This window comes from Lepidochelys olivacea (genome assembly GCF_965140295.1).
Source record: "Lepidochelys olivacea isolate rLepOli2 genome assembly, chromosome: 3".
In the NCBI taxonomy this organism is placed as follows: domain Eukaryota; kingdom Metazoa; phylum Chordata; order Testudines; family Cheloniidae; genus Lepidochelys; species Lepidochelys olivacea.
Genome location: NC_140413.1, coordinates 148,587,683 through 148,846,608, shown reverse-complemented (window position 1 = coordinate 148,846,608; position 258,926 = coordinate 148,587,683). Strand labels below are relative to the sequence as shown.

Genomic DNA, 258,926 nt, shown 5'->3' with positions numbered 1-258,926 from the left:
CTGGCCTGGGCAGGTTCTCAGGCAAGGGCAGGAGTCCAAGATCCCAAAGGATGGCAAGGGGCTGGGGAGCACTCAGAGAGCCTGAGGGGATCAATGTGTATTTGGGTAGCTATCTCAAGGGCTCCTAAGCACTGGCTATACTAGCACCCTCTTGTCTTGTGTGGGGTGAATCCTTGATTCCACTGGCAGGACTAGAATTCCCTCTGCAGCCTCAGCACCCTCTCCCCCCCCCCCCCCCCCATTAACAGACAGGGAGTGAATGCTACCAGGAGATCCAGTGAGAGGAGAAATCCAGGCACCTGTAATCACCTGTAATCAGGGCAGTTTTAAGAGGCAGTCCTGTGCTTCTCCTGTAGCTCCACCTTGTGATGGAGGAGAGAGCAAGGATTGTAAGAGAGTTTGGAGATGGCAGCCTGGCCAAACAGACCCCTGTGTGCTGTTCCTGTGTAAAGTGGAGCACTCCCTGAGCAATTGGGGACAAGCAGTCTCTTAAGAAGGTGGTTGGAGTAGGTTGTGCTGCATGGATACACGTCAGATCTCCTCAGGAGGCCGTACACCCTCAAGGTAAGTCTGTGAACCTGCAAGATAGCTAACTGTTGTATGTCTCTTGTTTGGCGTGCCATCCTGCTTCCTCCCCATTTCCAAAAAAAAACCCCATAAATCCCACCCCCCTCTGGTATCATTTCTACTGATGTTATTGTTGTTTATCTAGTGTATTATGGCAACATTTGAAGGCAGCAATCAGAATTGGGTCCCCATTGTGTTGGGCACTCTGCAGACAGAGGAAACAGTTCTTGCCCCATAGTGCTTACATTGTAGTTTTAAGGCAAGATGCAGAGAATGAAAGATGAGGGCAAAGGTAATCAGATCCAGTGGTTCTGATTGATGAGTCCACAGCTGTAATGTCCACAGCTTGACAGCTCTAAGTCACTTCAAGATTTTTTAATTATATATAAAAATTCCTTATCAAATCTAACTTCCTGGGTTCTTTGCACATTTTCCCCTCACACTCACATCTGGGGAAAAAAGTGATCCAGGGATTGTGCCTATAACTTTTATGTTTGGTTGGTCTCCCCCTTCTATATAAATAAACTATTCGCAGTTGTCCCTCTACCAAGCATTATTAAATTTAGTGTTAGCTCTGGGATACGCTTTCTGAGAGGCACAGCACAGAATCTGGTCTATTATTTTTAGTTAATTCTGGTGAAAGGAGTCAGATTGCTAACCCTGGAGACAGCCTCTATTTAACCTCAGATCATCACAGACACTAGCAACTCAAGTTTTCCACATACATTGTCGCCTACCTCATTGTACCTCATTCCGATCAGGAGAGATTACCTGTAGGTGTAAGAGGGGAGTTCAGTCTCCATAGTCCATTTAGTCTTTGGTTTCTATGCTGAGACTGCCAGCTACACCCATTGTTATAGTGATTTTTATGATATGGACACCTGTCCACTAGGAACTGGACTGAGACCTCCAACTCAGTTCACCTAGGTCAGCCAGCCACCCTAATGTGGTAATGACTTTCTATCACTATCATCCACAGTTGGATTCAAACCAGATGCCAACAGCTGAAAGGCTCTTTATCCCATTACTGATCCCCTAAGCCACCCAGTCTCCAGTCTCTGCCTGTCTTGACTGAAGATTATCGAAAAGGAAATCTATAGCTTAAGGAAATTCTTCCAGGTTCAATAAAGCCTGGTGGGTAACTGTACTCTGCCTTGCTTTGTCCTGACCCCAATTACTAAACACTGATAAGGATCGGGAAGTAAGTGGCTGTATTATTTAACAAATGAAAGGTCAAAAGCACTGCCATTCAGCAAGGTCAAAGGTTACCATCACTGTTATTAAACAATTTGAAAGCAACCTCTCCCATCAGTGGCTGTTCCAGGATAAAGCAGCAAGCCCATGAGGAGCCAGGCAGGCTGGGGAAAACAAAGCACCGACGCCAGATATAGTTCAGTCCAACACTTGGTTGTGGGCTTCATTTCTAATACCTTCTTCAAAAAGGGAAAGTCAAGTGTTCCAGGAACACACACGGACCTGTTGTCAGTGCAGCTAGCTCTCTTGCCCCTACCCCAAAGAGATTTCAGATCCTACCACAAGTTAATAGGATGGCTGTCCTGTTAGAGTTACCATTCATTGGGTGAGATATTAAACTGAGGTCCCTTCCACCCATCTCTGGTGGGACATTGAATATCCTATGGCTGTTTTCAAAAAGAGTTCAAGGAAAACTTCAGTATCAGGGTCAAACATTTCCTCTTTGATTAGACCAGTTCTAATGCTGGAGGCTGTGTGCAGGCTACTGCTGGATGCAGAATAGCCACTGCAAGCTTTACACTATTAGTACTACTTGACTTCGTAAAGTGCTTTGAGATACCTTGGATGTTAAAGGTGTTGTAGAAAAACAGTTTCTCTTCCATGGTGTTTACTTAGGGCTTCACAACTCAAGAGGAAAGAACAGATGTTGATCCATTAACTACCTCATGGGAACCAGTAGGAGATATCATATTAATAGTGGCCTGGTCAATGTCTCCTTACCTCCTGGAATAGATGTGACAGAGTCTCAGGCCTTCTCTGCCCTTTGCTAAGGGGACAGATACACACTCCCCAGCCAAGGAAAATCTACTCAGATCCGGTGACCAACAAGACAGCCCTCCAGAGATCTAGAAGGGCCAAGAGGAAATATTGGCAAATCAGGAAACAGCAGGCCAGTTAAGAAAGGCAGAGCTGGGTGAGACTGGAACAGACAGGGCTGGCTCTACCTTTTTTGCCGCCCCAAGCAGCGAAGAAGAAGGAAAAAAAAGCGGCTGCCAAAGAAGAAAAAATGAAAAAGCTGCCACCGAAGGACTGCCGAGGAAGGAGTGCCGCCCCAAGAACAGCCGAAGTGCCGCCCCCTTCTGATTTGCCACCCCAGGCACCAGCTTCCTTAGCTGGTGCCTAGAGCTGGCCCTGGGAACAGACCAAATCAGTGGTTCCCAAACTTTAACAGCCCGTGAACCCCTTTCACTAAATTGTGAAATCTCATGAACCCCCTCCTAAAAATGAATATTTCCAGGGATTTAAGTTTAAATTTCCTCCGCACGCTGCACTCCGCGGGGCTTCTGCTGCTGGACCCCGTTGACCGCCCCGGTCAACTGAGCTCCACTGAGCTCAGGCTGCAGGTCCCGCTGACCACCAGGGCTCAGGCTGCCAGCCCCAACTGCCCGGCCCTGCTCTCCCTGGGGCTCGGGCTGCCAGCCCCCTGCTGAGTGCTGGGGTTCGGGCAGCCGGCTCCCCCACTGACGGGGGCAGGGCTTGGGCTGCCAGCCCCAACTGACCGGCCCTGCTCTCCCTGGGGCTCGGGTTGTCTGTCCTGCAACCGGATCCCACCTGCTGCCTCCAATGCCCGGGGTCCTCTGGCCGCCATTAGTGACATTTTCCAGTGAACCCCGTGTACCCCCACAAACCCCAGTTTGGGAACCACTGGACTAGATAGATGTTCCTCAGGGAGAACACAAAACACAGGCCCTGGCACTTGCCCTAAGCACTGCAACTAAGTGTTTATATTTTGAAAAGGTTTTTTCTCTTTGTTTAAAGGTACATACAGCGAAATCCTGTGTTGCTATTTTGTTACATGACTGATAAGGGACTGATGCCATGCTTTTGGCACAGACTTATGGCACACACAGGGGGGCAAACTTTACAGACTCAGGCAGGGAGTTGTTGGAATGCCATGTATGGCCTGGAAGGGGACACTGCAGAGCAGCCAGGGCTACCACAGTAGCCCATGAAAGCCTGCTCTGAAGTAGTTGCCATGGGATAAATTCAGCACAGTTCAGTGTTTCCAGCAGTCCATCACTACTCTCAGATTATACTATTAACAGAGGCGGGATCAGTATCATTGGCATGCCCTGGGTTATTTCCTGGTGCTGTGAGACAAGACAGAAACTGGGCTTGGTGGAGAGAGATGCAGGCAGAGGTTACTCATTCCTACAGTGTAAGGCCAGACCTTTCTCATGGCTGTCTCAGGAATCCAGCACTGTCATGGTTTTAAAAAACATCCATGACTTTGAGGGATTTTTGTGCATAAGTGAGCACTGGAGAGGGTGGATGGGGCTGTGAATGTTAGTAAGCAGGACAGAAGGGTGCATAGTTTAACAGGGGTGTTGGATGAATAAGGGGGTTCATGATGGGATAACGTGGGAGGAGTTTGTAGATGATAAACAATTGCACAAACTTCATCAAGAGCTTCAAAGCAAAATCCTGAGCTCCACTGAAGGTGAACAGGGAACTGGAGCTCAGTGACAGCACTGTAGTGACAGAAAGGACCAGAGATGTCCCTTCTTCTCACAGCACAGGTGCTCTGCTCTGGCCTGGGGTTTGCACTAAACACAAGTTACTTTGAGTGCAGAGTATTGCCAGAGACTGGCAGTTTCTTTTGACTCTTTCCATGACTGTTGCCGTTTTCACTGTTTCTGTGAAAATTTCAGGAACCTTCCATCCATTTAAGTTTCCTCATAGATGAGACCCAAGGCAGTTCAGTAATCTGTTTCTAAAGTTGAAAAGATCTGGTGGAAAGGAAGGGGTGAGAAATTCAAAGTGCTCCAGAGTCTGGGATTCATCCCACATGTTTCACATCTGGAATCCCCCTAGTAGCATTTTCTGTAACAAGATAGGAAGAAACCAGGCCAGTAGGTCACGATGGGAACAGCTGTGCTGAGATAGAGCAAATCTGTGGGATAACTGTGGCCAGCTTTCCCTGGAGACTCTCTTTGGCATGATCTTGAGTAAAAAATGTGCCCGGACAGCATGGTTATCCTGCCCTAGTCAGGGAGAAGACAGGCACCAGGCCCAAAGAGCTGTCTTCATTATATCAGTTAGTTACATACAGTTTTCTGTCTTTTGGCTGCATTCCACATTTTTCAGCACTTCTGCAGTAGTGTTCTTCTTCCTGCCTCCTGGAAGAAGGAAGAAGAAATTAGGTGAAAAGAGGAAAGGTGCAGAATTTATCAAAGTGCCAGTGTGTTGTTTATATCGTCCTGCAGTGAGCATCACATGAACAGGGCAGCAGCCATTCTCCTGCCAACAGATTCTGTACAGACCCCTTCCTTTGTGCTCTCCATGCACCCAGATCAGTAAGATGTAGGCTTCTGTGGGACTCAGTACCCACCACACTGCCAATCAAGCTGCCCACCGTATGATAGAAAGTGTGTTGTTAAAGTGCTTCAAGAGGGGTAAATATCACAAAGAGTCCCTTTTATGGAATGACACTCACAACTCCGTAGTTAAGGTGGTGGGAGGCTTCAATGTCTGTATTTATTTCTTTATTTATTTATCTGACACATTTCTAAGGAGCCCATCGCCCTAGTATCTTGGCACCTTTAATAGATATAATTTGAGAAAATACATTTTTTCTTAAATTAGGGAATAATTTCTCTGTTTTTCCCTCATGACATCCAACACTACTGCCTGAAAGGATATTAGAATCAAAAGAGAAGCAGCCAGAGGGAATCCATAGTAAAGAGATGCATCTTCCATCATGCCCTAACAGTGGCAAGATATGAGCTTTGATAGATTTCTGTGGGGAGCGAATTCCTGATTGAACAGCCTGCTGCCAATAATGTCTGACCCCCACAAATTCAACCCTGGGGACTGAACAACATCCAGATCATCTGTGTGGGCTGCAACTGCTGCAGTGGGATGCAGAAGTGGTCTATAAGATTGCCAGAGTCCTGGTCCATTTAGGGCTTTAAAGGTCTTGACCAAGGCCATGAATTGCATCCAGAAGAGAATTGACAGCCAATGGAAAGCATAGCACTGGTCCTACATGGTCTCATCAGCCTGTCCTAGAGAAAGCAGGCCAACACATTCTATAGCTTCCAGTTGGCACCAGGTAGAACACATTGTAATAGTTTAGCATGGAAGTGACAAAAGTCTGGATGAGCATTGCTAGACTCACAGCTAAAAGGAGTACTCCTCATTCTTTTAGCTAAAAGGAAAGCACACACTTGTTTGGCCAGCTGAAGATGACAAGGGCATTTCTGGCCTGCTATTGGAGAATCCAGAGCAGAAATGAGTCCACAAAGATGCTGGGATCACAGGGCAAATTCCATTAACTCAAAGTGAAGTGACACTTCCTCACAACCTATCCTGAAGGACGATCCCTCACTCTCACAGATCTTGGGAGACAGGCCAGTCCTCGCTTACAGACAGCTCCACAACCTGAAGCAAATACTCACCAGCAACCACACACTACACAACAAAAACACTAACCCAGGAACTTATCCTTGCAACAAAGCCCATTGCCAACTCTGTCCACATATCTGTTCAAGGGACACCATCATAGGACCTAATCACATCAGCCACACCATCAGGGGCTCGTCCACCTGTACATCTACCAATGTGATATATGCCACCATGTGCCAGCAATGCCCCTCTGCCATGTACATTGGCCAAGTTGCTACACAAAAGAATAAATGGACACAAATCAGATGTCAAGAATTATAACATTCAAAAACCAGTCGGAGAACACTTCACCCTCCCTGGACACTCAATTACAGACCTAAAAGTCGCAATTCTTCAACAAAAAAACTTCAAAAACAGATTCAAACAAGAAACTGCAGAACTGGAATTAATTTGCAAATTGGACACCATTAAATTAGGCTTGAATAAAGACTGGGAGTGGATGAGTCATGACACAAACTAAAAACTATTTCCCCATGCTAATTTTTCCCTCACTGTTGCTCGCACCGTCTTGTCAACTGTTTAAAATGGGCCATCCTGATTATCACTACAAAAGTTTTTTTTTCTCCTCCTGATAATAGCCCACCTTAATTGATTAGTCTAGTTAGAGTTGGTATGGCAACCCCCATTTTTTCATATTCTCTGTATGTGTGTGTATATATTCATGCATCTGATGAAGTGGGTTTTAGCCCACAAAAGCTTATGCACAAATAAATTTGTTAGTCTCTAAGGTGCCACAAGTACTCCTCGTTCTTTTTCCTCAGAATACTTCTTCTAGCTAGCTTTGCTTCTTATCTAGAACGAACCTTATCCATCTAGTTATAGCCACGTTACTACCTCAGCCAGAGGAGGCACAAGAAAAGGAGAAAAATGGCATTGTCTGGGTTTATTTTCTACTCTAAATCCTGATTTGACACCCTTCATCTTTCTCAGGAAAACTCTTTCTAACCTGAAACTTCTGCTCAGTCTCAGATACCAGATTATAAAAGTTTAGTAGGCACTGGAACTAAGAGTCAAAGGGGGATCTGAGCCATCAGTCTGCACTGCCCTCCTGGTTAAGTGTTTGTGTCTCACTGTGGGAGCATTGACCGTCTGGCAATATGTCTCACCCCATGTTGTGGTCATTCACCCTTAGTAACCATTCTGGGTTTCTGTGGTTCCCCTGTTGTCACCAAATGCCTCATAACAACATGTTCAAACAACCCAGCTGTCTCATGCTGTGTGGCTTCTTCTGTCCCTGTTCCAATGGTACAGTCAATTCAGGTTGTTTACAGGAAGAAAGGGATGGATATTCATTGCTTTCTGTACCACATCTGCTGATGAGCCCATTCCCCCTCATTTCCCTTATACATATATACACACAGACACTGCATAGGCCTTCCTCCATGTAGCTTTAAATTTGCATTAACAGAAGGGGTATCCTTGTTGTTGCAGTGGAAGGGGGGGAAATGCTTTCTCTGGTTCTAGAGAAAGTTTTGCCCTTCTGAAATCCCCAGTGTCTCCTCTGCTCAGAGCTGGGCTGTGACTGAAGAAACCTGAGATGGGCCAGGAGAGAGAACAGCAGTCTGCCTAAACTGTTTGAAGAGTTAATACTCTTTCCAAATGCTGGCACCTGGGAATCCCTTAATGACTTAGACGGTGCTTTGGGCAGACTGAATATCTCCTTTCAGCAACAAAGGCCCTCAAAATATTATTTATTTATCTGACTTAAATTCTTAAACTATTCCATTGCTGTGTCCCACCTCCTGCCTTTCTACTGGACATAATGAGACCAAATTCTGCTCTCAGTGATGCTGGTTTTATACCTGTGTAATTTATGTCCATTGATTTTAATGGAGATAGATTTACATCTGGTTTTCTGAGAGCAGAATTTATCCCAGGCTGTATCCTATATAATGAAAGCCTAAACCATCACGCTCCCCACTCAGGAGGGTATTGTATATGAAATATTTAAAACATTTAATGGATTTATGCCCCCTGCATAGCTATTGAAAATATAAGTAAGCACTTGTAGCTGGGAGAGGGATGTCATTTAGAGGAATGATGGACCACCCTGCTGTGTTTTATATCGTGTGTTGAGAAATTGTGTTAATCAAGTGAGCTTTTATTGGCAGCACTCTGTTTAGTTGCATTTTTGTTTCTCTTTAGTTTAGAGACTCCCACTGGTACCAGAGTGGGACATAGGCCGAGGTTTCATGGGTATAAACGAAGCCTCACTCCATCTTTTTAATACCCAGTTCTAGACTTTATAATCCTCTGAAAATTATTTCCTGCCTCTCTCCTTCCCTCCTCGACTTGTCTGTCCTTGTCTGAATACCTCTCAAGTCCACGTTAACCCCATAAAGCACTGATCTGTAGGAACTCCCCAAGCCCCCCTTTCCTGGTTTGATACATTTTCCTATTCCACAGTCTCTAAAAGATTGAAAAAAGTTACAGCAAAAAAATAGGCAAGCAAATGCTGCCCCTTCAGAGATCTCCTCAGCCCTGGGGAACCTGGCTTACAGCTGTCTCTCATCATGTGAGACGTCTCTCACTGTGTGTTTGTACAGCACCTAGCACAATGGGATCCCAATCTCAGTGGGAGCCTCTGGACACTGCTGGAATACAAGTAATACATTATATATAATAATTAATGACTGAATACAGCTTTGCTTCTGGAGACTCCTCTCTGGTGCACCTCACTTCTTCCCCTCTACCTGCTCCACCCTCAAAGTGCAGTGACTCTACTAGTATCCAAGAAGTCACTCCAGATTTCAGTTGTGAACGTTTTCTGGTGACAGTAACAGACTCCCCTCCCACAAACCCCCAAATTCAGATTGGCCCTGCAGCGGCACAACATGCTGCCACTAAACAACTGGCTTGGCCCTATATGCTGCATTCTTATAGCTTTGCACAGCAACTCTAGGGCTGTTAAATTTGTCATATAATTTTTGGGACATATGCCCCTCCTGATAGACTGCAAGCAAATAGTGCAATAGATTTACCCTATGATGGGCTGTGGCATCTATGACAAGTAACTCATGTTACCAGCATATAAAGACCTGAAGCATGAGGACTAAGTCAGGAACAATGCTCCTGCATTGAGGTACCGCTCTCACAGTCACCACTGTCTTTCAGAGTCATGGGTTTGACATTTCTTTGGTGTGGGCCTTACTTCTGGCTGCATGGGAGCCTGTCTCAGCACAGAACTCCAGTAAGGTCTCTGGAGCTGCTGCGCTGATTGATTTGGAGTTTCCATGTCTCCATGTTTGCAAAAACCAGCCGATTTGATTTCAAAATGTGGAACCACTTAGTGTTTCCTTTTCATTTGACCCTGGCTTTACATCCACTCCAGTTAACCCAGTATCACATTTTGCAGCATGAGACCATTTATCTTTGGAGTAATAGGATGCACATGGGGTGAAACCCTGATCCTATTGAAATCAGTGGCAATACCTCCCGCCGCAATTGACTTCAGTGGAGCCAGAATTTCACCCATAGTGTGGAAACATGGGTCCTCAGGGTGATGGAACAAAATCAGCAAAATGGGCTGTAAGGCAGTTACGATAAGGCAGATACCTTGTGTCTCATGGAGAGACAGGAGAACAAGCCCATAGATAGGTGGAAGAGCTCATGGATAGTGTGAGAAAGTTACAGTGGCCATGTGATATGAAAAAGAGCTGGCAGGTGGATTCACCTCAGGATGGCAAGGGCATAAAATGTGGCTGTGGTAACTATGAGTACCATCCTTGCAGAGAGACCTTGATGCCTTTCATCATTACTGATCCACACAGACATGAAGGGGGGGCCTGTCTGCCAGGTTACTTCCTGTGAGAACACAGCATGGTGCAGGGCACTTGTGGTTACAATTGAATAACAATTCCATAGTCCATTGAGCTGATTGCTCAAGCCAGTGGTAACCTTGGCTGACGACTAGATACCTCTGTATGCCCTATAATTCCTGACTGGTAAACATTCCTAGATTTCCTACCCTGCTGAGCAGCTGCCTCATCTATGTAAGAATGCCAAACCGGTAATTCCTGCCAAACATTAGAAATCTGGTTTTGGACGGGGTGGTTTGCAAGAGATCTTAGCTTTTGGTATAATGCAGTATTAAAAAGCACCCTCTTGGGTGCTATAAACAAATAATAATGTTGTCATCCCCCCTCCCCCCCCTTGGTTTTAGACTGAGTGATTCAATCCAGTAAAACCCTAAGGAAGGAGGGGCAGTTACTATTTCACATTTGAAGAATGTTTGATTTTTTTTTATCTATCTTTTCTTGAAAGCTCATTATATTTTTGCAGGGTTTTTGACCCTCTAGAATACATCTGGGCTAGATAGAGAGCTCGCTCGCTCGCGCTCTCTTTCTCTCAGTCTCTGGGGAGGGTGAACAGCTGTATACTATGTATGAGGGACAATTTATGTGGACTGAATGTTTCATTGTTATGGAGGTTGGATCATAATTAAAGGGACTAGAGGAGGTGGTGGAGGCAAAAGTCCTGTGAACCAGGAGAGCAGGGAATTTCTGAGTATGGAAGATTTGAGCTATCTCAGATCGGGAAAGCTTGGTAGACACTGCCCTCTTTGTACCACAAACAAGACTGCAGCTTCTGTACCTTCATTGCTAATCTTGCTTGACAGAGACGCTGAGGAGATGCCAGCAGTACAGCCTTGCCTCTTCAAGCTAATCTTGGTGAATTTGGAAATCATGTGCAAGTCAGGGGTCCTAACAGCCACAAGACAGAGCACAGCAAACATTTATTCAGGGGTCTTTGTGCTCATTCTGGGAACTCTTGCAAACATGAGCACAGGAGGAGCCCTTGTGCCTCTGCAAACATCGGTGTAAGGTGCTCTCACCTTCCACAAGATCATTAGAATTACACCCACTTTAAGCTCTATTTCCTTTGAGGTAGGTAGCCTCGGGAATTGGGAGCCCCTCTGGTTATACAAGCCTATGGAATGCCCTGAACATGTAGATTTAGTGAGCCCCTCATTCAGTGACCCTTTCCCTTCAGAAACATTTCTGTGCACACATGAACTTCGTCACTGGAATCACTATCACAAGACTTCCTCCTCCTCCTCCTCAAAGAACCACTCTTGTAGCTGCATTGGAGCCCCCTCTGCCTTCCCTCTGAGTCATAGAGAAGGGGGCAAGAAGGGCACAGTTGGCTTTCAGTACATTTCTTGCAGTGTCACCTCAGTAACAGGAATCACCAAGGGAACAGAGAACAGAGATGTCGGATGCTGACAGGAGAGTTTTCATATGTTGGAGAAGAAGCTGCGATGGGTTCTATGCTTGGAAATTAACATAGGTTATGCCTGCCCTGGCTGGAGCAGAGCTTGATGAGACACCTGTTTTCATGGAGGAGTCTGGAGACAAGTATGGGCTGACTGAGCACATTCAACAATGAGGAATCATGCAGCTGCTCTGCCTGGCTTATGCACATAGGTGCCTCAAAGGTCCAGAGACCCTCTTGGTTCCAGGAACTAGTTGAAGAGGCAGCCAGGAGGAGCAATGAAAATACAAACTAAATAATCAGGAAAAGAAACAAACTGTGCTGAGTGGCAGCTGGTCTTCAACGGGTGAGCTGTGTAAATACCACAGGGGTCTTGTGAATAGGCCCTGGGAATCCAGTCCCTGGAGAGGTACTCAGTTGGGTCAGAACATTGTTCCTCACAGGAGGTATGTTTACTGTTGCACAGCGCCGGGTGTCTGCTGTAAAAACATTCCACTGCTGATCTCCAATATACACTGACCGTTCAGCCAAAAGATGTTTCCTCCCTGTGTCTGTGCACATCTGTCTGTCTGCGCACATCTGTCTGTGCCAGAGAAAAGAAAGTGTTCCAAATGGATCCTGCACTGGAAATACTCTGCTCAGACCCCAGACAGGGGTGCACTCCAGCCCCACTCTGGTCATGGAAAGGCCCAGGACAAAATAATGAGATTTTCCATTTTGTCACGATTTCACATGCTTGGTACTTGTATGGTGCTGCCCTTGTACCCACATGCTGTTACACTGGAAGTTATTTGGGGCAAAAACCTGTTACTTGGCACATTTCTCCTATGGTGCAGCACCAGGTACACTGAAAATGCGATACAGATAATATCAGATCCCAGAATCCTCTGAGGAAGCAAGATATAAGGACCTGCCAGTGTGGGTTGCCTCCAGAAGAGGCAAGGAGCTTGCCAGCTCCATGAGGTCTAAGTTCCTAGTGATATCACTGCTCCTGAATGATGGTGTACGAACAGTCATTCAGTGAGTAACCAACCAAAGGTATCACCAGTCAGCACCTCTGATTAATGTTCCTCCTTTCTGTCCATTCTGCTTTCTATCTATATCCTTTGTCTTCCTCTTTTTCTTCTTCCCTTGTCTCTCTCTGATCCCTCCCGCCTTTCAGTTCTGTGGTAATGTGCCTCATTATGCTTACTCCCTATAACCCTTTTCTGCTGGCAGATTTGCCATAGCAGGAAGCCCACAGCCACTTTGGCACTGGCTTCTATACAGGATCCAATAACCATAGCAGAAGAGTTGGTCTCAGCCTGGAACCAAAGGCACTGGAGGTTTCTATACAGGGTCCTGGAGAGATGCCACGGTGCAGAGAGAACAGAGGGAGAGTAACAACTGAGACCTTTTAGCATGAATCAGGTTTCCTTGTAGAAACCAGATTTGTGTCAGAAAACTGATATTTTAACAAGTGGCACTTTGGTGGCTTCCAATTCTGCTCCTTATGTCTTGTAGCTGCAGTGGCATTGTGACATTTGAACACACACTGGCTACGCCATTGTGCCCCACCCCACTTGTAGTGGCTCCATATATGCCCTCCTGTCCCCAAACTGTAGATCTGCCATCATCCACAGTTTGCAAAATATGGGCCATGGCAGTGGAAGGATGGGGGACTTTCAGTCATCATTTTAAAAAATGCCACCCCAGAAATTAAGAATAGGTCACTGCAGTGTGCAAGGGTAGCAGAACTGGGGGGGGGGGGCAGGGGGAGCTAGCACCCCAGCAATGGAAGCATCATGGGAACTGATGTATGTTTCTCCCCCCATATGTCACAGGCCACTGAGATTGGTTGTGGCCCTGTGGCTGCTGAGGGCAGAGGTAAGAGTGGGACCCAAAGGGGCTGGAGCAGCCACCACAGCGTCCAGAGCAGGAGGTGATCAGGACAGGAGCAGCTACCCCTGGTGAGAGGCTCCACACCATGAGTGGGGGTAGGACATTGGGAAGGGGCAATGCCACTGCTATTGCTGTTATACTGCCATAAGTGTGCATGGTGCTATAGGAGAGGTCACTGCCCCCGGGAACTGATAGTCTAAATTAGAATGATAACTGTAAAAAAAGGACAACCGAGCACAGGGAGGAAAGGGGACCACATGCCCCAAGGGTAGAGAGCTGCTCTCTGCAAAGTGCTCACAACAGCATGTTTGTTTCACAGGTGGGGTGGGGGACAGGTAGTTTTGTCTTTATCCAGAGGGAGGGAGGGAGCTTGGCAGTAGCCAGACAGCAGGGTGGAAAGCAGTTTGGAAGAAGAAATTTGAGGAGAACATTAAAGAAGGAAAGGGAGGCTGCCTTGTCACATGGGGCCTCTGAGCCACCCCAGAGCAGGTAGCTCTGTTTCTTGCCCTTTCATCTGAGATTACTTTAGTATCTGATCCATTCTCTTACCATTCTTCATTGTTTGTGGTAGTGCCTGGGGGCCAACAAAGATCAGATTATTATTTATTATTTGTGTTTCCATAATGCCTAGGAGTCCCAGTCATGGACCAGGACCCCACTGTGCTGGCTGTTGCACGACATAGAACAAAAAGACAGTCCCTCCCCCAGGGAGCTTATAATCTAAGTAGGCAAAACAGACAAAGAGCAGTAGAGAGGAAGTATTATTGTCCCTGTTTTATAAATGGAGAACTGGGGCACCAAGAGATCCAGTAACTTACCCACATCTCCTGAGTCCTGATCCAGTGCCTAAATCACAATTCCATCTGTTCCTCAGTGGGGGAGTCTGTGCAGTCTTTGCAGAGAAGTGGGGTTCCTTATCCAACAGGAAATAGTATATAAAACCCTCCCGCTCTTGGTCCTAAACCAATCTCTATTTGCCAGGGGTTAGGAAGAAATTTCCCCTACGAGCATGTTATTCCATAATTGTTCACATTAGAATTTCTGAAGTAACTGATATTGGCCACTGACAGAGACAGGATACCGAACAAGATGGACCACGGGGCTTATCCAGTCTGACCATTCATATGGTCCTATACTCTTCCAGTGGTAACCTTGCTGATCATGACTGGGACAGGGAACTTGGAAGACAGGCTTGCTGGAGACAGAGGGTGAGACACAAAGCTGTGCAGGGCATTTGTTAGGGTGATTGTACTACACACTCTCTTCACACAAGGCCTGCCCTTAGCTCTGTCAGTGGTTGAAAGTAGCTGCGTGATGGACTCGGCTGGGAGAGACAGAAACACAGCTTGTTTTTCCAGAGACTGAAGTGGTTGTAGCCATTTCTTGTGCTGCAGGTGGGCAGTGGGCACCCAGCTGGTGACTCATCTGAACCCATCAATTTGCTGTTGTCATCGCAGCTGCTGGAAACCCATTCCTCCATCCACTCTGTAAACAGAGGCTCACCACAAAGCAAGAAGCTTCCCTGGTCGCCCATCAACGCAAGGAGCCAGAGAGCTTCTTGTTGAAAGCTACCTTCTCTTTGCTTTCAGACTTGTCAATATTTACCAAGTGAGACTCCACCTTTGCCCAGCTGGAGCATGACGGCTTTGCCACTCTTGCACTCAATGCCTGGACAGTGCAGCATTAACATTAGGAGGTGATGAGTGACTGGGCTGACATGACAAATGAGAATAGATCTGCAAACAGAGAACAGCAAACACTTCATGGGGGGGCTCAGGACACCTGCTGGGAAAGATGTTCCTTTTGCATGAGTCAGGTGGCATATGAGGCTGTATTAAAACTCCAAGAACCTGCAGTCCTGGAACTCCCTGATGGGGAAGGTACAGACCCAGGTGGAGGTAGACACTGAGGTGGTAAGGTGGCACTGAGGGGAAAGGTGTGGTCCTGGGGCTGAGCTAAGAGGGAGGTTGCAGTACAATCCTATGGATGTGCTGTCATGGAAGATACTTTGGCGTGACCCCCAGGGATTTCACTGCTATTTGGAGGCTACAGTGATGCTACAGTAAAGCTAGATGGACTGGATTAGACAGAACTTGGCCCAAATTCTCTGACCCATGAGAACCCATTTATATTCATAGATTCCAGTGGCTGACTGAGTGGGTGAGGGAAAAGGTGCTGGGGGAGGATATCTGAGAAGAGAATAAGTTGTTCAGTTTGGGCTTGGTTTTGTTGGTTCGCTTTTCACTGCCTCCAATCATTTCTGTTTCTTTCAGTGGGAGGTTCTGGCTGCAAGGTGGGGTTTTCAAAAGTGACTGAGAAGCACAAGTCCTTTGAAAGCCACTTCAGCACTTTTGAAAAGCCCACCTGAAATGTGTAAGTGGGAGGTAGCATTTTCATGAGGAATTAGAGTGAAGAGAATTTCAGGGACAGGCATTTAAGGAGAGGGGGTTTGTCTGTTGTACAAGTGAGGAGCAGCATGGAGCAGGCACGAATCTGAGGGTGGGAGAAGGGTATAGAGGGAAAATGAAGAGGGGAGGCCTGAGTGAAACAGAAGAGGGAGAAGTAAGAATAGGCAGAAAGCATGCGGAAGATGAGAGGAAGTCAGGACAGGGATTTGAGTAAGGGAATGACATGGCCTGGGCAATGAGTGAGGAGACCGATTTTGGCAATTGAACTCTGCATAGCATGCAATGAGGTGAGACTTGGGGAAACCAGACAGGAGGAGGTTGCAGCAGGGTCAAGAGGAAACACAAGCAAGGCTTGGACAAGGGTTTATGCAGTCAGCATGCAGAGGGGAAGGCTGGTTTTAGAGAGGTGATAAAGGAAGATGTTGCAGTTCAGCTGGCTGTTGGGCTATTTCACTTTGCGCCAAAAACTAGGCTCTGGAACCCCATAGAAAAACTTACTTCATTTCACTGAAATCCAAATATCTAATACAGGAGAGTCGAGGCATTAAGAAGAGTAAAGTATAAAGGCTGCTGGTCCACTTTCTCTAGAGTTCTTGTGTGCCTGGGCTTGTGGTGGGGGAAGACTCTAACGTGTCCCTCATTTCCCTTTGGAGATAGTGCCAAGATCCCTTCCTTCTCTTGCCGCCTCCTGCGATGAGGAAATGTTCCCTCTCCTGGTTGGGAAGGTTTCTTATGTGGAGTAAGTGGCCGATCTAAATTCAAGGTCATTATCAGATTATTATCGACCAAAAATACCTGCGGCTAATAAAACCAGTGACCAGCTAACCCAAACACCCAGACTGCCTGCAGGATGATCAGTGCTGGTAATCAGCAGGAACTAAGTCTACTGATTGACAGGTTGGAGACAGAGGCCTACACAGGCCACCAAAGGGCTTTCTGATGGCAACAGATTTCAGTCACGGTTGGCCTAGGCTGGATTGGAGCCAGTGACCTGGTGGTGCAAGCTCCTCTCCCGTTATGGATCAGAAGGTTTCTCATCAGTGGAGTCTATGTCCCAGTTTGCAGAGTGTCAGCAGGAGACCAGGATTCTACAGTAAATATCTTATGTTTGGGGATTATTTAAAGTGAATTTTGATAAAAAGACTCCCCAAAAAACAAGCTACCAAGGCAGGAAAGTACTTAACCAAGGGCCCTAATCAGCAGTGGTCTCTGGAAGAACAGACTGTCTGAAAGGGTCCTACCCCAGCTGGCCCAAGCTGACAGAGCCCCAGGCGGACAGCAGCTGCAAAGGGGCTGCCTCCCAGGAGCAGGGTGGGCAGACTCAGCCAACATCTGTTCCCCTTTAATCTCTTGTTCCTCTCTGTTTTGATTTGGAGCTCTTCTACATAATGAATTACACTCCCTGGCTCATCCACAGCCACTACCCTGAACTGCAGCTTGCTGGGACAGAAGAGCTCTTGCAGCACTCACAGCCATACCTGGGATGCTTTCAGAGACTGCAGGTGTACTTCTGCTGGTTGTACCTCTTCCTATCCTACCAGAATCCAGCAGTGTTCCCAGACCACTTCATAAGAGCTCAGCTGCAAGAAACTGGAGTGTTGTTTTATTTCACTTCTCTGACCTCACTGTTTCCAGTTGTTCTACTTACAAAAGACTCATGTCAGGACAACCTCCTGGGCTTCCTTTTATTCACACCCTCTTACACAGTCAATGTCTGCTACTCCCACATCTGCAAGGCCTCTGCCTTCAGGACGCTGGAGCTTTTAACCTCTTGCGTACGCTGTTTAGTACACACCATTACAATATCAGACCAGGGATCAGAATATTGAGTATACTGAATCCTAAAGATCTTCAACAAAGGCCGTGTGCTTGGTCAGCTTCTGCTTCTGCCCCTGTGGGAGCTCAGTGAGGCACTGGGAGAGGAGCCAAGGATGTCCTACTGAGAGGAAACAGCTAATATGTCACATATAGCCCTTCCCCATTCAACCCCCCGCCAAGGTGGCTCACAAAGGAGCCTTCAGGGATAGGGTTTGAAAAATGAATGTCTCCCAGTAATGCTGAGAGTGTCTATAGAACCTACAGGGGGTCTGGGAGAGGGAAGTGGTCTCCTCCCCAGACAATGTGAGAAACCTCAGCTAATGCTATCATTTCCTGCCTGGCACTTCATGCTGTCCATTCTGATCCTCTGGGATCAGGAAGCACAGAAGGATAAAATAGCCGTGCCCTCCACTTCCAATCCTTCCCCAGAGTGATGTGCCAGGATCATTGCTAACCTTCAGCATCCTGGCAGTCCCCAGGGAGCTGAAATATGCAGGGACATTGAACTCTGAGCTGATGCGGTGAAGCACCTTCCTCATACACAGCGCCATGCTGCAGTCAGAAGCAGTAACACCTGGCAATACCCTGGATGGGGAAACCATTGCAGAGGGAAAAGGAATGTCAGCAATACACAGTGGGATGGATTTCAGAGGCCAGTGAACCCAGAGCAGCTCCAAAGAATTGTGAAATTACCTCTCCGTGTCCAGCTGTACAACAAAGCTGGCAGGCGCCAGAGTCCCAAGTCCCAGAGCAGGGGAGGAGGAGCAAAACATGGGGCCCTATGCAGAGCAGGGGTGCCAATCTCTAGATGCACCACACGAACACCATCTCATGCGGACCTAGCTCTCCGCTTTGGTGAATGTACTCCCCTCCTCCCTAAGTCAAGAAGAGAAGGGATGGGACAATGGCAGCTTGCAGCATGATAGGGATGGGGAGAGATCTCACGGAAAGCTAAGCTTTTGTCCTGAGAGGCAGAGATTTCCTTCTGGTACAATGGCAGCATTTCTTCAACCAGGACTGGATAGGGGTCTTCCGTTAAGAACTAGCACAGAGATGGGCAAACTACGGCCCACGGGCCACATCCAGCCCGCAAGACCATCCTGCCCGGCCCCTGAGCTCCTGGCTGGGGAGACTAGCCCTTGGCCCCATCCCTGCTGTCCCCCCGTCCCGTGCAGCCTCAGCGCGATGCAACGCCAGCGCTCTGGTTCACCATTCCTGCCAGGCAGCGCAGCGGCGGCATGGCTGGCTCTGGCCAGGCGGAGGGGCTTTGCTGCTCTGAGCAGCATGGTAAGGGGGGGTTGGATAAGAGGCAGGGAGTTCCGGGGAGCACTCAGGGGACAGGGAACAGGGGGCGTGGGATAGGTGTGGGAGTCCCAGGGGAGCCTGTCTGGGGGCGGGGGTGTGGATAGGGGTCGGGGCAGTCAGGGGACAGGGAGCAGGGGGGGTTGGATAGGCATGGGAGTCCCGGGGCTGCCTGTCTGGGCCTGGAGTGTGGATGGGGGTCAGGGAAGTCAGGGGACAGGGAGAAGGGGGGGTTGGATAGGGGATGGAGTCCCAGGGGCCGGTTAAGGGCCAGGGTCCCAGGAGGGGGTGGTCAGGGGACAAAGAGCGTTGGATGGGTCAGGGGCTCTGAGGGGGGCGGGAAGTGGGCGGAGGCCAGGCTGTTTGGGGAGGCACAGTCTTTCCTACCCAGCCCTCCATACAGTTTCACAACTCCGACGGCCAAAAAGTTTGCCCACCCCTGAACTAGCAGATACTTTGACAGCTTTCTCTGCCATGGCCTCTGTGCTAACCAGAGGACACTGCTTCATCAAGGCTCTTTGTTACCCAGGAGAAGCTGCTCCCTCAGAGCCTCTGAAACCCAGAGTTGACTGGTTCTGCTGTAGAGCAAATGTGTGTGAAGCTGTCCCTTTTTCTCTCACACTCTCAATAGCTTCAGTTTAAAGAGGCCGGTAAAAACAGGATATGATGAGTTCAAGTGAAAATCTTTAACTGCTTCTCCCAGGAAAACAGCCTGTGGGCAGGGACCCTGCACAGCCAGGGAGGAACCGCCAGGAAAAATAAACAGGCACCCAGCTGCGGCTTCCCCTTCTGCATCTGTCACCTCTCCAGTTTCAGAACAAGCTGTGCATCCCGCTTTGTGCTCCTGTGATCTCCACCCAGGTCGGGTACATGAGTGCATTGTGGGACACCCACTAGGCATAGCTCTGCAACAGTGGAATATGGGGGAGGGAGGTGTTCGGGAGCCTATGCAAAACTGTGAAGAACCTCTTCTTCAGCCTGGTTCCCTTCAGTCCCCCCCATATGCTTGTCTCTGCACTGCCTGCTGCTGAGGAGCCTGGAACTAATGGAAATAGAGAAGTTAGTAAAGAACAGCCAGAGTCATTCCAGGAACATTAGAAAGGCAGAGGCTTATGGGAGGGGTTATGTCACACCTGCTTGTGTGTAACAGTTCCCTCTCTCTGGGCTGGTGGAGCTGCGGCTTTAGCTTGGATGGTAGAGGCCCGTATTGTGAGCCTAAGGGCCCAGCCTGGGTTCCATCTATGGTACTGTGGAGGGCAGAAGGCCTTGAGGCTCAGACCAGTCACACAAACCATCCAGAAGCTGAAAGGAGAAAGGGGTTTGTTCCCTTTGCTTAGAGCAGGGGTGGCCAACCTGAGCCTGAGAAGGAGCCAGAATTTACCAATGTACATTGCCAAAGAGCCACAGTAATATGTCAGCAGCCCCCCAGCAGCTCCCCAGCCCCCCCCGCCTGCCGTCAGCCCCCCACCAATCAGCGCCGACTCCCCCCCACCCCTCCGCCACCGCAGTCAGCTGTTTCACATGCACAGGAAGCTATGGGGGGGAGGCGGGAGGAGCGAGGGCATGGCAGACTCAGGTGAAGGGGCAGGGGCCTTGGGGGAAGGGGTGGAGGGGGGGCAGGGCTTGAGGCAGAGCAGGGGGTTGAGCAGTGAACACCCCCAGCACATTGGAAAGTTAGCATCTATAGGTCCAGCCCTGGAATCAGTGCCTAGGTAAGGAGCCACATGTTAACCTCTGAAGAGCTACAGGCGGCTCAGGAGCCACAGGTTGGCCACCCCTGGCTTAGCAGCACCTGCTTGTTTTGTTCTTGCCCAAACATGCGTCCAGGCTAGAATCGGTGACAGAGTCTAAAACAAAGCTATCTGAATTTTAATGATTAACCTACCAAGAACCTGATAGTGCTGGGCTATGGATCTTGGTGGTAGTGCTCTTGAGGTGTGGATCCTGTTACATCCAGAGACTGGGATGGGTTAGTACCCTGGGGGTGCGGATCTCACTGTCCTCAATATGAAGAAATGTGGCAGCAAATTGAGTGAGGGGATGTAGCTAAACCCATCTGCAGATAAATGTTGTTTCCCTAGAGGACATGCTATCACTGGTACAGGACAGTACTTTAACTGGAGCATTAAAAGAAGCAGCTTCTTGTTCCCTCAAATGGAGAATTGAGGGAGAGAAAAAAAGATCCTTATCCTCCTCTGTTGCTCTACTGCTGCCCCTGTGAAGTCAATGTAATTAAATCAGTGTAACTTGCCTTACGGATTCCCAGCATCTGCCGCAGAGTCTCAATCTCCCGCTATTCAGTCTCATTATACACATAGCAATTGACACAGACAAACACACACACACACACACATATAAAAGTAAGAATCAGGAGCTGGTCGGGAATGGTATTTTATTTCCTGTGAAACATTTGTGAAGACTAAACTATTTCATTTTTGCTCAAAACAAACCAAACCAAAAATATTGTGGAAATTTTTTAGGTTTTCCTTGAAAAAACAAAACAGTTTTCAGATTTTTCAAATACCCCCCCCCACACACACACACACAGAAATTTCCCTTTGGAGGATTTTACATCACAGCAGCCATCTGTGAGCTGCATCCCCCTCAGCCTGTGAGAATGTTAAATATACAGGCCCCTGTCTGGATCCAAGGTTCTGCTCTAACGGGGGCACTTTAGAAATGGGAGGGGGTCATACTTGTTCTTTTCCCAGGGCTCTGCAGTGGCCTCAGAACACCCTTTGTATTTGACTGTGCAGTGTTTTAATAAAATGAATCCCAAATCCTGTGCCACTGGGAGGCAGCTCTGTGGCTGTAATCATTTTCCTGAGGGATTAGCTAAGCCTGTTTTTCTTCCAGCCAAGCATTTGTTAAGGGTCAGGCCACCCCTTCACAGTTGCAAGGGGGCTCTGAGAACTCTGCACCAAAAGGAGGAACCTCGCATTGACACCTTCCAAGAGCCACTGTGGCTCCTGTCGGGTCAACTACACATCACTGAAGAGAGGTATATGGACATAAGAAAAGGAAGAGCAATGGGCAGACAAACATAGAGACCATGGGAAATGGCCATTCAAGAATGAAGAACTATTGGCTGTGGGGGTAGCTCTCAGGTACTCCAGTCCCTGCTTCACGCAGCAGGAGGCACTGAAGGGAATAGGGCAGGAGTGCTGGCTGTGGCGGGAGATGCCAGCTACTTCAGTCCCTGCAGAAATCATCCCAGTTACAGACATGGAAAAGAGACAACTAAGGGGGGATGTGATAGAGGTCTATAGAATTGTGACGGGTGTGGAGGAAGTGAATACAGAAGTGTTATTTACCCCTTCACCGAACACAAGGACCAGGGGTCACCCAATGAAATGAACAGGCAGCAGGTTTAAAACAAACAAAAGGACGTACTTTCTCACACAAGGCACAGTCAACCTGGGACTCTCATTGCCTGGGGATGTTGTGAAGCACCATACTATAATGGGGTTCAAAAAAGAACTAAAGAAGTTCATGGAGGATAGGTCCATCAATGGCCATTAGCCAAGATGGCTGGGGATGCGACCCCGTGCTCTGGGAGTCCCTAGCCTCTGACTGCCTCTGGACAATGAGATGGATCAGTCAGCTGAGTGCTTGTTCTGTTCTTATTAGACAAAAAGGAATTGTAGATTGTAGAAATGTAGACTGTGCTTACGCACACAGAAAGGAGCTGGATTCCCTTCACAGCATCGTGTTTAACGCTGCCATGGCCTGGGGCGGCTACTCCATCAAGCACCAATCACCCAGACATGTTGGCAGCCACCAACTGTGAAATGGGAGACAACTGCACAGAACTGGCCCTGCCAACATTTCACTACCTGCTTCAGGCACTTGGAGACAGTGCAGGCTTTGTTTTAGCTCTCACGGAGACATGCTGAGTATATTTCCCTTTCCTTTCTTCCCTACGCTGGTTTCACTGGCCCATGGGAACATTCAGCACTTTCCAAGCCTGACTGTCCATGGAAACATACTCTGACCCAAAGGGCATGCTGAATCCAGCTGCCCCCCGTGGCCAGTGCCTATAAACTTGCACAAGGCTGAGTTGAACCAGATTCTCCTATGTGCTCTGAGGAAGGGAGGAAAATCACCTTGCCAGTACTGGGGGGATTCCACTCTGGAGGGAGGAAAGATCCTAACTGGGTGAAAGTGTCACGGCTTTAGCCCTGCAGCTTAGCTCAGCCTTCAGCACTGACAAGGTGTGATCCTGCCAACTATGTGAGTTCCTAGGCTACTGAATCTACTCTTTGTCTTGAGGAATCCACTTTGGGGCTAAGGCTTAGCCAGGGCTAATATTCAGAGCTTCTGAGACACTGCCATGCTAGCCTGCCCCCACACAGAACATCAGCCTCTGAGCCTCCCCATCCTATCTCATCCCCCCAGCTCCCATCATGCAGAACTTCTACTTCTCTTCCATAGATAAAAGCAGCGCATCCTCATGGGCTCTGGGGCTCAAGGTGAATGCCAGAGAGGGGGGAAGATCATGAGGACAGGTGTTGTTCAGAATTAGCCTAGAAGTTTAAGAGTTAAACATGGCAGCAAAACTACACAGTGTAACACAGCAGGAGTTGGGGCCTCTAGGTGTAAAAATGGAGTTTTAACATGATGCTAGACATCAAGTTTAGGGGAAGAATGAGAAGCAACACAAGAGCTTACTATGATCAACAGGTGTGTAGGTCCTGGTGCATTCAGAGGCTGGGAGTGTGAATTCTGGTGCTAGTCTCCTGAGCTATGGATCCCACCATATTTAGGGGGTGGGAGGATGAATCCTGGTGCTAGTTCCCTGGGCTGTGGACCCCGCTACACAGGGGCTATTGCTTATGTGCTCAGGGGCTGGAGGATCTAGCACTTGTATCACACAAGTTAGGGTGGAAGAATCCTATTATGTCATGTAGACCAATGCTGAAAGAAATTTTCTGTTGCTTTGTCCAATCTAGTTTGAAATGTCCCAGGTGATGGGGCTTCAATCACATTCCTTGGGCAGGTGACTGACTTCTGCTTTTCTCTAAACTGTTCATTTTATCATTCCCTCATCCTTCCCACCCACTCCCACCGCCCATTTGTCTGTTTCATCCACATATTGCATCCTGTCTGTCATGGAGATTGTAAACTCTCTAGGGCAGGGCTACGTTTCACTGGTCTGTACCATGCTTCCCACACTGGAACCTTGTTCTTTGACTGGGGTTCCTCGATAAATAATAATAAAATTGTACAGCCTGATATCTTACCATTAGGGAAAACTCAACGTGAAGATGAGGAACATTTTCCTGTCTTATTTCCTCTAGTTACTCATAGTTATACCTCCTTTTATTATGCTAAATAATCTTCCTCCATCAGGGCTATTTACACATTACAGCTATCTGGAAACTCTTATTGTGTCATTCCCAGGCAAACTAGACAGATTTTGCTACCTTTAATGTTTTCATCATCAGTTCCTCCAGCCCTATGATCATTTTTGTTGCTGTTCTTTGAACTCGTTCCTATTTGCCAATACTTTTCTGGTAGAGTGGTGCCTGGAACTGAACGCAATATTCCAGGCATATGGGCTTTGTGTGTATGAGCAGGTATGTGAAATTGCCATCAGGTGGCTAGCAAAAGGAGGATGTGATTTAGGTAAGAATTATAATACATCTGCGGCATATAGATGTATTACTGCACCAGAGCTGTGGAGAGGATGATGACGATGATTATTTATTATTTGTATTACCATAGTGCCTAAGCACTCCAGTCATGGACCAGGAGCCCACTGTGGTATGTGCTGTACAAACACCCAAAAAAGGCAGCTCCTACCTCTCTGCCTTTGTGTATGGAATCCAGGATCACATTGGCCACTTCTTGCTGCCTACTCTGACCCCTAAGTCTCTGCATTGCAGCTTTGCAAGTTTCTTCTTCCAGTTGAACAGTTTGTGGATCCTGCTGTACTTAGAGGGTAGGAATGTGAATCTTGTTTCTAGTGCCCTGGTGTGTGTTACTGAATCCTGGGACTAGGAACATAGGAATTACCAGACTGGAACAGATCAATAATGACTCATCTATTCTGGGAGATTGTCTCCAACAGTGTCATAAAACTGCCAAAATATAGCTAACTGTGCAGTATTATACAATGGTAGGGACACGTCTTCCTTACCATAGCCAGTGATCAGTGTATGTCTTGAGCCATGAGGATTACCCCAGTAATTTTGCCCTAGTCACTTCAAATGCTGAGGAAGGTGTTTGTTTGTTTGTTTGTTTGTTTGTTTTTGGGGGGGTGTTTGTTTTCATATACTTATCTAAATACTAATTTTTTATTCTGAGCTATTTGCCTTTGGTCACATTCTGCAGCAAAGAGTCCCACAGGTTAGGTATATGCCACATAAAATGTATTTCCTTTAATCCCTTTGTGATGAGATGTATACCCCTATGCCAGTTCTGAATGCAATTGGTTGCTCCTGACAGGTGAGCCAGGGACAATTAAAATTGAAGCCCAGGTGTGGAGGAGCTGGGTAGAGCTATAAAGGCAGGAAATTGGAGTAGATAGGGTTGGGGTAGGAATTGTCTAGTTACTTGTTTAGCCCTAAGGCATGGAGAGACCCGTGGGAAATAGGAAGGCTCTTGCAGGCTAGGAGGGAGCGCGTGAAAGGGAATGTACTGTGAAGACACAGGATTTAAGCAAACTTCTGTGGCTGATCCTGACACAAGGGTAGAAACCAGACCTCTGGGCAGAAGCCCTGGGAGGTGTGGCTCATTACAAAGAGTCCCGGGGGGAAAGGCCTGAGGAAAGGCTAATAGTAAGGAGCCCAGAAAGGAGTGCCTATGTGTCTGACTGAGCAGACCTTGGCTGCTCACCATAAGGTCCCTGGATGGGAACCTGGTGTAGAGGGTGGACCTTGAGTTCCTTTACCAACCAACGGGGAAAGTGGTTTGAAGCCCCCCTGACATGAGGAGATAAGAGTGATTTTAAAGACCTGAGAAAAGGATGTAAGGATCCCTGGCCCCAGAGTCAGAGACTGGAAATCTGATACAAAGCCTTGAAATTATTTACTGGACTTTCTGGCACCCTGGAAAGGGTGGGATTAAAAAGTGACCTGGTTGGAGAGCTGAGTGATGAGAAGAGGGAGACTCCTAGAGCAACCGTTGGCAGGGAGCACTAGACAGGAAGGAGCTGCTACAGCAAGCCCAGCCACCTGCAGTGAGTCAACCCTTCTACACAGTTTTAAATGTTTCCTTGTTATTAACCAAGTGCCTTCTAGTTCCTGCATTATAGTTATAACAGATGGTGCAGGACTTGGCCCCATGGCAGCGTTGATGAGCAGCAGTGCTAGCTGCCCCATAGCATGCTCAGGTTTTGCCCCATGTCCCTTCTGTCATGATAGGACCAAAACTGAGTGAGCAGGGTTGCAATCTGTTGCTTGGGGGTTGCAGTGCAGCTGAGGTTTGGCCCTGTGGGGCCTCCTAGTCATGACAAGGGCTGTGGGGCCAAATGTGACACCACCCATGTGCCACTCACTCAGTTTTGGCCCTGTGCCCCTCCGGTCATGATGGGAGGGCCACAGAGCCAAACTCAAATGGGCAGTGATCTGGCCAGCACTACTGCTCCTCGCTGCTGCCATTAGGAGGGCCCAGTGCTGATGACTTGGTACCTCCCTGCCAATGGTATGCACAGTGCATAACAGGCACACAACTGTGTGTACAACTGCTTTCAACATGCCTAAAATTGCATTGTTCCACATAGAATTTCATCTGCTATGATGTTCCCCGAACACCTAGCTCTGCGCTCTGTCCTGCTCCAGTTGCAGACCATGCTAAAATACCCATTGACTTCAGTAGGAGCAGGAGCAAAAGCCTTTATTAGGGCCTTTGGAAATTCTTCACGACCCTCCCTCATCTTGAGTAACTTAAATGTTCTGCCATAATCAAATCAGGCCCCCTCACTAATCACTCTTCTTCTGGATCATTCATAGAAAGCCAAATCTTGGTCCCACTGAAGTCCTAGAGAACTATGCCACTGAATTCAAAGGGGCTGTATTTGACTTATCTTGGCCATCATCAGTCTTGGTGGTGATTCATGGGGGTATCACACAATTAACCTCTTCCTACTGTTGGGAATGGATCATTTATTCCTACTCTTTCCCTCCTCTCTCTTCCCCCAGCAAGATGGCTGTTGCACTAGTGCAATATACCACATTCTTATATCTGGCCCATCACTGTAGTACCTGAAGGCAAGACCAGGAGTTTCCTTGAGTGAGGACTAAGTGGAAGGAGCTTTGGATCTGGCCCATGTTAACTTGTGGTTATTAATTATTATTTATTTTATTAGAGGTTTAACCACACAGACTGAGGATGCTGTGCAGGGAGGGTTCCTTTGCTCTGGTCATTGTTACTGAGCATGATGGGGGAAATTTCCTCCCATTTCTCTTTGGCTCTGTTAGCCTCATTCATGCTTGATTGCTGGTTGGGAGTTGCGGGGGGGCGGGGTTGGTGGTTTGGCCTGAATGCACTCTTGGGCTTGCCCCTTAGCCATATTAATTTATCCTGACTTCTGTTCTTTCCTCGGCCTCTTCTACTGCAACACCCTCAAGAAGTGAGTCTTCTGAGGCACTCTATTCCAAGAGACATTTATTTATTTATATCTATGTAATCTTGCAAATAAAAAACCACCTTCTTCCATGCTGTGCCCCGCCCTTCGGTCAACTGTGTCAACTTAGCGTTGGGATCCCCTCCCATCTCTACCCCACTATTGTGTTGCTTCTCCTGGGTCATGTGAAATTATATTGTAAGTGCTTTGGGGCAGGGACCATGTCAGGTCACAGTACACTTTAGGTGTGGCAAAACAATAAACACAGTAAGTGAGAAGGTTTCTGCAGCAGCCTCTTGTTGACTTTGAGTTTAATTCCCTGCAGGATATTCTAAAAAACATGGTTACCTACCTTTACATAACTGTTGTCCTTCAAGATGTGTTGTTTACATCCACTACAATTAGGTGTGCACGCACCGCGTGCATGGAGGTCAGAAACTTTTTCCCTTAGCAGCTCCCATCGGGACGAAAGGGGAGCCCCCTAGAGTGGCGCTCTCATAGCGGTATATATATTACCATGCTGGCCCAACCCCCCCTCGGTTCCTTCTTGACGTTGATTCAGACAGAGGGGAAGGGGGGTGGGTATTGTAATGGACGTGAACAACACATCTCGAAGAACAACAGTAACAAAAAGGTAGGTAACCGTCTTTTCTTTTTCAAGTGATTGTTCACGTCCATTCCAATTAGGTGACTTCCAAGCTTACCATAGGAGGCAGGTAGGCATCATGGAACGATTGATTGGAGAACAGCTCTGCCGACTGCCGCATCATCTCTGGCCTGTTGGTTAATAGCATAGTGGGCTGTAAACGTGTGTACTGAAGACCACGTGGCAGCTTTGCAAATCTCGTGGATAGGGACCTGAGCCAGAAAGGCTGTTGAAAATGCCTGTGCTCTGGTTGAATGGGCCGTGATTGCTGGGGCTGGAACCTTGGCCAACTCATAGCATGTGCGAATGCAGTCTGCAATCCAGGACGATATGCGTTGCACAGAAACCGGAAGACTCTTCATTCTGTCGGCTATGGCAACAAACAATTGGGTCAACTTGCAGAAAGGTTTTGTTCATGCTACGTAGAATGCCAGGGCTCTCCAGACATCCAGGGTGTGCAGGCTGCGGTGTCTCAGGCTCATGTGGGGTTTAGGAAAGAACATCGGTAAGCAAATGTCCTGACCTATGTGGAATTGGGAGACCACCTTGGGGAGAAATTTAGGGTGCAGTCTAAGCTGCACCTTGTCCTTATGAAACACTGTGTAAGGTGGTTCAGAGGTGAGGGCCCTCACCTCGGACACCCTCCTTGCTGATGTAATGGCCACCAGGAACGCCACCTTCCAAGAAAGGTAGAGGAGGGAGCAAGGGGCCAGGGGCTCAAATGGTGGGCTTATGAGTTTGGAGAGGACCAAGTTCAATTCCAGGTTGGGACAGGTGGGCGAGAATATGGGAACACCCTTTCCAGACCTTTGAGGAATCACCCCACTATGGGATTAGAAAACACCGAGCACCCAGAGTACCCTGGATGGAAAGCTGAAATGGCTGCCAGGTGTACTCTGATGGAGGAAAGGGCTAGACCTTGATCTTAAGGTATAGGAGGTATTCTAGAATAACTGGGATGGTAGCCTGGAGCAGTTGAAGACGCTTGGGTTCACACCAACAGGAAAACCTTTTCCATTTCGCCAGGTAGGCCGCCCTAGTGGAAGGTTTCCTACTGCCGAGGAGAATCTGCCTCACCGACTGAGAGCACTGTCTTTCCGTGGAACTTAGCCGTGGAGTTTCCACACCATGAGGTGCAGGGATTGCAGGTTCGGGTGAAGGAGGCGCCCGTGGTCCTGCATGATCAGGTCTCAGTGGAGGGACAGTGCAATAGGGGCATCCACAGACAACTCTATAAGGGTTGTAAACCAATGCTGATGGGGCCAAGACGAGGCGATCATGATTACCGTCACCCTGTCTCTGCGAATTTTGAGGAGGACCTGGTGGACAAGCAGAATAGGAGGGAAGGCATATTTCAGACCCCCGCCCCATGATATTAAGAACGCATTGGCGACTGAAATCGGACGGTGGTTTTGGAAAGAGCAGAACTGAGGGCACTGACAGTTGCTCTTGGCGGCGAAGAGGTCTAGTTGGGGATAACCCCACTTCTGAAAGACTGACTGTATGATGTCCAACCTGATTGACCACTCGTGCGTGTGATAAGACCTACTGAGGCGATCTGCAAGCTTGTTCCGCACTCCTTGGAAGTAGGATGCTTCAAGCTGAATGGAGCGGGCTACACAGAAGTCCCAGAGAAGGAGAGACTCGCGGCAGAGAGTTGAGGAGTGGGATCCGCCTTGTTTCTTTATATAGAACATGGCGGTGGTATTGTCTGTCAGGACTGTCATGCTGTGACCTTGTAATATGGCATGAAAGGTTTGGCAGGCCAGACGAACCGCTCTGAGCCCCTTCAGGTTGATATGGAGAGGTATCTCGTCCCTCGACCACAAGCCTTGCGTCCTCAGGTCCCCTAAGTGTGTACCCCAGAACTGATGTGTCCGTTACTAGCATCAGAGAAGGTTGGGGCTTGGCGAAGGGGACCTCTGCACAGACCACCGGTCGGTCCAGCCACCAGCGCAGGGTTTCTAGCACCTGAACGGGGATTGTCACCACAAGGTCCCGGGGGTCTCTGTACTGATGGTAAGACAGTGCGAGCCACGCTTGTAAGGGTCTGAGTTAGGCATGCTTGACCACGTACGTGCATGATGCCATATGTCCTATTAGCTGTAGGCAACATCTGACTGTAATAGTGGGATACCGCAGCATTGAATTTACGATCTGCTCTATGGCCTGGAATCTGGGCTCTGGAAGGCTCGCTCTTGCCTGTATTGGGTCCAGGGTCCCTATAAACTCTAACCTTTGGGTGGGTATGAGAGATGATTTGGGCACATTGAGGAGGAGCCCCAGCCTGTGAAACGTCTCTATGGCCATCGTCACGTGGGACTGAACTTCTTCCATGGAACGACCTGTGAGAAGCCAGTCATCGACGTACGGGTACACTTGAATGTGCCTTTTCCGCAGGAAGGCTGCCACCACCGACATGCATTTTGTGAACACTCGGGAGGCTGAGGAGAGGCTGAACGGGAGAACCATGAAGTGGTAGTGATGCTGGTTCATGACGAATTGGAGGAAGCGTCGGTGCGCCGGATGAATAGTGATATGAAAGTATGCGTCCTTCATGTCGAGGGCAGTGTACCAATCCCCCAGATCCAAAGACAGAATAATAGTGCTCAGGGAGACCATGCGGAACTGGAGCTTGACCAAAAATGTGTTGAGTCCACGAAGGTCTAAAATGGGTCAAAGACCCCCCCTTTGCCTTGGGGATTAGAAAGTAACGGGAATAAAACTCCTTTCCCCTTAGCTCCTGTGGAACCTCCTCCACCACACCTATCGCGAGGAGCGAACGAACCTCCTGCATAAGGAGTTGCTCATGAGAGCGGTCCCTGAAGAGGGACAGGGAAGGTGGGTGGGAGGGTGGGGAAGAGGAAAACTGGAGAGCGTATCCCACCTGTACCATACATAGGACCCATCAGTCCGATGTTATATGGGACCATGCACAGTGAAAGTGGGATAATTGGTTTGAAAACCTTGGGAATGGATCTGGGAACTGGGTTAGTAGGCTGTCCTCGGGTGCACCTTCAAAACCCTTACTTGTTACCGGGTTGAGGCTTATTCTGGCCCTGGTTAGGAGCGTTGTTCTGTCTGCGCCTGTTATTTCTGCCCCGCCTGTGATACGGTTCCTGCCTAGGTCAGGGATGGTACTGCCTCTGCTGCGGCAGCTGAGGCTTAAAGGGTTTTCTCTGGGTTGCCGCCGTATGCCTTCCTAGCGATTTCAGCGTCACCCTGGAGTCCTTGAGGCCATGTAGCCTGGTGTCTGTTTGCTCCAAGAAGAGGCCCGAACCTTCAAAGGGGAGGTTTTGGAGGGTATTCTGGACCTCTGGAGGAAGGCCCGACACCTGCAGCCACACTGAGCATCACATGACTACTCCTGAAGCGATGGTTCTGGCCGCAGCATCCGCCGAGTCAAGGGAGGCTTGCAAGGAAGTCTTAGCTACCGTCTTCCCTTCCTCAACTAAAGCTGCAAACTCAGGGTGTGCGTCCTGGGGCAGGCAATCCTTAAACTTGGACACTGCTGTCCAAGAATTAAAGTTGTGTCTATTGAGGATCGCCTGTTGATTGGCTATGCATAGCTGGAGGCCCCCAGAGGAGTAGACCTTTCTACCAAGAAGGTCCAAGCGCTTAGCTTCCTTGGCCTTGTCGTTCCCTTTCGCTGACCACTGAAACGACTAGGGAACAAGGAGTCGGGTGGCAGAACAGGAATTCGTAGTCTTTGGGGGGGGCGAAGTATTTCCTCTCTATCCCCCTAGCTGTCAGGGTGATGGAGGCCGGGGTCTGCCAAATAGTGTTGTAATTTGACTGTATAGTCTTTATGAGGGGGAGTGTGATTCTGGAGGGACCCTCGGAGGTCAGAATGTCCACCATCGGATCCTCGTGCTCGACTGTTTCCTCTGCTTGAAGGCCCATGTTGAGGCCATATTATTCTTTTACGTAGAGACTGTCCAGTTTGACCAATGTACGTGGCAGAGGGGCATTGCGCTACGTAAAAGAATAAATGGACACAAATCAGATGTCAAGAATTATAACATTCATAAACCAGTCGGAGAACACTTCAATCTCTCTGGTCACGCGATTACAGACATGAAAGTTGCTATATTACAACAAAAAAACTTCAAAACCAGACTCCAGCGAGAAACTGTTGAATTGGAGTTCATTTGCAAATTGGATACAATTAACTTAGGCTTGAATAGAGACTGGCAGTGGCTAAGTCATTATGCAAGGTAACCTATTTCCCCTTGTTTTTTCCTACCCCCTCCCCCCGCCCCAGACGTTCTTGTTAAACCCTGGATTTGTGCTGGAAATGGCCCACCTTGATTATCAAACACATTGTAAGGAGAGTGGTCACTTTAGATAAGCTATTACCAGCAGGAGAGTGGGGTGGGAGGAGGTATTTTTTCATGCTTTGTGTGTATAAAAAGATCTTCTATACTTTCCACAGTATGCATCCGATGAAGTGAGCTGTAGCTCACGAAAGCTTATGCTCAAATAAATTGGTTAGTCTCTAGGTGCCACAAGTCCTCCTTTTCTTTTTGCAAATACAGACTAACACGGCTGTTACTCTGAGCCCAGATTTGTGTTGCCACCCCCAAGCACTGCAGGATCCATACCCTAAGGCACTAACACAGCCTCTTGAGCTCAACAGGATCCATACCCTGAGGGCAATAGTTCCAGGACTTTCACACCCAGACTCTGAGTATGATATCCCAACCATTACCACCCCTGGGTAGCAGTGACCTAAATAAACAGTCTTGGATCTGAATGTTGTTTTTGTTTTCTTTATGTTGCTGAGTCTCTGAAACCAGCACATGTAACAACAAATCATCTGGTTCTATGAGGCTGTTGTGTAACTCCTCCTCCCCCTTCCACAATCCCACTGTCTACCATTCATGTAATGGTCTCAGTTTCATTGCAAAGTGCCCTAAGGACCCTCTTAGCTTCCTAATTAGCAACAGAAGGGGCTAATCCTTGCTGGAGGTAGCAGTGAAACATTTGTGAGCTCTCCTGAGAATGAAAGAGGCAGAGAAGGGACCATCTCCAGCTGGGAAAACACAAATGTTTATTCCCATACTTACTATAGTAGACCATGGGAAGGAGATCTGTATGGGCAGTGATGGGGAGGGTGCTGTGCAGAAGGGGTCTGGAGATCTGAAGACGGGATGTTGGGACAGTAGGTATGGAGAGAGGAAGATCCTTTGTGACTCCTCCAGGCTGCTAGCAACTACCTGAACCTAAGTTTTATGTAAGATGTTTTGAGGCATCAGCCATCGTGGAGACCTCGTGGACAGACTTCCCATGGGAGGAGGGAGGTGATGCCTTGAGCCGCTCTCAGATGTAATAATTTATTTGCTGTTAATAAGATTCAGGAATTAATGGCTCAGAAGCGCTTAGGAGTTCAGCATTTCTTACCGAGATATAATAATCAAGGCTGAGTACAGAGGCCGCCATTCATGAATGGGGCAGATTTCGGCGCAAAACAAATCTCCTCTAGACCAGCTGAATCCCTTGAGGCCACTGTTTCCTTTGAGAAGGGGTCATCTTTTCCTGCCCATTGTTTGTGGGTATTGGTGGATAGAGCCACAATAGAGTGGATAGAGCTCTTCCTTGGGCCCCACAACCCAGCCAGAGGCCACAGGCTCTCTGCTCAGCCACATGTTCCGTGCAAGAGGGATGAGAGTTCTTGGTTTGATTTAAGCAATAACAAATGAGTTGTGGGGCATTTTCTTGGGATTTGTATCCCCCTGGAAAGAAATGATGACCCAAGACAGAGCCACCAGGTCCCTAGGAAATGCACTGTGCAGAGGCCCTTAGTACTATTAAAAGGTGAACATGTGATATGTGGATTTTTCCTGTGTGAAGCCGTTTCTGGGCAGTGGTTATACAGGGCATATCTAGAAGATGAACTTCCTGTCAGACCCTCATCCATTCCCTTTATAATTATCTCTAGGCTTGGACGGATTTGGTCCTTCAAATCAACTGGGAGATGACCAGCAGATTCAGCCCTAGAGGGTGAGGAAATGCTTCTCAGCCCTCTCTGGTAATCAGCTCTGGATAGTTCACAGGACTTTTGAAGTTAGTGGAGATTGGGGGTGGGGAGATGTTATGGTTCTTATGATAAAGTGCATATAGAAACCCAGAAAAGGAAGCTCCCAGGAAGCTCCCAGAACATGCAGGACAGCACCCAACGCAGCACAAGTATATTCTAGCCAGCAACTATGAGGTGGCCACATGAAGAGGTGACAGCCTGGTCGCCCAAGCATGTCAATGAGTAAGGAGGGCTCCTTGCAATATTGTTACACACTGAGATATTTGTTCCCTTAGTGAGATTCTCTGAGATGCTGAAGCTGACTTAGTTCCTCTGAAAAAGGGACTATTAACCAAGGCCGGTGTGACCAGGGATGCACTTCCTCTACAAACATAAGAACATCTAGCCCAGTATCCCGTCTTCCAACAGTGGCCAATGCCAGGTGCTTCAGAGAGAATGAATAGAACAGGTAATCATCAAGTGATCCATCCCATCTCCCATTCCCAGCTTCTGGCAAACAGAGGCTAGGGACACTATCCCTGCCCATCCTGGCTAATAGCCATTGATGGACCTATCCTCCATGAATTTTTCTGGTTCTTTTTTGAACCCTGTTATAGTCTTGGCCTAAGGAGAAGGGCCAAGCATTACAGTCACCTCCACAAACTCAAGTCAGAGGCTCACAGTGACTCTGAAGATCACAATGGTTGTTTTAGATTTTACAAGTTACCATCTTACCCCAAGATACAAAAGCACAAGACTGAGAGTCAGGACTCTTGGGCTCTAGCCTCAGCTCTGTCACTGACTCACTGGGTAACCATGAATAAGTCACCAGTTTCCCTCTCACTGTCTCAGTTTTCTTTCCTCTGTAAAACAGGGATAAGGCATAAAGATACTAACTTGTGAGGCTTAAGTCATTGACATGTGTAAAGGCCTTTGAGATCCTTTGATGAATGTGCTAGAACAGGGGAAAGCACTGTTATCAGTGACGCCATGAACTCCTTATGTCCACCAGAGGGAACCCAATCCACACAAAATTATTGCAGTTTCTCTAGCTACCTTTTGGCCCATAGCATAGGAGTTAGTTTTATAGAGAGATCCAGTGCTTAATTTGTGCCAGGGCTGAGCCCCGGCATCTCTGGGCTTGTCAGTTCATAGCCCTGGCACCTCTGGGTTTGCTGCATCAGTTATGAATGTAAAAAATTGCTTGAGCCCCGGCACCTCTTTCATTACAAATTGAGCACTAGAGAGATCCTTTCAAACTCAAGGTATGTCCAGGTGCCTTTTCAAGCAGCAGTGCTCAGACGCTGATTTGTGGAGCCCTTACTGATAGTGTGTAGTGAGCTGGCTGGTTACGCTGTGACGGCTTCTCCTGCTTGTTTTCAGGTGCTAAACTGGAGCTAAAATACACTCAAATGCTTACTATTACTTTGCCATGAGAGCATTTGCTATAGTCATTATAGGGGTGATATGCAAGGATCGGTAGGAGCAAAGTGCAATGGCAAAGGGGAGGGGAGATGTCTAAGAAACTCTTTCTCTAAGAAACTCTTTCTCTATTAAGGTTCATGTCCTTAAAAGGTTTGTGATCCCTTATAATAGATGCTGGCTGTGCAGCGGCCTTGGAGTCATATCTGCTAGACTGAAGTGCATTAAGGCAAATTTCTTTGCCACCCTTTTTTTCTGAACGATATAAAAGCAGCTGGGCCAGGAGAAGCTCAGAAAAGTCACAGAGCCATAGGTCCTGCTCTTCACTTTGCTGCACGCCGGATAGGCACAATTAACAGACATCTTAAAAAAGAAAGCACTGTTAGTGGAAGCCTACTTGCTATGAAGATAATGAATCCCATAGCTAAAGTAGTCAGAGCTGCTTGGGGAATGTCAGCAGGGTGAGTGGGGAATTCTTATTCTTGTTAATGAGCACTGGGTGAGTTAATTCCCTGTCCACCGCCCTACATATTCCATCCGATCAGATATGGCTTTAATAACACTTTTGTGGTTTTGATCTCCTTAGAGACCAGACTGGGAAGGGATTAGGAGCTCCAGGGCTTCTCTTGAGTTCCTCTTGCAGCTCCTGGGTGGAATATTATCCTGAGAATGTACGTCCCTGTGTGTATGCCCGAGGTAGAATGGAGACTGAATTCCCTTCTCTTTGCTCCAGGACAAATACTGTGCCTTGGAATCAAACTTAAGGGCAACAGAATGGGACAAATTCTACACCTCTCATTAATGAAAAGCAGCGACATTAACGGGAAACTGCAAAGCCATGCTGTTAATAGCCACCCATCCTGTCCTTCCTTATGTCACTAATGACTGCTGAAAGGACTGAAGTAATCGTAAAGATAAACATGACTTTTCCCTATTGATCCTGCTTGTTTGCATTCTGCCTTTCACTCAGTTTGGGCAATGAAACTGGAGAGGCGTCAGTTTTGCTTTAGAGTCTTGTCAATTTCCTGTTCATTCCTGGTTCTCAGGCCCTGCTGCAACCATGGCCAGGGAAGGTTTCCCATTTGTAAGCAGGGGAAGAAAATAATCCTTTATCCCTTTTCTTGGCATGTTCTTAGGATGGATGAGTTAATGTTCGCAAAGTGTATTTAAGATGACAAGTGTGATGCTGCTTAATTTAATTCTGTTCTTAATTGAGGCAAATTGTCTTGTTAAATGTTCATCATTCAAACTCTGGGGTGCTTTCCCTCTTACAATTAGAGTATTCTACAGTAACCTAAGCAAGCACTACACCTGACAGTGTTTGAACCCACAACTGTTCAGAGCAGTAGCATTGTCAATTTTAGAAGGGCAGGTCAGCAGTAAAGCTCTAGGGTAAAAGTGCAGAGAGAGCTGCCAACAGCTGAATTAATTTGCAGCATGTCAGGAGAAAGTCAGTATATTCCATGTGGTCAACCTCTGCTCATTTCAGATGTATCGAGAAAAAGGGGAATAAAGTAGATAGTAAAGAGTTTTGTAGTTCAAACCAGATATCTCCCTGAGAAAATGCGTGGACTTAGGATGCACATTAAAATTATATGAAAGTCTTGTTGAATTCAGCTATAGCTACTCCTGCCAAATGTTCTGCATTTTGGCCACTAGAGGTAGCAGTTTAACAGAAAATTATTCTTGTTTACTGGGTAGATACTGCTGCAGTCCAAGAGTAGACGATTTCCCAGGATTCGCTTGCACTCTTTTTCCCTCCAGGGCTTCCTCAGTTCCGCACAGACAAAACTTCAGTGCTTTAGAGCCCTATTGAAAATGCAGTTTTAGTCTCAACCATACCAGGATCCAGAGTGTTAGCCATGTTAGTCTGTATCAGCAAAAACAATGAGGAGTCCCCTATCTCCCCTTGCCTCCTTTTTATTAATAGCCCAAAACTGTCTCCCCTTATATCTTAGCTAAAATCCATCTGATTCCCCTTAGCCCTTTAACAGCAGTAACTCATTCAGCCCTTATCTTTCTCTTTGGAGCCTTAACTATCTATGTTGGTTCCTTTCCCGCAATCCTCATACTGAGGATTTTACCTTGAGATCTTTGAGCCACTTCTTCATCTAACTGCACAGGCCACTTCACTTGTATTTACTGCTAAGAAATAAATAATAAGGATTTCCCAGTATAAGGTGTCCCTTGGACTCTCCTTCATTGCAAAGAGATCACAGTCTGTTGCACTTTAATTAGCATTCTTACAGGATTTCCCAGCTGCCTTCCACACGGTTGGGTTCTAATTCTTCGTTCTGTGCTCCTCATTCACTTGATTTCTTAATACAGTCTCTGCTTATGAATCCAAATGCCAGGCTCCGAAAGACCCAGGGAACCCACTTTCCTCCCGCTGCCAGAGGTGCAGGCTGCCCTGAAAATGCAAAGAGACTCTCAGCAAATGGGTCTTCAGCACCAAGGATCTCAAAGATTGTTGTTTTTCTAAAAAAAAACATGCTCTAGTTCAAACAGGAATTATTTCAGGGAAGGTCTTTGGCCTGTTACACAGCAGGTCAGACTAGATGATCACAATGGTTTCTTCTGGCCTTGAAATCTATAAATTATTCCATTTCACCTGGAACACCGCATAGACAGAGGAAGTTTCTTCCCCCATCACTGAAATACCAGCATCTCATGGGTGAAATACAGCAGCCATTCTGCACTAATGGTACTACAAGGCAGTTTAGGACAGGAAGTGAAGGAGAATCCTTTATCCAAATGAGACTGCAATGGAATGTTAGGGAGGCAAAATATGATTCCCTAGGCTAGAATGCAGCTAGAACACCCTGATGCTTAGGACAGGGCCTCACTTTTTTGTCTCATCCAAAACTATAGGTGAATTGGAGAGGTGCCCAGGTGATTGGGCCATTTGCAATTCCACATGAAGGCAGCAGGTGGCACTAGCCAACTATATATAGGTAGTTTGCATCCTCACTGAGAAAGCAGAGAAGGCGGTAGCTACGGTTGGGGCGTGAGACTTTCTAAGTCCAGCACTAGAGTTGGGCAGAGCTGAACTGCAAGTCACAGGCACTTGTACAGACATGTGGCAGCAAATCCTTCAGAGTGTCCGGTGAGTGCAGCAGGAGCAGGAGAGCCCTTTGGGGGCGAGTGCTATGGGGTTGTGCTGTTTGTCATCCAGAATCATGGCAGAGGGGTGAAGTCCAACAGGGCCCTTGGTCCAAGCTCCAGCACTAATCTAATGCTGGGAACAGAACACTACCTAGGTAGCCATTCCATTCGGAAGCGTCACCTAGGAGTGGCTGCCTATGCACCCCCTGGACTGAGAACGCTTTGCTAGTGAACACTGCCTTGGGGCAGTCAAGGGGCTGCTGATCTGAGCCACTTGATGCGGATTAGCAGGGTTAAAGCTGCTCAGCCCTAAATTGGTGCCATAACCTGCCATGATACTCTGTGTTTCAGGCCTCCAGGCAGTTAAACCTCTGGGATTTAAGTGCACGGGGATTCGATTACCTGTTGCGTAAACTGCTCAGCGCCCGGAAAGCACCATGAAGGGGGCAGCTTAGGCTTTTTGTTCTCAGGAGCCCTGCTCCCTCTTGGCAGGCAGAACTGGCAGGAGCCTCCTGCTCAGCAGCTTGACTGGGGCTGTTTCAGAGAATGCTGCCCCGTTTCAGTCGCGGGGTCTCCAGTAACTAAGGGTGCCATCCATCTTGGTTTTCCCAGGATCATCCCTTTTTTGAGGTAGCTGTCTGGGGAAATCTGTCAGGGTGCTCAGGACACACTGCCAGCTGGCCAGTTTTATTGGCTCAGGATCAGCAAGATTTCCCATTTTTTTTGCACCTCAGAGGTGGCAACCCAAGCCCTGCAGGAGCTGCTTCTGTTCCAGATCATGTGGGTGGAGTGGGAGCAAATGCTGCTGTCTCCCCCTTTTTCACTGCCCTGGCTAGACACAGGGCAGCCCCTCACACTCTTTGTGTCCCCACAAATCTCCTTTCCTGACCCTCCTAACTTCCTCCATGCCAGGTCTAGACAGAGTCACTATTTCCACAACTGGCAGAAGAGCTGGAGCAAGGCTTGGAGACTATATAGCTGAGGGATGATTGAATGGCTTTAAATGATACCTCATATTTGCTAGTGCCTGCCCTGATTACGTGACACTTTCCTAGATAGCCTGAGTTTACAGCACCATCTTGCAACATGATATAGGGCCAGTGTCATGGTGAGTATGGGCCCTAGAGAGTGACAGCCCTGGGAAGGAATGGGGGCACCAGACAGAGATGGCCCTTGTCACGCTGTCTGGAGTGGCCAACCTCAGGGCAGACTGTCAAAACCAGGTAGACACCCCAAACTGGTGGTATGTTCTGTAATTAGATTTCACCAACCGAGTAACCAATGTGAACTCCTAGATCACTATACCAGTCTTACTATGGAGTCATAGACAATGCCCTTGGGCTCGCCAGTCTATCTTGCCACCCAGGCAAGCTAGACTTAGTGATAAATGGTCAGTTACATCAAAAATCACAAAATATTAAGGTTGTTTCCAGAGCCCAAAGACCAGTCACTTACCCCAGATCGATCTGTACCTTAGAACTCTCACCAAAGACAACTCCTGTAGCAAATCCTGTAATAAACTAACTAAAGGTTTATTCACTGGGAAAAAGAAATGAGTTATTTACAGGCTAAAGCAAGCAAGCATATATACACCGATGAATTTCAATCTGTGATTCAAAAGGTGACAGATATAATCTATCAGCATTGAATCTCTTTTTAGGGGTTAACCCAGGTTGACCCTGGGAATCTCTGCTTTTTGTTTCTTAGCTCCAGCCCTGTGAAAATCCAAATAGCAAAGAGATGAAAATTCTTCATGTTAGCTAATTTTATTTCCCTCTTCCAGCATCTAAACCGATAGGACGAGGCCTTCTGTACATACTTGCCCATGGGTGGATGGGGTAATCAACAAAGCTTTTGTCTTACAATAGCTCCCTTAATTTTGATAGTCCTCCTGGATGGGCAGGGGGAGCCACTTTACTGTCTAGTTCACAAGTTCAGAGCAGGCATTTTTGCAATTATAAAACAAACTTATATTTTACCTTATAGTATGGCATACAGACATTACAAGTGAGATTAATGCATGCAGCAACTTACAAGCATTTAATAGAGTCCAAATACTAAATGCCTTCTTATAAGACTAATACATATTCTGAACAAAACTAACATAAAGGTGAACTGGTTTGGTTTCCAGCTATGAGTTTGTCAGTTCTTAGCTAATGCCTACAACCTTGGCAAGAGCTGCCACTTGGTCTACCAGCGTCAACAGCCCTGCAGATCTTTGCTTCTGTGGAGAAACCAAGGCCTCAGGTCCAGTGGTGACCTAGAGGATGTTCAAACCTGTGATGAAACCATGTGGAAGGCCCTGCAGAGTGGAGTTGGGGGAAATTATCTCAATGCTCCTGTGCTGACGGTTCCTTCCAGAGGTTGACGGCCATTGTCTTCCCTTGCCCCAGAGTCCACTCTTGCTGTGCATTGGGAAGCTCCACCCCCCTCCCCCATCACTATTCGGCGCTGGTGAGGCCACACCTGGAGTACTGTGTTCAGTTTTGGTCCCCACACTACGGAAGGGATGTGGACAAATTGGAGAGAGTCCAGCGGAGGGCAACGAAAATGATTAGGGGGCTGGGGCACCTGACTTATGAGGAAAGGCTGTGGGAACTGAGGTTATTTAGTCTGGAGAAGAGTGAGGGGGGATTTGATAGCAGCATTCAACTACCTGAAGGGGGGTTCCGAAGAGGATGGAGCTTGGCTGTTCTCAGTGGTGGCGGATGACAGAACAAGGAGCAATGGTCTCAAGTTGCAGTGTGGGATGTCTAGTTTGGATATTAGGAAACACTATTTCACTAGGAGGGTGGTGAAGCTCTGGAATGGGTTACCTAGGGAGGTGGTGAAATCTCCATCCTTAGAGGTTTTTAAGACCTGGCTTGACAAAGCCTTGGCTGAGATGATTTAGTTGGTGTTGGTCCTGCTTTGAGCAGGAGATTGGACTAGATGACCTCCTGAGGTCTCTTCCAACCCTAATCTTCTATGATTCTATGATCACACTCCCATGCATGACAGTGACACAAATCTAGCTCTTTATTGGATGAGCTGACTCGGCTACCTTGAGATATACATGTGTGTTCCCCTCCCCCACTGCAGTGCTAAAGTATATCTGAACATTAGGCCTCCCAGTGTCCCCCGTGGCCAGTTCCCCAATCTGTGCATATATTTTTTCTGCTGTTAAGAATATGGGATTGCTGTTCACCACAAGGAGAGGGCCTGGGTAGCTTTGTGACCAGTGTCCAGGCAGGTGGTGATCCAGGTTCCTCAACCCATGTTTCATTAGTTGCAGGTGTGGTATCTTGATGGCCTGTTGGAAAGCTGGTGGGGGAGCTCTGTGGAAGCCTAGAACCTTCTCTCCAGCTGGTGCAGTTCTGTTCAGCTCTTGTTGAAATTGTTGTTCTGTTTCTAACCTGCTTCCAGGCACTTAGGCCGACATCTTCAGAGCTGGTCACTCATTCTGGGTGTCCCCAACTTGGGAGGGCCTGATCTCCTGAGGTGAGGGAACTCATAGCTCCTGTTGACTTCATAGGAGTTGTGGGTGCTTATCCTCTCCCAAACTCACCATGTATGTATACGGGTCTTGGTGCAGTCTCAGTGTCTTGAAGCTTTTGTTCCTGAATGCGAGCATCTTGTGTCTTCCTAGGTCCTTTAAATATCCCTGGAGGAGTGTAATTCTGGCCCCTGCTGCTCTGGGAGCTGGAGGGCTCCTCGTTTATTGGCTCCTGTCTAGACGGAAGATCAAGACTCTAGAAATGGGAGATGGATGGTGGGGCTCAGGCAAGAGGCCACCAAGAGAGAAAGAAGATGAGAGAATACGATCCTTCCAAATTGAAACCTCTGACAGGGAAATTCAGGTATCACTGACTGAGAATAGGGAACTGGGAGAAGTATCCAGGGAGGGGAAGCTGGTGGGGAATAGAAAGCAGAGTGAGAGGTAGAGTTAGCCAGTCAGATCCATCTAACTGCTTCAAGGTGATGTCCTAGTGACCTTAGCGTTGTACTTGAATACACCAGCACAGCTGTCTGGCACTGTGGGACAATGTACTGGCTATCCATCCCTCCACACGTGAGTTCTAGTCCAAATTAGATCACAAAATAACCGAGTTTTCTGAGCCCCAGTCTAAGGGAAGTTTATCAAAATCTCCACAGAGGTCAAGACAGTTTCTGCTGAGAGGCCTACGTCTGGAACAGCAGAAGCTGCTGGTGGAGACTGAGATGCACTGAATGGTAGAGCTGTCTGTATTGGTTTAGGAATAGCAAGGGGCTGCAGGTCAGGATTGAGGGCATCAGTTGAGCTGTGTGTGGGGAATCCAGGGCTGGAATAGCAGGAGGGCTGCAGGTCAGGGGTGAAGGGCGCTGGCAGAGCAGTGTGTGGGGAGCCCAGGGCTGGAAATAGCAGGGAGGCTGCAGGTCAGAGTGCGGGGCACTGGCAGAACTATTATGGGAAAGTGCAGACTATGCCTACCACTAAGATTCTAATTTACTAGCAGTGGGCAGGGCAGGTAACTAGGATTGAGCAATAGAGACTTTCACCTTTAGGTCGCCAGTTCCATTCCAGTCCCTGTCAGTAGTGACTGAAAGCTGCTGTTATTTGATTTGATTGAGGAGCTGCTCATGTTGGGTGGCCAGATCACAAAACCACCCTGCCTCTGGCACCAGTTATCTCTGTTGTTTGGTGTCTCTGCTCAGGCTTCAAGGCCTGAATAGCACTGTCTCTCCAGGGCAGGGGTGAGGCACACTTGCTGGGGCAGTATGGGGTTCCATGCCAGATCCATATTACGAATAAAAAGATGCCTTCAGCTCCCAGGGCTCATAATCCAGCACCATGGTAAAAAGATAGGGTTAAACCCAGGTGTTGGCAAAACAGCTCCTTTCACCAAGCAGGATGCTTTAGGCTCTCTAGGAGAATGCTGATAGACTAGAACCTGGCACTTCCATGCAGCAGGCCCTTCTACCCACCTTTCCTCCAAGGAGCTCAAAGCCCTTTGCAGTCATTAACAGCCTCCCAGTCCCTAATCTGCATTATGTCAGTAGGATTACCTCACTGTATAGACAGGGAAACTGAGACAGAGAAGGGAAGTGATTTCACCAAGGTCACATAGCAAGTCAGAGGCAGAGCCAGGAGTAGAACCAAGGAGTTCTGTCCCTAGTTCCTGGTTGTAACCAATAACATACAAAACATATTTTCACCATGTACCTGATCCAGGAGGCCCGGTGTGGCATGTGGCTGCCTGAACGGTGCCCTTTGGGTCCCAGATAATGATATAGAAAGCAGAGCTGCCTCCTTAAGGCCCTGGGCAGGTAGGAGACTTTATCCTTGGCTCCCCTGTTAGAACAATTCCTCCAGCGGGTAATGGGCACTGAGAGCAGCCCCTGTGAGCCTGGCCTGGGATGGAGCAGTGTGGGAACTCTCCCTCTGCAGGAACTGCACCAGCGCCTGGACCAGGCTCGCTACACACCGCCACTGGAGGGAGTTGCCTTCCAGTATGGTTTCAACTCCACCTACCTGCAGAGAGTTGTTGCTTATTGGAGGAACCAGTTCAACTGGCAGAAGCAGCTGGAAATTGTGAACCAATATCCACATTTTAAAACAACCATTGAAGGTGGGTCTCAGCTGCCCCTGAATGCTCCCTTTGCCTCCTCCAGAGGTCCTGGTGCCTCTTCCTCCATGGAGCACCCACCTATTGCTCCCCTAGCGGCCCTGGTGCTCCTAACAAGTTCCCTCTATTTTCTTTGTCTAGCTGCCCCATTGTCCTGTCCCCTCACTCATGAATCACCCCTCCATTTCTTTCCCATCCCTAGCACTCCATCCTTGGAGCTCCCACAATTCTCTGAGATCCCCCACTTCACTTAGAATCATAGAATATCAAGGTTGGAAGGGACCTCAGGAGGTCATCTAGTCCAACCCCTGCTCAAAGCAGGACCAATCCCCAATTTTTGCCCCAGATCCCTAAATGGCCCCCTCAAGGATTGAACTCACAACCCTGGGTTTAGCAGGCCAATGCTCAAACCACTGAGCTATCCCTCCCCCCATCTTCCTCTCATCTGCCCTCCTATGCAGGTTTCTCTGGAACTCGAGACTAGGCTGCTTGTTCCATGCAGAGCTCAGCATTGCAGTGAGATATAGTAAAGCAGGCAGAGGTATCCAAGGCATCCATTGTCTGCTAGGGTCACCACCTCACAGGAATCAGCTTCAGGAGGACAAATTTAGGACTCCTTTCCCAAGAGACGTAGTTGCTGGGGTCTGGGCCTCTCTCACTGTGGCGTTATTCCTCATCCACAAAGGAGCAAACATAAATCCAAAGGGGTAGAGGGCACCCAGCTCCAGCTGAGCACCTTCCTCTCTCTGCTGTGGTTTTCTGTGTGGCCCTGCCGTGAACACTGGCTAGGAATTTCCGTCTCTCCTTTAGGGTCTAGGCCAGGCGCTGAGAAGCAATTGGAGCCTTAACTTTTTTCTCTTGGGTTTGTGGCAGGGATTGAAGTCCATTTTGTCCATGTGAAGCCCCCTGGCATCCCCAAGGGTCAGGCAGCCAGGCCTTTGTTGATGGTGCATGGCTGGCCTGGCTCCTTCTATGAGTTCTATAAGATCATCCCACTGCTCACTGACCCAGCTGGGCACGGCCTGAATGAAGATGTGGTGTTTGAGGTCATCTGCCCATCCATCCCAGGCTATGGCTTCTCCGAGGCACCTCACCAACGAGGTGAGTGATGGGCAGGAGGGAGTTAATTAGAATCCCAGTGCTTTCTGGAATAGCATCTGGGAGACATCCCTGGAACCATGGATTAATTTCTGAACACTGGGAGTTGGGTTCTCCACCTGCTCTTTTAATAAAGCAAATCTGGTGGTGGATTGATGGCCCTAGAGCAGGGGTGGGCAAACTTTTTGGCCCAAGGGCCACATCGCCGTTATGAAACTCTATGGAGGGCTGGGTAGGGAAGGCTGTGCCTCTCCAAATGGCCTAGCCCCCGCCCCCTCCCACTTCCCACCCCCTGACTGCCCCCCTTGGAACCCCTGACCCATCCAACCCCCCCTGTTCCTTGTCCCCTGACTCCCCCCTCCCAAGACCCCCCGACCCTAACCGCCCCCCTGGGACCCCACCCCCTATCCAGCCCTCACTGCTGCCTGTCCCCTGACTGCCCCAACCCCTATCCACACCCCTGACCCCTGACAGGCCCCCGGGGATTCCCACACCTATCCAACCTCCCCTGTTCCCCATCCTCTGACTGGCCCCCGGAACCCCTTGCCCCTTATCCAAACCCCCCTCCTGCCCGCTCCCTCACCATGCTGCTCAGAGCGGAAGGAGTTCGCAGCCCCACCGCCTGGCCAGAACCAGCCACGCCGCCTGCACTGCCCGGCTGGAGCGGCAGGCCAGAGCGTTGGCAGCGCACTGAGGCTGCAGGGGAGGGGGAACAGCACGGGAGGGGCCGGGGGCTAGCCTCCCCAGCTGGGAGCTCAGGGGCCGGATGTGGCCTGTGGGCCGCAGTTTGCCCACCTCTGCCCTAGATACTGGTATCCACAGAACAGGTACAGCAGGGGCAAGGCCAGGGCAGACTTCTCTCAGCCTGCCTCACCTGACCTCTAGGGATCACACCTAAATAAGAAAGGGCAATTCATGCTCCAGAAACCGGTCAGTCCTTGGTGTCTCTGCTGGGCTGGAGGGGAGGGGCATTTATGATGATGTTTGTGTTGTTGACGTGTCCAATGGGAACTGGACTCAGACTTACGTCTCAAGTCACACAATCCACTAAATGTCCTGAAAGTTAAAGTCTTTGTGTCCTATTCCTGTGAGTCAGGTAATTATTGCCTTGGTAAAAGGCTCCATATCTCATTTTCTACACACATACCCCAAGACAGCCAGTCTCCCCAGTCTTGGGCTGAAGTGGAACCAGTGCCCCATAGACAATAGGATCCATAGTCCATTTACCACTTCCCTGAGACCCCCACACACACACCAATCCCCCCAGCCTGGAACCAGAGAGGAACCAGGGTCCTAGAGGTGAAAGACTCTGTATCCTAGTCTGTGACCCCCCCCGAGCCAGCAAGTCTTCTCCTGTGCCAGCTCTTTCTGATGTATGACGCACAATAGGTGAACACCATGCTGTACAATGGGGTGATGTATACCTAACAGATCCCTTTCCCAAAGGAATAGGGGTGCAATAGAACATGGGGCAATATGAGGTGGGTGGTCATTAGAGCCAGGTCACTTCATGGACTGGGGCGGGTGTTTTCCAGTGGTTGTTGGAGAAGATAAGGGAGGGCGCTGGGAACCTTAACTGGGAGGCTGTTACAGGCCCATAGTGTGTCCTGGGAGAAGATGCAGGATGAGTGAAGGAGGCAACGGGAGCAGAGATTAGGGAGTGGAAGAAGGGGAAATGAGGAGGGTGGGACTGGAGACTGCAAAGCTTTAAATGGGAAGAGCAAGGATGTGAACTTGATGCCGGAGATTAAGTGGGAGCCAGTGAAGGGATTTGAGCATGGAGGGTGCAGGTATGGGGAGAAAGATTAATTTGGATGAACTGCAAGGTGGAGAAGGCACAAGTGAAGAGGGAGGGAGAGTCTGTGCCCTATGTTGTATCTGGGAAAGCACCCTGCACTCTTACAGTGCTTCTTAAGGATGATCCAAGCTGTCTACAGTCTGGGACCCGACCTCTCCATACTAGGATACAGGCAGCTGGTATCTGCTTCATTCTAGGCTCCTGGTGCTTTCAGTGCTTGTCTTCTCCATGGGACACTGAAATGACTGCAATGCACTCATTTCTTGGCCTTTTAACCCCAGTGTGCTAACTGCTTTGTGATAATGGGTCAGCTCCATCTGCCAGAGAAGAGTTAGTCTTTTGCAGTGATATTGGGAAAGTCCATGGGGCTGAGGTCACAAAGCTTTAGGGGTGGGTGTGGAGATTTGGAATGTAGGGGATTGGAAGGTTTCCAATTACCTCAAGTCTCCTTTCACTGTGATCCAGAGGACCAGTACTAGGCAATACCCAACAGAACACTGACCTGCATCCCCTGTGGTATCAATGATTCCTCACTGAGTGGAGAACAGGTGTTTAATAATAGGTTTCTCCTTATGCACAGGTTTTGATACGCTGGCTGCTGCTCGGATATTTCACAAGCTGATGCAGAGACTGGGCTTCCAGGAGTTCTATGTACAGGGGGGAGATTGGGGCTCTCAGATCACCATAAACATGGCCCAGATGCTGCCAAAGTGAGTAGCAAAGGGGGTTAGGAGAGGGATAGTTGTCTGTTCTGGTTCCTATGACATACCCTGCCCTCCCCCTTGTACTCAGGACACACTGTTGCCAACTCTTGTAGTTTTATCCCCAGTCTTGTGATATGTGGAGTCTTGCTCCCCAGCTCCTGGAGTTATGTGGCTACATAAGAATCTCATCATTCATTTAAAAAATAAAATAATATTTCTCATCCTTGTAGTTGGAGAGAACTGAAAAATATGAACCCTAAATGCTTAAAAATCAAAAGGAAAATGGAAAGAACCAATAATGTACTGATTTTTTAAAAAACACATCCCAGCAAGCAGTCAGGCAACTCAGCTGGAGCCTCTGCAAGCTGCACCCTTGTATTAAGGATTCAGATGCTTGCCATCTTCTCCAATGGATAGGGATTAATATCAGTCCTCGGACTCCTGCCAAGTTATCTGTGAAGCCCTTGTTTGAACAGCCCTAGCCCAGAGAACCTTTACCAAAATATAGCTGACAAGCAGTCTCCAGGTGAGCAGGAGTCAGGAGGTTTCTGAAACTATTTCTCTTGACTTTTCTGCATCGCTGCTAGGCAGTAGTCTGGATTCTAGAGCAAGAAGCAAAGCTACGATCCCGTAAGGGGTTCTAAACTTTCCTTAGATAGAGTTACTCCAATTAGTAGAGAGATCCTAGGATATAAGCTGAGCCAGAAACAAGCCCCATAACTGGAGCCTGTGAAGCTGATTGAGAATTGGTCCCTGTCCCCTTTGCATTTGTAGAGTTGTTTAATCTTGGGTAAAGCACTCTTCTTTCCTCTGATTTGTCCATACTTTTTCCTATGTATGGTGACAGGTTTCAGAGTGGTAGCCATATTAGTCTGTGTCAGCAAAAAGAATGAGGAGTACTTGTGGCACATTAGAGACTAACACATTTATTTGGGTATAAGTTTTCGCGGGCTAAAACCCACTTCATCAGATGCATGCAGTGGAAAATACAGTAGGAAGATATATATATATATATATATACACAGAGAACATGAAAAAATGGGGGTTGACATACCAACTATATCATTTTTTCAGGTTCTCTGTGTACACATCTCTTCCTACTGTATTTTCCACCGCATGCATCCGATGAAGTGGGTTTTAGCCCACGAAAGCTTATGCCCAAATAAATTTGTTAGTCTCTAAGGTGCCACAAGTACTCCTCGTTCTTTTTCCTATGTATGTTGTTGTCACTTGGACTCTCTCCAGAGTTAATGTCCTTTTTAAAAAAAGAAATAGCATAGATCCAAAATTTTTTAATGGCCATTAATGTTGAGTGTCCCAGTTTTTGTAAACCTCAAGTTTGGCACCCAAAATTAGTGGCCATTTTAAAAAAATGTTTGCCACAGTGAGTGCCCAAGCTGAATGTAAGGCTACAGCTCTGGCTTCACAGCTGATCTACACAGCCACCCTGATAATATAAACCAGTACAGGCAACAATGCATAGCTGACTCCTGTTGAGTTTATCCTGCACTCTACCCCCAAAACCAGATAATTCTTGGGGCTGCCTTGCCGCTGCCTAGCTCTTCTTTTCCATTCTAGCTTTGTGCATTGGATTATCCCCTCTTATGTATCCCCCCACCTCTTTGCATTCATCTTTATTCATTCCCGTTTCATAGATCTCAGCCTATTTCTCAAGCTTGTTCTATTGCATTCATATTTCAGCGGTATCTAAAGTATTTGTGATCACTCCCAGCTTTGAGTCAGCTGTGAATGTGAACTGTGCCCTCTCCATCCCATCCTCCAAAGAAGCCTTAAGGCTTAGAATAGACCCACCCGGTGATCTCTCTTCCAAATCAGAAATGAGAAGTAATGAGGAGATTCAAATCTGGTTGGGGAACCTTTGAGAGGCTAAATGGTAGCATGAGATATAAATTCCTTCCTTGCCTAAAATGCAGGCTTAGAACATCTGGGTGGAGGAGAAACATGAGGCTGCTCTTAGATGATAAAGTTAAATGTTAGGTTATGACTACACTGCGTATCTTACAGCGACACAGCTGTGCTGCTATAAGGACTCCAATGGAGCTGCTCTTTGCCAGCAGGAGAGAGTTCTCCTGCTGGCAAAATAAAACCACACCCCTGACCAACAAAAGTTTTACTGACAAAAGTGCAGTGTAGACATAGCCTTAGACAGTGAGTTGTTGTAAAGCATGTGCTCCATGTTAGCTCCCTAGGTGTGTTATACCAATAAAATAAAAACCAGCAGGATCTTATTAAAAGGGGAAAAGGCAAAATGCCACATTTATTGTGAATACAGAAAGAATCATAGTAAGCAGTTAGTTATAGCTATAACATTTCATTCAATCTCATATTTATTCACACACAGGTTCTGCAAGGTTGTTATTATATTTACCAGCCTTAGAGTTGTTCATGCCAAGCCCCTGGCCAGGTGGCCTGGACATGAGGAGGGAGCAGGGCCTTGTCAGATTCTCATCTGATGCTCCTGGAAGTTGGTTTGCAGAATCAGACCCCAAAGTTCTCACTTTCTAGAGTCCATTTTTATAGGAATTTCTTCCTATGCCAGTCTATGGGAATTGCTTCATCATGCTGTTGCTGAATCAATCAGCAGATAGCACATTCCTGACGGCTCTATGCTGCCAGATGTTATCTTGTTCTTTGGTTCTCCCATCCTTGAGGCTGTTGGGTGGATTCCAGTCTGCCCTCCGGGGGTCCTCTGGTTATTTCCACTTGACACCTTCTTTAGCCGATGGACACTGGATTCTTAGGCTGGCACCTCCCTGATCATTCAGTTATTATCCACACCAAGCATCCATCCACGTACATCCTCTATCTCTATTTTAATCATAATTGTTAACAAAGCGAGATGAATACAACAAAAGGGCGGGGAGTCTCTGGGTGCTGTTTCTGTTGTTACAGAGTATTGCTTTGAGTCTCTCTCTCTGTGAATAGTTGTTGTTACAAAGAATTGCTTTGAGAACAGACTCTGTCTTAGAATGTACTAACACAATTAGCAGCTTGCAAGTTTCACACAGAGAGGGAGAGAAACAGTACCAAAAACCAAGAGACCTCTTAATTAGTAATGCCCTGGAATTTAAACTATGGGGAATCAAACTCATTTGTGATTTTAATACAGAACTTCTTTAATATGATCCAACAGGTGAAAGGAGACCAAATCAAGGGGGAAGGTGCTAAAGGAGTTAGTCATCATGGCCCAGGTCCTTAAAAGTATTGAGATGCCCATTGATTTCAATGGGAAGTCTCTGGGAGCTTTAGGGTCATGTGTGGTTCACCACAGGCTTCTCAGCAAATGCACAATGAAGCCTTCATTACCTAGGGTTCAAAATGAGGCTCTTAGGAGAACAACCCAAGCCACAGTGATGGCTCTGCCATGCCAAGTCAAATGGGAGTCTAAGACTGCTGTAGTTATTCTGTCCTCTCCAGTGCAGCTGTGTTGGTGCTCGCATCAGCTGCGCTATCTCTACGCTATTTGCTACATGTCTTCACATAAGGGAATTGTGAATACACATGCCTGAAGAGCTATGTATGGTTAGGAGAGACATTCTTCCGGAAGTACCGATGGGCCTAGTGCAGTGTTGCTGTCCTAGCACAGCTCTGTATCTCAGAGGGAACCTGGAGACAAGATCCCTTTGTTCTGTTATTGTTAATCCATATTGCTGATTCTTATTTTATTCCTCAATACCATTGGTTCCAGGTCTGTGAAAGGGCTTCATCTGAATTTTGTCATCACCACCTCAAGAGGTTTGGGGAGGCTGGTGTCTTTACTGCTGGGGGCCTACGTGCCATGGCTGGTGGGCTTCACCAGGGAAGACTCCCGCCGCTTATACCCATACTTGGAGAAGAACGTGTATGAACTTCTGCGGGAGACCGGGTATTTGCACATCCAGGCCACCAAGCCCGACACAGCAGGTAGAGTACAGTCTCCACATGGCTGGGGAGTTTGTATAATAGACACATGTGGTCCATGAGATACCTGTCACATCTGGACAAAGGCCTAGAATGTTTGAGGACCAATGTGGACTGAGCAAAGGACTAGGAACCAGAAACTCCAGAGTTCTAGTCAAGTTCTAACAAGGATTTATTACACATGGTTTTTGGCACGTCACTGTATCTCCCTCTGACTGTTTCCTTAACTGTAAAATACTTCCCTACCCCACCAGGTGAACAGATAATATGCTATATAAATTCTGCATTTATTATATTTTGGTTCACAAAGCATGGGTAAGAAAAGGATAGTGGGGGCACAGCATTCTCACCCTTCCACCTTCATAAACACTGACTAAGGGCACTCTAGAACCTCCTGACCTCTTCCAGTCACACCCATTGTTTGGGAATGCAATCCCCACTTCCTGCCTCCTTTAAAGTGTAGTTCCTTTGGACACTTTCCCATCGTGCCATTACTGCCACCACCATGACTGTCCTAGTTCTCGGCTTCTCTCTGCATTAAAAAACTGGGGGGACGGGTCTGAGAATGACAATCTGGGCTCTGCCAGTACTAAATGTCCCAAACGGAATTGCACAAAGGTGGGTAGTATCCGAAGTCTCTGCTTGATCCCTATTGGAGACTTCCTGGAAGGGCAACAAAAATGATTAGGGGTCTGGAACACATGACTTATGAGGAGAGGCTGAGGGAACTGGGATTATTTAGTCTGCAGAAGAGAAGAATGAGGGGGGATTTGATAGATGCTTTCAACTATCTGAGAGGTGGTTCCAGAGAGGATGGTTCTAGACTATTCTCAGTGGTAGAAGAGGACAGGACAAGGAGTAATGGTCTCAAGTTGCAGTGGGGGAGGTTTAGGTTGGATATTAGGAAAAACTTTTTCACTAGGAGGGTGGTGAAACATTGGAATGTGTTACCTAGGGAGGTGGTAGAATCTCCTTCCTTAGAAGTTTTTAAGGTCAGGCTTGACAAAGCCCTAGCTGGGATGATTTAATTGGGGATTGGTCCTGCTTTGAGCAGGGGGCTGGACTAGATGACCTCCTGAGGTCCCTTCCAACCCTGATATTCTATGATTCTAAGTCCAGTTTATCCTTAGTGGAGGTAATGCAGTGCCATGTGAACCTCAGAGCTGTTCTGTTGCTTTCCTGAATTAGGCTGTGGACTAAACGACTCCCCCGTGGGACTTGCTGCATACATTCTGGAGAAGTTCTCTACCTGGACCGATAGATCATTCCGGGACATGGACAATGGAGGTCTGGAGAGGTATGGAACAGTGGCATGTCAATGAATGGGTGTGAAGGAGAAATGCAACTAAAGGAAGGCTGCTCACAACAGTAGGGAGGTGAGACAATCCACCACTGAGATCAAATTTAAGTAGAGGGCAAGGGAACATACAATTCTAAACTATGCAGATTGCCTTGTGTAATGGATTGGCTGCAGCACTACTGCACCAACACTCAGTGCTCTACAGCTTAGTTTAGGGCCAAGTGATGAGAGGAGAACAGATAGGCTGCCCACTCTTCAAGGCATGTACCTGATAATGTGCAGAGACTAGCCCCTGTGACAGTGATGCTTCTCTGGTTTATCCCTCAATAGGAAATTCTCTCTGGATGACCTCTTGACCAATGTGATGATTTATTGGGTAACTTCGTCCATTGTGCCCTCAATGCGCTTCTACAAGGAGAATCTCTCCAAGAACCTCAACACCGCTCCCGCTGCCAGGTAAAGAAGGGGTGGGATGAGGTGCAGGCTAGACACCATTGCAGGCAATAAACAATCTAGGTACTTATATGGCTCCATCATTATAGTAGCTGAGCTCCTCCTACATATTTCAAAAACAAATCAATCCAGATTCTTATAGTGGTACTATCACTGTAACAAAAAGGGTGTTTTTTCCCCAACCTGTTGGAGAAACAGCTTGATTATTTTTGGAATGTAGAGGTGAGTGGTGACGTGTAGAATTTCTTTAAGGAACATGAAGTAACAGCAATGAGTTTTGTATGTGATGTGTTCAAAACAGAGGCCCATAGTTATTCTTAGCTCTTCTGGGAGTGAGTTTAGTTTGAAGCTAGCTCCTGTGAGAGTTCTGTCTCCTGCACTCATGAGCCTCTCCCTTTTGGTCAACAGTTTCACTGAATTAATAAGTAATCACTTTTAGACAGACTACAACTAGGAGCCACAGATATAAGTAAAAAACACATGGAAGGAGAATTTAGAAAAGATATTACAAAGGGAGTGGTCCTCTAGGAGAGGTAGTAGTGTGTTAATGTATTTAAGCAAGTGATGGATGACTATCTGGAATTTGGTATGGTGAACAAGTATTAGCTTTGGATTCGTAAAGAGCTGACTGCCACTGATAAGGCTAAGCAGGAGCACTTTGCTGACCATGATTCCTCCCCTCCCACCCTAAGACTGGCTATCATTAGTTTCATACACTATAAGGAAATCGAGAAAATTGTCCTTTAGAATGGAATTGATTCCTTTAGATTTGTATAGGGGAGTCTACATACAACAGCAACAGGGGCTTTAAAATGCAATCAGTTACTGAGAGGAGATGGGTCGATTGCATGGGAGGCTGTGGGCTCCTGCTATACAAATTTAAGTGTAGTAAGGTTAAACTGGTCTAGTCTACAGCATGCAAAGCTGTTCTAGAAGCTGTCTGTTTCTAGTACAACCCTACTATTTAATGGAAGCATTTCAGAGCCTGAACGGCACATATCACTTCTCCAGCCTACGTAGTAAGCCAGAAGAAGGGAGGCACTCCCAGGAGGCAGTAGTACCTACGGCCATGACTCAATTTGCTATGCTACTGCAGGCCCTACCACCAACTACAGCCAGCAGATTTGGAAAATATCAAAAGATATGTTAAAATATTTCAAGCACCAGCATCCTAACAGTTATTAAACTTATGGTGCCTGGTATTGATGGTCTGGCCATTGAAGAAAGATATACTATATACAATGTGTGAAACTGTTCAAGGGTTTTAACCAAATACAAGAAAAATGTTGGAATTACAGAAAGTAAGGAGCATCACATGGGTAAAGAGATTCTGTGGTAGCTATGAGTTAACTAGCTAAACCAGTTCATTAAGGAATGCTGAACAAGGTAAACTGCCTGCTCTAATCAGTGACAGATAATTAGCTTAATGGTATTGTCCTTAGTGTATAACAAATGTAAGGTTCAATTTATACCATTGAATGATAAGACATTGAATAGTCAGCTCCATTTGGTTTATGTCAAGTTGCTTTAAAGATAGGACAGCATGCATATAGAAAGGCAGAACTCACCAAACCAGGGTCACCAGGCCTGTCTGCTCACACTGGGCCAATCGGATTTATGATCTACAGGGTTGTTTTGTTTTGTTTTTTAAACACATAACTTATTTTAATTTGGCACTAGTCCAATTGAAATTGACCACAAGGCAGACATATAATAGTTAGTTACATTTCTACTACCCTTCAAATTTCCAGCTACAGAGAATCTGAATAGCTTTAACCTACTGGAGAGCTTAGCTTGGGTTCAAACAAGATTCTAAGCCAATCATTCCATTTGTCTTTGTGGATGGGTACAACACGGGGGACTGTTGGACAAAATTGTTAGCCAACAGTATGTATTTCTAAAAAGGATTTCTAGTATGTTAAAGTGAAGCAAATACTGTGCAGTGGTATGGACCAGAAGTAGCCACACTTAACTTGTTGATATCCAGTGCGGTATATCACTGGAACCCGCAAGTTGAGCCCAATACCTTGGCTGCTGGTGCTGTTGCATATTGCTCCCCCATCCATTCATCATGACGCCACTACCCTTTGGGAATTCCAGTGGATCAAGGAAAACGAATGTCTTCCCATCCACCAGAACCTTAACAAACATTCCTCACCCCTGCTCGCAGTCATGTAAGTCCTTTTGGACCCACATGTTTAACCTTCGCCAATGCAACTTCAACTCTGAAGAAGCTTGAAAGGCTGAATGGAGTTCACAAGAAGTCACAAAAACACACCTCATGAAAGACCTGATGCAGAAGATCCCTGGCTTTGATCTCCTGCGAAGTTCATGAGCAACCCTAAACCACATCTGCACAAACCATGGCGGATGAGGATACTTGCTGCACAAATTGGAAAATTAAAGACTCTTCCGTGTGCAACTGTGGTCACCCAGAACAGACCATGGAACATACAACTCAGTGCCCAATTCACAGATATGAAGAAGCTATCACAGCAACACTCTTGGCTTAACCATCTGAATGTAAAATGATAGTTGGTACTCTAAATATATATCAGCCATACAAAGAAGTATTAGTGAGCCATTTTTCCCAGTATGCTCTGTCTTGAAATATATTAAACTGCAATGTATGAACTCTTCTTCCTGGCACGGGTAGAGATAGCCAAGAACAAGATAACTGTTCTGCTGAGGTTTGAGACTAATATGCAAACTGGTTGAATTGTTGCAACAAACTGTGTACAGAATTCCAGTAACCTTGAACCACCAGTGCAGACTGCATGGGAAAAGAAATATTAGGGTATTCCTGATAAAAAATGAATTTGGAGAGTTTTCTGTCAGAGTAACATATAATGTATACATGCTACTCAGTAGTGAATATATATTTCCAGAACAGATTGCACTGTGGACTGTTTCCCACATCGATGGAGTAGTAATGATTTAACCCCTATCTTTCTGTATTTGTGCTGATTAATCTTGAACTAATACCTTTTGTAATAGATCTGATTGAGCTTGATTATCTAATATTTTATTAAGAAAACCAAATGCTTTAAATAACATCTCCCTCCACAAATATGTACTGATTTAAAAAGCTCCTAACAGGATGGGTTTTTTTGTTTTTGTTTGTTTTTAAGGATTGGAGTGTATGTACCCACTGGCATTGCTGCTTTCCCCCAAGAGCTTGCACATAGTCCACGCTCCTGGGCACAGAAGTTGTTCAAGAACATAGTCGTCTACTCCTACATGCCACGTGGGGGGCATTTTGCTGCCTTTGAGGAACCAGAGCTCCTGGCACAGGATATCAGGCAGTTGGTCAGAAAGGTGGAGCATCTGTGAGTCATGACCAAGTGGGTGGCAGTATGCACAGATAAATGGTAGCACATTGCTAGACCACCAGCCTGAGGTAATTATTAACTGTATTTCTAATTACACTTTATAAAGCCAAATATCTATTTGCTTGGTAGCCACAGATACCAGCCTAAAACAAAATGCCAGATGGTTAAAAATCAATTTCTAGAGCTTTTAATTTAAAAATAACCATTAAATTCTCACTGAAAGTTAGGAGTATTTTGTCCTATTTCATTCTAGGAGCATGTTAGAGGGAAAACTCCTGCTGTATCTGGGGAATGGGTGGTTGCTGTTTAATGTGTGACAACATTGCACTGCACTTTAGCTTTTTAAGGATAAAATAGCCACCTATTTCTGAGCAAGGGCAGCAGGTTCCAGAGAAAAGCCCATCCAAGTTGTCTTCATCTCTAGAGTGACTTGACCTGGGTTCAGTAGCTGAGGTGGAAGTGACAAGTATGAAGGTCTTCCTCTTCCAGGCATGTGTATCCAAGACCCTCCTCCTGGATGGCTACAGAGCATCATATGGCAAACAGTGCCACAAAATCTAGAGAGCACAGTATGTTAGAATGCACCATTCAACCACAAGCTCTGGATAGCCCTGTGCAAGGCAGCTTTCCCTCTTTGTTTTCAGGAATTGTGCCTCACTATAGATCAGTGCATTTGTTGTATGTTACAGCACTGACCACTGAGTCTCTCTACAACAGTTGGGGCACTCATCCAGGATATGGGAGACCCAGCTTCAATTCCCTCCTCTGCCTGATGTGAAGACCAGATTTGAACAGGGGCCTCCCACCTCTCAGAAGAGTGCTCTATACACACACATTCTTACTCATTGGCCCACTGTATATTTAATTATTTACACCTAGTGAACAGCTTCAACAGGAGTGACAGAGAGCCCTACACTAGAACATCCCCTAGAGTCCTAGACCACTGGTTAGAGCACTCTTGAGGGAAGTGGGAGACCCAGTTCAAATCCTATTCCACATCAGGCAGAGGGGGATACTGAACCCAGGCTTCTCACATGGCAGTGGTCCCCAAATTTTTCAGGGTCATTCCCCCCTTTCCAGAGTTGGGGCCATAGCTCCTGGGGGAGGGGGTAAAGAGGCCAGGGCTGGGGGCAGGAGCAGAGCTGTAGCCTGGGGCCAAGAGTAGAGTCACAGCAGGGCTATGGCCAGGGGCTGAGGCCAGGTCCATGGCTAGACTGGAGCAGAGCTCGGAGCAGGTCTGCGTGAGACTCCCTCCCCGCCTCCCCTCTGAGGGGAGGGTGTAGCAGGGCCCAAGCCAGCCAATGTTCCTCTGTGTCCCCCTAGAGAGGTGCACCCCACAGTTGGGAACCTGTGTCAGATAGGATGTGGTAGACCTAACCACTGGGCTAAAGGGAGGCCACCTCTGCCTCCTATCTAGCCCCCGGCCATTTTTTGTGGAGTCAGGCCTGCTCCAAGAACACCTACTAAGTCAAGGTCCATAGCTGAGGTAGGTACCAATCACCAGGAATGAGGCAGAAGTGCACATACCCAAAAGTAGAAACTTAGCTGCCCTGGAGACTCACGGACATTTAGATGCCTCCAGAGTTAGTTAGCAGCTGAGCAGAGATTGAGGAGCTCAGTGCAGGGGTGCTGGAACAATTTGCTCAGCAAGCCCACTATACAAACTAAACCCTCTATAGGATGGAAATCACTTCAAGCCAGGGGGGTGCAACAGCAACCCAAGTTCCAGCACTTATGTCTCAGTGGTGACTAAAATGTTGGATTTAGGCACCACTCTGTTAGTGGATTTGGGCCTAAATGACTTTACCATTAAGAGTTAATCTATGTAAAGAGAACTTAATAAAGAGGCATTTGTACACCCCCAGGCCACACCCCAAAATTGGATAACAAGAGCCTAGCTGGTTGCATTGCAATAGGATCACGCAACCCAACGGCTTTAAAACTAGCTCAAGTGCTTTGGATCCAATAGAGCTCCCTTTCATAATGTACTAGATGAAGCCAGGTAGGTTTCTATTTCTCTCCCCTCTTATTCCAGGGTAGCTGTAACCCTTTCAAGTCTCTGCACAAGTCATCAAGGAACCAGGAGAGTTTTGCTGCTGAACAAGATCACAGAATTGTAGATCTGTAAGGGATCTTGAAGTCTAGTCCAGTCCCCTGCACTCAAGGCAGGACTAAGTATTATCTAGACCATCCCTGACAGGTGTTTGTCTAACCTTCTCTTAAGTCTCCAATGATGGAGATTCCACAACCTCCCTGGGCAATTTATTCCAGTGCTTAACTACCCTGACAGGAAGTTTTTCCTAATGTCCAACCTAAACTGCCCTTGCTGCAATTTAAGCCCATTCCTTCTTGTCCTATCCTCAGGTTAAGGAGCACAATTGTTCTCTCTCCTCCTTGTAACATCCTTTTTGTAATTGAAAACTTACATCCCCTTCCAGTCTTCTCCAGACTAAACAAACCCTTTCCCCCCCCCCAAATCTTCCCTCATAGGTCATGTTTTCTAGACCTTTAATCATTTTTGTTGCTTTTTTGTGGACTTTCTCCAATTTGTCCATATCTTTTCTGAAGTGGTGGCGGCCAGAACTGGATACGCTACTCGAGTTGAGGCCTAAACAGTGTGGAATAGAGCAGAAGAATTATTTCTCATGTCTTGCTTACAACACTCCTGCTAATACATCACAGCATACAGGTTTTTGGGGTTTTTTTTGGGGGGGGGACCACAAGTGTTATACTGTTAACTCATTTTTGTGATCCACCATGACCCCCAGATCCCTTTCTGTAGTACTCCAGCCAAGGCAGTTGTTCCCCCTTTTGTACACGTGCAACTGATTATTCCACTTTAGGAAGGAACACTGTTCTTCGTGAATTTCATCCTATTTACTTCAGACCATTTTAATCCTATCCTCCAGAGCACTTGCAACACCTCCCAGCTTGGTATCATCCATGAATTTTATAAATGTACTCTCTATGCCATCATCTAAATCATTGATGAAGACAGTGAACAGAACCAGACCCAGAACTGATCCTTGCAGCACGACTGTGAACCACTGGTAATTACTCTAAGAATGATTTTCCAACCAGTTATGCACCCACGTTATAGTAGCTCCATCTAGGTTGTATTTGCCTAGTTTGAGACACTCATGCAAGACAGTATCAAAAGGCTTACTAAAGTCAAGATATACCGCATCTACCGTTTCCCCCCCCCCCCCCAAACAAGGCTTGTTGCTTTGTTAAAAAAGCTATTAGGTTGGTTTGACACTATTTGTTCTTGATAAATCCATGCTGTTACTTATCTTATAGGTGTTAGTCAACGATCAGTTTGCAATCCGATTCCAGTCCTGACTATCCTTTTCCAGTCCTCTGGAATCTCACCCATCTTCCATGACCCCTCCTTATGCTCCTTGCTCAGAGGTCATATGCAAGGTATTACCCTATCCAGAGCACTTTACTGCCCCTACTTCCAGTTTCTCAGTAACTAGACTCAATTTTGTGCTGTTACCTTACAGAACTTGAATCTACCAAACCCGTAGGTTAGGTATGGAAGTACTCCATCTCCTTTCAGCACAGATTAGGGAGAGATAGTGATAGAATGGGTAACAACTTATAGATTTGACAAACTGATTGTCGATAGGGGAAGAACAGCATAAATCAAGTAAAAAACTCCTGTACCTTTATAAACTCCGAGCCTTCTACTAATTAGGGGCAGGAAGGGCTATAAAGTGAAATCCACAAGCCTGAAGACATTTCTAGTTTAAACTAGGGCATCAGATACTGTGCAGTTTGAGAGATTAGTGAAGAGCCTCAGCCATTCATAGAAATGAAACATGAATCATTTATATGTTTTCACTGATAGTTGGAAAATTTAAGACATTCAGAGCCCTCTCACCATGGGTGCAAGTGGCATTGCTCACACATCCATTCTCCCACAAGTATAAGAAAGGTAATGCTGGGCAGATCTCTCTCATGGTTAGAGGTCTCCCTCTTTAGAACATCCCTCACACAACATTACATCCCTGAAGTGATTCTTGTTATAGCTATGCAACCCCCAACCCTCCCTCTGTTTTCATGGTATTACCAGACTGTAAAGGAGATGAGATCCTGAGTGGCTTAGTAAAACCTGCTAGATAGCCTTTGTCACCCCCATATTAAGCATAAGCACCAATCAATCAAGTCCCAGTGCATCCATTAACATTGCACACTACTTTATCAGCAAGTAGAGGAGAACAGCTATGTGAACACCATGATACTCCCAGAGAAGGTTGCTTCAAGTATTGGCTGGGTAAGCGAGCATGCTGCAAAAACATAAAATTACTCCCACTAACCCTCTAGGGAATTCCTTCTTCATGACTCAATTCCCCCAAGAGACCTATATCTGGGGCAAAACTGCTCTAGTGCTTACCCTTGCATGAGGATATTTAAAGCTCTGTTGTATGGACAGTGGAATGCACCCCAACTGCATGCAGGTAGCAGATTCCCTGGATATAGGATTCAGAGAGGTGTAGTTACAGATCATAAAAAACATTCTTTTGTATCAACTAAAGTAGCACCAGATGATTATTAAAAATGCCCCATTAAAATGCTATAGAGCAAGAGTCATTCATGGAAGCCCTTAACTGTCACTGGTGCTTGGAACCATATGTAGTTGTCCCAGGCAGAGGTCACTCCCTGCTGAGTGGATGGATTTGTACTGCTGTTTCCACCACAGGACAAGTTGACCGTCAGCTTCCTCCCACGTGCTGGCACTTTATAGTTGAGCTTGGGTCGGAACCAGTCAATGCCACAGTCACGGTGCCCCTGGACCATGACAATGGTGCCCATGACAGGGACAGCCTGTAGCTCACTGAAGACATCTGCAAGGAAGAGTGAGTGGAAAAGCTTACGAACACAGGATGGTGTTTGCAGGCTCTCCTCAGCATTGCCCACAGAGATGCCCTCCAAGTTGATTTCATAGAGCTCCTTGGGGCTCATGGCATTTCCTCCAAGTAGAATAAGGACCCGAGGGACCAATGTCAGGTTGAACATTGCTTCCAAGTGCAAGAACACTCCCTCCAGCTCCATTAGCAACTGCTGGCACTTCCTGCTGCTCCCTAGGTCTGGGGGATGTGGCTTCTTCTTAATTGCATCTCCATCCTGCCAAGCAAAAAATTGGTACATTCTGAATTAGGCGAGCGGTGGTGCATTTGACTGCGTTTAGCACCTTGAACAACCAGACCTGACACAGGAAGCACAGAGATTTTTTCTAAAAAACAAACAAACAAAAAAAACAGTTTAAGACTGAAAAAAGGAATCATCCTGGTGTCTTAACAACCAACTTGGAACAATTTCAATACTAGTGTTTCCTGGATTTAAGGTCAGTAGAAATAAAGGTATTAGAATGGATGTAACAGAACTAGAAACGTGTGAGCTTTCAGAGCATGTCATGGCTCAATGTGTCACAGTTCAGTCAACATTCACCCCACTCTGTAGGGGTGTGTCTGGATTTTCTTAGCAGGCAGATTTTCAAGTTGTCTTAACTACAGACCTTGGAGTACAGCAGAACAATACTCCTGTGGAAATTCTGTGCAAAAAAAGTTAATTCTGCACACAATATTTTCAAATTCTGCAAAATTCTGCATATTTTATTTGTCAAAACAATATAACCACACCAGTTTCAATTATTTTTGGTCATTTCAAAATACCTGTCAGCAGGTATGTCTAACAATACAAACAAAGATTCAGAAAATGTTTCTTGACAAATAGATTCTTTACTAGGCATATTAATACAGAACTGAATAATAATTCATTTAAACTACAATATAGACCCATATTTCCCACACCCCCCAGAAGCAGTGCAAAGGCTGGGGAGAGTCAGGGGTAAGGGAGAGGGAAGTAATTGCTGGAAAGAAGCCTGGCTGTGGGTGGGAAAACTATGCAACAGGTTTGGGGGGGGGGGAGGGGACTGTTAGGGAGCTTCCCCCATGCAGACCCTGGCTGACACCTAGCCTCTCCCATTCAGTTAGGCACATCTGCCCATTCCCATGGGTCTCTGCACACCCACTCCTCCCATCCCCCTACAGCCCTGCACCCTGTCCCTACATACTCAGCCACCCCTTCCCCCTGTAGCTCTACACCTCCCTCTCCTATCCCCACGTGTCTGTGTCCTCACTCAGCCACCCCCATTTTCCCCTGTAGCTCTGCATCAGCACTCCCATTCAGCCCCTGCCCCAATCTGTCCTCCCCCACTGCCCTCATCTGATTTCCCCCCCCAGTAGCCCCACACTGTCTCCCGACCTGGCCCTACAGGTACTGCAAAGAAAGCTCTGCAGGCTCTCTTTCTGGCTGGCTGGGAGCAGCAGCCACGTACTATCGCCACAGGGGCCTCAGGTGGGCAAAAGGCAGAACTGCAGCAACTTTTCGGCAGAAGCTTTTTTCTGTGCAAAAAATTAAAAATATGCATGACTCATTAATCCATAGAATCATAGAATATCAGGGTTGAAAGGGACCTCAGGAAGTCATCTAGTCCAACAAAATAACACAGCATTCCCCCAGGAGTAGAACAGCCAGAGAGGTGAAGTAGTTTTGTCCTTACCAAATGTCAGGTTTCAGAGTAACAGCTGTGTTAGTCTGTACTCGCAAAAAGAAAAGGAGTACTTGTGGCACCTTAGAGACTAACCAATTTATTGGAGCATGAGCTTTCGTGAGCTACAGCTCACTTCATCGGATGCTCAAATAAATTGGTTAGTCTCTAAGGTGCCACAAGTACTCCTTTTCTTCTTACCAAATGTATTCTCTTTAGGATATTGTATCCCCAGGAATCACATTAAATATAATGCAGTGTTTAAGACAAAACCTACAGTGCATGTAACCTGAAATACAGAAGGATATCTTGACAGAAACTACAAATCAAGACAGCTAATAGATTAGACATGCAATTCTTGGAAAAGGCTGACTTGCCTTAGGAGACCGTGCCACTTCATTCAGTGAGAAAGAAGATGAGCCTCCTAGTCTTTATTCAAATTTTTCTTGCACACTAAACACACTCTCTATAGGTCTAAGAGAAAGATTAGCAATGCAGGATTTAGCCAATCTGATGAGTTGTTTTAAAATACATAATCTCTCTACCACATGCAAGTTTCTATCATTAATAACCTATTTCAAATACATGGGGCATAACATCCCTGGCAGACCTCCCCTTCCCCCCTGTCCTGAGGAGTCTGGTCTATCTTAGTTGTGCAAAGTTGCGTGGTCAGGCACTCTCCCATATCCCAACTCCCTTTGGTTCCAAAAGATACCGTTCCAGCCAAGCCACTTTCTGCAACCAGTGACTGCTGCCCCTGAACCAACCAGAAAGCTTACTACTTTGATCTGTAGCTGCTCTCTCCCGAGTCAGGGCGGAGCATTCTACCTCTGCAGGGAGCAGCTAGAATTCCTGCCTGGCCTTGCAGAGGCGGCTGCTATTTGCGGAACCTGCCGGGAACTGCCTCCAGCCCGCCTTGGCCCCCGGTAAAGTCACTGTCGTGCAGGGGGATGGAAGCGCAGCTCTCAGCAGGCCCCCGCAGAGCGTGATTTGCTGCGCAGGCGGAGAAATGAAGCCGATTTCCTGGAGCGGGAGGAGACGGCCAGCCGCCAGCTCGGGATAACAGCGTCTCACGCCGCACAGTGCGGAGCGCACCTGGCAGCCGAGGGCAGCGCAGACTGGTCGCCAGGGGCGCGGATCTGGGGCTGCGCCAATTATCGCCCCAGCCGGCTCTCGCTAGCCGAGGCTGGTTGGCCCCGGGGAGGCCCAGACTTACCTGCGGCTGGCGGGGCAGCGCCCTCCTGCAGAAGTAGGCGAGCTGCTCGTAGGGCAGGGGCAGCTGGTGCCGCTGGTACAGCACGTGCTTGAGGAGCTCGCAGGCGAAGTGGCAGCAGCCCTGCTGGGTCACCGGGCCGGGGAACGCCACCGAGACGGAGCGGCAGCCCGGGGCGCGGCCGGCCGGGCCCTGCGGGCAGTGAAACGCCGCCGCGCTGCTGCCGCCCCGTCCCGCGGCGAGCTCCGGGGTCACCGTCGGGGCCTCCACGGGCTCGGTCGGGAGCAGGTCAGCTGCGGGGAGAGGGGAGAGGTCACCCGGCTGCGGCGCGTACGCACGGACTGGGGGTGGGAGCCCGGAACCCGCCCCTCACCTCACCTGCCCGCTCCTGACGGCCCGGCCCCGCCATTTTCTGCCTCGAGCTCGGCCGCGTCCCGGCCCCGATTTGAATGGCCGCCGCCGCGGGGCACCATGGGAGCCTCGCGTCCGCTCTGCTTCCGGTCCCGGCGGGCCTGACTCCCCCCCCTCCCCACCGGAGCCATCTTTGTTTAGGGCACAGTGGAGTCGCGCTCCGCCCCGTCCCCTTCCCAAGGGAGAGAAGCTGCGCCTGCGCCGCTGAGAGGCGGGGCCCGGGAGGCCATGGCGTGTGTGCTGGGGAGGGGGATCTTGTCTCCGCCGCTTCCCCCCCATCCTCGGCATAGTGGAGCTGGGCCTCAGGCAGCGATTGGGTGCGTGGCAGGGAGGGGGGAGAATCTAGTGCTCGGGACGGGGCCTGGGTATGACGCACTGGGCATGGTAGCCTAGGGTGACCAGATGTCCCGATTTTGGGGGCTTTTTCTTATATAGGCTCCTATTACCCCCCACCCCCTGTTCCTGTTTTTCACATTTGCTGTCTGGTCACCCTATAGCACCCAGACACCACAGGGCCAGGGCTCCCCTCCCTGCTGCACCACCCAGGCTCCTGGCCTGTCTGTTGCCCTGAAAGCCCCCCATAGTTGTGCTCTATCGCTCCTGACTAACTGGGCCATGCTCAGCCACCCATCGCCCATCTGCCTGCCCTTTCCACAAGCCCTCCTGCCCTGGGCATGAACAGCCTCCCGCTCCGCTCCCTAAAGCCCTTGCGCCCTCTCCTCCACCAATGCAGCGTTGTCAACTGCTGCAATTTTTCGCCAACTTTGAAAGGCCTCAAGGACAAAAATACTGAATCATTTATTTGAGTTATAAATTACTTTCTTGGAGTGAAATGGGGGCAGTTTTATGCAGAGTCCTACAGCTGCCCAATCCCTGGCTCTTTGCTGCTACCTGGTGGCCTTTAAATGAGGAGCCACTCAGGCACACAGGCAACTGGACCAAATTGACCTCTCCGGTTAGGAGAGGCCACGTGGCACTTGTGCCATTGGGAACAAAGAAAGAATTCTGCAGCAAAGCAGGTCTTCTTGTTGACACTGGGATGTATCCAGCTGGGTGAAGAGGCAGCCAATGGGGAAGCAGGGGCAGCATATGAACTTGGAAAGAGCTCACATGAGTGAGAGGTGGCCTCTGCACAATGTTGTCAACCTTTTTTGAAAAGGGAAAAATTTGGGCTTTTTGAAGCAAACTCGTGTTTGGTGATATTTAGGCTACTTTTTGCATGTGATCAGTGAAAACTCAAGCTTTGTGAAAAGGAGTACTTGTGGCACCTTAGAGACTAACCAATTTATTTGAGCATGAGCTTTCGTGAGCTACAGCTCACTTCATCGGATGCATACCGTGGAAACTGCAGCAGGCTTTATATACACACAGAGAATATGAAACAATACCTCCTCCCACCCCACTGTCCTGCTGGTAATAGCTTATCTAAAGTGGGGTGGGAGGAGGTATTGTTTCATATTCTCTGTGTGTATATAAAGTCTGCTGCAGTTTCCACGGTATGCATCCGATGAAGTGAGCTGTAGCTCACGAAAGCTCATGCTCAAATAAATTGGTTAGTCTCTAAGGTGCCACAAGTACTCCTTTTCTTTTTGCGAATACAGACTAACACAGCTGTTACTCTGAAACCTGTCAAGCTTTGTGGTTGGCATTCAGCTACAGAGTGACATTCACCAGAGAACAGCACTGTTTCTGCACAGTTCAAGCGTATCATCTGTTGTGAGTGACACTGACACAAAAAAATGTGATATTTAACCACCATGATGATAATATTCCAGCCATAATTAATGTATTACCAGTACCATCATTACCATAATTAATTATAACAATGGGATTTATACAAAAGGCAATGAAAGGGAGATCAAAAGGTTCTCTCAGCACAGTGAGGAGAAGTGATTTTGCCAAGTGCTGGGACTAGAACTCAGGAATCCTGACTACTTAGCTTGTGGCTTAACGACATAATCAGCCTTGCATGTCTAGTCTGACTGTCTTTTTTATAGGAGTCTACAGGTGAGCTAAAAACACCCTGGGGAAAAGCAAGGGGTTGAATTAAATGTGCTCCATATAAACTGGGTCTTCCCTTGCATTTCTGTACACCACAGTATCTAGGCATATAGACTTATTCTGACACTTTTTAACTTGGCTATGATAACAAACTGAATTTGGTGGCTATGACAACAAACTGAATTTGGCCACCATCATGCCACAAGGTAAAGGCTGGGTTCTGGTGTCCTTCTAGTGACCTCTCACCAAGAACAGGAAGGGGTGTCAGCTGCAACATCTTTTTTTAAGACCTGTATCAGTGGAACAGGCCCACTGGGTGTGGGCCAAGGACAGTACTCTTTCCTCAGACTATTGATGATACCAAGTTGGGGGAAGTGGGGATATATCATAACATAACACACCATTTCCCCTTCTTTAATTTCCATGTCCAGCTGGTTTGCTATAGGCAACATTGTCTAGTGATTAGTGCAGGCGAGGGACTGAGACTCAGAGCTCCTGGATTCTACTCCCCACTCTACTACAAGTTCACTGCATGACTGTGGCCAAGACACTTATTATTTTTATCATTTATATTACAGTAGAACCTAAAGAACCTAATCAGGATCAGACTCCATTATTTTAAGCACTGTACAAACAGACCTGGTTTACATTAGAAAAATTAGGACCCATAACCACCAGATGGGAGTAGTGCTCCTTGTTGTTTTTGTTTTTGCTGATACAGAGTAACAAACTACCACTCTGAAACCTGCTCTGAAGCTGTTATCTTTTCTCAGCTTGCTGTAGTGGGTGATGCAATTTGTTACCGATAGGAGGTCAGTCCTGGAGGAGGCGGTGCCAGGAAGCACTGAGAGGGTGTGGCTACAGCTAGTTGTGTTTGAAAACAAAACATCCCTGATTCCTCATTGGCTGCAAATTTAAAAATCAAAATAGGGAAAAAAAAGGAGTCCCAATTCTATATTCTACATGCATGATGGGATCTGTAGTTCCATGGCTTCTGCATGTTCTTGTGTGTGTAATATGCTTAGTGTGGGGGTGTAATGTACTGTATTTAGATTACACTAGTACCATGTCCTTTCATAGCACCTTTCATCAAAGAATTTGAAAGTGCTTTACAAACATTAATTAATGAAACCTCACTAGAGGCAAAGTGATTTGGCAAAACTATACAGTCAATCATTTGGGGGGAGCTGGCAGTATGACCTAGGAGTTTCCCAGTCCAAAATTCTTGCTTTAATTGCTAGACCATAGTCTTAACATGTGTCACAGTATGTTTGATATGAATATATTATATCGTTTTGTCTTTATAGATATTTAGGCGCCAAATTTCTAATCTGCCGGGGGTGCTTCCCAGCTGGCTCAGCCCCCACTCCATCCCTTCCCCCAAGGCCGTACCCCCACCCTGCTTCTCCCCACCCCCACTCTGCTCCCACCCTGCCTCTTCTTGCCCCTCCTCTTCCTCGCCCAGTTCCACCACCTCCCCCGAGCGCACTGCACCCTCGCTTCTCCCCCCTGGAAAAAAGCGGCCTCTTGATAGTTTCTTGGATTGCTAATGTACTATACAGTTGAGGCTCCTACAGCTCTCTTCTATGCTATATAAGGCCACAGTAGCCAGAGGATGCTAGGGGTCTTATGTACATACCCAGCACCATACACACAAGCACTGTACACTAGATGTAAATCTGTAGATTTCAGAAATCGGATCTTACTATGTTGGTGCCCAAACTTTGCCCAACCATGAAGCTGCATGAGCAGCTTGCTGGGACTTGCTTGACATAGAATGATGTCAATCACAGCTATAATACAGAGGAGCAGCCCATGGAGGCAATGGGCCTCAGCATCAAATGTTCCATCTCATTCCCTTGAAAGTGTGTTAAGTCGTTTGGGAAAGGTGCAGAGCACAGGTGATGCCATTCTGCCTCCCTTCCAGTGCCCCAATTCCTTTCATGAAAGACAAAGAGGCTTGTTCTTAAAAAAGCAAACACAAGAAATGAGCCTGGTCTGAAACCATCACAAAATGGTAAGATAGCAGAGAACCAGCAAGCAAGCAGCCACTCAGTGAACTGGAAAACCACAACTCCCAGGAGCCTCTGCTCAGCAGATCCATAAGGAAAGGACGTTTTGGCCTTAGTGCATGCTGGGAGCTGTAGTCCTTTCGAAGTAGAGGCCACAGACGGTTTTTGTTTAGCGCAGTGGACCCTGGGAGCTGGGACTGCTGCGCCCGTGGTCCTTTGCGAGGAGGCCCCCAGAGGGAGAGAGGCGTGGCGAGCGCGATGTATGCTGGGATTGCTATGCGGCGCGGTGCATGCTGGGGGTTGTAGTCAAGGGCAGCTGCCCGCACTCGGTTTCCCGTGGCGCCCCGCGGCTGTTTCTGACGCCAGAGGCTGGAGGCAGCTGGAAGGGCTGGAGGCAGCTGGAAGGGCTGGAGCCGGGGGGGGCGGCGGCTGCCGGGGCAGGGAGGCTGGGACGCGCCGGGCCGGGATGGACTCGCGGGTGTCGGAGCTGTTCGGGGGCTGCTGCCGGCCCGTGGGGGGCGGCGGGGCGCTGCGCGGCCGCGGGGGGGCGGGGGCCGGCGGGGGCTCCAGGGGGAAGAAGAAGAGCGGGAGGAACCGGGGCGGCAAGGCCAACAACCCGCCCTACCTGCCGCCGGAGGTGAGCGCGGGCCAGGGCAGGCGGGGGGCGGGGGAGGGGAATGGGGGCCGTTGGGCTGGGGGTAACTTTCGTCTCGTTGATTAGCATTTGCTCCGTGGCGATGGGCAGCGCCGAGTGCTGTCATTATTGTGACGCGATTCCCCTGGCTGGGGGCGTTAATGGGGCTAGAGGGTCCTTGTCGCTGTGCATTGGTGTGGGTTGTGTTAGCGGGGCCGGGGGGTTGTGGAATTGTGGGGGGGTTGATCTGTGTGTGCAGCTGTCTTGTGTCCTGGAGCCCAGAAAGGCCTCATCTCAATTCCAGTGCCCCTAGGCTGGCGATAAAAGTTTTGGAGGTGGGGATGCAGTCTCTGCTGTCCTATCAGGCTTCTCAAAGCCCCCTTGGCAGAGAATTCCGGTGCCTGCCTCTGCTCACGCTATAGCTTGCCAAGCCGCTCGAGAGTGAAACTCGTATGGTTCTCGTTTACTTCAGGCTTTCCAGGAGAAGTAGGGGAAAACCGAATAAAGCTCTAGTCATTTTTCACTTTTTTGAAGCTCTGAGTTGTGACCGAGTCACTGGAACTGGCTGTCTGCCTCGGTTATACCCAGTTCACATTTGGAAGTGCCTTTGCAACTGTAAAGGCTAGGAAAAACTTTAATTGATAGGTTAGTTTCTGTGTAAATTGGTGGCTTCGCTCCCTGCCAGGCAATGCTTCCAAAAGTCACAGGCAAGTGAAATTTTCAGGCCTTGATGATGTAAGGCAGTGACAACAAGATAATATATGTGCTGGATGCAGGAGAGCTGAGGCTTGGAAAGGTTATGGAGGAGGGCTTTTCATCGGGTAAGAGAAAATGATGGTCAGCTGGGGATCCTAGCAGAGGAATTCCTGCCCCTCTTTGTGTGTGACTAGTTTCTTGCTGTCTCTTCCTGTCTCTTCACTAGCCCCCACCCTTGTAGGTGTGGAAAAGCATAATAGGTTTTCATGATTATTAACTAGATTGGAAGCAGTTCCTGAGGGTGGATCCTGTTCAGTCAACTGAGGAGAATGCGTTGATGTGTATCTGCTGTTAAGGCACTAGAATATTAGGCTATGTCTACACTATGCAGCTTTTAGTGACGGGGCTGTGTTGCCACAGCTGTGTTGCTAAAAGGCGCATAGTGTAGTCGCTGTCTGTAGACAAAAAACTTCCACACCCAATGAGCGCTGTTAGCTTTGTCCGTAGGAGAGCGCTCCTGCCGACAACGCGCTGTTCATACCAGCGCTTTTCGTCAGCAAAAATTTTGTCTTTCAGAGGGGGTGTCAACACCTCTGAAAGACACAACTTTTGTCATTCCATTGCCAGTGTAGACGTAGCCTTAGTGTAGCTTGGGTGGTTAATGAGGCCACATTAAATCCTTTTTCCCACCCTGGCCGCATCCTGAGTGTGTTTAGCACATTTTGCCTTCTCTGCCTTTTACTCTGATTAATGAATACTGGCAGCTTGGCCTCTTGTGGAGGGAGACACTTGGGCAGTCCCTCTGTAGAGCTCTGATGTGGCAGTGCTACTCTCTTGTGCTGCCAGTCCCACAGAGGTACTTAAACACCATTGGTGTTTAGTGAGCTGGCATTAGTGGGGCACAGTCTGCTTGTCTAGCATGCCATTTGAGTGCACTTTGCAGTCTGATAGCTACAGCCTTGGGAATAGGTTCTGCCGGACAGCTCAGCACGCAGTCCAAGATGCCCAGTTCCCTTCCATTGCTGAGATTTGATCTGCCATGTTCTATGGAAACACATTCTCAGCTGGCCCAGTGACACCCCAACTCCTCTTGGACTGCTAATTTGAGTTAGCAAATATTTGCTGAGTTTGGGATTCCACCCTGTAGAGGGTCCAGACCAAACCCTGGGTAAAGTGAGAGGTGGTTCCAAAGCAGATGGTGCCATGTCTGATGGGGTTTTCCTGCTGCATTGTGAAAATGAGTCTGGTAAGTGGCCATCTTAGTTGCTGGAGCTCAGACAATTCCCAATGGCCTGGGGCTGATGGATACCACTGCTTGAGGAGCATGAGGTTTGCCATAGACCATTGGTAGTCTGGCCCTGTGTTTCATCACAGGATATTTACACCATCCTCAAAAACATCAGGGTGCCAAGTCCCAAGTGAGAGGTGCGGGACAAGTACTTCTGTCCAAGGCAGGATGCTTTGCTTTGGGGGATGAGGAACAGAGATGCTAGAACAGGTTAATCCCTACTGAGTCCCAAATAGTCCATCCTTAGGGACAGGATTGTTCCCTGCAGTGACCTGGCTGTTGTGCCTTTCAGCTGTAGGAGGGACAGTCCTCTAAGGCTTCAGTATCTCTTCCTTCCTGTCCCCAGACACCCTGCCTGCACCACTGTCCAGCAAGTCTAGACTTGTCACTGTCCTTGTACCTCTTGCACTAGACTAGAGTCTCAGTTGCTATGAGACAGGCACAAAACCCTTGTTCAGAGGACAATGCAGATACTGATGCAGTATCCAGAGCTGAAAGGCTAATGGGTGGGAGAGATTGGCAGATGGGACCCTCTTACCAGTGCCCCTATCTTGCTAAGAAGCTCCAACTTTAAGAGTAGAGTTACTTCTTTGGCCCTTTGCCACCATAAGCCGTTTATTTTGGTTAGGGGCTGAGTTAGAATGCAGGGCGGGGGCTTTACTTTCCCTTGCTGGGCAGATCCACGTGCTGGGAGAGGGAGCTGTATATTTCCAGAGAAGCCAGCTGGCAGGGCAGTTGTAGTTCAGGAAGAGCTGAAATCCAAGCAGGTCAGTTTTCACACTGCTGTCAATCTGGTTTACTGCTCTTTCCACTGGAGTTCCTGGCTCCCTGCAGGACCCAGTCCTGTCTCTGTAACCTGTAGACTGAGATCAGTGGGGGATCCAGTTTAGTATTGGACATGTCTTCTCTCTGGGGGCTGAATCCTGCCTTGGCTGGAACGGAATTGATGAGCTAATACATCTTTTCATTTCTGCCTACAATGATCTGGCCTCCTGAGGAAACCCTTCTGTGCCCAGGGAAGCTCCTGGCTCATATTTCTCGGGAGCTGTCAGACCAGTGAGTGGTTTGTTTTACCACAAGTTGATCAATAGCACTTGCTTGCTCATGGCTGTGAGGAGCATCTCTCACTGGGGGGCAGCCATGCATGCTTATGAGAGAGGAACAGTTAGCAGTAGGTGCAGTCACTGTCAAGAAAGGTGGGAGTCTCTGATAGGCCAGCTCAATGCTGGATCAGTTGTCTGGTTCTCTTGTATTGAATGCAGATTTAAGAGCAGTATAATGCTGTTAGGGTTGGAGGTCCCTAGATGGCTTAGGCTTGGGTTTAGGAGTAAAGAGCTTTTTACTCCATGTCACCAGTTCCAGTATAGATCAGGGGAGGATGAGCTGGGTGGTTTGAGATTGGGGAGAGGGATATGGAACCTTTTGCCGCAGGTTACCAGACCCAAGACAGGCCCAGCTTGCTAGCAAGTAATAAAGCTGTTCCCATAAGACTTTTAATGGACTCTGTGTAACATAAAGTGGGGTGGCGTGTTCCAGACCAGTGGTTCTCAACGAGGAGTACATGTCTCTCTGGGGGTATGCGGAGGTCTTCCAGGGGGTACATCAACGCATCTAGATATTTGTCTAGTTTTACAACAGGCTACAGAAAAAGCACCAGTGAAGTCAGTACAAAGTAAAATTTCATACAGACATTTCAATGACTTGTTTATACTGTTCTGTATACTATACACTGAAATGTAAGTGCAATGGTTATATTCCAACTGATTTATTTTATAACAAAATGCTAACAATGAAAAAGTAAGACATTTTTCAGTAATAGTGTGCTGGGACACTTGTAATTTGATGTCTGATTTTGTAAGCAAGTAGTTTTTAAGTGAGGTGAAACTTGGGGTATGCAAGACAAATCAGCCTCCTGAAAGGAGTACGGTAGTTTGGAAAAGTTGAGAGCCACTGTCTCGGACCACTTCCTAGGAGGACACGCAATCACTGGTAACCTCAGCAGAGGCACAAGGAGTTGACTGGGCCATGGAGAATGAACTCTCCTCACACCCCTACATAGAGTGACTCCAGGGCAGGGTTGGGAGGTAAATGAAGAGGCTTGTGCGTTCCACTGCCCGGGCTGTGCCTATTGTGGACGTAGAGGTCTTTTAACTGGGCACTTCCTTTTGCTAGCACTAAAAAGATTGTCCATTCCCAGTACGACCCCTTAATTTTGGCCTCCCAGCATTCATACTAGAGTGTCCCAGCTGCTTTGTAGCGCAAACAGCAGCAACGTGCACGTGGTAGTTTCCAGTACGGCGTGGGACTGCAGCTCTGGCAGGGAGGCTATATCTTAGCATGTATGTTGAATTCTCTGCAGTTTCTTTCTCCTTACGAAGCTGGCAGCAGCAGCTGATTATCCATGTGTCATTCCAGACCACCCGGAATGGTGTGTGGGCTCCATGGTGTTAGGGAAGTCATGTGGGGTGGGCAAGGGCGTTTGGGAAAAGTGCCTGGGGTGGTGAGGTGGTTGCTAACCCATGTCTCATTTGGTTCTTTAACCAGGCAGAAGATGGGAACATAGAATACAAGGTGAGTCCTCAGGGGATTGCAAAGGGGGATCCTCTTCCCGACCAGTTACCCTGTAACCTCGGGTCCAAGGGGATGAATTGAGCAAAGCGGGTGTATGGGGGACATGCCCGGGGGATACTCAAAAGGGAACCATCCTAGCCTTGCCCTTGGGAGGGTGGGCCTGAGGTAGGGCACTATTCATCTCACTTTGGGTTCTCTGAACCTGGTGGGAGAAACTGGATGCTAGAGAATGTGCAGTGCAGAATCCCTTTGGACCGTACTCTGGAGGGGCGTTTTGTGTCCCATGTGCTGACCAGTGTAGAGGTCACTCTGCCCTGTAAAGTCCATCTTTTCATCCCCCTCTCTCTTTTCTTAAAGACCCAGAGCTACAGGTGCCATTTATGTCCTTTCCAGTTGTATTTTGGGGCAGTCCTGCCGTTCTCACTCAGACCAGAGCACAAATGGTTTGGGCCCTATGGCACAGGCTCCCTAATCCAGTGCTTCCCTCATACCAGCCAGTTTTCAGGTGCCATCTGCAAGATACAGGAATGTTCTGCTACAGAAGTTCTTGTCTCTCTTGTAACCTTCTCTCTCCTGTCCCACTGGCTCCTCTGCAGGTGTTAACTCGGAGTGTGTTTCCCAGAGGTGGGTCTGCTGAGGGGGCCATTGCTCCATGGCAGAGGGTTAGGGAGTCACTGCCCCAGGGAGATGGGATTCTCTCTGCCCCCAGGCAGCAATTGTAACCGCTCCCTCCCTCGAGCAGCTGAAGCTGGTGAACCCCTCGCAGTATCGCTTTGAGCACCTGGTGACACAGATGAAGTGGCGCCTGCAGGAAGGCCGGGGTGAGGCTGTCTACCAGATTGGCGTGGAGGACAATGGGCTACTGGTGGGCCTGTCAGAGGAAGAAATGCGTGCCTCCCTCAAGACATTGCGCCGGATGGCTGAAAAGTACGTTTCTGAGGATCTCTAACCTCTGCTGGGCCAGAGAAACCCAGCTCTGCCCCATTCTCCCCGCAACCCCCAAAAGGGTCTTGGTGGCTCTTTCTTCTTCCTCCCCTCCTCTGAAAGGCCTGTAGATCAAGGAAACATGTCTCCTATCCAAGAGCCTAGGACCTTGTCCAGTTCACACTCAGAGAGGCCCCAGGCCAGGGAAACCAGCGTTGCCAAGGCTTTGGGGTTTTTGCTATTAGAAAAATAGCAAAACTGTCTGAAGGTCTGAGGCTTCTGTCCTGCTGCTCTCAGAGCCTCCAGCCTGCCCTGCAGTTTCAGTCCTGTTCCTAGGTCCCTTATGGTGCTCCGGCCAGGTGATGCCCTGGATAAGGGGCCAGTCATGTACTAGCTCACCCCAGGCTATTCCCTCTTGCCCCCTTTGCAGGGTCGGAGCTGACATCACCATCCTGCGGGAGCGCGAGGTAGATTATGACAGTGATGTTCCAAGAAAGATAACAGAGGTTCTTGTCCGGAAGGTCCCTGATAACCAGCAGGTAGGGAGCCCTTGGCTGGGTTGCTCTCCTTGACCTGGGAGCCCTGTGGTACTGGAGACTCCCAGACTCCATTCAAGAGGTTTCCCTTTGGGATGAGATGGGAACCCTTCCCCCTGGAACCACTTCACATTATAACAGTTCACAGGGCACACGCTAAAGAGCTACCAAAAGGGGGCTGAGCCTTTCACCCCCGGGTACCAGCTGCAACTTACCCCAGACAAGGGAGGCTGGCTGGGCCAGGGAATGGGATATGAAACCTTTCACCTCCGCAGCACCAATTCTAATCCAGCCCAGTGTGGAGACTGGGGAATGATCTGGCATCTGTATTGCAGTAAGTGTGTAGATGACCTTTTTGTGATGTCATAGACTTGGCATGGTGGAGTCATAAACCCTAGTCTACAATATCGTGGGATGGTCAGAATCTAAAAAGAAGTGCTGCATAGCGATCCCTGCCTTTCTCAGCCCATTCTGGAGGGAACATGTGGGGCATGTCGGCTGACATGGGGTGAGCACGTGCCACCCATACCTGTGGGGTTCTTGTCCGTGCATCAGGTGCAGGTTGCCCCGTGGTTTCTCTGCTCTGACTCTTTTTTTCCTTTAGTTCCTAGACCTGCGAGTGGCTGTGCTGGGGAATGTGGATTCAGGGAAGTCAACGCTGCTGGGTGTCCTAACCCAGGGTGAGCTGGATAATGGGCGGGGCAGAGCCCGCCTCAATCTCTTCCGGCACCTCCATGAGATCCAGTCAGGGAGAACATCCAGCATCAGCTTTGAGATCCTTGGCTTCAATAGCAAAGGAGAGGTATGGAGCGTGAGTGCTATCGCAGCAGTGCGGAGAGAGACGCCCAACTCCCTATGAGGAGTGGGAGGAACATGACTGCCCTCCTGTCTCTGTGCCGCCCCTCACTGCGGTGGGCGGAGCAGGACTGACTCAACAGCAACAAAGGAGTTCTGTGCCCCCTACTGCTGCAGCAGAGAGCCTAGGAGTGATCAAGTTGTAATTAGAGGTGGTAGGAGAAGGTGCTGCTTGTCCAGTTGGAACAGGCATCTGTTCTGGTGTCCTGCTTCTTGCCTCCAGATTAGTGGTGTACAGGGTTGACATTACAGTATAGCCACAGCAGCCTGCATAGTCAGGCCTAGTCCCTTTCCAGGTGCAGAGTCTCAAGCCCTCTGGCACTTGTTTCTGTTCAGATGGAGTTGGTATGGTTGGGGTTGTCTCTTCTTCCCTCTGCCTCCTCCTTTGCATACCCCATACCTCAGTCTCTGGTTCCTTGTCTTCTCTAGGTGGTGAACTATAGTGACTCACGGACGGCAGAAGAGATCTGTGAGAGCTCCTCCAAGATGATCACCTTCATTGATCTGGCTGGCCACCACAAGTACTTGAAAACCACCATATTCGGCCTCACCAGCTACTGCCCAGACTTTGCCATGCTGGTGGTGAGTGCCAACACCGGCATTGGTAAGTGCACTATGAGCCAGCCTTGGGAAAAGCACAGAGGGTCTGGCAGGATGCTTTAGGGGCACTTGAAGAGTGGTAGTTGCTGGCTAATGGGTGATTGTAGTTGGAAAAAATGATACTGATTCCAATTCCCTCCTGACTCTCTGTAGTCCAGTGCACCTGTGGGTGCTGCAGATGAGCTGGGAACTTGGCTGCCTCATACACCATTGGTACCTGAGCTCTGATTTTATTGCTGAGGGTTGTGACCAGGGCAGGAAAGTTTTGGGTAGCATTTGAGGGCATTCTGAGCATGTCAGGGAAAAATCACCTTGATATATTAGTGGTGTATATTGGATCCCAAAGCATCTTAAAGGAAGTAAACTAGAACCTTCCCCTGTCCATTTGGACAGCCACTTTTCTGACTAATCCATTAGCTTCTGGAGAGAAACTCCTGGGTCCTAATGGAGCAGAAGCAGGTGCCTTGACCCAGAAAAACTTTGATCTGTCTTTCTGGAATGATGGTTAAAGAGCTGTGCCCCCTTGCCTTTGCCTGAGATGCTGAGCAGGTGAAGTGACACAGTTCCATCCTCATCTGTTTGATGGGCCCATGGGGCACTTCTTGGGCAGGGAGATGCTGGCATCCTGTGAGCAGGTGGCTTTGGTGCCCATGCTCCTTTTAGCTGAGCTCTCCCTTGTTTCTTGTAGCAGGTACCACGCGGGAGCACCTGGGCCTGGCCATGGCCCTCAAGGTTCCCTTCTTCATTGTCGTCAGCAAAGTGGACTTGTGTTCCAAAGCCACCGGGGAACGGACAGTGAAGCAGCTGGAGCGGATCCTGAAGCAGCCGGGCTGCAACAAGCTGCCCCTGCTAGTGAACTCGGACGATGACGCTGTCACGGCAGCACAGCAGTTTGCACAGTCTCCCAAGTAAGGGACCTTAATCTCTTCTGAAAGGAGCAGAGGGAGTCAGCTGAGTTTAGTCTGTTGGGATTTTACCAGCTCCGCTCACACAGGGGAGGAGACTACATCTGTAGGAGGCATTAGCTGTCTCCTCCCCAGATTTCACTCCTTCAGTTCCTCCACACATGGCCCCCTCTCCCAGGCCTTTTCAGTGGCTGAAAGTGGGGTGAATGTGTTCCTTGCTTACCCTAGAGACATAGCTCCAGTGAGGAAGCCTGGATTGGCTGGGTGCAGATGGCCCGGGCCAAGCTCTGGAGAGGCTTTCATAGTGCTGTCTCCGCTAGATCCCTTTTAGCTCATGTATTCTCCTCTTGGGGGCCAATTCCTTGCAGTACTTTCCCCAAGGTGGGCTCTGCAGCTGTGTTGTGGCCCCCAGCTCATTCCTTTCTCTGTGTGTTTGGCAGCATCACCCCGATCTTCACACTATCCAGTGTTTCTGGAGAGAACCTGGATCTCTTAAAAGTTTTCCTCAACATCCTTCCCCCTCTGACCAACAGCAAAGAGCAGGAGGAGCTGATGCAGCAACTTACAGAGTTCCAGGTACATACAGGCATTGGACTGATGTTCTTATACTGCACCCATTACCATGGCAGCTGAGCACCTACCTGAGAGCAAGCTGCACTGCAGTCCCCTGTATCTGGGGCAGTGGTTCTCAATTTATTTATCATTGTGGGCCAAATATGCGGCCCACAAAGTGTTACCTGGGCCACAGGTTGAGAAGCACCGTGCCCCCCACCTAAACCCCCACACAAACCCCTATGCTCAGGGCCCTCTGCCCAGAGATCCCTCCACAAAGTGGGGCCAGGAGCGGAGAGCTGGGTGGGGGGAAGGGACCCTGGACCCTGCTGTGTGGGGATCCCCAACCCCCGCCATGTGGGGCCAGGAGGCAGACGGCTGCCCGGAGCCCGCAGCCTTTAGCACACAGCTGACCTGGGGTGAGGGGAGGTAATGTGCTGAGCCACTGGAGTAATGAGGAGGATGAGAAATTAGAAGTGGTGCTGGTCCCCTCTATATTCCATGTGCTGCTTCTGAAAGGGCCTGCCAGGTATCTGAGTGTCCAGCTTAGTGCAAGCCAAGAGATGTGCTGGGCACATCTCTGAATAATGAGCTCTTGGGTGTCTACTTCACTCTGAGACTCTTTAAAATGGGAAACAGTTGGAGCAGGGAACAGGTCTGCTATAGGCCCCTGGGCGTCTGTGGTGGGTGGATGGTGGCTCATTCCAGTTCTGAAGTGCTGCTCTCCCAGTTGCATGGTGAGTCTAAAGAGCTTACTCTTGTTGCCCTGCTGCAGGTGGATGAAATCTATACTGTGCCTGAAGTGGGGACTGTTGTGGGAGGAACTCTGTCCAGGTGAGCGCTGCTCTGTGCACAGTGACTTGGATGGGCTCAGGGGGATTAGGGTTTGGAGGGGAGAACATGGGCTGAGCACTGACAGATCTCCCAGGGGATTTAATTCATCGTGTACGGGCTGGGCAGTAAAGTGGAAGCTGCCTGTAAGTGGGGATGGGGGTGAACATGGAGGCTGAATTTACGCTTCGCCTGGGTAGGACGGGGAGCAGGATAGGGGGAATCTCAGCCCAGAGGACAGGCTGTCTCCAGAGCAGGGCTCTAGTGTGTTGGTGGGAACCCTGAGCAGCTGCTTTGCCTCTGACAGGGCTGTGGTTGGAGCCTGGGTGGCCTCCTGAGGGTTGTGTCTTTCACTGGACTTTCAGAAGTCCTTCATCAAGAAGCAGGTGGGTAGTTTGGGAGGAGAGACAGCAAATCAGCAGTCTTAGGTCTGCTCAGGGCAATGCTTGCTCCATTGGCCCCAGTAGGAGTGTGGGACAGCTTTAGCAGTTGGTCAGTATTCCAGGGCTAGTCGAGTGCACCCAGTCTCTCGGGGATCCCAGGCAGCACCAGACCTGCAGCAGGTCACCTCTGTGCTGCCTCTATTGGAACAGACAGAATGGAAGAGCTGAGTTGCCTGTGTCTAAGTCAAACCCCTTGGAATCTCAGAGGGCTGCATTAGCTGATAGTCCTGGGAATCCTGACTTCCTTCTGCTGGGCACCTGAGTTAGTTGGTCAGACACTGGGGAGGGAGAGTCCAGACAGACTCATTTCCAGTGGGATTCAAAGAGGCTATCCAGGTTAATCTCATTGGATGTCTTTCCCTGTGTCTCTGGTTAAACTCTGTCCTGCTCTTGTGCCCCCGGCAGTGGAATCTGCAGGGAGGGGGAGAGCCTTGTGGTCGGCCCCACTGATGATGGCAAGTTCCTCCAGCTGAAGGTGTGCAGCATCCAGCGGAACCGCTCTGCGTGCCGTGTGCTTCGGGCAGGACAGGCTGCCACGCTGGCCCTTGGGCCCTTCGACCGCTCCCTGCTGCGTAAGGTGAGTTGTGCTCCCATCTCCAGGGCGCTGCAGCTGGGCTCCTCACCTTGACAGCATCCTGAGCAGGCAAGGAGGAGGCTATTGTGCTTCCTCTGAGATTCCTATTCAAGGGGAGGGAGTTTAAAAACATGAAACAAGGCACATCCCCAATAGAAACCTCACCCCACTCCTGTCCTATTGCCAGATTCTGGTTCAAATGGTGGGGTAGTTGGCCTCCAGGCTAGAGATGGATGCATGGAGCTTTAAGTAGGGTTCAGAAGATGGGTTGGGGGAAATTGTAGGGGAAAGTTCATGGGGTTCAGCAGCAGCAAGGGGGCTGTTCCTGATGGTCTGGGTTTTGAGCTTGAAGTGTTGTGCAGGGCATGGTGATGGTGAGCCCAGAGATGAACCCCACCATCTGCTCAGTATTTGAAGCCGAGATCGTGCTGCTCTTCCATGCCACGACTTTCCGAAAGGGATTCCAGGTGACTGTGCACGTGGGGAATGTGCGGCAGACGGCCATCGTAGAGAAGATCCATGGAAAGGTGAGATTCTCACCAGCGGGGGTGTTCTGGCAGTGTCCCAGAGCCCTGCATGCTCTGGCTTGTTAGGTTTCCTTGGACTTCTCCCCTCCCCTCTGTTAGGAAGTCTCACTTCGCTCCTTCCTGCTAATGCCATGGCACTTTCCTCTCCTCCCAGGAAGCTGCCTTTGTCCTCTGGCCTGCTAGTATCACTGGGGAACTTCAACAAGGCAGGGCAGAGGAGTAACCCCCTGGTCTCCAGACCTCTTTGCTGCAAGTCAGAGTTCCTTTGCCACAGTGCCCTGACTAGTGGGAGGGCCTCAAGCTGTGGCGCCTTAAATGGTGGGTTCTGGGAGAGACTCGGGATATCTTGTTAGCATTCTTCCTCCCCTCTCTGCCTTGGACTTCCCAGTGCCCCTGGATATGGAGGCAAAGGGCTGGGTGGGCATGCTCCTGTTTGTGATGGACAGCCCTCTCCTCTCCCTCAGGACAAGCTGAGGACAGGGGAGAAGGCTGTTGTTCGTTTCCGGTTCATCAAACATCCTGAGTACTTAAAGATTGGCGCCAAGCTGCTGTTCCGTGAAGGAGTCACCAAAGGTATCGGGCATGTCACCGACCTCCAAGCTATCACCACTGAAGAGAATGGCGTGGAGGAGACCCTGGGGAATGGGCGTTTGACCTTCTGACTCCCACTAGATCTGTGAGATCTCCAGACACCAGCAATGGAGGAGAGAGTTGTGGGGAGTTGTGAAGGGCAGGACGTGATTGGAACTTCTGCTGTCCGGTTCTAGCATGGGCTTCTCCTCTCCACACTGTGAGGGTGGAGCCCAGGAGAGCTCCCTGTGTTCAGTACCCCCCACGGGGAAAGTTAAGCGTGTTGTCTCCATCGTCTGCTGCTTTCATTATCCTGCCCTCCTCCACAATAGACCAGAGGCAGCCTTAGTCTGGGCAGGCGAGTCCTGGCTTTGTTTACAGTACTTTGGTGGGAAGTTGTTGGCTGGTACAAAGCAAAGCTCCTGAGGTGCTGAGCAGCGGTGAAGGGATGCTGCCACCGCTGTTACAGGGTCAGTTCCATTGCAGCTCTCTGAGCATTGGGCCTGACCTGTACTGTGTGCGCCCCTGTCTTCCAGTCTCAGGCTTTTCCCTCCAGGGCAGAGACCTTTGGGACAGCATAGGAAGCCCAGCCACCCAGAGTGCAGAGACTTGGTTAAACTCAGGTTCACAAACAATAGGAACCTGAGAAAAGTTCAGGACCCTTGTAGCCCTTTTAATCTTGGTTGATTTTAATCCCACGTGGGCCCCCCTTCTGTGTTCAGTGGCTCCTGCTTGGCTGTCCCAGCTGTACCCCAAACCAGTGCAAACAGGGATCTCTTCCATGGACTAGCCCTTGCAAGATTGTGATTTAAGCCCCATGCCCATCCTAGTGCTCATGTCTTGTGGTGGCTGGGGCTGCCCCCACACATCCCAGTGCAATCAGCCTCCTCGAGAACCTGCATGAAGCCAGGGTCTCTGCCTCTAGCCTTCTGCTCGCTGCAGCAGCTGAGCATCCTGCTGGCCCAAGCAGGAGGCCATTTTTGGGGAACAGAGCTGGGCCCACAGCTGGGCTTGTATCTGCTTGTCTGCTTCAACTAAGCGCCCCTGTGGGAAGTCTCCTTCACTGAGTTAGTGGCAGTGCTTTGTGATGGATTTCCCTGCTGCAGCCCAGCTTGCTCCTCGGGGACCTGCCTTAACTCTCGAGGAGAGGCAGAGGGGGCTGCCGTACTGGCCCAGGAGGACGTTTACTGTTGGATGCCATCTGACAAAGCTATTGTAAGGATTTTTTGTTTGTTTGTTTTTTGCTCTCATTCTACTTAAGGGAAACTTCCTTTCTTGTCTCTGCCACTGAGGTTTCAGTGCCTAGGAGAGCTGGTGGGAGCCAGCACAGCCAGAGGCTCGGTAGGTGTGTGAAGACATGGAACACTTGCTGCCATGTTTCCCCAGCTGTGCCTTCAGGTACCAAGTGCTGAGCATTGCCCTGTGCAGCTGCTGATGAGGGTCAGCCCGGTGCAGCTGGGAACAGGGGGGCTGGGGAGGGTTATGTAGTGGGGGCTGCATAGCTGTCAGAAGGCTTTTGATTTCACTGGTGACTGTTGAATAGAGCTGGACGTGCACGGCTGCCTGAGCCAAGGTGTGGTGTCTGGACAGGGAGGGGGCTCTGCTCCAAATGTTGCCAATAATCCCCAGGCTGTGCTGCCTCCTACTCAGGGTCTCATACCGGGGCTACTGGCATGGGCAGTGCACACAAGACTGAGCTTCTCACAGCAGCTCTCCCTGCCACAGGCCCTGCCCTTGCTGTCTGGAGGAGCCTTGCGGGGCGGGGGCAGGGGATTCCTGCCTGCAAGCTGTTCAAGTGCACCAAGCTGATCAGTGGGGAGAGGAGGAGAGTTGTTCCTCCCCTGTGAAGGGTTATGAGGAAGCTCCTGTGCTTTCTCCCACTGTGTTCTGTGCTGGAATCCTGGCTTAGACTGGGACCTGTAGGGCAAGCCTGTCATGCAATTGCTGTTAATAGCAGCATTGTCAAGGAAGGTACTGAAGAGTTGCCTCCTTAAATTCTTGGGGGATAGGATCCCTCCTCCACCTGACGGGGACTTGAACCCTCGACCCTCAGATTAAAAGTCTGATGCGCTACCAACTGAGCTAGCCATGAGGAGGCACTGCCTCTTCCCTGGGGGAGGTAATGTATTCACTCTGCTGGTAGTACCTTGCACACTTCGTGCTGGGGGAGGCTCGGTCTGTCTTTTCTCCCTTTCAGTCCCCTTGCACATGACTGCTTTGCTGGCTCAGCTAGTCTGAAAGGGGGACCCTTCCCATTCCAGCCCTGGCACTTAGCGCTGAGTTCCATTACAGTGTGTGCCCCTCATATGCTCCTGCAGGGAGAACAGAGTCCCAGTGAGCACTCCCCTCTCTTGTTATTGTGTAAATACAAATAATGGTGCCCTGGAAGGGTGAGTGTCTCCTGCTGTTTGCAGTGACCTTGGGGTAACCTTCAGCACTGCCACATACTCAAGCTGCTGCTCCCTTCCCTGGAAGAGCTGACAGGGGCTGAGCACCTTCCCTCTCTCCCCCCACCCTCCCTTTCTGTGGCGTGACTGTTCTCAGTGCCATGCTTGCCATGCTCCCTGTTCTTGTCTTGGATTCTCTAATGCAGAGGGATGGCTTCCATTTCCTTGGCATCTATATATAATGTACAGAATAAAGATGTTTTATTGAGACAGAACCTTGGCTGAATTGTGAAGGGGGATGGTTGAGCAGAGCCCTCTAGCCTCTCCCCTACCAGCCCTCCCCAGCCACTGCCTTTTCAGTTGTTTACCAGAGGGTAGTAATCTGTGCTGGGGCCTGTAAGGACTGCGTATATCACGGGTTACAAGCATCCACTGGCTGCTTAGCTGAGCCTGCCCGACTGTGAGGCTAAGGTAGCTGACAGCCACATTGCCCTGAGCACAGTTCTTATTGCAGTGGGTGGAGCTAGATGTGTCTTATGTGTGGCAGAAGCCACAAATTCCTGCTACCCTGGAGTCTGTTTAAAGGGAGACACGATGTGACCTTCACTGGTGCTTGACACAGCTCATGTTAATTTAAAAGCAGTATGTAACTGCGGGGGGAGGGGAATTGAGTGCAGCCTGTCATCTTTAATTTGGATGGATAATATCAATGTTTGTTTAAGCATTTTTTATTTTTATTTATCTAAATTTTGCAATGGGGGCTCAGACTAATTATTTTATGACAGTAGATGTTGAGATTCAAAAAGCTAAAGCTTTATAAACAAACTGTCAACTTGTCAAAATACACAGAGTAACTAGCCATAGTTTGAAATAAGTTCTCAAGCAGCATTTTCCTTTCTTTGCCTGTCTACGCTTTGATTATCAATGGAATATTTTCTCAGCAGTCGGGATGCATACAGTGAAATGGATGTTTGACATTTACTGCTTCAAAAATCTAGTCCTTCCACACCCATACAGAGGAGACTAACAAAACTGGAAATGCTCCAGTGTTTCTCCTTGAAGGGATTGAAGTGCAGGAGCAATTCTTGCAGCGTGCATCACTGAAGGTGACCTGCTGGACCTGTCTCCTCCCTTCCTTATCCTGACCAACACCTCAGTGGATCCCAGCTGGATGCATCTTCTCTTACTCAGCCTGTTTTCTATTTTATGGCCTAGGCCACCACCTGAGTCAGTTTCATTTCTTGATTGCCCTGCAGGAACTAGCTGTTGTGACAGCAGCGTGATGCAATCCTACCAAACAGGTTGTAATGTCTATTCAGGGGAGGGTGAAAACCCATCATTTCTTTCTAAAGTGGAGGCCTAACATTAGTGGGAGGGTCATTTTAATTCTGTCCCTCCCAAATGACTAAGGGCAGCACTGGGAAGCAGAATTCCTTTCCTATGCTGCTGCATCCCTACCTCCACCCCCCTCAAAAAAGCTACAGGAGTGAGATGGACTGGAAGGTATTAGAACTGCACTAACACCAAGAAGCATCCCAGAACAGGATAAAGCAGGCTCTGGCTGAGGCAGAGCTAGCAACTGATGCAAGAACTTGCTGTTGCAGTTGAGCTAATGGGGGAAGGGAAGGGAAATAATCATGCAAATACAGCTGTAGCCTGCTCCCTGCTATCTACACTCAGCAGTAGGATCCTGAGGCTGTCCAGCTGCTGCTCACTTAAGGAGAATCCCACAGCTGATGAAACTGCCTGCAAGGCTAGAGTTTACGAACCACACCCAGAGCTGCTTTTCCCACACAGTACTAAGTTCAACTGCATGGCAGTGACTAAGCCTCAAGAAATCATCTACTGGAGGGTTATTTCCCTGTTCACTGAGCTCTGTGCTAGCAGTGCAGGGTGATAGCTCTCCTCAGTCACTGAATGCACTACAATCCAGCTCTCAGTTCAGGCTTGTTCCCTACACATTCTAGTGCTGTCTGCTCTGCTGCAAGGGTGGTGAGTGCCAAGCCAGCCCTTTCCATCCCCCCAAGGTGAGCTATCACTCCCCAGCCTGCCAGCAAAAGTCCCAAAGATCTTTGTAGCCTCCTTGGTGCAGCAGGGGAGAACTGGGCCAGTAACAAGGGGCTGTAGAGCACATTGTTTTCATGCTTGGGGTAAAGGACATGCTTTTAGAAGTAACATAAACTGAGTGACTCTTAGCCCATTCTCCTCTTCCCCTGCAAGCAGTGGGTTTGATTTTGGAAGAACATGATTTTCAAGTCTCTTTGCCCTCCCCCCAAAGGGCTCTAGTTCTGGACTTCAGCTACACCCCCATCATTACTGGGGTCATGGGACACTGGCATAGGGCCTCACAGATCCACTGAGCTCTGGGGCCTTGCTGCTCAGGCCATCTCACAGGAAGCACACGTCTCTTCTGAGTGAGGGGTGCCTATCAGAGCCCAGCTCTGTGCTGATGGTACTGTAATGGCTTGTAGGCTGCAGGTGCTATTTGACCCTCCTCAGCTGTAGTGCTCTGCCATAATCTACAATGCAATGCACTGTACCATGCCTTGGCTTCCCTGCCTTGAGAGGAAGAAAGGCCTGCACAGTATGCTGGCATGCCATGGCTTTGAAAAAACCTCCCTAAAAGGGGACTAGAGCTAACATACTTGTCCCAGAGGAGTGGATCACATCCCTCCATACATGAGGCTATGCTGACAGAACAAAGCTGTAGATAAGAGGTGGGAAAATTGCAGCCCACAGGCCACATCCAGCCTGGCCCTTGAGCCCCTGGCCATGCCCCTGCAGTCTCAGCTCACTGTGCCACCAGCGCTCTGGGCAGTGGGGCTGTGAGCTCCTGCCAGGCAGCACAGCTGCAAGAGCAACCAGCCTGCCCCAATGCTCTAGATTGCATGGTGGCATAGCTGGCTCCACCTAGGCAGCACATCTGTCAGTCCTGGTGCACTGAGCAGCATGGTAAGGGGGCAGTGAGCAGGGGCATTAGATAAGGGGCAAGGGGTCCCAAGGGCAGTCAGGGGACAGGGATTGGTTGGATAAGTGTGGGTGTGTGGATAAGAGTCGGGGGGGGGGTAGCCTTCCCTACCTAGCCCTCCATACAGTTTCAGAACCCCAGTGTGGCCCTCAGGCCAAAAAGCTTGCCCACTCCTGCTGTAGAGCATCACTGTGCCCCTGGAGACTCCTTAGCACTGACAGCAGCTTCTCAGACAGGACTGATTAGAGAAACTCCCCCTATGCTGTAGGATGTTGGTGAAGGAGTGTGGAACGTAGGGCTCAGCTACCACATTGCCCCACTCCCTGCCCCAGTAGCAAGGAGTGGAGGTACTATACTAAATAACTAGAATAGTCAGACAAGAAGGAAGATCCTGTGGTTAAGGCACTGCAGGGATTACAGCTCTCCCTGAGGCAATCACTATCCCTCTGGGCTGTAGCTCCCTAGCTGTAAAATGGGGATAATGACACTTCCCAACTCCCAGGAGCATTGCAAGTGTAAACATCCATTACTGTTTGCAGAGCAAAAAATGCCTAGTGATGGGACCATGGGAACACCTGATCACTATGCATGCTGTGCCATCCTGACACTGTTTCTGTCAGCATCAGCACCTAGAGGCAGGAGAACTGTTACCAGAATCTGCCAAGTGAAAAGGTGGGTGCATTTCCCTGCTGTGTTTCCCCAAGAGCCTCATTAGGTTCCAGACATTTATTATGCAATCTTTGGATAAAAGTTCTTTACAGAAAGGATAAAAACTTCACAAATCACTCAACTTCAGGCTAAAATGGTCCTGGAGCTCCTAGGGGGGCAGCCGTTTAAAGAAGAACTCCAGAGTCCTGGTCACTCCTTGCCTGGGTCGCTTTGCACTGGAGCCACCAGGGCTCTTGGCTTTGCTTTTGCTCTTGGCAGGAGAACTGGAAGCAGCAGCAGGGGCCCTGAGGGGGCTGGGTTCGGAGAAGGAGCTCTGCAGCTCCACAGCAAAGTGATAGTCCATGTGCTCCAGGAGCTCCCACACTGGCACCTGCTGGCCACACTTTTCACAGTGCAGCTGGTCTGGTGAGCTGGCAGGGCCTTGTGAAAACCCAGCAGAGGATGGCAAACTCTGCTCCTTCCACTCAGGGAGCTGGGAAGCAGCTGTTCCAGCTGATTCTGTTTTCAGAGTGCTCCTAGAGGCTGGGTCAGCAGAGGGCGTTTCTGCAGGATAAGGGAGCAACTCCTCAGGGGGAAGCCGTCTGTATGGGGAGGGGGAGCTGCCATCCTTGGGACTGTGCCTCGCAAGGGCTTCTGGAGTCTGACTCTTGCCGAGGATGAGACCGTCTCTCTCACTCTGGCCACAGGGATCAGGCACTGACAACTCTGCCTCTGCACTGGGGACACTAGGCAGGCAGGGCCCTGTGGCCACACGGGCTCGCTGCCTTTCTGCTGCCTTCCGGAAAAAGGACTCAATAGCATTGATGGGCTTCTTGATGGGCTCTTTTCTTGGGCTCCCAGTGCACTTGACATTTGGGCTGGTTGCATTGGTGCCAGCTGGCAGGGTACACTGGGCATCACTGGTCAGGAAGGCAGCAATGCCTCCAGGAGAGAGCGTGGGAGCCTCAGAAAATTTGCTTGCGTAGATATGCAGAAATGTAAGCGGAGGGGACCTATGGAGAAAAGCAGATTAGCAGCAGCTCAAACCCAGCCAAAGAAGTGTGAAGCCTTTCAAGGCAGGATTTAAGTCAGTGTGTCAGGTTTCACTGGGCATGGTGACAGTGCAGCAGCTGAGACAACAGGACATTGGTGGGCTGGTAGGGGAGGATGTTTTAGTCATGCCTGTTGGCCAAACACTCGTACCCCCTCCTCCTCCTCGTGACTTTGCAGTAAGAGGCCTGGGCGCTGCAGATTGCCTGTGTCCCTGCCAGGAGCAAAGCAGCGCTTCCTTGAGGAATGTGACTTGAGCAGAGGGACTTGCCAGGCCCCCTGGATTCTGGCAAGGAGCCTGAACCCTCAGTCCCATCTGCCAGGGGTGGGAGCTCCTGCAACTCTCAGGCTCCCAGTCAGGGACAAGCTGTCCTGAAGGAGTCACTGCGGTGTGCTGGGCACACCTCATCCTCCTGTCCAAGCTAGGACATGAAAGTGGAAAGGAAACAGGTTGTACTTAAAGTGCTTTTATTTCCCCCCCCCCCCCATGCCCTCTCTGCCCAACAAGTATCTTGTCCCCCTGACCACCAGAGCACAGTCATTCTCTTCTGGCTATCCCAGGGATGATGGCACCCTGAGTACAAGCCAGCCAGGTACTCACGGTGCAGCAGTACAGCTCAGTTCATTCCAACTCCAGAGGAGCACAGCCTTGCCCCCCTTTCTATTGGCACCACCCAGATGCTGAAGGTGGAAGTTAGCGCTGCATGGTGGGGGTTTGGGGGAGGACGATGCTCAACAGCTGCCCTTCTGGATGGGTAGTGCTCACCTGCAGCTGAGCCTAGGACAACATGTGCCTTGTGTCTTCCAGCTCTGAGGGCCCCAGCTCTCTCTGCCAGAGCCAGCTCCTTCCAAATTCAATCCCTGCTCCTGTCTGTATTCAGCACAGCCCCTTTGTCCTGCATGTGTCATCTCCCAGGGCACAGCCCAGCCCCCCTCCTCCAACACACCAACCCTGAGGCCAGGAAGGGGAACTGCTCACCATGCAGCCTGCTGGGCTCCAGCCACATTGCAGTTTCGGATGATCATGAAGGCATCACTGCTGATCTTGTGGGCGTCATAGCGGGGCAGGGCACAGCAGCGTGACAGGCCACTCGCTCGCTGATCACCTAGCATGCGGATGCTCACAGTCAGCTGTTTGGCCACCCGGCAGTTCTGCAGAGAGAGGACACAGCTGCAGTACAGGGCAAAGCAGTGAATGCCAGGAATGTGCTCAGAGAGGCGCTCAGCCTGGAGCACTGCACTGCCAGCCAGTAACTTTACAATCCAATGCCACCACCTGTCCTGGCAGGATCAGCTGCTGTCTGTCATCATCACAGTCTGAGGTGGATACCGAGTGTGTGAGGGGCTCATACACCTTGTGCATGTATCGGGGGAGGGGGTGTCATCCCTGCTTCCAGCCCTACACAGGTACGTTCCCCTTTATCCACATCACAATACAGCACAGCTGCCAGGTTAATCTCAGCCCTGGCCAGCAACATAGGATCCATGGGTTATAAAGCAGCTCGTTCACTTTTAGTGGTGTAGGGCAGGGCTCCCAGAAGTGAGCCAGCAGGAAGCGCATGCTAGGACTGAGGTGCACAGAGAGGAAGCTGCCTGCCCCAGCACACTCATCCCCTCGTGTACCTAATGCTCGCATTCATTAAGGGAGGGGAGAGGAGGACAGTGGTTAGCTCAGGGTATTTTTGGGTCAGGCCCTCCTACAGCACCTTTCCCTCTCTGGGTCCTTCCTCACTTCTTAACTCAGTCAGCCAGCAGCTGTGCGTTTGAATGCAGGGCAACTTCCTCTGCCACTCACCACAGTCACCACATCCCCCAGGCTGGTGTCAGACAGCTCAGGTAGCGAAGACCCTGCTGCCTCTGGCCCAGCCCCACAGCAAGAGAGGCAGAAAACCCTCAAGCCCCGCCTTACTTGGTCTCTGTCCTTGCTCAGTCTCTCCTCCAGCTCCAAGGCCATCTGCAGGAGCCAGTGCTGCACCTGCAAGCAGGACACAGCAGCATTTGATACAGCCCCAGGACATCCCCACACACATCCAAGCAGCTGCTGTTACAGGACCTGGAAGTCAGCCCTGAACATCACCACACTCGGCAAGCTGCTGACAGCCAGAGCCCCAGGCAGTGAGGAACATTCAAGGGGCACTTGGCTCAAACTAGGACCACAAGGTCAGTTTCTTACAAACCCCAAGATCACCACAAATGCTTCCAGCAAATCAATAAACCCAAGGGAGACGGGGTTTAGATTTAATCTGAGATGCATCCACCATGCCCCAGAATCTAGAGCAGTGGTCTCCAAAGTTTTTGGATCGTGCACCTCCACTATGCCACTGAAGAAAGAAGAGCGGAAGACCTGCTGTGGACATGCCGCCGGAGGGGAAGAGCTGCTGCCGAAGAAAAAAAACGGCGGAGTGCCATCCGGCGGCACTCCTCCTGCCACACACCGCCTGGGATCCTCTGGCGCACCCCACTTTGGAGACCACTGATCTAGAGCATCCCAGATATTGCAGCACATGTCAGTGCTGGGAATCTGAAAGGGACAGAACGTCTAGTGACATTGTCCCAGGCCAAGGGAAACGCAGCAAGTGCAGAAATCCTGTAGATTTTTAGAACCGTCTTCACTCCCACCTTCTCAGCTGTTAGTAACACAAGGAAGGACAGAGTTTCTAACATGACAATGTCCATTTAAATCTGGATCTGAAAGCAGGCTGGGAGATTCAGAGCTCAGCTTTGTGCTGCTCTATCATATGGATGCTTAGAGAACCCTCTCGCACCCTGCCCAAAGACAAGGTGCCCTCCAGTATGGGCCCAGCTGATGTGGGTGGCATTTGTGTTAGCAGCAGGTTTACCACCACTTGCACTGCTGCAGTCACACAAGGACTTTCATTCCATCCAGGCATTTAAAGGCTCCTTTCCAGCAGGAATCTGGATTCCCCTTGGAGAAGAGACTTAGTAACAGAAGGCCAGCAATCCTGACAGACGCAACTAGATGACAGGGAATTTCAGCAGCACAATCCGTTAGCGGTCTTCATCCAAGCTCCCACTAGCTGCAGTTAACCAAGGCAGACGGAAAAGCAGCAGGAGCACATCTTGTAGCGAAGGCAAAGGCAGAATATAGTGTACAGGACATTCTCATCCTGGCACATCCACGTGCTCCCTCAGGCACAGCAGGACCAAGGGGATAGAAATCCATCAGTGCCAAGAAGGGATTATGCGCACAGCTGTGGAGAGGACAGGATAAAGGAACACTCCCTCCCCTCACTCCACACTGACCAGTGTGCTGTAGAGTATGAAGGGCTGAGAGACTCCTGTTCCCTGCTGATAGAGGGAGATGTAAGGTGTTTCCCCAAAGGAATTACACAGCTGCTGGTGCACAGACTCTACGAAGCCTAAGAGCCCGATTTCAGGGCGCTGCATTCAGCATGGTGAAATGCAGCAGCTCTTGCAACATAGTCTGAGCCCAGAGGGAGGGGGCTGCAGCCTGTGGAATGGATCAATAACTATCCCTATCTCAGGTTCAAACCAGTTCTGCTCAGGAGATCACACGCTCTCTTACCTGCTTCTGAGTGGTCAAGGCTGCTTTCCCAGGGAAATTCTTGCTGCATCCAATGGACTTAGGCAATTGCCTAGGTTTCACAGGTTCCTGTTCAATTCCTCTGCACAGATCATAGAGCCAGGACCTGAAAGTCCCACATGAGGTTTGAGATTAAGGCTGATAATGGTCCATCTCTCCTCCTGAGCTCACTGAGGATTCAGATCAGGAAGACCTCATGGCTCCTGCACACCTGCATGTGAAACAAGGCCCCAGGGACTCCTGGGGCAGTGCACACAGGCAGGGTTCAGGGATAACTTTCTGTTCTAAACCCAGCCAGCCACTTGAATTATCCTTGCCTAGACCTGCCTAGGCAGGCAGTTAGATAAACCACACAATGGGCCCCATGGGACTCACCCCTTAGCACAGAGTCCTTTACTCCTGCAGAGTACTGCACAGGTATTATCCAACAGCTATGACCCCAACTGCATCTCACACTGGCCGCATCTGGGGCTACAGAGCTAGGTGACTTCAGCTAGCTGAAGCAACGGGCTGCTTCTCTGCTTGGCCATTTTAAACTATATTCAGGTGATGGTTCCAGCTCCCCAGGCAGCTGCAATGGCAGCCAGCAGCAGATTTCATTCAGCTACTAATGGGGAAATACCTTACAGCAGTTATTGCTCAAGTGCCCCAACTCCCTCCCTACAACAGCAGCATTCCCTAGACTAGAGGTTCCCAGCCACTGCTCTGTGCATTGGACATTTCAGGCTTCAGACTGGTATCCTAAGCTCCCAATGCCCAAGCTTGGGACTGGTATTCCTAAGCTCCCAACACGTAAATGATGAGCCTCCGTGCTGGGCCTGAGCACTGCTGCCTCCCATTCCATCTTCTCTAACCTGCTCCGGAGCTTGAGTTGTGTCCCTGGAGCAGCACATACTCCACAGCAGCATACAGGGGACAGCTGAATGAAAAACAAGCGCTTAGCCTTGGGAGGATGGACAGGTGCTTGGAAAGATCAAAAGCCAGTTCACATGCCTAGCAGACCATTACAGGACACTGTCTCAATGCCATCCTGAAAAGGCCCAGACAGAAACTCTCCTGCGCAACAACCTCAGCAGAATGGCCTACAGATCTACTCATGAAGAGGAGGGAGAACACAAGCCTACTATCCTATGGAGACCTGCAGCCTAGAAGCCAGCATGTCACCTACCCAGTCTTGTCTCCGAAGTGAGTTTGGAGCTGTGACTCACTGAATAGGGTCAGCTGCCCCATGTACTCCACTCCCAGTACGTCTGCGATGGAGGCACCCAGCTTCCCTCCCAGGTGCCGGCTGCAGGAGAAGGAGGAAACATAGAAGAGAACTGTCACATGGAGACTGAAGCATGTTCAGCACACCCCAGCTCCCATTCACTGGCAGGAAGCAGGATAGGTGAGGGAGCAGCGCTGACTGGCCAGACTCCTTTACTGAGGAGCAACACATGATGATTCCAGTGAGGATGGGACAGCTCATCAATTCCTAGCCTGAGACGTGGTCGCATAGGAACAGGGAGAGAAAAGGCAGAAATGCACAAAGGCAGCACCCCAGCACGCACCCTTGCTTAAAATCTATTTGTTCACTCACTCTTCCCTGCCCTCTCCCCAGATCTAGCCATTCCTATGTGGGCAGGAAAGACCCCAGGAGTAGCTGCCTGAAGGCAGATGCTAACTTTGCAGCTCTGGAGCACGGCTTCCGACTGGAAAAGTTGGTGGTTACTTTTTCAGCTCCAACATTGTTCCCGAGACATTGTTCATAGTAGATTGTGCAGATGTTCAGAATATGACCGTGCATGTTCTCCAGGCTCCTGGTGCTCAGCTCCCCAACACTAAAGTCTGAATACACCAAGCATGAGGAGTCTGCATGTTTCCACTTGGTGAGCCTTGCATGTTGTCCAACTGCACTTCTTGAGCTTAGCTACACCTTAGGAACAGGTTCAAATGATGCCAATTGAACTCTGGTAGGCCTTTTGGGCTTGCCTCCTTCATTGGGGAAGGAGCGAATGACAGCATCTCCCAAACCAGTCACTCACGGTGTCAGAATGAGCGGTCATGCTCAGTAAATTGTGCAGATCTTCCCAATAGGATCCCCTTTCTCTTTTCTTGCATGCTTTAACGAGCAGTGAAGTAGTTAATATTTTAAGGGCTTGTCTACGAACAATTAGTTCTTAGCAAGCTACGGTGTGAACTGACCCTGCAATTAGCTTGCCATGCAAAAACCATCTGGTAATGCGCTTTGATCTAGTCCCGTTTTAAAGTGCACTAAGGAACTGTTTAGTGAGCGTAAACAGGGTCCAGACAGCGTGCAGTGAGGTAGATTCATACCCCAGCCTGCTGCAAACTAAATGTTCATGTAGACAAGCCCAAAATGTCTACATCATCATCACTGGGCATCTGAATTAGCCCTCACTGAGCTGAATAGGGCAGTTCACACCTCTCCACGATATTCAACTGAGTTTTGCACGCAGAGTGAGCATGAACTAAAATGTGCATCTTGGCAACCAGACCAGCTAGAGATTATTTTTTAAATGAAAGCTTAAATTCTGGTGAACAAAGCAGCAGCATGAAAGAGGGGCTGATACACTCTACTGCCAGGTGCCAGCTCAGTCCAAGTCCCGGGTTCAGCGAAAGCACGATTCCCCAATACTTACATGCTGCTGATGGGCATGTGGCTGAAGAGCTGTGAGACAGATCCCTGGGATACCAGCGTCTGGCGGTTGGGCTTGTTCAGCCCACAGGCCAGTTTTGCCAGTGCCTGAAATATGGAAGAGTGTGGAAACCCCATTACTGCAAACCCTACATGCTTCTAAAAGACTGCCTACTAGGTTCTGCAGTAGAGCCCCCAGCTAATAGCTGAAGGGCTCTCTCTAGGCTTTAGGATTCCACAGCATCTTCCATGGGCACAGCTCTGTTGAGGACAAGATTCAGGTTCTATCACTCTTCACTCCCCGTTATTAACTACCACAGGATCTGAACTGTGCTGGCTAAACTGTCTTTAAACACAATGTCAACTGCAACAGTCTAGCTCTGAGAAGAGAGTCAGAACCCTGCTTTAGACAGTTTAGAGGACTCAGTGTGTTCAGCATGGTTGTGCTGGCTCAGTTCTGGTCAGGAAACTGTGCTAAAATCCCAAGAGCAGCCCTCACACTCCTGCCCTACTACCCACCCCATGCCTGTTTTCTCTGTCTGGGCCTCTCCTCTTCCATCCTCTCTGCTCCTGTCTTGCTCTTTCTTGCTGTGTCTCCTTTAGTCTTCTCTCTGCAAGGTCAGCAGCAACAGAGTGCTACAGAAGGAAACCTACAAGATGCTAGTCAGTAAAAGGTGTCACAGTTAATGCAGCAGGAAACTCAGAGCTGCAGTATCGGAGTGAGTCAGTTCCCCTTTGCAGCTGGCTGTGTGTGTGTTCCTGTGGTTGCTGCTGGTGGCTGGTTGTACATTACCCAAAGCACATCCACCAGACAGGAAGACCAGAAAGCCAACCTGACCCACATCACATCAGCATTCGTGGGGTGGGATGTGGGGAGGAGGGGAGACACTGAACTAGGGTTCTTTCTGTTCAATTAAACAGGAGTTTACATCAGTAAAGCCCTCCTATGGGCACAGAATATGTCTCCTCATTCTCGGAAGGAAACACACACTTTAAGATCAGTCATTTCTAGCGAGGACTCTCTCCTGAGCACTTTAAAGTGCTTTTCCACAGTGAGTTGACTGCTCGGGATATGCCAGAAAAATCAGAGCCCTGGCCAGTAAGTGAATCCGGTTCTAGGTAGTTTACATCTAAACAGTACTGGGCACACATTACAGCCTATCCCCATGCTTTATTTTCAACTACATGCATTTAAATGTGGCCATGATGTTCCATTCTGCTCAGATTCCATCAGATGCTGACTCTGATGGTTTCATTTATTTTACTGCATAATCAAAGTACACCACTTGAAACAAAACCACCCGATTGTGTTACACACACCTTGTTGTGTGAAATCCCAGCTGAACACCTCAGTCCAGTAACTGCTTCCACAGCTGCCCTCATTTCCTCCACAATTACTGCTCCTACTGTCAGCTGCAGCTCTGGACAGCTGATGTCAGCAAAAGGCAGCGACTCAAGCCATTGGTGCAAGCCACACTGCCGCAGATCCTCTGAAAAAGAGCACAAAGGGGATTAAAGCCCAACACAGCAAGAAGCGTGGTGGTTTTAGCAAGCTAGAATGAACAGTGGCCACACACTTGTCATTGCACCTTTATTCCATGGTCAAGAGGTAAGCTCCCTGCACCAGTGCATTTAGAAGAGGAGAAATTCTATTTGCCAGACACGTCCTTTGGAAAAAGGAAAGCAAGTCACTTTCCTGCCAAACAATTGAAACAGACAACTACTTCCCAACTGCACCAATAGGAGCTGGAGAAGGAGATGGAGATGAGGTAAGACTTTCACACACAGCTCTCTGCTTCAAAAAAAAAACCTGAAACAGACTAAATGAGTTTGCTCTAGATAAGACCCAAGTTTGTAGGTACATTTGTCCAGATCTGCAAAGTGCTCAATTATTTACATGAACAACAGTGCTCCCAAGTGGTTGTTTGGGTACATTTCAGCCCATAGATGTTTTCTTTTGAAAATGAAACTTTAGTCTGAATTTGAGCTTCAGCACCAGATCATGGATAACAGAGCCCTGGGACCAGACACTCTGCATGGCAAGTAAGGATTAAAGAGGTTGGGAAGGGCCAAACAGGGAAAAGGGACTCTAGAAATCTTTTCCCAGACTCTATTTGCAATGCTGGCCTTTCACAGTCACAAGTAAGTCATCTTTCACCTGTTCCTTAGGACAGCCTTGTTTCCCTTGCATTAGGGCATTTCTACACTGTGAGGCCTGCATTTTACTTTCTCTTTGACACGAACTGCAGTGTAGGGCAATTTCATTTTACCCTCACTTTCTTTAGAGCTGAAGGGAAATAAACTAAGATGAAAAGCAAAAAGGAACTGCTTAACTCCAGGAAAAGAAGCAGCATGCGCCTGGTGGCTTGACATTACCTTTGCAATCCACACTCTTATTCTTTGCTGCTGTTGTAGAGACATTTGGCAGTCCCTGGATGTAAGTAGTTGGCAGCCGCTCTGCTAGGATAGGCTGCCCTTGCATCTTTTTGAGCCTCTCTTGCACAGCGCTAGTCAGGTCCATGTAGGCTTCATCAATGCTGGCACGCTCAATCACAGCAAAGCGCGACATCACTTTCATCACCTCTACACTGGCCTCTCGGTATCTGCAGCAGAAAGACATAAGGAGCTCAATCTTTGTCATGCACCTGGGACTCAGCGGCCTCTCAGCCCACGGTGTCTCTTTCCTTTTGTCTCTCCGTCCAACTTCCCTACTGGCTGAGACCTAGCCAACCACTTGGGCTACTGAGCAGCTGGTTTAATGGATGTGCTCCTCTCCCAAAGCTAAGTTTATGTTTTGCATGAATATCTTAGCCCCACTATTCAATGACACTAGTCTGACCCTCGTGTGGATGAGCTCAGAGGCTGAAAGTCTGGGCACATCTCAGTTGGGTTTTCTAAATATGAGGTTAGTGTTAGGGAAGGGTCTGCCCTGATAGATTCAGACACTGAAGGCTAATCTACAGTGAGAAGTTACACTAGCATAGTTCCATCTCTCAGGGGTGCCAAAAAACCCACAGTCCTAAGAGATGTTACTATGCCAACCTAACCCCTGGTGTAGACACAGCCAGCCGATGGAAGGAATCTCCCAGCAACCCAGCTATTGCCTCTTGGAGAGATGAATTAATGACACTGATGCAAAAACCCCTTCCGTCGATGCAGGAAGCATCTACGCTCAGGCTACGATGACCTTTCCAGTGGGGCTACGGCTACACCACAGAGCTTACAGTGGCGCAGCTGCACCCTTGTAGCACCACTAGTGCAGACGCTCTAACCCAACGGGAGAGCGCTCCTGTCAGCTTCATTCCTCCAGCCCCCGTGAGCAGCGGTAGCCATGTCAAGTGCTGTCCACACCAGGGCTTAGGTCTGTGTCATTTATGTCGCTCCGGGGGGTGGCTTATTCACACCCCTGAGGGACATAAATTATCCCAAGCTAAGCTGTAGTGCACACATAGCCGCTCCCTGCCTGGGCCCTAGCACAGACCCGGGTCGTGGCTGGGACAGCCTTAGCGTAGGTTTCCCACTCTTCCCTCGCACCCTGAAACCCGGGCCCCCTCTGGTCAGCGTCTCCTAGCGCCCAGGAGGGACCCCGACCCTACAGCAGGGCGCGCGGCGCTGCACACACGCCCAGCGGGCCCCGGGCTCGCCTCACCTGCTGAGGTCCGCCTTCCCGTAGGCCTCCGGGACCCGCGCCAGCACCAGCTGCGGGCAGCGCTTCTGGGCCTCGTCCGCCCGCATGCCCCGGCTGATCCCGAAGGCGCGCGCCTCGTAGCTGACGGCGATGATCCTGCGGGGAGACAGTGCAGAGAGTGGGGCGGGCCGGGGGCCGCGGGAGGGGTGGGGGAGGGGAGAGGCAGCACGTACCCGCCGCCCCGCCACGCGTCGTACTGTACCACGGCGCAGGGCTGGCCCCGCAGCCGCGGCTCCCGGCGCTGCTCCACCTGCGCGAAGAAGCAGTCCATGTCCGCCAGCGCCACCACGCGCTCCCGCCCGCGGGACATGGCCTCGCGAGCGCGCGCGCCGGGAAAAGTCAACGGCTACGGCTCAAGCGGACCGCGCCCGGCGGCAGTTTGTTTTGCTCCCCGCCCCCGCCGTGACGCCGCGCGCGGTCTGCTGGGAGCTGTAGTCCCCGCGCGCAGCAGGATGAGGGCAGGAGGCCCGCGGTGCATGCTGGGAACTGCACTTCCCGCGGTGGGTTGCTCTCGCGCCCCGGTGATATAAGCTCCCTCTTCCGGTTCGGAGAACTGGCGCGGTATGTGCGGCTGCTTGTGATTGGATCACCGGACATTAAGGAGTCAGGACAGGGGTTGGCGCAAGCGCATTACCATGTCCCCAATCGCCGCCGCCGACGTTATCCTCCCTTCGCGCATGCGGTTTCCCTCCTTCAAGCGTCGCGCGGTTCACTGGGCGCATGCGTAGAAGCCTCCCGGTTCCCGTTGCACATGCGTAGTATGTAGGGCCATCTTGGTCCCGGGCGCGCCTGCGCACCGCCTCCTTCCCTCTCCCGGTGTGGTAGCCCTTGGTCCTCGCCTGCTCGGTCGCCCCGCGCGGACCTTGCCCCGCCCGGTGCCGCCATGTCCGCGGAGCAGGTGAGCAGCCTGTGCGAGCAGCTGGTGAAGGCGGTGACGGTGATCATGGACCCGGCCTCCACCCAGCGCTACCGCCTGGAGGCGCTCAAGGTACCAGGGCAGCGGGGTCCGCGTGGGGCGGCCGGGCTCAGCGCTGCCCGCTCCCCACCGGGGTCCTGGCCCGGGGCAGTGCCGGACCCCCGGGCCCCAGATCCCGGGGAGCACGGTGATACACCCCCCGCCCTAAAACTTGTCCCCCCCACCCCCGCCCGATCCGTAGCCTGGCTCTGCCCCCTGTGCAGGGTTCAGCCCATGGGTCTGCTCCGGGACAGCACGTGTCCGATACCCCTGAATTCTGCCCCCGCCTGAGCTGGGTTCCCCAGTCTCCGTCTGTGAGCTCGCCCTGCCCCGTGGCATGGAGAGCTGGCAGCCTGCATTGCCTTTAATCCCTGTGCAGGTGTTTAGGGACCCCAGTCATACGCTCTAGTAAAGGTCTATAGAGACACCAGGCTGGGCTTTGCTGCAGCACCTTTCCCAGAGTGAATATGAATGACCCTGAAGTTTGTCTCTTTCAGGGCCGGTCAGGGGGGTCTGAGGAGCATCAGAGACTCTCTTTCTGCTGCTAGAGGCTCTGAAAGTAGCCTGTAGCCTCAGGAAGGCAGCTCACGGTATTGGGCCACAAAGGGAAAGTATTCCCAGATAATGAAGATTTGAGACACTCGATGTGAAGCTGAAATTGTACAGAAATTGTTTGCTTAGCCTCCTGTGCTTTCCAGGGAGAGTTCACCACTTGCAGTGGGCAGTTTTGAAGCTCTGTTTTTCCTCTTTTCTCCAAATTGTCCTAATGTTTCACTTTTCCCACGCTCATTTCCATGTTGCCACTTGATAGTTTTTGGCTCATTGTTATCCTTGTTCCTTTTCAGTTCTGCGAGGAGTTTAAGGAGAAGTGTCCCATCTGTGTCCCCTGTGGTCTGAAGCTGGCAGAGAAAACCCAGACAGCCATTGTCAGGCACTTTGGTCTTCAGATCTTGGAACATGTGGTCAAGTAAGGGAGCTCACTTGGGCTGCATGGTTTTGGTGCTATCCTAAACTATGGAGAGAGAACAGGCCTGTCATGTCACAGTTGTCAGTGCAAATTATTGTTCCCAGATGTCCGTCCATTGGTTACAGGAGTGGACAGGGTGTCAGGAGATTTGGGGTCTGTACTGAGCCCTGTCATTAACTCACTGAGTGACCTGAGGGGGCAAGTCACTTCCCATCTCTGTCCTTGTCTCCCTATGTTTAAAATGAGGGTAATAGCAAACACTGCAAGAGGGGCATGCAGGTTAATTCATTGCATAGATCTTAGACAAAAGATGCTGGAGACAGGCAGGGAAAGTATTATCAGTAGATTGCTGTAAAGTTCTCTGCCACTAATTTCAGATTAATAAAAGTACTTCTCCACTATACAATTTGGAGATCCTTCTCTCTTGGCTCCACAAACCCAATATTTTGTGCTCTTGGTCCTTTTCCTGTAGATGTTAACGAATCCTGCCCGTCCCCTGAGCTGTGCTGATCTCGGTGCAGATGCTCTAACTGGGCTGTAATTTTAGCTTCAGCCAATAACGTTGCTCAGTAAGGGATTGGGTATTGGCAGCGCAAATGAACGATGCAGCCTCAGCCTCCCTGGCTTGGGCAAAGGGCTGATGGATTTCTAAAACAAGTCAGTGATCTGTGCCAGCGTATTGACTTGGTGCCCTCTGTGTGTTTTGTTGGACAGGTTTCGCTGGAACAGCATGCCTCGCCTCGAGAAGGTCTATCTGAAGAACAATGTCATGGGGCTTATATCCAATGTAAGTGCTGGCTGCCTCCAGGGCCAAACCACCATATGGAGCAGACTCATAGACTTTAAGGCCAGAAGGGACCATCATGATCATCTAGTCTGACCTCCTGCACCCTACAGGCCACAAGAGCTCACCCCCCCTGCTCCTGTAATAGACCCATAACCTATGGCTAAGGGACCATGACTAAGGCTATGTTTTAGTCACAGATATTTTTAGTAAAAGTCATGGACAGGTCACAGGCAGTAAACAAAAATTCACGGCCCGTGACCTGTCCATGACTGGTACTATATACTCCTAACTAAAACTTGGACGGGGGGCTGCGGGTGCTCTCAGGGGGCGGTCTGGGGGTGCCGCAAGTGCTGGGGGGATGGCCCGGGAACCCGCTGGTGCTGGGGGGCAGGGGAGGGTTGGCAGGGCTGGCAGGCTCCTTACCTGGCTTCACATGTCCCTGCAGCCCCTAGGGGTGGAGTAGGGAAGGCCAGGTGCACTACATGCTCTGCCCTCGTCATGAGCTCTGGCTCTGCAGCTCCCATTGGCAAGGAACTGCAGCCAATGGGAGCTGTGGGGGCGGTGCCTGCAAACAGTGACAGCGCACAGCGCCCCCTGCCCTTCTGCCTAGGTCAGGTAAGTGCCGCCCCACATCCCAACCCCCTGACCCAGCCCTAAGCCCCCTCCCACACCTAAACTGCTGCCATTGCTGGTGACCTTCCAGAGAGTTCAGGCAACCCCTGAGCCAGCCGCACCAAAAATCACCAAAGTCACAGAAAGAAAAGGAGTACTTGTGGCACCTTAGAGACTAACCAATTTATTTGAGCATAAGCTTTTGTGAGCTACAGCTCACTTCATCGGATGCATACTGTGGAAAGTTTAGAGGATCTTATTATATACACGCAAAGCATGAAAAAATACCTCCTCCCACCCCACTCTCCTGCTGGTAATAGCTTATCTAAAGTGATCACTCTCCTTACAATGCGTACGATAATCAAATTGGGCCATTTCCAGCACAAATCCAGGTTTTCTCACCTCCCCCCCCCCCCCCCGACTCACTCTCCTGCTGGTAATAGCTTATCTAAAGTGACCACTCTCGTTACATTGTGTATGATAATCAAGGTGGGCCATTTTCAGCACAAATCCAGGGTTTAACAAGAACGTCTGGGGAGGAACAAGGGGAAATAGGCTACCTTGCGTAATGACTAAGCCACTCCCAGTCTCTATTCAAGCCTAAGTTAATTGTATCTAATTTGCAAATGAATTCCAATTCAGCAGTTTCTCGCTGGAGTCTGGATTTGAAGTTTTTTTGTTGTAAAATAGCGACTTTCATGTCTGTAATCGTATGACCAGAGAGATTGAAGTGTTCTCCGACTGGTTTATGAATGTTATAATTCTTGACATCTGATTTGTGTCCATTTACTCTTTTATGTAGAGACTGTCCAGTTTGACTAATGTACATGGCAGAGGGGCATTGCTGGCACATGATGGCATATATCACATTGGTGGATGTGCAGGTGAACGAGCCTCTGATAGTGTGGCTGATGTTATTAGGCCCTGTGATGGTGTCCCCTGAATAGATATGTGGGCACAGTTGGCAACAGGCTTTGTTGCAAGGATAGGTTCCTGGGTTAGTGGTTCTGTTGTGTGGTATGTGGTTGTTGGTGAGTATTTGCTTCAGGTTGAGGGGCTGTCTGTAGGCAAGGACTGGCCTGTCTCCCAAGATTTGTGAGAGTGTTGGGTCATCCTTCAGGATAGGTTGTAGTTGTAGGTTGTATCCGTGCCTTCCGTGACCGATACATGCAGCCTTAACCATAACCTCTGGCTGAGAGTCCCACGACCTCTTGCGGAGCTCTTTCACTTTGTTGAGGTGGTACATGAAAGTGAGGAGGAAGGATGACCTTGTGGTTAAAGTACAGGAGGCCTGAGTTCAATTCCAGTCTGTGCCCTTTACTTGCTATATGACGCTGGGGGAAATACCATTTCCCTCTCTGCCTCAGTATCCTCCTCTGTAAAATGGGGATAACTTACCCACCTCAGAAGAGCTGGGGGTTGTGAGGTTTGCTTCATATCTACACAGTGTTTTTGCAGTCCTTGGATGGAAAGTTCAGTAAATGTGGAGATTGTCACTCATTCAGTTGAAGTATAGTGATCACTGCTCCAAAATGAATCTCTGAGGTGAGAGGATTTCTGCTGCTCTTTGCATGAAGGCTAGATGTAGCATCAAAGCCATATCCTTGACTCCTGTGAAGCATGCAATTTGGTCTGGTGCTGTAGGTCAGCAGTGTCTGGGAAAGCAGAATTGTGGATTGAACCCAAAGGTGCTTTAGAGTGCTAGACCTTCCATTTGGCCACCACAGGAGGTTTCCTGGAAATTCCCACCCACAACTGTCAATCCATCCAATGGAGGCGATGGTCTTCAAAGACCTACTCCTCAGATGACAGTCATCTGGTGCACAGAGCCTGCCAGCTGTGAATGCCTGGGAAGGCGGGAGTTCCAATCAGGACAAGAACAGCTGGGATGAAGGTGTATTTGTGTTTTTCTTATTGTCCAGTGGGTCTGCAGCCAGACTCCCCCATGGTATGAATGATTGTTCTGGGGGCAGCTGGCTCCATTTTGTGTGATCATCTTCTTTCTCTCATAGGGAACACAGAATATTTTAGAGGAGGAAAGTCACATTAAGGATGTCCTGTCTCGCATTGTGGTGGAGATGATCAAGCGTGAATGGCCTCAGCACTGGCCTGATATGCTGAAGGAGCTGGATACGCTCTCCAAACAAGGGGTATGAAGCACACCTGTCTGTCATACTTGTCTGTACTCTTCCAGTGGCTCATAATTCTAGGTCTCCTTTCCTTATTTCATGGTCAAACAAGCTGGAGTTACAGTAGGTTCACAGGCTGTTGTCAGGTCCCATTATTCCAGGAGATCACGTTATCAGAGACTAAACCATTGTAGTCATCCTTCTCTGGCTATTCCCCAGACCCTGGTCTGGTGTTAATCTGTGTCTCTGAGCTGCTCTCTGCAGGGCTTCATGTTACGGCTAGATTCATGGGTGTGTTTGTTTGGGACATTAGGAGACACAGACAGAACTGGTGATGTTCATCCTCCTGCGTCTGGCAGAGGACGTGGTGACCTTCCAGACGCTGCCCACCCAGCGGCGACGGGACATCCAACAAACCCTTACCCAGAACATGGAGAAGATCTTCAGCTTCCTGCTCACTACCCTGCAGCAAAACGTCAACAAGTATAGGCGCATGGTAAGAAGCTTCTTCCTGGGAGCCTAGTCAGCACTGGGATCTTGGATATGGGTCGCACTTTTTGGGCAAGTGAGAGGAGACTCAGTCTGAAATCAATTGCTGTAGTTACACCATGGAGCTCTGTTGTGAGCATGAAAACAGTCAATGGCTGATGAGAAAGTCTCAGGGTTCAGGAGGCAGCATTGGTGTCAGCAGTCTGGATTTCTAGTGTTGATCATCTGAGATGGATGAGAACCTTGCGCTTGCCACTGGGAGGCTCAGTTTGTTGGCACTAAGGCATTGGTTTGGCCCCATTCTCCTAGAGATCAGGTCAGAAACTCCTACTGCAAAGAGATGGTATGGGGTGCTGCTACCTTCTAGTATCAGATGCCCCTTGTCCTCCCATAAACGGGGCGGTTTGGGCTCTACTTTACTACGGTTATAATCCTATGATACTGGAGATGTGCAGGGTGCTCAAGACGTGATAAAGGCAGATCTTTGCCCTGAAGAGCTCGTAGTCTGATCCGGTGAGAGTGAGATGGGGTTGGGAAGGTGAGGGATACAGCACTGACCAATCCAGAGACAAGCTTCTTATGTGCACATCTTGTTCCCTTTTATAATGTGTTAAAATGTGGAGTCATGTTTAGCATAACAACAGTGTGGTGGAGATGAAGCAGTGACAGGCTGTATCCTATTCGCCGAGAGGGACATTTCAACCAGTTTCCTTGGCACATTCACTGGCCTCATAGACTAGCGGTTCTCACCCAGGGGCACATGTACCCCTGGGGGTACGCAGAGGTCTTCCAGGGGATATACCAACTCATCTAGATATTTGCCTAGTTTTACAACAGGCTACATAAAAAGTACCAGCGAAGTCCATACAAACTGAAATTTCATACAGACAATGACTTGTTTATACTGTTCTATATGCTAGACGCTGAAATGTAAGTACAATATTTATATTCCAATTGATTTATTTTATAATTATATGGTAAAAATGAGAAAGTAAGCAATTTTTCAGTAATAGTGTGCTGCGACACTTGTATTTTTATGTCTGATTTTTGTAAGCAAGTAGTTTTTAAGTGAGGTGAAACTTGGGGGTACGCAAGACAAATCAGACTCCTACAAGGAGTACTGTAGTCTGGAAAGGTTCAGAGCCACTGGCATAGACCATTCCGTAGAGCTGTGTATTTCTTTTTGCCGTTTATGGCTGACCTGGGGTGGGTGGGAAACCTTGTTGCGTTTTGTAGTTCGGTTGAGTACATTTCCAGCTGAGGTCTGAATTGCAATGCTGAGACTCTAAAGTATGGTTTCTTCTGCTAATGGTGGAATCCTTCTGCTTGGCCAGGTGGGAGCTCCCCAGGAGCGAGATATCCTCACCACTCCACAGGTTAGCAGATCTTTGAGCTGTTTTGTGCACAGGGTGAATACTGCGGGTTGGGTGTCCAGCTACCAGTCTGCTTACTGGATTGAGAGGGAGGGAATTGCCAGGCCTGGGAGCTGTACTCTGCAGTGCTGTTAGATATTCAGCTGTGGTGTGGTGGGTCTGTACTTAGGTATTTGGGGTACATCTGGGGTGACTTGAGTCATTGCACTCTAAATGTTGACAGAATGGAGTTTCCAAAGCAAAACCTTGCAGAAGAAAGGGATGCTTGCAATTTTCCTTGCATGCAGAAAAACAGGGCATCTACTCAGATCAGACTCTGCTGTTGCATAATTTAGGCAATAAGATGGCACACACAGTGCATTGTTGCTGTTAAGCAGTTAGAGCTGGGGACTGGAAGTCAGGACTCCTGGGTTCCAGTCCTAGCTCTGCCACTGCCTTACTTTGTGGTCTTGGTCAAGTCACTTCTTTCTAAGCATTAGTTTCATTAGAATGAGGCCACAAACGCTTCCCAGAGGTTGTGATCGTTGAACGTAAGACGCTTTAAAAGGGAAGCAAAGGCATCTTCTTCCCTGGAAGTTTCAAGGAAGTATTGGAACCCCCACACACACATTCAGAGGAACCTGCCACCTGGAACATCTTCTTTCAGAGGAGAGAATCTGTGGCTTAACTTCCAGTGGAAAGTCCTGGGGCAGTATCCCAAGCTGGAAAATGTGTTGCAGTCTCTTTCACCAGGCATCTATTCACTGAGGCTTCTCCGGGCTGCACCCTCTTGAATGAGCCGGGGACTGCCCAGCAGTTGCTGGGAGGAGATGTGCACCACAGCAGCTCACTTACTGTCTCTTGTTCTTTTTTCAGAAGACTGAACTGGCCCAGGAACCAAAGGTGAGTACGGCCTGGGGAGGCAGTGCAGAGCGAGGCTGTTTGGAACCAGACTCAGGTTTCCATGCCGTAGCCTGTCACCAGACACCGAGTTGCAGTTTATACTTTGGTTAATTACCTTACTATCTGGAAAGGAGGGAACTGCTCATTTCAAGCGGCCCTGATATTGTTAGCCTGAGGACTTTGCCCCACTTCCCCTACCCACTGCCACCTCAGTTACTTTCCCGGAGAAGGCACTTCAGAAGGTAGTTGCTGTCATATAATGCATGTGCAGCTCCAACATGGAGAAGTCAGCTATGGCTGAGACATGGGTTGCCCCACATCTGGGCCAGAGGCAAAGCTCTGCACTGAGATTGTTTCCATATAAATCCTTTCTGGCTCTGAACCGTTGGTTATGGTCCGTTCACAGGCCCAGGCAAACTGCCGCGTTGGGATAGCAGCACTTAACACCCTGGCAGGCTACATTGACTGGGTGGCCATGAGCCACATCACAGCAGATAACTGCAAGCTCCTGGAGATGTTGTGCTTGCTCCTGAATGAACCCGAGCTCCAAGTGGGAGCAGCAGAGTGTCTTCTGATCGCTGTCAGCAGGAAAGTGAGTTCCTCCTCCCAAGCCTCCCTGACCCCTCCTGCCCTCCACATTCCCCTTCTCTTCCTGGGTTTAGTCTTAGTTTATCAAGTTGAGCAATGGTAATGTCACTCCTTTAGCTAAGGAATTAAGTCACCTGCCTCTTTGGCTGCCCAGGCACCCGAGTGACTTTAGGGTTGGTGCTTCCCCAGGACAATGGACAGAGCAGTTTCTGGAACCCACCCAGGCCCCGTTTCTCTGTCTGCCCTTCCATACAACTTTGAAGCTTGAAATCCCTGCTTGAACAAATAACGTTAACTCATTCCTAACCCCTGCTGTCCTCAGTGCTCTCTGCCACAGAGGAGTGTTGGGGTATTGCCATCTCGCTGTAAGAACCTAGTAGGATTTCTGATGCCCAGTAGATGTTTTCTGAAACAGCGCCATCGAGGTGTGCCCTGTATGTTCTGCTGCCACGCCCACCCAGTGTGTGCTTATCCCAGATCAGTAGCACAAGCACAGTGCTTACAAGCAACCTTACAATAACAAACCAGTCCAGCTGCCCTGCAGCAACAAGCCAATATGCAGTGGAAGAAGAAATAGGCCTATGAGGACCAGGTTTTGGTTTAAGGCTCCCAGTGGGGTTACTGGAGAAAACTACTTTATTCTCCAGTAGTTCTTTAATTTCTTGTTGCATTTTGTTCTGCTCAGTGGTGGAATTCAGGTCCCCAAATGGTAGCACAGCTAGTGATCTGCTAGCTCCCTCTCACTGGTGGGATGAGGTGCGGTCACGTGTTTTGACCAGTGTGTACTTTGCTTTTTGTCTAGGGGAAGCTGGAGGATCGGAAGCCCCTTATGGTCTTGTTTGGAGATGTTGCCATGCACTACATACTTTCTGCTGCGCAGTGAGTACTGTCCAGTTGCTGTGGGAGCGCATCATGGTCTTAAGTGGAAACTGGCTGCAGCTGGCCTGTATTAATAAGTACCTCTCTGCCCCAAGCTATGAAACTAAAACTGGTCTCTTGGAAATTACCTCAGCACCTGTTCCCATCATGGCCTTTTCTCAGGTGTGGATAGAGTTCTTAGCCTTAGTACTATTGAGTGCTGCATATCGAACCACTGCTGTGCATAGATCCTGAGTGTGGGCAGCATACAGATCCAGTCTGGCCTAATGGCAGCAAGCTGGCATTGGATTAGGAGAGGGTAGAAAGTGTTACTTTTCCCAAACTTGAAAAGCCAACCATTTTCCTAAGTCCCATAACTTCAAAAGAAGCTGCTCAGGGTAACTCCCAACTTCCCAAAATCTTCTCTTTTGGCCTGAGATTGATCAGGAGATATTGGGAGAAGGTCCAAAAGGTTTAGACTAGAAATACTTATAATCTTAAAATTGGATCTCATATCAATAACTTCTGTAATGGGGAAGGGAACCCAACCATGCTGATGTCAAATTGTCTTCCCAACTTACTACTGTGTGTGTAATCCTGACCTTCCCTTTCCCTTCTCCCTCCCAGGACAGCAGATGGTGAAGGCCTGGTAGAGAAGCATTATGTTTTCTTGAAGAGACTTTGCCAGGTCTTGTGTGCTTTAGGCAGTCAGCTGTGTGCATTAGTGGTGAGTCTTCTACAAACATTGGAAGCAGTCCTGACAAGACTGTCTTTCAGGGGAATGATTGGGGATATGGATACCATGATTCTTGTTTATAGCATTGATATGGAGAGCAGCAGTTCTTTCCTCTAACAGAGGAGGGAACAGAAGGGGCCTTGCATGCAGTGAAACCTGGCAGGTTTGATGCCAACCCTTCTAGGGGTGTGCTGGGAACTTTGGATCTTCTACCGATGGCACCAAAGTGGGGATGTAACAAGAGTGATCATTTAATAACGGAGCTGTCTTGCTGAAAGATGTTGTTTGTGGAAAGACCAGGTCAGCTGGCTGCAGAGAATTGGTGAGACAGTAAACTCACAGGGAGCTGTGGGAGGAAGGAAAATCCTGAACCACTTGAGAAGATAGACTTAACAAGAAGCAGCTCTTGGAGGTTTGACTACCTCAAGCTAGGGTGACTTCACTCACTGTATGGTGGAGGGGAGCCTTGGCTATTAATCCTTAGCAAAGCCTGCTGTGAGTGCAAGGGCTTGTGGCCCTTTATAATACAGGCTCAGTTCACTCCAGGGATGTCAGGGTGACAGGCAACCCCACAGAAGGATGTGCTGCTAAGGAAATCCTGGGAAGAACAGCCCCAGAGAAGGGAGCACTCAGGACAGTGCTAGGTCAAAGAGTACTGCCGGAGTGAGGAGTGAAGCAAATGCTGATGCTTTTTTAAGAACTGCTACATCTCTGGTCTCCTTTTTCCCTCCATTTCTGAGGTAGTCAGGTCATTCCGGCCCGCCAGTGAATACCTCATGATGGATTGGGTGTTGTGGAGTGTTTATAACTTTTTCCAAGCTACTCATAGTCCATCCTTTTCTCCTGAATGTGGCTGTTGTCTCCTTTGGCACTTGCAAGGCAGGTAGTGGGAACTTGGCACTCTGGAGCAGCAGCAGTTTCAGAACACAGCTCTTTTTCCGCCATTATGCGCTGGCTTTTTTGTCCCCCCAGCACATTGCGCTCCTGGTTTCCAAGTGGTGCTGCCACCCAGCTCCTCCTGCTCTACTGCTGAAGCGTTGTCTGAAATCACTCTTCGTTTTGTCTGAAATTACTCATCCTTCCGTTAACAGGGCTCAGATTCTGACGTGGACACCCCAGCCAACCTTGGGAAATACCTGGACTCGTTTCTAGCTTTCACAACCCATCCCAGCCAGGTAGGGGAAAGGGAGAGGGGGCTCTGAGTGCAGCGTGTGTAGTTAAACCACAGCGTAGGAGACTGTGTCACTCCTGCTGCAGAGGAAATCAGCTCATGTCTGTTACGTTTTTGAGAGCCATCTGCCATTTTCTAACCATTTCCTCCTCTGAGGATGTAGAAAGTGATGTGGTCAGTGCTGCACTGCCATCCAGTGTCCCATAAGGCCCACACAGCATGGAGAGCATAGATTTCAGAGACTGGAGCAAACCCTGGTATTTGCTTGGTGGGAGACTCTTTCCCATTTGCCAGAGTAGCTTGGCAGTTTTGTCTGGGTCTGGAAAGCGTGTGGCCTGGATTGGGGAGTCATTGTAGCTTGCCGTTCCCCTTTTAGCACAAAGGTTCAAACTTCTGCACCAGAGAGTACAACCCTATTGAAACTTTTGTTCTTTCTTCTTTTCCCCTCAGTTCCTGCGATCTTCCACTCAGATCACCTGGGGAGCCCTCTTTCGACATGAAATCTTGTCCCGTGAACCTCTGCTGTTGGCTATGATCCCAAAGTACCTTCGTGCATCTATGACTAACCTAGTGAAGGTATGGAGGAGCTCTGCTCTGCTGGGTGTGAGCTGCTGGTGCCTCAGCGAATGTTTCATAGTGCTAACAGTGGAGAAGCTGGGTTTTTGATACAGCAGTGTAGAGCATCATCTCTGGGCTGCAGGGTATCAGTCCTGGTCTGAAGATTACAGTTCTTCCGCTCTTCCCCTCGTGTGAGTCCCCTTGGAGCTGGTGCTCAGGCAGAGGTGGGTGATTGCTCCACTCGCTCCCTCACCACGTCCCTTCTGTTTCCAGGTGGGCTTCCCCTCTAAAACAGACAGCCCCAGTTGTGAATACTCTCGCTTTGACTTCGACAGTGATGAGGACTTCAATGCCTTCTTCAACTGTAAGTCATCCGGGGGCCTCCCAGCAGGGCCTGCTGCCTCTGTTTGAAGTTTGCGGTCTTCCCCTCGCTCTCACAGGGCTGGGGTTCCTGGCCTAGCTTAGTGCCCACCCTCTCAGCTCAGTAATGAGCTTCAGTTGCTCACATTGCTGCTCCAGGTCTTCCCACTTGCCTTGTGCCTGGTGAACTTCTTGGCATTCTCCTGTGGCAGCCCAGGCATTCAATTCTGTTTCCTCTTGGCCAACAGGTGGCAACTAAGGTTTGCTGAGCCTGCATCACTCCTGCTTCCTCAGTCAGTTATCCGGGGGGAATGAAACTCACTGTACCCCAGGACTTGAACAGGAGCCAGGCCTGGGGGCAAGGATCCTAAAAAGGGGGCTTAGCTAAAGAATTTAATCTTATTTCCCAAAGCAAAGCTGGAAGGCTCCCATGCTGTACTACAAGCTGGTCTACTACCAGGTATTTGAGCTCGCTGTGCAGAACTCTGCTGCCAAAGTAGCAGCCACAGATGTTCCCAGCTGTGGAAAAGTGAAGAGCGACACTGAAGGGGAGCCATTTCCAATATCTGAACCTGACTCCTCAAATCCAATTCCCTTGGCAGCTTTCCGTGCCCAGCAGGGAGAAGTCATGAGGATGGCGTGTCGCCTGGACCCAAGGACTGGCTTCCAGATGGCTGGGGAGTGGCTGAAGTACCAGCTGGCAGCTCCTGTGGATATTGGACCCATGAACTGTAAGTTGCCTGAAGAGCAGGAGAGACAAGAGGCTCAGCCTCCCGCTGGAGCCCCAAACAAGCTTCTGTGTGTGTCTTTTGAAGCCACACCTCTTAAAATCAACTAGGTTTCCAGGGTCTCTGCAGGAAAAATCCCTCACTGCCTACTTAAGCAGCCACTGGTCGAGAGTCTTTGACTGACAGGAAAGCTCCTTCCTTCCCCCAGTTCCTCTCACTTGTATCTTTCCCATGAAAACAATTTCAAAGTGAGAGGCCAGACTTGACTGGATATGTCTTTCCTGTAAAATGCAGCCAATCTCTGTCCTGAGAAATCCAAACATATCTGCCTCGCAAAGGCATCTGTCACTTACATCGCTCGTCCTCCACACAGGCCACTTGCTCCCTTTAAAATCCCATTTAAGTGAGACCCTTCCTTTGTTTTCCCTTCTGCTGTGGTTTGTTGGAATCACTTCCTGTTATATTTCAGGGATGTTTGTGATCCAGGAGCCTCCACCTCGATGACAAAGCAAACAGCCTTTGAGCACCATTTAGAACCTACCTCCCATGCTTGCCTGCTGAAACCTTCTCCCTAGTGGCAAAGGGAATAGAGGGAAAGGATAGGAGCACTCATGAGTGGGTGGTTCAGATGTCCAGCAAGATTTCCCTGAGTGTGGGACTTCGCAGAGGACTTTCCAAGCTGGCATTGTGCTTGGGAGGAAAGGGGAAGCTAGACATCTCCAGTGTCACAAGTGCTCCAATCTTCTCTTCTCTTCTCTCCACTCACAGCTAAGACTGGGGAAGGTCTCTGCTCCATCTTCTCACCTTCCTTTGTACAGTGGGATGCCATGACCTTCTTCTCAGAGAGTGTCATCAGCCAGATGTTCCGGACCCTGGATAAGGAAGTACATACCCTCTAACTGCTGTTTGCGTGGTTTCTGTGTTTCGGGTTGACATGGGAGGTTGCTGACTGTGTTGCTTTTCAGATAATATTTCCCAAAAATGCTAGCTTCCAGCAGCAAAATACAATAGTGCTGAAACTCCAGCTGTCAGAGGAGGTCGTAGTTGCATTGGGGAGTGGTGATCTTTTTGGTAGGTAGGGCCAGTTCCACTGTGGGCTTTGAATGCCAGAAAAGTGCTTTGGATTTGGACACTATTCAGTGAGGAGCCAGTGCAGTGATTAGGGTCCCAGGTGATCTCTTCAGAGCAGCCTGTATAGTTGGGAGAAAGAGTCTGTTTTAAGTGGTAGCTCTCTGGTTTTGTTGTTCAAATCAGCTTGTGTTTTTTGAGGCAAACGTGCACACACGGTGGAAGAGAGAAGTGAACAGCAAAAGATGAGAAAAATGCAGCTTCTCTCTGCCATTTGCAGTGCATTAGCTGGAAAAACACAAGTGCAGTGCACTGTCTTTATTTGCCAGTTAGGGTCTGGCCAGTTTTTAATCAGGATTGGGCTGCTTGGGCATGCCATTCTGGTCACAGCAAAGAATTGCAAGGGTTGTTTTGTGCTGGCTGGTTAAGCCTGAGACTTGTTAGCCAGCAGGCAAAAGGAGAGCTAGGGAAGAGGTGGGAGGAAGTGGACACCCTAGACAGGCAGTAAGAGTTGGAACCTCCGGTTGTTTCCAGACATCTGTAGAGACGGTGATGCTGTCTGTTCCCTCTTTCTTGCAACAGTAATTGCGCATAAATTAAAATGAGCTTTGCCACTTTTAACCCACTTTGGGAAGACTTCACCCAAGGGTGCTATTCAGCACAGCAGCTCCCTGGCCAGGCCCTGGGAGGAGACATTGGAGAGTTGGTTATATTTCACATCGCTGACTGTTGCTTTCTTTCCTTTCCCCCTCCCCTTTTATTCTTGCAGGAGATCCCAGTGAATGATGGCATAGAGCTGCTGCAGCTTGTCCTGAACTTTGAAACAAAGGATCCTCTCATCTTGTCCTGTGTGCTCACCAATGTCTCTGCACTCTTCCCGTTTGTCACCTATAGGCCAGAGTATCTACCCCAAGTCCTCTCCAAGGTAGGTGTTCTGTAGGCCAGTGGTTCTCAACCAAGGGTATATGTATTCCTGGGAGCATGCAGAGATCTTCCAGGAGGTACATCAACTCATTTACATATTTGCCTAGTTTTCCAACAGGCTACATAAAAAGTACTCGCAAAGTCAGTACAAACTAAAATTTCATACAGACAAAATGAGAAAGTAAGCAATTTTTCAGTTATAGTGTGCTGAGACACTTTTGTGTTTTTATGTTTTGTAAGCAAGTAGTTTTTAAATTAGGTGAAACTTTGGGATACGCAAGACAAATCAGATGCCTGAAGTGGGTATGGTAGTCTGGAAAGGTTGAGAACCACTGTTGTAGACTACTCTTTGATCAGATAGCCTCTGAGTGGAGTATTAGTACCACATGGCCCTTACATATTTTAACTAATCCTCATGAGACCCCGAGGAGAGGAATTATCCCTCCTGTTAGAAGTGGGATTAAAACTGAGGCAGTGAAGTGACTTGTCCAAAGACAGAGAATCAGTGGAGGAGTCAGATAACCTGGATTTTGTGATTTCCAGTCCTGGATTTCAACCACTAAATGACACACTCTGTCTCAATAAAAGCTTTATTTTATATCATGGCCTTGGTGCACTGGGAACTCATACCCTTCCTGAATAAAGGGGTTTCTGCTGGCTTGGTGAAGTCACACCAATATCCTGTGCCTAGTGTTCCAGAATGAATGCCAGATATTGATGAGTGACTGACTTTTCCTTTGTCCCACAGCTATTCACTGCCGTCACTTTTGAAGTTATAGAAGAGAGTAAGGTAAGTCCATACTCCTTGGGCACAATATGCTATAGGACTTGCATCAGGTGTGCCCTATTTGAGAAGCATATTGATGCCTGAGACAAGGTCTGAAGTGCGCTGCAACTAACTTCTCAGTCGGATCTGTCCTTGACAAGGGGATACCTAGACACTTAAATCCCTTCTTCGCAGTCTTAGCCAATAAGCCTTGGCTGGTGGAAGCTTGGGAGTCATTTAGGGTGAAATTCACCCCCAAGAAACAGTCCAGGATATAGCCATTTGGGTATTTGTGCAGCCGGCCTCTACTTGGGAGTGACTTTCACTCACTAGCCACCACACGTACCCTTCAGTGGTTGGCCCGTGTGTGGCTGTGGTTGGTGTTGGTATGGCTGCTACCCCTGGGTGCATGCTGGGAACCGTAATGCAGTAGATGAAAATCAGTTGCATTCTCATCCCAGGAGTTGAATTGGAGCCCAGAGGCTGGGGCTTCCAGCGACTCCTCTGGGAACTGGCATTAACTGAACTCTTGGAATGCATGAATGGAAGTGTCAGTTTCCCCTGGTCTCCACAGCCCAGAAAATTACATTAATGGATTTGGCTAATGGGGAGGCCTTGGGTCTGTCTGGGTTTTGTAGCTTGACCCTGAATTTTGTTGTTGGTCCAGGCCCCAAGAACTCGGGCAGTGAAGAATGTAAGAAGACATGCATGCTCCTCGATCATAAAGATGTGTCGGGACTACCCTCAGCTTGTCCTGGTATGTATATGTACCTCTCTTCCAGGGTACCACTGCCCCATCTTCAGCTGTATTTCTGGGGATGGGGGATCTTCAGTTCCTCTGCCTCAATCCATTTTTTTTTTCCAGGGAGACTCTCCCTATTTTGACTCGAATGGGACTGTAAAGCAGAGAGTGTTCTGCTGCACAGAAAGTCAGCCGACTTCTTCTCTTTCTCAACACTAGAGTGATACTGACTTGTTTTTTGTTTTTAAATATATTGCAGTAGCACCTAGAGGCCCTGATCAGGACCTGGACCCTGTTGTACTGGGCCCACTAAAGATATAGAGCAAGGCACAGACCCTGCCCCACAATTAACGATCCAAGATGCCGATCAACATCTGAAGTGGGGAAAGGGAGTATTCAAGTCTCTAACCATTTTATAGGCACATTTGTTATATTTTATTTATTGTAATATCAGTTGTGCCCTTAGTTGAAGCCATTAGCCCTGGCTGATCTCTTAGATTTTGCATCAGAAGTGGGTCAGGAGAAGGGACGTGAAGGAGCTGGGGAGGATATTGGCTTTCTGGATCAGTCCAGGGGGAGTAAAAGAGAATATAAATACTGGTTGCTCTTTCTGCTTGATCCCACCAGATCAGACTCTTCTACTAGCTTCGCTGAACCAGGAAGCCTGCAAACTCTGTTTGGGCCCTTGGCTCCAGCAGCACTGGTATTTGATTGCTAGGGGACCAGGGGAGCTGTAGTTAGAGGAGCATTGAATTGTCAACCTGTTTAAGGAAGGGAACTGTTGAGGCCTGAAGGATAATGGATGGCATTCTGCTCCTCTTGAGGATCCCTTCGGTTGCTGGAGGCGTAGCAGCTGCCACTCACTTTGTGGCTACAGATTAGTCTCTATGTTGTGGCAAAACACAAGCTGGTGCTTTGAAGGTGCTAATTGGGGTCGTTTAGGATTCCAGCTTGTATTTCAGTACAGCTGCCAAGAAAGAGTGGGTTTGTCATCATCCATCCCAAAGGTAGCGAACGCTCCTTGATGCTTGTACAAGCTTCTATGCTTGTTCCTTGACGCTTGACTTACGAGTAGAGTAGGCAAGCGAAAACTGAACCACTGCAGTGAGGATAGACCATTAGCTTGGACAATCAGGTTTTCTTGGTTAGACTCACAAGGGTGGGAGCGGAGAGATGTAAAGTCCTGAACTCTGAAATTTGAGTGCCTAGAGACCAGCTCACTTCCTTGCCATCCATGAAAGACTAGAGCAATTTGGGGTTTAGACCACGCTGTGATGGTGCAGCTGGCTGAGGCAGCAGCGTCTACCCTGATCTCAAACATTATTTGCCATGAACAGTGGAGATCATTGGAGTACCTAGGGGGAGGAAGGAAGATAGAGGAGCAGGGTAGAAACAAGGCTTTGCCAGCCTTAAGGAAGAGGCTGGAAAGATCAGGGTAAGGGAAGATCAGAACAGGCCCTACTCATCCAGCTATTTCCTGCATCTTGTGTGTGGGAATACAGGACATACCAGTCTGTCTCTTCCCCCGAAAAGTGAGTGCAGCATCCCCAGTCAGGTGGGTGAGTGACAATGTCCTGCTTGGGTCTTTGTTCCAGCCTAACTTTGAGATGCTGTATAACCACGTGAAGCAACTGTTGTCCAATGAGCTGCTCCTGACGCAGATGGAGAAGTGCGCTCTCATGGAGGCCCTGGTCCTCATCAGCAACCAATTCAAGGACTACCAGCGGCAGAAGGTTTTCCTGGAGGAGCTCATGTCTCCTGTTGCCAACCTGTGGCTCTCTGAAGAGATGCAGAGGTACTGGGTCCACATTAACCATTCCTGAGCTAGGGCTGAAGATGGTCCAGAGATTCCAGGGGCTAGTATGTGCCTCCCTCTAGAGAATGTGTGCAGCAGAGGAGCATCGCTTTGTGCCTCCTGTGTTTGCTAGCCACAAGCCCTCTGCACTCTTAAGAAATTTGGCCATGTTTTGAGTCCCTGCTAATAGCCCAGGAGATGGAAAAGCTTCTTGGTGTGGAGTATATCTAAACAGCACATGCTGGGAAGGGGTATGGGGCCACAGCACTCTCCAAACCTCTGACAAAAAGGGGAGTCAAAATATCCCCTTCGCTGACCTCCTGGAGAAGCCATGTGTGCAGAGCTGCTGTCCTCTGCCAACACCTGGGAAAGCTGCCACGCAGCAGCTAGAAGCAGAATTACTGAGCTTTGAAAGGTGCAAAAGGGCTTCTCTGGAATATTCCTTAACTGAACTGAAAGAGGTGCTGGGCTGTAGGTGGACTGTGCATGGGGATATTCGGAGAGCGGTTTGTTGGCTTGTTTCTGCAATTCTGGACCAAGTCAGCAGAGCTCGATGCGGAGAAGCAGACTACAGCTCAGCCTGTTTCACCAGCCTGGCCTGATCTTGGGTCACTTGGCATTGATGAGGCCTTGTGTACAGTGAGGGGGTCAGTTTCATTAAACTGAAAGGGGAAGCTAAGCACAATTGTTGAGGGCGGTCACCTTGAGTTCACCTTTAAGATGAATTGACTGACTGTGATGAATAGGACTTTTGACTATCTATGCTGGGACAGCATTTATCACAGATGCCAGACTCTGCTTAAAGGTCCTCAGTGCTTTTGATAATCCCAGGCTTGCTCGTTTCTGCCCCTCAGAGTCCTATCAGATCCTGAAGCTTTCATCTCTTACGTGGGTGCTGACAACAAAATCACTGATCCCGTTTTGGAAGATCCCAGTGGCCTGAACCGATCTAGAGTGAGTATCCATTACCTGGGGAGGCTCGGTCTTTGGAGAGTGGCAAGTAATTCCTCTGCCTTCTACACATGCTCACCTATTCTGCCTCTTGAATAGGGCCTTGTGCAAGACCTATCCTAAGCATGCGCCTTTTGTTGAACCCAGATCACTACGTCGTTCATACTGCAGAATGGCGGATGGCTTCTGACTCTAGCTCAGTGGACATGGGTCACGTAAGAGAAGCAGGATCATGTCTCCCGTTCCCCCATCCCTGTGTGGTATATAGAATCCTGTAACCCTGCAAGGCAGGAGTCTTGCTGTATTCCTCATGCGGTAGTTCACAAGCCTTTGTGCCTGGTATAGCTCAGGCTCTTCTTGGAGCAGTCTGTTTTGTGGATGCAGTTGGGTTAAGGCCGGATGTTTTGGGTAATGTGGTGCAGTGAATTGCGATTCCCAAGTGAAGCATTCTGGAAAGCGTGAGACTAAGGCTGCGTTGCGTGGCGTGGCGTGTAACTCAAATACTCACCAGGACCTGATGTTGTATGAGAGGCTAGCTGCAGGATGTCTTCGCTGCAAACTGGTAGTTGCTGTCTTCAGGGTTTGGTGGATGTGGAAATGCCGATGGTAGGACTCTGCTTGTGACAGACACTAATGCGGTTTTAGGCAGTTGCAGGAATGTGGAGTTTCTGGTCAGTCCATGATGTGTGCAGGGAAATGAGACAGTGATGACTTCAATGTTTCCTTTTAGAGGGTGCCCCACGTGGTCATTTGGACTCGGCGAGACCTTCTGCATTGACACTGTGTGTCCAGTAATAAGCTCCTGTGCCATTCCTGCATGTCAAGGGGTTCTTGCAAACTCTGGAAGGTATCAGGATAGTGTGAGGGATCTTCTCATGCACACGTTCCCCCGAGGCAGCCCCGCCCTCTGGGTTGGGCAAGTGGAGTGCCATCCCAGGAGAAGGGCCGGGGGAGAGGGTTCTCTCTGGCCTTCTGTTGCTTTTGCTTGCACCCTTGCTAAGAAGAGTTCTCTCCATGTCTTTTGTTTTGCTGTAGATAAGCTTTTGCGTGTACACCATTCTGGGAGTTGTGAAACGGGCTCGTTGGCCCACTACCCTGGAAGAGGCTAAGGCCGGAGGATTTGTGATCGGGTGCATGCCCAGCGGCAATCCGATCTACCGTAACCCCTGCACTGAGCAGGTCCTGAAACTTCTCGACAACTTGCTCGCTCTCATAAGGTGGGTCGAGTTGACGTGACACCAGTTATGCTGACTAAACAGTCTCTGGAAGTGAACCTGCAATGTATGTTGTGTTCTCTGAGCGTGTTCTCCCATTGAAGCCAACGGGAGCACAGGCTTGGGCACCTGCACCAGTGCTGTTCCCGACTGTTCTCAGTGGGGAATGGGACTGGGGAAGTGAGCCTTCTCCGCACGCACAGCCCTGGCCCATGAGATTCCATTAAAGCCAATGGGAGCTCAAGCTGGGGTTGCCTCCCCCACCTCCACTTCCACCTGGGAATGTGTCCAACCTAAAGCTGCCTCCCTGACTAACCAAGTATTTCTCAACTAACATCTCTGCTCTGCCTTCAGCCCCCACCAGGCCACCTCTCCAGTCACCACCAGAGCAGGGCCTGCTCTCCTGGCGTCCAGTGGGAGTTTGCTTTAGTCTCGCTTCAGTACTAAGTTGAGCGTCTTTGATCTGGCTGCCTGAAGCGTGATCTGCCATTGAAACCAATGGGGGCTCATGCTAAGGCTCTTTCTGTGCCTTGCAGTGCCTCCTCTCGGTGTACCCGCTGGGAGTCTGCATCGTGTGTCTGCAGCTTAGCCAGGGTGGAGGTGAGACGAAGGTGGTTCAGGTTGGGTGGGAGGAGGAGTTCTGGATTGTGCCGTTCCCTCACCCGGTGATGCAGTGTTAGGAGAGTAACAGCTCTCTGAGCTACCCCTTGGTGGATTCTCTGTGACTGCCGATAGGGAAGCATTGCTAGGCTTGGAGCTGGCTCTCAACCTCGCGCTGGCCAGTGATGAGTGTAGTGTATGAGGCCGTTCCCCCCCTTCTGGAGCTGGGTGGCAGGTGGGAACAGTGTTTAATCGCTACATAGCTTTTCAGCACTCAGCTCTATGGGGATGAGGCCCATGTAGGGCACTGTCTAGCCAGGTTCTTAAAGTATGAGTCACTGACCAAATCAGGACAGTGCTGCTGCAGTTGTGAAGAGCAGGGAGGGGTAAGTGTATAGTCTTGGCCCACTCAAGCAAATTCCTCTTTACAAGGTGTAGGCTGAGCACTTTAGCCTATTGTCAGTGTTGAGCTATCCGGTTGCTATTGATGCAGCAGGGATGAGATTTGCCCTTTATTCGTGAAGGTGGATGATCCCATGCGTCAGTTCTCTTTGCAGGTTGTGAGCTCTCTGGGCAGACAGTCTCATGCAGAGTTTCCTGGGTGCTGAGCACTTCATCAGTGTATGTTTATATGGCATCATGTCTCTGAAATCCACCAAACCAGTGTCCAAGTGAGCATTCCCACTCCTTGAAGCAGGCTGATGGCTGAGGCTGAGTGAGCTGTTTGCCTTTACAGTCATTGCACTGCCAGTACCAGGCTAGTACTTAGTAAAGGCTTTAGGATACATAGAATCATAGACTATCAGGGTTGGAAGGGACCTCAGGAGGTCATCTAGTCCCACCCCCTGCTCAAAGCAGGACCAATCCCCAATTTTTGCCCTGATCCCTAAATGGCCCCCTCAAGGATTGAACTCACAACCCTGGGTTTAGCAGGCCAGTGCTCAAACCACTGAGCTATCCCTCCCCCCAAGGAGGACCTGTGTGACAAGCCTAGGAAACTAAATTCCACCCTTGTATGTCAGTAAACTCCCATTGTACTGGTTCTAAAGAAGCAGAAGCTCCAGTATTTGCTCTGTTGCTAGTGCTCCTTCTCCAGTGCTGTGGAAGTGGCTCCGCTGCTGTTTTCTGTGGGGATGCACCAGCGTTCCCATTAAGACTTTTCTGCCCCATACTGATGGAACCACTGGTTTTAGGCATGTCTGAGAAGTAGATTGTAGCATATTGCAGTGGCTTGCACTTGATCCTCAAAGGCACCCTCCCTTTCCCAATGGAGTTCTCGAGGCTGGTGCTGCACCTGGAAGAACTGAATGGTTGAGATTTTGAAAGTGACCAGCCTCCTGCCTTTTACCTTACTTTGCTGAGCACGGGAGGTGAGGTCCAACTCTGTATGGCTGCCCCAGTCTGCAGGATGCAGGGATTTCTCTGTGGTTGCTCTAGATTTGCAAAATTACACATAAGCAGCATTGGAGCTGCCAGGAAAGGGTAGAGCTTGTGTTGTGCTTCTCTCTGGAGTTGTTTCTGCTCTCCCAGTGTGTATGTCCCCTGCACTTGTCTCCTAGGGTACCTGTTAATGTGGATGTCACGAGGGGCTGTGAGGTCTGGAAAAGACTGTGTGGGGAGGTACAGTGTAAGGGCAAAGCGTGGCTGCCTGGAGTGGTAATTGCAGGATCAGGACAATAGCTGCCTTATTGTTGGGATCGATCATTGCTCATAGCACTGTGCCAATAGGCCAACTACCTGGGAGAATCAGCCAGCTTCTGCATGGTTAATGTGCCACTGAGGAGAAGGGGCTTATGGTAGGAGCTGGGAACTCTTGCAGGATGGATTGGCTGACTTGAGAGCGACTGGATCGGTAGGAAGCAGCCACATAAATTCTCCTGAGCAGTTGAGTTGAACTGTAAGTAAAGAAGCCTCTTCGAAGCAGGACTGTTCTCCAGTGTAAATGGTTGTGTTTACTCCTCTCTGGGTGTCTTGTCTCATCCTTTGTGCCATGTATGGGAGTAGATAGAGGCTGTGAAAACACACAGTAGTCACAAGGTCTGTGCTAAGGTAAGTAGTATGTGGAATAGGTCCTCAGTCTTGGCCATGCCTTTAGGGAGATGGCCAGTGAGCTGATACGGTAAATAGGTAACTTCTCTGAGGCAGTCCGCGTGCATGTTGAGGGGCATAGATAATGTAATGTAACCTCAGCTGGCCAGTTCTTTTATGCCTGACCTAACTTGCCTTTTGCTGTTTTGGTGGTTGTGTGAATATTTGTTGAATGGGCTTGAAATTGCTCCATTAATTACTTGTTGCTTGCAGCTTGTTGGCCAATCATTTCCCTTATCCTCTGGTATTTTAGTTTATCCAGCTGCTTTTGGCTTCTGGTTATCTTTATTTCCTGCCTGGATTTGAGCCTGAATAACGGTGCCCCCGGCCTTGGACATGATCTCTGCCTCTGGAGAAAGGGGAGTTTCCTGGAGTCAGCAGCTGCACAGACTGACTCACCCAGCATCTTCTATGCCTGGGATCTGTTCCTGTTGCATTAGAAACAGGCTTATCGTGTGCCCTGCACAGCCACAGGGCTCTTTCTGAATCCATCTTGACAAGATACTGCTTTTATACAGCATCCGTGTCCTTGGTGGATCAGGTGTACAGATATATATAATATGCTCTGGGGAACTCCCTTTTTTTCCAATATGGGAGGCTCTGAAAGGCCAATCCTATGGCCCAGAAGATTTAGTCTCAGCACAGGAGACACTGCCTGCCTGTTGAGCGGAGCGCTAACTGTTTCTCTGAAAACACAGCCCCCGTGCCCTGCCATATCCTTTCCTTGGGTCTTTCCTATATTATAAATACATCTATTAGGAATGTCCTTTTTATGTTTTTTCTTTGGTGATGAATTCCCCAAAGGCCTCTTTGCCCTCTCGATTATGCTCATGGGTCACATTTTGATCTTGTCGTACGCAGTGGCTGAATTCTACCATACACGGTGGCTGTGCTTTCATGAGGAGCAGCAGATCAGCCCCTCATGTAACCTGTTACTGCTGTAGCTTTGCTGAGCCATTAGCCGGGGGAGATTGACCTTTATCTGACTGAGCATCTGCTCGTGCCTCTGCCTGTGATATAGCAGAGGTCACACAAGATAATTTTTGTGATCCCTTCTGACATTAAACTCTATGGCTCATGCAACTCTACTACCAATTTAAGAAAATGTTCTAAGATAGGACCCAAGACAGAGGCCTGCGAGATGTGATACTCTGATCCTCACCGGACTGTCCAGACAACCTCTTTGGTCAGCATAATCTTCCAAACCCACCCTGCTGCAGGACTAACCACCAGCTCCATAATCCTGAGTTTGGAATGCACTATGGCTTAGTCAGCATCCAACCACGTCCCTTTGCTCCAGCTGTTATTAGCATGAAACAGGCTGGAGAGACACACGAGGTGACTGTTTAAAGATGATGAAGCTCCTTTGGCTGGTTGTGCCACATAGCACTGCGTAAGTGGTTCTGTGTAAGCCTCCGATAGGGGTATGTAGCACTCTCTGAGCCTGTAAGGCAGCATTTTCCAAATTTGTTCTTGAAAGCTGAACCCTTGTCTATAATTTGCAGCAAGCGCTGGTGTAAATCTCCCCCACAGTAGTCTGCCACACGCCAAATGTCTGTGCGGCCTCTGCTTAGCAGTAAAAGTTCTGTGGTGCACTTTGGTCTGTTCCCATTTCAAACTGGGTTAGATCAAAGCACACCAGGGAACTTTTAGTGCATGGCAGGGGGGACCACATGGGTAATTAGTGTGCAGGGGGCTACTGCAGGGTAGATTTACACCTCAGCTTGTCATGGACTAGCTGTTCATGTAGACAAGCCCAGAGTCCCCTTTCAGGGAAGTAAAACCAGTCATGACCTCCTTTCTGCCCCACTGTGTGGTGTTAAAAGCCTACCCAAAATGAGTGGTCCGTCAGAGTAGATTGTTTAGACCTTCATGTACTTCCTCTGCTCCCTTATATGCCTTGAACAGTGAAATAGTTAATAATGGTTACAACTAAAATATCACTGGCATCTGTGTTAGCACTCATTGAACTGAATGGGATAGTTCACACCTCAGAGCTGTGTTTGTTTCAGGCTCTCTGCAAACTCAGGCAGAGATTGCTGCATCTTTTGTACTTGGGTCATCTCTTTGAAGGTTTTCTTCATGACGATAGCAGCTAGAGACTTATTTAAACAAAAAAAAGAAAGCTGAGACTCTGAAGAACAATTGAGGCTTGTCTGTGCCCCCTGCCCCCAGCTAGTCCTTCACACCCCCCAGGGGAGCGCGCACCCCACTTTGGGAAACGCTGCTCTAGGGGGAGATACTGAGTTGCCCTTGATCACCTCTAGCAGCAGGTACAATGGCATTGCAGTTTTGGAGGAGGCTGTTGGGCCGTTTGGCTGCAGGATTTATGCTGTGTGCAGCTGTCGACGCCCAGAGTGGAGGTCTGAGGTCTCAAAGGAGAGAGGTAGGTGAGAGAGACACCCCCTGCTGAGACAAGCTCTGAGAGTCACTACTCTGACTAGTGAAGGACCCTTTTTGGCCTGGATGGCAAAGAACCACCCACCCTTGGCTGAATTGGGATCCATCACAGAGAGGTGACAGTGAGTGGCTATCTCCTGGTTATGCAGAACTCTTCCCTGCCGGATGCATTGTCCAGGGGGCATATGTCTCTGCCACACTGCCACTTGTAACATGTGTATATTAGGCTGTTGTGCTCCCTAGAGTTCCTCCAGTGCCGCCTGCCACTCTGGGGACTGTGACCCATCCCTGAGGTGCAGCGTGTGTATTTCGGAGCTGGGACAGCCTCTCCCTCTGCTGGGCCATTGGGTGCAGAAGATCTTGCTGGAAACAGAATTCATGTCTGTGGGGTTTTTAAATATATTCTCTGGCCGCGCTGGCCAAGCTAATGAGCTGTTGCCAGTGTCGACTGGAGAATTGTTGGGAGTCTTTGCTGCTAGCGCTCAAAAAGGGTGGGGTGAACGGGTGGGGAATGTGAGGGGGCAGCTGGGAACTCCAGGACAGAAGGTGGAGTCTCTCCATGTCTCTGGAGTATGAGCTTCCCTGATGTTTTCCCAGGTGGAGAAGGGGGATCCCATGCACAAGTGCTTGGTCTCACCTTCCTCAGCCACAGAGGAGCTGTTGACAGGCTGAAGGTGGAGGATTCCATTGCAAAGCAGCAAAGGGGCTTGACTTGCATGAGTATAAACTACTTTTCCTTCTCTTTCAGGACCCACAACAATCTCTACATGCCAGAGATGGTGGCTAAGCTGGGGGAAACATTTGCAAAGGCTTTAGATATGCTGGAAGTGGAGAAGAATGCCATCCTAGGTAAAGACAGCCAGCTCATTTTCATCTGAATCAACCTTCCTACCCAGTTCACCAGCAGGAAGTGGTAGCACAAACCCCCATCTCCCTATCTCGGCTGGGGGGGCATTACAGCTTCTTGGCAGTTCATTCCCAAAAGAGGGACTGAGCTACTCATGTGTGTCTGTCTGTCAGCTGCATTAATGTTTCCATGTATACACATTTGGATCTGTGTGCTCCCATAACTAGATCATTGTTCCACAGTAACACTGCCTGCCATAGGAGCAGAAATCTGCCATCTCGGCATCCTCAGTAGAAATCTGGCCCCTGCCATTTGCCTTTAGTCATTATAAGCAAGGCCCTATCAAATTCACAGCCATGAAAAACGCGTCACAGACCGTGAAATCTGGCCTTTTATGTGCTTTTACTCTATACTATACAGATTTCATGGGGGAGACCAGCAATTCTCAAATTGCGGATCCTGACCCAAAGGGAGTTGCAGGGGGATCACAAGGTTATTTCAGGGGGCAATCGTGGTATTTCCACTCTTACTTCTGCACTGCCTTCAGAGCTGGGCGGCTGGAGAGAAGCAGCTGTTGGCTGGGTGCCCAGCTCTGAAGGCAGTGCCCCGCCAGCAGCAGCGCAGAAGTAAGGGTAACAGTAATGCAACCCTCCCCTACAATAGCCTTGCAACCCTCCCACCCCAACAAGTCCTTTTTGGGTCAGGACCCCTACAATTACAATATCGCTAAATTTCAGATTTAAATAGCTGAAATCATGAAATTTACTGTTTTAAAAAACCTGTCAGTGTGAAATTGACCAAAATGAACTGTGAATTTGGTAGGGCCCGAATTATAAATAGGTTTTCAGAACCTCATCCAACAGATTTGGGATGCATCAGGCATGTTAATATATGAAGTGTTCTGTGTAACCAGGGAAGGGTGGTCCTGGGGTTAAGGCACTGGCCTGGAACTCGGGAGATCAGGGTTCAATTTTCGACTCTCTCACAAACTCACTGTGACCTCATCAAGTCACTTCATCTCCCTGTGCCCCCCATCTGTAAAACAGGGATAAGCCTTCCTCTCTTTAGGCTGGAAGCTCTTCAGGCAGGGACTGTCTCTTCCGAGGTGTTACAGCACCTAGGCCACTGGGGCCCTGCTGGAACTCTAGAGGCTACCATGGTGCTAACGACTTGCACCCAGTGAGTCTGGCCAGCCCCCAGGACAGCAGGTGACTATTAAAGAGCCCACAGGGGCTGTTGGAAGAGGGGTTGCAGAACTGGCAGGTTCTCTTCTGGCCTACTTTGAAAGGCTGGCCCTGTCAGCCTATCCAGAGCAGTGAAGAGGGGCTAACGGAGCTGTTGGAAGTTGCACACGCTTTTGCTGCATTTCCCTAAGCTTAGAGAGCTGCCACATGTATATAGTGGGTATGTCCAGTCAGCAATTGTCCAGATGTGGGGGTTCTGTTGGGTGTGTGGTATTGGTGTTGTAAATGGGCTGGCTGCCTCCTAGCCTCGCTGCTTGGTTCCACGTGATCGTGCTGAGCACCTCGCTCTGTGCTCTCCCAGCCACCAGGCCTGGCTTAACTGGGGCTGCTGTGAAGGTGCTGTAGGATGGTTTGAGGTCTGTGGTTGATATATTCGATTTTCCTTTCCCTTCAGGCCTCCCTCAGCCTCTCCTGGAGCTTTATGACTCTCCTGTTTACAAAACCATCTTAGAAAGGATGCAGGGCTTCTTCTGTACCCTCTATGACAATTGGTAAGATCTCCCTCACACAGTCACTGATCAGCTGTAACCTGGAGTGGACCATCCTGGGGAGGGGGGATGGCATTCTGACCTCAGCTAGCAGACAGCTTTCCATGTGTGTGCACTATGGTTTTTTCTAATATCCAAGTGACCATGAGCAGTGATGTAACACAGAGCTCCTGTAACCCACCAGACATACCTGGTGTGCAGCTGCCAGATTAGCAACACAGGCTGGTGGGTCTCCTGATAACGCTTCCACTGTCTGCTTGTAATACCCTGACCTAGTTTGCTGCTTGTGTCCTGTTTCAGGGTTAGTAACATCAGCGCTTGGGAATGCTTGGTGCTTAGATACTTCAGGGATGGTCCCTCTGCACATTCCTGAGAGAGGTATCCCATAGTGAAACTTCCTGTGGGCTTTATGTAGCCACAAGGCAAACACATCTCCAGAGTGGAGCCCTTCCAGCCTTTGCTACCATGGGAGGCATCGCATCTGTTGTGCAGCTTAACTCACTTATACCTGGCTTTTCATTGTAGTTTTCACATCCTGGGTAATGCCGGCCCGTCAATGCAGCAAGACTTCTACACTGTTGACGGCCTCGCCAGCCAGTTCCTCAACTCAGCCTTTGTTAACCTCAACAATATTCCCGACTACAGGCTGCGCCCCATGCTTCGTATCCTTTGGCTGTGGCCTGAAACCAGCCCAGCAACCACTACAGAATGTGGCAGAAGGCTCCCTTTCCAAAACTGCTCTGGCTTCACCGTCCCTCCCCCTCCTCTCCAAGGCTGAGCCAGTGGAGGGAGTAGGGAAGTTAGATCAAATTAAATAAATCCTGCCTCTGCCCCCCTTACATTGTGGCTAGGACTGTTCCGCTCTGTTTAGTGGAGTGTGAGCAGGTGCACCTCGAAAGGCACTGCAAAAAGTGAAGTCAGCACAGTTTACACGTGCAAAGAAGTTGCATTGCCCTGGGCAGCGGCAAGAAGGAGGGCCTCTCTGCCAACAAGTCCAACCTACAACAACCTTTGGGGGCTAGATTTCTCAGGAGGTTGGAAACCGGGTAATCTGGTGACTGGTTCCGACTGGCTGTGTGCAATGAGCTGTGGTGCTCAGTTCGGTTCCCAGGGCACAGCTGTCTACATTGCAAAACTGCAACACCACTTGGCACTAATTGTTCCCTTTCTGGGCAGTCTCAATTGAACGGCCTTCACACACTAAAAGTGGGGCCTCCAAGACCCAGGTCAGGGCTGCTGGGAAGGTGGGCTAGAGAAGCCTGCTGGGCCGCTCTGTGCAGTTCCTGCTCTGACTTCAAATGCTGGTACTGGTGTGAACGGTTCATTGGTGGTTGTCAGTCTGTTTCAGCTAAGAAGCAGAATGCATGGGGCTCTTCCAAGTATACGATGGAGCACTACACGCTGGGATCTGCAGTCTCCATGCTGTATGGTTGTCAGCTGTGTTGGTGCACTGCAGCCTGCCCTGGCATGAGACTTGAGCTGCATAACTTCCTTAACCAGCCCATGCAGGTGTGTTTGTGAAGCCCTTGGTTCTCTCCTGCCCCTCAGAGCACTACGAAACCCTTCTCTGTCCCATGCTCGGCCCACTCTTCACCTATCTACATGTGGTAAGAAACAGCTTTTTCAGCAGCCCTCCAGCCTCATCCTTAGCAGGGCTCCAAAGCCCAATTACACAGGGAGCAGAGCCTAGAAATTTGACTTTGGCCACTTCAGTGTGTGGAGTCTGGATTCCAGATATCGTCTTGCCCAGTTGCACCCGCTGTGCTGGTGTGTTAGAGTTCCTGGCTGTGAATTTCCAGGCTTGGGGATGTGAGCCCCCCTGTGGTCTTCAGTCATTTGAATCTCTGTAGCCCTAGGCCCTTGGTAAAGCTGGGTCTGCACTCCCTCCTTCTCCCTTTCCTGGTAGGTAGCTCTGTAATTCCTAGAGCCAGCACAGCTACATCAGCTTTCCAGCCATCACTAGGCCTGTGGTTCCCAAACAATGGGTTGTGCCCCAAGTGGGGTTGCTCCATCAGCAGATGGAGTTGTGGTAATCCCAAGTGTGCTACAGAATGGCGTCCCCTGAGCAAAAATGGCATCCTCCACACAGCATGCCCTCACATGTACCCTCCATGCAAGATCTTGCTGTGTGGAAGCTGCCATTTTAAAATGGCATCCTTCATGCTGCCTGGAGTCGTGGGAAGCAATACATCTGCAAATGGGTTCATGCAGGGAAAAAGACTGGGAACCGCTTCAGTAGGAGTTTTTGCTGGGCTCCTGCCCTGTTCAGGGGGTGGGGGAGCTTTCAGAGAGGTATATTTAAACTTCTTTTGAGTCAGATCAGGTTCGTCACAGAGCCATGTCTGGTGGCCAGGGTCCTGCCCTGTTGGCTCTGCGGTCTGGTGAATGGTGTTCAGAAATCTGTACAGCGTTACTGGGATGGCTCCTTGAGGTTATTAAATCTTATCTGGTATTTTTGCAGAGACTGTCCCAGAAATGGCAGGTCATCAGCCAGCGGAGCATACTTTGGTAAGGGATGTGGACTGAAGGAGAGGCAAGGGGTGGGAACCACATCTTGGGATTCTCATCTGGTCTTTTGCCTCCAGCCGGCAGCACTGAGGAAGGGAGTAACCCTCCAATAGCAATATCTGTGAGCTCCGGAGAGTCGTGTCCAGCCCTCCTGATTGGGATGGGAGCACAAGAGACCACCCCCCGGCCCCAGAGAAAGGGAATCAAAATGGAGGTGGTGCTGCTGGGCCTGGGGGCTTGGACTCCTAGTCTGTGGGGAGTGTGAGCTGTTGAGCAGCTGCCTGAGGAGTGACTGTTCCCTCCAAGCCTGCAGCGCTGTAAGGGAAGATACCCTGAAAAGGGAGACACCACCCCTCTTGATGCTTCTCCGTGATGCTGAGTCTCTCAGTTCCACAGTCTCTCTCTCGTCCTCACTGGGAAGTGAAGATCTTGGTTACTCTTTGGTCATGGGAGAACTTGCTGCCCTCCACTCTTCTGTTAATCTGGGCTGTGATCCAGGCCAGAAGCCTGGCCAGCTGAGTCGTTTGCGCCATGTATATAGGCAAAGCTAGCATACTAAGGTGCTGCCTCCCTGGTCTCAAAGTGCTCCCCTAAACTTCCCACCATCTTATTTTTCTTTTCAGCGAGGAGGACACGGCAGATGACAACCCTGAGTCCCAGGAGATGCTTGAGGAGCAGCTGGTCAGGTTGCTCACCCGTGAAGTCATGGATCTTATCAGTAAGTGAAACAAGCTGGTTGCAGGATGTCACAGGGAGAGTCCTGCCCTGGGCAGGAACACGAGGGTTGCCAGACTGCATCATACCTATGGTGTAATGGCCAGCAACGGAAGGCAGATGAGAGAGAAACTGCCCCCATGAAGATCTCATCTAATCCCTAATTGAAATCAGTTTACAGCCTAAAGCAGGAGGTTTATCTTCCTTCCAGTACGTTTTTCTGTTAGCATTAACTATTAGAATTCTGAATATTCTTTGTATCCATGTAGGAGTCCAGCCCCTCTTTGAGTCTTGCTGAATTATTGATTGGTGTCTGATGGGGTACATGTGCTATGTTTCCTTGTGTGTGGGATCAGGGTGGGGGTGTTAGCCCGAGTGCATTGGCACCACCAGGAGCAGAGTCGGGCATGGCCAGATCATCGTCTTTTTGCTGGTGATCACATCCCTTCTCCCTCTGTGATGAGAACATCTCTCTCTTTCTTTGGCAGTCCCCTTTAATTAGCTCCCAGGCTTTCACACACCCCAATCCAGAGTTTGAGGAAATTTATTTCCACATAAGAATTACACCGTGTGTGAGAGCCTGACCTTGTGAGTCATTTCCTAATTAGCCTCACTCCTTTAGGTTGCTGCACCCCAGCCAGGATCCTGGCACTGAATAAACTTGCTCCAGTGCCCTTTTCACTGCTCAGGATTTCTGAGACAGTCATGTACCCTGTGAAGCCCTGTGACAGGTTCCCCACAGGGTGCTACCTGGAACTGGGGTGCCACTGAGCCCCCCTGCTCCACCAGCCTGGGCTCTCTCTTACACTGTACTGCTGTGACAAGCTGCAACACCCTCCAGGCTTCAGCCTGCACTTTCCCCAGCATACACACAGGTAGGGACACACCCAGCTGCAGTTACATGCATACAGGCTCTTTGGCCAGCCCCTGCATGGGAAAACTACAGCTAGGGCATCTACCAGCTTCTCAGGCCCTCACCCCCTCTGGAGTATAAACCCAAAATTGTACTGTCTTGTGCTGCACAGGAAACTGTACAGCATAAGCTCATAAAATTCGCCCCCTCCCTCAATGTTGAGAGGAATATGCAACAGCCTTTTGCCCTTGAGTTATGATTCCCACACATTGGTTTAGATAAAGCAAAAATAAGTTTATTATCTACAAAAGATTGATCTGTTTGCTGTCACTTATAATCTAAGTAGATTACCTAGAAAATAAACAAAAACGCAAACTAAACTTAATATACAAAATGGATTGTATATGAATAGCAATTTCTCACCCTAAGAGATGATACAAGCAAGCTACAGATTCTTAAGGGGCAAGCTGCACTTGCGGGGATTCCAAGCTGTAAGCGTGTTCCATTCACAGGCTAAAAATCCCTTGAGCCTGGATCCAGCACTTCCCCCAGTTCAGTCTTTGTTCCTCAGGTGTTTCCAGGCATCATGTGTGGGGAGTGAAGAACGCCAGACAATGACACTCCCTGCCTTATATAGCTTCTGCATATGGCGGGAACCCTTTGTTTCAAAGCTTGGTCCCCAGACCAGTCTGTGGAAAAATACTGACATCCCAAGATGGAGTCCAGCATCACGTGGTCTGATCACATGTCCTTGTAGAATCATAGCAGCCATTAGGAGATAAGATTCTCCAAAGGCCTATTGTTTTCCTAATGGTCCATTCCCCACCCACTGTCTAGAATGAAAGCATGTTGTCTAGTCGGTGTTCCCCAGATGAATAATTACATTTGAAATGCAGAGACCTAGTCAATATTTATAACTTCAGATACAAACTTGATACATGCATACAAATAAGATACTCATATTCAGCAAATCATAACCTTTCCAATGACCTCTCACATGACGTATCTTCTGTAAAATACATCATAACTCTATCTTAATCCTATCACAGTAATATCACTATGAAGCATATGGGGTGCAGTATCACAATCCCCCTCTCCAGTCTGGTACTGCAGCGGGTTTGAGGATGAAGATGCTGTGATGAAGACACTTGAACATTCTGCCCCTTAGCCCAGTCTTCGGCCTCACTTCCTAGCTCTAATGTTGCATTTGGCGTTCCTCAGCCGTTGTGCAAGGAACAAAGTTTGGGGCGTGTTGGGGGAGAACAAAGCAGCAGGGTCCCATGAGAGTGAGCAGGATGATCCGTGTAGGCTCTGTGCTGATATCTCCCCCGCCCTCCTGACCTGTTCTTGTGTTTGCAGCTGTTTGCTGTGTTTCAAAGAAAGGCACCGCTGAGCATAACAGCTCTACTGCTGCAGATGGAGACGGTGAGTATGTTGCCTTGCTGTATCCGCTCTCCACTGCCGTGCATACAGACAGACCCTTCCCATCTTTAGGCTGGCCTTTCAGAGAGACTGTGGCTTTCATTTGAGGTTCTGCACAGTGTCTGATCAGGGTCTCCAGCTCTGCCCCTGGTGGAGCTCCTCTCTAGGGCTCAGGAGTCCAGTCTGAGCCTCATGAGTCAGAGCTACCCATACTGACTTTGCAGGTAACTCTGCAGGAACCCAAGCGCTGGGGAAGTGTCTGTGATTCTTTGTCCTGTGATGGTGAGGCTTCCTCCTCCTAATCCCCTCTCAGCCGGATCTTACCTCTAGGATACAAGATGCCTTTTCCACCCCAGCATATGAAGCAAGCCAGCTGCTCCAACCGGTGCTCTGCAGGCCTTGTTGGCATGAATGGGACAGTGGAAGTTGACCCCAATGAACTGAGCTGGGGTGTCTGGTGAGAGAGGCTATCTGCATGGCCTCCATCCTAGCTGGGTGAGCCATAGCTAGGGGATGCTCTCATCCACACAGGCTTGCTTGGAGGTGTTTCTCTGGTGGGCTGAGGTGTCGACTCCAGAGTGTCAACAAACTCTAGAACCAGAGTGAGCCTTGCTGGTGTAGGAAGGGAAGATGGTGTTCACGCAGTTGCTTTTTCTCTGCTTGTAGATGATGAGATGATGTCCACAGACGTGACCCCACCTTCCAGTGCAGAGCTAACTGAGCTGGGCAAGTGTTTGATGAAGCAGGAGGTAAGAGAGTGGAGATGCTGGAGGCCTCTCCCACTTTCTGTACCCCTTGTACTTTACTGTAGTCTGTCCATGCTCCCAGTGCAGCTGTCTAGTCTGTGTATCCCCTGAAACAAGAGCCCCCTGTAACAGAGGGAAAGTCTGTTTTAAGGGCCTCACCAATCATCCTGGAAAGTGCTAAAGGGGGAGGAGAGAATAAGGATTCAGGCTTCTAGTGCATTGCAATCTGAGTTGATGTATGGTCCATGCTAGGAGTAAGTCCTTTCCTGTAGTGTTGCCTGCCTGGCCCTGCCCCCTTTTCTGGGCCCTGCCTTTCAAGAAGAACTACTTGGAGCAGCTGATTCTTCTGTAACATCTGCCCAAATTAGCAGTTTTTGCTCAGGTCGGAGCAGAGGTGGGGGTGCTGGGAATTCTCTGTCCTGAGGCACTGGCCCAATCCACTTTACTCTCCTCCCCACACTCAAACTCCTCCTCAGATATGCCCCAGAGTTCTTTGCACCGACTCCAAAGTAGCAGCTAGTGTGAGTTCTTGGAGTGTTCTGGTGTTTGTTCCTGCCCACTTGCAACTGCCTGACACCTTGCTTCAGCAGAGACTGGCAAATAGGAGCAGACCCAGACTCTGTGGCACCTGCAGGCTGACCAGGTACATGCTGACCCTCTCTCATGCACAGAGTGGAATGCAGTGTTGCCTTTGGGGATAGTCAGGGACCTCAGCATGCTTCTTGCCTTTTGTTGGAGCATTAAGTAGGGTGCCTCTGTTAGGAAGATATCCCACCTGGGTTCGTGTGAAGGCACCCCCATCAGGAACAAACCCTTCAGCCAAGCTGAGAAGTGCTTCCACTGACTCGTTCTTTCCTCTGCCTTCCGCTTTCCAGGATGTCTGCACTGCTCTGCTGATCACAGCCTACAGATCCCTCTCTTGGAAGGACACCCTGTCCTGCCAAAGAACCACCACTCAGCTTTGCTGGCCACTGCTCAAACAGGTACTTTCCCTACAGGGGACCATTGGTGGAGGGGGCAGAAATGGAAGCTCTGAGTACTGGTGGTTCCTTCCCTTCTGACCCCCTAACCTTCATGGACAGACTCTGACTTTGGTCTGGATGGGAGCTAGATGTTTCCTTCGAATGGACTGTCTGGAGCAGGCCTGGCTTGTGTTAGTATCTTGGTTCCATGCTGCTGTTGTCTCTCCCCTAGGTGCTCACAGGGAACCTGCTCCCTGATGCAGTGACCTGGTTCTTCACCGGTGTGCTGAAAGGGTTGCAGACACACGGACAGCATGACGGCTGCATGGCAGCTCTTGTCCACCTGGCTTTCCAGATCTATGAGGCTTTGGTAAGGAGCTATCGGGAAAAAAGGGGGAATCTTTATAGTGCCAGGTTTGATAGATAGTAATGAATGAACTAATCCCGGGCCTAAGTGAGGAAGGGGTGGAGGAGGTAGTAGCCCCCTTCCTCTGTGCCATCAGGGGAAGGTGGAGGCTTCTGTGGTAGAACTTCTTTGATTGGTCTCTTCCCTTCTCCCTGTAGCGCCCCCGCTATGCTGAGCTGAAGGCAGTGATGGAACAGATCCCAGAAATCCAGAAGGAATCGTTGGAGCAGTTTGACTCCAAGCTTCTCAACCCAACTCTGCTGAAAGTGGCAGACAAGCGCCGGAAGGACAATTTCAAACGCCTCATTGCAGGCTGCATCGGGGTAGGCAACCGCTGAGCCCAGAGCAAACCTGTTTCCTCCCTGTGGCCTGGGCTCCTGAATCCTGTAGAAACGGCCCTAGCCAGCCCGCATCTCCCCTCAGCCCCTTTCCCTTGTCCAGCTCTCGTGCTGCTGGAATGTGGCTGCAGCACATCCTTCATAGTGTTTGTGCTGCTCTGGCTCTCTCCAGCCCTGGCCTGGGTGAGATGGTAACTGAGCACTCAGGGCACCTTGCGGAAGCTCTCCTAGCTGAAGGGCTGCTGGCTCGCTGTGTACAGGGCTCCTGCAGAGAAGGTGTAAGCACCCCTGGGCAGGGCCCACGGGTGGGTACAGAGCTTTAACCAGGACAGCACCATTGGGTTAAAAAACACTGGGTTCCTGTTGACTATGTGGTCACAGTCAGGACCCCATTGTGGCAGTGTCCATTGGCATGTACTGCAGATGCCAGGCTACTCTCCTGGAGACAGAAAAGAAGGGGGACATGAACTGGAGCAAAGCATAGCACCCGAGCTGGGTAATGACTGCCGTAGAACCGGAGAATGCCTGAGACACACTTAGGTGACAGATTTTCCTTTGGCGGAGTGGGTCTGCAGGTGCAATGACTAACCTAGGCCTGTCCCTCTATCTCCTGCAGAAGCCTCTGGGAGAACAGTTCCGCAAAGAGGTTCACATCCGGAACCTCCCATCTCTCTTCAAAAAGGTGAAGCCATCGCTGGAGACAGACGTACTGGAGAATAACGAGGATGGAGAAGGCCTCACTGCACTCTTTGAGCCCTGAGTTGGGGTACCTCAGCCACCCCCATCCTCACTTCATATTTTCTGTCTCCTCTTGTAGTAACCACATTAGATTCCTCTTATCACTGCTCCATGTGCATTTGCCTAAACAGAGCCCCCACTGGTCTCATCCCCATACCTTTCCTGTGCGGGGATGTGCCCTGAGTTCGGACTTGATCCAGCCTGTCAAGCTTTCCCTAATTTTCCTGTCGGATTTGCAGCTTTAGGCCTCAGCTTGTGTGCAAGATGAGAGCTGAGCACAAAGACTCCACTAGGTAGAGCCTAGTTATTTTGCAGCCTTGGGTCACTCGAACCCCACCTGCTTCTGGGCTAGTCCCTCAGGAGTTAGGTTGAACAGGAGAGGCAGAATAGTATCCCAGCGAAGATGGCACTCCCCAGCCTCACTCTGAAGGGAGGGAGCCAGGCTTCACCTGGGACGCATCACACTGCTGTTGTGCCCACCACTGGCTGTCCCCATCTGGTATCATCTTCAGTGTGACGACAGCAGAGGGCTTGTTTTCTGGTGAATCTCTTTCCCTCTTGGACTACTTGAAAGCAGCCCTAGTTTTCTCAGCTGTGATTGCTTTCCTGGCTGGAGGCTGCATGCTTGGGAGTGATACAGTGCCCTAGAATCTCCCGGAGTCAGTGTTCTCAGTCTGATTTTTAAAACACTGCTCCTCTCTGGAAGGAGACAGACGTCGTCGTATGTGTGCTCAGTAGATCTTACTCCACAAGGAACCAAATGGAAAGCTGGCTTAGCCTTATGCTAGTTTCTATCAAAAGCCCCTCAGGGCTGGGGCAGGAATGTCATGCAGCATTTCCTGTGGACTGGAAAATGACAGGTGCAGAGTGTGGAAAATCTGGACCAGTATGCCAAGAGCCTGTAAACCCTGAAGGGGATCAGCCCTCAGTGTTGCGCGGGGATGACAGTGGGCCTGCATTCTGCTTTAGGGATATGCAGTCTCCAGTATCACCGTTCTTCCTGAAATCTTGACCTGCTGTAGCCAGGGGTTGAGGAAGATGGGGGTTAAATTCCTGATCTACCATTTTAGCAGAATAAGGAAATGGGGACTGAGCTTTGAACCCTTCTGTGCCCTGTTCTGGTGGCAGTGAGGGTGGTTTAGAGTTTGTTACTTGAGGATCAAGTGTTGTGGCAGGAGTTGGGCTTTGTAATGCAAATTGTATGGTGGGGGAAGGTCTTTATCCAAAACGAGCTTTTATGGTTTGCCATCCAGGGGACTGCAGAGAAGTGTATTGGCTAGGCTGGGGCCTGGACGAGGGCCAGAACAGAAATCTTAGAATAGAGCTGGAGAGAACAGCAGGCTTCGGGAACACAGCGTGACCATCCCTGTGGCCTGAGCCCACTCATCCTATTGCCCTTGTTACTCAGTCCCTTCCACTCTTTGCCTCATAATCTTTTTACTTACTCCTGAGCTGAAGTGACTCCTGGCTTCAGCAGAGGCTGGTTGTATTTATTGTGTTGTGGTATTTTTAACATTGTGACTTCATGCTACAAACAAAGATTTTTTTTAATGGTTTTTAGAGCCTTCTTTTGTAGGAATATTAAATGCAAAGCTGTCTCTGGATTGGTTGTTAAACCTCTGAATGTCAATAAAGGTATTTCGGTTTCATACACAAGGTATCATGTCTGTCTTTATTCTGTGGTGTTCTCTTGTCCAGCTGATGGTGAGGCTTCCACACTGTGTATTTCTCCTCCCAACACCCATTTTTCACTCCAGTGGCAAAAGTGTTTCAGACTCACAGCACTGAGGTTAATGTACTCTCCGGGCTGACTTGCATCATTAGCCATACATTTGGGTGAAGATCAACTCAGAAGCTTAAGAACTGTAGTCTACGTTAAAGGTATCTAATTAAGGGGAAGGTATACATGACCTTTCAAGACCAACAGCTGCAGTTAAAGCCGGGGAAAAAACAACTACAGTTGCACCTAAACAAAATACTATCTCTCATTCATGTAACCACTGCAACCTAACTCTGCCTCCGTTGGCATACAAGAATGTATCACCGTCCTGAAACAAAGCAGTGCCTGGGGTGGTTCATTTGTCCTTTGGAAGTGACTCCTGATACTGAGCTATGGAAGCTAATTTCCAAAGTTTGAGTCGCAGCATGTCAGGCACTGGATTGCTCTGGTCCACACCGCTTCCCAGGATGTTAGAAGTCCTGTCAGCGGTGCTCCCCCGCTAAGGCAGGCTAGTGCCTACCTTCTCCGACACTGCGCTGCGCCCCGCCGCAGGGCCATGGGGATCTGTGCACTGCCCCCCACCCCAAGCACCAGCTCCACGCTCCCAGCCACTGGGAGCAGGGTGGTGCCTGCAAGCCAGAGTTGTGTGGAGCTCCTTGTACACCTCCACCTAGGAGCCAGACCTGCTGCTGGCCCCTTCAGGTGTCTCTTCACCCTGGCTGCACCGCCAACCGGGAGCCACCGTAGGTTTAAGTCCAGGCCCCAATCCCCAGCCCTGAGCACACCCCTCCTGCCCCCACCACCTGGAACCTCTTCCTGCACCCCAAACCTCTCAGCCACACCCCAGCCTAAACCCCCCTCCTGCACCCTGAACCTTTCATTCCCAGCCTGCAGCTCTCACTCCCACACCCCAACCTACTGACCCAGCCCTGAGCCCCTCCCACACCACAAACCCCTCATCCCCAGCACTGTTGGGTCACGAGCATCAACAATTTTCCTCAACTGGGTCCCCAGAAAAAAAGTTTGAAAACCACTTGTCTAGGCTGTGACCTGCATGAGGTCAGATTATATGATCACAGTGGTTCCTTCTGGCCTTAAAAGTCTATTAAAATTGGAAGTGAAAATAAGACTGATTAGAGAGGGGACATATCATCTACCACTGCTGTTACTTAGTTACACAGTAGGAATTCCCTTTTTTAACTCCAAAATTAAAAAAAAAAACTCATAGCCTGTATCTGGATGTTAATCATTAAAGTGGCAAATATGAAGTGGGCTGTTCCCATAAGATGTTGGTTTAAGTGATATGAAAGTAGACCCAGGAATGAATGAATCTTGCAAACATTTGGCTTTTGTACTAGTTTTATTAAGTGCAGCTGTGGGATTAGACAGATGTCAATTCATTTACTCTGAGGGGCAGAATGAAGGGTGTGATGATTATTTAAGTCAGTATCTTATTTTGAGAGATGCTCCCTAACTTACCTTTCAAGGTTTGGTAAAATGCTTAAATACATACATGGACCCAGTCTTTCTTCCAGCTTTTATACTTTGCCTCAGATTTTCCTCAGTTTAACACTCTTAATCTGGGATTGGAGAACAGAGGCATATGGGAGAGGGGAGCTCTCTCTCCCACCCTTGTTCCCTTCTAAGAGCTAAAGGGTCACTTTTTAGTATGCAAACTGCTGGCCTGGTTGACTTCACTATTGGTAAAAAAGTTCTTTCCACAGATAATTATTTTGCTAAACAGGGTTACATTTTGGAGTCTGTCTCTGTAAGGAAGAGGGCAAAAGCCTTTTTTTTTAAATGGAAATACAGGGCTCCAGCAGTCACCAGATGCCCTGTATTGAGCTCCTACTGTGATAGCATGTTACTGTTTCTAAAGTTAAGTGAAATCTCATTTTAATCCCCTAAAGTTTTTTTTCCCCGAGGTGGGAAAAATTGGGCAGCCTTATTTTTAGGGCAGGATACAGATATTCCTTTATTTTTGGTCACCTACAGGAGCCCATAAATAAAGATTAATAATACTTAGTTGCAACCTAAGAAGCAAACTGCTTGTGTACAGTGAATAGGCTCAGAGCCAGGCCAGAACTCCCTCTCCACTGTGATCCTTACTTGAATATTATACTTTCCCTCTTACTAGTTTCATTAGTTGTGATGAAATCTGCAGTCATACAGATCACATGCCTACATTTAGCAAGGTGGGGCTCCATATGAACAAGCTAGCATCCTCTTCTAAAACTTTCTGCGGCTAGGCTTATCTTAGGCCTAGAGCTGACTAAGAACATTGAAAATCCAATTTTATTCTCCATGATTTGCACTGCTTGACTAAGAGCACGTGCTCCTGTATGAGCAGTAATGCTTTAACTTTCACAGAGCAGACCCCCCTCTTAACAGAGATGGTCTTAGCATCTCTCTTCCTTTGGATGATCAAATACCCATTTTAGCACATACAGCAATTGCTAACCCTGAAGGGAAAAAAGGGAAAGTGGCATTTTAGCCTCTACACTAGAGCCCAGCTCTCGAAGCACCAGCTCAAGTGCTGCAGCACTAGCATTGTTATTGTTAATGAATTAAGTGCAATAAGTGGTGACTCTTTCCACTGACCCCCCTCGGAAATCAAGCCACCCCCAAGCTCAATTTATTTAATGAAGTCTGACAGTTAAAACAGCCTCTACTTTATTAACAATTCCACACAATCTGCCTTTGGCTGAAGCTGGGTCTTCTCCTTAGCAAGGCTTCAGTTAGAAGATCTGGGGCCTTTAGTAAAGCCCAGTGGCCAGTCCAAGCCTCTGTTGTGCCTTACTGGCCATCCTCTGCAGGTGCTGCACACCATTAGAAAATGAGAGTCGTAAGACTTTCCTAGGCTCCTGCTAGTGCATATACACAGCTGGAAGTTAACCTGAAACTGTTAACAGCACACCTTCATTTCTAGTGTGTCCACCTGCTTGCTTACATACAGTATGGGAGATAGGTGATGGATGGTTCCATTGCTTGGTAACACAGAAGGTACCCTTCCTGTTTACATAGGCTTGTGGGCTGGAAACAATCCCTGCAGATGAAGAGCCCAGGCCAACAGAATCAGTCTCTGCTTCTCAAACATGAGGCCCTGAACTGCTCAGTCCATGTGGTTGGAGTCCAGCTCATCCAGGAACCGTCGACATTTCCCTATCAGCACTTTGATGGCTTCGCTCACCAGCACATCTGGGGGCAGGACACCTGTAGACTCCACTGAGACTAGGGAAACAGACAAGGGTCAGCCCAGCTACTACCCAACATCAGATCCTCCATGTTAATTAACGACTTGGATAATGGAATGGAGAGTATGTTTAGAAAATTTGCAGATGACACCGGGGGAGGAGCTTTAAGCACTTTGGAGGACAGGATTGAAATTCAATCAAGATAAGTGCAAAATACTACACTTAAGAAGGAAAAGATCAACTGCACAACTACAAAATGGGGAATAACTGGCTAGGTGGTAGTACCACTGAAAAGGATGAGGGGTTAAAGTGGATCACAAATTCACAACTTGTGAACAGGGCTAATATTCTGGGGTGTATTAGCAGGAATAGCCCAAGAGAGGAGGTAACTGTGAGGCCTCGGTTGGAGTACGGTGTCTGATTTCAGGCTCCACACTTCACGAAAGATGTGGAGAAAATGGAGAGTCCGGAGGAGAGCTACAAAAATAAGAGGTTCAGAAAACATTGACCCATGAGGAAAGGTTAAAACTGGTCTTGTTTAGTCTTAAGAAGACTTGGGGGGGGGGGGGGGGGCAGAGGAGGACGGACCTTGACAACAGTCCTCAGAGATGTTAAGTGCTGTTATAAAAACAAGGATCAGTTCTCCACATCCACTGAAGGTAGGACAAGAAGTAATGGGCTTAATTTGCAGCAAGAGATTTAGGTTAGATATAGTTAGAAAGTTTCTCCTAATAAGTGTACTTAAGCTCTGGAATAAGCTTCCAAGGGAGGCTGTGGAATCCCCATCGTTGGAAATTAAGAACAGGATGAACAAACACTGCCAGGGATGGTCTAGCTTTCTTTAGTCCTGCCTCAGCGTAAAGGGCTGGACTTGATCACTTCTCAAGGTCCATTCCCCTTCTATGATTCTATGCTCCCTGCCACTCTGCCTACCTGTGGCTACAAGCAGAGAGTGACCTGCATACAGTGACAAGTTAAGCCAATGTGGGCAACAGTTCAGACACTGCAGGGTTTGCTTCGTACAGGGAGAAGGAAATGTGAATGTCTCCTGCCCCAAAGCCAAGCCCCCCAGGGGCACCCACTGTAACATGAATGTATGAAAGGGTGGATTTTCTGCAGACAATGAAGAGGCTTAAAATAGCGTGATGACAAGTTTCTGAAGGGTGAGAAGCCAAGAAATGGGCTGAAGCATCCAGCAGAAGAAGAGGATTACTTACAGATGTAGTGATCTCGCACTCGTGCCAGGCGCACAAGGTTTTTCAGATCATCATGCCGAAAGATCTCCCGGCTAAACGTGTCCATCCGAGCATTGGCCACTCTTGCCACCTTCTTCCCTGCAGGAGATAGGGACAAATACATACCCCCTCTCCATACTAGTGGACCAGCGATCTGTTTCCTGCCAGCACTGCACCCAAAATATGCAATTCTCCCCACCAGGAAAAGGCATTGAAGTCCTACACAAAAAACTGCCTTACTTCCAAAACAAACTTCAGCAAGGCATAAGCCCGAATAGGTAGCTCCAGCTCAAAAAGATAATGTGCATCCTGTCCAACATTAGGCACAGTTCCACCTGAGGCCTCAAGACTGCTGGGAATGGCAAACTCACAGCCCACAGTTAGAACAAAGCCTTACGGACAACTGAGCAGCACCTGCAGCTGTAAAGAGCAATAGAAGAGCTAAATGGACAGGCATATCCTAGCCTGACATCTCAAGGAGAGAACAGCCTCAACCTCATCACCTTTTTACACATGACAAACCCATTCATTTGTAGAGCCCAAACCCAGAATCGAGATTCCGGATTGAGGGCCACTGGGGAAGCAGGCTCTGTTTGTACAATGCCTGGCTCTAGACTGTACTCAGTCTCATCTCTGCAAATGCAGAGTCCCTGGGGTAGAGGTGGAAGGTACCTTTGATGTTCTGAATCTCAATAACTCCAGGGGAGAAGCACTTTTTCAGCGTCTCAGCTGCCTCCCCCTCAATGGGCTGCAGCAGAGTGATGTCAGGCAGCAGCCGGTAACTAGCTGTGGCCACTGGAGAAAACTTGGCATGGTCTTTACCTGAGGGAAAAGAGATAAGAAGGCAGGAGCACATTGCAGCAACTCAGAGAGAGCAAGATCCCCCAGGGCTGCCATTACCATGGCTCTTCCTAGCTCAATTTACCCCAAGCAGGCCCTTCAGAATGGTACTGTCAGAAGTAACAAGACATCACAACCCAGTCTGACATTGCTGCTTTGTGTGGCCAGGATGGACGCCCAATTTAGTTTCTGGATGATGTGGTGCTCATCCTAGGTCCGCCTTGGGCTTCATTAAGGATACACAGAACCCACCTCCATTCAGAGTGCCCACTAATCCCTCATTCGAGAAGGTTAAGCTCTGAACTGCTCCTTAATGCCTGAAATTTAAGACAAAAAAGCTGAGAGCCAAGCCACACTCAAGGCCCCACAGATCAGGGAAAAATCCCTATGACCTCATGCCCACTACACACACCATACCCCACCTGAAGGACCCACGCTTTTCATCTCGCTGCCCCACTGAGCACCCTTGACTGACCTATGCCTTTGACACAGTGCATGAGCACATCAATTTCCTGGCCAGGCCGCAACTGGGCAATAAGGATGTCATCATGAACAGGCCGCAAATCTGCATCTGGGAACAGGTCTGCTTGATTTCCCAGGGGCACCCACGTGATGTGTTTGCTGTACACTGTGGAGAGACGTACGACAGGTATCAGGCCAAGCTGCCTCAGCACTTAGAGAGATGAGACAACACTTATACAAGAGGCTGCTGATCCCAGCAGGGCAGGGAAAATACAACCATGATGATTGGACCTTGCAAAAAGCAAGTTTCATAGAGGGAAGGGATCAGTTTTCTTCATGCCAGGGGGAGGGGAAGAGAGGAGTTCTCTTTCTGGTTGAGGTAGAGCTCACTGGGGTCAACAAAGCCCCTATCCTCTTGGGAAAGGGGAGAGTTTACTTCCAGAGGAGCATAGTTTTACCTCTGTGATTAATGTAGAGCTCATTGGGGTCAGATGACTCCTTGACCGCGCAAGGGTTCCGGCTGCATTTGATTTTCAGCTGGAACTGCAGCGTGTCAATTTCTGTGCCTTCCTCATCACCTAAAAAGGGATAGGGAAAGCAGAATAAGTCCTGCCTGGGCCATCTCCCCATTGACGAGATTCCCACTCCCTCCTGGAACAGCAGATTTACTCAATCCATCTGGCACTGGTTTCACTTCAGAGCAGCCTCCAATATTTCCATTTATCATAGGATCCCCTGCACAGGCTCTCACCTTGATTCTTATATTCAAAGAGGCGTGGGTCAGCTCGGATGGGAACGAGGCCCAAGCGATGGGCCAGGATCTCATCCTGCACAATGGACGTGTTGTTGTACACAAAGACCTTCTCTACAGCCATCGTCGGCACCTGAGGGAGAAGGAGACAGAGCAAATCAGGCAGGCAGTACCCCAGCCATGCACTATTTGCTAAGCACCATTCCCTAACACCCAGCCAGAAGTTCTCTTACTCCACCCCCACCCTCTTTGGGGTTTGATTAACTCTTGCTCTTCACGGACACCATTACCAAAGGAGGGATCTAGACGAGGATCCTGTATCTTCTCTCTGCTCCTCACTTGAGTGTTACCATTGATTTTAATAGGATTTGCATTACCCCATATGAGCAGTTGTAGAACTTGGCCCTATGCTGGGGGGACAGATCTGAGCATAGGATCGGGGTGGGGTGGGGGGGTGACACTGTTTAACAGCTACTAGCAGCTGGACTACATTTATCCCAGAAATGCAACAGCTTTTGCTGATGGTCTCTTATATGCCCTCTAAGCTCTCCTAGCTTACAGAGGGACTATTTGCCTCTCTCAGGGGCAGAGACTATGCATTGTGAGCTCGGCAGCCCATGGAATATTCTCACTGCACTTCAAGCCTATTCTCCACCCCACTGAGTTTGGGGCTTCTGTCTTCTCTACACCCCTCAGTCATAATCTTGCCTTTCCCAAAAGTTGGGTCTCACTTCCCGACACTCCTAGGAGCTAGAGCCCCAGCCGGCCTCCCTGGAGACTTCTTTACCAGTCAACACAATGCAGGTTCTGGGCAAAGAACGAGAAGATTGGGATAAATTTTTGTCCATCCCAAAGCAGCTCAACTTTAGCCAGGACTAGCAGTGAGAAATAGCTATGACAGGATTTCATGGGACCAGCAGCTGGGTCAGACAGCCCTGGCGTGAAGGTCCAGAAGCCCCTGCTGGGTACCTCAGCGAGCAGGATACGCCGGAAGGCATTGGCGATGGCTGCGTCGATCCCCACCATGTCGAACTCCAGCGTGCTCTCGTCCATGCGGATCACGTCCACCCGGAAATTCTGCAGGGCAGAGGCAAGGGAGCAGAGTCACTGGGGGGTCCCCAGTTCCCGGAAAGGGGGGGGGGTGAGGTGCGGCTGGGCTGTGCTAGCTGCCGCCAGGTGACCGGGCAGCCTAGGGCCTGTCCCTTAGCCAGGCCCGGGGCCACCTGCCACAGGGCTGCAGAGACTAGCCACGGGAGACCCCAATCCCCCTCCCCCGCTCTGCTCTCAGGGCCCCGCCCCCCCCCGCTCCCTTCACCCACCCCCCTCCCCCACTCGGGGCCCCAGCGGCTTCTCACCTTCTCGAACTCGGCCTGGTCCCAAGCGTCGTCGTACCCGGGGTAGTTGCCGGGGAAGTCCGTGGTGTGCACCTGAAGCGAAGCAGAGAGCTCGGTGCTGGGCGGGGCCGCTACCGGACCCAGGACCCCTCGTGCCCGCCCCCACCCCCCCAACCGCCGCCTGCGCGCTAGGCCCCGCCCCTTGCCCCACGCCCGGGAGTGACGTCCCCCCCCCCCCGCAAGTCACTCACGTTGCGGACCCCGAACTCCCCAAGTACCACACGGCTCCGCATCTCCTCCACGCCGCCGCGCGCCGCCATGCCCCGCTCGCAGCCCCGGGCACGCGACGCAGCGACAAGGGTGCTCGCCACTGCGCAGGCGCTTGAGCACGTCCCCGCCTCTCCGTCACGTGATACGGCCCCTGCCTTTTCGACGGCGCTGGCGTAGGGCACCGGCTTGGTCTTCACCATATTGGGCGTGGCGCTGTCATAGGAAACAGCCGCTGCTACTCCCGTGTAGTTGTCGGCGTTAGCAGCTGGGCTGGGTGCGCGCTGTCCGGATAGTAGGGCACAGCGCCGACCCTTCTCCCAGAGGTGCCCTTCTTCACGCTCGCTTTTTCTGCCACAACCAAAATGGCGTCGCGGCCAGGCCGCTATTACGAAAAGTCGCGAGAGTAAAGGCGCTTCCACGTCCTCGGCCCGAGCGGCTGACGTCCGTGTCCGTCACCTCCGGGTCCTCCGTGGTTGAGACGCGGCTTCCCCGAGCCCCTGCGGCGCGGCCGGGGGCTCCTGTCCCCCTAGCCAAGGGGGATGATGTCGGGGCCAGCGGGGGCAGGCGGCGGCGGCGGGAGGAGCGGGGCCGGCGCGGAGTGGGGCGGCTTCGAGGACACGCTGCAGGTACGGGCCGCGGGGGCCGGCCTGGGGGAGCCGCTGCGGGGCGCCCAGGGCTAGTGGCGGGGGGAGGCGGCCTGGCCGGCCTGTGCAGCCCCGAAGCGGTCAGCCCTGCGGGGGCCCCCCCTTGCGCTGCCCCTCGGGCGGCGGCGGCGGCACCTGCTCTGGCTGCGGGACCGTAGCGCTGGGGCGGGGTCTCCCCTGGCCCGAGCCTCGGCTCTGCTGAGCCTGGCTCACTGTCCGTCTGCCCTGGGCGCAGGGGGGAGGCTCCGCCGTGATCGACATGGAGAACATGGACGACACGTCTGGCTCCAGCTTCGAGGACATGGGCGAGATGCACCAACGCATGAAGGAGGAGGAGGAGGAGGACGTGGATGCCGAAGCTGCTGCGGCAGACGAGGAGGATGGAGAGTTTCTGGGTATGAAAGGTTTTAAGGGACAGCTGGGCCGACAAGTAGCTGACCAGGTGAGCAGAGTGCTGCAAGGATGGGGCCCTGGCTATGTTACCTTCATGCACTGGCTCTGACTGTGGTGGGCGCCAGATCCCATCTCAGGGCCAGGTAGCCCTTTCCCAATTGACCCTGTTCTCTCCTGGCCTCTATTCCTCATCTCCTTGAGGGTTTCCCAGTGCTCCAACCTGAGTCCCATTGTGGCCCTGATGTCCTTTGTCCTGCTTCCTCCCAGGCTTTGGGTGGGATGCTGATCTCTCTGAAGATGTTTCTGTTTCCTCCTGGTTATTTAGCCACCTGGTGCTTTGGTTCTAGGGGAATCTGCTCAGAGCAGCATTGCAGAAGGAGTGTTCAGTCTGCTACAGTTGCCCATTTCTCTCCGCAGATGTGGCAGGCAGGTAAGAGACAAGCCTCGAAGGCCTTCAGTCTCTATGCCAACATAGATATTCTCAGACCCTACTTTGATGTGGAGCCCATCCAAGTTCGGAACAGGTGAGCAAACTGGGCAGAGGGGCAAATGATTCAGGTCATGCAGGCTTCTCACCTGCTTTTGAGCAGCTGTATGCACTGCTGTGGCCCATACACCAGGTGCTTTAGAAGGGCTGCCCCATGATAATGGACCAGGGACACATAGTAGAGGTGCCACCTGAATAGGGCAGAAGAGCCATGCCATAAAATGAGCATCATCCACGCTATTTCTTGTATAATGAAGGCCTGGATTGCTCCTAATTAGTCCACTTCTGCTTATGGGCTTTTTATGGAGAAAGCTTTTGGGGGGGAAAGTGCTCCAGGATACTCAAAGTACTTATCCCTCTTTATCCCTAAAGAGTTACATCAATACATCCCCTAACTGAGTTGGATGTTGTTTCATTTGAAGCCTGTTGGTGCATTCTGTGTTCAAGACATAGAGTTTGTGGAGCTGAGCCCAGCAGCTCCTTTAGCTTTTCATTGTTGCTAATCTCTCATCCTGTGTGGGGAAAGCGCAGAGGTCTACTAAACCTCCATCTGTCCCACACAACGTTTGTTTCCACAGGTGCAAAGCTTTGGCTGTCTCCTCTATGATAGCCTCTCTACACTTTCCCATGGTGCCACCCTGCCCTCAGGACACCAGGGAAGAGTTTTTTCAGAAATCTGCTTGTGCACAGAGGGCTAGGATTGCAATACAGATCCTTTCCTTCTAGGGCACTGTTTCCAGTCTGGTCCCTGGTTGCTATTGGGATTGACTGGCTCTGTTGGGGGTCAGAGGGAAAGAGAGATGGAGCCTTACATCACTAGAGCACTGGTTCCAATATGGCCCCAGGTCACAGGGTTACACTGGCTCAGGAGATCAGGGAATAGAATACAGCATCTCTCACTTCTCAGGTTTCTTGTTAATTTTTTAATTGTCTTCCTTGCTCTTGACATCCTCCTGCGCTTTTGTGCGGTGCAGATTGCTGGAGTCCATGATCCCCATGAAGATGATTAATTTTCCCCAGGTGAGTTCCCTTGTGATGAACCAGGCTCTGTATCCTGAGTGAATGGGCTTCAGAGGCATTGGAGCGCTTAATCAGATGTTTGGGAGATGAGTGTGTTAGAAATGCCTATCAGTACTCTGCACACCTTTGCCTGAGGGGGTTTCAGCAGTTGTGACCGACAGCAAGGAGACCATAAGTCCGGCCCTCTTAAGGCAGTGCTGCCCTTTATGTCTCTCTCAGAGCTGGCACAATCGTACAGCACCTACTCACTTCCACCCCCAAGTCCAGTGCTCTCCAAAGCTGTCAGTTTGCTAAGTAATAAGCCTGTCAGCAAAGTGCTGCTGACACAGTGCTACAGACAGCTTTTGTTCGCTCTCTCACTAATTGTACTGGAGCTGACTATGGCCTGAGAGCAGGGAACTCTGGGCTCTGACACAGACGCCTTTTGTGGCCTTGTGTTTTGCCTCCCTTCTCCCCCCACCCCCTCCAAAATAGGGCTCTATGGATGAATTTGTTAAAGCACTTTGCCATGCATGTGTAAGGGTGATTGCGTATGGATTGTGTGGGACAGAAGTTCTTGTATGGTCCCTCAACCAGATTTCCTGGTTAATTCCCATTAAACCACATCCCCCTACTCCCATGCAGTAGGACCCTAGCTCCTGATCTGACTCCTCAGTCAGTATCTCAGTTAAGCTTCCTCCTTAACCCTTACTCGTATGATTGGTTCTTTTTGGTTCCTATCACCAGCCTTTGCTGTAATTGCTCAGGTCAGTAAGTGACCAGAGTATGAGCTAGGACTAGGACACTTCCCATATAGCCTGGAGGTGGTCTGGCTTCCTGCAGCACTAACTAAACCCCTCCCTTCTCTGTCTCCCCTTGTAGAAGATTGCAGGTGAGCTCTACGGCCCCCTCATGCTGGTCTTCACGTTGGTGGCCATCCTGTTGCATGGGATGAAGACCTCAGACACCATCATTGTAAGGGAACATTTCAGTTTCAAGCCAGGGTTTGCACCAGGCTTTGAGCTGCTGTTGGTTACACAGGGTGCTTCTGTTTTGAGAGTGACTTAGAAATGCGTTGGTGAAGGGGACCTTGGTGTGTGGTAGGGCCTATTGTTCTGGGGCTGGCAGGGTCAGAAGAATCCAATGCTCTGCTGTCTGGGAAGCTCGGAAAGAGCCTACTGCAGTGGATGGACCAGTGCAGGGGTGTAGTGCTGCTTAAGCAGTCCAGAGAGGTGCTCTGGCACCTGAAATCCAGGACAGGATGGTCAGGAGCGAGAGGAGCCGCCCTAGCCTGGGAGAGGAGCGGAGTGCTGTGCCCAGTGAGTGCCCAGAAAGGTCCCGGGGTGAGTTGTGAGTGGGGATTTCGTGGGATTGGGACTGGTGGAGTTGGGGGGCCAGGATATTGAGATGAGTGGGGGCTGTGACCAGTGGGGCTGAGGTGTTGGGCACTGCTAGGAGTGGGATGTATGGTCAGGGCTGCTGGGATGCGTGTGGGGGCTGTCAGGATAAGTTGGGGCTGGTGGAAAACCATTGCCATTAACTGATCAGCCAGTTAAATTGGGTTTATGGAGCAGCCCAATAAACATAGCTGGAGAATACCAGTGAGCGTTGCCCTAATTTGACATTTGTAGAGATTATTAATGTTGTAAAAACAGTATCTTACTTGTGCTGCCAGTGGGATTTTTGACTAAGCATATGCGTGCTTTGGATGTGCCTTGCTACTTAGCTTTTATACACCAAACTGTAAACTGAGTTATGTATGTTTTATGTTGATACGATACATGTATTTGGGGGGAGGGATAGCTCAGTGGTTTGAGCATTGGCCTGCTAAACCCAGGGTTGTGAGTTCAATCCTTGAGGGGGCCATTTAGGGATCTGGGCCAAAAATTGGGGATTGGTCCTGCTTTGAGCAGGGGGTTGGACTAGATGACCTCCTGAGGTCTCTTCCAACCCTGATATTCTATGATTCTATGATTTATTAGTAAGGTCTGAAGTCTCAATTGCTGTTATGCAGCTTTTCAGTTAAATGTACTGGTAAAACGTTAGATGTTGGATATGGGGGCTTTTTTATGGTGATGTCAGACACACTCATGTGTGACAGAATTACCAACTTGAGATCACTTCTGCAAGACTCCTGCACTATACAATTAGCACTGATTCACTGGTCCATCCCCCCTGGATGCTGCTAGCCAGGCATTAGGTAAACATCTACCAAAGGCAAGGGGAAATCTGCTGATGGTGGGTAGTGGTTGGTTGGTAACTGTTCTGTGTGTGGTGTCTTATCTGCCATCCTCTTCACCTTCTTGCTCTCTCTGCAGAGGGAAGGCACACTGATGGGGACAGCAATTGGCACATGCTTCGGTTACTGGCTGGGCGTCTCCTCCTTCATCTATTTCCTGGCATACCTGTGCAATGCCCAGATCACCATGGTGCAGATGCTGTCACTGCTGGTATGTTCAGAGCGGGGTTCCCAGAGTGCAGGGTAGCTGCACAGAGCTCCACCAGGGGATGGAGGATGGGAATGTAGCCCTTGCATCATGGTAAACTGATGGTTTCTATTTGTGGCTGTACTGTATACATATGAACAATCCCTTGGGGCAAGGCAGGAATTTACTTTAAGTCCCAAGCTGTTATCCCTGCTGGGGACCCCTCTCCTGGGACAAGGGGAGGGGGCAGTTGCTCCAGACTAACAGCTTGTTTCTTTCCCTGATTTCAATGCCCAGCTGTGAAACTGGGAGATTCCCATTTGCCTCTAGACATAAGTTAGTTTCCTTCATCTGCCACAGCCAGGCCCTGTGGTATCTAAGTCCACAGTAGGGCCTACTGCCAGACCCACCTCCAGCAGGCCCTGGCATTCTGGGGCAGGAAGCCATACCTCCAGCCATCACAGTAGCCACAGCTGGTTGTGTGATAGTTGGCTGCTGCACCTCTCTGGCGTACATGCACCTAGTGAAGCTTTGGTGTGCTCAGAGTAAGCTGCTACTTTTCATGTCCAGTGCACATTATGTGCCTCCATGTGGGGCTGCCACTCTTACCATACATTTTCTGTTCCTTTCAGGGCTATGGTCTCTTTGGACACTGCATCACCCTCTTTGTTACCTATAACATCCACTTCCACTCCCTCTTCTATATCTTCTGGCTGGTGATTGGCGGCCTCTCCACACTACGAATGGTAAGGGATGGGCAGCCCAGCAGGGGCTCTCTGCTAAGCAGGCTTGTCAGCTGTAATTTTGCAGAGATACACCTTTGATGTCACTCCTCCCTCACCTGAGGTTAGTGGCTAAAGTCTGGATCTTGCTAGGCTAGGGGGAGCCCCACTGCAGGTGAACTAGAGGAGACAGCAGTGTGATGTGCTTTCTGCTCTGCAGGACTGGCAGTAATTCCCATCACAACTGAGTGGGATGTCATGGGAAGCAGCCTGACTCCCCTTGTAGTGGGCAGCATGATGGGGAGTCCTGGAGGTCCATACCCATTCCCACAAAGAGTTCCCAGTATCCATTAGCACTGACAAGAGGTGACTGTTCACTGAACATGGTACCTTCTAACCCTTACCAACTTCCTCTGGCTAGACCCAAGAGCTCTGTCTAGGGATATTGGAGACCTGATTGCAGCAGGAATCTGCCTGAAGAGGGGGTGAGGGATCAGCAAGCTCTTGCAGCTTGGCCCATCTCCCATGTGCATCTCCTGCTCAAGATTCTGAAGTCAGAGGCGGGGCCTTGTCTGTCTAACCCGGGTCTCTTTCCTAGGTTGCTGTGCTGGTGTCACGCACAGTAGGACATACCCAGCGGCTCATCCTGTGTGGAATCCTGGCTGCTCTGCACATGCTTTTCCTCCTCTATCTGCACTTTGCCTATCACAAGGTGGTGGAAGGTAAGAGAAGGCAACACCTGTTTAGGCTTGGGGTTATTGACTGGGCATCCTGGGGCCCTGGTTTCTGTTCTTCCCAAGCTGTAGCACAGTTCTGGGTCAGGTAACACAGGAATTGCCATATGTGATCAGATGTGAGATCCATCTACTCTAGTATCCTGTCTGTCAGTGGCCAGTACTAGATGCTTCAGAGGCAGGTCTAATGTGGTATAATCTGCTGCCTGCGTTCAGTCTCATTCGAATAGCTACAGCCTGGCATAAGCCTTGAAGCACAAGAATTGATAGCCCTTCCAAAGTGTTAGCATAAGTGTTAACTGTGGATATTCTTGTAATCCATATAAATGTCCAGTTCCTCTTTGAATCTTGCTAAATTCTTAGTCTTACTTGCTGCCTGTGGCAGGGAGTTCCAAGGTCTAATTATGCATTTGTATGAAAAAAGTATGTTTATCTACTTTGAATGTAACATCCCTTGTTCTTGTGTTATGAGGCAGGGAGAATTCCCTTGTTTAGACCATCCATTATATATAATCTCCTCTGACTGTAAACAATGCCAGTCTTTTCAAATGAGTTTTTCCAGGTCCCTCATCATTCTTGCCACCCTTCTCTAAATCCCTTGAGATAGGGTGACCAGAACTACATGCAGTATTCCAGATGCGGCCCCACCCTTGATATTTATAGAATGGCTTAACGTTTTTTGGAAGTCAGCACTGCCCTGTCATGGATCCATTCTCTCTGCTGGAGCAAGGGCTCCAAGTCCACAGTGTGAGACTCTTCTGCTGGGAAGAACATTTTCCAAAGGCTTGCCCTAGAAATCACTTGCTTTAAAGGGGTTACAGGCAGGGCCTGGGGCACAGGTCTTCAGTCTGTACTTGTATTCCCTGCCACACCAGGTCCATATTTGTACTGCAGAGAGATACAAATGTCTCACAGCCCTTGCCAGCTGCAGCTCCCGCTGTAAATATTTTATGCATAATTAAGGATGAAAAACAGGAGATCTGTGGGACTGCCCTGAGGGACAACTGGACAGGTGCTGAAGTCAAATGGAGAGAGGGCTCCCTCAAGCTGAGGGTACCTAGGAGTATCTCAGGGGAGCATGTGACACTGCAGTGGTCCCCCAGAGAGGATGATGGCTGACAGTCTCAGGGTGAGGGGCTCTGTATTCCACTCTTCAGATACACAGCCACCCTGCCCTACTGCAGAGGTGACAGGCTCTTCTCAGTGCAGCTGTTTGGCCACGTGCACACAGGGCTCGTTCTGGAAGTATTACTGCTTGTATGAACCTAAAAGCTACCTGTCCTGAGACCCCAGCCTCCAGCATACATGTGCAATACCTCTGAGCATGTGCCCTGTCTGCCTGGCCAGAGTGGAATAGAAACACTCTTCCCTTAGTGTCTAACTCTCACTTCTTACCCTCCTCCACAGGTATCCTGGACACGTTAGAAGGACCCAACGTCCCCCCCTTTCAGAGAGTCGCCAGAGACATCCCCGTTGTTTCCTCTGTTGTACTGAACACAACAGCCAAAGCCATCGCATTGACCCTGTAGCCTCATGGACTCTGACTTGCTGCCCTCACCTCTTCTGGGGCCATTAGGTCATAACCTCCTGCTGTTACCTGGGGAAAGGACAAAAGAGCAGGACTTGGTTTCTCTGCACCTCTTTCGGGGAGCTGAGTGCAGGGCTCCCCCTTGTGTCTCAAAGGAACTCAGCTCTTCCCAGCCTGCATCTGTGCTGGTCAGAGCTGTCCTCTCAGCCTCCTGCACACTTAGCTGGGATTTTATAGCTGCTGTTCCCACCCTAACCCTTTTGCTTGTCTTGTAACTAGCAGCCTATGTGCTCTGCTCCCCTTCTGAAGAGGGAGGAATTAAATGGATGTTGGTGCTGAGTGATGCCTTATGTTAGAACCTGCTCATATAGGGGAGAGAAGGAAAAGTTTTTTGTTGGGTCCCATCTAATCTTTCCCTCTCCCCTCCCAGAGCTGAACAGGATTATGCATTGCAGCCTGTTCCCTGGGCCTTTATCTGGTGCATTTTTAAAAGTCCTGTGAGGGGGCTTCCCTTGAGCAACTATTCAGTAACTCAAAAGGCCCTTCAACATTAGCAAAGGTGCCCTGAGAATCTGCTGGAACATTGCACTGCTTAACTGAGCCCCCTTCCTCTTTAGCATTCCCCACAAACAATTCCTCTCCATTTCCAATAGGTGCAGGCTTATCTCACCCTGCTTCCCCTCTTGTTGCTATATGTCATAGCCAGACTGACCAAGTCTTGGTCATGGAACTCAGTCCCTCCACCTCCATGATCGCGCTGTTGCTCTTCTGATACCTCCCCTGCTTTATTGTTCCATGGGACAGGGGTTCCCCCACCCATCCCACTGGCAACTGCATTACTTGAGCCTGCTCATAGCAGTTGGCAGAGGTGCTTATTTACCTTCTTCTAGATAAACCTACTGTAGGATGGTGCACAATTGCCTAGAAAACCACACTCCGTTATCAGTGGCTCACAATCAAGCTGGTGGGGCATCTCAAGTGGGGTCCTGCAAGGATCAGTCCTGCACCTCGTTCTATTAAATATCTTCATAAATGATTTGGATAATGGCATGGAGAGTACACTTAAAGTTTTCTGATGATACCAAACTGGGAGGGGTTGCAAGCAGTTTAGAGGACAAGATCAGCATTCAAAGTGATCTTGACTGGAGAAATAATCTGAATTAGGGACAAATGCAGAGTACTACAATTAGGAAGGACTAATCAGTTGCACAAATACAAAATGGGAAAGGACAGCCTAGGAAGGAGTACTGCAGAAAAGGGTCTGGGCATTATAGGAAATCAAACTAAATGAATCCGTTTAACACGGTTGCAAAAAAAAAAAATCTGGGATGTATTAACAGGAGTGTTTAAGCTTCCACTCAGTACTGATAATACTCCAGTTGAGGCCTTGTATCCAGTTCTGGGCATTACACTTTGGGAATGTGGACAAACTGGAGAAAGTCCAGAGGAGATCAACAAAAGTGATTGATGGTCTAGACAATGATTTATGAGGAAAGATTGAAAAAAAAGTTGGGTTTGTTTAGTCTGTAGTAGACTGAGGAGGGACATAAGCCTTCAGGTATGGAAAAGGTTGTTATAAAGGAAAGTGATCTCCTTAACCACTGAGGACAGGATAAGAAGCAAGGGGCTTAAATTGCAGCAAGGGAGATTTAGGTTAGACTTTAGGAAAAACTTTCTACTGTAAGGGTAGTTAAGTAGTGGAACAAATTACCTATGGAGGTTGTGGAATCCCAGTCACTGGAAGTGTTAAAGAACAGGTTAGACAAACCACTGTCAGGGATGGTTGAGAGAATAATTCCTGCCTCTGTGCAGGGGACTGGACTAAATGACATATCAAGGTCCCTTCCAGTCCTGCGTTTCTATGATTCTTGGCAGTAAATGCAAATCACTTACTCTGCCTGTCTCCTAGCTGTGGACATTGGTTTTCATGTCTGGTGTAGCGGAGGGGCTTCCTGCTCCCTAGCACACTCCATGAATTGTTTGCCCTCAGCTGTCCAACCTCTTAGTCTGAGGCTCAAATACTGTTTCCCAAAAGTGTTTTTAAGCAGATTCTCTGGCCTTCTCCACTCCATTTGGACCACTCAGGTAACACCAGGGGAGCAGAAAACATCTATTAGTCCCCTGCAGGGGATTCCCCTATGCGGTGGGAGGTGTGGGGAGAGAAAGAGAGGGAAGAAGAGTCTCTACAGTGCATTATAGCAGATGTATTCAGCTCATAGGCCTTCTGCTGCAGGGGCTATGGCAGAGTGCAGATGAGCAGCTCAAACTAGCCCTAGCTACTGGCTTGTCTTCTGGCAGCCATAGCCAGCTAGTGCAAATGAGAGCAGCCTCCAAGCTATTCCAACCTGTACCAAGGCAGCGAGTAGATGGCTCTCAGCTTTCCCCCTCCCCCGAAGGCTGGGCTAGGTTGCTTTCTGTAGCAGAGGACCCATATTTCATAGAATCTCCCCTTAGCTGTGGGTAGAGCTATTCAAGCACCTAACTATATATTGCTACCATGAAAGACAGTGATTAGACAACAGGCCAGGGAAAGTATGGGAATTACTCTAGTGTGGTGGTTACCGCTCTCACCTAGGACTGGGGAGACCCTGTCCCAGTGTTTCTGGAAAAAAAATGAAATAACTTCAGCAGGAATGTCAGAGGCAGTCATCTTGTAGCACCCCCTTGCAGCTGGGTGTGCCTGTGCCCCAGATCTGCCTCATTTCTACCCCCTCTCCCTGAGCAGGAACTGCACAAGTTTCACTGTTACTCCCAGGCTTGGTTTGTTTATTGGCACACATGTAACTTTCTTATTCCCACATTAATGGAAAGTCCAAACTCCCAACTGTCCAGCCAAAGTAACATTCCCTTTGGGACTTCTGCCAGGCCTGGGTGCCTCTTTCATAGACTGTTTTAAGTACACTCCCAAGCCAAATCAATAAATCACCGATCCTCTTTAAATGTGCCCTTCCTCAAACTCCTCTCCAAGACATCCATATGTACAGTCATAAGAAAAATCAATAAAACATACATCCAGTCTCCCTTTATCAAGTGATACTTCCTAGGGCTCTCCTTGGCCACAGGTTCCTTTCCAGAGCTCATAATTACCTGTCTTCCTCACCCCCGGGTACCATCCTGCCATCTTCCTCAAGGCCCATCTTGTTGGTACTTCCTTTCCTTTCCTTCTTCCTAAGAACTATCTGACTTTATATAGGGTAGAGGTGCCCACTACTAACCTTATTAGGAGGTACTTAACTGGCCACAGCGGGACTGAGTCCACTCCCTGTTAAGGGGCTAGCCCCAACTATGACAAGGAGAAACGGAGAAAGTGCTGCATCAGACTGTCCCGTAGCCTGATGGCTAGGGACTACTCCTGTGATGTGGAAGAACTCAGTTCAAACCGCTTCGCCACAGCAGGCAGAGAGCAAAACTCAACCAGGATTTTCCCCAACTCAGGAGAGGGCCCTAATGACTGGACTACAGGTTATAAGGGAGACTTTTTCCTTCCTCCCACCAGGCCATTTTGTGACTCTAGCCTCCCTTGCCTTTGTTGAAATGCAGAACTTTGAGTTGGGTCAAAATTAAAGGTTTTGATATTTCTGAAACATTTTGATTTTTTTGGTTTTGGTTGAAATTATTTGCTGAACTCACATTTCACGATGAACAAACTCGCACTTTTTGACAAATAAACTATTTGACAAACAATTTTTGCTCAGCTCTGCTGCTTAGTCACCTGTCTCTTTGTGCCACTTGGTAACTTTCCACTCTCCAAACCCTCTCCCTACAGACCAATGTGCTCAAACTAACTTCCCAACCCTCAGACACCCTCCTTAGCAAAACTATTGTGTGATCCGAGTACAGTCATTAAGGTCAGCTTTCTTTTGTGCCCAGTCTTAGGAAGACAAGAGACAGCCTTTACCAACAGAGATGGAATCCATGCATGCACAGACAGAGGGGCATTCATGATCCAGCAGTTTTCATAGTAACAACTTCATAATATCAACCAGAATTCCTAAATTGTACATAGGTTCCCCAATTCATCACAGGCTCCTACCCAGGGATACAGGTACATTCCCACAACGCACATACCCTGCAATGTAAGTTCCTGCCTGGAATTGCCTGTCTGGCTTCCCTTCTCAGGGCAGCTTATTTGGGCTTATGATCGGCCAGATTGACCCAATCAGGATCACTTTGGGGGCAGTGTCTAGAGTCAGGTACTCTGAGTGGCTTACTTTGGTCCACTGTCCTCTTTTCTAATGTCTTGGGTGTAGGGCCTAGGTTCCAACTAGTCCCTTCTGCTCTCATAATCTAGAATGAGTCTATTCCTGTTCTTCCCTGAATGCTGTTTCTTCCAACACCAAATGGAGTACATGCAACAGGACTGATTTGGAGATGGGGAAGGATAGAGACTCATCTCTAGGCCATTGGGCTCTATGCCACTGGGATGATTCCAGGCCAGCTCAGCAGGGCCCAAAACTCATTGCCCTCTCAGCTGGCCCACGGACACTGCATTTTTTGCTAGGCCAGGCTCCATCAAAACTGGGTCTTCAGGGCTCCCAACACAGAGATAAAGAACTGTGTCTCCGCTTCCACATCTAGTGATGGTTCCTCCAGCTTAGGCCCAATGCCTGGGTCCCAGTCCATTCCCTCATGCTCACTGAAAGCCCAGCAAATGTCAGTGTGCAGGGCTCTCTGGGGAGTGCCACACCCTAGTCTGGGACTACAGCCTGGCATAAGGTCTGACACCCCTTGACTCCATGCTGCTAAAAGCGGCAGTGTGGTTTGTTTCATTCCTTTTCCCAGTCCCAGTTTGTATTTTATGAGCACGAGTGTGAGTGTACAGTGGTGTTTTCTGCCCTGTAGGGTTTTATATTCCGCTGAACCATCTGGAGGTCAGCCAGTGCTTTTGCATAAGAAAGAACAATACATACAGTCTGCAGCATAAGTTTTACTGCATAAGCCCCTTCCCTATATCTCACTAAATCTGGTCTGGGGCCAGGATTAGGAACTGATTAGCCACCAGGCCTTCTTGCCCAATGCACCGGCTGCTTTCACAGCCCATGCCCCAGACACCCAGAGTAATCATGTTTGGAACTCACAGCCTCTGTCCTCTCAAAGTGTTCCTCACTATCCCAGCTCCAGAATCTTAGAAGTGGCTTAGCACTCATGCCAAGTGATGCTGCAGGGCTGCTACAGTTAATGGAAGTTGGACATGTCCCAGGGGCTCTCTTCCCAGAGCCACTCTCTAATAATAGGCCTTTTAGTGGAACATGGGTAATTGGTGCCTGGAGGTAATCATGAGGGAGAATGCAACATCTTCTCCTTTTCAACCTGCATTGGCCAGAGGCACTGAAAAGAGACCTAGCTGCGCTATCCAACAATCCTTCCCACTGGAGCTACTGTGTGTCTGTCTAGGCTGCTCTGACACACAGCCATTTTACTCACAAACCCCACAGCAAAGGGCCTTATTCCCACTCAGACACCTAATCTGAGCACATAAGAGATTCTGCAACTCCCTGTCTGCAAAACATCACCTGTACCAGCACTGACACTTGGATGCAGGGAGCCAGGGTTGGCACCACAATGGCCCCTCTCCTGCTCCAGGGCCCATGCAGTTATTTCTCCACACCCACTTGACTTCAGAGTCTTCTTGCTTCGGTTTTTGAGCCTTTTGAAAACCTAGCCCCCCATCAACCCCCTCCATCTCCATCCCACCTGCTGTGAAATGGAGAGACCGGTATTCACTCGCCTCTAGAACCTGGTGGCTGGAAACTGCTAGAAGGGAGCTAAGGGTTATTCAGACAGGGTGTTGACATCTTCAGAGAAAATCAGGTGTTGCAACCCAGGCCTTGGACTTGTCACCTGAGCCCAGACCCTTACCTGCCTTGTTCTGCCGCTCCCCTTTGGTTTCTATATGCTGCCTCGTGCGGCCTCGTGACATGCAAACCCTGGCTCAAGTGACCCCTTCTCCCTTCCAAAGAGAGAAGTTGAAAGGCTACTTAACATGCTCGCCAGGATCCAGTTTCTCCCCCACTTGGCATCGCCTCTCTCCTGTGCCTGATGCTCAGGAGCCTGGTTTTGCTTCCTTAATTACTCGCGAGATGGGATTTTGCTTGGGGGTTTCTATATACAGCACCCAATCCTTTTCCTTAGCGGATTAGCTCTTTGCAGAAAGCTGCCTACATATGCAGTTTAACCTAATCTTCACATCACTCCACTAGCTTCTTTATACTGCAGTTTATACTGAGCAGAAATCTAGCCAGAGTCTCTCTGCTTCCTATTTCCCACCAGCTACAGAATTCTTTTAGGGACCTCAGCATGGTGCTTTCCCAGCTCCCTCTCATCTGCACCCTGGGGAGCACTGTGAATGGAAGGGGGCCAGGCCCCCTTCACCTGCGTTGCTCACACTTAAGTTCATTCATTTAATGGGAGTGGGCCAGAAAAGTCCTGCACAGTGAGTGTTGCTGAGGTAAGCAAAGCTGGGATGTTTCCCAACCCCCTTCTCTCCCCCTCTGCCTCCATGCACTGAGCAAGGGATGTGAGCAGAGCCTGGCCCGTCTAACTCAGGGCTTGGCTAAACTTGAGAGTTACAGCGCAATAAAGGAGCCCCGGGCGCCCTAGCTCACTACCCATCCACGCTGGCAAGGCACGTAGAGCGCTCTGACTCCGCGGCTCTAGCGCTGCTGGGACTCCACCTTGGCGAGTGGAATAATGTTTGCTGCGCCCCCGCTGGAGCACCGCAGCGCCAGTGTGAACGAGGTGTTGCATTACTGTGCTCTGATCAGCCTCCAGAAACGTCCCATAATCCCCTTAAGTCAAGTGGCCACTCTGGTCATTGTTTTGAATTCGCAGTAGGAATGTGGATATGCCGTTCGAAAGCTCCATTTCTGACAGCTGGCTGCTTATCTGCTCCCAGACAAAGCAACCATTACTGTGGAATGGGGTGTGTGAGAGAGGCGGGGGGGAGGGAGGGTCTGCTGCTGTCTGAACTTACAAGACAGCATGCTGACATGCTCTCAGCCCCCCAAAACCCACTCTCTCTCCCCCACATACACACAACACACTCCCTGTCACACTCCACCCTACCCCACCCCCATTTGAAAAGCATGTTTCAGTCATTTGCATGCTGGGATAGCTGCCCATAATATACTGCTCCCAATGCTGCTGCAAGTGCTGCAAATGTGGCCACGCCAGTGAGCTGGAAGCTGTCAGTGTAGACAGACTGCAGCGCTTTCCCTACTGCGCTCTCCAAAGGCTGGTTTAACTCGAAGTGCTCTACATCTGCAAGTGTAGCCATGCCCTCAGATGATGAGCCCTGGGGGCAGGAACCACATCACTGAGCACACACCACCAGTGTTTATCAAAGAAATCCCCAGGTCTCTGGCCTCTCTGCTCTGACAGATCATTCCCTGATCAGCTTTAATTCACTCTCTCCACTGAATGAAGAAAGGCACAGGGTTGGGGGGGGAGGGGAGGCAAACTGCCTGACTCTCTTCATTCCTACCATGTTTCCAGCTGTTATCCAGGATCCTTCCTCACCCCCTGCCTCTCCTCCTCTTCTTTCAGAGTAACTCTCCTGGGATCTACAATCCCCCGTCATTTCCCTGCCTCAGCCAAGGCTCTGTTAGTCCCATGATACCCTAGATTATCCCGTTAGCCTTTGAGATTGTCGATCTCAATGGGTAGTGATCAACGGCTCAATGTCTAGCTGGCAGCCGGTATCAAACGGAGTCCCCCAGGGGTCGGGTGCCGGGGCCCGTTTTGTTCAACATCTTCATTAATGATCTGGATGATGGGATGGATTGCACCCTCAGCAAATTCGCAGATGACACTAAACTGGGGGAAGAGGTAGATACAATGGAGGGTAGGGATAGGGTCCAGAGTAACCTAGACAAATTGGAGGATTGGGCCAAAAGAAATCTGATGAGGTTCAACAAGGACAAGTGCAGAGTCCTGCACTTAGGACAGAAGAATCCCATGCACTGCCACAGGCTGGGGACTGACTGGCTAAGCAGCAGTTCTGCAGAAAAGGACCTGGGGATTACAGTGGACAAGAAGCTGGATATGAGTCAACAGTGTGCCCTTGTTGCCAAGAAAGCTAACGGCCTATTGCTGCATTAGTATGAGCATTGGCAGCAGATCGAGGGAAACGATTATTCCCCTCTATTCGACACTGGTGAGGCCACATCTAGAGTATTGCAACCAGTTTTGGGGCCCCCACTACAGAAAGGATGTGGACAAATTGGAGAGAGTCCAACGAAGGGTAACGAAAATGATTAGGGGGCTGGGGAACATGACTTACAAGAAGAGGCTGAGGGAACTGGACTTATTTAGTCTGCAGAAGAGAAGAGTGAGGGGGGATTTGATAGCAGCCTTCAACTATCTGAAAGGGGGCTCCAAAGAGGATGGAGTTAGGCTGTTCTCAGTGGTGGCAGATGACAGAACAAGGAGCAATAGTCTCAAATTGCAGCGGGGAAGGTCTAGGTTGGATATTAGGAAAAACTATTTCACTAGGAGGGTGGTGAAGCACTGGAATGGGCTACCTAGGGAGGTGGTGGAACTTCCATCCTTAAAGGTTTTTAAGGCACAGCTGGACAAAGCCCTGGCTGGGATGATTTAGTTGGGGTTGGTCCTGCTTTGAGCAGGGGGTTGGACTAGAGGACCTTGTGAGGTCTCTTCCAACCCTAATCTTCTATGAAACCATGTGACTCCCTTATATGTGTTGCCGTGCAGAAGAGAATGTGCTTTCCACTCTTCCTTTTCAAGCCATGCTTTAGTTCCACCAGTGCAGAGAGATTTGACTAAAGCCAATGGCCTCTGCAACCAGCTCCGCTGCAACTCCCCAAGCAAAGAAGAGGAAGTGCCTAGTCGACAGGACCCCCAAACCACCATTTGGAAGCTGTTGCTGCAGCCAGCCCTCATGGCGTCCCTTGGGGAGGCCCTCTGTTTTAACCCTTGCTGTGGAGAGTTTTATATCAAGCACTCTCACTGATGTCATACCAGGCATTTTACTTATACCCGTGCCATGCCACAACAATATTACTAATGGTGAATAATACAGCATCTTTGTTCCCAACATCACCTTGCTCGCCCCCAGCCTACCACCAACTCCACTCACATACCAGCCCTACTTCAGAAGATGTCTCTGATAGCAGCAGCCCTGAAAGCACCATTTAAAATCCTTTTCTCCCCATTTTTAGACCAACAGCTTGACCCTCCCAGGGTTGGCATGTGGAGTTGTCTCACTTGATGGGTAACACCACAGTATGTTCCCCACCCATCTCTGGCCTGGAAGTAGGGTCCTTTTTACACATGCCTGGCCCTCTCAGATGTCCATGGAACTTATTAATTTCCTGACCCTTTGCCTGGGTGCTTCAGACAAGACTCTGTTAGTCCCATGATACCATAAAATATCTCCTCAGCCTTTGAAACTGTGCGACTCCCTCTTCTGTGGCTCTATTACCTGGACCACTGCCCTCCTCTTTGCCTTCCCAAGATCTGCTTACATGCCACTAGGGCTGCTCCAGGCCTTGGCCTCTAGGCAAGTCCCCTCCCTCTCTTGCCTGTCTCTCCTTCTCCATTTGTAGTTCAATCACACACCCCAACAGGGTTCAGTTTTCCTTTCCCTAAGCTCCAGCTGCAACCCAGGTATCCAGCCTGGAGAGCCCAGTGGCCTGAACAGGGGAGTGGGAACTGGAAGCTCCTGACCATGGGGTGTAAATTTCTCCCCCTCTCATTGTAAGGGGTGGATCCCACCCCCGGGAGGGGGGGGGTGAGGGCTTCACGGACCTAGGTGTGTAAGGTGCAGGGCCTCCTGCCCTAACTACATTTGTGGGGGAGAGGCTATATCCCAAAATAGAGGGTGCAGCAAGGCGGCCTGAGGAAAGGGTGGGGGGTGGGCGGTCCCAGGCCTTTTGCACGGGACCAGGTACCTGCTGCCCTGTGCTAGCGGAAGCAGCGGGGGGAGGCGGTCGCGGTCGCCGCGGAGCCAGGCAGGGCAGGGGGCGGAGGCTGCTGGTCTGTGGCAATAGGAACCAGCCAGCCCCCGCCGGGCCGGCCCCAAACAAAGCCGGATCCCGGGACGGAGGCAGCGCGAATCCCCGCAGCGGCGCTGGACCAGGGGTCTCGGGGGGCACCAGGCCCGGGCGGCTGCAGCCGCTGCCGAGCCGGTAGGAGGAGCCGGGGCTGCGAGGGAGGAGCCGCGCCGGGTCGGCCACACGGGGATCCGGAGCAAGGTGCAGAGGGAGCCGGGCCCAGCCGGGGGCCCGGCCAGCTCCGCCCCGGGAATCCCGGTGCCACAGCAGCAGAGTCCCCGCCTCCAGCAGAGCAGGTGCAGCGGGCGGAAAGAGCCGCAGCGCAGAGATCCCGGGCTGGCTGCCGCCTGCCGGGGGAAGGGAGCTGGGCACCGGGGTAGGGATGATCTGTGCCCGCGGAGGTCCCGGCCTCTGATGCTGCTCTGAAGCCTGATGACAGCGCAGCCCGTTCCCTCCCGGTCTCAGGGGCCCCGCGGCTGCTTCGGCTCTGTCTCCCCATATCGTTAGCGGTCGGGCTCAGATCCACGCGGTGATCCGGATCCGATCTGGATATAGACCCTCCTTCTCGGTGATCCGGATTGCACGGTACCCGGTTCTGTTGCGGATTGCACACCTCTTTCCCGTCCCGGGAATCGTGCTCCAGCCGGACTGCAGCCTTGATTGTTGACTCTCTACCCGTAATTGCGTCGAATATTGAAGCCGCTACAAGAATTGGAGATTATCTACCTGCTTCTATTTGGATTGCACTTAGTTTCCTTGCGCCGCTCGAGGTTGCACAGCAGCGCTGCACTGACCCGATTGCACAACATCAGCACCGACAAAGCTCCAGGTTGCACGTTAGTTACTTGCAGGAATTGGGATTGCACAGCAGCCTTTGCACAGGTCCATAGTGCACATTACTTACCTGCACCAATCCGGATTGCTCGGTAGTCTTGGGCTAATCCAGACTGCACAAAAACCTTTACACTAATTAGATTTGCACAGCAGATCCCAGCATTGATTGCACCTGCACTGATCTGGATTGCACACTATTCACTTGCACCAATTCAGATAGCACATTATTTACCTGCACAGATCCAGATTGCACAGCAGTTTCTGCAGGTGTCTGTGTGTGTTTGCTCACGGCTAAAACTGGTGAAAGATGTTGCCAGGGTCTATCCAGATCTCTGGGGAGACTTTATCAAGTGCTGAGATCCGGGACATTTGCGAGAGCCTGCGGGAGAACTCGGTGCGACTGCTGTCACTCCGGGGCTGCCAGCTTTCTGACCGGGATTTCGGGCGCATTTGCCGAGGGGTAGCGGAATCTCACTCCTTGGCTCAGCTCAACCTCAACCTGGGGATTGTGTCCAACATCAACCGGGTCAAGCAACTGGCGGAAGCCCTGAAGACAAACCGCTCTGTCCAGTCTCTGTTGTAAGTAGGGGAGACCTTGCTGGATGTGGATGTGGAGATGTGCCACCCCCAAGAGTGGCCTTCCAGAAGTCCAGTATCCCTGCCCTCAGTGAGCATCCATGTCAGGAGATGTGCTCCCCTCTGTCAGGAGATGTGCTCCCCTCTCTCCCCCCGCTGTTCTGACAGGGTTGCCTCACCCCTCTGTGGCACTGTGTTGCTCTTCAGTCCTGTAAATTAATTCTTATCTAGAAAAAATGTACCTGATTTTAAGCATCAAGTTCCCCTGCCCCATGCTGGGAGGAGGCCACCACTGCACCTCTCCCATCTCTTGGCATATCTGATCTCTCTCCTATTTTGGAAGGGGGATGTCTCTGCATCCCTAATTCCCTAGAACCCTGTCTGTCCCATGCTGGGAGGGAATTGTCTGCACCTCTGAAGTCCCCAGGCCTGCTTCCCGTCCTATGCTGAGAGGACTGTCTCTGTACCCCTATCACTTGTCACCAGAGCCCTTTTTGTCCAGTCTGTTCTAAGCTCCCTCATTCAGGGATACAGCATCCCTAGGCATTTTGGAGCCTTGTCCCCACCAGGCAGTGGCATCTTCCTCCTGTTCCCTCTGTTTCTTGGTTCCCATCGTCTGAGGCAGTCCCCAGTGCCCTGAGGAAGGCACATTAAATAATTCCTACCCTTTACCCACATAGCCTCCATGGGAGCCCCCTGACAGACGCCGGCCTAGCTCTCCTCAATCCAGCGCTCTCCATCCATCCCTCTCTGGTGGCTTTGGACTTGGGAGACTGCATGCTGGGTGACGAGGGCATCAACTTGATCTGTGGGCTCCTGCCTCCTGATGGAGCCAAGTCAGGTAAGCAAAAGGGTCTGTGGGGTATGCAGTGGCCAGTGGAACTCATATATGGCTCAGGCCCCTCTGCTTAGAGCTAAACTTCTTCTGCTTGTGTCTTGTTAGGGGAGCAGCACATAAAGTTTCTCCCTCTGCTGAGACATGGCACGAAGCTTCTCCTCCCAGCGTAAGTGCAGTGAAACCGTCCCTTAGTACAGGAGCCATTGCACTGGGTGAGGACTCTGCTTCCTCCTTGCCTACTTCTAAGGGGAGGGAGCCCTATCCAATGGAGCATGGTTCCTGGTACAGTGGACTGTTCCATTGGCACGATGCTAGTGGGGAATGGTGACCAGTTTGCTGCCTCGTGATGGGAGAGTTTGAATTTAGTGGGAGGGAGGCACAAGGCTTGGACTTCTGATTTGGTGTTAATATTTTGCACTTGTGAAGCCTGAGCTGTGATTGTTTCATTTACAATGAATGCAGATCAATGCACATTACGTTTGCCCCCTCCCCCATCCTGCCCCGGAACTGGGGTTTACAGTAAATTCGCCCCATTGGCTCCTCTTGGAATTAACACTGAATGGTCCCTTGTGGCTGTTTTATGGGGAAGGGAATAACTGTCTGCTGGCTGAATAAGTTCCTTTTTAGGGGGGATGAAGTCTGAGGCCTGGGCCCAGCACCCTAACCAGCTATTGACCTCAGGCCTCCCCAGGTATATGCTCACAATAGACACAGCAGCCGCCCCTCCTGAAACTCAAGCTTCAGTACCTGCCTGTCCTGCCCTTCCTTGCCACCCTTGCCCATTTCCCCCTCCCACGCTGAGACTGCTTTTTGTGAGCAAATGAAGGGGCAGCACTGCAGGTAGATAATTAACTTTAGTCGTTCTATAAACCATACCCTCTCCACCAATCAGGGTGCAGGGAATTGTGAAACTCTGAGCCTTGCGCTTCCTAGCTCTGTGATTGGCTGAGCGGGTTCTCCTCTGGAAGGTTTGGTGACTTGTCTGGAGCCTTAGGGTGTTCGTTGGCTTCTCTCTTTTCTCCAGGCCTTAAGGAGTTAACACTGAGCGCAAACCCGGGTGTCACGGCCAAAGGTTGGGGACGGCTGGCCATTGCAGTAGCCCACAGCTCCCAGGTGCGAGTGCTGAACCTGGACTACAACCCCCTCGGTGAGCGGCACAGGCGTGAGAGGCTCTGAACTACTAGCTTGACAGGCTTTGTGTGAGTTTGCTGCTGCTGAAGGTGCTGGTCTGATGGCCCTGGAGACGGAATCTAGACCAGGGACATCCTGGGCACTGGCAGGGCAGGGCAGGTTCCTCCACACTGTCCCTTCTGCTGGGCCTCTTCCTTGCCCTGGAGGTGCGGGCTAGGGAGACCAGATATCCTGATATTAGGAGATTTGTGTTATAGAGGCAACTATACCCTCCCGCCACCCCCCCTCCCAAAAAAAAGTGTCCCAGTTTTTCACACTTGTTATCTGGTCACCCTAGTGAGGGGGGAGTTCATTCTTCATAGCCCATTCAGTCCTCTGTGCTTGAGACTGGGGGCTGGTTAGTCTCACTTGTGCTGATAGTTTGTGTGATGAGGACACGTGTCCTGCCAGGAAATGCATCAAACATGTTTCACAGAGGAGATGGCAGCTGCAAGCAACGCAGGGAGGAAAGACTGTGTCCCCCGCTCCATCCGCCAGGGACTCTGGGCTCCCCGTGTCCCACTGGCTGTGTTTGCTTGTGTCAGGCCTCAGCTCAGGTGGTGACCTTCCTCTGCTCCCTCCCATTCCCAATCCCTTAGGTCTGAGCCATTGGCCTGCCAGATGGAACATGCCCCCCCACCCCACCCCTTCCCCCCAGCTCCTTCCCCAGATAATAACATGGAGGAGAAGAGTCTGGCAATGATTGCCATGGAAACCAACTCTCCTTCTGCAGCTTGTATTGCTGCTGGTGAGGCAGAGACCAGGCCATGTGGCTCTCCCACCTCACCCTGCCCTAGGAAACTAGGCCAAGCAGCTCTCTCTCCCCTCCCTGCCCCCCCCACCCCAGCGGAGACCCTGGCTGGGTGGGTGCTTCTGCTCTGTGTTAAGAGTTCCTACCATGGTAGCTGATGGAGCCCCACCTGCGACTGTCCCCTGCCTCTTTCCTGGGGATTTTCAGGGGAGTGCTTCACTGGCACTGGCTGCCAGTGGGGTCAGCCCCAAAAGAGCCATCCCCCTACAAGGGGTGACAGCATGTCTGCTGGCTAGGACGGTAGACTCTTGGGTTCTGTTCCTGGCTCTGAGAGGGAGCGGGGGCCAGTGGTCAGAGCAGACGGCTGGGAGCCAGCACTCCCAGAGTCTATTTCTGGTTCTACTACTAACTTCCTCTCTGACCCTGAGCCAGTCACTTCTCCTCTCTCTGCCTGAGTTTCCCCACTGGTGATGACGGGAGGCTCTGAGACCCTCGGGTAGCGGGGTGGAAGGTGGTGTGTCTGAACAAAGTCTTCTTGTAAGAGAAACAATTTCACTATGTTCCTTCAAGTTCTCTATGTTCAGTCCCAGAACGGCCAGTCACAGCCCACAACTAACAATCCGCTCTTTTCACAACCAATAACCCTTTACCTCCTCCTCCAAGATGTTCTTGGCAAATAGGGATTAGTTGGTAGCATTGGGACGGGGTAGTCCCATGATCTGCCAGGCCCAGTGGATGCATGGTCTGTGTGAAGCCAGACTCTACTTACATCCCCTGGCTTTCTTCTCCTCCAGGTGACCAGGTAGCAGGGATGCTGGCTGTTGCTGTGGCCTCCAGTCGCACCCTGGAGGTTCTGGACTTGGAAGGAACAGGACTTACCAACCATTCGGCCCAGGTAAGGAGTGTCTGGTGCTGATATAGCATCATCTGCGCCTCAGGGACACAGGTGTTAACAAACAGTGGGGTCCCCAACCCTGAGATGTACCTCCTTCCCTCCCCCCATCAGTGGATGCTCTCTTCAGAACAGTCTCTGCACCTAGAAGTACTGCTACTATCTGTTCCTTTCCCTGACCCAGGGCTCTCAGCCCTTGGAGGTCCTGCTCAGCCCTAGCCTGAGGCTTGTGGCCCCTGCCTCAGCTCCAGTGAGTGGAGAGCGAGAGAGCAGATATTTTGCATCTTTGGTTCTCTGGAAAAGTGAAGGAGAAGGTTTGGTTTCAGGAACAAGGTTTATGAATAAGTCTTGGAGTTTAGGCTTAGCGCGAGATTAGGGGGTAACAGATATTTATCTGCTGAGTGGTTTTTTGCAGTCTCTTCTCTGAGAAGCTCAGCTCATGGTACTGAGATTTCCCATTCTCAGTGTCTCATCTGACTCAGGCTTGCAGGGGACATTTGCAGGTAGGAGAGAGCAGTAGTTTCCTCCTTGGGTACAGCCAGGAAGTCCTGGCAATGGCCTCAGGTGGAGAGTTTTTAGTGTCCCTAAAAGCTGGGGTGGGGAGGGGATGCGGCTCAGAGCCAGTGGAGGGCAGAGAGAAGAAACGAGGACAGGGGTTGGGGCAGATGAAGAGAGTATAAAGCAGCTCTGAACGCCTTTCCTGTCAGTCTGACTTCTGTCTGTGCTGCCTCTCTACCCGCTTCTGGCTCTCGTTCTGCTCAGACCTTGCTGGACATGGTGGAGAATTACCCGACAGCCCTGCGGACGCTGATCCTGGCAGAGAACAGCATCAGTCCCGAGCTGCAGCAGCAGATCTCGGACCTGCTCTCTGAGGGTGAGGAAGAGGAGGAGAATGAGGCTCATGAAGTCACGGCCAGGGAGAAGAACCCCTGGATCTGCCAGAGCAGTAAGACCTCTGGGACCCCAGAGAGGTGGAGATGAGGCTGGACTGGGGAGGCTGTCAGGAATGAGGGTTCTGTGTTGTTTTCTGCTGGGATGAGTATGTCATTGTGGGGTTGGTAAATGGACAAGGTCCCATCTCATTGTGGGCTGGAATACAAACTGACTTCAAGTCTCATCGGCCAGTTAAGTAGAGTTGGGCTGGGTCAGTACTTCTATAGGAAGCCTCCCAGGAAAATCTGGCTTCTACAAGAAGTGGAGGTGGGGCTTAGTGGGCTCTTTCCAGTACCAGTGCCTTGGCGTGATGCTGCAGGAATTAACATCTTTCAGCAGAGATGTAAAATCAGAGTCATGGATATTAAAACTCCCATGGGTCTTTTCATAAAACTTGGGGATTTGGCCCTGGTGTCTCAGCTAAATTCTAGCTCATGTCATTCCAGGCTGCTTCCCTAAATTCCCGTCCAATTTGAATGGGGTAAACCTTGTGTGGGTTACCGGCACTATATTCTATCTCCATTGGCTGTATTTGAAGGAAAGGGATATTGTAGTGATTCCAATGAGCTACTGTATACCAATGTTTGATAGGAATCCAGCAGAACTAACAGGGATAAAGGCAAAAAGGAGATCTACCTGGATCCTGCTAATTTTTTAACTAGTACCTGCATCCAACCAATTTTTGTCCAATGCTCACCCCTCCCCACTTCCAATTCCAGTGTCTAAATAGAGAACAAGTATAGCTGCTCATAATGCACCAAAAACATCTGGACCCTGACACATCTCGGTGCAGCAGTGCCCCAAAACCTGCCTCCAACACCCAGATTCTGTGAGATCCAATCAATATTTGGACCTAGTCCCTCAAATTTAATTGTCCAAATAGAGACCAGGGATAACTTCTCTGAGTCCAAAAACATTGTGACCCCCAATACTTCCTGGTGCAAGAACCTGACTCCAGCACTTCAGAAGAAGGATGGGGTTGTCTGCTTCTCAACAAACACATGTGTTCAGCTCCATACACACCATCCTCAAGACACTCAGCTGAGTTTGGGGAAGAATTCCTTTGGCAACAGTGGCTGGTTCTTTGTGCAGTCATGTACTGGCCAGTGCTATCAGGAGCAGCGGGGAGTGTGAGGTAATGGTATGTCCTATCTGCTTTCCGGCTTCATCTTCCTCTTTAAAACTGAACAGGGAAGTTACATGTCAACCCTAAATTCAGACAGTGTGAAGAGTGAGAATTTCCAGGTGTCAGTTGGGAAACAAAGTGCCGTGTGCTCGTGCCCCTTGGTTCTCCACAGCCTGGCTTCCCATGTGCATCGGGGTAGATCTGCTGCTTACTTCTGTGAACTCTGCAGCGCAAGCACAGCTAAAGGGGAGTGAGCTGGATTCTGTTCTTGTGGACTGGCAACAGAAGGGGTTGCGAAGTTCTAGTCAGTTATACCTGGGCAGCCTCTCTGAGAGCACAGGAGTTTTCCCTGAGGGCAGACTTTGAAGGCAGTGGGATTGCACAGGTGTCACTGAAGGGCTAATTTGGCCAGCAGAACCCATAGTGCTCCTGATGATGGACAGACTCTCAGATCCCAGGGGGAGTTTTCAGGGCTGGCTTTTCCTCTGTAACCTGAGCACACGGCGTCCCTGCGAGACGATACATCTGGATCCCCGCAGTGACATTGGGGCAGTCACTTCAAGGTCCCACAAACAGCATTAACTCTGCCATGTTGCACAGAGAGTGTGCATCTGATCACCTCTCCCCCTCAAAATCCTCTCTGGCTTCTGGCTCCTTCCATGTTAGCCAAGCCTCTCCTTAGCCCTCATTTGCTCTGCCTCTCTCATGTCCTTTATCCCCTTCTCTCACTCTCGACTCCGCGCCTGGTGGCCAGACCTGTGTTCTTCTTCAGCTCAAATGTCTAACATTCTCTCTCCCACCTGCTCCACAGATCCCAGCTCCCAGATGGTCTTGGTGACGTCAGGTCTGGGCGAGAGCCTCTTAGCAGAAACAGAGATGTGACTAGGATACTCCTGCAGCATCTGCTGAGACAAGCACTGTTTGCCTGTATGGGTGGGCCATGTGCAATGCGTGCATGGAGTGTGTGTGTGTGTTCACACCACACATGCTGGGTGAATGTCTGTGCTGTGTGTGTGTGCATACCCTGCTGTGCCCATGCCCACATGCCTCCAGCAAGCCTGCCCCAATTGTGCATTCACATCGATGCCATCTTGGGGCTCTGAGTTTTGGATCCTGGCCTGAGTGAATCTACATGAGTGTCTGTATCACATGCTTTGTCAGCTGCTTGTGCTTATCCACTTACTGCATGTTTAGATCACATGCCTTCCCTCTCCTGGCTGTACATTCCTGACCCCCGTGCTGGAGGTTGTATTTATTCAGAGGTATATATTTGTGTATAACAGATGTTCTTTCTATTGCTTGTACCGGTGTCTTGAAGAGAGTTTTATAAAGGTCACAGACATGGCACAGCTCATGGCTGCAAGAGGCTCTGTCATTCCTGCTCCCACTGACAGGAAAGGGCGTTGAATGGGCTTGGAGAGGTTGATTGCGCGGGTGAGGAGAGACCTATCACAAACAGATCCCTGGAATGGAGCAGGGATTCCCCCAGCAGAACAATTGCAAGGGACTGCTGGACTAGCAGCAGCCACGTGAGCTGCCCTCCACTGAGGTGCGTATCAATCTGCTGATAGAAACCAGGCTAGAGTGGGAGCAGAGGAAGCCAGGCACAGCCCCCAACAGAGGTTCCACGATGCATCTGGGAAGGGACAGGAAATTGTCCCCAGCGTTTAGTGTATTGTGCTTGTGCATTTATCCAAAGAAGGTAATGCACAAATAGCTGGGGCAAGACCAGATGCCTGGCCGGTGCTGCTCATATCCCCCTCTGTATGTCCTGGAGCCGGTGCTGGGCGTGTGAGCAAAGACCATATGGCCAGAATCTACTGCTCTGTCCCCACTTCCCCATGACCCAGAGCTGGCTATCAGGCTGGATGGGCTGAGAAGTTCTTGGTTCTGTCCTTGTGGGAGAGAGCCAGATCCAGTCCATGTATATAGGAGATGCTAGAAGGCCTGTATGTACCAGGGCTCGCTGCTGTTCCATGAGAGCAGAGCCCTGAAATCTCATTCATTGCTGGTACCTTCGAAGCATATGCTCCCACAGGAAATCAAAGCTGAGCCAGATCCTGCATAGCCCCATCTCCCTGAAGGGAATAACAGTGAGAAAGGGCCAAAGCCCTTGCTGTAATAGGGGCCTGTCCCTCTAATCCTGGAGCCCTTCTAACTCTGCTCTTCTGTCAACAGCTGCAGAGCTGGGCAGATTTACAGGGGAGATGGCCAGTGAAAACCTAGGCGCTGCAGGCAGAGGTGAGGGAGGACTCAGGAAGGGGTGCGCTGCCCTTTTCATTCAGTGCTGACTTTAATGCCTCAGGAAAGTGCAGAGGGATGCAGTTACAGGGTGTGACAAGGGGATTCAGGCAGAGGTGCTCCTTGGGCCACAACCACACCAATGCTCCAGGTCAGTGCCAAGGGACGATTTGCTGTTGAAGCCACTGTATCTCAGGTGAGCCTTAAAGCCAAGGGTCTGCTCCTTGGGGCAGTTTATGTAAGAGTGGGGAGGGAGGTCAAATTCCAGCTTTTGTGAGTCCAACCTGCCTTCCTGAATCGGCCCTGGGTGACGGCTTGTCCTGCCCTCCCGTGGTGTGTTCCTGCGTGCTGTTAGCCCAGGCTTTGCGTCAGTGAGTTTGTAAAGTGCTTTGGGATGGCTGGGGCACGGTAGCAGTTTAAGAGGTGTTATTCCATAATAATAAAACCCAGCAGGGCAGAGCCCCTTCACATCTGAGCTCAACCTCCTGCACCGCCACTAGAGAACCAGGCGGAGTGGTTAGCTGGAAAGGCTCAGATTGGAGCTGGCTTCAAACCCCGGTAGAACAATAAACTGCAACTGGCTGCGGCAGGGCGAGTTCACCCTCTCCAGCACTGCGGAGAGCCCTCAGCACAGGGGAGTGAGCACACAACAAAAGCCAGGAGAGCCACCAGGAGGCAGCAGCGCTCTGAAGTGCCTGCCTGGGCTTGGCTGGCTGCCCGCTCAGCTCCCAGCCTGCTGGTCCTGTGGTGGTGATGTCTGCCTGCTGTGGGGGCACCCAGCTCTGGCCCTGCAGCACTGGAGGAAGGCTTTGGGGGAGGGATGGATGGAGGAGGAGGGACAAGCAGCCAGGTGAGTTGTGGGACACAGGGACCCATTTCTATCTGGTGGGATCCTGTCAGGCCCAGGCTGGGCAAGGCAGTGCTGGGGAGAGCCCCATGGCGCACTTGGTAAGAAAGGCCACACTACGGCAGTGTCAGCTCATTAGCGTTCTCCCAGCTCTGCTCTCTCTTCACTGCCATGCGGTTGCATTTTCATACACACCCAGACTGATCCAGTCCCTGGGTCAGGGCCACCTTCCTAGGCTCCCGCAACATGCTAGCCGGACCACAGCAGTCTGGCTCTTCTACATGGCCACATTTGTCCCGCTTGTCACACCCCAGCCGTTTCACTGCCTTGGACAGGAAACAGTGATGCTCTCGCCCTTCCTGAGAGGTTGCAGTTCTCCTGTTTGCGGCACAGCGAAGCAACTGGGGCCCACCAGTGCTCTGGTCTCTGCTCATGCCCCATTCTGCAGCCCCTCCTTCCCCCACCCCCATCTCTCCCCCCCTACTGTTCAGCTGAAATGAGGAAGAGTTCACAGTGAATTGTCCAGGACAGACTGGGCCAGTGGGTTGGGTGTTAACCTGGGTATTGGGGGAATCCAAGCACCTTCCTACGTGACCTTGGACAGTCACTTAGGGCTGGGTTTGTAAAGGTATTTGGGGGTCTAAAAGCTGCAGAGCAGTGCCTAGTTGTGGTCACTGAGAGTTACCTGCTTTGGAAAATGCCACTCGTGGCATCTTCAGTACCTTTGAACCTAGCCTTTCTGTGCCTCAGTTCCCCATGTGTGACACGGGGCTAAGATCGGTGCCCTATCTCACAGCAGTGTGGGAGGATCAATATAGTAAGGACTGTGAGGTCCTCAGAATACTATGGTAATGGGGAGCACAGAAATACCTCAGATAAGTAGGATAATGGGGTCCCAGCAAAAACCCACACACAGCTGCCAACAGGAGGCTCAGGGCAGCAGGGACCAGCCCTGGAGAAACAGGAAGGGTGTGAGCATCAGCAACTACCTTTCTCAGGAGGGAGCTGGGGGAAAACAGGGCTTTCTACAAGGAGGGGATAGGGATTATAACCAGAGGCCAGCAGCTGGAGCCAGGCTCCATGAAGAAGCCAGTGGTGCTAGGGAAGCAGCGCTGGCAGCTTCTCACAGTTGCTGACTGTGCTTGACTCCTCACTACTGAAGTGGGGCTGTGATGTGCCATTTCCCTCCAGAGCCCCCAGCTGCTGCCATGTGACAAGGATGTGCCTAGTGATTGCAGATCAGCATGCACTCCTCTGCAGTCACTCGGGGAGAGGGAGGGAAGCTGCTAAGAGCCCAGGCAGCAGCTTAGAATATTTCCCTCATTGCCCAGGCAAAGAACATTGCATGAAATGGTGAATGCAATGTGCACCCAGTCCCCACTGCAGCCAAACAAGCTGAACTAGCCAGCAGCAGGAGCACATAAGTAACTGGAAGGTCAGATGCCTAGGTTCTAGCCAGACTCTATGACAGAGGATGGGATTATTGTTAAAACACAGAACTGGGACACAGGGCTCCAGGATCCTAGCACCAACTCTGTGACCTTGGACAGTCCCTTGCCTCAGTTTCCCCATCTGTAAAGGCAGTTGTGGGCCTTAGGGCAATTTCCTGTACTATCCTCTAAAGACCTTGTTGTATACAGTTTGTGTATTATTGTGGAACAGGATTTCATGTAACCTCTCTATGGGAGAGATGTCAGACATTGCATCCCCATTCAGTATCCTCAGGGATCCATTGTTTTAAATGACTGCCTTGTGTACGATTTGTGTTCTCCTCCATGGGGGAAGGCTGCCATAGCTCCTCCAGGAACTAACAACAGTTGTGGGGATTAAGGCAAATCATAGAATCATAGAATATCAGGGTTGGAAGGGACCCCAGAAGGTCATCTAGTCCAACTCCCTGCTCGAAGCAGGACCAATTCCCAGTTAAATCATCCCAGCCAGGGCTTTGTCAAGCCTGACCTTAAAAACCTCTAAGGAAGGAGATTCTACCACCTCCCTAGGTAACGCATTCCAGTGTTTCACTACCCTCTTAGTGAAAAAGTTTTTCCTAATATCCAATCTAAACCTCCCCCACTGCAACTTGAACCTCCCCCACTGCAACTTGAGGCAGGTTGTAAAATCAGGCAGGTTGTAAACCCCCCCCCCCCCCAACAAGAGAGGTATCACCTCCTGCAGAGGCTCACAAATACTAATTCAAACTGGAGTCTCCACATACCGGACAAAGAAAGGACTTTTGGATAAATAGCCTGAATTTACACTGACTCAGGATCTTCTTCCTGATCCAGCAAAGGGACAGGCCCTTTGGTCCAAGAGGGGCCTCCAATCCTTGTGGAAGGGTTGACACCTACCAGAGAGTCAGCTCATAAGCTCATAAGTTTTTATTTTTTTAATGTTTTCTCTCTAATGCTTTCACCTTAAGAATGTGCTTCCTTACCAAGAGCTGTTTGGTAATGCACAACTGCTGGCTATTACACTGTTCATAGCCTCTAGAGAGAAAGCAAACTGCAGACACTGGCCTTGTAGGCAGCCTGGATTGCTGGGAATATCACAGTGCAGGCAGGGAACTGTATAGCCTGGGATAACCTGTCAGGAAGGCAAGAGAGACAGGTCTCCACCTGAGAGAGGTGATGGCTGAGAAGCTGGGAGCCTAGAGTGGGGTCCCTTAAATGACCACAGACTTAAATTCCATAATATCTGCAAAACTCCAAGCTCCTCCTGTGGAAGGTGCAAGAGATGGGCTTCACTCTCTCTCATGTTAGACAGGGCCCACATGCTTCTGTTCCTCCCCCCTCAGTACTAAACCCATAGTAAGTCTCCCCCAATTTCCCCCACGTAGCAGGACTAGCAGCCGTAAATCATCCACTTCCAGGCTCAGCCCAGGGGAAATGCCTTGATAAGCCAGCTCCATCACCCGAAGACTAAACCCCAGCTCTGTGTCACACATCCCCCAGGCTGTGAGGGAAGGGGCTGAGTCCCTTGTTAGAGCCCTGCTGGGGAGGCAGGGCTGTGGGGGACTTGGCACGGAGCATGCACCCTGTGGAGAAGGCTCCAGCCAGTGCCTGCCCAGCAGGATACACACTGTGGGCCAAGTGCCCCTTGCACCTTGCTGGAGCCAGGCAGCGGGGAAGATTGTGTTTCAGGGCTAGAATTAGGCTGGAGGATTAAAGGGCAGCAGGAGCAGCTGCTCCCAGGAGCACACAAAATAAATAATTATAGGGACAAAGGGAGCAGGAACCACAACGAAGAAGGAGGAGAGCCCAGCAGGGAGGCAGCACTGGATCAGCTCAAGCTACCACAGGGAGAAGCAGGCAAACACAAGTCTTCCTCTGCTTGGCCCTCAGGTCTTGGCCAGGGAGCTCCTAAGGTGCAGAGTGAACTTCACTGTATGAGCTCAGCAGCCCCTTTATCCCTCAGACTTGAACAGCCTTTTCCAGTGGGGTTCACAGCATCACCAGCACCTAATATTCAAAAATCACACGTCAGGCCCCCCCAAAGTTATGGGACTGCCATAAAAATCAAGAATAAAAAAGATTTAAACAGTGGATTCTTTCTCTTTGCCGTTTGCTTTCTGAGCCTGTAGGTGCCCGTGGGTCATATTTGCCAGATTTTGTCCACAACCTCAAGGGTTAGAAAGACATCTCTTTTAAATGAAAGCTGCCAGTCTCACCTAATCACATGGCTCCAGGAGCTGGAGCTTTAAGAAAAACCACCAGGCAGCAGAGTTAGCAACAGAGTTTGGCGCATGTGGGCTAGTTAGAAAAGGTGCCAGACTGAGCGCCGGAATTACAGCACAGGGACAACCAGCCCCAACAAGGTCCAGAGGTGTTCAGTGCCCCTTTCTCCCATGAGCCCTACGCCTTTCTCTTGAGTCTCGGGGACTCACTGCGAGGAAGGTTTTGGTTGAATGATGCTGGCCTTTGAGGCAGGAGCATCTACATTTTCAAAATATGAAACCACAACACTAAGCAGCTAGTTTAGGTTCACAAAATAGTCATGCAAAAGGCAAAAGTACACTTTATAAAAAGCGTGCTCCTGTTGGTACTGCCAGTTTCCAAGTCAATGACATGTGAACACTGCTGGGAGTGAGCATTCTTCCACAAACTTAATAGGCCGAATGAGCCTGAACACCTGACAACATTCACTGTGAGCAATGGAGCAGCTCCCATGGCGTCTATGCTCAGCTGACTTCTCTTCAGTCCAACACTCTTCAACACTCTAAACTCTCCTTCCCCAGCCCCGTTAGTCTGGTCCTGGTGAGCACCGAGTAGATGATCTGGGCAACGAGACATTTTGAACAAACATTGTGTAGTTAAAGCACAGACGTGTACTGAATGGTGAAAGGAAGAACCAGGACATCATCTGAAAAGACAGGTAATATGTTCAATTTATCCCTGACAAGCCAGGAGGTGGCATACAGGACCCTGCACACCTCTGGGACAGCAGCTTGCCGTAAGAGGGCCCCCGGCCACCAGGATGTACCTGCTCTTGGCTTCCACCCAGCATCCCACAGCCACAGCTTATTTTTAAAATAGTTTATTTCTGGTTTTAAAATATACATCAGTTTGAAAATCTCAGAAAAAACATGTTAGTTGCAGATGAACAGGCTGGACTTGGGACACTGAAAAGTGCCCCCCCCACCCCCCCAGAGCCAGTACTGCCAGACACAAGAAGGAGGGCAAAGGCCTGATGCCCCATGGACGCAGCCTCGGAGCAGGTTGCTCCTTCTCTTTTGGCGGCACAACATTCCCCTCACCATTTCTCTCGTGGGCTCTGCTGCTGCCTGGTCACACTCCAAAGGAAATGGCACCTCAGGACCATGGCCTGGACTGGGTCTATGGGCATTCCTTTGCTTCTAGCCTGATGTGATCAAAGGCAAAAGGGAAATTAGCTTTTGCCTTACAGGGACCAGCACACCAACTGCTTCTACAATCAGGTGGTATTCATCTTGGTCTGAACTGCTCAGGACAGCCAATTGCAGGGCAACCAGGGACCTTTGGGTTGAGGCAGGAGGGGAAGCACCTCTCGCGGAGAAGTGGAGGTGATCGGACCCACCTACACTAACCAGCTCAAGGACTAGACAGCCCAGGCCAGCCCCAGCTAGCCGCCATTGCTCCCAGCATGCACTTGCAGCTCAAAGCTAGGTCATGACACAAGTGAGGCCACCACGCAGCCCAGGAGGCTTGGAGTCAAGCTGTGCTGACCAGGTAGAGTCTGGGCCTAGGAGCCCAATCAAGAGGAGAGGCCCTGTGGCCGGGGCATGAAGATGGGGTGGGAGGAAGCAGCAGCAGCTTGGACCTCAGCAGTGCAAGGAGGCTACAGGAGAGAGAGGAGCTGGGCTGCACTGGGCAGGGCCCTCCCCCACACAGAGGATTAGTACCTTGCAGGTTGAGGAGAGGCTCCCACCATTAGCACCAATTTGCTAGGGCAGCTGCTGAAATACTGAGTCCCAGCCCAGCTCCACACTGAGCTGAGTGGCCAAGAACAAGGCAAGTGCACAGGCAGCTGCTGTGACCAGAGTGCCCAAACCTACCCACACAGAAAGCAGCCACGGGCTGGGCCAAAATACAAGGAGAGGGAACAGCTCCCTTTCACAGGCCCTGCAGCCTCCAGGCTGGAGCTGAGAGCAAAGCTTTGGCCCTGGCTGCCAACAGCTACAAACGCAGGGGCTTAGGGAGGGACATTGCCCCAGGGCAGCATCTTTTGCTGGGTGTTTGAATGGGAGCTTCCTTCCTGCAGAGAGAGGCTGCACCCTCCATACATAGTGAAGCACAGAGCAGCAGCTCGCTCTCACTGAAGGAGGACGCTACAGCTCCAGCTTCGAACCCACCACAGCCAAGGGAAGGGGGTCCCCAGGCCCAAGGGAGCAGCACAGGGACCATGCCAGTGTGCTGGGTTACACCTTCAGGGTGGAGAGGTAAAAATCCAGATAGGCAAGGGCAGGTTAGGAAGCTAGTAACTAGACCCTGGCGCTCTCTCTCACAAATAAAATATCTACACTCCCAACCTCTCCCCTTCCCCACCCCTGGGACGTGGAGCACAAACACTGAAAAGGAAAATCGTACCAACACTGAACACAAGGAAAATCACACACACAACTCCAGCCCCCCCAGTGGGGAGGCCTTGGAAGGGCACCAGAGCCAGCCCGGGACCCAGCCAGAGGAAGGGATGCACGTGCACAGGGGCCTTCCCAAAGGGCCACTGCTGAGCCATGAGGTACCGTGTCTGCATACGGCAGCGATAAGCCCTGCTCCCAAACAGGTCTCCCTCTCTCCCCAGAGCCCTTGCTGGGGCCCTGCCCAGAGGCAGCTTGCTATGGTCTTTCATTTATTGCTCTCCTGGGGTAAAATCCTGCCCTGGAGTCCATATGGCTCTGCTGGAGTAAAAAGACCTGGATGGGAAGCGGGAGCTGGTGGCTCCAAGGGCAGGACCTCACACCAAACCTCTGGGCAGACAATGGATTGGCTGTCAGCTGCTTTGCTCATTTATGCAGGAAGAGAAAAACAAAACATTTTAAAAGCAGAGGCCTGGAAAGGATTAAAATGAGAAGACGACCCAGGTGTGGAGAATCAGCACTAGCCAAACACAAGCCAGGCCAGTGCAACAGCACCCAGAGATGGAGAGACAAACACACAATCCAACCCACAGCATAGAAACCACTGTCATGGGAACGAGGCAGGCCAGCCTCGCTGAGCAACTGCTGGGGGCAGCTATGGCCCAGCCCCATGGCAGAGGGAACTGGGGCTCTCCCAGGGCATTGCCTCTGCATGAGCCACATGTTGGGCCAGGCCCATGAGCTAAGCAGCAGGGATCTGCAGAGGAAGCTTTAAGGGAGAGCCAGCCATGACTGCTGGCTGGTTTCCACAGAGATCAGCAGGGGGGAAACAAAAAATAGCAAAACAACAGTCCCCAACTCAATGCTTCTGACCCACAGCAGGGGGCCAGCCATCAAGGAGCACCCACCCCGCAGGGCAGTCCTCATGTCCCACTCAGCCTGCAGGGGCTCATGGGGATCAGACAAGACCAGAGCAAAGAGTTTCTATTTGTTGGCACCAGCACAAGTGCGCCCAGGGCCATGGGCATTAGCGTGAAAATGAGGGCATGGGCACCAGGGCAAGGTTGTGAGCATGAGTGTGAGGGCAGGCACAGGCCTCAGGTAAGGGCATGGGCACCAGAGTGGGGTTGTAAGATTGTGAGGGCAGGCACCAGATGAGTGGTTAGCACAGGCATGGGCATGCATGCCAGGGCGAGCAAGGCCTCAAGTCTGTGTTCTGGTGTGGTGGGTGCGGAACGCCAGCAAGATCCTGGCGCTTCCGGGTATCAAAACCAGAATAAATATAAGGTGGGAGTGGAGCCTGAAGCCCCCTGGGGCATGTGTGGCGCTGCCCTGTGGCGCTGCTCCCTGCCCAGCCTCAGTTGAGCAGGTTGCCCTGCTCCTGGGCCTGTGTCAGGCTGTCCTTGCGATGGAGATGGTGGACACCCATCCTCTTAGGGCTGCGGTGTGGCCGTCCTGAGGGAGGCTTGCTCCTGCATTCCCCGCTCTCCTCCAGGGCTCCCCCCGGGCTGCTCTCCTTGCTTGGTTTCAGCAGCATTTCCCTTTCCTCAGCTGGGCTCCCAGGTGAGCCCAGGTCCACATAGTCCTTGTGCTTCTCTGGCGGGGGGCTGCTGGGCTCAGTGGTGCCCCCGCCACTGCCCTGGAGCAGCTTCCGGGCTTCATCCTGGGAGAAGTCCATGCCGTAATCGGAGGAGAAATGGCTCCTGCGGGCTCGGGACTCAGTGCTGTCTGTGTCTACGCTTGAGTCCCGGCTCACGGTCCAGCTGCAGCTCTGTGCAGATTCCTCGCCATCCGAGTAGGCCGAGGCCGCCCTGCCCAGCTCCTGCATGGAGCGGCTGAACCGCTTCTGGAGCTCCGGGGCCATGTCACAGCTGAAGGAGGTGCGGCTCACCAGCACCTGCTCCGAAGTGGGCGGCGCCTTGTCCACAAACATCCGCTGCCAGTTGGCCAGGAGGTCCTCCTCCGAGCTGGCGGAGCTGGCAAAGGCGCTGGGGATCTGGGGTGGGCTGCTGAAAGGGCTGCTCTGCGAGGAGCCGTGTGCTCGAGCCGCCTTGGGAGACGGCTGGTAGGAGCAGCTGGAAGCTGAGTGGCGGCCCTCTGAGACAGGGCTGTTAGGGAGCGTCCGGTGCCGGTCACTGCTCTCGTCCTCGCCCTGCACCAGGCTTAGGGAGATGGCCTGCCGTGTGGCATAGGTGCAGTTGGGCAGGGGGCTGTTCTTTGGGATCCTCACTTTGTCCTCAGAGAACTCAATCACCTTACGCCCTGGGTACATGGGGTGGGGAGGGGAGGGCGTGGGATAGGGGCTCAGCTTCTCGAAGGCAGGCACCTCCTCTGGCAGGCTCTCTACACTGCTCTGTGGCTTGCAGCCCCCATTCTGCTGCTTCCCCCCTTCCCCTCTCTCCTTCCCAGGCAGCCCTGGGCTGGGGCAGGCATCCAGCAGAGCTCCACTCATGTCCACGTGCACAAAGACATCCTCAGCTATGGGACAGCTGCCACTGCTGGACTTGGCAGAGTTCAGGACCAGTGACTCGGGCTTCTCCAGGACTCTGGCAATCACTGAGGTGGGCACGATGTCAGATGGGGCCAGGGTATGTGCAGCCTCCTGCCCAGGGCCTGGGGACTCTTGGGTGCTGTGCAGGTGCTTATTGACCATGTCCTGCAGCTCATAGGGAAGCTAAGGAGAAAGAGAGAGGGCATTAAGCCTGAAACAGCCCCTCAGGGCCTCAGCAGAGCCAGGAGAGGCTGGGACAGAGCCACAAGCAGCACTTGGGAGACTGCAATACACTGCCTGCTCCACCCAGCCCTAGCTAACATCCCACACTTGCCTACCCCTAACATACTCACCTGCTCCCCACCACCTGGGCAGGGCCCAGCCACTGACATACATGCTGCCCTCCCCACCCTCAAAACAGGTTTGCCCCACAGGAGGAGTTAGCAGAGCTTTCCCAGCTCTAACTTCTGGCTGCAGGATGCTACTGCTCTCAAAGCACACAGGAGCCTGCCCCAAGCCTGACCAAGGGGCCCCATTCGGGAGAGGGAGCAAGGGAAGCCTGCTCACGGGCCTCAGGCCCATAGCTTATGAGAGTGGAGATGAGGCCTAGCTGGTGGGTGCTAGGCAAAGGGGCTATTGATCAGTGGAAAATCAGTTGGTGATTGCGTAGAAGTGACTGAACAGCCCCCACTGGCAGGATCTACAGCTCCCAGGAAGCGCACAGTAATTACAGCCCCACTGCCTTGGCAGCCTGCCCTAGGATCAGTATCGATGACTGTCCTAGCACTTGCTGGTTCCCCGGCCTGGTCCAGCTGCCTCACTGAGGCTTTAGCAGCTGTGGCAGAGCCTTGGCGACCCCCACACCTCACTGGGGGTTTAGCTTTTGGTTCAGAGCTTTCAACAACGAGAATAGTAACATTCAGGGCATGCCAAATGTTTCACTGCACCCTGGAGGCAGCCTCCTTGAGTCCCGGGTAAACTGGCTGCAGGACTAGGGTGAGCACAGACCTGCCACAGCCAGCCAGGCAAGCAGGTCGATTCCACCCTGCCTGTTAAATACCATGCTGCTCTTTGGCCACACAAGCACCATGGTGAAAGATTAGGGTTGGGCTTTGTGGACCCCCCTCTTGAAACCCCCAGGGCCCCAAGCCATGGCACAGGCTGCTGCAAGAGGGATCCTGGAGTCAGACAAGTGGGCCCAGGGCACACAGATTGGGAATGGTGAGTGCAAGGTAGAAGGTCCTTGCACAGCTGCATTTTGCCTCAGTGGCATCCTAGTGTGGTCGAGCCCTCTGGGGGCAGAATTCAAAGCTCCTGTGAGGGGAGACAGCTGGTAGAGGTGAAGGTTATCCCAGCAGTAACTGATACGGTGACCTCAGGAGCGCTAATTTGAGACATGCTTGGGGGACAACATACCAGTCATGTGCTCACTCACAAAAGACAAGCACCAGGATTGGATGTGCAGGGCGCTGGGAGAGCCCTCTAAGGGAGCCCACGTGACGAAGCTTTATGGAGAGGTGATGAGAATCCTGAGGCTGGGGCCAGATCCCGTTCCAGGGGGAAAAAGAAATACCAATACAAACATGGGCTCCTCCCTCACGCGCAGGGATGGGACATTCCCAGCCTAGTACTGCACTCAAAGCCTTGCCCTCCCTGGTGCCCTTCCTGTCGGCAGATCTGTGAGCTCCCAGGAGTGGTAAGCATACCCGAATCTGGCACAAGTAGCCGCGTCCGTGAGCCAGACCAGCTGCATTCAGGTTCACCTGGCCCCTCAGTAGGCAGGATGAGCCTTGCACGTGGCCAGGTGCGAAGGGGGAGAAGACAAAAGGGTCAGTGAGAGGCCTGCTCCTCTGCCAGCTGCCTTCAGGCACCCGACAGGCTATCGGATTCAAGGCTATTGTGCTGTAGACGACACTCGCTCCCTTGGAAAGGCAGCTCAAGGCTCTTTTTATAACAGCCCCCGACTGAGACGTGAAATGGAGCCAGCCTGAAAGAGGAGCCAGCAGAGACCTTGCACAGAGGGCCGGGAGCTCCTTACACCTTTGACTGATGCTCAGGGGAGCGGGGGTCGGTGGAACACACGGCAGCTCCCCCTACCTGCAGAGGAGAGTGACCAGGTGTGGAGTTATGGGCAGGGAACAGAGCAGCTGTGAGCCCCTCCCACACCCTGCACCAGAGCTGCTACTCACGTCAGCAAACTTGTGGTTCCTGAAGTGGGACTTGTTGCACTTGAGTAGCTGCACTGCGAGGTTACAGTCCTGCCGATATCGCTCCTGCCAAGAGAGCACACGGGGATGGGAGTCATGCTGGCCTCATCTGGTCCCTACACACACACACACACACACACACTGCCAGCAACACATGTAGGCCCCTGCTGCCCGAGCAGACACCTCACTCACATGGGGGAGGGGAGGTCAGCCATCCCACACCAGGGGGCTCCCACCATTCCCCTGGGGAGGCTCCTTCTCAGGCCAGTACCTCTCTCCCACTCGGCTGAGAAGCTCCTCTCCATTCCAGCCCCTCCCTCCAAGTTTACACTGAGTCTGTAACAAGCTTCTCCCCCTCTTGGGCCTGACACCCCTCAAATATCTGAGGGTCCGTACCGTCCCCCACCACAGGGTGCTGTCAGCCAAACTGGAGAGTTCAGTGCCTAAACAGGCCCTCACAGCCCTTCTCTGAACTCCTGCCAGTGTTAACAAAGTGCCCAGAATCAAGTGCAAGACCTCAGGCACTGTGGCACCAAAGCTGCATGGAGGGACCATCCCTCTCCCGGCTCTGGGCTGCTCAGCCTTTAGTTTTGCAGCCCACACTCAGGTGGGCCTTTTTTGCTGCCACTTCACACAGCAAGCCCAGATCTCATTTGCTCTCTGCTCAACTTGTAGGACTCATATCACAAGTCATGCTGCTATTTCCTGCTTCCCCTCTCTATTATTTATCTGTCCTCACTGGTGTCCTCAGCTCCCCACAATTTCAGCCATGGTTAAGACTACAATTATGTCACGGAGGTCACAGAATCTATGATTGCCATTGACCTCCATGACATTTTCTGTCCAGGGGTTGGAGCTCCCAGCCCTGGCGGGTGGGTGCAGCTGCCCAATCTTGGCGGGACCTCTGCGGGCAACCCCCCAGCAGCTGCCCAGACACGGCAGGCAGTTGGGACTCCCCACAGCTACACAGTCACAGCTGCGGCCAGCAGCTGCAGGACCCTACAGCTACCAGCCCCTGGGGCAGGGAGACCGCAGAGCTCTCACGCACCGCAGTAGTGGGGGACCCGAGAGCCCCAGAAGCAGTTGGGTATTGAACCCACCTACCTCTTTTGTCAGGGATATTTTTAGTGAAAGTCGGGACAGGTCACAGGTTGCCGTGAATTTTTGTTTATTTCCCATGACCCGTCCATGACTTTTACTAAAAATATCCGTGACAAAAACTTAGCCTTAGCCATGATGAATGTCAGCCATGTTCTGCTTGCCCCTCCCCATTCATTAGTAAGGAAGTGATAGACCAGACCTTATATTAATCAGCCATGAAACTACCACACATTTCCCCATGTTGAGCAGACAGGCTGTGGACTGGACACTTACATTGAGCTCCTCAAGTTTATTGATGGTAGTTTTGGCATCTAGCAGCTTGTTAGTGAGCTCCACAATCTCCCAGTCCAGGGTCTTCCGGTCCATCTCTGCCTTTTTTATCTGGGGCACAGGAACACAAGATGTAAATTCCACCAGAACAGGCTGGCTTGGCCTCTTACCCCACCTAACCCCCTGCATAACACACAAACACATTCAGCTTGGAAATAAAACCTTCCAGACAGACAGGTAACAGCCCCAGCTTTGCACAGAGGGAGGGTCTCTGATAGCACATAAAGCCAGCCACCTTATGCTGGGCTGCTCAGAATTCTTGCCATGTTTGTTAGTTACTGAAGTGAGGTGAGTTTGATCCTTTGCAGCCCTGTTGCTCTTCCTACCCTTCCTGCAGTGGTAGCATGCAGAGACTGAACTCCCTCTCAGCATTAGAGTCACAAGTGGACTGCACTGGGACTGCGGAAGAAGCTTGCACTGGTGCTTCTCTAGAGATATACAAAGGATTCAGTCCCTGCCAATCCAACACCTTTCACCAGCAGCATAGATCACTGTGTTTGTGACATCCAATCCTCTCCACCAGGGCAACAGGAAGCTGTTGCTCAGAGAAGCATGCGAGTCAATGATAGGTACAGCAGAAGTTGACTCAGCATCAAGAAGGCTCTGCTTTTGCATAAGAGCTCAGGGAAGACTCTGGGGCTTGCCCTGCTGTGAAAGGACCTGTCTGTGCAGTTTCATCTCGGTTAATTCTGTTCCCAAAGGGGAACATTTCCTCACTAGACTCCCCATGGGTTCCTGCTCAGAGGAAACAGACATGAAGGCTAATAGCAGTGGGGGGGCAACAGCTCAGAGCTCCTGATCCAGCTCCTGTACGTGTCCCAAGTCCTCAGGGCCACAGAAGCCCCGGAATCTGCTCTCAGCCTGGGACTAACAGGGCCCACTTGTGGACCAGTAGTGGTAGCAGGGCCCAGTGCGACAGGCAGTGACGCATGCAGGAACAGGGCATTTCCGAAACATGGATTGACTTTTTGGTAACTGCATAAATAATATTAACCCCAAAAGCTCCTAGTGCCAAGGGCGAGAACCGACCCTGCATTCTCTATTATGGACAGGTGACTGATGATGACTAGAACAAGCATCTGTTTACTTACAGTACGGGTGGGCCAAATGGGTTCACAGATGCCCACACCCATAACACAGTATTGCAGCCTGTGGGCATTATGCTTCCTAGCAGGCAATGCTCCATTTGGATCAGAAGCAAATGCTCACATTCGGCTGGAGCACTGCGTGCTAGGACCAGTCGTCTCTGCAGACAGCTGTTTTGTTCAGTAGAGGTGGAGCCTTTGGCTGGATGAGGTTTGGGGCCCCTCAGTTGAGGATGGTACAAGTGGGCCAAGTAATGTGTGACTGACAGTGAAAATGACAGGCTGAGACATGTGAAGAGGAGAAAGAAAAAAACCACACAAACGAAAAGACGCAACTGCAAAAATCCAGTTTTGGCTGAGAGAGGCCTGAGAGGTGAATGCGCCCAGAGTGTGCCAGCAGCAGCATGGGGAGGAGAGAGAGAGGGAGGGAGGGAGAGAAAAGAAACAGCCATGAGCGTTATGAATGCACACAATACACACACACATGCTGGCTCTGCTCCAACAGCCCCAGTCCCCTGGGAGTGATCCCCTGGAGTCTGCAGGGAGCAACACATCCCTGGCACCTTTCAAAGAGGTTGATGCAACATGACAATTACATTGTGGGGAAACCAAGCTCTGGTGCATGATAAAAGTGGGGGCTCAGCAAAGTACCCAGTTCAGGACAACAGGCTAGGCCTGGGAAGGATCATGACCAGAACCTCCCACATGAGCTGCTGTAATGCCTGGCCTGAAAGCCAGGGTCCCTTCCCTCTGTCCCAACACACCAGATTCCCCCACTTCCTCTCCCCAGAGGCTCAGCAGGTCAGTTACCAGGGTATGCAGCTTCTCCTCCAGGTCCTGATTGGTTCTCTGTGAAGCAGTGTAGCTGTTCTGTAACCTAAACAGAGGCACGAATGTCCAAGTGAAAAGGAATCCAGGCCATCAACTCAAGTTCTCTTGATAGCCTGGAATGTGAGAACCGCTCCTCACACAACAGGAAAGACTACTTGCTACAGAGCACACCGACATGTTAACTCTTTGCCCAGATTCTCTCTCTTGGAGGCTGTAATCCCTTCACTTCTCAGGCTAGAGTGGGTCAGTATTTGGACGGGACACCTCCAAGGGAAAAACAGGCTGTTGCAGGAAGTGGTGTGGGCACTCTATAGTACTCAAATGTGGTGGTAGGGAGTGCTGTTCTAACTAAGGTGCTGCCTTTCAGGTAAGACATAAAAAAAGAGAACCCAGCCAACTATAGCCACTGATTTCCCTTTGCATTTGTCAGGGTATTAACCCCCAAGTCCTGGCTAAATTCCAGCTCAGACAATTTCATTCTGCCTTTGTACTATTCAAACCGATAAAGAATTCTCCATTTCCTGCCTTAAACTGCTGAGTAGCATTGCTGTGCTCCTCCCCAGAGGTGGTTGCAATGTGTGCTGAGCTTTATCTGTAACTCTCCTAATCTCCCCATACCACATGCCTCAGGTTAACACAACACAGGCTCAGCCGCCTCTAGACAGCCAAGCGAGTCCCTAGGCAGAGGTACCCTGTCTCCCCACAGCCACATCCTCTCCTCTGGTGTTTGCCATACCTACGGAATTTGTCCTTGAATTTCTCCAGCTCTTCGCGGTTCTGGCCCAGTTCCAGCTCCAGGTAGTCCTGGCCGGACTCCAGTTCCCTCTCCATCGCCTCCATCTTGTTAGTGACATAGGCCAGCCGCCGGCGCAACTCCTCGTTCTCATGCTGCAGCAGCCTGAGGCACACAGAGCAACAATGCACCATTCAGTAAGCGATGGGGGCTGCAGTCCTCAGTGCAGACACCCAGCGTCTAAGCTCACTTCAGGGCCCTGAGAAGCAGAGACCCCATATAGACAATGATGATGCTCCCAGGTGGTTGTGGTGGCACCATCCAAACAGGTGCTAATGGACCCCATCCCCTTTCCAGCTTAGCTGTTGGGGAGCATGCGGGCATTTCACATGCAGACCTCCCCTGTGAACGGAAGTGATTCTTTAGGCTCAGATCTCATCCCTCCTCTCACACCCACAGCGGGACGCCATGAGGAGTCCGATGGTGTCTGAAAGATGGCTGTGTGCATGCACTGCCCCCGGAGGACTCAGTTGTTCATCTGGACTCTCAACTATTGTTCTAAGCCCCAGGACAAGGACTTTGGGAGGAGGCTCTGCAGGTCAAAAATATGGGGCATTGGCCGAGCTGGGGGGAGCAGAACTGGACTAGTGGGGGGACGCTGAAGAGGACAGGAGTGAGATGCATGGACAGAGTTTGGGGGCAGTTGCAGAGCCCCTCCTGCCTTAGGTTGCTGTTGCTCATGCCGTGGGTTTTGTTTTTTTATGAGCAGTCAGGGCCTGTAGCAATAAACTAAACTGACAGGAGGGTCAAATACAGCAAGAGGCATGCGTCTCTGCTCAGCTGAGAAGATGAGAAATTCAAGCCCTTGCTTCCTGGCAACACAGGTTGCTCTCTACTCTTGGAACCAGGGGCAGAGAAGCATAAGCAGCCCTGCTATCCATGACACCAGCTCCCACTCAGGTTGCAGCATTTGGATAAAGTCCACTAGCCAAATGGGCTGCACAGCTTAGGTGTCCCTCCCTGGAAATTGAAACCCACTCAATAATTTATCCCAGCCCATACTGCAGGAGTTGGAGGTGAAAGAGGCATCACAAATCCACAGCCCCAACCAAAGCCCTAACCCTAAACATGCAGTAAAGCAGGAGTCCCTGCAATTGCTGGGCCAGCAAGTGGGGAGCTCGAGCTGCGGAGGGAAGCATGGGCAGCATACGCGTTATGGGGAGATGCTGTGGCAGCCTCAAACAAAGAGACTCACTCCTGCATGTGCGCTTTCACTGTGCTCAACTGTTCAGAAAAACCTAGAAAATACAGCCTCTCTCTAGCTGCGTCAGTTTGTTCTTCACTTGGGATTTTGAAGGGACTGAGATCTTCAGAGCTGCGTCCTGCTAAGATTCTGTCTGTGCAAAAAGTTTTCATTCACAGTCACCAGGGGGAGCTCACACACTACAGTGAGTCACACCAAAATGGTATATTTGTGGCACCTTAGAGACCAACATAAGCTGTAGCTCATGAAAACTTATGCCCATTAAATTTGTTAGTCTCTAAGGTGCCACAAGTGCTCCTCTTCTTTTTACCAAAATGGTAGCGCTTTGAGTTTTTCTCCCTTTGACGGTGAAGAATAGATGTTTAGAATCAGGAGTGTTTGCCCCACCACCTCAAACTGTAACAGCATTCAAGGGACCCTGAGATGGGTCTCCTAAAAGCATCCCATCTGCACAGAGCTCTAAACTGTCCTTTCAGGGAATGCAGAGAACCACGGCAAAACTTGGCAAGTGGGAGCAGAACAGAGAGACACCTGCCCCAGTCTCTCCAAATGGGCCTAGCTTCTCAACAGAAGGGAAACCCACCATGCAGATTCAAAGGAAGCTGGACAATGGGAGGTGGGAATCAGCACACACACAGCTGCAGTGAGATTGGAGCATGAGTAGGGAACAGGACACTTACTTCATCCTTTCTGCATCCGTCAAGGGCTCCTGTGGTGAGAAGAAAACAGCTGTAAGAACCTCTCAAAATAGGTGTCAGATTCAAGCAAGTACCAAAGGGCAAGATTTTGAGAAGTGAACTCCTCCCACCTCCCTGACAGCTCTGGGCAGGCCATGTCGTGCATAGCTAGCACTCTCCATGCACTGCTTCTCAAACTAGTCAATATCAAGAGAGACCACATGGTTTATTTCAGAGTCAGCAGTAGTCTGGGTTAAACCAGAGACCTTCACAGAGAGCCTGCAACTTCCTTCCCCCCGTGCTACAAGTTCAGAGACCCCGCAGTCATCACCCCACAGCTGCTGCCTCAATATTCAGCAGCCCCACAATGTCTGGGTGGTTAGGATGGGAGTCTTGTGGACCTGCATACACAAACCTATGATCCCTTCACTGTGGTGGTAACACCCCTGTAGATAATGAAAGAACTGCTCTAAGTGGCTGAGGAGCTGGGAAGCACCTTTTCCATTTGCTTCACCCAGGTAAGCCCAGATGAGGGTTCCTCTGTGCTCAGCTCAAGCTGGTTACTGGAACCAGGCTCCTGGGTGAACCTGGACACAAAAATAACAGGCAACATGCTAAAGGCCAAGCAGCCCAACAGAAGGGCCTACAGTGCTGAGAGCAAGTCACCTGCGCCTCTCCAGCAGGCACTCCCATAACACCAGAGCTCCGGCACATAGGCAGGGACAAGGGAGTGGGTATGAGCAGCTTAGCCTCCCCACTCTGTGCATTTGATGTGCTAGACCAGGTAACAGAAGCTGCCTCTCAACATGCCTCACTTGTGGCTGGGAGGAGAATTCCATCTCCAGAGCCAGTTCGTGCTAGCAAGGATGGCCCTTTCTGGGAAGAGGAGGCTAACCCTGGAAGCTGGAGGTTTCTCTTTGGAAAGCCCAGGTTGTTTTCAATGACTTGAAACAGCGGCTTTGGGACATACTGGATGGAGCCCTGGAGCCTTTGCTAAGCAAAGCACACAGGTCCCCAAAGATGACACTGCGCTTCAAAAGGTGCATATTAACAGACGTACAAGGTCCGCACATGGGACCCTACCACAGAGATTTCCTTGGAACAGATTCAGTGCTAGCAACAACATGGTATAGAAGCCAGCCCAATCATGACCCTAATGCACAGTGGGGCCATTTCTCGCTCCCAACAACCTAGAGTGCACTGCACTGGCCCCATAGCTCTAGCTGCACTAGACATGCTGTGTCCCCGACACTAAATGCACTGCAGCAGCCTGCACTGTATACAGCATGATACTGTCCCAGTCCCAAGTGCACTTTATTAACTCATACCATACGCAGCATCACCACCCTGCATCTGTCTCACCTCTGAGGACTCCAGCTGATACCAGGCAATCAGGTGCACAAGAATCAGGCCAGGAGACGGGTGATTCCTGTTTAAATGAGTCAATGTCCCAGGAGCCCGCTGGGTGGATGGAAGGGAGGGGTTGGCAGCTCTTCCAGACAAAGACTCTACCTCAATAGACAAGGGACTTCTCACATAAATATGGGTCTGATTTACCAGGGTATCCACCATTAAAGCATTAGGAGGATTCAAAGGCCCGCATAGGGCACTAGACCATCCCGCTGTGTCCAGCTCTGCACACTGGTATCCTGCAGTCTGCTAGGCAGATTCTAAACCTTGGAAGGCAGACAAGCCCCTTCAGTGGGGAAAGAGGCACCAGCTGCTGCTTTTATGGCTAACAACTCCAAGGGGCAGCTGTTCCCTTCTCCCCTTTGAACAGAGGCACTCCACCTGGGTCACAGCTGGGAGCAACACAAACAAGGAGCAGGATCTGCAGCCAAACAGGCCAGCAGGGAGGCTGGAGGTTCAAGAGGCATTAGCACCACATATGTGTGTGGAGCACAGAAGGGCTAGGTCTGGGGAGTCACAAGGGCGATGCTCTGTCCCCTCTGAGGTCTTAGCATTTTGCTCTTGGGCACCCCTAACAGCCAGTTCAGGAGGAGCCTCCCAGTGGGGAACAATGGGGGTTGGTGTAAGGGGGGCTGGGATGAAGACTGTACCCTAAGTGAGCCTCAGAGAGCCCCTCACACCACTTGGGAGGTCAAAGTTGCTTGGCCAGGCCTCCCTGAGGCAAAGGAGGCTCCACATTCCATAGATCAACATCTGAATGGATGAGATGAGAGTTCAGACACAAATGCCCTGCCCCTCACTCCCCACATCAGCGCTAAGGGCACCTCTGGGAGCCGAAGGGGGTGGCCATGGCCTTTTGGAGACCTCTGTCCCCATCCTGGGTGAGGGGCCTGGGCTCCAGGACTCTGGCACCTACCTTGTTTAGTGCTAGGCTGAAGGAAGGGGAGGTTCTAGGTGAGGCAGTGCCCTCCTCCTGGCTCCGGTGTGTCGGAGGGGAGAAGGATGCGCTCTCTAGGTAGCCTGGCTCTGTCATGGGCTTCCGGCCAGGTTTGGTGCCAAGATGCTGAGGCTGCACTTGCCGCAATTGGTGCTTGCTTCGGTCCCTCTCTCTGTCCCTTCCTCCCTCCTGACTGGTTTTCCATGAAGGCAACCGTTGCTGCTGCTGCTCAGAGGACACCCCTGCCAAACCCAGCTCTGCCAGCTGCTGCAGTTCATACTGGCACAGATCCACTACCCGCCTCTCCAGAGAGAGGAACTTCTCCTTGCTGTCCTTCCTCACCAGGATGGGCTTTCTCCTCAGCCTGGGGGCCCTCTCAGCCTCCTCAGGGGGCTTCCTCCGGCAGGAAGCCATTTCCAGACCCTCACGCTTCTTATCTGCCTTTCTCCTGCTCAGGCGGTGGCTCTTCTCAGCTACTCGCTTGGCCCCCTCAGGCTGGCTTTCCTTCTGACCTTCTGGAGTGGAGCCTCTCAGTGGGGAAGGAGAGTCCTGGCCTCCCCCTCCTGCTCTGGCCTCCCCCAGGGATTGCAGGTGGACAGGGCTCAGCACACGGTGGGTGATCTCATCCAGGAACTTGGAGAACTGCAGCTTCTCCTCAGTGACTTTCTCCTGGCGCTTGATGGCATCGGCAGTGCTGCTGCTGCGCTCCAGCGAGCGTCTCTCCCTCGGGCTGAAGCACAGCTGAGGGTCGCTGTACTTGCGCGAGCTGCGGCCATGGGCCAGCGTCTCCACTGAGCGGGACTTGCGCAGGCTCTCGGGGCGCACTTCCAGCATGCCCGTCTGCTTCAGGATCCCTTTGAGAGGCAGATGGGTGGCAGAGACCTGGAACTTCCTGGGAGCTAGGACCTCGGCAGGCTCTTTGAACATGAGGGAGCGTTCCAGGCTCCTGCTCTTGAAGGAGCAGGTCGGCCTCCGGCCTTCGTCTCCAGACACCACAACCGTCTCCACACTGCGGCTCATGAACTTACTGAGACACCCCTGGCTGGGGTGCCGGCAGTGCTTCCCGCTCCGCCTCCCTGCCTTCCCACTGTGCGGCAGCACAGGTGACAGAGTCCGGCTCTTCAGCTTCAGCTCCGCTCGGCACCCTGCTACCTCCTTGTCACTGCTTGACTCCAGGGACCAGGAGGAGGAAAAGTTAAGGTTGCGCACCTCAAACCCATCCACCTGTTTGAGCTGGCCTGCCTCGGCGTAACTAAACCCCGCCTGCTGGCGTAACGGCGCCAGGCCCTTAGCCGCCCGGTTATCCGTTACCTGACTCTGCTCAGCCAAAATCACGCCATCTTGGTCGTCTCGAAGGATGGGCAGATCATGGCGGATCTCGCGGTGCTGCGGCGGTGCCTTGCGGTAAGGCTTCTTGGATGGAGCTGTGCTCGTCATCCTCCCTCCTGCTTGGGTGCGACAACTGGTCACCTGCCAAAAGCAGAAAGGGCAGAGAGAAGAGGGTCACCAGTGCCCCAGCCAGCCCCGAGGGCTTCCCAGCAGCAGGAGATCAAATACCCTATGCTCCCCAGCAGCTTCCCATCCAAAGTGCTGAGAGAGTAGGAGGAGCTGGCAGCCCTGGATCCTGGAACAGCAGCCACGGCAGGGAAGGGGGACAGAGAAGAATTTAGCTGTGTCCTTCTCCCAGCCAGCGCAAACAGAGAGTTGGCACATCCTCCCCCCCCAGCCGCGTGCGCACGCTGACGTACAGCGTGTGTCCAGATTATATATAGTAAACGAGAACAGGCCTCAGAGCAGCATATTGATTGGGCTCTTTAGGAAACGCCTTTTCTAATATGGAAACTGCAAGCCTTACAGGCAGCAGCGACGGTCAGGGCAGGAGCTATTGATCTCGCACTGTCACTGCCAACAGGGGCTACAGTCACTAAATGAGCAGCCAGAGCCAAGAAGTCCTTGGCTTGCACTAGTTAAAGCCAGCTTGTTCCTGGGTGTCTTGAGAGGGACTTTCTTGGGATTTGGGGAGCTGCGACTCAGGGGAGAGAAAACAAATACAAGGCACCATCAAGGCACAAGATGGCAGCTGGGGCGCGTGATGCCACCCAGCCTTCAGGCAAGAGGCTGGATTATGCCATGTTCAGTAGTAGCACTATGAGGAAGGACAGATCAGTCACCACCCACCCCTCCGACCTGTGGCAGGCTCAGACTCCCAAGCTTCAGGAGAAGTGGTGCAGGATCTGAAATGGGGCAGAGACAGCAGAACTACAACGGCTCTCTGTGGACATGGAGGGGGCTTCTGCTTCCAGCCATTCAGAGGCAATTGCAGCAGAGGGCAGCACTCAGGAAAGCTCTTGCTGCCATCCAGGGTTTGCACCATTTCAGTAAGCACAAGACATGAGTGAGGCATGCCACAGGCCACCCAGTAATGAAGGTGCCTGCTGATGTTTCCAATGCCAAAGGCATATCAGTCCTCCCTTCGGGTGCTGGGGTAGGTAACACAGCTACCCCTATGCTCAGAACAGACTCCCTCTTCCCACCCTCATCGGCTGTCCTTCTCCTTGCCTTAGTCTCCCAATGCTGATAATCCAACGCCGCTCTGTGCGCGGGCACCACCCCTTCCCTCAGCACTTGTGTGGCATCTCCAGCTCCCCTGAATTCAGACTAAATTCTCTCCCTTGTGCACAGGAGCTGCTCTACCGGGGCAGAAGCTCTCCCAGCCTGGCTCCTTTCAGAGCATTATTCCCCCTCCCATTGGGGGAGCAGGGACCGTTAATTCAATGGCTCGAAGAACGCTCACAGTGCCCCCCCCAGCCAGAAAACACAGTTCCTAGCCTGCAGCCCCCAGAACACACAGTGCACAACCACTCTCTTCATTTGTACGTCCCCACTAGTGCTCTGTTGTGTCCTGTCTGACACCTAGACTCCCACTCTCTGGGGTAAGGACTGTGCATATTCCTTGCCTGTACAGTGCCTAGCACAATGGAGCCCTGGTCCCTGTTGAGCTTCCTAGCCATTATATAAACAACATTCATCTCCTGTTGTGTCACTCTTTGCTTTGCCAAACACAGAAGTTCCCCTCAGATGCGTGGAATGCCCTCCTTGAACTGATTTGTAAGGCTACTACCCCTTCTTCTATCAAATCCTTGGAGCTCACCTTTGCTGAGATGCCCTGGGAAAGGGCAGGTTGATGGGGACAGATGAGGCAATTTCTAATAGCTCTGAAGAGCAAGTCTAAGGTATAGAATGTGTAGAAACACACACTCTGTATCCCTCTCCCTCACCACCTGGGCATCACTTGTCTTTGCAGAACAGGGGTGGGCAATAATTTCCTCAGGGGGCCCACTCCACACATTTTGGTAAGTCATCAGAGGCCGCATATTTCTACTATATTAATGAAATTTTTAAATTCTACCCCTCCACTGCAGTGCCATGTAATAAAATAATTCGTGCAAAAACTGAGGGTGCAGCAAGAGGTGTGGGGTCTGGAAGTTCCGGGCTAGTGCAACATCTTGGGGTGCAGGGTCTGGGAGGGAGTTTGGGTGCGGGAGCGGGTTTGACCTGGGGCAGGGGTGCGGGAGGGGGCGTGATGTGCAGGCTCTGGCTGGGAGGTGCTTACCACAGGCGGCTCCCAGCCGGCAGCACAACAGGGCTCAGGCAGGCTGCCTGCATGCCGTGGCCCCCACCACTCCCGGAAATGGCCGTCAGGTCTCTGCATGCCCCTTAAGAGGGCAGCGGGTCTCCATGTGCTGCCCACACCCACAAGCACCGCCCCCGCAGCTCCCATTGGCCAGTTTCCAGCCAATGGGAGCTGTGAAGATGATGCTGGGGGTGAGGGCAGCATGCAGAGCTGCCTCCCCCTCTGTTGGGGGCATGCAGAGACATACCAGCAGCAGCCAACTGCTTCCGGGAGCAGGTGGGGCCATGGCAGGCAGACAGCCTGCCTGAGTGCCCCGCTGCGCTGTGGGACTTTTAGCAGCCTGGAGATCGTGAGGACAGAAGTGTTAGATGGGCCTGATCCAGCCCACGGGCCATATTTTGCCCACCCCTGTTCTAGAGCGTAAGCACAGCACCCAGCAGAACGAGCCCCAGTCCTGACTAGAGCCTCTTGGTGCTACTCTGCAAGACAAACACCAACGCTGCTGGGAGGTAACCACTGGGGCCTGTTCCTTCTGCTGCTCATTGCAGGAGCTGAGGCACATCGGCTGGGTGATAAACCTGCCTTGCTGGAAAGGCATTCCTTCTCCTCAGAGAGAGGGGCTAAGTCCTGACTGAATGGCAGCTCATGTTAGCCACGCAGCAGCTAGGTGACCGAGAGGGGTGTTCTTGTTACCTCCTTCCACATCTAGGAAGCATGGACATGTGTTAGTGCAGATGTTACCCCACAGCAATCTTTGTACCCCATGACAGCTGGAGCACTTACCAGCCTGCGCTCAGAGTTGAAGTCTCATGTAGGGGGACACTCACTCAGATGCCCTACAGGTGAGAACACAAAGAATTTAACAACCCCCGCCCAGAGACCACTTGCATGCCCCAGCCCACCCAAACAAATGGGTGCCTGTGCCTGGCTGCAGCACTCCTAATGCTCTGCTCTCATGTGTCTGTGGGGGACCATGTGATAGGGGAGAGAACTGGTCCCCATCTGTGAGCCCCATGGGAACTTCTGCTTCAAGGCTCATACTCAGCAAACAGAGCAGGGACAGCCAGAGGAAGCTGGGCACTCCTTGCTCCCCAGTCCCCAGGCTTTGAGAGCCCTTGTTACTGCCCAGTCACAACCCTGTTTTAAAATAAAGCATATATAAGTTTCTGAAGTGGCAGGCCCTTCTCCCCACACAGCCCAGAACCTCCTTGACAGGTGGGAAGCCCCATGTCCCCTGAGATGCCGCAAAAGCAGTCTAGCAGAATCTACGCTCTGACGCTGAAGGCATGTTTCTAATCCTTTGGAGTGGGTAGAAAACTTCCCAGTGTTACCCTGGTGCGGCACTTTCCCAGAGCCAAAACAATGGCTCTAAAAGCCCACTCCTGCTTCCAGTGATGGCAAAAGCAAGCCACTAGCAGCAATGGGGCCCCTAAGAGCATGACACATTTTCCCATTCACCTCAGTGGGAAGTTAGCACTGAACTCGCACAATGCTGGATTTGGCAATATTAACTATTTCCCTGCTGAGCATTTTAGCAGAAACATTTAGCTAATGCAGGTATCCAGCATTATGGGTTGCATTGGTGGCACCTAACAGATTCTTATTCAGATCAAGAGGGGGTATTGCATACTGGAACGGCTCCATGGCCTCTATATAAGAAAGAAGAGCAAGCTTCTTTTAGAATTCCAATTTAGACACATGAGATGCTGTTCTCTGGCTCCTGGCAACAGTCACCACAGCTCCAAAGCCCTCTCTGTTCTACAGGGGTCTCTGAGGTGATGTGCTCCCAGACAAACACACACAGTAGAAACATAAGGAGACTGACACCCGCCTGCTCTGAAGGCCAGAGCCCAGGTTATGCAACCATCACAACAAAACATATTGAGATACTCTGGTGATAGGAGCCAGACAGTCATTTCCTTGCACCGCCCAAGGCACTACAGAAATTCCATGGGGCCCTCCCTTCCCCATACACCTCTGCTGCAGACCTTTCTCTCTCCATGGCACCCAGCCTGAGGAGGTGGGGACTGGAGCGTTTGTACACATGCAGAGAGAGAGTCATACACAAGGCGAACGGAACAGGCAGGCAGCAGCGACTATGCAGAGCTCTGCTGAAACAAGTTTAAGAGATTCCCCTGGCATTGGCCTGGCCCCAACAAGCTGGCTGGCCCTGTTCCCTACTACAGTGCTGTCCTTGGGCCCCAACTAGTACAGGAAAAACAGCTTCACAATGGCATAGCTACCCCTCCCCAGGGCCCCAGCACAGCTACAAGACAGAGAGAGACAGACCAGCTCAGTACAGCTCATACCTACTCGGCCACAGATAGGAGACTCCAAGCAGGGATGCAAAAAGAAAAGGAGTACTGTGGCACTTTAGAGACTAACCAATTTATTTGAGCATAAGCTTTCGTGAGCTACAGAAGTTCTTGTTAAACCCTGGATTTGTGCTGGAAATGGCCCACCTTGATTATTATACACATTGTAAGGAGAGTGATCACTTTAGATAAGCTATTACCAGCAGGAGAGTAGGGTGGGGGGAGAGAAAACCTTTTGTTGTGATAAACACCCATTTTTTCATGGTTTGTGTGTATAAAAACATCTTCTGTATTTTCCACAGTATGCATCCGATGAAGTGAGCCGTAGCTCACGAAAGCTTATGCTCAAATAAATTGGTTAGTGTCTAAGGTGCCACAAGTACTCCTTTTCTTTTTGAATACAGACTAACACAGCTGTTACTCTGAAACAAGCAGGGATGGGCTCAGAGCAGCTCCTGTTGGGTCAGCTGTGGCACTGACTGCTGGCAGATGACAGCTCCAAATGACTACCACCAGTTTGGCATAGGAAGGCTCCCTCTGGTCTCACCTGGTACAGCTGCTATGAATGGCCTAAGAGAGTCCTTGCTGAGGTCTCCACTGCAGGGATGTTCAGAAGGCTCAAGCTAAAGGTCTGGCCAACTCTCAGCTGGCAATTCCTCAGTCTCACTGTGACTATCCTCCTCCCTTCCCTGGTATCTAGCACCTCTGCCATTCCTCATTCTCACTCCATTTGCCTGACCCCCGGGGTGGGAGGAGGACAACCCCACCTTGAATTCCTAACCCACTCCACAGTCTGAAACAACTTCCAGAGACATTCTCATCATCCCCCAAGTAACTGTCCCTCAAAACAAGGACTCACAGACCCAAAGCGACGTCCCGTCCAAACATCTCCCGGTCCACCTGCCTCCAAGTCAGCTCTCCCCTGGTGGCATCTGGCAGCATCTGAATGGCTTCTGAAACACGAGAAAGGAAACTTGGCGTCAGTCACCTATCAGCATCACATATGGACTCACATGCATGTGCGCCCAAATACAGCCATGCACCAGGGCTGGAGTCTGCAGCTTCAGGAAGCTTCCCCGTGGCAGGATTTCACAGTACAACCGGCTCATTGCCTCCACTGTGTCCTGGAAAGGGAAGGGCTTTCCAATTATCCCCTCATGGAGCAGGGAATTCCAAGGAGACCAGGAACTCCAGTGCCACCAAACAAGGAACAGGATTGCTAAATGGCCGGATGCGTCCCTCAGTACAGCAGTGGCTTTTGGCAGAATGACTCCAGGAACGACAGCAGAGTTGCACCTCCTCCCTTGATTTTATTCCTATACAGTGTGGTGTGTGTAACCGCTCTCACTCTAAGAAGTTAGTAATTGCCACAGCGGCCCTGGGGGAGCAAGTGGACTTTCATAATCCTTCACCAGCAATATGGCTGGGGCCCTGGAGGCATAATATCTAGGTTGTTCCTTTGCGCTCCAAAATCAGAGGGGAGGATTCAGAGGAGCGACTCTGAAACAGGCCTCAGTTCAGAGTGGAATGGAAACGCCAGCTGACACATGGGGCTGTTTGTTCTGAGGGAGGGGAGGATGGACTGCTGAAAGGCATGCAGATAACAGCCAGAATTGGGCACACAGCATGCACTGATTCTGCCCCATACTCACCAAGCTGTCAGCAATCCTATCTCGGGTGCAGCCCTGATACTGCAGCCAAGTGTGTGAGACCCAGAGCATCACAGCTTTGGCCTGAAGCCATAGAAGGAGGTGGCTAAGAGCCAGGTCTCTGGCCACTCTATTAGACTTGTATTGCAATAGGAAACTTAATCTCCCAGTCCCTTTTATCTGTCCTCGCTATCTCTCATCAGCAGGCAACGCTCCTCAAGAATTAAATCCCTCCCCCCTTCTGGGCTGCTGTCTGCAATGATGCTGATCCCATTTCAGAGTCCACTGAGAGATGCAAACATACTGGGAAGGATCATATGGGGCTGTCATTGTTCCAAGACAGTCTCCCAGTGATCAGATTCAGCGGTGGGCATGGTCACCCAACACTCAGAGGGACAGAGGATTTCAGGGTAACAGAGCAATTCATTCTATTTGTACAAACTGCTGGGGAATAGTTCTCATCTCCCTCCCCTCCCCCGCCCACACACAAGGGGGTGGGTGTGCACATCTTCCCCTTTAGGCAGAGGGAGCCCAGGGCTCTGAAAGGAACATACTTTGCTTCCTACCCCAATCATCCTAACTGCCTCCATTCTCCAAGTTCTAATTCACAAGTGATGAGGTCCCCATGCATGGCTTCCAGCATTAACTGCATTTCCACTCCAGGTGCTCCCTTCCTCCTCCCGAACCCATTCCTATCTGCCCAAGTGACACAACATGATGATGCTGTGAAGTATCCCGCAGCTAATGCTTGCTCTGGGCATAGGGAAGTGCTAATTAGCTTCACTGCACAGTCGTCCTCTCCTCAACCAGAAGGATTGTCATGTATGATTTGGGGCCTGGGAAGGGGTAGGAGGAATCAGCATCCTTGCCCTCATCAGGAATGGAATGAGAACAGAGAACCGGAAGAGGAACTGCTCCCTGCATCTACTGCACAGGCTCCACAGAACTGTATTAACTTTCAGAGTAACAGCCGTGTTAGTCTGTATTCGCAAAAAGAAAAGGAGTACTTGTGGCACCTTAGAGACTAACCAATTTATTAGAGCATAAGCTTTCGTGAGTTACAGCTCACTTCCTCAGATGCATATCATGGAAACTGCAGCAGGCTTTATATATACACAGAGAATATGAAACAATACCTACTCCCACCCCACTGTCCTGCTGGTAATAGCTTATCTAAAGTGATCATCAGGTGGGCCATTTCCAGCACAAATCCAGGTTTTCTCACCCTCCACCCCCCCACACAAATTCACTCTCCTGCTGGTAATAGCTCATCCAAACTGACCACTCTTCAAGTTTAAATCCAAGTTAAACCAGAACATCTGGGGGGGGGGGGTAGGAAAAAACAAGAGGAAACAGGCTACCTTGCATAATGACTTAGCCACTCCCAGTCTCTATTTAAGCCTAAATTAATAGTATCCAATTTGCAAATGAATTCCAATTCAGCAGTTTCTCGCTGGAGTCTGGATTTGAAGTTTTTTTGTTTTAAGATAGCGACCTTCATGTCTGTGATTGCGTGACCAGAGAGATTGAAGTGTTCTCCGACTGGTTTATGAATGTTATAATTCTTGACATCTGATTTGTGTCCATTTATTCTTTTACGTAGAGACTGTCCAGTTTGACCAATGTATACGGCAGAGGGGCATTGCTGGCACATGATGGCATATATCACATTGGTGGATGTGCAGGTGAACGAGCCTCTGATAGTGTGGCTGATGTTATTAGGCCCTGTGATGGTGTCCCCTGAATAGATATGTGGGCACAATTGGCAACGGGCTTTGTTGCAAGGGCTGAGAGTTACCAAAAGCAACTACAGCATTTGCTCAAGAAACTTCCTGAAAAAGCACAAGATCAAATCCGCACAGACACACCCCTGGAACCCCGACCTGGGATATTCTATCTACTACCCAAGATCCATAAACCTGGAAATCCTGGGCGCCCCATCATCTCAGGCATTGGCACCCTGACAGCAGGATTGTCTGGCTATGTAGACTCCCTCCTCAGGCCCTACGCTACCAGCACTCCCAGCTACCTTCGAGACACCACTGACTTCCTGAGGAAACTTCAATCCATCGGTGATCTTCCTGATAACACCATCCTGGCCACTATGGATGTAGAAGCCCTCTACACCAACATTCCACACAAAGATGGACTACAAGCCGTCAAGAACACTATCCCCGATACTGTCACAGCTAACCTGGTAGCTGAACTTTGTGACTTTGTCCTTACCCATAACTACTTCACATTTGGGGACAATGTATACCTTCAAATCAGCGGCACTGCTATGGGTACCCGCATGGCCCCACAGTATGCCAACATTTTTATGGCTGATTTAGAACAACGCTTCCTCAGCTCTCGTCCCCTAAAGCCCCTACTCTACTTGCGCTATATTGATGACATCTTCATCATCTGGACCCATGGAAAAGAAGCCCTTGAGGAATTCCACCATGATTTCAACAATTTCCATCCCACCACCAACCTCAGCCTGGTCCAGTCCACACAAGAGATCCACTTCCTGGACACTACAGTGCTAATAAACAATGGTCACATAAACACCACCCTATACCGGAAACCTACTGACCGCTATTCCTACCTGCATGCCTCCAGCTTTCACCCTGACCACACCACACGATCCATCGTCTACAGCCAAGCTCTGCGATACAACCGCATTTGCTCCAACCCCTCAGACAGAGACAAACACCTACAAGATCTCTGTCAAGCTTTCTTACAACTACAATACCCACCTGCAGAAGTAAAGAAACAGATTGATAGAGCCAGAAGAGTTCCCAGAAGTTACCTACTACAGGACAGGCCTAACAAAGAAAATAACAGAACGCCACTAGCCGTCACCTTCAGCCCCCAACTAAAACCCCTCCAACGCATTATTAAGGATCTACAACCTATCCTAAAGGATGACCCAACACTCTCACAAATCTTGGGAGACAGGCCAGTCCTTGCCTACAGACAGCCCCGCAACCTGAAGCAAATACTCACCAACAACCACATACCACACAACAGAACCACTAACCCAGGAACTTATCCTTGCAACAAAGCCCGTTGCCAATTGTGCCCACATATCTATTCAGGGGACACCATCACAGAGCCTAATAACATCAGCCACACTATCAGAGGCTCGTTCACCTGCACATCCACCAATGTGATATGCGCCATCATGTGCCAGCAATGCCCCTCTGCCATATACATTGGTCAAACTGGACAGTCTCTACATAAAAGAATAAATGGACACAAATCAGATGTCAAGAATTATAACATTCATAAACCAGTCGGAGAACAATTCAATCTCTCTGGTCACGCAATCACAGACATGAAGGTTGCTATCTTAAAACAAAAAAACTTCAAATCCAGACTCCAGCGAGAAACTGCTGAATTGGAATTCATTTGCAAATTGGATACTATTAATTTAGGCTTAAATAGAGACTGGGAGTGGCTAAGTCATTATGCAAGGTAGCCTGTTTCCTCTTGTTTTTCCTACCCCCCCCCCCCAGATGTTCTGGTTTAACTTGGATTTAAACTTGAAGAGTGGTCAGTTTGGATGAGCTATTACCAGCAGGAGAGTGAGTTTGTGTGTGTATGGGGGTGGGGGGGGGGAGAATGTGAGAAAACCTGGATTTGTGCAGGAAATAGCCCAACTTGATTGTCATGCACATTGTGTAAAGAGTTGTCACTTTGGATGGGCTATCACCAGCAGGAGAGTGAATTTGTGTGGGGGGGTGGAGGGTGAGAAAACCTGGATTTGTGCTGGAAATGGCCCACCTGATGATCACTTTAGATAAGCTATTACCAGCAGGACAGTGGGGTGGGAGTAGGTATTGTTTCATATTCTCTGTGTATATATAAAGCCTGCTGCAGTTTCCATGATATGCATCTGAGGAAGTGAGCTGTAACTCACGAAAGCTTATGCTCTAATAAATTGGTTAGTCTCTAAGGTGCCACAAGTACTCCTTTTCTTTTTGTATTAACTTTGTGTTTATAGCGCATCTGAGCCATGAGAAGGTCTATCAGCAACGCTCCTGACAATGCAGCTGCCAGCTCCAGTAATAAGAGAACAGTCTTGGCAGTACACTCTAAAGCCCAGCAAATTCAGACGGGGCAGGTAAGAGGGAGGACTGCAAAAGAGTTCCAGAGTCAAGGGGTACTTCCAGGAAATGTTCCCCTCTCTCACACCAAGGGGGCTCCAGCTCAAGCGTCTATGTTGATCACAATCCAGTTTTCTCAAGACAACGCTTCACTAGAGAAGCGTTCCTGAGGCAGCCAGACACCAATGGGCTACGGTACCCCGCAAAGCCCAGAACTCAAGATATACCAATGAAAGCTACCACTGCTGCTCTGTCCCATGCATTTAGTTACTACTGTTAATCCACCAGTTTCACTCTGTTTTGGACTGAATCTTTTATTTGAGTCCAATGAGACGGATCTCGTTACATAACACTCTGGTGTGTAACAGTTTCACTCTACTAAGATCACAGAAAATGAACTCTTTCCCATCTGCAAGAGAGCCAGAAAGTCCCCTCCCCCTGCCTTGCAGATATATCATCATCAGTCATAGACTCTAGCTGCCTCAAGTAGTGGGACTGATGCTCAAGACAATGGAGCAACCAGACAGGTCAGGTAAAAGCTGCTAGAATTTCATCAAGAGATCCTGACCAGGAGACAACATTAGCCTGACTGAGGCTAAAACAATCACCACAGACTGTTCCCCAACAGTCCAGCCATAGCAGGAGAGGGCTGCAGGGTATTAATTACAGGAAGTTTTAGCATCCAAAGAGGAAGGCTCTCTTTGGAAGCTGGCTAATCTCTTCAGTCAACCAGAGAATCCCAGTTAGAATTAGGTTCAAGATTCATTCTGCTACTAAGTAGCTTGTAGCAGGTTAGTTGCTCTCAGCACAGAAACATGCATCCCCCTACTAGGCTGGCTTTGCATATCCTAATGCTCGCAACACAGGTTGGACTAACAATGTTACACTGTCTGTCGCCTCAGAATCAGGATGGAATTCCATGGATTTTCACTCATTCCTTGCTCTTTCATATCAGTAAATCTTGATAGCTAGGTAGACAACATTGCTCCAAGCATGTGACAGGTCACAAGAGCGATCAAAACAAAGGGATCAGACTGGCCACTAAGCAATGAGCCCTACTTAATAGTTAACATTTTTCAAAGTTAATGAGATCAACAGAACCCTCAGATTGAAAGCTTTTGTTGTTGCTGAGTATAAGAAGGATCAGGAACATGAATAGGCTGCCTAGATAATGTGTCCCAGAAGAACCCCTTGTAAAGTTACCAGAATCACACCTCCCTCACAATTCCCCTCATCCCCTCCCACTCAAAACAGATCACAGGTTTTCTTTTTATTTATTTATTAAGTTTTAACAAGTTTTCAAACCCTTGCCATGTAAATATAAGAAACAAAACCATTACAACAGTTGCTTTTGTTTAAAGAAACATTATAGGAATATAGTCATCAGATCTTTCCATTTACCAGGGTGTTACCATATTACAGAGTAAGCATCATTAGTATTCCCCTTCTATAATATGCTGTTTCTAGATCACAGGTTTTCTAATTCAGCTGTAGTCCATTCACTAGGAACACATCCCATTACTTACTGCATTGATCGATCATCAATTTCTACAGTGCCTTATATCCCAAACCCTTTTATAAACTTGAACTGATCATCAGTGCACACTCCCGACATCCATCCACCACTGACAGGCAGCCACCTCTGGAGTGGAATGCAACAGCTGATTAACAGCTGAACAGCAACATTACACAAAAGGTTAAGACAGGAAGCAAAGAATCTGATACCCAACCAAAATGTAGAGATAATGCCAGTGGGGCAAGTTAAAATTTGACCAGGATACCAAAACTAGCATTCCAACTCTCCCTCGCTCTCTTTGTTTAATAAAAGTACTGAAAAATCTTTAATGGTTAGACTCAGCATTAGCTCAGAGAAGAGTGCCATCTACTGAATTATCTGCACCACTCCCTACTGTACAAGGTTTTCACTGAAGATATCCCACCCAAATACTGAACCAGATTAGCTTGGGCTGTGCTCTCTTCAGATCTCACAAGATGGTCTGGCTGCTGGCCAAGTAGTTCTCTGCTCGAGTTCCCAGTTTACATTTGCTTTCCCTCCCCTCACACATATGCCCCTGTTTTTAATCCCCTCCCCCGGAACAAATTTTCTCTTACCTGTGCTATCTTTAAAATGTCTCCTCTGCAGGCAGAGCTAAAGAATCATCGTTAGGCCTCATACTGAGACAGCAACAGCAGCAAGGCAGGGGCACTTCTGTTTTGGCATAAGCCTCTTGAAGGAGATACATCAGAGCATTCCAGTCCCTTGGTGAATAGTTCACAGAAAGCAGATGAGCTGTCAAAAGTTCCAGAGGATAACAGTGATGGCCCTGACAGCATAAAGTGAGTGTTGATCTGAGGCCTAAATCTCTGGGCAAGTGCTGGCAAAACACAGGAGGGAAGTTAGGGAGCCATTGTTCTAAATTCTCTCTCAATGAGCAGTGAGGGAACAGCTGCAGCAAGCAAACTGTTTGGAGAGCGGTGAGAAAGTGTGGGTGAACATTTCTGAAAAAAATCAACAAGCAGGAATCCCCTTTCCCAGTGCTCTGCCAGTTCTTGTGCTGTGTGGGTGGGCATAGGAGGGGAAGAAGAGGGAGAAAGAAGAAATCAGTAAACTGGAGTATGGAATCCAAAATAAGCCACTAAATCAGACAAACCAGGCACAGGTTAAGCTTTGCCTGGTCTTTCCTCGGGCAGCATAACATTCACTAAATCTTGTATAATCCACAGCAATCTAGATCAGCAGCCCCTCTGCTAGTCTCACAGTCTTGGTGCTCTAAGAAACCTAAACTCCCATAACTCACCCCCATAACAATATAGACGACCAACAGGATCACTAAAATAACCCTCTAGCACACAAGTTATCACAGCACTAAAGGATGTTCCATATTCTGGGTCTTTACATATTCACTGTAATACGCTGCCTCAAACATCCCCATCCATGAATGCTCTGCAGCTACAGAGAAGGCACCACAGAACTAGTGTTCTGTGTAGTACGAGAACACATCACCAGCCATCGGCAATATCAGGACGGATAAGCTGGAGTGCTGATGAGAAGCACAGTTGGGAAAGTAACTGAAATACTTCCCTGATGGACTGTATTTTCTAAATGGACAACCTACCCTACATTCTCAACTACTGAGGGACAATCTTTACTGATTGCTATATTTGCATTCCACAACGAACTCTCTGTTTAACTTTTCATGAGTAATGTCCCCAAATACTTGGATGCTAATATCTAAACTGTATTGTTAAATCTAATCTAAACCTTAATTTGGGTTATTGCTGGTTATGCACTATATGTATTTTATGACTTTTAAAAACAAACTTTGTATTTGTGGATAATCTAATGTACAGACACTCATTTCTTAATCTGTGTAGCATATAATTTTTAACATTAGCTTTAATAAAAATTTTAAATCTGTTTTTATCCCCTGGGGCTACTAAAGGAGATTCTTCCCTCCCACATAAAAAATAGCAGCTTGTAGCAATGCCCACCCAAAGTGAACATTACCGATTCCGTGGAAGCCTTAAATCCAATGCTGATGCTGCCAGGTGCTAAGCACTGCATGGCCAAGGCAAAAGCAAATGCCAAGAAACAGACTTGCTCTTAATGGCAGTCAGCTTCATTCCAGAGCTGTGGCACTCCAACGAGCCTGATTTTGGTCATTCACTGGTTAGATACAGTCCTCCGCTTCATACAGAAACCTGGACAGGTTGCACTAATTGGACATGGCCCAGTCTATTGTTGTTGGTTATGGAGGGAATTTTGAAGACTTGATCACGCAGTGTAACACAACCTAGGTACACAAGTGGAATAGTTACAGCTGCTGGGGGACCCATATTTGCCTAGTTCCTGATCTGGTTTTTTTTAAATCTCAACCCTAATAATGTTGCATTTGCTTTTGATGATTGATATTTTAAGTGTTTTGACTTTAACCACCGATTGACAAGTGTTTTGCACTTCAGCAGCATGTCCTACGTGAACATTAACAGATTCATGTTCCCCATTTCCACCCACCAGGAACTATCCCCATTTCACAGGTGGAGAAACTGAGGCACCAAGAATGGAAGTGGCTTCCACAAAGTCACAAGGTGAGTCAACAGCAAAGCTGGGAATGGACTGCAAATATGGTTTCATCCAGTGCTTTTACCTCAAGAAAACACCTCATTTCCATGAAGTTTGGCTTGGAAAAGGGAAGAGCCACAATTGTTTTGGAATTTACTTCAGAAAATTCATTAAAAACTCAGACGTAATGTTGCATTAGTGTAGGGCTTTTTGCAAGTAATACCTACACATACACACACACACCCTGTAGCCAGAAAATACATATTCTAAAGGTAAAGGAGAAAGGGCAAGCATGCATGGTATAAGCACATAACTGAGCTGCAGAGCAACGAATCAGAAATGCTCTGGGATCCCAAACAAGCGAAAATAAAGCATCAACTCTGACCCCCTAGCAGGAGAGGGATCTTTATACCAGGTTTAGTTCTCTCTGCTTCTAGGCTTTCATCCCAGAAAGACTTCTTTTGTTTTAATTACCCTTTCATCAGCAAATGGTCAGAGACATGAAAGGCAGAGGATGGTACAGACCTAGCTGTTGTGTGTAGATTTACAGCTATATCTGTATCTGAACAATTATGTGTATGTCCTTGATGCCATGTAAACTTTACAGCTGCTAAGGTCCATTTCTGGCACAATGGGAATGTCTCCCCCTTTCTCCAGATTCCACGCTGGAGGAAAAAGCACTCTCCAAAAGCAGGTGGGGATAACTAAAATGCAGCCTCACCTTCCTTGAAAGAAAAACTCCAAACACCAGTCAGCTGGAAGTCTTTCATATTGCCTAGGTGACATCCAATCATACTTAAAAGCATTTCTATGGAAACTTTAGCCATCCTCTCTGCTAGCCATCCTAGAAAGCTTGTTAGACTGGGCAATTCCATGGTCTATACAGCACTGAGCACACAGATGGCATACAACCTAGCGTAGCTAAAATCTACAGACTTCTGAGCTGTGTAAGGACAGTGAGATGGGCCTGTCCCCCTCCCAACCAGCCTGGACATCTCTTATGAAAGCTCCGTTCATGTACAGCCAACAATAGCTCTTGATAGGCTGGCACTTTGAGGGGAGATGCTGTCCAATCTTCCAATGGAGTGGGGCTGGTGGCCACTATCACACCACTTGCACCCACACCTCTCTTCAGTCAGGAAGATTTCCCCCTTAACACCCGCGAGGTCTCCACATCGCGGGGTGGCCAAGTGTTCCTCACAGACTTCTATAACACAGTCCACGGCCACTCCTTTCTCTGCTACTAGTGCAGTTCATTGCATGCTGGGACCTACAACTTCAATGCTCTACCTAGATCACAGCAGTCTGACCTACTGAGAGCAGTTGTTTCTACACACCATACATTCAGAATGAGGAGAAAAGAGATTGCTTTATAAAGATACACTCTGAGCTTAGCAGATTCAGAGCACAGGCCAAGGGCTGGAGCAGGCACAGAATTTTCCCCCGGCTTTGTAAGTGGTAGAGCTGTACGGTTATTGTAGCAGGGTGCAGTCCCAGAGCACGTCCCCAGGCAGAGCGGCACTGCAGTCAACCTGCCTCAGTTTCCCTCCTGGGTTTTTCAATGACTCTGCTTTCAGGCCAGTTCAGTTGCTAAAGCAACTCAGCCAGAGGGCAAAGCCACAGACGTTCACCCCTTCCAGAATAATCAAAGTTCAAAAAGAACACGCCAATCTTCCATCTCAGTCCTGAGTCAAGCACACAACTGTCTTCAACTCTTTGCATCCTGGAGTCAACTTCCAGCACTCCTGGCTCTGGTTTGTCCCTTCTTCCTCCCCTTAACAGCAGGGGTTGCTGCACCCCATCCAGTATAGGGGGAGCCCACACCCACCCTTTACCAAGTACTCCTCAGCTCTGGAAACCCTAAATAATGGGGCTGTCTGCTCTCTGTAGCCACAAGCTGCCCTGGCTTCTCCTTCCCAGGGCCTTTTCCTATATTTGCTGCCCCTCCTTCCTGGGCTCAAAGGTCTCCACCTTTGGAACAGGGTGGCCACAGCCTTCCTTCCTGGCACTGTGGCTGGCTTCCCCCAGCCCTTCAGCTTCTCCTTGGGATGAGGCTCTACAGCCCTCCTTCCTAGGTCTATGCTGTAGTAGTCACTGACTCCCTAGTTCACCCTCATCAGGGATCAGGTTCTGCTCCAGGGAGTCTCCCTCCAATTCTCTCCGGAGCCTAGGATCCCTCAAGTGAGCTCAGTGCAGTCGTTTACCGGCTGAGCATTACTGTCATCTGTCTAGGCACTTGGCCCCCGTTCCCAAGCTGTCTGCTGATTCTCCCCCTAACATCTATTCTTAACGTGGCCATGTCTTGGAACAGGGACTGACTGGCCCCAGGCCCCACAAGGGCCAGACCACTCTGTTACAGTTACCTTTTTTGTTAAGGGCCATAGTGTAATAGTGCCTTCATAGAACAAACACTCCGCTGGTCACGTGAGGGCTGAGGACAGGTGGATGTTGCTGTCTTCCTGAGATGCTGCAGAGGGTTGTGTTGGCCAAACCTGTAGAGCAGCTTGTTTGCTTTCATTCCTTCTGCTTAGTGTAGGCACCATGGGCAGGGCCCCAGGGATTCCATGATTCTGAGTTGCAGAATTTGCCGTACAGGGAAGCAACCACAGCAGTCCTACTGGCTACAGGAACACCAGCACTTAGGACAATTAGCAGATTTTATTGCAATCTACTGCCATACTGGGCTCCCTGCTTTCCTCTCCCTACTCCACAAGGGGGAGACCTAGCTATTTATGAGAGCAGTTTGCCACCGGAATAACAAGAAGGAGCTTCCTCAGGCAGTTAGGCTTTGGACCAGAACGCTGAACCTCAAACCCTGCAGATCAGCAGCCCCTAACCCAGTGTGAAAGTTAACCCTGGAAACTGAATTTAAGAACTGGCTGCGTGATCCCTACAACCGGTCTGAACTATGGCTGATGGGAAGGGAAAGGGATAGGGCCCTCTTACCTCCCCCCCCCCACACACACACACTTACTTTTGTCCTTTTCACTCCAAGCCCCCTCCTAACACCTCCTAGCAAGCAGGAGGAGGTGGAGATGGGAACAACATAGTGACCCCAAATCCTACAAGACCCCCTGGTTTTACAGTAACAATCTGTATCCCAAAGCAAACTACCAGTAAGCTGCAAAGCCTGGAAAAATAAATGCACAGTGATTATTCCCTGTTAAAGGATGATAAATGGGGGACTAACTACCCAGATATCTGATGGAAAAGTTGGGGACAACTTGTTTCAGAAGACAGAGGCAGTAAGGAGGCGGCCAGCCATTTTAGACTTGATTCGGACCAACAGAGAGGAAGGAATTGGTTGCCCCTCTGAAGGCTGAAGACAATTTGGGTGAAAATGATCGCAATGATAGATTTCATGATTCTAAGGAGAGGAAGGAGTGAGAGCTACAGAATAAGGACAAAGGACTTCCAAAAAGCAGACTTTAGCAAACTCTAAGGACTGGTAAGTAAAGTCCCACGGGTAGAAGGGAAAAAGGAGTTCACCAAAGCTGGCAGTTTCTCAAAGAGACAATATTAAAGGCATGACAGCAAACTATCCCAATATGAAGGAAAGATAGAAAGAAAAGTCAGAGGACAAAATGATTATATCAGGAGTTCTTTAATGACATAAAAAGAAAAGGAGTACTAGTGGCACCTTACAGACTAACCAATTTATTTGAGCATAAGCTTTCGTGACCTACTTATGCTCAAATAAATTGGTTAGTCTCTAAGTTGCCACTAGTACTCCTTTTCTTTTTGCGAATACAGACTAACACGGCTGCTACTCTGAAACCTTTAATGACCTGAAAATCAAAAAGGAATCCTACAAAAAGTGGAAGCATGGATGAATTGCTAAGGATGAGTACAAAGGATTAGCACAAGCATGTAGGGACAAAATCAAAAAGGCTAAGGCACAAAATCATAGAATCATAGAATATCAGGGTTGGAAGGGACCTCAGGAGGTCATCTAGTCCAACCCCCTGCTCAAAGCAGGACCAATCCCCAATCCCTGCTCAAAGCAGGACCAATCATCCCAGCCAGGGCTTTGTCAAGCCTGACCTTAAAAACTTCTAAGGAAGGAGATTCTACCACCTCCCTAGGTAACGCATTCCAGTGTTTCACCACCCTCCTAGTGAAAAAGTTTTTCCTAATATCCAACCTAAACCTCCCCCACTGCAACTTGAGACCATTACTCCTTGTCCTGTCCTCTTCTACCACTGAGAATAGTCTAGAACCATCCTCTCTGGAACCACCTCTCAGGTAGTTGAAAGCAGCTATCAAATCCCCCCTCATTTTTCTCTTCTGCAGACTAAACAATCCCAGTTCCCTCAGCCTCTCCTCATAAGTCATGTGTTCCAGACCCCTAATCATTTTTGTTGCCCTTCACTGGACTCTCTCCAATTTATCCACATCCTTCTTGTAGTGTGGGGCCCAAAACTGGACATAGTACTCCAGATGAGGCCTCACCAATGTCAAATAGAGGGGGACGATCACGTCCCTCGATCTGCTCGCTATGCCCCTACTTATACATCCCAAAATGCCATTGGCCTTCTTGGCAACAAGGGCACACTGCTGACTCATATCCAGCTTCTCGTCCACTGTCACCCCTAGGTCCTTTTCCGCAGAACTGCTGCCTAGCCATTCGGTCCCTAGTCTGTAGCTGTGCATTGGTTTCTTCCGTCCTAAATGCAGGACCCTGCACTTATCCTTATTGAACCTCATCAGATTTCTTTTGGCCCAATCCTCCAATTTGTCTAGGTCCCTCTGTATCCTATCCCTGCCCTCCAGCGTATCTACCACTCCTCCCAGTTTAGTATCATCCGCAAATTTGCTGAGAGTGCAATGCACACCATCCTCCAGATCATTTTTGAAGATATTGAATAAAACCGGCCCCAGGACCGACCCCTGGGGCACTCTACTTGACACCGGCTGCCAACTAGACATGGAGCCATTGATCACTACCTGTTGAGCCCGACAATCTAGCCAACTTTCTACCCACCTTATAGTGCATTCATCCAGCCCATACTTCTTTAACTTGCTGGCAAGAATACTGTGGGAGACCGTGTCAAAAGCTTTGCTAAAGTCAAGAAACAATACATCCACTGCTTTCCCTTCATCCACAGAACCAGTAATCTCATCATAGAAGGAGATTAGATTAGTCAGGCATGACCTTCCCTTGGTGAATCCATGCTGACTGTTCCTGATCACTTTCCTCTCATGTAAGTGCTTCAGGATTGATTCTTTGAGGACCTGCTCCATGATTTTTCCGGGGACTGAGGTGAGGCTGACTGGCCTGTAGTTCCCAGGATCCTCCTCCTTCCCTTTTTTAAAGATTGGCACTACATTAGCCTTTTTCCAGTCATCTGGGACTTCCCCGTTCGCCACGAGTTTTCAAAGATAATGGTCAATGGCTCTGCAATCACAGCCGCCAATTCCTTTAGCACTCTCGGACGCAACTCATCCAGCCCCGTGGACTTGTGCACGTCCAGCTTTTCTAAATAGTCCCTAACCACCTCTTTCTCCACAGAGGGCTGGCCATCTATTCCCCATGTTGTGATGCCCAGCGCAGCAGTCTGGGAGCTGACCTTGTTAGTGAAGACCGAGGCAAAAAAAGCATTGAGTACATTAGCTTTTTCCACATCCTCTGTCACTAGGTTGCCTCCCTCATTCAGTAAGGGGCCCACACTTTCCTTGGCTTTCTTTTTGTTGCCAACATACCTGAAGAAACCCTTCTTGTTACTCTTGACATCTCTTGCTAGCTGCAGCTCCAGGTGCGATTTGGCCCTCCTGATTTCATTCCTACATGCCTGAGCAATATTTTTATACTCTTCCCTGGTCATATGTCCAACCTTCCACTTCTTGTAAGCTTCTTTTTTATGTTTAAGATCCGCTAGGATTTCACCATTAAGCCAAGCTGGTCGCCTGCCATATTTACTATTCTTTCGACTCATCGGAATGGTTTGTCCATGTAACCTCAACAGGGATTCCTTGAAATACAGCCAGCTCTCCTGGACTCCTTTCCCCTTCATGTTAGCCCCCCAGGGGATCCTACCCATCCGTTCCCTGAGGGAGTTGAAGTCTGCTTTCCTGCAGTCCAGGGTCCGTATCCTGCTGCTTACCTTTCTTCCCTGTGTCAGGATCCTGAACTCAACCAACTCATGGTCACTGCCTCCCAGATTCCCATCCACTTTTGCTTCCCCCACTAATTCTTCCCTGTTTGTGAGCAGCAGGTCAAGAAAAGCTCCCCCCCTAGTTGGCTCCTCTAGCACTTGCACCAGGAAATTGTCCCCTACGCTTTCCAAAAACTTCCTGGATTGTCTATGCACCGCTGTATTGCTCTCCCAGCAGATATCAGGAAAATTAAAGTCACCCGTGAGAACCAGGGCGTGCAATCTAGTAGCTTCTGCGAGCTGCCGGAAGAAAGCCTCATCTACCTCATCCCCCTGGTCCGGTGGTCTATAGCAGACTCCCACCACTACATCACTCTTGTTGCTCACACTTCTAAACTTAATCCAGAGACACTCAGGTTTTTCTGCAGTTTCGTACCGGAGCTCTGAGCAGTCATACTGCTCCCTTACATACAGTGCTACTGCCCCACCTTTTCTGCCCTGCCTGTCCTTCCTGAACAGTTTATAAATGAGTTACACCTAAACAGGGACATAAAAGACAGTAAGAAGAAGTTCTTTAAATAGATTAGGAGAAAGAGAAAAAGATGAAGGAAAACAAATACTCGACTCAGCAGGGCAGGAGAGCTAATTGATTATATCAAGCAGGCTGATGTGTTTAATACCTGTTTTCCTTCAGTTTTCACCAAAATGGTTAATTGTGCCCAGATGCTTAAAAGCAGGGCTTGATGAAATTCACCCGAGAGTACGTAAGGAACTAGCCAAAGCAATCTCAGAACCCAGAACCATTAGCAATTATCTTTGCAAACTCATGGAGGATGGGTGACATCCCAGAGGACTGGAGAAGGGTGCAAACAGTACTTACAGTTAAAAAGGGAACAAAGAGAAGCTGGTGAATTATAGACCAGTCAGCTTACCTTCCATATCTGGAAAGATACTGGAATAAATTAGTAAACAATCAATTTGTAAGCACCTAGAGGGTAACAGAATAGCAGCCATCACAAAAGATTTTTCAAGAACAAAATCATGCCAAACCAATCTAATTTCCTTCTCTAACTGGCCTAGTGGATGTGGGGAAGCTTTAGCTATATCTTGATTTTAGTAAAAGTACTCCTTTTTGTTTTTGCGAATACAGACTAACACGGCTGTTACTCTGAAACCTTGATTTTAGTGAGGCTTTTGACAGTCCCACATGACATTCTCATATGCAAACTAGGGAAATGTCACTGTCATACCAGAAGTCTGTATCTAGTGGGGTCACGCAGGGGTCTCTCCTGGGTCTGGTACTATTGAATATCTTCGTTAATGATTTGGACAATGGAGTGGAGAATATGCTTATAAAATCTGTGGATGACACCAAGCTGGGAGGGGTCTGGATGCACTTTGGAAGACAGGATTGAATTCAAAACGATCTTGACAAATTGGTGAATTGGACTGGAATCAACAAGATGAAATTCAATCAAGACAAGTACAAAGTACTACATTTAGGAAGAAAAAAATCAAATGCACAACTATAAAGTGGGGGAAAACTGGCTAGGCAGTAGCAGTGCTGAAAAGAATCTGGGGATTATAGTGGATCACAAATTGTGTATGAGCCAACAATGGCAAATATTCTGGGATGTGTTAACAGGAGAGTTGTATGTAAGACCCGGGAGGTAATTGTCCAGCTCTACTCAGCACTGTCGAGGCCTCAGCTGAAGTACTATATCCACTTTAAGAAAGATGTAGGTTTAAATTGGAGCAAATCCAGAGGAGAGCTATAGAAATGATAAAATGTTTAGAAAACCTGACGTAGGGAAAGGTTAACAAAATGGGCATGTTTAATCTTGGAAAAACACGACTGAGGGGGGACTGAGAACAGTCTTCAAATATGTTACGGGCTGTTTTAAAGAGGATGGTTATTGATTGTTCTCCAGGTCCACTGAAGATAGGACAAGCAGTAATGGGCTCAGTCTGCAGTGAGGAAAATGTAGGTTAGATAGCAGGAAAATCTTTCTAGCTGCAAAGATAGTTAAGCACAGGAATAGGCTTCCAAAGGAGGCTGTAGAATCCTCATCATTGGAGATTTTTAAAAACAAATTAGAGAAACACCTGTAAGGAATGGTCTAGGTTTACTTGGTCCTGTCTCAACACAGGAGGCTGGATTGGATGTCCTCTTAAGGTCCCTTCCAGATGTTCATGTCTATGATTCTACACAATTCAGCTGTAAACTCATTTATTCATATTTTTTTCCTAATCTCATTCTGCCACAGAGCATTGAGTCTGGTGCAGATTTCAGCACTACTGAACCACAAATCCAGGAGTCTCTAAGGGTATGTCTACACAGCCCGCAGAAGCAAGCCTCCCAGCCTGGGTTGACAGACTTGGGTTAACTGCGCATACGCTAGTGCTCTAAAAAGAGCTGTGTAGACCACCCTTTGAAGTTCCAACTCTGTCTGTACCTCAGACTCTGGAGCCCAACTCATTACCTAGGCTTCTTCTAGGATAAAAAACCTTAACACCCCTGCTTGCGGGGTGCCACATGTAGGGTAGGGTAGAGTGGTGTGCACCTCATTTCCTCTAGTTTGAGATTGCTCCTTTCGTGTCAACGGATGCATCCCTGAACAGTGCTGGTGCTGCATTTGCATCTGGACACAGCAGGATGGCCCGCACAAGTTGAACAGAAACAGGTACCAGCAGCACCTGATCTGAAGACTATGTCAGAGGAAAAGGGAAGCAAGAAAATGAAAACCAAGGCATCCCTAAAATTCTGTTGTTCACTGATCAAGGGTGGAGGCAGGGAGGGTCTTTTGCAGATGGCAGTGGTAATCCTCAAATACAGCAGCTTTGACTTGTGAGGTGGAATTTGGAAGTGCCTGGCCTGGGTTATGATCACAGACTTTGGGCCTGCTGGGAATTCCCACAGGAAGTTTCATTATGTGTAGCATGCATTCCACAGAGGTAGGAAGGACAACTTGCTGTAGAGACTGGAGGCTCACTCAGTACACATCAGAGGGTTTAATGAAGAAAGGAAGTTCTGTGTTCTTTCCACAAGACTTGACCCAAGACTTTGCACCTCCATATTGGCCAGTTCAAATGGAATCAGATTGCTCCCTTGGGCCATGGCAGATGGATCCCCCTGGCCAATAAAGACTTACGGCTGGACAGGGGAGGGTTGTACATGGCAAGGCTACAGAAAACAAGTGCCTTCTCCTGACAGCATGTTGAGCAGTGGGACAGATTATTATATATCTGTGTCCCCCGTCTACAGTCATCACTGAACTTCCAGCGCTGGAGTTATCAGTGACAGAGGCTGGTCTCTTCAGGTGTGTGTGGAAGAGAGTGGCAAGAGCAATTCAACCCAATGCTCATTTTAAATATTTAACTGTATGAAGACTGGATGTGTCCTCAGTGAGAGACTCACAGGAGTGGAAGAAAAACACCAAAACAACTCCAGTGATCACAGACTCTGGAGCCTCTACGTCTCCTGTATGTCTCTCACATACAGTTCGTACAGACTACACCATGATGGCACTAGACACCCAATCATCAACCATTCGGGAAAGAAGCATGCTGGCCACAGGGAATGAACCAACCTTAACTGGCCTTCTTGGTGTAAGTTTCAGAGTAACAGCCATGTTAGCTGTATTCGCAAAAAGAAAAAGGAGTACTTGTGGCACCTTAGAGACTACCCAATTTATTTGAGCATAAGCTTTCGTGAGCTACAGCTCACTTCATCGGATGCATACTGTGGAAAATACAGAAGATGTTCTTATACATACAAACCATGAAAAAATGGGTGTTTACCACTACAAAAGGTTTTCTCTCCCCCCATCCCACTCTCCTGCTGGTAATAGCTTATCTAAAGTGATCATTCTCCTTACAATGTGTATGATACTTAAGGTGGGCCATTTCCAGCACAAATCCAGGTTTTCTCCCCACCACCCCCACAAACCCACTCTCCTGTTGGTAATAGCTTATCTAAAGTGATCACTCTCCTTACAATGTGTATGATAATCAAGGTAGGCCATTTCCAGCACAAATCCAGGGTTTAACAAGAACGTCTGGCGGGGGTGGGGGGTGTAGGAAATAGGCTTGAATAGAGACTGGAAGTGGCTAAGTCATTATGCAAGGTAACCTAAGTTAATTGTATCCAATTTGCAAATGAATTCCAATTCAACAGTCTCTCACTGGAGTCTGGTATTGAAGTTTTCCTGTTGTAATATTGCAACTTTCATGTCTGTAATCGCGTGACCAGAGAGATTGCAATGTTCTCCGACTGGTCTATGAATGATATAATTCTTGACATCTGATTTGTGTCCATTTATTCTTTTATGTAGAGACTGTCCAGTTTGACCAATGTACATGGCAGACAGGCATTGCTGGCACATGATGGCATATATCACATTGGTAGATGTGCAGGTGAACGAGCCTCTGATAGTGTGGCTGATGGTATTAGGCCCTGTGATGGTGTCCCCTGAATAGATATGTGGGCACAGTTGGCAACGGGCTTTGTTGCAAGGATAGGTTCCTGGGTTATTGGTTCTGTTGTGTGGTATGTGGTTGCTGGTGAGTATTCGCTTCAGGTTGGGGGGCTGTCTGTAGGCAAGGACTGGCCTGTCTCCCAAGATTTGTGAGAGTGTTGGGTCATCCTTCAGGATAGGTTGTAGATCCTTAATAACACGTTGGAGGGGTTTTAGTTGGGGGCTGAAGGCGACAGCTAGTGGCGTTCTGTTATTTTCTTTGTTAGGCCTGTCCTGTAGGTGGTGACTTCTGGGAACTCTTCTGGCTCTATCAATCTGTTTCTTCACTTCCGCAGGTGGGTATTGTAGTTGTAAGAATGCTTGATAGAGATCTTGTAGGTGTTTGTCTCTGTCTGAGGGGTTGGAGCAAATGCGGTTCTATCGCAGAGCTTGGCTGTAGACGATGGATCGTGTGGTGTGGTCAGGGTGAAAGCTGGAGGCATGTAGGTAGGAATAGCGGTCAGTAGCTTTCCGGTATAGGGTGGTGTTTATGTGACCATTGTTTATTAGCACTGTAGAGTTTAGGAAGTGGATCTCTTGCGTGGACTGGACCAGGCCGAGGTTGATGGTGGGATGGAAATTGTTGAAATCATGGTGGAATTCCTCAAGGGCTTCTTTTCCATGGGTCCAGATGATGAAGATGTCATCAATATAGCGCAAGTAGAGTAGGGGCGTTAGGGGACGAGAGCTGAGGAAGCGTTGTTCTAAATCAGCCATAAAAATGTTGGCATACTGTGGGGCCATGCGGGTACCCATAGCAGTGCCGCTGATTTGAAGGTATACATTGTCCCCAAATGTAAAATAGTTATGGGTAAGGACAAAGTCACAAAGTTCAGCTACCAGATTAGCCGTGACATTATCGGGGATAGTGTTCTTGATGGCTTGTAGTCCATCTTTGTGTGGAATGTTGCTGTAGAGGACTTCTACATCTATAGTGGCCAGGATGGTGTTATCAGGAAGATCACCGATACATTGTAGTTTCCTCAGGAAGTCAGTGGTGTCTCAAAGGTAGCTGGGAGTGCTGGTAGCGTAGGGCCTGAGGAGGGAGTCTACATAGAGATCTTGTAGGTGTTTGTGTATGTAGACTCCCTCCTCAGCTATTACCAGCAGGAGAGTGAGGTGGGGGGAGAGAAAAACCTTTTGTAGTGGTAAACACCCATTTTTTTCATGGTTTGTATGTATAAGTACATCTTCTGTATTTTCCACAGTATGCATCCGATGAAGTGAGCTGTAGCTCACGAAAGCTTATACTCAAATAAATTGGTTAGTCTCTAAGGTGCCACAAGTACTCCTTTTCTTTTTGGTGTAAGTTAAAACCCACCACACATCCAATCCTTTTGGAGGGAACAAGCACGAGTTATTTTGCTGCAGCTATTAAGGCAATGTTGCTGCTAGGACATGCCCCTGGAGTGACTCCGTTCTGCTCTGCTCTCCCACTGCATTCCTCAGGTTGTTTAACATGGATTTGGCTCCTTCGTTTCCACAAGTAAGGAGAAGCCTGAATGCTGACTGCCATCTGCAAACACAGCCCAGGCTCCACCCCCGCATGCCTGCAGGCCACCAGGTGTGGCCAGAAATGGCACAAGCTACACACCAAACACACCTTTGATGTGGAGCTGAAAGCATGTAGCCACAGGGCACAAAGAGCACGCCGCCTGCTGCCGTGCTGACTCGCTGTGCAGGAATGCGGGCTACAACCACAGGACAAGACAGACAAACACGGTGCATTCCACACCAAAAAGGGAAAGAAAACAAGCAGCTGAGCCCACATGCCCTCTGCATGCCCACATGACCTCCCCACACAGGCCATGCCACCTCCAGAACCTCCACCACGGCCTCAGTCCCAAACCCAATCAACCAACAGGGAGTAGGAGCCCCATGTAGCTGCGAAGCAAGGGAAATAGCATAGGACAAGAGAGTTAATAAAGCAACCCACAGAGAAAGGGGAAGAGACGCTGTCTGGGCTGGGAAGTGACTGAACATCAGAGTTCGTAGAGTAGCAGGGAAGGGAATTTCCCTGTTTTCCTTATATATAAGTCAACAGACAAACCTGTGAGTGAGTCTTGTTAACAGGAGCAGACAGAGCTGAACTCAAGTGCAAAGCCTGAAGCTGAATTCAGGTATGAAACAAGTCAGAAGGGCTGGGCCTTGGGCCTCCCGTAAGAGACACCAATTTCCTTTTTCTAGGGTCCACTTTCACACACATCCTTCCCTGGAGATACAAAACCACTCCCATTCACTCTTACGCACACACACCCTACCCCAACATCCTTTCACACACACTGCCAGCACAAATTGATCTGATCTCAGTTCTACTCAACTCCTCCGTCTCTAGGTAGGCACACGGCCACTTGTATTAACATGAGGAGAACTCAGTCAATACACACAAAGATCTCAGATGTCTGGTAACCTCTGCCTAAGGTGATCACTTCTCACAGAACCCCACCTTGCTGGATAGAGTTACAAACAAGCCCTGGCTCTCTAGCCAGGGAACTGCTTCTCTTGCCCCTCAACTGAAGCCCTGCTCCCATGTTAGGGAGCCATTTCAAAGGGAAAAACAATAAGAATGATCCCCAAGAGGACACGAGTGGCCAGCATCCCCAAGCAGCCCAGGTTTAGCTGACTCTCATATACTCTGCCTTTCTGTTTCTTTTCTTTAAACTCAAAAAGAAGAATCACCAGCCCATTTTGTCTATCAAAGTGTGGGCAGCTATGGAACTTAGTGATCAGTACTCTCACTACCAGGCTGGAGACCTGGGTTGGAATCTCAGCTCTGTCTCGTGCCAAGGGCTCAGCATTTAACAGACAGGAAACACAACCTTCAGGACCAGCATTGTGGTGAGCGTATGCTTCATGTGACACTCTTCAGCAACAGGTTTCAGAGTAGCAGCCGTGTTAATCTGTATTCGGAAAAAGAAAAGGAGTACTTGTGGCACCTTAGAGACTAACAAATTTATTTGAGCATAAGCTTTCGTGAATTACAGCTCACTTCATTGGATGCATTCAGTGGAAAATACAGTGGGGAGATTTATATACATAGAGAACATGAAACAATGCGTGTTACCATACACACTGTAAGGAGAGTGATCACTTAAGATGAGCTAATACCAGCAGGAGAGCGGGGGCGGGCGGGGGGGGACGGACCTTTTGTAGTGATAATCAAGGTGGGCCATTTCCATCAGTTGACAAGAACATCTGAGGAACAGTGGGGGGTGGGGAAATAAACATGGGGAAATAGTTTTACTTTGTGTAATGACCCATCCACTCCCAGTCTCTATTCAAGCTTAAATTAATTGTATCCAGTTTGCAAATTAATTCCAATTCAGCAGTCTCTCGTTGGAGTCTGTTTTTGAAGTTTTTTTGTTGAAGAATTGTCACTTTTAGGTCTCTAATCGAGTGACCAGAGAGATTGAAGTGTTCTCCGACTGGTTTTTGAATGTTGTAATTCTTGACATCTGATTTGTGTCCATTTGTTCTTTTATGTAGAGACTGTCCAGTTTGACCAATGTACATGGCAGAGGGGCATTGCTGGCACATGATGGCATATATCACACTGGCAGATGTGCAGGTGAACGAGCCTCTGATAGTGTGGCTGATGTGATTAGGCCCTATGATGGTGTCCCTGAATAGGCTTGAATAGAGACTGGGAGTGGATGAGTTATTACACAAAGTAAAACTATTTCCCCATGTTTATTTCCCCACCCCCCACTGTTCCTCAGACGTTCTAGTCAACTGCTGGAAATGGCCCACCTTGATTATCACTACAAAAGGTTCCCTGTCTCCCCACCCTTGCTGATAATAGCTCACCTTAAGTGATCACTCTGGTTACAGGTTTCAGAGTAACAGCCGTGTTAGTCTGTATTCCCAAAAAGAAAAGGAGTACTTATGGCACCTTGGAGACTAACCAATTTATTTGAGCATAAGCTTTCGTGAGTTACAGCTCACTTCATTGGATGCATACTGTGGAAACTGCAGAAGACATTATATACACAGAGACCATGAAACAGTACCTCCTCCCACCCCACTCTCCTGCTGGTAATAGCCCATCCAAAGTGACCACTCTCCTTACAATGTGTATGATAATCAAAGTGGGCCATTTCCAGCATAAATCCAAGTTTAACCAGAACGTCTGGGGGGCGGGGAGGTAGGAAAAAACAAGGGGAAATAGGCTACCTTGCATGACGACTTAGCCACTCCCAGTTTCTATATAAGCCTAAATTAATAGTATCCAATTTGCAAATGAATTCCAATTCAGCAGTTTCTCTCTGGAGTCTGGATTTGAAGTTTTTTTGTTGTAAGATAGCGACCTTCATGTCTGTAATTGCGTGACCAGAGAGATTGAAGTGTTCTCCGACTGGTTTATGAATGTTATAATTCTTGACATCTGATTTGTGTCCATTTATTCTTTTACGTAGAGACTGTCCAGTTTGACCAATGTACATGGCAGAGGGGCATTGCTGGCACATGATGGCATATATCACATTGGTGGATGTGAAGGTGAACGAGCCTCTGATAGTGTGGCTGATGGTATTAGGCCCTGTGATGGTGTCCCCTGAATAGATATGTGGGCACAGTTGGCAACGGGCTTTGTTGCAAGGATAGGTTCCTGGGTTATTGGTTCTGTTGTGTGGTATGTGGTTGTTGGTGAGTATTTGCTTCAGGTTGGGGGGCTGTCTGTAGGCAAGGACTGGCCTGTCTCCCAAGATTTGTGAGAGTGTTGGGTCATCCTTCAGGATAGGTTGTAGATCCTTAATAATGCGTTGGAGGGGTTTTATTTGGGGGCTGAAGGTGACGGCTAGTGGCGTTCTGTTATTTTCTTTGTTAGGCCTGTCCTGTAGGTGGTGACTTCTGGGAACTCTTCTGGCTCTATCAATCTGTTTCTTCACTTCCGCAGGTGGGTACTGTAGTTGTAAGAATGCTTGATAGAGATCTTGTAGGTGTTTGTCTCTGTCTGAGGGGCTGGACCAAATGCGGTTGTATCGCAGAGCTTGGCTGTAGACGATGGATCGTGTGGTGTGGTCAGGGTGAAAGCTGGAGGCATGTAGGTAGGAATAGCGGTCAGTAGGTTTCCGGTATAGGGTGGTGTTTATGTGACCATTGTTTATTAGCACTGTAGAGTTTAGGAAGTGGATCTCTTGCATGGACTGGACCAGGCTGAGGTTGATGGTGGGATGGAAATTGTTGAAATCATGGTGGAATTCCTCAAGGGCTTCTTTTTCATGGGTCCAGATGATGAAGATGTCATCAATGTAGCACAAGTAGAGTAGGAGCGTTAGGGGACGAGAGCTGAGGAAGCGTTGTTCTAAATCAGCCATAAAAATGTTGGCATACTGTGGGGCCATGCGGGTACCCATAGCAGTGCCGCTGATCTGAAGGTATACATTGTCCCCAAATGTAAAATAGTTATGGGTAAGGACAAAGTCACAAAGTTCAGCCACCAGGTTAGCCGTGACATTATCGGGGATAGTGTTCTTGACGGCTTGTAGTCCATCTTTGTGTGGAATGTTGGTGTAGAGGGCTTCTACATCCACACAAAAACTTGGATTTGTGCTGGAAATGGCCCACCTTGAATATCATACACATTGTAAACAGAGTGATCACTTTAGATAAGCTATTACCAGCAGGACAGTGGGGTGGGAGGAGGTATTGTTTCATGGTCTCTGTGTATATAATGTCTTCTGCAGTTTCTACAGTATGCATCCGATGAAGTGAGCTGTAGCTCACGAAAGCTTATACTCTGGTTACAGTGTGTATGGTAACACCCATTGTTTCATGTTCTCTATGTATATAAATCTCCCCACTGTATTTTCCACAGTATGCAGCCGATGAAGTGAGCTGTAGCTCACGAAAGCTTATCCTCAAATAAATGTTAGTCTCTAAGGTGCCACAAGTACTCCTTTTCTTTTTTCAGGAATAGGTGGTGTCTCTGCAGCTTCCCCTCTCCCTCCCACAACCCACACATATACTTTGTATGTTTAACACTGTCTCCTGGTACAACCCTCATCCTGCCACTGGTGGGCGGGTAAGGGGGGGAAAGGGGCCCTTTATAATTGTAGTGTTGTAATCTGCCAGCCCGGCCAGGCGGCCTGTTCCCGCCTGCACTGTATTAAATACCTTATAACTGATTACACCCCCATGGGGCATGATTAGCAGTCTCCAGAGAACAAAGTCTACTTTCAGAAGAATAAGAACAGACACGTACTGCTAACTTACTACACAGCTGGGCAGGGGAGCAAACAGTGTGAGCTTAATTTCACTGAAGTGAGCTGTAGCTCACGAAAGCTTATGCTCAAATAATTTGGTTAGTCTCTAAGGTGCCACAACTACTCCTTTTCTTTTTGCAAATACAGACTAACACAGCTGTTACTCTGGAACCACTGATTCCTCTATTATTCCTCTCCCTCCCTCCACTCCCCCCCTCAGAGAGCTACAGACGCTAGCCAGTGTGAGGTTTCCGCCACTGGCTTATTCTCTTCAGAGTTATACTGGAAGATTCAGAAGATACAGTCTCACACAAGCAACCTGCTGCCTGTGGAACAGAGTCCTAATTCTAGGGACAAATAGCCTCAAGGCAAGTTTTTTTGGATTATCATACACACTGTAAGGAGAGTGATCACTTTAAATAAGCTATTACCAACAGGAGAGTGGGTTTGTTTGGGGGGAGTGTTGGGGGGTGGGGGAGGGAGAGAAAACCTGGATTTGTGCTGAAAATGGCCCACCTTGATTATCATACACATTGTAAGGAGAGTGATCACTTTAGATAAGCTATTACCAGCAGGAGAGTGGGGTGGGGGAGAGAAAACCTTTTGTAGTGATAAACACCCATTTTTTCATGATTTGTGTGTATAAAAACAAACATCTTCTGTATTTTCCACAGGATGCATCCGATGAAGTGAGCTGGAGCTCACGAAAGCTCATGCTCAAATAAATTGGTTAGTCTCTAAGGTGCCACAAGTACTCCTTTGCTTTTTAAGGTTAAACTTGTAGCTCCAGTCTGGGTGACGGAGAAGGTAAATCCTTTGCACTGATTTCCAGGGTGGGGGAGGGGTCCATTCCACCAACAGCAGCAGGAGAACCAAGAGAGCTAGAAATATGATCGTACAACCACACCCCTCTCTAGCCACATTATGTACCTGGGGGGTTCTATATAAAGAAGAGTAAAGAATCTGATTTAGTCCGTTGGCTTAACAGCCATCCAGACCTAGACTTTAAGATTCTGTGGCTTAGGGCCACTCTCCCACAGAGATGGATTTTAGGGATCCCGAAAGATGGTAACACCTACCTACCTCTTATATAGCACTTTTCATCTATAGACCTAAAAGCACTTTACAAAAGGAGATCAGTATCACTACTCTCATTTTTACAGATGGGGAAACTAAGGTTCAAGAAGGCAAAATGACTTGTCCAAGGTCAGCCAGCAGGTCAGTGGCAGAGCCAGGAACAGAGCCCAGGTGACCTGAGTACTAGTCCAGTTCTCTATCCACTAGACCACATTGTTTCCCCTGTTCTTGGGTGGCCATAACATAAACAGCCCCCAATATATTTGACACTAATTGACCTCAGTCTCAGGATGCCAAGGGTCAGGTTGACACTGGAGACTGAATACCTTCACCTAAAAAAAGCTAGTGAAATGTAGGGGAACCTTCAGTACTCTGGCAAGGACATGAAGAGCCATGCTCCCCTGCATCCCCAAAACCAATGTATCAGTGCAAACCTAGGTAAGCAAAGATAGTGTGAAGCTGTTCAGCCCTTTTTCTAGACCCCAATGCATCTAGGAGTTGCAGTACCTCACACTGCTCATCTGCAGGCCGCAAGCATGGCCAGGTCAGTTAGGAAATGTCAATAAATGACAGCTGAGTTTAAAAAAAACTAATTGAGAGGAAAACATTCCTACTCCAGAGAGAGGCATCTGTACAGTGGCTCAGTGAAACAGACTGAGAGGCTGTCTGTAAAGCGATGGAATTAGAAAAACTATTTGCTTACTAGCTTCCAGAACCCATCTGTCTTGCCCTTGTCCATGACCCTGGCTTTGCCTGACATGTGCAATGACACAGAGTGGTGTAGTCTGGAGGCACTGGTACATGGCTGTTATGTTTGAAGGATGCAAGGACCTTGCTGAAAAACATTCCACACGGATTCTCAAGCCAAACAACCTACAGAAGGATTTGCTCATGGAGACACTAATCCAGCTACAACTAACATACTAATATCTGTGACATGTGCAGAGTATGTCTGAACATAATGGCTGGTCTCATTTAGACTGTAAAGTCTGAGTATTCTGTGTATTATGGTAACACCTAGAGACACCAATTAACACCACAGCTTCGTTGTGCTAGATGCTGTACCATTAGCGTGGAAACACATTCAGTGTTATGAAACATCTCACTTTTAGGGACTGAAGGGGGAATTCACCATAAATAGTCCTTCTCCCACATGCTAGTCACTAGAAACATACTTAGGTGATTCACTACCACTCTTTCAATACCCAAGACAGAAGGAAAGAAATAGACCCCAATTCTATTTAGGTTCTTATGGTGTATCTATCACTGAGGCATCTTTAGCATTACAGTAGAACTCTTTCTGAAACCTGCAAGGTAGTTGTAAAGCCCTGGGTGGCATCATACAACGTCCAGTTCTGCTGACATTCAGCAATCCCAGAGAAACTGTACCACAGCCAGGCTGCAAAAATAAGCCCCTGAGAGTAGCCTTTATATTCTCTCAGCTCCTCTGTGGCAGGAATGACTGATCCACATTCTGCCTAATAACACAATTGATTGCCTACATTTAGCAGCTAATCTCCCCACTATGCAGGGCAGCCATCAATCAGGTATTCCACCTTAGCTGGTGAGTAGCAAGCACATAGCTACCCTGACAGCCTGAAACACCACCACTTCCCTTTCCCTGCCCTTCTGCCTATCCTGAGCCAACAGCAGGGTGGATTGATTTAAAATCACCAAGTGGAAAGGCTTGTATTAAATCTATTTTAAACCAACTTTTCCATTTGTACCTCAGTTATTTTCTAAAGAAAGGTGCATTCTCATTGACATAACCATTAAAACACAGGTTTCAGAGTAACAGCCGTGTTAGTCTGTATTCGCAAAAAGAAAAGGAGTACTTGTGGCACCTTAGAGACTAACCAATTTATTAGAGCATAAGCTTTCGTGAGCTACAGCTCACTTCACTGATTTACAACTAAATAGAGCCTTCACACAAGATTTGTGTGTACATCTTTTTGCTATCTTGGGGGGTACACTATAATTATATACATATATTGAAGCAATTATATAGCTTCATGTTTTCAGATTCTTATTAATTGTACATTTTTAGTATAATAGAAAATGGCGAATATGTTGCTTATTTATTTACCAGATAATTAACTTTTAGCTCATAACTAGAATTTAATTAATTACACAAAGCAGCATATAAAATTTATTTTTATTAAAAACGAAACAGCCTTAAAGTTTTGGATACATAAACTTCCAATCAAAACATGATTCACATTTACAATTAAATGATTTATTAAACAGAAATATTAATTGTAGTAACTGAATTAAACTAATTATTTCAGGTCAGCCTTTGGAAAACTTTCAAATATGCCTAAGTGAATGTGGCTGGAGCTTATTTTCCTAAGTCTCTTGAAAATGAGAGTCTCCTAAGTTATTTAGATTGTCTTTCAACTTTTAAAACTAGTAGATCTCATCTCCTTTCTATTCATAGACTGGAAGAGAAAGACAAGTTTTCCTGCTTTTTCAACTCCCAGTTGATTTCTCAACTTTGAATGAACTAGTGGAAGTGAAAAAAATATTCTTTCTGGGCTTGCAGAAAAGGCTACTGCTGTCAATAGCTGATTTAGCACTTCAACAAACTCTGGTTGGTTGGTTCCAGATGCTTAGCTAGTGACTTCCATCAGTTCTGTGGTATTACTTTCTTTAAATTGAAAACTGAGCCAGTCAAACCGAAGGTAGGGAGCAGCTGTAAAAATAGGAATATACATAGGCACCGACTCTGTGGGTGCTCTTGGACTGGAGCACCACCAGCAGCCCCCCCTCAACTCCCCCCAGCATTTGCCACCAGCCAGCAGACCCCGCTAATCAGTACCTCCCCCTCCTTCCCAGCATGCAGGAGGCTTTGGGAGAGAGGGGGAGGAGCGAGGGCACAGCGCATTGGGGAACAGGGCGGAACGGGGCAGGAAGGGGTGCAGTGGGGGTGGGGCCTGTGGCAGAGCCAGGGGTCGAGCACCCCCTGGCACATTAGAAAGTCAGCGCCTATGAGAGTATAAGACCACCCATCTGGGCTCAGTGGATGATCCTGATGAGATATAGGATGGTGTCTCCTGAAGTCAGGGGTCAGGTTCCAAAGGCTGCGATGACTTTGCTAGTCTCTTGCATCCAGTAGCACAACTCCTTAATCAAGTTCTTAATATAGTACATGACCTATTGTGCCATATTTATAAAGCTTAACCTCAAAAGTTACTTTTCCCCCCAATTGTTTCTTTATATAGAAAAAACAGCTTTTAACTCAAAGGTTTTGATAGAGGGTCATAGTTTTTTTTATTTAAATATTTTAAGAGATTAGAAGTAGCTTAGGCCTTAACATATTTTGTATTAAATTCAGATTTCATTTTAAACAGGTTTATCTTTGTTTAATTATTTAAATAATAATAAAATGAAAAAAATCTGATTTAAATAAAACATCTGATTTTATTTTTTTTAAAATGCTGATTTTTATCCACCCTGGCTAACAGGTTTCCGATTGAAGAGAAGCACTCCTGCACTCCACTCTCTCCACTACCAGCATTCACCACCAGGGCAGCAGACCCTAATTTAGCCCAGCATGAGCCCTCTGCAAACTGCTAATCCCTGTGCCCAGCTGTTTCTCAAATGCACTGGCATGAGCAAACCATAAACGATTTATGGCGCGTGGCAGGAAGATTCCTGGCTCCCTGCATGGGCGGGGTTTTGGTAGAAGATCATGCTTGGGCTAATGTTTATATTGCAAGTTGTCAGTCTAGCAATAAATCATCTTCTGTACTATACAGTAATAGAGCTCTCCCCACCCAGCTGGCATCCTGACTACACTGAATCCGATTAGAGCCACTTCAGACACACCTGGGAGGCTTTTTTTTTTTTTTTTAGAACAGAAGCACTAACAAGTCAGGGGAAAATTGATACATTTACAAACATAATCTATAAGAATTCTCTAGTCCTGCAGGCTGGGTTTACTTTCAGGAATCAACCCTGCCTGGTGCAAACGACTTCCTCAAATTACATTCCCAACCTGCTGCAAGTACATACATAAACACCTAGTACATACATAAACATCTTCTGCTACTACAGTGCTTTACCAATAATGAAGAGTTACGGCCAAGGAGATCCTTCCAAGCAAAGCTAGTTTTCAGGAACTTGCATAGCTGAACAGAGGACCCCTGGAAAGCTGAGTTATGAATATGGGGACATAAAATATGTTTTTCATATATTAGTTACGCAGACACTTCCTGCTTAGAAAGCTCAAACAGTTTAAAGGGACACTGCCAATTTGAAAACAAAAAAATCACACTTCTCTAATACTGTTGCTCAAAACAGCTCCGATTAAAAATATTTAAAAAAAATAGGACAATGAGATTTAAAACCACAAACCAGCAGGGAGAATCTGGGGCAGCTGAAGCAGCTGCAACTACTTTTAGCCTGTTTCATATCAACAGATTTCGAGTTGACAGCATCCTTTTCATTTTTTAAAGCTTCCCACTTGGCAGGGACACAGCCCTTACTAAGGAACAGCAAGAGCATTTCAGATATTCCTGTTTTAGGAGTATGTGAAAATCACACTGAGCGTGTGCAGCAACACATGCTCAAGCTGCAGATTTGGACCAGGAACCATGGAGCACCTACCAGAAGCTGCACATGCTAAAACAATAAAAAAAATTGTTGTCGTAACTACTGGCCTAGTTTAGGGGGGAGAGCGGGGAGCAAGAGACAGGATATATCTTGCTTTTAGTAAGATTTTTGACACAGTCCCAACATGGCATTCTCATAAGCAAACTACAAAAATGTGGTCTAGATGAAATTACTACAAAGTGAGTGCTTGACCCCCATACTCACAGTAATTATCAAAGATTCACTAGCAAACTGGGGGGGAATGCGTCACCTGGGGTCCTGCGGGGTTTGTCCTGGATCTGGTACTATTCAATATTTTCATTAATGACTTGGATAATGCAATATAAAATATGCTTAAAAAAATCTGCAGATGACACCAAGCTAAGAGGGCTGCAAACTCTTGGGAAGACAGGATTAGACTTCAAATGACCTTGACAAATTGGAGAATTGGTCTGAAATCAACAAGCTGAAATACAATAAAGGTAAGTGAAAAGAACTATATTTAGGAAGGAAAAAATCAAATGCACAAATACTAAATTGGGAATAACTGGCTAGGCAGTAGTACTGCCGAGTTATATTGGATCACAAATTAAATATGAACCAGCAATGTGATGCAGTTGCGAAAAAGGCTAATATTCTAGAGGATGTATAGGACTGGTGCATAAAAGATAATAAGAGTGATGTATATAAGACATGAGAGGTAACTGTCCAACTCTGCTTGGCACTAGTGTCAACTGGAGTACTGTCCCGTTCTGGGCATCTCACTTTAAGAAGATGTGGACAAATTGGAGAGAGTCCAGAGGAGAGCTATAGAAACAAGAAAAGGTTTAGAAAGCCTGACCTATGAGGAAAGATTAACAAAACCGGGCATGTTTAGTCTTCAGAAAAGAGGCGGGGGGGGGGGGAAGAGGAGAGGCAGGGGGGAGACTTGAGAGTAGTCTTCAAATATGTTAAGGGCTGTTATAAAGAGGACAGTGATCAATTGTTCTTCGTGTCCACTGAAGGTAGGACAAGTAGTAATGGGCTTACTCTGAAACAAGGAAGTTTTGGGTTAGATATTAGGAAATGCATTCAAACTATACAGATAGATAAGCACTGGAATTAGGCTTCCAAGGGAAGTTGTAGAATTCCTATCATAGTCTAACCTGTTCTTAAAAGCCTCCATACACCTGTCAGGGATGGTCTAAGTATACTTTGACCTGCCTCAGCGCAGGGCGTTGGACTTGATGACCTCTCGAGGTCCTTTCCAACCCTACACTTCTATGATTCTAGTCTAATTAACTTGGAAAACATTTGATCTTCACTAGAAACAAATGCCACAGAGTCAAGTTTGCCTAAGGTTTTATACAAGTCCAGGTACAATGCCCCAACAGACATAAGCAATTCCCCTTCTCTTCTTTTGACTTTAAAGAAAAGTCAGTAAGTTACATTAATGCCACATAAAGGCTGAGATTTTACATGTACAACAGTTGGAAATTTCACAGTTGTGGTTTCTGCAGCACTGTCAGTCAACCTCATTTCATAGATAAATTATAACAAGACAGAACCTGGCCCAAGACACTGTTCCTGTGCAAACCACAGCTCTAACTGTAAGCAGAGTTAAACACTGGAATGCTGACCCTTGGGCATTTGAAATTGTTATATCAATGCATAGCACTCAGCTGCCTCCTCCATCAGCACAAACCAAGTTCCATACTGTCAATGAAGTGAAGCAGCCACAGATCAGACCTAGTGCAGGAACCCATGGCAGTCAGTCTGAGCCCTGCAGGAAGTCCTACTATCTGACTCTGCATCATTTCACTTCTCAACATTATTCCCTCACGATCACACAGGCAATTGCTCAGAACTAGCTGGGGAAATCACTAGCTGTTTGTTCACTGAACATGGTTACACACAAATGGCTAAATTCTGCCCTAGGATGCATGAATAGTACCCAGTGAAATCCATGGGAGTTGTGTGCACAGATCTCAGGGCTAGAATCCATCCACAGCTCTGGAAATCCTCCAATTTTTCCATGGCCTTTGTAACAGTTCCTGCCACGCTCAGACATACACTGCTACTAAATGCTCTCTTACACACACTTCCCCACCACAGCCACTTACCAGGACCTCTTGCCTTATCTGATAGCCCATCTCTCCTGCCCGATTCAGTCAGCAAGACCACATGAACAAGCAGCACACGACCACCTCTAGGTCCTCGGCACAGATGGAGGTAGATAATGGGACAACGGAAATGCCTTGCAGAACAAGAAGGCTTTAGCTGGCATAAAAGCATACCAGATTTCACTAGAATGTCCTTAGAAGAATTCCATCCCCCAGCCAGCAAGGCTTCCAGCACCTCTCAGACTAAAGTCCACTGTTAGCTTACAACGTGGAGGGGCCAAACTCCACACATTCCTTTTCCTTCTAGCACCAGCTGAAAGAAGCATAGAGTGATGATGTCCCCTAATCACCAAGAATAAGGAGGCCATACCCACAGGTCTAGGGAGGACCCATTCATGGATAAGAGAAAGTTAGCTGCTAGAGGCTGCACTAAATCCCCAAGATTCCCCCCCAAGACCTTCTAAAACCCTCAAATGTTAGGACCAAAAAGAGTGATCTTTAAGGGTCATGATCATAAAGAGGAAGATTTAACAGGCAATGTGACAGGGCAAAGATGTACTGTACCTCTGAGGAACTGCCAGGCTGGATCAGACACGGGGTCCATTTGATTCAGAATATTGCCTCTGACACTGCCAAGTACTAGATGCTTCAGAAGAAGATGCAAGAAAATCATAGTGGGCAGCTATGGAATACCTTCTTCCTCCTCCTTGTAAACCTCAGCATTTAGAGTTGGTTTATGTGCTGAAGCACAAGAGTAATAATTCCATTTAAAATACATACATTATAACAAAAGTAAATCTCTGGACCTTCTCATTCATTTAAATGTCAGATCCATTCTGAATCCTGGTAAACTCTTAGCCCTAATGCTATTATGTGGTAGTGAGTTTCACAGATTAACTATGCATTGTGTGAAAGTATTTTTTAAACCAGTATTAAATATGTTGCCTATCAGCTTCATTGAATTTCATTCCATTTAACTGAAAAATACAGTCAGTCACTTTAACTTCTCATATGGAGCCTTCCAGGACTCAACACCTAGCACTGGACAGGGCCAGGAATACAGAGCTGATGCAAGTGATATGAATAAAGCATTCCAAGTAACTCTTCATTCCCACCCTGGCATTATGGGACTCATACCCCTCTGGGGCTATGCCTTCATAGCAGTTTGGAAAGCCTTAGCAATCCACTAAGCATAACTTCCAGTAAGACACTCCAGAGTGTATCATGTCATTCCAGACACAAGATAGACTGTGAGCTGCTGCTTCTGGGGCATCCCTGTCTGAGCACATTAGCAATAAGAAAGTACATTGACATGCTGGCAAACAAGAGAATAGTTTCCAAGTCTAAACGTGAGGAAGGGGTAGAAAGGAGAGGAGGAAATTTGAGTCATGTGTAAAGACACAGCCATACAAGAGAGCATGTGAACAGTGGAAACAAATGTACAGATCAGAGACGCTAGGGGCTTTCTTAGAATGCCCTCCTCCTTTAAATAGAACAGGGGTGTAACTTAGGCCGTTTTACAGCAATTTCATAACTCCACAGAGCATGCAGGATAGTGGACCACACGAGTTCCTCCTTCATTCTGAGCATCAGGCAAGTCACACCTTAGTTAAATTTATTTATTTGTAGGTATTTCTATGGTGTTCATCTCCGAAGCATCTAAGCACCACACAAGCACTAATGGAGGTGCTCAACCCCCTCAATTCCACCTCACTAGGGAGCAGTATTAACCCTATATGTAGCTGAGAAAAGGAGGCAAAGGGAGGCAGTGTCTTTCACAAGTTCACACGATAAATCTGTGCAGAGCCAAAAACAAAACATAGTTCTCCTGTGTCCCAGGCCAGTGCCCTGACCACAAGATCATCCTTCCTCTCAATCCAGTCTATAAAGATACTTCACCTGAGAAAAGTAACATTCCTCCAATGCAGTTACAAATCTGTCTTGGATAAAACAGCAGACTTTATGCAGAGGTACTGGCTCAGGGAAAGAGGACTGATGATTTCACCTTTGTGGCACTGGCCAAGTTGGCAGAAATCTACATTCACAGCTCTTTGTTGGTCCCTGGATGATATCACTTTGGGAGGGGGTTCAGTTCACTCCCATCCTTAGTGAAGAGGTATCCATAACATATTTGGCACTAACTGAAGCCTAGCAAGTAGTCTGAGTAGAGGCCAAGGATCAAAAGCATGACTGTGACAGACTGAACTGTCCTATTCAGGCATCTTAATTTGTATCTGAAGGGCAGAATCCACAAAACCTTCAAGTGTGGAGATGGGGGCTGGGAGTCACTAACATTAACATATCTGCCCCCTCGTGACAATTCCAGCCTCAGTCCTGCCAACAAGAATACAAGATAAGTCCCCCTTCTTGTGGTGGGCATCCTCCCTTTGCTCCACCCCAACTCCATCTAACAACTGACTGTGCCTGCGGGTCTCCTGCATACAGTACGGCAGAAGCAGCAATGGCAGAGGGAACTGGACCCGTATTTGGCAATTCTCATCACGCATACTACTGACAGTGCTATCCCTCTGCTGCTGAGGAAGCAATATGTGGATTGGCTGTGACCCTGCCCTACAGAATTGTCCCATGCAGCAATGTTTGGAGTGCGGAAACAAATGGAGTCCCCACAACGACTTTAAATGCCCTTTCCCTAAAAATGAGTAAGGCATATTATCAGGATGGGAAGCCCACCTGCTGCTACCCAGGCTGCACCTCCTGATACACAATGCCAATCTCCAGGGCTCTCAGGCACCAAGTTTACTTTGAATGGAAGAGTCTTTGGCCGAGCTTGTGAAGGCCTTACTCAACTCAACAACATTTCTGTTTAGCTGTAATGCAATAACTTTTGAACTCTGAATCTGATCAACTCCAACATTTCAAGGAATGTTCTAGGTATCAATGGCCAGAACCCTATTGATTCTGGAGAAAATCGGAAAACCGAAGGAGGGAAATGGGGGACACATGAAGCCCCAGCCATCTGACTAGCACAGCCACAGCTTCAAGCACCTCTGCAACTGTGTACAGATCAAACTACTGGTTGATAGCACGCATTAAGACACCCTCCCAACAGAGTTTAACATGTTAACACCCTAAATGACATCTCACAGACAGAAAGAAGAATAATGGTGTGGGGGAAAGGGAAATGGGAGTGCCCACAGTGCTCCTGGTTTGGAGAGGAAATTGGGGTCCCTGATATGGGGGAGGGAGAAACGGGGCACACAGAACACAAGGCAGGGAGAGACTGGTGGACCCCAGTATGGGGAGAGGGGAACAGGAACACAGAGCCCCTAGCACAGGGGGCACATGAGAATGAAGTGCACATAGAACCACTGGCATGAGGGGATATTGGGAGATGATGTCACATAACACAGGAGGAAATGGAGGGGAACAAAAAACCCCTGCTGTGGTGGTAAGGAGAAAATGTGGGACACTAACAGGCCAAAGCATGAAGAAGGAGTTAGGGGGCTTTGCAGGGAGTCCCCAAAATAGAGGGGACAGGAAGGCAGACAAGGAGATGTGGGGGCAAAAGGAGGGATGTAAGAAGCCCCCAGTGTGTGTAATAATCTCATCTTGCACAAATTATGAAGCATGTGACCTGCTAGTTAGGGCCACTGGGTAAAGCACAATCATGGTTTTAGTCGATTCCATTTATTCTGCCATTACTGAGCTGATTGTCCTTGCTCCACCCTTAAAAGCACCCATAAGGCAAGGAAGGCCAACTGCCACAATCCTATATTACATGCAGCTCCATATACCGCACACTCTCCAGAGGATACCCACCACCATGCCGAAGTGTGTTGCATCAGTTACCCACCCTGAATACAAGGGGCAGATCCTTGATGAGAAGCACACCCTTCCCAAACTCCAGGGCCCTTTTATACTCTGTGCCAGCTGCCATTTAGGAAGACAGGAAAAAGATAGGTTTCAGAGTAGCAGCCGTGTTAGTCTGTATTCGCAAAAAGAAAAGGAGCACTAGTGGCATCTTAAGAGACTAACCAATTTATCTGAGCATAAGCTTTCGTGAGCTACAGCTCACTTCATCGGATGCATTCAGTGGAAAATACAGTGAGGAGATTTATATACACACAGAACATGAAAAAATGGGTGTTATCATACATACTTCAGGGTTTGAAATCTGCAAAACAAGCAACTAGCAGAGAGCCACAACTACTCAACACAGTATGTAGAAGTCTGCAATGCATCTTTGATACAGAGGCAACAGATCCCAGAAGTAAGATCCCCTCTTGATCACCAAGTGGCTCGGTGATATTAAAGATGAGAGTAGCCACAGGCTGCATTGTGGAACTCTATAGGCCACATTTAGCAACCCCGAGTGTGTTCCCTGTATATTATATGAGCCACATGGCTGCCTATAAGGAGAGCTAAAAGCAGAGAAAGGACTCCTGATGCTGCAGGCTACACCAGTGAGATTAAATGCTGACCTTACACTCTGAATCTGGTACACACAGAACACCGTTTAAGTACAGGTACCCAATACTTTCTGTACAGATTCAGTGACAGGTAGAAACGGAAAGGACGTTTACACTGAAAGTGACTCAAGGGGAAAAGGAGTGAGGAAGGGCAGCACAAGTAAAAAAAAACATAAAATGGAACATCCCATCTTGATCTCCACACATTCCTTACCCCACTGCAGGCAAGCTCAGACATGCACTTGCCTTGGCATTAGAGCATCTAAAACATAGATGCAAAGGATAATTTACTAGAAGGAATTACCTAGCAGATTAGGGAATTACTAAAATTACCCAATTTGAGACATCACAATTATCACAAGAGGCCATGTCTGCACTATGGGTGCTATGGTAGCACAGCTTCAGCTATGCCACTGCAGAGCCGTAGTGTAGAAACTTCCTCCATTGACAGGAGGAGTTTTTCCATCAACCTAGCTGCATCTACACTGGGGGTTTGGGCGGCTCAGCAACAGTGCTCAGGGGTGTGAATTGCTAGGTCAATCCACATTTTAAGATCAGACCAGGGATGAAAGAGATCCTGAGGATTTGTCTGTGCAGCTCCAGCGGGACAGACCTTTTTTTAATTAGGCTGGGATAGCTCCAGCGCTCCCTGGACCCAGTCCACATTGACTCATTTCAGGAGCTATATCCACAGCTACTTCAGCACTGAAAAAGGGGGCTTTAAAGTGCTCATTTCATGAGGCACAAAGACCACTAGTACTGCCCTGGTTCAAGTTAAGCTATTCTGCCTAGTGGCTAATCTTGAATTCTACCCAGAAACTCCCAATCTCTCTTATTAGTACCCTGCAGTTACCATTTCTCCATCTACCATCTCACCTTGGGCCCGCTTTACATAACATGGACCTAATATGACAAGGAGGATGCCCTAGCGTGGAGGACCTACAGATGGACCATTTGCTAGGTATGCGACTCACACATTTGCACTCTGGGATTTCAGGATTGAAAAGCAGAGTGTGCTCTGATGTAGCATCACCTCTTTCCTGGCTTCCTTACCTGCTCTCTGCTGTTTGTATCCAAGGGATTCACTTCCTCCTCCTCTGCAGACGCTTTTCATCAGTTCTGTCTCTGGACTGATTCTGATTCTGCAAAATACAGATCTGCAGCTTTGAGAAGCCCTGTCAGGCAAGAAGCAGTCTCATTTTGCGGGGCTGTCTTTTCAGTGGACTCACTCCAGCTGGCCTCTCTCAGACCTGGTCCATTCCCAGCTCAGAGAAACTCACAGCTCACTCGCTCACCCTTTTGCCTATTAATGCAATTTCAGTTGGAAATATTTTTTTCCTCTTCCGTTTACAAATCCCGGTGCCAGTGCTCAACCTTTCACTTCTTTCCTACTCCGTTGTCTCCCACTCACACTCTAGACCAGATCCAGATGTGGTTCAGTATCATCTGCTCAGCTCTGCTGTTCTCTAAACTTTCCTTTTTCTTGCGATCTGTTCAGATTCACTAACTTTCTTCCAGAAAGTCTCTTGGATGCTGCCTGGTGCCAGGGAGGGTCTCTAGTTGGTAAATGATCCTCTCTCCTCCCCGACCTTCTGCTTTGCCACAGAAACAGTGTTGTTCCCTCTCCCCTACTCTGACTTCTTCAACACAGATAACACAAACTGTCTCAAATTTGCTTCACTTCATTTCCAATTCCAAAGCCCTCTTGTTGTGGCTATCACGGTCTCTCCCCAAAATACACATCGCTCCCCATGTTTCACTCCATAAGGATCTGGTTCCATTCAAACTTAGTTTAGACCTCTCTGGCCCACAAGCAGACCCAGTTCAGTTCTGGGATCAGTCTTCCTCCATTTCCAGACTCAACTGGGTTTAAACTGGCTCAGTTCCACTCTCTTCCCCTCCAGGACTCAGTTCCTGACCCATACACCTCTTCTGTCCCCAATTCAGTACTGGCCTGTACTGGCCCCTGCAGCCCAGCGGTGATTGTCTGGCTCTGATAGTTTTCCTCCCTGGGCTCACGTCTCCCAGTTCTGTTCTGACCGGGTTGGGCCCAACTCCCCCAACACCAATGTGACTTTACATCTAGTTCTGCCCGTTTCCCTCCCCTTTAGCCCGAGGGCGACAAGCTGGGGGCAGAGCCGAACTCCTCCCTTTCTCGCGAGTCCCGGTTCGGATCTGACCCGGATGGGGCGCTCTTGGCGCTGGCGGAGCTCTGACCTGGCCAGGCTGGGCCCTATCCCAGACCGGCTCTGACCCAGCTGGGACCCGGGCGCTCGAAGCCAGGTACGGTGCCGGCCCGGTTGGGCCCCCTTCCCGCCCCGGACTCGGTTCTGACCTGGCTGGGCTCCCTCAACCCCCCAGGGTCCCGGACTGGCTCGGAACCAGTCAGGCTCCGCTCCTCCCGGACTCCCGGGGACTTTACAGCCGGTTCTGACCCGGTTCGGTTCTGTCTCGGGCCCGCCCCAAACTTTGCCCCCGCTCGGCCCGGCCCCGCGCGCTCCGCTTAGGCCACCATTTTGCTGCGGGGTTCGCTGGGTAATCCGGCGGAATCCCCACGCAGCGGCGTAGGTGCGTCATCGAGGGGGGAGGGGTCACGCACGGCGGAGGAAGAGAGGCGCGTGGTAGATCACCATGGCAACGGGAGGGGGCAGAGCCTGCGCGCTCCTCGTCGGGCGAGTCCCGAGCTGAGACTCGCGGCGGCGGCGGCGGCGGCGGGTTGCTGTGTAGACGCCCCCTGAAGTGCAGCTCGGCACAGGACTGCGCCGGTGTGGGCAGCGCAGAAGCGTCCGCTGCCCACGGGCTGGTGACACCGGAGTCACCGCGTAACGGGGGGCTGCCGGGGCTGCCCCATGGAGACAAGCCCTGGCCGGGAGCAGCTCACCGAGCTGGGCTGTCCCGCGTTCACAAGCATCTGCCAGGTGTCAGGGACCCGGCCCCGGGGAGGGGAGAGGAGGTGGTCACGGGCGAGGCGATAGCTTTTATTGGGCCAGCTTCTGCGGGTGAGCGAGCTAGGGCCGGCCCACCACGTTTTGGCACCTGAGGCGGGGAGTTCAAATGACGCCCACCCCCCACCCCAGGCGGGCGCCTCAGTTTGCCTCCTGGTAAGGCCAGCCCTGGAGAGAGCCACGCTCTGTAACCCCCTGTTTGTCCTATGACTGCAGGGGGGTTAAGGGGCCGCTCTGCCTTGAATGGTCCCTTACAACATGTGCGAACTACTTAGGCTAAACTATCTCTTCCGCCTTCCAGTTCGCTGTGACGCTGGGAGGCTCGTCTCACTCCCCACCGGCAGCTGGTCTCCTGAAAGGTCTTACCACCTTGTCTCTCTAACATCCTGGGGCTAACACAGCCACAACTACACAGCATCCGGGACACTGGGGCGCGGCCAGGCTGCTCCACCTCCTCTAATTGGCTTCCCCACCCTGGATGAGGGGCAGTTCAGAGCACGTGTTTGCTCAGAGTCCCTCCCCAGACTTCCACCTCCACCGCCCTGTGACTACCTTAACCCTGCCCTGGAGGCCCTGCTTCCTGGTAGGGGAGGGGAATTCAGCGTCACTAAAACAACCTGAAGGAGGCGGTTCCTTTCTGCTTTGGCCCCTTGGCCTTTTCCCATCTCAGAGATGGGGCTCACATTAGGGATGCTGCGGGGGTCCATAAATCAATTGAATGGGAGGCCATGACACAGAGATATGATTCTGCTACAGTAGGGTTGTAGTCCTGGATGGTATCACAAGCAGAATCTAAGGCACTGAAGCTATGACTCGCATGTACATGCAGGTTTCAGAGTAACAGCCGTGTTAGTCTGTATTCGCAAAATGATGAAGTGAGCTGTAGCTCACGAAAGCTTATGCTCAAATAAATTGGTGAGTCTCTAAGGTGCCACAAGTACTCCTTTTCTTTCTATGTACATGCAGGAGTCTTTTCCTTGCTGAATGCAGGGCACTCTGGCCTGCATCGCAAGAACAAGAAGCAATTCTGCCTCAGATATTTCCCAACGGTGTCACTTTGGCAGATGCCTGGGCCGAGAGCATCTTACCCTTGTTATGTTTCAGAGTAACAGCCGTGTTAGTCTGTATTCGCAAAAAGAAAAGGAGTACTTGTGGCACCTTAGAGACTAACCAATTTATTAGAGCATAAGCTTTCGTGAGCTACTTTTTACCCTTGTTATGTAACTAATTCCCAACAAAAATCCTGTCTCCCCTCCCCAGAAGGCTGCACGTCAGACTTAGTCCTGGGGCACATCATAGTCTGTTGCTATGTTATAATGCTATAAACAGAGGATTCTAACCTGTATGTGGGACCAAGTGGGGAGGGAAAGAGATAGGTGGAGAGTGGAAAAATCCACTTAACAACAGCTGTAGGAGAACTGTGGTCTCCTAAAAGTGCAGAGGAGAATGGATAGAGGCAGACAGAATGTGAGCAAGGCCTGTTAAAACTGTGGGACTACCACCAGTAACCCTCACTCCTCACCTGCAACCCCCTGCTATTCTAGTCCTCCCCCACACCCTCAAGCTCTCTGAATCCTGACCTGAAGCTATTTCAATTTTAGACCAGATAGAATTCTGCCCATTGTCCCTCACTCCTGTACAGCAGCCCTTCCCACCCCTGTTATTTTTCAGTCCTGAGCATCTCCTGAGCAGGGCAAATGGACTGAGCCAAACTGAGATGAGATTTTTTAAGTTGGAAAAAGCCCTCCGGGTATTTGGATGAGACCTCTAAACTTACTTCCTCTGTGACCCTGCCAGGTCCACATCCAAGTGGTGAAAGGCTGGCATATTAGCTCACAGTGCTGCTGAACCCTCAGACAGATCTCTTCTCTCACAGCTGAAGACAGGGATTCGGCAGAGTTCTGCTTCCATGACCTTGAGATTGTTGTGCTTGGGGAGAAGCTAGAACGTCTGAACCACACCCGGTGTGTGCCTGCTGCCCTGGGCCATGCGTCAGCCAGGGATATTTCAAGAAAGCCTTCAATACTTGTGCCTCCATAAATTCTCAACATCCTCTCTCTGCACTGGAGTCAGATAACAGGCAGAAGAACAATGGCTCCAAGAATCCAGGCTGCCCATCTGCTCTGTGTTTCCAGATTCTTGCCTCCACAGCGCCAGCTGATGAAATTTTCATAGCCGATGAGGTTTCTCATTTCGACTGGGCCTTGGAGCCTTCGCAGTTGAGCCTGTCTGAGTTTCTGTGAGTATATGCTGTAGGTGACAATGATTAGAGAGCCCCTTGCTCTTTTATAGACCTTTCAACTTAGGATCTCAAAGCACTTTACAAACATACATTAATTAAGCCTAACAAGAAGTTAAGGGCCTGATTTTCAGATATTCTGAGCACTCACTGCTCCTATTGACTCCTCTTGGAATTAATGGTGCTCAGCAGTTCTCAAAATTGGACCCTAAGTGACTTCCACAGTGTCAAACAATGAATTAGAGACCGAGTCAGCAATATAACTCTGAATCCCATGTTATAACCACTATAAAACACTCCCCTCCCAAACCTAAAACCAGTCCTGACTCCTATTACTCTACCCATTATTTACTCCCTCTTGGCTCTCCTATCCCTGTGTTTCTACAAGCTAGGCAGCAGGTTCACCCCTGCACTGGGAGCTGAGGTGTGACATGCTGTGGGGGCATTATGTTATGTTACATTATATTCATTTATATAACACTGTTAATACCAAAGCGCTGCTCCCTGCTGGAGCCAGTTGCTCACTAAAGCCTCTGAAGTTCAATTAACAAGCCCCAGGTAATCTAACACTGGACTCCCAATAATCCCTTTATTTTAAGGGGCCTCTGGCTGATGCAACAGCCCCCAACAAATGACCCTGGAAATACATTTGAGATTCTCTTAAATACCAGCTGAATTTATGACCCTCAGTGAAGAGCAGGAAAGAATCTCTTCAAAATACTTTCCAAGTGGCAGCACTTTATATAGACCACTGTAACAGTATAAAAGAGACCCCTGGAGGGGCAGGTGCCACCCTGTGGAGAGATGAATCCCCCTATTTAGTAACGCATTTACAACCTTGCCTGGTGATGGAGTGGACATCAGGAGGCTGAGAAGTATTGTCTCCCCACCAGAGGGAGGCAGTGTAGGCTCAGGCTGCTTAGGTTCACAGTCACCCCATGTCAAGCTGTGCCCCACCAGGGAAGCCTGAAATAACAGACTGACTCACTGGCCTCCAGCTTTCCTCTGTATGAAGCAAGGGATGGAGCCTCCCTGAAGAGATGTTCTCCCCTCTCCTTCCCTGGGACATCACAGGCATGCGGAGGGCACTCAGGAAATACTCTGTCCCCCCGCCTGCATTCCCGCTCATTCTGGAGCAGCTTTGGCAGGCTCTGGAGGTGATTCCTGGCTAGTCCTCAGCTGAAAGGCTGGGGCCTCAGTGGGAGAGGAATTCTTATGGGATGGGTCCAAAACAGGAAGTATGTGAACAAAACCTTTGCAACATAGGACATGCACTCTGGGGTAGGCAGGCACAAAGGGATCCTGGGGCATCCAGGCACAACAGGATCCTTTCTTAGAGTGGGACACCCAGATACAGTGGGGTCCCTCCCAGGAACAACAAGAACAGCTAAGCACTTTCACCCTGGAACAGCCAACTATATCCTGCCAAGGCACAGGGACAGCCAAACACACCCTGCCAGCGTGTGCACCTACTGGATCTATACAACTCACCAATAAAACTGCTGCTACCAATGCTGAGCCATATAATTCAACTCATTCTCATATATGGGAGCAAAGTCTGCGGCCCAGCTTTAGCAGCCAATCATATTTATTAAGATAAAACCTTCAGAGAACCCCTATTTGAGTTTTGCAAATACTTTTTGCACCTATCAACTCCAGCAATAATGGCTCCATCAAAAATAGGTTGATTCCCCTTCCTAATTAGTACTTGTATTCTGGTAGGTCCCAAAGGCACCAGTCAGGATTGGATCCCAATTGTGCTGGGCACAGTACAGCCATACAAGTAGGCCCAGTTTCTTATCTCAAAGAGCATACAATTAAATTCAAGACAAGACTCAGCAAGTGGGTGTAACACATGATCAGTGGGAATGGGGAGGAAGGATGAGGATAACAATGATAAAAACACATGGTTACAATAGATTGCCTTTAGGACAGCTAGATGGTTTCAAGTCATTTAAACATACGTATATAGGTATATTTATTATAAAATATAAATACACAGAAATCAAATAGATCTCAATGGCCCCTCCTCATCATTCACATGACAAATCCCAAAAAGATATGGCCTCGTTGCAAATCGAGCACCACCCAGGTCAGTCACTGAGAAGATGTTTCCGATGGTCTAACTGTATATTCAGCGTATGTCCATCACTGGCAATCTTATCACGCCATTGATGTTTTTGGTCCTCATGTGATCACCGGCCATATGTAGCAGCATTCCTTGGTACACATGCTTTGGAATTTCATTGGTTTTCCATTCTAATAATATATCCACACCTAGAAACGGACCTAGTGCTTATGAAGGTAGTTGCAGGATTCAGCTTTGAACATCCTTATTTCTGAGCTTTCCCTGCCACTTGATATGGAGCAGCTGATGAAGATGGCAAGAACTGAAAATGTCAATCTGGTGTCCTTCAGCCTTCCTTAGCAGTACATTTCAATTCCATACAATATCACAATTCTCAGTGATCCCAACTGGCCATCTAACTAGCCATGAAGAAAAGAATATAGCAGACCTGATCGTCTCTTGTCATAGAATATCAGGGTTGGAAGGGGGTCATCTAGTCCAACCCACTGCTCAAAGAGGGACCAATCCCCAGTTTTTGCCCAAGATCCCTAAATGGCCCCCTCAACGATTGAGCTCACAACCCTAGGTTTAGCAGACCAAGACTCAAACCACTGAGCTATCCTACACCTTGTGCAGTTATTTACCCTGGTGCAGACTCTAGGAATACAGGCTCTCATTAGATTTGGGTGAACTATAGTTTTAAATTGAGTTGGGGTATTAGCACAAGCAATAGGCCCAAATCAAGGAACCAAAAAAAATGAGATTATGAGAAAGAAGAGTTGTGTTAAACTTGTAGTGATTCTTCAAAATACCAGACCTGGTCTATACTACAGGTTACTTCAGTATAATTTATGTTGCTCAGGGATGTGAATTATCCACACCCTTGAGTGATGTAAGTTATATTGACCTACGCTCTGGTGAAGACAGCACGAAGGCAGTGGGAGAGCTCCCACCAACACAGCTACTGCCTCTTGCAGAGGCAGGAGTTATTAAGCTGATGGGGGAACTCTCTCCTGTCGGCTTAGAGCATCTCCACCACAAGCACTGCAGCAGCACAGCTGCATCAGTACAGCTGTAAGAGCCTTACTTCAGATGTAGCTCCAGTGTTATTTTATTTAAGGTTTGGGCTAAAGTAATAGAACTAAAATAAGATAATTGGATACAAGGTGCAGTAAATAATTGGCTATATAAGAAACTCCTTCAGCTGGCCTTAGCTAAGGTCCGATAATTGGCAATGACATCATTTGTTTGTTAAAAGGTATAAAAAACTAAACTCTTAAAGGGTTCATTGCTAATATCTGCCTGACCAAGTTGGAGCTGATCAATGTGGGTCTGAGCACCCCTAGCGTTAGCACATTTGTAAGTATCTTGATCAAATACTTATAAGTGGTTTTGTTACTGTCTGGATGTAATAAACTGCTTATTATTTAGGCTTTTTACACATGTTTACAGCACTTGTATAAATACCATTTGGCCTTTGGATTTAATAAAGGAATTTATGGTTTACTTAGTGTGGTGGTGATACACTCCATCAATAATAATGATTCCAACATTGTGGTGACCCAGGAAGGACAGACAACACTAATTTCAGTTGTTCTAAGTCCCTAGGGTGAAGAGGTAGTGACCTATCTTCTGGGGCCAGTATAGAATTTTCTCCTAAAAGAAATTCAGTACCATAAGGGGAATAGTGGGAGGTACTTTAGATACCTATGTAAAAGACAGCTTGGTAGACCATGGCAGTGGTCCATTGAATGCCATGAATAAATTCCTGGCAAATCACGGCAGAGGTCCATTGAGTGCCACTGAAATTTTAAAGAGTTGGACTCATGGGTGACCATGAAGAGAACAGTAATTGTAGCTAAACAGTAAATGCAAAAAAGCACAAAGATAAGGTCAGTGCCAAGAGCAATTGGCTGATGACCATGTCACTTTGGAAAATAAGTACATGATTTAAGGAAAAGAGTGAGGAATTAAAGGGAGTGTTTACACAGACATCAAAAACTTTGCAGTGTGCTGGAGGGATTAAAAAAGCTGGTGTAGTAAAAGGACTAGAAGCAACATCAGTAAAATGGGAAAAGAGAGTGCTTGGTTTGATAACGAAACCCAGTTATTTTATGGCAGTATAACTCCCTGCAGTCATGCCCAGTGAAATGCTTAGTAAAATCAAACAAATTATGCAACAGTAGTGACAACAACCACCACTATGCTTCTCCCCCTCTCCACCGCAAGCCTTTATAGCCATTCTGAAGGAAATGGACCCTTCCCACTGAATGCCTCTGTAAAAAATTGATTGTAAATGACAGCTTGTCTCTCTGCCTGTAGCAGACTTGAATCATTTTACTATGGACGATTTAGTCAAAATCGCTAAAAGAGGGGTTTCCATTTGAGCGTGACTGCTTCCGAGTGTACAAGTAGGGAAGGATATCTGGGTACAGTTCTCTAAAAAAGTAATAATTAGAGCAATGTAAGGGGTATTGAGCAAAAATGTTTACAAGAAATACAGATACACTTGTGTAATTATGCAAAGTTTAAAAACCTAAACAAACACTCCTTGCTTGTCAAACCCTATTTTGTATATGTGAAATGAATGGGCTTTTAAAAGATTTCACTACAAATCTATTTGAATCTTTCATTTAAAGTTGCAAAACTGACACTTATTGCCAAACACAGGTAGCAGGTGTTATTTGGCTTTGTTATTTAGCATTTAACTCTTTGGGTACCTCAGTGCTTTTTAAAGTTCAACCTCTTTCTAAATAAGGACTAGAGGAAATGGTCTTGACTGTGGCACAAGTGGCCAGAACCAGAATAGTGGGGAGAGACCCTGATTTATTATAATAAAGCATCAGCTAAAATAGCTGCAGGAGAAGAATGAAAAATCATACGACACCATGTATCTCGAGCAGCAGGGTGGGGGGCAGCACAAGAGAAGCCATATTAGGAACACTGAGCCTTAAGGAGGCTCTGGGTAATCAGACAGTTACTTTGATAGAAGTAACTGTAAGAACACAACCCACAGTTCCACTTTATGTGAAAAGTGATATGGCTAATATGACTTTATGGCAAATAAAAGATGGGGGTCAAAATATGGAAGGAATGTGCATTCCCACAGAATATGCAGCATATACTAGAAAACGTGTAAAAGAAATGTAAATATGACATGTTATTTAATTAAAATCATATAAAAGCTCCAAAGGGGAACCAGAGTCTGTTGTGTTTTCTTTTTCTGAGGGCTGTATGCTTTGACAGCAGAAAGCAACCCAGCATCAAGCAACATCAGCGAATATAAGAAATCGAGCTTAACCATTAAAAATCCTATCCGATCCAGTTTTGTTCAGCTATGGTGTAAAGTAAATGTGATGACGGGAGTGAAAAACATATGTGGTGGTGTTTTGTAAATGGAAAAAGAATAATTGTATCAAAACAAAAAAATAATATTTTTGGTCAATTGTATAAGAAAATGTAAAAAGAGAAACTGAAATGTGCTAGATTGGAAACGGGTCCAAATAATGGCTTAGGGTTAAATCTATTAAAGAAATATTGTATAACAATGTTCAGTTTATTCATGTACCAGTGTTATTGAATTTCACTAATTTGCATTCCCTGGAGTTTAGTCAAAAATTATTTAAAAACTATTAAAAGGACTTTAAAAATGTATAAACCTGCCAAGGTGGGCAGCAATGAAACCCAGAGGGGACTTACTAGAAATGGTATGGAAGCTGAACTGTTTGGGACTGGTATGTCGCTCTGAACCCAAGCTGACGTATAGAGACAATGTGGGAACATGACCAAGCATTTTAACAGAAGCTAACAGCAGAAGTACTGGATTTATTAAATAAGCAAGTGTTTTAGCAAGAATTAGTATCTAGAGAATTGCATTGCATTTTTAAAAATGAACAAAGCAAAGCACTGATTGAGAAAAAGCTTTTAAGTGTTTTATATGCATCCTGTTGTAAATGATTTTTTTAAAAATTGTAAGATAAAATTAATTTGCTGTCATGAAAGGTAAAAAGCAGAAGTAATGACACATCTAGTATGTGGTATATATATGCTGTGAAATCAGCCTTAAGTGACAGAGAAAAGTTAAAAATTCAGTACAAGGGAATACTAATGGGTACACGGTAAGAAATTAACAAGGGTCCCATAAGCCTTGGTCAGAGTGTTACCAGTGAAATACTGGAAAATGCTGCAACCCATATGGTGTGGAAGGAGTGTGTTTTCCTTTCTCACATATTGTTGCAGACAATGACAAGGTCTGTACTGCTGTTTTCACCTGGGGGATACTTACACGTGCAGGTGTAATGTCTTACAAACAGAGTTGCCAGCATGTAGGTTCACTATGGGGGAACAGTCTCCAAATTGCATAGTATGGTTGAGACACTGGGAAGCTGATTAAGTAAGAACTGCCTATGCTGGAAATTAAAGAGACAAGGGGGTAAGGTAATATCTGGGACTATGCTGTGAGAATGGCAAATATTGTGTGGTGACTGGAAACGACCACTTTCCGTATGGAACCAGCAAATGTTATTTTAATTGGCCTAAGTTCTGTTTCACACCTGAACTTCCCATGGCAATAAATGGAAATAAAATATTTTTGTACTAGTTTTTCATAATGTAATTGAAAATAAAGGCAAAGTTAAAATTGCAGAAAGGTGCTGTAAAGGCAGATCAATCTTATAATGTGGGATTATATCTATGGTGAAGGTTATCATTAGAAATTTTGGTAATGATCAATATTATTGTGGTGATTGATTCTATACTGCAGAATTTAGCAGTTGTATTAACATTTTGCAAAATTGCAGAAGTCTGTTTGAAATGATTAATGTCCTAAAACCCACATTAGTGCATAGGGTTTTAAGGTGGGGAATGTAGGAATATAGGCCCCCATTAGATTTGGGTTAACTATCGTTTTTAAAACTATAGTTTTAAATAAAGTAATAGAAATCAAACACAGTTAAGTATAAGGTGCAGTAAATAATTGTCTATATAAGAAATTACTTCATCTGGCCTTAGCTAAAGTCTGATAATTGGCAATGGCTCCACTTGTTTGTTAAAGGGTATACAAAAGTAAACTCTTAAAGAGTGCATTGCTAATACCTGGTTGGAGCTGACCATTATAGGTCTGAACACCCATGGCGTTAGCCCGTTTGTAAGTATCTTGATCAAATGTTTTGTTACTGTTTGGATGTAATAAATTGCTTATTATTTAGGCTTTTTAGGCATGTTTAGAGCACTTGTATAAATACCATTTGGCCTTTGGATTTAATAAAGGAACTTATGGATAACTGAGTGTGGTGGTGATAGCCTGCATAAACAATAACTGCAACAAAGTGAGTGCAAAACCTTACCAGATCCAAAGAGTTGCGCTGGTGTGCATCACTCCACAAAGTGCTGGCAGGGCAACAGAAAACAAGGCCTTCTGTAACCATGTGCTCTGGTTACCATCCCCCTCATGCTGGCTCCTACCCCCCCCCCCCCCGTTCTGCTCGTTGGTTACACTCACTTGTTCCATCTTGCCTTTAATGAGGCTGCGATCTTGCAATGAGTTCTGCATAGTTGGACCCCTCCACCTTCACAGATCCCTGTGGAGTCAATAGAACACAGCGATCTACCTCCAGAAGTCCAGTTGCAGTACTTGGTAGTTCGTCAGTGAAGGAACTGTGTCTTACTATATGTTTGTACAGTCCCAGCACAATGGAGCTCTGATTTCAGATGGGGTTCTGGATGCTACTACAATACAAATAGTAAACATTAAAATAATAACTATGTTGCAACTTGCCACTGAATAAAGAACATAGGGAACTGACAAATGGATCCAGGGTGTTAAACTTCAACTACACGGTGAAGCCCTGTCCTGGGCAGAGGCTGGAGGGATTGTGTCTGCCTCAGAAAGAGCCTCCAGAGGTTCTGGATCTGTTACCTTTGTGTGAAAACTTGTTTAGCTTGTCCTGCTAATAAAGTGTTTGAAATGAACTGGGTTCAAAAGTACACAGGGGTTCTCCTAGGGTTGCCAACCCTCTAGGATTGTCCTGCAGTCTCCAGGAATTAAATACTAATCTTTAATTAAGGATAATGTCATGTGATGAAACCTCCAGGAATACATCCAACCAAAATTGGCAATCCTAGGCATGGCTACACTTGCGGATGTAGAGCGCTGTAAATTAAACCCGCCTTCGTACAGCGGGAAAGCGCTGCAGTCTGTCCACACTGACAGCTGCAAGTACACTGGCGTGGCCACATTTGCAGCACTCACAGCGGCATTGGGAGCAGTGCATTGTGGGCAGCTATCCCACAGAGCACCTCTTCCCATTCTGGCGCTGTGGCTTGTGGGAAGGGGGCGGGGAGTGCAGCGCATTCTGGGTCCTGTCCCAACCCCCTGTGATGCATCGGTTCACATCCCAGCATTCCCTTTGCTTCCATCCACATTTGGCGGTATCTTTCAACGGTTTTTGTACTGCGCTCTCTGTCTTCCCTTTTGGTCTGCGGGAACGGAGCCCGAACTGCTGAGGAGTATGCTGACGAGTCTTGCCAGCGCGTCACGTTTGGCAGTCGAGTTATTCCTTAAGATCCAAAGTGACAGTGAGGACTCCAACGATGATATTGACTTGAGCAAACAACATGAGTTTGCTTGTGGCATTCATGGACATGCTCACCATGGTGGAACGGTGCTTTCGGGCTCAGGAAACAAATACTGAGTGGTGGGATCACATCATCATGCAAGTCTGGGATGACGAGCAGTGGCTGCAGAACTTTTGGATGAGAAAAGCCACTTTCATGGGACTGTGTGAGCTCACCCCCACCGTGTGGCGCAAGGACATGAGATTGAGAGCTGCCTTGACTGTGGAGAAGTGGGTGGCTACTGCAATCTGGAAGCTGGCTAACCAGTTTGGAGTGGGGAAGTTGACCGCTGGAATCGTGTTGATGCAAGCTTGCAGGGCCATTAATCGCATCCTGCTCAGAAGAACCGTTACTTCGGGTAACGTACATGACATTGTGGCTGACTTTGCACAAATGGGTTTCCCTAATGGCAGAGGGGTGATAGGTGGAACGCATATTCCAATTCTGGGACCAGCCCACCTAGCCTCCGAGTACATTAATCAGAAGGGCTATTTTTCTATGGTTCTCCAGGCGCTTGTGGATCACTGTGGGCGTTTCATTGACATTAATGCAGGCTGGCCCGGAAAGGTGCATGACACACGCATCTTTTGTAACGCTGGCCTGTTCAGGAAGCTGCAAGCTGGGACTCTTTTCCCAGACCAGAAGATCACTGTAGAGGAAGTCGAAATGCCCATTGCGATCCTTGGAGATCCTGCTTACCCTTTGATGCCATGGCTCATGAAACCCTACATAGGGAGCCTTGACAGCAGCAAGGAGTGGTTCAACAACAGGCTGAGCTGATGCAGAATGACTGTGGAGTGTGCTTTTGGCCGTTAAAGGGTGGCTGGTGCTCTCTGTATGGGAAGCTGGACCTGGCCGATAACAACATCCCCGTGGTTATATCCGCGTGCTATACCCTCCATAACATTTGTGATGGGAAGGGTGGAAGATTCACTCAGGCATGGAACTTGGAGGTTCAACACCAGGAGGCTGAATTTGAAAAGCCAGAGAGCAGGGCTATTAGAGGGGCCCAGCACGGGGCTGCAAGGATTGGGGATGCCTTGAGGGAGCAATTTGAGGCAGAAAGCCAACAGTAATGTCTGGTGTGGTGCCCTGCACTGGAGTGAAGTGCGGTAGGAATCTGTGTTTGCTACATATGATACGCTGACTTTCAGTGCCTGTTGCTTTCCTGGGCTAAGGTTTCTTTTACATTATGCAATAATAAAGAATGTTTTCAAAGCCAAAAAAATCAATTGATTGAAAAGAAATACAACACAACTGTTTGGGAAACACAAAGGGCAAGGGGGTGGGGTGGGGAACGGTACAATCACAGATTTGCATATGTCCTGTCTGGAGTGCTGTGCAATGCGTGCTACACTTCAGGATGGCTACACTGCATGGTGATGGGGGTTGAGTGCCGTGGGTAAGGGTCGTCGTTTTCAGGGCTGGGTGATGAAGCTACAGGTATTGGAGGCAGCGGGTGGTGGTAAGAACTCGGATGTTGGGGAAAGTGGGTTGGAGGTGATATGGTGGCACAAGGGAAAGAGTTTTGGGACAAGGACTGCAGGAGCGGGAGGGCGGGTGCAGTAGTGCTCTGCCTGCATGGCTATGAGCGCCTGGATAGAGTCCGCTTGGCGCTCCATCATGCTTATCAACCGCTCCGTGCTTTGGTGCCAGGGATCCGCATTCTGCTGGCAGACCCTCCTTTCACTCTCCCACCACTCCTGCACTTTTTTATTTTCATTAGTTGAATGCTGCATGACTTCCTGCAGCATGTCCTCTTTGCTTCTACGTGGCCTCTTCCTGATTCTTTGCAGCCTCTCGGCTGTTGATAACATGGACGGCTGAGATCTCAAGGTTACATCTGTAAAGGCAAAATGCAACACTTAACAGAGGCAGCATTGTTCACACCAGACAGAGCAATGACTCCCCCATACTCAAGGGCAAGCACAGGCTACACAATAGCATAATTTTCCTGTCCCAAAGCGAGTGCACATAACCCATGGGAGCCCCAAAATTATGAGTAAGCACAGGGTCAAGCGTAACTGATTGTTTCATGGCTGTACTGTCCTCTGGATTTCTGTGCCTTGGGGAGAGACAACAGTGGCAGGGAGCCCCTATACTGAACACTGTCCCCACATTTTCCACAGGAGTTCATCCTGGAAGATATCTCGCTGCTGAGGTGACCAGGGAAGCAAGAGAGGGTCTTCTACTGCAATGTGGCTTCCGCCCTGGCCCATATGCAGCTTGCCTGTGTGCACCAATGGTCCCCCCACCCCTCATGGGACAGTGGTGCGGACAAGTTAGCCTTACTGGGACGAGGACAACAGTGGCTCTCCCGAAAAACCTGCGCAAGAGCATTGCCCAAGTTCTGGCTGAGACCTTTGAAGAGATCATTGAGGCCGATTACCGCGATGTGAGAGAGCATGAAAACGCCCTATTCCGCATCTAGGCATGCATGCAGCCCTAACCCTTCTCGCCTCAAGAGCCCGCACTGAATAACTTCCTTCCCAAAATAAAAGCCGCTTACCGGGAAGCTCCTCTGGTGTTTGTCCTTCCTCAAGCACCAGCCGCCGCAACTGACTACCTTCCTCCTGGCTTGAGAACAGCTCCTGGCTGCATGCATCTAAAGATTCTGGGGTGTCTTCCTCTGCCAGAGCACCCTCACTCCAGCTTTGCTGCTCCTCCTACTCCTCCTCCTGCCTTGTTGTACTGGCCTCTGAGGTGTCCATGGTGGTACTCGGCATGGAGGCGGGGTCGCCCCCAAGTATCGCGTCCAGCTCTTTGTAAAAACGGCAGGTCGCAGGGGCAGCACCAGAGCAGCTGTTTGCCTCTCGGGCTTTGTGGTAGGCATTCCGCATCTCCTTCACTTGAACCCTGCACTGCAGTGTGTCCCGCTCATGGCCCCTTTCCAGCATGGCCCTTGATATCTGCCTGAAGGTATCGTAATTCCTGCAGCTGGAGGGCAGCTGGGACTGGACAGCTTCCTCCCCCCAAACACTGATGAGGTCCAGCACCTCGCCATTGCTCCATACTGGGGATCTCCTAGCGCATGAAGGCATGGTCACCTGGAGGCATGGTCACGTGGAAAGTTGTGCTGAGAGCACTCCACGCCTGGCTGAGCAAACAGGAAGGGGATTTTCAAAATTCCCAGAGAATTTAAAGGGCGGGTCTGACGGTTGGTCACCTGAGGGCAGGGCAGTAGAGTTCAAAGTGATGACCAGAGTGGCTAGAACAGGCATGGTGGGATACTTCTGGAGGCTGATCACAGTGTATTAATGGACCAGGGAGTCCACACTGGCGCCGCGGCCCTCTAGTGGTGGTGCAGCAAACGTTATTCCACTTGCCAAGGTGGGGTACAAGCAGCGCTGTAGCCACGGAGACAGAGCACTCTGCGAGCCTTGTCAGTGTGGACAGGGAGTGAGCTAGGGCGCCCGGGGCTCCTTTATTGCACTGTAACTCACAAGTGTAGCCAAGTCCCTAGTTCTCATCTGTGTGTGCAGGAAGGTGGCTGAGGTCTAGGTATGATGATGGGACTCACCTGTCTGCATACCCAAAGGGGGCTTCACCTGTCTGCATACCCTATAGGTGGGGCAGAAGAATCACCATGGGTGTGCAAAGGTAGGGGAGGCTGTCTCCTGTGTATGTTTGTGTAGAAGGTGGCTGCCTCACCTAGCTGTGTGAATAGGGACCAGGGGCAGCCTCACCTGTGTGTGCAGGGAGACGGGGTGCTTTCCCTGTGTGTACAGGGAGAGGGAGGTCTCACGTGTGTGTGTACAGGGAGAGGGAGGTCTCACGTGTGTGTGTGTGGGGGGTGGGGTGGTCCTGTTTACCTTTTATGATGATGTTATTCTGTAATGTGGGCCATCCATACCCGCAGCCCTGCACAGACTCAGGCATTGCCCTGATCCTTGTCTGTCCTGAGCATCTGTCAGACAGGGGTATCTGGATACCTGGGCTCCTGAGGAACCAGAGCTTGCCTGAATTTTTCTCCATTCCTAGCTCACTCCTCCAGCTTGGAAGAGATGTTTCTTGTGAAATCCGTAACACCGCTTTCCCTGGGGAGCCCTGGCTGTTGATAGGGACAGGTCCAGGCAGGCCAAGAAGGAATTACCTTTCCTTAGGACACACTTGGCGTGTGGCTGAGTGTGCTGGTTCCCTGCTTCACAAGAGTTCTTGAGGCCAAGGAGCCAGTCAGTCTGGAATCAGCTTCCTGCCTTACCATCTCACCCCCAGAGGCCTGGGCACCCCTAGAGCTTTGGCTGGAAATGATGGGCTCCTCCTTATCGCTCACAGTGTCTGTTCTGAGCCCTTCTAAGGAGAGGCTGCAGTTGGAGGAAGAGAGCTTGGCATCTACTGTAGCTGACACTCCTGCCAGGCCTCACTGTGAGGGTGAGGTACACTTAGGGTGTCCAGGTGCCTGGTTTTTGACTGGAAAATCCGGTTGAAAAGGGGACCTCACAGTGTCCAGTCAGATCTACTGATGGGACAGCAAAATTCTGGTTACTGTGGGCAGGGGAGGCAGGGAGGCAGCAGGTCATCACCCATGCCAACCCCTACTTAGTCAGGGCTGCCTCCTACCTGTGTTGGCTGCAGCTCCCAGCCCCTGCTTCACAGATGAGTCCCTCCTGAGCCGAGCAGTGGGGTGGGGAAGAGCAGCGAGCAACGCGGAGAGGGGGGAAGAGGAGCAAACGGGGCCGGGGCCTTGGGGGAGGGGGCGGGCCATCAGAGGGAAGAAGTGGGGAGGGGGAGGTTCTGGCGCTCCCACTGGAGTGTGTGTTTTTTAAATATTACAAAGTTGGCAGCCCTAGGTACACCAGCCCTCGTAGAAGATAGCTGGAAGCATGCTCTGCATACCACAAGCTCAGACGCCACAAACACTAGACTTGGAGGGGAATTCATTTTAGGGCCTCCAACAGGAAGAAGAGTGGGCAAATATCCTAGGAACCAGCCTAGAGATTACAATAAAAGATAAACACAGGAGCCCCTAAGCTAGCCACTGCCTGTGAGACTCCTCCTTTCTGGCATGACCTGAGTAGTCCATCCCTTGAGGGCAGCTAACCACCATCCCTTGAGGTGTCGCTAGGGCTTCTTACACACTGTTGCCCACCAACAGCGATTGCTTCCTGTCTCCTACTTGCAGGCTACTCCCCAGTGCTACCAACTTTCCTGAGTTCAACCTGAGCAACACAATGTAGGGCCCTTGCTGGAGCCAGTCTCGCCAGGCAAAAGCCCCTCTGGTCAGTCAGCTGTCTTCCCCACTTGCCTCCTCTCCTGGGGAAGAGCAGCAGGTCAGGGCTGCTGCAGGAAGCAAGCAAAGCTCTACCCCAGCAAGGAAGGAGCAGAAATAGCCCAACAGCTCAGGGGGCCTCCGCTCCCTCCTCCTCTCCTGTAAATAAGGGGTCAGTCTGATCCTCCCCTCTCAATCTCAGCAATGCCAGGCTTGAGAAGGAGGAGAGGAGAGTGAAGAGCCCACGGAGCTGTCCCCTGTCCCAGGCATGAGAATGGGGAGAGGGGACCCCACTGCAACTGCCCCCCAGGCCTGGGAGAGGGGAGGAAGTGCCCTGGAGCTGCAGGAGGAGCAGAGGTGGGACTGGGGGGATAAACTTTTAGGCTGGGGAATGGGCAGAAGTGGGGTGGGGGGAATGTTGGGGTTTGGGAAGAAGCTGGAAGCCCCACACCACCAGGCAGCCTGCAGCCGGGGCCCAAATCACCCTAGTGAGTATCTTTGGAAGAGTGGCAACATGAACTGTGTCTCTCACACACACTGGGGGTGGGCAGGGGAAGCTCAAAAATCAAAAGACGGAGTAAAAACCTCAGCCTAACCTTTAAAACAATCTCATGATTTTTTGCAGTTGGATTTGTGAACATGTGGGGTGAGCAATACCGCTTCCCTTCCCAGTCAGCTCCCAGGCTGCTGCCTATAAGCACCTCTGCCTCACTCCTGGAGCCTCAGCCTCTGAGCCCGCAAGCTTCCCTTTTCTTTTTCTGGTCCCTCTGCCCTCTCCTGGCTAGAGTGGATCTGGGGCCCTGCTCCTCCCAAAATGACCTATGACCCAGTCCTTCACTCCAGCTCATTCTAGCAAGGGTTGAGGCTACCCAGTATTGAGCAAGCAGGTTTGTTCGTAGGAACTGCCATACTGGATCTGCCCACAGGTCCATCTAGGGCCCAGTTAGTTTTCACCCTGGAGCCCCTTGCACCAGCCAAGCTACAGCATGGAGTCCAGAGAGCAGACATAAACCCCAGAAGGAATAACCCCAGCACAGGAGACCCCTTTGCCTGGTGCAGGGCAGACAAGAGGCAGGGCATGGGCAGGCCAGAGGAGGGAGGATTGGATACGGCTTGAACAGACCTTCACTTTTGGTGATTCTACACCCCTACAAAGCCCTGTGGGGCCATTCAAGCAGGGGTGCAACTTAATCACCATTGGCCCAAAGAACTTCTGAATATGGGAATTGCAAGTTGCCTCCCCTCCATTCAGATGCTGGCACCTATGCAACTGCATGGATGGATTTGCCCCAAGTCCAGAATCCTGTCTCCAACAGTGGCCAGTACCTCATGCTCCTGGGGAAGGTACAAGAATCCCTAGTGAACATTTATGGAATAACCAGCATATATAAACTGCTTCTTCCTAATGACTCTGAACTAGAGAGTGGCTTAAGAGCCCAGGAGCTGGAGGGTTTGTATCCCTCCTGGAACTATTTTTTATATCCTTATTATCATTGCCCTGGTTGTTCTCATTGTCCATGTAAATGTCCGATCCTTTTCTGAGTTCCACTGAGCTCATTGTCTTGATATCTTGTGGCAGCGAGTTCCAGGGGTTATAGACACATAAACTTTAAGGCCATAAGGGACCATCATGATTATCTGGTCTGACTTACAGCACATTGCAGACCATAGAACCTCAGCCACCCACTCCTGTAATAGGCCCCAACAGGTTATTTATGTTCTGTGTGGAAAAGGGTTACCTTTTATTAATTTTAAATATACTGCCTTTCCATTTAATTGGAATGTCCCCACCCTTGTTCTTGTATGGCACAAGAGGGTAAATAGAAGTGCCATCTGGAAGGGCCAAAAGTGATGTGAAGTCCCATGAACTAATGAGTCTGGTGCTGAGTCTAGGCAATGGCAACCGGGACGTCAAGGTCAGAGAGAATCTGGCACTGGGTTTGAACAACATCCCCAAGGACTTTGGGGTACAGAAAATGTAGCATTAGGTGGCCCGGGGGCGGGGGGGGTTAAGATAGCAGAGAATGCAGAGCTGAGCCAGGGGGTGTCCCAGCCCAGTTCCTCTTATGCCAGTGTGCATACCACAAACCCACCATTGCTAATGGCATTAGTTGCCCCTTTGCTTGTCCTCAGTGGCAGCCTCAGCAGCAAGGCCAAAGGACTGAAAGGGCCTTGGAGACTGAACTCCATTTGTACCATCGGAGGACAACCACCAGAGCAGGCTGAGGAAGGGCAGGCAGCGTGAGGGAGTTAGTACTATCACTTAGGCCTTTCCCATTCTTCCTCCTCCCAGGATCTGCTCCAGGCCCCAACCACACTTGTCGGGTGTGTGCATAGTTGTATTTCAACACAGCCACTCTCCACAGGGTGACAGATTGTTGACATGGTGAAAATTACCCAGGAAGAGCCAGAAGCTGTTTCACCTTTGCCCTTAACCCTCTCTCCTGTTTCTGCCACCCACCCCCCTCCCCAGTACACACACTCACGCTCATATCCCTGCTGCCCATGGAAGCTATTTCTAAGCAATCCCGGGCATCTGGGGAATGA

The 258,926-nt window shown here is 49.4% G+C and overlaps 9 protein-coding genes across 20 annotated transcripts; 5 read left to right on the top strand and 4 right to left on the bottom strand.

The window, feature by feature from the left end:
• Positions 1–38,478: 38,478 nt before the first annotated feature.
• Positions 38,479–57,029, top strand: LOC311518793 (epoxide hydrolase 1-like). Its single transcript, XM_084624855.1, has 9 exons — positions 38,479–38,613; positions 42,241–42,451; positions 44,020–44,200; positions 45,071–45,298; positions 47,674–47,803; positions 51,507–51,721; positions 52,907–53,015; positions 53,349–53,474; positions 56,603–57,029. The coding sequence occupies exons 1-9, from the start codon at positions 38,585–38,587 to the stop codon at positions 56,802–56,804; spliced, it is 1,431 nt and encodes a 476-aa protein (XP_084480981.1). The 5' UTR covers positions 38,479–38,584; the 3' UTR covers positions 56,805–57,029.
• Positions 57,030–60,615: 3,586 nt separating this feature from the next.
• MAD2L1BP (MAD2L1 binding protein) lies at positions 60,616–65,065 on the bottom strand. Its single transcript, XM_084624858.1, has 3 exons — positions 64,951–65,065; positions 64,576–64,865; positions 60,616–61,933 (listed from the first exon to the last, which is right to left on the bottom strand). Exons 1-3 carry the CDS (start codon positions 64,979–64,981, stop codon positions 61,397–61,399), a joined length of 858 nt encoding a protein of 285 aa, XP_084480984.1. The 5' UTR covers positions 64,982–65,065; the 3' UTR covers positions 60,616–61,396.
• A 4,397-nt stretch (positions 65,066–69,462) lies between these two features.
• GTPBP2 (GTP binding protein 2) lies at positions 69,463–84,655 on the top strand (the record flags this gene model as incomplete). Its single annotated transcript, XM_084624158.1, has 12 exons — positions 69,463–69,633; positions 74,159–74,185; positions 74,928–75,112; positions 75,540–75,648; positions 76,250–76,447; positions 76,930–77,104; positions 77,789–78,008; positions 78,446–78,581; positions 79,333–79,391; positions 80,237–80,408; positions 80,768–80,932; positions 81,397–84,655. 12 exons carry the CDS (start codon positions 69,463–69,465, stop codon positions 81,592–81,594), a joined length of 1,815 nt encoding a protein of 604 aa, XP_084480284.1. The 3' UTR covers positions 81,595–84,655.
• Positions 84,656–87,560: 2,905 nt separating this feature from the next.
• Positions 87,561–98,991, bottom strand: POLH (DNA polymerase eta). Its single transcript, XM_084624154.1, has 10 exons — positions 98,620–98,991; positions 98,408–98,542; positions 97,135–97,361; positions 96,079–96,248; positions 94,763–94,866; positions 93,289–93,408; positions 92,103–92,226; positions 90,465–90,530; positions 89,535–89,707; positions 87,561–88,518 (listed from the first exon to the last, which is right to left on the bottom strand). The coding sequence occupies exons 1-10, from the start codon at positions 98,754–98,756 to the stop codon at positions 87,675–87,677; spliced, it is 2,100 nt and encodes a 699-aa protein (XP_084480280.1). The 5' UTR covers positions 98,757–98,991; the 3' UTR covers positions 87,561–87,674.
• A 220-nt stretch (positions 98,992–99,211) lies between these two features.
• On the top strand, positions 99,212–137,090 carry XPO5 (exportin 5). Of its 3 annotated transcripts, none has more exons than XM_084624153.1 (33): positions 99,212–99,344; positions 100,247–100,368; positions 101,083–101,155; positions 103,780–103,917; positions 104,210–104,392; positions 105,720–105,761; positions 106,614–106,640; positions 107,047–107,232; positions 108,031–108,107; positions 108,714–108,813; positions 109,914–109,997; positions 110,444–110,569; positions 110,825–110,915; positions 111,514–111,642; positions 112,408–112,523; positions 113,477–113,632; positions 114,380–114,421; positions 115,065–115,154; positions 116,735–116,934; positions 117,789–117,888; positions 118,921–119,102; positions 124,936–125,036; positions 126,673–126,769; positions 127,292–127,428; positions 128,276–128,373; positions 129,228–129,274; positions 129,898–129,992; positions 132,201–132,266; positions 132,930–133,012; positions 133,885–133,992; positions 134,204–134,341; positions 134,536–134,700; positions 135,332–137,090. In XM_084624153.1, the coding sequence occupies exons 1-33, from the start codon at positions 99,330–99,332 to the stop codon at positions 135,473–135,475; spliced, it is 3,558 nt and encodes a 1,185-aa protein (XP_084480279.1). In that variant the 5' UTR covers positions 99,212–99,329; the 3' UTR covers positions 135,476–137,090. The 3 variants fall into 3 exon arrangements, with proteins under 3 accessions (XP_084480279.1, XP_084480278.1, XP_084480277.1); XM_084624152.1 differs by having other exon boundaries at positions 99,212–99,434; positions 106,617–106,640; XM_084624151.1 differs by having other exon boundaries at positions 99,212–99,434.
• Positions 137,091–138,514: 1,424 nt separating this feature from the next.
• POLR1C (RNA polymerase I and III subunit C) lies at positions 138,515–145,612 on the bottom strand. The gene is made up of 9 exons (XM_084625004.1): positions 145,241–145,612; positions 145,011–145,082; positions 144,625–144,732; positions 143,656–143,788; positions 143,363–143,482; positions 142,918–143,070; positions 142,275–142,424; positions 141,585–141,701; positions 138,515–140,404 (listed from the first exon to the last, which is right to left on the bottom strand). Exons 1-9 carry the CDS (start codon positions 145,457–145,459, stop codon positions 140,286–140,288), a joined length of 1,191 nt encoding a protein of 396 aa, XP_084481130.1. The 5' UTR covers positions 145,460–145,612; the 3' UTR covers positions 138,515–140,285.
• Positions 145,613–145,663: 51 nt separating this feature from the next.
• Positions 145,664–156,776, top strand: YIPF3 (Yip1 domain family member 3). The gene is made up of 9 exons (XM_084625005.1): positions 145,664–145,885; positions 146,139–146,345; positions 146,714–146,820; positions 147,758–147,803; positions 148,665–148,757; positions 150,101–150,232; positions 150,841–150,954; positions 151,529–151,652; positions 153,072–156,776. The coding sequence occupies exons 1-9, from the start codon at positions 145,799–145,801 to the stop codon at positions 153,191–153,193; spliced, it is 1,032 nt and encodes a 343-aa protein (XP_084481131.1). The 5' UTR covers positions 145,664–145,798; the 3' UTR covers positions 153,194–156,776.
• Positions 156,777–163,216: 6,440 nt separating this feature from the next.
• Positions 163,217–171,674, top strand: LRRC73 (leucine rich repeat containing 73). 2 transcript variants are annotated; one of them, XM_084623511.1, is made up of 6 exons: positions 163,217–164,618; positions 165,296–165,456; positions 166,478–166,600; positions 168,169–168,269; positions 169,029–169,140; positions 171,137–171,674. In XM_084623511.1, exons 1-6 carry the CDS (start codon positions 164,347–164,349, stop codon positions 171,205–171,207), a joined length of 840 nt encoding a protein of 279 aa, XP_084479637.1. In that variant the 5' UTR covers positions 163,217–164,346; the 3' UTR covers positions 171,208–171,674. The 2 variants fall into 2 exon arrangements, with proteins under 2 accessions (XP_084479637.1, XP_084479636.1); XM_084623510.1 differs by having other exon boundaries at positions 163,221–164,618; positions 169,029–169,212.
• Positions 171,675–177,411: 5,737 nt separating this feature from the next.
• TJAP1 (tight junction associated protein 1) lies at positions 177,412–239,824 on the bottom strand. 9 transcript variants are annotated; one of them, XM_084625230.1, is made up of 12 exons: positions 239,639–239,824; positions 238,357–238,445; positions 206,336–206,513; positions 199,340–199,433; positions 196,949–197,001; positions 193,843–194,001; positions 190,188–190,216; positions 188,247–188,408; positions 187,490–187,556; positions 185,538–185,645; positions 184,146–184,229; positions 177,412–182,139 (listed from the first exon to the last, which is right to left on the bottom strand). In XM_084625230.1, the coding sequence occupies exons 6-12, from the start codon at positions 193,966–193,968 to the stop codon at positions 180,823–180,825; spliced, it is 1,893 nt and encodes a 630-aa protein (XP_084481356.1). In that variant the 5' UTR covers positions 193,969–194,001; positions 196,949–197,001; positions 199,340–199,433; positions 206,336–206,513; positions 238,357–238,445; positions 239,639–239,824; the 3' UTR covers positions 177,412–180,822. The 9 variants fall into 9 exon arrangements, with proteins under 9 accessions (XP_084481356.1, XP_084481355.1, XP_084481360.1 ...); XM_084625229.1 differs by having other exon boundaries at positions 238,357–239,824; XM_084625234.1 differs by having other exon boundaries at positions 199,344–199,433; positions 238,357–239,824.
• Positions 239,825–258,926: the final 19,102 nt, after the last annotated feature.

Coding starts and splice junctions, on each gene's coding strand:
- LOC311518793 (XM_084624855.1), top strand. CDS start 38,585: ATGTGGCAGCAAATCCTTCAGAGTGTCCG. Junction 38,614..42,240: donor CAAATCCTTCAGAGTGTCCG/GTGAGTGCAGCA, acceptor GTGTCTTCCTAG/GTCCTTTAAATATCCCTGGA. Junction 51,722..52,906: donor CACCAAGCCCGACACAGCAG/GTAGAGTACAGT, acceptor TTCCTGAATTAG/GCTGTGGACTAAACGACTCC.
- MAD2L1BP (XM_084624858.1), bottom strand. CDS start 64,981: ATGGCGGGGCCGGGCCGTCAGGAGCGGGCAG. Junction 64,866..64,950: donor GGGCCGTCAGGAGCGGGCAG/GTGAGGTGAGGG, acceptor CTCTCCCCGCAG/CTGACCTGCTCCCGACCGAG. Junction 61,934..64,575: donor CGCTGCCCCGCCAGCCGCAG/GTAAGTCTGGGC, acceptor TTTGCTTGGCAG/GATGGAGATGCAATTAAGAA.
- POLH (XM_084624154.1), bottom strand. CDS start 98,756: ATGTCCCGCGGGCGGGAGCGCGTGGTGGCGCTGGCGGACATGGACTGC. Junction 98,543..98,619: donor GACGCGTGGCGGGGCGGCGG/GTACGTGCTGCC, acceptor GTCTCCCCGCAG/GATCATCGCCGTCAGCTACG. Junction 90,531..92,102: donor CCTTGACCACTCAGAAGCAG/GTAAGAGAGCGT, acceptor TCCTGCTTGCAG/GTGCAGCACTGGCTCCTGCA.
- XPO5 (XM_084624151.1), top strand. CDS start 99,330: ATGTCCGCGGAGCAGGTGAGCAGCCTGTGCGAGCAGCTGGTGAAGGCG. Junction 110,570..110,824: donor CTATGACTAACCTAGTGAAG/GTATGGAGGAGC, acceptor TTCTGTTTCCAG/GTGGGCTTCCCCTCTAAAAC. Junction 113,633..114,379: donor TACCCCAAGTCCTCTCCAAG/GTAGGTGTTCTG, acceptor TTTGTCCCACAG/CTATTCACTGCCGTCACTTT.
- POLR1C (XM_084625004.1), bottom strand. CDS start 145,459: ATGGTGAAGACCAAGCCGGTGCCCTACGCCAGCGCCGTCGAAAAGGCA. Junction 143,483..143,655: donor CTTTGAATATAAGAATCAAG/GTGAGAGCCTGT, acceptor ATCCCTTTTTAG/GTGATGAGGAAGGCACAGAA. Junction 143,071..143,362: donor GCTCTACATTAATCACAGAG/GTAAAACTATGC, acceptor GTCTCTCCACAG/TGTACAGCAAACACATCACG.
- YIPF3 (XM_084625005.1), top strand. CDS start 145,799: ATGATGTCGGGGCCAGCGGGGGCAGGCGGCGGCGGCGGGAGGAGCGGG. Junction 145,886..146,138: donor GCTTCGAGGACACGCTGCAG/GTACGGGCCGCG, acceptor CCCTGGGCGCAG/GGGGGAGGCTCCGCCGTGAT. Junction 146,346..146,713: donor GCCGACAAGTAGCTGACCAG/GTGAGCAGAGTG, acceptor TTCTCTCCGCAG/ATGTGGCAGGCAGGTAAGAG.
- LRRC73 (XM_084623510.1), top strand. CDS start 164,347: ATGTTGCCAGGGTCTATCCAGATCTCTGGGGAGACTTTATCAAGTGCT. Junction 164,619..165,295: donor CGCTCTGTCCAGTCTCTGTT/GTAAGTAGGGGA, acceptor TTACCCACATAG/CCTCCATGGGAGCCCCCTGA. Junction 165,457..166,477: donor TCCTGATGGAGCCAAGTCAG/GTAAGCAAAAGG, acceptor TCTTTTCTCCAG/GCCTTAAGGAGTTAACACTG.
- TJAP1 (XM_084625229.1), bottom strand. CDS start 193,968: ATGACGAGCACAGCTCCATCCAAGAAGCCTTACCGCAAGGCACCGCCG. Junction 190,217..193,842: donor TTTTGGCTGAGCAGAGTCAG/GTAACGGATAAC, acceptor TTCTCACCACAG/GAGCCCTTGACGGATGCAGA. Junction 185,646..187,489: donor AGGAGAAGCTGCATACCCTG/GTAACTGACCTG, acceptor CCTGTGCCCCAG/ATAAAAAAGGCAGAGATGGA.